We start from the raw sequence: 267306 nt of genomic DNA on the forward strand, positions 1-267306 counted from the left end.
ACGTGAGGAGAAAAAAGCAATTGTCCTCATTTCACAGATGGGGAAACGTGATTCCCAGGAGTTCAGTGATACCCCTAAAGTCACACAGTTGGCTGATTGGCAGGAGCTGTGACATCCAACTCTTAGCTTAGGAGCCCCATCTGTAGCCACTACTCTCAAAAGCATCTGTGAGACTCATGTGGAGGGAATAGGGGTGCTGCATCCAAAGCGCTGAACCCAAGGGGAACAGGAAAGCCATTTTTAGGTCAGCAGAGCTGTAATCTGTTATGACACTGGGTAGGAGGAAAGGGAAGTGGAGGCCTAGCCTATTGCCCAAACAAAAAGGAAGCGGATGATCTGGGTGCTTAACTTAGGGTCCAACCTCTGGGGGAGGGAGAAGGTCTTTATCAACCTGGGCAGCCTATTGTGACCAAGGCGGGGAACTGCAGCTGCTCTGGAGGGTTTCCCTAACTTCTAGAGCTGTGTTAAAGCCCTGACTTTGGACTTAGGCAAGCCTGCATTTGGATCCACATCCTAGATGTGACCAGGAGCAGGGGCTAAACTTTCTAAGCCACGGTCAACTCATTTAAAAATGGGGCTGCTGTTCTGAGGCTAAAAATAGTTAATGCGGACAGAATGCTTAGCATTGTGCCTGGCACATCACTGCTGCAGAAGACCGAGTGAGTGTCCTTTCGTTTCTGGGTCATTACTATTCTATTTGGCTAAGAACTTTTAGCAAGAAGAGCTGGCTTCTTAGAGTAAGTCTAGGGGAATGAGCGAATGGCCTAGTGTGCTAAAGAGGAAGCATGTTTCCCTTCCAGTGTGGAAAGGACCAGAAACTGGGCATGGGAGATGCACTCCTGTTCAAAGACAGGGACTATCCTCAAAGAGGAGTCCACCCTTTTTTCCTGAAGTATCTATGACTAGCAGAAGAGAGTTTGGGTGAAAAGAGACAGCATGATCATGACTCTAACCTGGAATCCTGATGCCCGAAAATTCATTCTTACTCCAAAAGTAAACCTTTCCCCTCTTGTCACTTCAAATCCCTCTGTATTGGTAAGGAACCGTGTTCAGCTGTTGAAACAGAGACCTGGCTACAGTGGCTTAAAAACACAAGGTTAATTCTTTCACATCCAAGAAATAAGGAGTTAGGTGTGAAGCCCAAGTTGGCATGGTGGCTCCACAGAGTCTTCAGGATCCTGGGCTTCTTCTACTTTTCTGCTCCACCCTCCATGATGTGTGACTTCCATCCTCAGTGTCACCTCCTGCTCCAAAGATGGGCTGCAGGAGCTCCAACCATCATATTCACAACCCAGACTCGGTAAGAAGAAAGAGAGGAAGAGCCAAAAGGCCTCTTCTCCTGGCCAAGTCATCTTCCTTTAGGCCTATTCCACTTAAACCTGAATGGTCAAGGATTAGTAATTTTGGTTGAATTTGGCTGCAGAGGGGTTTGGAAATGTAATCTTTTGGTTTGGTATATTGCAGCCCCTCTCCCTCCTACATGAAATCTAGTTCTCACTGGGGCCTTGTTTAGAAGAAAGTTTGGCCTTTTTCTAATTCACCAACCACATTGTAGAAGCTAGCAATAGTCCTAAAAGTGAGGATAAATTATTCCCAGAAAGGTACTATTCCAGACTCTAAGTGTGTCTAAAGAAAAGATCACCTCTCAATATCTGAAACAAAAAGCTGAATCTATTACTTACTTAAGGAAGGCAGAGCAATGCCTCTTAGGTACAATCTCTTTGGGTGGAGCAGGAAAGTGATCTATAAGGTGCTGGGAGGTGCGAAGGTCAGATCAGGGTTTGGTTGGTGAACCAGAGAGTGGCTGCTGCTGATTGACTGGCTAACAGAAGCATGCCCACTGAGGCCTGTGGTTGTTCAGTTAAACCGAGATGAGTTGTCACAGATTAAATGGTTTAAAACCATGTGTGTGAGGGGGTTACTTGTTGCCATGGTGATAAGACAGTCTTTCCTTGGGTATGGTTCTTTCTCCCTTCCTTCTTACTGAAGGTTTAATTTTGGAGTAAGAATGCATTAAATTTGGAGTAAGGTTTAATTTTGGAGTAAGAATGCATTTCTGGCATGAGGCTTCCATGTTAGAGTTGCTTCCTTCATCCCTCCTTCATGTCCCTCCATTGGCTCAGCAAGAACCATGTGTGCTTACCCAACCCCACCCCTGAAAATCCCCACTGGAGCTGACTGGGAGCTGCATCAGGGCTAGCACTAAAAGCAAGCTTCTGTCCTACAGTACAGCAGTCATTTTAGAGTTCCCGAGTTCTCCGCTTACACTCACTTCCCTGCCATTGAGCAATGGCTTTTGGTGGCTAGGTTCATGTGGTTGGTTGTTTTTCATTTTTATTCTGAAAAATAATTTTTAAAGCTTTTTTTTTTTTTTTAAAAAAAACAACAGCTATATTGAGATATAATTCACTTACCATCCACCTCACTCATTTAAAGTATACAATTTAATGGTTTTTAGTATAGTCACAGGTATGTGCTACCATTGCCAGCCACGGTCAGTTTTAGAACATTTCACCACCTCACAGAGAAACGCCTTATTTCTTATTTATCACTCCCCAACACTTCAGCACTAGGCAACCACTAATCTACTTTCAGTCTCTATATATTTACTTATTCCAGACATTTCATAAAAATGGAATCATATAGTGTGTCACCTTTTGGGGTGAGATAAGAATGCCTCTGGCTGACTTCTTTTCTATCTGACTTGTTACACTGAGCATAACATTTTCAAGGTTCGTCTATCAAGCATATATCAGTACTTCATTCTTTTTTATGACTGAATAATATCCCGTTGTGTGGAGATACCACATTTTGTTTATACATTCATCACTTGATGGACATTCGGGCTGTTTCCACCTTTTGGCTATTATGAATAATGCTTCTATAAACATTTGTGTACAAGTTTTTGTGTGGACATATGCTTCCATTTCTCTTGAGTATACACTCAGGAGTGGAATTGGCTAGATCATGTGGTAATTCCATGTTTAGCCATTTGAGGAACTCATGAGTGTTTCTGATGATTGTTCTTTCTTTGTCCATGTTTCTGAGGCTGAACAGCACTGATCTGGCTCCCGTTTGTCACGTCTAGGCAACAAACATTTTCCTCCACTGCAGTCAGAAATATAACAGCCACCAGCACCCCTGCTTGACCCCTGCCAAAATCCTTAACAGGTATACTGGAAACCTGGTCACCTTGCCATTGGTTGACAGGTTTCTTTAATAGCTTTCCTCAGTAAATAAGTAGATAGGGCTGACCTAAAAACATTCTGACAAATTTATAGAATGTACTTGTGGCAGCTGTGAGAATACGCCTCAAAGGTCTCATACAGCTGATTGACTGAAGGCTCCCACTGTGTCACTCTGAACTCCCTCATAGCATTTAGACAGAGGTCATGCTACCCATGGTGCGGTCCAGCCATGACTTAGTAGTCCTGCATCGAGAATACAAAGGCCTGGTCCTGGGAGATGAAGGACTCCTCTGAGGGGTGATTTTGGCTCAAAGATTCCCTGACAGCCTTGCTGAATTTCCCTTAGGAATAAATGCACTACAGTCTAAGATGCTTACACCTGCCCGTCCTTCCTTCCCTCCACCCTTCACATATACTCTGCAAGTCTTGTCTTATTTTCTCTCCATTTCCTGTCTAAGGCATTTCCCTGAATACATTTCCTGAAAATCCTGTCAACTGCTTCCCAGAGCTAACACTCTATGAATCTCCCAGTCATTCCCTAAACATAGTATAAATTATTCTTAAATAACAAAGCATCTGCCTGTTTTGTACTTAGAATTAAATTTAAAAAATATAGAGACTAGGAAAACAATTGTATATGAAGGAAAGCAGAAGGGTCAAAAAGCTTGGCTTATTTCCTGGCTTTGAGCATTTTTATCATCATAGTTATCACATGCAAGGCCTGGAGGCAGAGGTCTGGGAGCACACCCGATGGTTTCTTTTCAGAGACCAAAAGAGTTCCTTAATCCAGAGAGAAGCACCTGTACTATGTCTGGGCTGGACACTCAAGTCTGAAGTTGGATTTGGGGGAGCAGAGACGGTGCTGTCCGGGGCATCCTAGGAAGTCACAAGCCTGCAGCCGAACTCTCCTCTTACTTTTCTGGCAGCACCAGTTTCAGCTCTGTTTATCTTCAGATAATAACTGGAAAGAACTGGATCATGAGTTTTGCCCCTTCTTGAAACACTGCTTCCTTTCCTCAGAGTCTTGAGGCCTTAGACACCATCACCTGGGTTTTCTCCCTCTCCAAGGCAGAAACCCTCTCCTCCTCAGACACCAGCAGAACTGGGAGATCGGAACATCAGGTGATGAGTTTGCAAGACGTTCAACAAGTAAAGACATGTGATGTCCTGACAGGGAGTACTGTGGACTGAACAGCAGCCACCCCTCCTTCTGCTCAGCAGAAGACTTGGTTTGCCCCTCTGCAATTCTAAGTTGAGTCCTTCACTGAATGTTCTGTAATTGATAAGGGAGATACTCTTCTGTAGGGGGGGTGGGGAAAGAGGGGGAAGCTGAAAGAGGCCTTTATTGTTTTAAGGGACAGTAGACGGTGATAGGGGTGAGACTGATAATTCTAATCTGAGTAACTGCTTAACCAATGAGCTGGCTGTTTGAAAGCTGTTAGAGTCCTGAGACATTAGAATTAGAATTTCCCTGAGGCTTGAGGAATTAAAGCACTGTGCTAGAAGGGAGGCTGTCTGCCATAAGAAAGGGTTTAGAGGCTGGCTGGAGGACTCAGGCAGAGATGAGGGCTCACCATTGGTGAATGCCTCTGGCCCAGGAGATGAGAGCTAAGAACAATCTAGAGCACTGATGCCCACGCCCACACTCCCTGTAGAAAGACTTATTGGCTACAGTTGCTCCCTGCAGGGCAGAGGGAGGGCAGTGACCTGGTTAGGAGCTATGCAGTGGGTCTTTTAGGCTGCTCTGCGATCAGAGCCCCCCATATCCGCTTTATTTTGGGACTGTGAGTGCATCCTGCATCTGCCCAGTTCTTTAGAAGGGCCCGGGAATCAGTTCTTGACAAATGTCTGTGTGTCTTGTGTTTAATAGAGATAACAAGATTTTTAAAAGAAAAAGTAGTGGCAGGCAAAACACACTGGTTTATCTTTATTCTTACTGACATTTGACAAACCACCCTGGCTTGATAGGCTCTAAGCTTTTTCCAAGATTTGTGATGCTGTGATAGATGTCGAATAGACTCCAAACTCTGCCCCAGAATTCTGGTTTCCAGCTGCAAAGCCTCAACGGTCTTCACAATGGTCCTTCCTGTCCTTACAGAGGTGGCTCTCTGTATTTCCCTGGGCTGACACCTTGTTCCTACATAGCGAGCCCCAACTTTGGGGCCCTTCTCCATGGATCAACTGACTTCTCACTAATGAATGTGGTCCCCCGCTTATCTTCTGTTCTTTTGAATGGTTCACCTCACTTTCATCATCTGTTACATGAGAATTGGGGGTGACAGAAGATGGGGACTTGCAGTGGAGGATTTTTAAGGTCTGTTCCAGTTGGGACACTTGGGGAAACTGAGGGAGTCTACAAAGGGCAAAGGCATCATGCTAAGTGCATGTGTGCATAGGGGATTATAAAATGGTTAAGATGTTTCTAGTTGAGTAGATCTGATGCATACATTAAAAAAAAAATCCCTCTGATGATCTGTGGTAGATACACTGTAAGTGAGGTGCATAGTTATCAGAGTTCCTCAGAATTCCTAGGTGATGAGAGATTCCTTCCAGAGACAGAGTTGTTGAAAAGAATTAAGTAGGCTTCCTGAGCTCCTTTTCTAAGGCTTGTAGCACAGATTCCCTTGGCTTCCTGCCCAAAGTACCCTAGTTATCTGCCTAGTTCCAATCCCAGTAACTAACTCATCTCTACCAGGCATCCTGAAAGGGAAGTCTGTCTGTGGAGCCCCAGACTCCCACCCTCTGAAATGGTGCCCCTTATCAAATCGTTTTTGCCTTCTTTATTACACAGCTAATGATATTTATTAATGTTAATGATATACTTGTTATATTTATGACTATTTGCTAGGCGAAGCACAAGTGCATATTTAATTTCTCACAGCAGTGCTTTAGGTGGATATAAATGTCATTATTGTCCCAGTTTATAGATGGGGAAACTGAGGATGATAAGTTGAGTGACTCATTCTAGGTCGCACAGCTAACCAGAAAAAGACGTATTTGAACTGAGATTTCTCCTTACTCACACTTCCTACTCAATGCAGAAATGTGCGACCCCGACTGGACAAGAGCATAGCAATCTTGGATAGAAGTAGAATGCAGGGGGAGGAGAAAGGGGATATGATAGGAGTTAGACTGAGAGCACAGATTAGGACCAAGGCAGAGGGACAAAAAGTTCAGTCTGAAAAGCCAAGGTTAAACTTTCTTTGGGAGGGCCAGAGGATCAGGATTGGGATGATAGGGTCATTTTATTACAACGAATGGCTAATGAATGACAACTACGCCGCGAGATCAGGGTGGCTCTGGAACACTGCGACCCGCACACAGTTCCCACCGCCGCGCAAAGGTCGCACCACCCTAAGCGCTTACGTGCGCTCCGTGACTGCCGCGGCAGACGCGGGGCAGACTGCGGAGGCCGCATGCGCCCTGGTGTATGGGAGCGCGCCCCCTTCCGGCGGAGGTCGCAGCGCCGGCACGGGGCGCATGCGCACACCCGGCGGGCGGACGGCGGCCCCTAGCGAGTGGAAAGGTTTAGGGTGAGCGAGTGGGTCGGAGCCGGGAGGTGGGGCGCGAGCGCGCAGGCGCGCCGGGGGCCGGACTGCCACTCCGGAATCTCAGTCTGCACCGCACTCAGAGCTGCCGCCATGGCTGCCTACAAGCTGGTGCTGATCCGGCACGGCGAGAGCGCGTGGAACCTGGAGAACCGCTTCAGCGGCTGGTACGACGCCGACCTGAGCCCGGCGGGGCACGAGGAGGCGAAGCGCGGCGGGCAGGCACTGCGAGGTGCGGAGCGGGCCGGACTGTGGGTGGGGGTGCGAAGGCCCCGGCGGGCGTCTCTTGGTCAGAGCCATCTCGCTCGCCCCTGCGCCCTCTGGGAGGGGGCCAAGACCTTGAGCTTCATCTCACCAGCAGTTTATTTTGCAATTGAGAAAATGGGCCCAGTGTGGGGAATCGACTTACTCAAGGTCACCCAGTAGAGTGAGGGGCTGCGCCAGGAAGTGGACCCGGGAGGTCGCCCCGCAGCTCATTGCGCTGTCCACGACACCGCTTTGCGAAATGCTATTTCTAGTCTGAGCATTTAGTAACTCGGGGACCGGTTGCTAAATTTGATGCCCGGTGTCTTCCAACAGCTGGAACCAAGCCTTCTCAAAAGGCTGCTGCGGGTCCTAGTGAAGCGGCAGGCCACGCTGCTGTGGGGGGAGTCATGAGGCACTGGCGGGCTCGGCAGGCATCAAGATACACAGAAATGCACGTGCTTGTTTGTGTAGGTCTTTGCTGCTCAGCAGCATTCCACAAATCCCTGTGCCCAAAATGCATCCGCAAATATAACTGAGTGAATGAATGAATGAATGATTTAAATATACAAGTTTTATGCCCTTCCTTCTCAATCCTCCCAGGCCCTCTTTTATATTTGGGAGTGAGGATTGTAAAGATGACTTGTGCAAGGTCATACCTTCTTATTCCTAGGCCAGCACTTTAGCCATAAAGGGTATATGTGAGGAACTGGTAGGCAGCTGGCCAAGGACGCTGGGTGAAGGTGGAAATGGCAGTGAGATAAGCTTGCCTAGGTAGGATCACCCCGCGTGGCATACAGGTCTCTGTGATTTTGAAGTCCCTGCTGCCAGCCAGTCGAAGAATCTTTGGACTGAGGAAGTGCCTTCACTGATGATTTCGGCACATCTGGCCTTGTGCTCCCCTCTAACCTCTGGACAAAGAAACAGTCATTTAAAAGGGTTACTGCTGCCTGGTTGATGTGGAGCAAGTATTTGGCTCCAGCTCGCTCTCTGTAGCTTCTTGCCTTCATTGTAGACCCTTTTGAAATGAAGCCAAGGTTTGGAAAGTCTGGCACATGTAATCTTGCTGCAAGAGTGTGTGAATATTTTGGGATGGCATGGTGTGACCTTATACTGTTTAGGAGAGCCAAGAAAGGGAAAGTGCTGGTAAAGGAGGCCATTTTCTCCTGCTGCCTGGCAGGAAGAACTGTGGTGGTTTTCGGATGATTAGCCCAGGACAAAGAAATTGTAACTGTCCTCTCAAACTTGTATTCTTTTAAAATAACAGCTCCTATTTCACTTAAGTAAATGTTGGTAGCATTAGTTTTAAAAAATCTTTTTTAAAACCTTAATATCTACTATAGGCTAAAAGTGAAAACTGAATGATGACCGTTATGAATAATCTAATAATAGAAAAGACCCAAAATCTATTAATTTTACTGGAGCTTTCAGTAACATAACAGTAGGGTTTATAGACTCTTGAATCAGATTTCAGGAGGAAGTTAGTGAAAACAGTTTCCCCAGGCAGTCTTACTCCTGGAGGAGGAGGATGGAGTCCACACCACACTGTCAAGCCCCATCCCTGGCAGTTTCCTAGACTAAGATTTTGCTTGATGAGCAAGTTAAAGAAGAGGCTTTAGAGTTCTCTGTTAAGAGTCCTAAGGAGAACTGGCTTTTCTCCTTGGGGACCTATTTGTGTATGCAATTTGTGTATTCTGTTGCAAGTGGAAATAATTGCAGTGAAACAGCCAGTAGCTTCTCCTCAAGGGAGCTGAGGCTTGCACTATGGGTCGTTGCTTCCCAGTGACTCAGCCTTTTATTGAGGCATCTTTCCTTCCCTTTAGGTTAGGGAGGAGATGGTAACTGAATCTAGTAGGACTTGTCCTGAGGCATACTGATGAGATCTGTCATCTTTTCCCTTGTGGGTGGTGGTGGTTTCCTAGTGATTAATCTTCCCTTCCCCCATCAGTGTAGTTCATATAGGCCTCATTCTTGACTGAATGACTAGCAGGGTAATTCACTTCACATTTTATTAATGACTGTTGGCAACCTCAATATGAAGCAGTACGCAGAAAAGTGCTGAATTTCAAAGAGGCCTTTGTAGCTTCATGGAGGAAAACAACTGTTTCTTCTGGCTCACTACATAAGGACCATCTCCCCCTTAGAGTGGGAGGGAGAAGACTCTTTGATGAAATATGGAGATTAATCATTGTAACCTACTGGTTGGGCCAACACAACTCTTGACTATCACTCAATAACTACTGTGTAGAGGAGAGATTCTTTCATATATGAATTACACAGTACATAGCATTGGCTTTCACCAGTTAAGTGGCTTCTCCTAAACTTGGTTTAACAGTTGGCCTAGGCATGAGCGCGCGCGCGCGCGCGCACACACACACACACACACACACATTCCTCCCAGGGGACTTAGGAATAGGCTGGTGCTTTGACTATAGCAGAGAGGAACTATGGATGAAGAGATTGTGACGTGATTTTTACACACTATAGTAAAAATATAATTTCATGCAATAAACAGAAGTTTTATCAGCATCCTCTAGGAGTTCTTGCTATGTCCTGATTGTTGGGAGTTCAAAATCTCACTTCTCATAGACCAGAGGTTAGAGGACTGAAATATATTGGTAATTATCAATAAGAGGTGACAGTTTTGCTAAAATGCAAACATCAGGATCTTAGGGTTTAGGAAAATATGGAGTTAGCTAGAGATGGTGGATAAGAGTTGGATTTTGGAGTCAGACACACCTGGATTTTACTCTCTCTCAGGTAATAGCTGTCTGTGACCTTGCATAATTTGCTTAACTTCTCTAGTCTTTTTCTCATCTGATAAGATAGGTTGTAAGGATCGTAACCTCATGAGAGTGTTATGAAGACTAAATAAAACATATACAGAGTACTTAGTCCAGTGCCTGACGGGTGGTAAGCCCTTTATAAATATTAGCTATTATTATTTGCTTTTTCCTGTTATACAAAATTAAATATTTAGTGAAATAATTTTCATTTGGACTACCTGTACAGGAGATTTATATGTAAGAAAATTCTGGCTCTAGAATGGACTTGATTAGCTTATCACTTTGAACTTAAAATTTCTAGATGCTGGCTATGAGTTCGACATCTGCTTCACCTCAGTGCAGAAGAGAGCAATTCGGACCCTCTGGACAGTGTTGGATGCCATTGACCAAATGTGGCTGCCAGTAGTGAGGACTTGGCGCCTCAATGAGCGGCACTATGGGGGTCTGACTGGCCTTAATAAAGCAGAAACTGCTGCCAAGCATGGTGAGGCCCAGGTAAAGATCTGGAGGCGCTCCTATGATGTCCCACCACCTCCGATGGAGCCCGACCATCCCTTTTACAGCAACATCAGTAAGGTAAGGACATACTAAGGTTTGGCTCACCCAGAACCAGGGAATTAGAATCTGGGCCACACTCTTTAGCTTCTATTAGTGTCTGCCTAGTCCCACCAAATTTATAATTTAGGATATTTAATTAATTGTAACCCTTCTTCTCCAAGGAGTAGCCTTCACTTGTGAAAAGATTTAGTTGATCATTTATGTTGTTTATCTAAAAACAATTTGTGGCCTTTAGTTTATATTTCCTCTGTCATAGTTTATACAGCCCATCTGTAGCCCTAGGGCTGTCCTAAGCCATTTGCAAGATAAAGTCAATTGGGAAGAGCCTTGTAGTCTACTTCCCCCCTCCTTTTCTAAGTTATGTGTTCATTTGAACTGTTATTAATCTTTCCAGTAGTGGGTGATGGGGTAGGGAGGGGCAGGATAATAGTTATCCCATTTAAGATCTCAGCTGCATTCTGTGCCCAGGGAAGAGAGCATTATTACCCATCACTTTGACCCCCAAGGGGATGAAAGGGAAAAATAGATGCAACTGTTAATAATTGATGAACTTGGATGTTTTGTTGTTTAGGATAGAAGGTATGCAGATCTCACTGAAGATCAGCTACCCTCCTGTGAGAGTCTGAAGGACACTATTGCCAGAGCTCTGCCCTTTTGGAATGAAGAAATAGTTCCCCAGATCAAGGAGGGGAAACGGGTACTGATTGCAGCCCATGGCAATAGCCTTCGGGGCATTGTCAAGCACTTGGAGGGTATGTACATTTCTCAGAGGGGCCCTCAAGGGATAAACCAGAACTGCCGCTAATCAGGGACTTACTTAGTAGGAAGGAGACCTTCCAGAAAGGGCTGGACACATTGATAGTCTTAGAGATAGTCTAAATTGATTCCTAGTAGAAACAAGCCCTCTACTTTTCTCAGTGTCTTCTGCAGAAGCAGAGGCGCCCTTAACGCTGGGTGCTTGCTATATGTGCAAAACCTCAGGTCCCACTTCAGACCTGATTTAGAAGCTGTATCTGTCAACTCGGGTGATTCAGATACACATTAAAGTTTGAGATGCCCACTTCTAGACTAGGATTGCCAGTTGAAACTACTGATAAAAAATCCTCCTTAATCACAACCTGGTACAACTTCACACATGAACCTCAGATTTGCATCTTAAATTGTTTCACTCGGCCTAGAGGCCCAGATGTGCTGATTTTTGGCCAGCTGGATGGACTACATAGGATTTTTGAGATTAAGTCTTGCTTTGCTGTGGGCTTCTGGTCCCACTTGGAAGAGATAAACTGTAGTGGCTGAGAAGTAAGTATTGGGGACATTACTTGGGTGCTTGATTCATAACACAGATCGTTACTATTATTACAAATATTAGAAAGGGTGAGTGTTTTGGTTTAATTCCTATCAAAGCCATTTGTCACCTAGAAGATAAACAGTAAACTGGAAGGGTGGTGTGGATTCCTCTCTTGCTTGGCTGATTATGATGGGTATTTTTAGGTCTCTCTGAAGAGGCTATCATGGAGCTGAACCTGCCAACTGGTATTCCTATTGTCTATGAATTGGACAAGAACTTGAAGCCCATCAAGCCCATGCAGTTCCTGGGAGATGAAGAGACCGTACGTAAAGCCATGGAGGCTGTGGCTGCCCAGGGCAAGGCTAAGAAGTAAAGGCAGACTACTTTCCCAAGGACACCCTCCCTGGCCATCCCATTCCTCTGTATCTCTCCTCTGCACATGTCACACTGACCACATCTGTAGGCATCTTAAGTTGTAGCTGCAGATGGAGACCAGTGGCTCCCAGTTTCATTTTAGCCATTTTGTCTTTTGCACCCACTCGCACCCACTCCCTTCATGCAGTCTAGTTAGAATCTCACTCCTGGGGCATGGGTCCTCAGTTTAAGCGAGGGAAGACCTTATCCAAGAGAGATGAAAAGTAGTAACTCCGGTTTTTGCTAGTGCTTTGTTTATTACTAAGAGCCTGCTTGAGTAGTAGATAGGGAGGAGTCATGCTAAAATGTGACCAATAAGGAGAAGCAAGAGAGCCTGTTTGTGTCCCCAGGAGCCACTCCTGTACTATTCCGTAGTTTTGTCACTGGGGGGGCTCTAGTCATTCCAGTGGAAGATGAACACATGGTGATTCAAACAAAATATTTCCTCCCTGACCCTAGAGGAGCTGGCTCCAGAAGATTGGGATCAATCCTAAATGTTTACGTGTTCCATTTACTTTTACAAAAAAAGATAGTATATATATAGAGAATACAAAAAAAACAACAAAAAAAAACCACCTGAGATTTCTAGTGGCAGTTGAAATATTCCCACATGTGGTCATCACAGAATAAGCCATTCCTCACACCAGTGTGGGATAAGCACCTTGACTTGTAAGGTGTATAAATTCATCCTGCTGTGTTTTAGAATCCCTCCCCTGCCTTATTGTTTTATGGCAGTGAAATGTCTCTTGATCATGTCCAGGTGTATTTTTCACTGATTTCTGAATCATGTCCCAATTGCTTGGCCCTGCCACTTGGGCTCAGTACACATTTTGAGCATAATTACTAAATCTTTTTTCCAGATCAGTATAATAAAGGAGTGATGTGCAATATTTTCTGTTTGATGTGTAATATCTCATCTGAGGAAATCATCTTGAACATTCAACTTGAAATGTCTCTTATTACCCAAGTTCTTATATGACGTATTAAGTACTTTATGACAACCAGTCACAACCTTATACAGCTGGATCCAAAATTGTGTTTGTAGCACTAGATTTTCTTTCTCAGGTTGAAGAGATGAGGATCAGGGTAGGCCAGTCTTTCTGCCTGAGCTCTCTGTACCTGTTGCCTCTATATAGCTTCTGCTCAGTAGTGCTGAGCAGTACCCCTTAACTGGAATATCAAATTCTGAAACTATTATGTCTTCTTTAGAGTAAGGTAAAGGCTTGACCAGATTTTTTAAATGAGCCTTTCCTTTTCTATTAGTAACTTGTAGCTTTGATTTACACCTTTCTTTTTGGTCTCTAAAGTTTTAACCCTGTCAGTCAACTTACTAACATCCTCAAAAATTACATATAACCTCATACCATGACTTGATGCAAGGAAAAAGGAGTATAATTAAATTATAACAAAACTGGGAAAGGGCACAGCTTGCGTTTACCTTTTCTGGTCACTGGAATGGAATGTGAGAAAACCCATAAGGCCTTTCTCTTCTGTTAGGAAGAAGTAACATCTATTAAGCTCCTAAGCGCCTCTCTGCCAGCCATTGGGTGAGGCATATTACATGCAAAACCTCTAATCCTGACAAGCTCTCAAAGGGCTGGTATCCCATTTACAGAAAAAGAAATGGGCCACAAAAGATGTAGAAACTTGCCCAAAGGTGTACTACTAAACACTGAAACCCAGATGAAGGATGTTAGTTCCACTAAATCAAAGTTTTTTTTTTTTTTTTAAATTTAAGTACTTTTAAGCATCTTGCTTTTCAGGTTTAGTTTTTTTCATTTGATCTACCCTAGAAAGTAACCCTAGGAAGATCTTTGTAATTTAAGTCACCAACAGTCTGCTGGATGTTAGTTTGCTTAGCCTGTACTGAATCTTAAACCAAGTTGGTAGGTTTGTTTGAATAAGTGCTCTTGACCCAAGTCAGACTGGATCAGCTAGGATTAATGCTACTCTTGTGTCCTGACATCTCTTGAGTTTACAGCAGTCTCCATTCCTTACAATTGGAAAGGTTCTGACTAGAACTGCCATGTGGGCAGGAAAATAACAGTCAGCATCATTTACCATTACCACTAGGAGGACAACATTTACTATCCCTCAGAGACAGAGCTTTCTAATCAAGAAAGCACATCAGAATCACTCAAGGAGCTAGGAAAAACCCAACCATCTGCTCTGGGTTCACCCCTGAAATTCAGGAGCAGAAATAGGGCACTTGGTTTCTTTCTTTTTTTATTTCTCCACCTTTAAAGCTTTATAGGCAATTTTGAAGTTTACATGACCTAGGCTGAGAACTACTGTTCCTAGGCACAAAGAATATTCTTGCTTCTAGAACCAATTTCAGATTAGCAAATATCACTGTCACTAAACATTGTTGTTTTGGTATAGCTGTTCAGTCCGCTCTGAATGCACTCAAATTTTTTATTGAGCATTTGCTATGTGTGAGTCACAGTACCAGGAACTGGAGATTCGAAGGTAAGAGAATCTTGCCCTAAATAAAAACTCAGGCTAGGAGGGGGAACAGGAACCTAACTAACTTGTAAGGCACTATTGGATGGTTAAGGATAAGAACATCTAACTTGGCCTGCAGTAATCAGAGAAGGCTATAATCTATAACCCAGTTATTTTAAATGCTCTTCTTTATGTCTTCCCCCACTAAAATGTTAGCTCCACAAGAAAAGGATTCTTTACTGATTTACCCCCTAGTTCCTGGAATAGTAGTGGGCAAAGTAATTGTTCAATATATATTTACTAAATGATGTAAAATAAGCACTCATAATTAATGAACCATTGTCAGTTTAGAAAGCCTCTTAATTACATGCCCACTGTTCTGTTCAATGCTTGAAAAAGGCACCTGTACAGAACACCTGGGCTTTACAGTAAGACAGACCTGGGTTTGAACACTTCCGCCACTTGATGTCTGTGGACTTAAGGCAAGTTAATTTTTCTAAGTCTTAGTTCTCTGTAAAATGGAAATGATTGCTACTTTCCAGGGTCACTGAAGTTCCGAGATAAATAAAATGGCTAATGTTCTTTAGAGAATTGGTAGCATCTTTTTACAGGATAAGAGGGAGAATCTAACCAAAATTTAAAATGTGCATATTCTTTAACCCAGCATTTCATTTCTAGAAATGTGTTATAGAAGAATCAGAGGCATGCATAGATATATGGAAGATGGCTTTTCCCTGTAGCATTGTAAAAGAAAAATCTGCAGGGTTTTATAATACCTACCAATAAGGGACTGATTAAACAAGCTACATCTAAATGTCCAGCATATGGTCTAGCATTTAGTAGGTACTTCATTGAAGGTAATCAGACATATAATAATAATAATAAACTATAACAATATTGGCATATATTGAGCACTTTTATGCATTTCTTCCTCATAATAATCTTATAAGGTCATATTATTCCAGATGAAACAGACAAATAAAAAGTAACTTGCTCAAGTATCAATGTCAACATCCAGATTGTTAATAGTAAAATTTTGCAAAACGTCACCATTGGGGGAAACTCAGCAAAGTGTGCAAGGTATCTCTGCATCATTTCTTAAAACTACAAGTGGACCTACCATTATCTCAAAAATTTCAATTAAAAAAAACCACCTAACCTGCTCAAGGCTAGAACTAGAGGATGCAAATCTAGTTGAGCTGACTCCAAAGCTTACCCTCAACCACTGTCACAACACAGAGAAGACAGTGGCTCCTTGAATAACACCTCAAGGAGTGACATAATTCATTGTTCCTTCTATTCTCTCTGCAACTTCTCCATGCCTAACCCTCATGCCTTCCTCATTCTCAAACTTATGTGTTCATTCCTGCTTCTGCCCTTCATCTGGGCTTCCCTTTCTGCCTTGAATATATCTTCGCTTTTCTCATTAATTTCTTTTACCTCATGTTGCAAATCCTTGCCTGGCCACCTCACATGATAGTGCTGTCCCTCTTTTCAATTCAGATTTAAAAAACATTTCCTAGAGTACCCACTATATCAGTTACAGTGTTTACCAAGTTACTTTCAGAACTACTAACATGCTACCTGAATCACCATGTGTCCTTTGTTTTTTACTAAACTATAACCTCACTAAATGGGGAAAGTGCTTGACCCAGTGCCTGACACATGTAAGTATTCAATGAGCAGAGTGTTTAAAAGAGAACATAAAAAAAAAAGATCAGAGATTAGGCTTTGTCCAGAACAAGCAAGCACTTGACACATGTAAGTTAATGGGTGCCATCAGGCAACCTTCTGCTCCAAATCATGACACAGTTTAGATTCCTTTCCCTATTCAAGACAACAGAAACCATAAAATCCTTTTAATAAAAAAGGTTTTTTGTTTTTTTGTCACAGCAAAAAAAATACATATATTTATAAGACTGTCAGGAGGATGAGGCTATTTCCAACATTATACATTTTGTTTATGGAGCCTCCAAAAGAGAAATTTTTCACTCAAGAGAATGAAATCCATTGAAAGGTTTACAAGAAAAATGTTTCACCTACATAGGAAGTCTCTGGCAGACTTTTCTAAAGGTGGTTGCTGGCTGACTCCAAATGTTTGAATAAAGACAACAGCACCTTACTGAAACTTTCATACATATACTCTTGGAAACAGCTTACCCCTCCTTGGGGGTAAACTGTGACTTCTTAGGTCTGCAAAAATTCAGGTTGTACTCGGGCCACTTTTCGGAATTCTTTGGTGTGGGTCTTAGGGCACTGCATCTCACACCAGCTGATGGGAACCATCTGGACACCTAAAAGGGAAAAGCTGGTATTGGAGCTGGTACCCCGAATATTTGCCTGAGATCCTTCTCTTTTCAGCTGGGTATGAAGTGAAGTGTCACCAAACTACCTAGTGAACCTCACCTCATAAAGAAAAAACTTGTTTATTCCACTGACTTACGGAGGAATACATAAGATTTACATAAGGAGAATCATTCTAATCTCAGTAGTAAATATCTACGCTCATACAGCTTCCTAAACAATTATAAAACAAGGGAAACAAGGGAGAACAATGGATTAAACCATAGCTCCCAACAATAGGTAAGCATGTGGAAACATGAACCAACTCACCTGCTTCACTGTGGGCCACCACCACCCCTAGCTCATTTTCAGCAGTGGTCAGGAGGTAGTTGGACTGTGCATCACCTAGGGAGATCTGGTCACATAATATTGGTGAAGGAAAATGAAGGGTTATAAGTCTTCCCTCTCATAGCCACTTCAGTTGTTTCTCTACTTCCATTTCTTTTGACAAAGGACAAGTCTGCTGGGAATAAAGGATACCACTTTGGCCAAGACAATGTCACCTGGGCGGAAACTCTTATAAATTTCAACCTGTAAAGAAAGAACAGGAATGTTACGTGAAAGCTCTAGATCTGGTCTACCCGAAACCATTAACCCCTCTGGTACAGCCAGCCCACTTTCTAATACCAGAGGGTATAAGTCATCATTACTCAAGTCAATCAACAACTTTTATTGCTTTTATAGCATCATCATATACATGAAAGATTCTGGATCCAGTAACCTGATCAGGAATCTGACTTGAGCAAAAGGTACTATAAATGGCTCTGAAAGGGTCCCGGGTAAGTCCGAGGGAACAGTAATGAATAAATACCTGGCTTCAAAGCAAAGAGTAAACTAGCCCCTCTCTGGTCAACAGAATGAACAAAAATCATATGGAAAGTGACAGTAAGGTAAATTCAACACTTTCCGGTAGGGGACACTTTCAAATTTTTTGGACTCTATTCCCACAGATCTTTGATATTCACTGGCATAATTTAAAAGGATTGAGATTCCCAAAGCCATAGGAAAAAAAAAAAGAACGAACCAACAACCTTGTCTTTTTCAGTAGCTCGGACATCTTCCTTGCTATAAAAAAAGAACAGAAAAAATGAACAGAAAAATTAATTATCTGTGAAAAAGAATTATCCTGCAGCTGTCCAGCAGACAAAGAGCTACACGAGTAGAGAGAACAAGCTATAATTGGGATCCAGCTGTCACGCAAAGGAGCAGGGTAGAGAAGCATCATCAGGCCTCACTGAGAGAAAACCACATTTCCCATTCTTGGATCACACAGAACAGCAGTATCAATACATCTGATTATAGAAAAGCATATCAGATTTGGTAAGAAAGATAAGGAACTTTATTGCTGTAGGAGAGCTTGAACAGAAGCACTATAGAATCACATGGAATCGTGAAGCTGCAAAGGGCCTCAGAAATTAAATTACCTGGCTCACAAAAATTGTCCCTTCTCAAAAGAAGCCACAGGGGAAAAAAAATCTACCATTTCACACATTAACCTTTGTAATGTTCTACAATCCTTGGGTTTAATTTATATTAAATTTGGGAAAGGAAGGTACTTCCTAAAATTCTTTCTACTCTGATATGAATCATCCTATACTGCTAATCTCCAGCTTAGGACAATTCTTTTTTGCTGTATTCTTAAGCTCTATCTAATTAAATTTTCCTTTTGTCCTAATTCATATATTATAGTATTTTCTTTGGATACTACCTGGGGTGAATCGAAGCACTAAGAGGATAAGTATGAGTAGCAAGTGTAATTATTCCTAAAAATTCCAATCTCATTCGAGGTGCTAAAGCAAGTTTGAACATAGGAACACTTCTTACCGAATAGTTCCTCGAAAAGAGTTCTTAAGTGGTGTGGACCCCACATATAGGATATGTACTTTGGCAAAGCGCGAATTGATACTAGAGACCTGTGAAATAGAGAAAAGATCATCATTAGAGTGTTAGCAGTTGTCAGCTCAAGGAGGCAGCAATAAACTAGGAATGACCAGGATTTTCACCCAAGTATAGTAAGTAACTCCTAAGTATAGTAACTCCTACTTATCTCTGCATAAGTGACAGATAAAAAACAGCTAAGAGCCATTCTGGCCAACTGAGTTACTGCAGGAATTAAAGGAAATAATATGGTATGGATTCTAAAAAATACATAAGTCTAACATAAATAGACACAGGGCATTATAGCAAATCTACACCTTTAACAAAGGCCTGTATAAGCGGACAGAATTTAAGTCTACATTTTAGCTGTTGCATATCTGGATCGTCACCTCACCAGTTATTTTCACAGTCATGTCACACATAGATTTTCCACTGGAGCAACTTATAAAGAAAGAAACTAAGAACTCGAAGTTAATTTAATCTGGGATGATATATTACAGTTACTGATCATTATAGCATTAATTTGTACTTCCCATGAAACACCTTAAAACCCTTTACATGTAATAAGGATGCTATAATAGTAAAGTCTTTTGCTTCTCTGCAGAAAGAAGTCTCACTTCAGATATTCAAAAATAGGCCTCCATACTTCCCTTCTGTGCTTGTTTCCTAGACACAGGTAAAACTACATACTCAGGGAATCTGCTCTGTGAAAAAACTATGCAAGCCTGAACTTGGCTACATTCATCATTATCCTAGAAATCTCTAGAAAAGCACAGTCCAGTAAAACTTTTGTGATGACAGAAATGTTCTGTGTTGGCCAATATGGCAGCCACTAACCACATATGGCTATTAAGCACTTGAAATACAGCTAGTGTAACTAATGAATAAATTTAAAATTTTAATTTACTTAAATTTAAATGGCCCTATGTGGCTAGTGGCTACCATACTGAACACTGCAGTCCTACAATGATCATTTCAGCATTGGATGGTTGTCCTAAGCTGAGAGGTTAGGACTAACTTACCTTACAGGTGACAATAGCCCCCACATCTGGCAGTAATTGGGACTCTGTTTCTCTCATCACAGACACAACAGGAAGCTACAAAATTAAAAAACAAAACAAAACAAAACAAAACCAACAACACATGAGTATCCTGGCTAAGTTTGGGTACAGGTATTTGTGGTTTGAGAGTGATATAAATGCCATGGTCCACAACTGAAATCACGAGGACAGGTGGACTACAGATTCGTTTGTAGCCCAGGGCAGAAAGCCTTAGACATTTTAGAAAGTAGGAGAACCAAGGGGGCCATAGGAAGAATGCTGCTAGAAGACATAATCTGACCATTTCAGATTAGTTCTAACAAGTTTTTGGTTATTTTCTTTGGAATTTCTTGGTATACAACTATATCACCTATAATCATAGATAATTCGACTCTTTCTTCCAAAGCTATACTGCTTCTATTTCTTTTTTATGGTACGGATTAGAATTTCCAAATTATGTTATATAATAGTGGCCATACTTGTTTACTTCTAGTTCAAGGGAATACTTGTAGTTTTCTCTTTGAGCAAGGTATTGGATGTCGGAATTAGATAGTATTTTTGAACCTCATCTTTCATTAATTTCTCCTTCATTCACTATGCTTCAGTTCTCCTGCCTTCTTCCAGTTTCACCAACTCACTGAATTTCTTCCTATCTCAGAAACTCTGTTTAACCTGTTCTTTCTGCCAGGACAGAGTCCTCTCCACCCACCCAACTCTTATGTATCCTTCAGATTCTTGTTAAATGTCACTTCGGCTGACTAAGATGGATTTGCCTATGATATGTTCTCATGATACCCTGTAGTATTCTTTTAAAGCAGTCATCTCCTTTGTAACCATATATTCATTTGAGCCTTTACTTGTTTACGATTTGTGGCTATGCCCCTTAATAGCAAAGACCATGTGTATTTGGCTCATTACCATACTCCTAGAGGTCAGTACTTAGCCTGGCACATGAACATGCTCAACAGATATCTACATCTCTGAAATAAACTTAGGAATGTTAAGGACATTCCCAAAACTGATTAAATAAAAAGCCTCTCATTTTACAGATGAGGAAGAGCCCAGAGCCAGAGAGTTTGTTTCTTACCTAAAGCAGAATCAAGGTCTAGTTTGCCAGTACCTTCTTTCTACTCTGCTACCTGTCCTTAAGCTGCTCCTTCAAAGGCTGCTTATCTGAACCTGAGTTAATTCTAGATCAGCCTCCGGAACTACGGAGCATAGTATTACTCATGCATTCAACAAGCAATAATTGAGCAGTTATCTTGTGCTAGGCGCTGAAGGTATGGTGGTGAGGCCTGCTTTAATGATCTTGAGTCCAGTAGGGAAAGAGTCTAATGGGGACATACTACTGAGTGTTTAATTATATGCTGAGACAAGTGCTTGAAAGGAAAGGGATACAATTCCTTGTGAGTGTTTAACAAGACAAACAATAAATAAAAAAACAAAACTCCTTTTCTCATCTAATGGGTCTAGGAGGTCTCCCTGAGAAAGTCAGAATTAGGTTATCTGAAGGATAGGTAGAAATTCAATGGGCTAAGCAGGAGAGGCGCGTGTTCTGTACAGACAGCGTTTGTACAAAGGCTCTGTGGTAGGAGAGAACTTAGCTCACTAGCGACATTGAAAGAAGCCTGTATATAACTAGACTGCAGAGTGAGGTGGGGATAGAGATGAAGCCAGAGAAGATTCAGACAGGATTCAGCGCACTGAAGGGCTGAGCTCGCCTCTGTTCTTCCTCCAACTTCCTCCCCTGAGTGTCAGCAACACAACCAAGCGAAACCAGCACAACTGGTCTGTGCAGGCTAAATAAATGCTCAGCAGCAGGGACCACAGCTGGATGAAACATAAGAAACCAACTCTTCTACTGGTGAGAAACTCAAGACGCGTCCGCAGTATTATTAAGGACCGCAGAATCAAGGTCAGCCTAAGGGAAAGGCAGAGACAGAGGAGACAGGAAACCGCCCTCTTTACCGCGCCGTTCTCGCTGCTCTTTGTCATGCAGCCAGCAAGCGACGAAAAGATGTAGCCGTGTCGGGTGTAGGTCCCGCTGCCCGGGCTGCCCTCCTCCAAGTTACACAAACGTTCGCCTGAAAAAAAAACATTGTATCAGCCACGGACGCCCAGAAGCTGTTGGCCATCTAGCCTTCCTTCCTCTGTCCCTCTCCAGGATTCGCTATGGGTACCGTTCACTTACCAGGAATGCAGTACCTCACGGGTGGCGCCATGGCTGCCACCAAACGCCGAGAAAAACAAAGCGGACTTCTCATTGGCCAAAATCCAGTTCATCAGTAAGAGACACGCCAATTGGTGCATCTGTCACATGACCACTGGCATGCTTTATGAAAAGTAAACTACATTTCCCAGGTTGCCTTGGGGGCGAGTCCGGGGGCGGGGCTCCGGAATGCTGGCGCTTGCGCTTGCGCCTGTGGTTGAGAATGGGCTCTCAGCGGGTCCATGTCTGCAGGATGTTTCTGTGGGCGGCGGGTCATGGTTGGCTGGATTGAGCCGGGCCGGCCCGGGGCGCAGAGCTGGACCGGTTGGCAGTGAGCGGAGGCCGCGGGATCGATTTGGCTGATTGGGGAGTCAGCAGGCGGCAGGTAAGAGCGAAGCCGCGGCCTTTGCTCTCCAGTACTGCCCCTTTTTCTAGGGTCGGGCCCTGTTCCGGGGCCTTACAGTGAGCCCGGCTTCCTGCTCTCTGCTCGCCCAGCCCTGCGCGTCCGCGTCCAGCTCTAGCTGGGTAGAGTGCACCCTCCGGGCAGCCGTAACTCGCGAAGATGGAAGGAGGTCAACCAACCCATCTCGCCCATTTCACAGATTTGCAAACTCAGATCCAGAGATAAAATTTAAATTGCCCAGTGTGTCGAAGATAGTTTAAGGTAGAGCCCAAAGAGGAGCCCAAAGTTTTGACTTCCAGTCCATCGCACTTTGACCATGTCACCCACACTGAGAAACAAAACCTTTTTCCAGTTTTTGTAACTGCAGCTTCTCTGACTGTCGGGTACTCTCAAGAGTCGTGTGGGCCTATCCTTAACTTTTTCTTTTCCTAGCATGTTAGTCTGGAAGGGAAGTCTGCACATGAATAAAATGCTGCCCTTACTGCTAACTGACACCTGCAGCTTGAGATTGCGAACACCCTGAGAGCAGCATCTTTGTCCAAATGAGATTTGCTACGACTTTCATCGGTTTCCTCTTCTGGTGGCTTTGGAATCTGTCCTTTCCTGTGTACGCCCCCACCTCTATCCAGTTTTTCCCTTGGGAAACAGATGGTGACTTAGAGCCTTGGGAAGAGGAGAGTGCCATGGCCTGCAATCCGCTCTAATCTGGTGGCAGATGTCACTATGGCCTGTGGTTACTACTGAGGCATCAGAGTGTTCAGGGTTTGTTCTTGGGGTGATAGTGAAGCTGTGCTTTGCCCTGTTTCCTCTTCTGTTCCTTCTGGTTACCTCCCCACGCCGATACACAGTTTTTCAAATTCTGCTTTACCTCAATTTCCTGAAATGACAACTCCGTATATTCAGTTATGGCCCCATAGACTACATATCTCTTCCCTGGCTTCCTCATAGCCCCTATACCTCACTAGCTAAAATGAGTAGGGGCTTGGTTTCAGTCTTTGTTTACTCAAATCTCCTCTGAGGCTCTATATCTACAAGCTTTCGGTTTACATGTTTGGGTTGATTTCTGATTGGACTTGTTTTCTAAAACGCCTTCTAGCTCTTAAATGCTATCATTCTAACAAGAAGAATGATAGCAGCAGACACTTACTTACTCAGTGTTATCCTAATGGCAGGAATGTCCTTGCTGTAATTGCTAGGACAGATAGACATCTGACCAGCCTCTCCACTTCTGCATCCCAGGTCATTCATTCAACAAGTATTTATTGAGCACATCCATGAGGCAGGTATTGTGCTAAGCACTTTGTAAACATTTCATTTATACTTTACCAAGTGTATGCGTGGAATCATAAAGGGTTAGAGCTGGAAGGGACCTTAACATTTACTTCTATTTCCTCACTGAATGGGAACACAAGGAAATTGAGTCCTGGCAGAATTTGGTAATTTGCCCAAGGTCACAGAACCACTTAAGGGCGGAATTGAACCCTAAGTAGTCAAGTTGTGGGGCAGATGAGAGTTGGTAAGTCTAGTTCTTGAGGCAGGCATTTTCTGTAGAGTTAAGGAATTCTAGAAGTGGTTGTGAACAAACCAGAAAGTGGAGAAACTGAGAAGAAAGATTTTTTTTTTTGTAGATAGGAGGGATACTCTATAATTCATGTTTATGACATATGAGGAATGTGTCTTATTTGCATGCTATTGCTATAAAAAGTATTTTAGCAAATAGGAAACTCTTATTAACCATAGTAAGGGAATGAACAGTGGTTTGGACAATCGAAGTCACTCGATTTGTTATGGGGTAAAATGTTTTATCTCCCTCTTATATTTGATTGTGGTGGCCGTATACTATTTTGGAAATTAATGCTTTAAGCCAAATCATGGTTCCAAACAATAGCGGTCCAACACAAAGGAGTTAGGAAGTTTGAACTTTTCCTTTTTCTCTCTTCTACACTGCCTTTTAATTCTCTAGCTCCTAGGAGGTGATGATAATGAAAATGACCAGTGTCTTTATCCTGGTGCAGAGAGTAGGTCCCTATTGAATTGTCTTTATCTGCTGGCCTTTTCTGCTGGATTTCTTTTTCCCTTAGGTCATTACAGGGTTTATGGAAGAAGGTAATTAAGTGGGGTTTTTTGACAGGCCTCTTGTGGTGATGAGCCAGTTTGCAAGGGGATTACCTTGCTCCAGTTACTGAATTGAAACTATCCCTACAGTGGAGCAGCCTCCTCCAGTTTCTGCTGGGTTTTGAGCTGCCTGTTAAATAAGTCATTGGAGTTGCTGAGGACAGTACTTGTCCTCGGGGAAAATCAGATAATTTCTTTTCTGCTAAGGACTTTAATCTGCAGAGTTGATGAGACTATCATCGAAAGAATCTGTGTTGTCTATGGCCATGCTACCCTGAACAAGCCTGATCCAGTGTGATCTCAGAAGCTAAGCAGGGTCGGGCCTGGTTAGTACTTGGATGGGAGACCACTTAGGAATACCAGATGCTGTAGGCATAAAAAAAAATTTTAAATAGGTATTGTAAACTGACAGAGTCCTTGCAATCTGTGAAGTCAACCAAGGGTTGCCTCACCTAAAAAAAAAAAAAAAAAAAAAAAAGAATCTGTCTTCTTTTATGGGCAGCTGACCTCTTGTGGCTGTTGGATGAGGCTGAAACCATGTAGAGGAGATAAAGGTACTTGCAGAGGAACTGTGCAAAGGGCTAAAGAGCTGGGAAGACTGGTTGAGAAGTTTGGTGCCAAGGGCAACAACTACAGAGAAGGCTCTTGAGTGTTCAGCTAGAACAGGGCTGGGAAAACTCAACTGAGAAGACAGGCCTTGTGGTCTTCATGAGCCCAGCATAGAGGCCCCTCTTCTACTGCTGGTAGTGTTATTCTTCTCTGAATACCCGAAGTTATCTTGGCTTCTGTATCCTTGGGATGTGGCTGGGACTGGAATTGGAGAACGAAGCATCTTATGTCACATAGGGGGTAGTTGAATTGTCCTGACAGGAGACAGGACTCTCATGCTACCAGATTGGGTCTGGTGGCCTATAACATCAGCCCAGAGGGAGTAGGAAGGATAAGTATCTTTAGCTAAGACTCAGAGGTAGGTGCAGGGTCCACATGCTGTGCATGTCTCCCTGCCACTTGGCCTGTTCCTTGGTCAAGAGCAATTTTTAGGAGGTAGGTTGATGGGCCAGGACAGGTAAGGACCCCGGGAAACCTCTGCTACAGTGGCCATGACCACAGAGACACAGTGGGCACTTTTGTGCACGTTAGCTGTGTTCCACCCGGTGGCCTGCCTACACAGACAACTCCAAAGACCCCACTTTGGCTTGGAGCTGTCTACCTCTCCTTCACCTTTTTGCTGTGGCTCTTTATTCTAGGTGTGCATCATCTTGGATTTGCTGTACAACCACGTGATGTAAGTATGATTTCTGCCCGCTCAGATCCTCCAGACCCTACCTCCTGTAATGGGTTGAGACACTGGCACCACACATTCCATAGATGTGAAGTGACTTTCCTATTTCCCACAGCTGGTGACTGGCCTAGCTGGGCCTTAATCTTAGGTGTTTGCCTCTAAACTGGTGCTCAGGCTCTCCCCACTGTTAGGGTAGGGAGGGACAGGACCCAGGCTGGCCACTCACAATAGTGTTCTCTCTTAGGAGCCATGCGGGGCCAGTGGAGCCTTCTGCTGGGCCCTGCCCGCCTCTGCCTGCGCCTCCTTCTGCTATTGGGCTCCAGGCGCCGCTGCCCGCCTCTGCTCCGGGGCCTGGTACAGCGCTGGCGCTATGGCAAGGTCTGCCTGCGTTCCCTGTTCTACAACTCCTTTGGGGGCAGCGACACTGCTGTCGATGCTGCCTTTGAGCCCATCTACTGGCTGGTGGACAACATGATCCGCTGGTGTGGAGTGGTGAGTGATGCCTAGGGAACAGGAAGAGGGATGTTTTGGGGTTTAGAGAGACATGTGTCTGATGAACCCATACCAGCCCCTACCCCAGGGACATTCCTGAGTTACTCTGGGCATTGGCAGACTCTCTCACTGCATCCACCTGACCTCACTGGTGTTGGCAGGTATTTGTGGTGCTGGTGATTGTGCTGACCAGCTCCATCGTGGCAATTGCCTACCTATGTGTCCTGCCTCTCATCCTTCGAACCTACTCAGTGCCACGACTCTGCTGGCATTTCTTCTATAGTCACTGGAACCTGATCCTCATCGTCTTCCATTACTACCAGGCCATCACCACTCCACCTGGATATCCACCCCAGGTGGGTCCCTACAGGGGCTTGGAGGAGGGAGGGCCGCAGGTCCTGGGAGCCAGTCCCACCCAGCAGTGAGGAGGGAGAGTGCCTTGGTATCTTTTGAGGTATGAAAATTGGTGCTGCCGTAGTTGTCATGATGCTTTTCTCTTTGCACAGGGTAGGAATGATATCGCAACAGTCTCCATCTGTAAGAAGTGCATTTACCCCAAGCCAGCCCGAACACACCACTGCAGCATCTGCAATAGGTGGGTTTTGGTTTTGCTGTCTGTGAACCCCAGCTGTGGCCTTTTTAGCCCTAGGACAAAACACAGACCTGGAGTTTGATAAGACATTTATGAAGCACCTGTCACATGCCAGGCGCTGTGCCCTCTGTATCATGAGACCTGGTCCTCAGGATGGTCCTGTAAGTTAGTCATTATCACTACTTGTGGAAACTGAGGTTCAGAGAGATGAATTACCTTATCCAGTATCATGTAGCCAATGAAGCAGGGTTTGAAGTAAAGCCTGGCTCTCTTCAAAGTCTGTGCCCTTTCCACCTCAGCAGGATGCTGGTCCTTGTAGGAAAGGATTGGCACTGACATCTCAAGAACCTTGGCCACCGTAACAGAGCCTGTGTCCCTCCCTCACAGGTGTGTGCTGAAGATGGATCATCATTGCCGTATCCTTTTATTATCTCTTCTGCCTGAGGCTGCTGCCTTCTTTAGCTCCAGAGCACTGCACAGGGTTAAGGGCCACAAAACTAAGGTGTCTCGCATAACCCTACAGAGAACACTGGGTTCATGAGAAATTAGTGGAAGAGGAGCTGCGGGGGCTGACCATCTCCTGGGGGAAGTAGGAGGCTTTCAGGTTCTCTGGGACAGATCTCCTTGGAGCAAGACATCTCTTCTAACAGCTCCTTCTTTTGTAGACTGTCATGCTAACATTTATTGGATGGAAAGAGGTGTTTGGGCTTCAGTGGTTGTCCACTGGGTATACCAGATAGAACCGTTGGTCTCCTTCTGCTGTCTCATACAGATGTATGGTTAACCTCAACTAGGTTGAAGTACTGGCAGGTTCAGTACTTTACTGAGGGATTTCAGTTTTCCTGATTTCTTGGTAGGACTTTTGAAAAGCTTAAGTACTTTCACCTCAACCTCTGGAAAGTCCCTTATTTTCCTGCCTTTGGAAAATAGTTCTTGGTGACTGGGAGCCCTGGGCTTGGGTGATATAGTCACAACATGAGGATGAACCATGGAGGCCCGACACCCTGAAGTCGTGTGTTTGATCTTGTCCTTAATCCTTCCCCCACCAGCCTGGCTAAACAACTGTGTGGGCCACTACAACCATCGGTACTTTTTCTCTTTCTGCTTTTTCATGACTCTGGGCTGTGTCTACTGCAGCTACGGAAGTTGGGACCTTTTCCGGGAGGCGTATGCTGCCATTGAGGTGAGCCCATAGTTAGGAGTGGGACAGCTCAGTGGAGCACTTTGGGGTGGAATCTGTCCCTAAGGAGTGGGGCTGGTAGCACTTCCATGCTAGAGGTCCGAGGGTATAACCAGCACTGTTTTCCATCCCCTTAGAAAATGAAACAGCTCGACAAGAACAAACTACAGGCGGTTGCCAACCAGGTGGGCTGTCTCCACCCCACTGCCTCCTGCTGCTCAGGCCAGGGGCCATAGAGTTGCAGAGGCAACTGGGGCCCACCACTGGTTGAGTTGTAGACTGGCTGATGGGGCAGCTTGAGACTGGATCAAGGGAGTTCTGGAAGGCTGCCTGCATTGGGTAGACTAAGTGGCCCAAGGGCACGCTGAAGTCCCTGGTATATGACAGTTTTTGGCTCTCTATCCCATTTTCACCTTCTTTGGGCTGAGCAAGGACTCTGCCTTGGTGATGGCCTGAGCAGCAAGGAGTCTGTGTTAGTCTGTGTACTGGGGCTCCAGGGGACAGATACCAAGCTTGGCCAGTCTGATTATCCTTTACTCCCGGTCTGTCTGCATCTGCGTCTGGATCATCCCTTCTCCCCATGCCTTGTAAAAATACTTATTCTGAGCAGATCTTGGGCTAATGATTGTACCTCTGCTGCTCTTTTGGTTTTTAGCGGAGCTCAGTCATTATGTTGTAAGTTTGGGTCTGGTCCACACTCTTGAGGAGTGCAGCCACACAGTGAAGGAGTTCTAGCTGGGGAGTGGCGTGGCTTCCCCTGGAGCCCCATTTGTGTTGTCAGATCTAAAGGCCCAGGGTCGGCTCCTCCTGTGCTTTGCCATTCTGTTCAGACCTGCTCTGCCCAGTGTTTGTTCACATGATGCCGCCGGGCTTGATCCACCCATCTGGCTGCTACCCTGACTCCTCTGTGGCTTAACCCCCTATTTTCTCATCCTGGGCTTGGATCATTTCCCTGCCTGAAGGTGCTGGGGGCTCTGATAGAGATCAACAGAGCAAATGAGCCAGACATTGCTGTTTTCTTTTTCTAGACTTATCACCAGACCCCACCACCCACCTTCTCTTTCCGAGAAAGGGTGACTCACAAGAGTCTTGTCTACCTCTGGTTCCTGTGCAGGTATACAACTCTAATTTTGGACAGCTTAAGGGAGGGGCAGCTTCAGAAAAACCTTTTTAGGTCCCCACAGGGACCTATCCCTGTGTGAAATGCTGCTCTTCTTAGTCTCATTTAGGTTGGAAAAGAGTCAGTATTTCATTTTCTTTAGCATTTTGGGGCAGGGAACACTTAAAAGTATTGATGTTGTTTGTTATGTGCCAAGATAAATTAAACTCCTACCTAAATGGTAGGTGACTACATTTTATAGATGAGGAAAACTGAAAATTAGAGGGGTGAAGTGATTTGTTTCATGATAGAGCTAGGAATGGTAGAGCTGGAATCTGAACTTTGTGCCATCCTACTCCGGCCCTGGTGCTTTTACTACCCTCCAGTTTCCCAAACGTTAGTATTTTAAGAAATACAAATCTCTTGGCACATGTTGGTGCTTTTTCATTGATGCTTTTATATAGACATAGTGCAATAAAAGTTCATCTAGGGTGAGTAGTCTGTGAGATTAGACTTAGGCAGAGAGGTCCTTTGCCAATCATTATTGCTCAGCTTAATTTCAAACATAGCTTATAACCCTCTCTAAGCTACCCACCAATCTTTGTCCCCTTTCTTAGTTCTGTGGCACTTGCTCTGGGTGCCCTAACCATATGGCATGCTGTTCTCATCAGTCGAGGAGAGACTAGCATCGAAAGGCACATCAACAGGAAGGAGAGACGTCGGTTGCAGGCCAAGGGCAGAGTGAGTAGGGCTGAGGGCTGGGGCTGTGGGTGGGTAACTGATGCTGCCATTCTGTAAACAGGCCATGGTCAAGGGCCAACTAAGGCAGGTATCATAAAAGGCCAGAACTTGCCTAGTCGAGCTTCAGCTTAGCCAGTTTAGGCTCGAAAATTAGAAGGGGATAAAGTAAAAGGGCTTTGTAGAAACATGTTTTTCTTGGCCCTAGGTTTTTAGGAATCATTACAACTACGGCTGCTTGGACAACTGGAAGTTATTCCTGGGTGTGGACACAGGAAGGTAAAGTAAAACACCTACAGCCACTAGCCAGCCACATGAGTGCTTGAAATGTGGACGATGTACTGAGAAGTTGAACTTTTAATTTTTATTTTCACTAAAAAGGCACATGTAGCAAGTGACTACCAAATTAGACAGTGCACATCTAGACTTTAGGAATAGAGATCATTGCTCATTGTGATTTAAGTAGCAGATAAGGCTTACAAGTAAAATAAAATCCCGAGAAAGCTGTTCCCAAGAAGGGATCTCTAGGTAGGGTAGGCGGCCACCAACCACCTCTTATTTGTATGGCAGTGTCTGGAGTTCAAGCCAATAATTTCTGGGATTGAAGTAATCTATTCGTGACAGAGATACTAAAACAGTAAATGAAGATAGCTCCCTCAGCCCAAGAGACAAGGGGAAATCATTTTTAAAATTGCAGTGACTGAGAAAGTAGGCAGCCATAAGTACTTACCCGCTTCCCTTTCCATCCTCGTTATATTTCTGGTTGTCACTGTGCTTGCAGTGGCCCTTAGAAGTTTAGCTCAAAAACTCTAAAGACCTCCAAGGCACCAAAGGGCACTTTTATTTGAGAAAATCAGGACTTCTGTTACCTTTGTGATTAATGCCAAGGTAGCTTCAGATACCTTGCTGTATCCTTGCTAAGGAAAGAGGATCAGGAAGCCCATGAACTTTTGGAACTCAGAGACATTTTTTTCTTCTCTTGTAGGCACTGGCTGACTCGAGTGCTGTTACCTTCCAGTCACCTGCCCCATGGGAATGGAATGAGCTGGGACCCCCCTCCTTGGGTGACTGCTCACTCAGCCTCTGTGATGGCAGTATGAGCTGGATTGTATCAGCTACAACTTGAGCATTGTCCTGCTTCCTGTGTTGTCTCCAAGGCCTCCAAGGATAGCTTCTTGGAATCTTTGAGCAAAAATTGCCAGTGGGCCTGCCTTAGGTACTATGCAGGGACAACTCAAAGACCTAACTCCTGGCCAGTGCAGAAGCAAAGTGTGACGTGGAAAAATCCTAGGACTGATGTCCCTTTACTCAGGCAAACAGAAGTTCCAGCCAAAGACTGGAGATTAGGCAGCTAGCAACCTCGCTGGGTGCTGACCCCAACCTCCAGGTTACAGTACTGGGGCTGGCCACCTCTTCCACTTGTCTGAGAAAACACCTGAATGATCAAGCTGAGATCCTGGCTTCTCAACAGGGCAAAGATATCAGGCCTACTGCTGAGGTCACTGCCACTTCTCACATGCTGCTGAAGGGAGAAAAAATAAAGGTATTTGATTTTTAAAGATATGTAGCTTTTCACTCATTGCCACTACTTTAGGGCAGGGAAGGGGTAAGTCAGGGTCAAGGCCTAGTGAGTAGGTGTTCTGGTAATGCCTGCCACCTGTGCCCTTGGAGGGGTTGGGTGCCTTGAAGAATTCTTAGCTAATTCCTGTCATTACTGTTTGAGCTTACACAGAGATGCTTCTGGTTACATGCTACTGAGGCATAAGTATGTGGGGACAGGAATATCCGACAGCTGCATTATCAAAAGAAATCTTTATTCTCCAGCAGTATATACACATGCACCATCCCTGGTCCTCAGGGCCACATCCATCTGCACTCACCCCTCAGCAGCGTCTCTTTTTCTGACATACAAATGAAAAGCCCCAAGATCCTTCATCAGATACAAGGAGTCTCACACTCACTTTACAAATCCATTAGAAATCAGGATTCTCATGTTTCTTGTCTAGCCATGCAACAGAGGCCCAGCATTTGTGCTGTGTCTATGGGAAAGGCAGAGGCCACTGGTCCCCCTGCCTTGGCAAGATGGCTCAATAGGTTAGTAATTCCAGGTTAGATTGTCAGAACAGTCTAGACCAGGACTGAGGGCTCAGCTGCCAGGGCTCCCCAGCAGAAACCTATAGGCAAAAAGAATGTTGGCAGCATTAGTGGTGAAGCGCGTTTCATCCCATCTCTTCCTATGATCTAGAAACTCACCATTCTCCCCTGGCTGACACTGCCTCCTTGCGCACCAGTCTCTTTTTGTCATCCAGAGGTTTGGCTAAGGCCCGGATCACCTGTGGTTTGTACGGTAGCAGCTGTGGAGTTAGAAGAATGAATTTTAGCCTTGCGCAACCAAGGTAACCAAAAGAGTTGCTTCTCTGACTCTACAACTAATAACCTTCCTATTCTTTTTTAGTGATTCCAGAGGATGCTAGGTGGGTGGCAGGATGCCCAGTCTATTACAGGGTAGTCAGGCAGATCCTTGCCTACCTACATCTTGTAGTTCATACCTCAGTCACACAACAGGGTGGCCAATCCTGCTCGACTAAGGCAAAAAGTACTTCTCAGGCTCTTCTTAGAAGTTTCCAGGCCAGAGAGGGACATCTGAGGTACTCACCACAGGGACGGGCAGGCGAGTGAGAGCGTGCATGCACTGCAGCGCAGCAATCCGGACAGCCTGGAACACAACCACGGGAGGTGAGGGGAAACCCACGGAGGAGAGCCATAGGTACCAAAAAGATGCTGGGCTCAACGCACCATGGAAGGGCTAGAGCTGAGGTTCAGGAACTTGGTGACGAGGGTGTCAATGTGAAGACTCATAACTTGAGGTGCTTCCAGCAGAAGAGGCTGAAGGCAGCTGAGGGTGGAGAGCTGTACCACACAGTCAGGGCAGGACAGGGCCTCCAGCAGCAAGGAAAGCAGCTAAGGGGCCACAGGAAAGGTGAGGATGACCACGCAGGTGATGAACCTGCTTCTCCTCCACCACTCTAGCCCGCTGGGGGACAATGGTTTGGTCTCTTGCTTAGAGGCTCTGACTTCAAGGCTTACCGTGGGCAGCTCTGGCAAGAGCACAGGCTTGGGCAGCCTGTTAAGTACATGAGACAGACCCTTCAGGTAATTTGGCTTCACATCTGTAAAAAATGGAAAAGCTTAGGAGAGAAGCTAAGCTCATATAAAGCTTAAGAATTCAACTCAATTTCTGATGAAGCTGGGACATTAGCCTATAAAGAGCTTAAAAAACTCAAGCTCAGAATAAGCAAGGTAATGCCCACCAAAGGAAAAGAGTGGAAGAAGAATCTACAAGTTTAACCCTTTAGAGCACACTACAACTCTAAAGAAGCACTGAGGTCTTAACTTATTTTTGAGAACGTGGCCTGAGCAAAGGAGAGGCCTATATATTTGGGGCCTTTCTTTTAGACTGTCCTCACCTTGGGGAGCAGCATGGAAGCCCTGGACCAAAGCAGGCACATTATCTGTGAAGAACCGCTGGCGGAACATGATCCGCACTTCAGCATGGCCAGTACGAGTCAGTACGTCAGTGCAGTCAGACATGAGTAGAGAGAAGCCATCAGCTGCTGCTGGGCCTAGTTCTGGATCGCCCAGGAGGCCCATGAGCTGGACGGAGAAAAGAGAGCCTTTGAGGTACTTCAGGGAAGAAGCTTAAATACCCAAGAGGAGGATGGCAGTAATTTCTGGGCGGTACAGGATCAACAGGAAGTTAGTTCCTGTTTAGGTCCAAGGTTCTCCTGTCTTTAGAATGGACCTACCCGGTCTGTAAGGCAGGAGCTAAGAGGATGATATCTGAGCACTAGAGCCTTTGTTACCTGTGATCAGAGAAGAGAATGGTCAGGATGTGACACTCAAATCCCAGAACCCCGAGAAACATGCTTATGATCCCAAGTCTAATGGAGAACTTTCATTTAACTAGACAAAACTGTCTGTCTAACTAGAATCCATTGTGACTCCTTACCCAGAGAAGTAGTGTGAAGGCCTGACTACGATAGGGCCCAGAGCCCAGACCGGCTTCCACTTTGTTCATAGCCAGTTGTAGAAATTCATCCAGCTGTTGTCCTAAAAAGGAGGAGATGCAAAGGCTATATATTTATCCTTTAATAACTAAGGATATAAATCATTTCAGTGCAGAGGTCCCTGAGAAGCCATTAGAAAAGAATATAGTTTGGCTGTGGACTTTGGCCACTCAACTCTGGGACACCAGCCTGAGAGCCTGGTATTCTCATCAGGGGTGCTGGCATTTGAAAAGAGTTGTCTACTTTTAATAAAGAATTATCTCTAAGCTCCCTGTAGTGAGGATGATGACAGAATTAGATGGAGCTTGTAAGGGGGTACAAGCTCCAACTAGTTCTGTCATCTTCTTATCTTGTAATGCTTTGTTCAACTCTGGTCTTGACTCTTGTCACAAGGTCCCTTGGGAAGCCCTATTAGCAAATTCCTTTAAAAAGAATGAGGGCTGAACTTCCAGATTTTATCAGTAGTTGATTGAGGGAGGCTTCCAGTACCTGCCGGATGCTTGTTGAGGAGTCCTGCAAAGCACTTGGCAGCGGCAGTGGAGGAGAAGGGGCAGCTGCAGTAGCTCAGCTCTACAAGTTCCTGCATGAGTTGGTTCAGCTGAGGGATTTCCACCTACAAAAACTTGGTCATGTCATGGACCCAGAAGACACTTGGACTCAAAGAAATACCCAGGAGAAAGTGGCAGCAGGGGCCAGGATGGATGAGAACTGAATTCTCCAGTGAGGACAGAAGATCAGTGTAGCCTGTGATAATTTCAGCTCAGAAGTGACCTGGGACCCATCTCCCCTTGTTAGGATAGGGCACTCTTTAAATGTGTTCACTTACATTTCGAGGCAAGGAACAGACGAAGGCCATAAGCAGTGCAACCAACCTCCTCTGTCCTGAGGAGCCATCCTATAAAGGAAGAAGAGCCTAATCAAGCCTGTCCTGACAGCAATAGACTTGTCTGCCCCGATACCCATTCCAGATTAGCCCTAGAAAGTTGAAGGACAGAAGTCCCAGGATTCTCCTCCATCTAATCATCAGACACTTACCTGGAATGGCTGGAATCTGCAAGGGAAGCTATTTTCAGGTAGGAAGGAGATGTTGCCATCCAAGAAGAGAGGCACAACATGGGCGACACTCTGGGCAGCTAAGCTAGGGGGAAGAGCATTAGGTATCACCACAGAGCCAGAGTTGTAAAGCAGCCCTGGGGTTCCCGTTGGAGTTACTGAGTCATTGAGCCGGAGCATGATCACTGACACATTCAACAATTACTAATTTAGCAATATGTGACAGGAAGGATTTCGATTCTAGGCCCTGGTGATGACAGCCGTGAGCCAGACAGATCAAATCCCTACTCTGCAGCTCATTCCACAGAAAGAACTCAATGTATAGATTAAAAAATGCTCCATAGGTGATTCTTATGCCGCAGCTAAGAACCATCAGTCCACAGCTTATCCACCCCCACAATCCATGGTGCTAAAAGCCCCTTCTTCTTACTTTGCCAGAAAAACTTACAAATTAACTGCCTCCACATTTGATTCTGGGTAAAAGGACAGCTCAGAAGGCAGCTACCTGCTGCTGCTTCCCAAGATTGCTATCCTCCCTGGGATCAAGCCACATTCATGATTACACTCACTCAGGGCTTAAGTGGGTGGTGGCAGTGCCAATGACAGATACCATGGCAGCCAAGACTTCATCCTCCAAAAGCACTTTTCTCATAACTGAGTGTTCCTTCTCTGCAAAAGCAAAACAAAATACACACGTAGAATCACAAGGCCATGACTATGGTTTAGATTAGGTCCTGTCATCAAGACTGGGGCTTGACTCTAGGTACAACAGCAGCGGTTTCTAACCTATACTCTAATAGTGCTAGAGAACCAGTAAGGCAGCAGCAGCAGAAGTAGTCTAATGTGGGCCACAGGGAGTTCTCGAGAACTTTGTGCACAGTCCTTAGACTGGGCAGCAGTAGCAAACACGGCCAGCTAATATGAACATTCTTAACACCATAAATAGTTATAACTTTTCAAAAGCTTAAAAGGTAACATGAATTCATCTTTGTGGGTCCTTATTATTATAGCAGCTACCATACATCGAACTATGATACATACTTATATACATTACTGTATTGCCGGGCACTATACATTATTTTATTTAATCCTTAAAAACTACCCTGTGATATAGATATTCCTCTTTATCTGCACCTTATAAGTGAGGAAACATAGACTTAGAAAGGCTAAATTATCTTTACCTAAGTTAGCAAATAGTAGAGTTGAAGATTAAACCCAACCAGGTCTACTTGACTCCAGAGACTAATTCTAACTAAACTAATTACACAGCAAGTAAAGGGGTAAAAAGTGTGCATCTGTTTGAGTGCTGCTAACACTAACAGATTTTGGTTCCTGCTTTTGGTTAGGTTAGCACCCTTGCTTGAAGTGAAATCTCACTCTGGGGACAAAGGATTCAAAATAAGCCTCTGCTGATACAAAATGCAATACCAGTGATACACTGGGGGCGGCAGTGCTGTTCAACATTAGTGGAAAGCCGAAACCAGAGAAGGGGTAGGAGGTGAGGCAGAGAAGTTACCTGGCATAGATGCCTGCACTGTCAGAGCAAGCAGGCAAGGTATAGCTGTCTGATGGAAATACCAGCAGCTCTCGGGGTCCAGCTGGCATTTTTCTGCCACCTGCTGGAGGCTCTGACAGACAGCAATAACTTCGCTTGGTCCTGCAACCATATTCCCTGTGGTGAGAAAGTTTCCTCCATAAGAGTTTTCCTAAAAGCACTTCCAGGTATTTCAGATAGAGCAGATGGGAAGAACAATCCATACGAGTGACCAAGAGATCAAGAGTATCTTATTAAAGAGCAAAGTCATTTTGTTCTCTTAGATATTCTTTCTCATTTATTCAGATTTTGGCGCTGAGACATGTGCCATGCTAGGCTCTGCAGCAGAAGCATTCACATACATTGTCTCATTTCATAACCCTACAAAGATCATTTCCCCCATTTTATAGAGGAAGGTGTGGAGGCTCAATGAAACGGCCAGTGATTTTTCCAGGGTCACAGTAAATGCAAAGTCAGGAATCTAACCCAGGCCACATTCTGAGTCATCCAGATCATCCAGTAACACACCACCCACTGTCAACTGGATCTATCACAAGGGCTGGGCAGGGCAAAGGAGGGAGTTTAGGAGGGCCCATGGTGAGCATGCAGAAGTTTATTGTAGCAATAGCTGCTGTCACTTATGCCTTGGAATAGTGCTGCTCAAACTAGAGAGTACATATGAGTTACCTAGAGATCTTATTAAAATGTAGATTCTGATCAGTGCAGCCTGAGACGTGCTGCACTTCTAATAAGTTCCCAGATGATGCCCATGCTGCTGGTTGATAGGCCATATTTTGAACAGCCTGGGTTAGAGTGGTGCTTTTCAATTCTAGCTCCACATTAAAGTCATCTGGTCACTCTTAATTACTGTTGCCCAAGTCCTATCCTTCCTCACAAACTAATTTAGTTGGACTGAGGCCCATCATCAGTATTTTATTTTAAAAGTTCCCATGTGATACTCCATATAGCCACTATTGGAACCACTGTCTTAGAGGCATCAACTCTAAACTTGACTACAGCTCCTGTTCAGCCCAGCTCCTTGATGATCAATCTTGCTCGTTACCTTTGTTTATCCGGCAGAGATGCTGTAACAGCAGAGGCAGGGTCTCCTTGACAATGCTAGGATGTGTTGATACAGCCGACAAGGCTTGCAGACAGCGCAGATGCCGGGAGCATTTGGTGGGCCCATTCTCTCTAGCCAAATCCGACTCCCCTGAGTAACCCAGGAGACAAGGTTTCACTGTGTGATGGCCCCCAAACCTCCCTAGGAAGGGGCAGACCACACAGGTTCAGAGACACATACCTGTGCACAGGTCCTCAGCAAGCTTGGGTACTAGGTGGCTGCTGAAGGCCACAGGGTAAAGAGTGGCCAAGGTTCCTGATGCTTCCAGTGCTGCCACCCTGCTGGGGGCACAGGGTAGATGAGCATTAGCTGAGCCTTGGCCCATCATGCTCTTGCTTAGGTCTGCCATTAGACAGATTCAGGAGCATGGGCTCCTTAGGCCACAGCAAAGAGCAAGCCTCAAGTACCTAGTTGGACAGGACTTCTTAATGCCCAAGAAAAGAGAGCTGTCCCACATCTCCAACTGGCTGGCAGCCAGAGCCAAGCACAAGGCCCACCTCCCCTAGGGAGAACCAAGGGTCAGAAGCACATAGCCCTGGAACAGCTTGCTCTATCTCGCTGCTTTGGATTCTCACCAACTCTGGGAGTCCTCTTCCAGGAAGCTCAGTCTGTATAGGTGACCCACTGCCAGTTCCAAGTCCCGAGAAGACAGGAGATCTGTGTTAGAAGGGAACACAAACCGTATTTTTCTTCTCCTGTAGCCACCGCCACCCATCCAAAACCCCCATTAGAGATCCCAAATCAACTAGGACTGTAGTGAGAACCAGGGAATTAAGACTACTCTTCACTGAAGACAGAAAATCACAAGGAAAGGACAAGTACCCCTAATCTTTTCTCCTTAAGTGTACCTGGCTGGGCACCCAAGACTGTGAGTGTACGGATGCCGACAAGCTGAAGCTGGGTGTTGAGGTCTGTCAGGGCCATGAATACCAGTGAGCACAGCTGGTCCTTGAAACCATTCAGAGGCCTTTCACCTAGGGAGAGACGGTCCCAGTCAGAGGGAAGCCCTGCCTCAGCAGTGAGGCAAGGACAACGTGAGGCAGATTTAAAGAGCCTAATCCATTGAGTGTCCAGGAAAAAAAATAAAGAGGTCTCATTCGTTAAGTATTTTGTTGTACTACAATCTCTGAACAACAGGAACATTGTTCTAGACTACTTCTTCATGGCACTCTTTGCCTGCCATCCTTTATAGGGTTACAGTGCTCTGAGAGGTGATCTCACCCTTGTCTTCATAGGTCCATTTCTGTTGCAGCTTCAAGAAGCCCAGGATCATTTCAAGGATTGTCCGCCGCTGGTTGCTCTGCAATGTTTTAAGGGATATTGGAGTCAAGGAATTTTTAAAGAGTTTTACTCTTGCTACTTTGGAAGTGGGGTGAATTATTCTTTCATGTAAGAGTGTCAGGAAAAGAGTGAATAAGGGGACCAGCATCAGTTAATAGGAGTAAAACCCAAATTTACTATCTGGGCCCAAGCTCAATACTTAGCACTCTCTCTGTGAGAAAGGGATCCCAGCAAGGGGTTCCAGCATTTCCTCAAAAGATTCTGTTCCTTTACCTGACTGTGCTTGTGGAACTGTTCCAGCAGCAAAGGCAGTACGTTGCTGGTGATGTGGTCACAGGCCCGGGCAGATGCACCTGCAGCTGCCTGCAACAGCTTGGCACTAGGCCACACCAGTTTCATGTCGGGTTCACACAGATGGTGCCTGCAGTCTAGAGAGGCAGCATGTCACAGACCTGGGAGTAGGCCACATGTTGCCTGATTTCCCCACAGTCCATAAAAGTTGGAGAATGAGACTTGGGACAGTTTGCTAGCAGTTACCACTGATATTGTTTTCAATTCAAAGTAGGGCTCCAGTCCCCAAATCACTGAACACGGTGGGGCTACATAGGAAAGGTCACTGACCCTCAAGGAATTTCTTTCTATCAGGCTCACTCCCCTTTCTGGCTGCCATGGCCCCATTACCCTGTAGAATGTTGCTAAGGAAGGAGTCAAGGAGGTCCTCAGCATCAGCCCTCAGCACAGAGCGAGACAAACACGCAGTCAGGGAGTGGAGGGCCGCCAGGCCCTCGGCCTCCACCCGCTCACTTGCCGTCTGGAACACCTGTCAGGGAGGGATCCCATGGCTACTGAGGTGAGCCTGCACAAGGTGAGACCCCATCCACACACTGCCTAGTTTCTTTGGAAGGGGGGTGGTGATACAGCAATGGAAATTAACCCCTCAAATGAGTTTCTTCTCAACTGGTATATTCTCACGAAGTCCTTAGTCCCACTGGGACAGATACACATACTTTTTGAGAAACGAGATGCCAACATTGAGCAGTAGCTATTAGGATACCCTACCCTATGTCTCTTCCTCTCCGCCTCTATTTGGCATGGTGCCATGGGCACCATGACTATGCTCCTTACTATGAAAGGTAATCAACCGCCATCATCAAGCAGCTGACTCTTACATAGGGACTCTCCTTTGTTGTTCAACTGAAAGTATGCCCCACTGCTTGTTTGATGAATAACCAGGTATATTAACAGAGGAAAAAACACAGAGTACATTATTTCCCCTGATGCCTGACAACTGGGAATTAATAGTAGTGAGTTTATCTAAGTAGCACTCACCTCTCTGCGGATAGAAGCCCAAAGGCTAGGAAGGAAGTCCTTCAGTTCCTTCTGTCCATACACAGCACAGCAAGCATTCTGCCAAGGAAAGCACAAGTATCTACACACTCAGAATTCCTAAGATATGCAGGCGCCTCAGCATAATGGTATCTGAAGGAGCCTGGCTCTCAGCAGAACCAGCAGGACTTCCTAACAGTCCTGCCCAAGACACAGAAAAATAGTTCACCCTAACTGATGAAAATGAGCATCAAGAGGGAGCCCTGGTCAGCCTTCTCTTGGCTCCTACTCAGTTACTATATGACAAGACAATATGCAGCTGGGGCCTTTAGGTCAAATATAGGCCCAGATCCTAGTATCTTTCTTTTGAGGCCCAGTGAACGGTTCCCTGGCTCTCCAATAATCTATAATCCTTTAGCACCCCTAATTTGTCTAAAGGTAGCTGGACACGGGAAGGAGAAAAATCACTCACCAGAGTCTGCAGAGAATCCAGCTTGGCACTCAGAATCTCGGAATCCACTTTCTCGATCAGCAGAGGCAGCAGGAACTGTGGGAGAGAACGAGGAACTGAAGTCTGAGATGGGTAGTGCTGCAGCACACGAAGGCCGAACAGTCCCTATTGCCACCAGATCCCAGGGGCGGTTGCTATATCTTGAATCAGGAGTTGTGACTGTAAGCCAACCTTGCCAAGATGTGGCCATACCCCCGGTTACCTGAAAAAATGGGCTAGTTGGCAAATCTATAGGATTTCAAAAAATAGCACCAGATGGAGACTGGATTACTGTTTTAAAGGAAGAGACTGTAAAGTTTTCTCCTTTGAAGGTCTGAAGACACCTGTAGGATGTCATACCTTCAAATGTATACTGGATCTTTTTTTCTCCCCATGCTTTTACTGTATTTTTTTCAGAGCCTTCTATGGGTTGAGGCTTCATACCCTAACCCAGGCTAGACCCACCTCAGCAAACTGTGGTGTGGAAGCCAGGACAGCTCGGAGACTCAGGATGAGATCTTCTCTCTGGATACCATGGGGATCATTAGGTGGCTGGAAAAGGGAAAAGGGCCATGGGTTCATATAACTCTTTGGATACAGGTTTGAACGTGACAACCCAGAGAACAGGGTGATATTTATACCCGAAATGGCAGAATAGTATGACGTGAGACTCCAGTAGGAAAACATGCTCACTTTTACATGTTCTTTGGGAATTTCTGTCTTTGGGCATTTATTTTCTATCTGATCACACAGTTTCTATCTGATCTATCATCTCACAACTCAGAGATAAGCACCATTAACTTTCTGGTGCATTACTTTCTTTTCTGTATATGACTACGTTAGTAGATGCTATTTCCCTTTAAAATATATACTTTTAGAAGGTGTTTTTTCTTTTTTGTTCATATGATTTGTAATTTATTTTTTCACTTAATACAATAGGAATATTTTTCCATGGTATTAAATTATTCTTTCATGACAATTTTAGTGGTTGACACAATTTCATTGTGTAGCTGAGCCATAATTTATTTAAATAATCCCCCTTTGATGGAAACTTCTATTTTTTATCCTTACGAAAAGCTGTAATTTGGCAATATAAAAAGCATTGATGGTTTCTGCGTCAAGATGGCAGATTGAAAACATGTAGAGCCTTTCCTTTTCCTCTTTAGAAATTCTATGAAAAATACAGTAAAATGATTTTCTTTTCCTTTTTAAGACATCAAGCTAAAGGTTGAAGAGAACACAATAAAAGATGTTAGCAACAAAACTTTTGAAGTGGAAAAGCAGATGGGAAGAAGAAAATGACTTAGCAGGGCCAATAAAAACAGAATCCTCAGTAGGCTTGAGGAAAGCTGAGTAACTACCCATATACAGTGCTCGGGAAGTTTTGTAACTGGCAGTACCAGGCACCTTTGGAATTGGGAGTGGGGTTAGAGAAGCAAGCTGATCTCCTTTATTGCCTCTTAACTTCTCCCTAACTGCAGCATCTGGAGGTTTAATTCTCTGGAAAAGATAAGACAGAAGTCTTTAAGTCTTGGAGATGCAGATGTAGTTGAGAGCCTGCGTGCTGTACCAAAAGATATAGTCCAAGTGGTATGGTACTGAGTGCTGAAATTTTCTAGTTCTTCCAGCCCCATCTACTTGTAGTCTGACCTCTCCCTCTAGATAAATCTAAGGTCTTTTTAAAGAAGAATCTGACAGCCCAAGGAGGAGAATACACTGGGGGTTCCCAAACAGTCCATGTAAGCCACTCTACAGTGATGCTCATATTCAACAAACCCATTGCATGTGCTCAGAGCTCCCACTTTGATATTTTTATAATCTTCACTTTGAAACATGTGCAACTCCCAAGGATTACCAGATAGCTCAGAAAAGCCTCTCACTTGGAAATTGAGACCAAAATAAATTGGAAAAAAATCTTGGATGAAACAAAGACCACATATGTGGAGAGGAAAAATGTTTAAAAATGTCATTAATGTTTCCTAAAAAGAAAGTAATTTACCTATAAATTAAAAAAGAACAGAATGCTATTAAAAAAAAAAGTTCAGAGATCATCAACAACAGCAAAAGGATCTTGGAAATTCAAAGTCTAAGTGCAGAAATAAAAAAAAAAAAATTAATAGAAGGGGTTGTAGGATGATGTGCTGATCCTTGGCATTTCTGTCCTCAGGTCCATTTCTTGGGCTGACCACTACAGGCTGCATTTCCCAGGCTCCCATACTGGCCTGTATTCAGCCAATGGGAGACACTTATAGATGAAGGGCAAAAGGAAGAGAAAAGCCATGGTACTTCTTCCCAACCCTCTGATTCAGATGGCACCTTCTGCATTGACAGTTATCTCTTTCATGGCTCCAGCTCTCACTGACAAGCCCACTGTGGTCCTAGTTTTTGTCAGATACTCTCAGCCCCTGGAGTCCAGTAACATTAACTCTTACAGGTCAGGGAGGGTAATGGCTTCCTGCTGTTAATAACCTCTGGGTGGCCTCGCTATCCTGTTTGGCTTCTTAGCTCTCCTATCACTTTTCTAAACGATTTCCTGCATTAAATAATTTGTTTTAAATACCAAACTGGTTTCTGTTTTCATGGCTTGACTTTGATACAAAAGATAAAATTGTGAAATTCTCTCATAAAGTAACAATAGAGGTAGAAATATGAAAGAAAAGGTAAGATATTCAGAGGTCTAACAAAAGATTAATAGGAGTTCCAAAAAGAAGAAACAGAGAAAACAGAAGGGAAGAAATGCAAGGAAATTTGCCAGGACTAAAGGACATGAATTTCCGGATTGACAGGACCTACCAAGAACCCAGTACAATGCATGAAAACAGACCCATAATAAGGCATAATGATGTGAAATTTCAATATACTGGGGGCACACTCAACCTTAAAAGTTTCTAGTTAAGGAGGAAAAAATGAATATAAAGGTTTACAAATCAGAAGGAATTTAGACTTCTCTACGGAACTGAACACTAGAGATCAATGCAGAAATGCTTTCAAAATCTTGGGAAAAAAGAATTTCCATTTTTGAATTTTATACTCATATTATCAATAAGTGGAAAGAAAGAAGACAGATATTTTAGTTTTATAAAATCTAAAAGGTTTCAGTTTCTACATACTCTCTCAGGAAGCTAACAAAGGATGTGTACCACCAAAATGAGAGAGTAAACCATAAAATGGGGCATACATGAACACAGGAAATAGGAGATGCCATCTAAGAGAAAGAATAAAGGAATCCCTAGGATGATGGTGAAGGAAGATTTCGTGTCTACTCCACATGAGTAGGAAGCAACCAGCTGAGATCGTATGGCCAAGGTAAGAATAGTTTTATATTTTTAAATGGTTAAAAAAAATCAAAATAATATCTATGATATATGGAAATTATATGAAATTTAAATTTCCACATCCATAAATTTTTATTGCAATATAGCCTCTGTACCATATTCCAGTGGCTATGGCTGTTTTTGTGTCAGAACATCAGAGTTGAGGAGTTGCAAGAGACCATATGGCCTATAAAGCCTAAAATAGACATTATCTGGCCCTTTACAGAAAAAAGTTTGCCAACCCCTGTCCAGAGTGAGCATACAGGCATAGTGATGTGATCCACTATGATGATGGCATAAGGCCAAAATAGATTGATAAGACCATACAAAATATTTCTCAAATAGTTACACTAAAGCCAGGTGTGTCTATTTTAATTGACAAGAACTTTCTACTTCCCACAGACTGCTGTATAGAGGAACACAGAACATCTGCTCAAATAAGAGAAATTCTCCAATCATTATCTATAACCTTGTTTTGCCTAGAACATCTCTGAGAAAATATATAAGCAGTTGGGAGCAGTGATCATCTATAAAGAAAAAATGGATGGTGGCTGTAAAGGAGTGTAAAGAGGCTTAATTCTCTATCCTTCAAATGTTGAATCATGCTTATTGTATTACCTTTCAAAAAAATGAATGGCATACTCTTCCCCGCTCCAAAATTATAAATGCATACATTCCAACAATTCTAATTTTAGTAATTTATTCTACTGTTATACCCATATATATGTGAAATGATAAAAACAAGGTGTATTAGTTACAGCATTGTTTGTAAACGCAAAAGATTAGCAACCAAACTTTACCCCATAGAAGACTAGTGAAACTGATTAGGCATTTCCATACAAAAGAATATTACACAGCCATAAAGAATAAAGAGCTAATTTATATACCAATAGAACACTTTTCTAGGATATACTGTTAAAGTACAAGAGGGTAGTGTAAAGCATTTGCTTATATACAAATAAAAAAAGCTCTGTGAGACCGACTAATTGATAAAATTGATTGACAATGGAAAAAGAAACTAGAAACTGGATGACAGGTAGATTTATCTTTTTGCACCTTTTGGATTTTGAATCATGTGAATGTGTTATCTTCTCAAAACAAACAAAATCAAATAAAGCAAACCAGAAACACGTGGTAGCCTAACCAAGCATTCCGAGTTAGAAGTAGTGATACTGATTACAAAAGAGATGAAAAAAATTTCAAGAGAAAAGTGGTCCCAAGAAACACGATGTCAACTGGAATAAGCTGGTAAAAAATTTCCTATGGCAAAGATGGTAATGAGAGTCAATACCCAGCTGTTGTTTAATGTGCTATCAGGTAACTCCTTTCATTTTTTCCAAACCTCTAATGCTCACAGTGATGAGACCCTGAATATCTGGGCATAGAAGGGAAATCAAGATGTAGAATGGGAGGAAGGTTTAAAGGGGTCAGAGCAAACACCTCCTGTACATACTGTGCTCAGTCAGATGTGTCTTCTTGGTTTTGTCAATTTGTTTCTATTGCCTGAGATGCCTCCTCCGACGCCAGGATCATATCCTACACATTCCTCAGAAACCAAGTGAAATCTTATCTTACCTGTGAAGTCAGTTCCTGCCTACTCCAGCTCACACTGAACTCTGTCTTCTCTGAAAAACTATAACTCTACTCGTTTTGGTCTATAATCTCATATTCTTACATAAATGTTTCAGCCTTCAAGGCCATGAATCTTGTTTTACAATCCTGTTGTCCTCAGCACTAAGTACATTGGTAAGGAGTTTACGGAACCCCCTAAATGCCTGCTAAATTGAATCTTTCCTCTGATGGCAAATGCTTCTCCACTTCTCAGTTTACTGAAACATAAGTTCCTGAGGGCAAGAGTTCTTTTGTTTGTTGCTGTACCTGCAGTGCCCAGAACTGGGCCTGGCAGATAGCAGGCACTCAATGAAAATTTGAATGAATGAATAAATGAACAAATGAAAGGTGCTACTTACAGGGGTAAAATCAATAGGGAAATAACAGGATGTCACTTCGAACAACTCCTCCACAAAGGGTCCTAAGGCAACAGAGAAAGAATGCGGTTGACTTATAAGCTTCATTCATCTGACAAGCCTCAACCAGCTAGTTCAAGGCTACAAGGACATACCTAGGCTATAGTCCCTGGAGATGAGGTCATGGACGATGCGGAAGGCCACCAGAAGATTACGGGGATCTTTTTCTCCATCCATCACCTGGATGAAGCCAAAGGTGAAGTCAGCTCCTAGGCCCTTGAGCTCTGGGGAGGAGAGAACAAGGTCACTACTGACCCATGGGACAGAAAGCAAGGTTTTCTTCTGGCCCATGTTCTCCCTCTACTATCACCACTGCCTCCCCTTTCCTGCCTCCCACAGAGGACCCTTTCTGTTTTCCTGGTCCAAGAGAGTAGTACTCAGTGAAGAAGAGTTGTGCAACAATATATAATTGTTAGAGGTAAGAATTTAAAACATCAGCCCAAATTCTACCCTTCCTTTACTTTACTGGGGAGTAAGTGGACCTCTAGTTTTCCTTTCTTATTCTCTCTCAGTGTGATCAGCTCTTCTATATAACCCCAAGGCTAAAATGACTCCTGGTATTGGCAGGGGGGAAAATGATGTACTTGCTTTTCAGATTTCTCAGGGAGCCCTGCCTCTTACCTTCTTCCCGGGTTCGCATGAAGTTGGTGATGATACTGTAGACCACGTGTCGGTCCACCTGCAGCAGGGACTTGGGGGTGGGAGACAAGAAGTAAAGAAAGCGCTAAAAGAATAAAAGCTGACAAAACTACTTCCTGCTTTACAATCTCTAAGTGGACAGTGCTCTTTATACCTGTATAAGATGAACCTAAGAGGAAATACAGAGAAAGGATATGGCTCTTAGCCCAGCACTATGGCAGTGAGGCCAATAACCAAAATTTGTCTGCTGCATGCCTTACTTTCTTTAGGTATAAGAGGACACAGGTCAGACATGATGGCATGCCTCCCTTTCCTTTTACAGTAGCAAGGACTAGCATGTAAGCATGGTCAAAGACCTGAAAGAGTTCAGAACTTTGCTGGTAATATTACTTTGCCATCTAATTCTAGTTCTGTCAAGGGCTAGGAGACAGAGGAGAATACCATAGTGACTATTACCACTCACCTGTACGTGGACCTCCTGGAAGATGGCTTTAAGCACAGAGACAGCCAGCCCTGGGGGCAGTGCCACACAAAGGCTCTGGGGGAGAAGAGGAGATAGGTGACACTAAGGGCATCCTAGCACAGCCTTCAAGATGAACCTCTAAAAGAGGCCTAATTAGCTTCAGGGGGAATCACAACATTCTGGTTCAGCCTAAGTGCTAACAGTGAGAAAGGTGGTCTCTTTTCTCAAGCTGATCAGTTCTCCGCAACTCCTTCCAATTTAGTTCTGAATTCTAGTCCCCAAAGGACATTTTTACTTTTTAGACTAAAAACAGAAGGGGAGCTGGCTGACACTAGCTTAGTCCCACATTTGGGCATCTACCCTTCAGCACTTGAAGTCTCACCCCCAAAGGGAAAAGAGAGAGAATTCACTAGAAAAGGGCTCCTGTGAAAACAGTATGTAATGAAAACAAAAGGAGAACTCACAAGTGCCCTCAAACCCTGCAGGACAGATGGAATCACAAGATGATGGTCCTTCAGCCGGTTCTCATAGAACAGGATCAGGTGTACCACTGCGCAAACCAGAAATTCAGCCATTAGTTCAGACAGGCTGGAGGAGGGCCTAGCAGGAGGGCTTCCCAGAAATTTTCAGGGCTGTTCCTGCTTGGACTTCACTATAAATTTTTCTCCTTCACCACGAAATATATCCCATGCCCTCCCATTTGAGGGTGCCTTGATCAGTCAGGAAAATAGGTGAACATCTTTTATTATCCATTCTCACATAGGTCCACAGTGAGCTGCCTTTCTATAAAACTATGTCTGGCAAAGGGCCAGGTAGTAAATATTTCAGGCTTGTAGGACATAGCATTTGTCACAACTACTTAACTCTGCTCAACTCCACCAGTCCCTTTAACATAAAAGCAGCATAAACAATAGGTAAATAAATGGGCATGGCTATATGCTAATAAAACTTCTTTTATAAAAATAGGCTGTAGTTTGCCTACCCCTGCTATAGAAGATAAATAAGTTGTTGGCTTTTTTCCTTAGGACTTCAGAACACTTTGATATTTCATTACTTTTCCACTCCATCTATGAAACAGTACTTTATCCATTTTACAGAAAGGGGAAGGATACAATGAATAAAACTGTCTAAGGCTACATTTAAAACTCAAGTGTCTTCTGCCTCAATTCTTATCATCTCTGTCACATATCCAGTGAAGAATGAAGACTCTGAATTAGCAGTTCAGAGATACCTCATGCCCTCCCTTCCCCCTCTCTCCCTCTGAATTTGGCATGAATAGACAAAGAAGGCCTTGGCTCAGCAATCCACGAAGATGCTCCTACTAGTGATGCCAGTACCTTCCTTCTCCAGGAGCAAGGAGTGACACTGAAGTAGCACCTGTGACAAAAGCTGGATCCCTCGTGCCCGAGTTCGGGGTTCTGGATTCTCTAAAGAGGACCTGGGAGAAAGTAAGATAGAGAGCTTGACATTACCTGATTCAAACTTTTAAAGGAATAAATATTTTGAAATTAGTTACACTGACCCCCCTGGGCATGGAGGCCAGCCCAGGAAGGTGCCCTGGAGGTGCTTAGCATTAAAGATGACAGCAAGGTCAAAGCCTACAGGCCAATCCGCAGACTGATCTGGCATCATCAGAGGCACATGTGTGATACCACAGCCAACAGAAGTGGCAGTGTCCAGACACTGATTAAACATTGGCTTACTTTTTCTCTTTAGGGGTACAACTGTGACATTCCTCTGAAAAAAAAGCTTAGCGGGTACCCACAGGGCTCATGGGATGATTGGTAGCTGTAGTTTCTACCAAAACAGGAGGAGAATAAATATATTACTGCTAAAGAAAAAATGCTAAGAGTACCCACCAAGGTCTTAGGGGGAGAAACAACTTTATAACTGGAAGTTTACAAAGTAATGGCTAGAATAAAGGTTTTAACTATTTAGGATTACTGATATGGGGGGACTAGACTGAAGCAACAAGGAGGTGATTTATCTTCAAAACAGCTCTATAGAGATTACATCTAAACATACTGGAAGGAATCTAAGCCAGTAAACATAGGAAGTAGATTTCTGAAGGAGAGCTGGCCAGGATATCTGAGTGAAATCTCAAGGATCAGGGTATCTATAACTAGGGGTAAAGGGGCAAAAATAAGATCACCCTTGACAGGATCCCCATGATAGGAACTTATAGAAGGTTCCTACTCAGAAGATGAAAACTGTGTATTTAAAAATGGACCAAGGCACACAAATGGCCACAGCAGCAGTATTCAGAATAGCTAAAATGTGAAACAAGCCAAATAGCCATCAATTGATAAATGGTTAAACGGTATATCCATAAAATGGAATATTATTCAGCAAGAAATAAAATACTGATACATGCTACAAAAGAGATGAACTCTGAAAGCGTTACGCTATGTGAAAGAAACCAGACACAAAAGGCCACATACGGTATAATTCCCTTTACATGAAATGTCCAGAATAGGCAAATCCACAGAAAGTAGATTAGCGCTTGCCAGGGGCTGGGAAGAAGAGGGAATGAGGAGTGACTGCTAATGGGCATGGAGTTTCTTTTTAGAGGTAATGGAGATGTTCTAAAATTGATTGTGGTAAGAGTCGTACAAATCTGTGAACATTAACTTTAAAATAGTGAACTTTATGATGTGTGAATTATATCTCAATAAGGGTGATATTTTAAAAAAATGAACCAAGGTCAGAATAACATGAGTAGAAAGGCTAAATGGTCACTTATATGAAAGAAATGCATAATAGTGACCTACTCCCCCCACCCCAACACAATTTTCTACTTTTCTCTGTTTCAGAAGACATGTTGGCCATGACTGTTAACCTTTGCTAAGACCTGCAAATTTAAATGATCTACCAATATGAAATATGAGGAAAACAGGCATTAGGCTAAAAGTATATACTTCCTTTGATGCTTGGAAGATCTGGTTGTAACAAGGATCTTCCAATTGTTTCCTCAAGTCTTTATATTTCTATAGTGGAGATCTAGTGCAAGGTCAGCTTCCTGGCAACTCCCCAAACAGGGTCTACTGGGCAGGTTTGAGTCAGATCCAGGCTGACTAAAATCCCTTGGGGGCAGGTGAGTCTAAAGAAGCACAGGAGAAACCCTAGCTCTAATTAAATAATAGTTGATGGCCTTCAACCACCCACCTCACCCCAAACCTGTGGGCTGGTCCAGGAGTTGACATGGTCCATAGGCTGTGTGCTCCCAATACCTTTTTGGGAGCCTTAATCAGGTGGCAAGAAATTTTTTTCAGGAGAAACATAGGCTTAGCCTGAGGCACTGATAGGGGAGTGGAGAGGGACATGTTGGGCTACAGTAGGAGAAATTCAGGACCAATTAGCTCTAAGAAAGCAGCAGTGTACAAAATAACTGCCTGGGAGTGCACAGGCCCAGCTGGAGAAGGGCATTCTAGAGCAGAGGCTCTTACCCAAGGGCTTCCACCACTTGTAACACTGTATAGCTTCCAGATTTCACATCTAAAGGAAACAAAAGAAAAAAAATGAAAAAACAAAACCAAACTCCCATCTCAGGGTTCAATGGCTCTAATTAGCAATGTTTTCTGCCTACCCTAGGATCTGTACCATCCGCCCCCACTATGCTTGCCATGAGCCCCTCTGAAATGGTAATTATTATTTTAACACTTCGAATAGGCAGCTTCAAGAATAAAAACTGAAAAGGAAGTAAATATGTCATTTACAGATTATACATTTACATGATTGTGTATCTAGAAAATCCAAAAGAAAAACTGAAAAATTATTACAAGTATTTGTTAGAGTGGCTAGGTAGAAAATTAACATTATAAAATTAAGAACCTTCCCATATATACACACAATAGCCTATAAAATGACATTAAGGAAAAAAGATCCTATTTACAAGGGCCTCTCCCCCATAAAAAAAAAGTAGAGAAAATATCTTGATATAAACTTAAAAAATACAAAGATCTGAATGGTGAAAACTTTAAAGCACTAATGAAGATTACAAAAGAAAACTGAAACAAATAAAAAGGCATGCCAAGATGACAAGATGACAAATCTCCCAAATTAATCTATAATTTTAAAATAATCTCTATAATTTTAAGATAACAAGTAGAATTTGGGGTGGAACTAGATGAGTTTATTCTAATGTTAATGTGCAAAAACAATACATTATTAAACAGGCAAATATGAAAGAGTAATGGGGTAAGGAGGGAAGGCAGACCTTCCAGAGATTAAAAGATTGTTATAAAGTCATAATAATAAAAATAGTTTATACTTTTGAACATACTTGAAATTTTCCACAAGTAAAAAACAAAAACCAGTGTAGTATAAATTTATAGTCAGACAAATAAATAAATGGAAGTCCAGAAAGAGACACACATACATGAGAATAAATAATTTTTAAAATCATATTTCAATTAATGGGGAAAACAACTATTCAATAGTTTTGAGATGACTGAATAGATATTTGGAAAAAAATTAACATTGGCTCTGAATCTTTCACCGAAGTAAATTTCAAATGGATTAAAGAAAAAAATGTAAGAGAAAAAACTTACGTATAACAAAATTCAGATGCCATAAAAGAAAGGTTGGTTAAAAATCAACCACATTTTAAAAAATTGGATTTTCCGCAAGGCCAAAAAAAAAAAAAAAAAAAAAAATTACAAGGCAAACCAGGAAAAAAATCTTTGCAATTCTTATAACAGCCTTATTTTACCAATATAAAAAGAGCTCCTACAAAACAATAAAAAAAGACCAATAACCTATTTAAAAATGAACAAAAAAAAAATGAATAGGCATTTCACAGAAGATGCTCAATCCCACTTACCACAAATGTAAATTATACTACACAACCACTTTTTAAAAATTTACCAGATTGGCAAAGATAAAAAAAACTTTGTAACACTTGTTTGGTGATGGTATGCAGAAAAAGACACTCCTACACATTGTAGGTGGGGTACAACTTCTTTATGGAGGGTAATTTCACAATTACAAGTGTACATAATCTTTAACACAGGTAATCTCAAAATTTATCCTATATTCCTATAAAAGTGCAATGGAATTCTCTGTAACTACTTAGAAGAAAAAAGTGAAAAGAGACTGAAGAAGCTATATACTGATAATGAGACAAGATCTAAAAGCATAACAGTGTATGTAAATAGTATAGGTATGTAAATAATACTGTTTTTAAAGGGAGGTTGTTTCTATTTGTATTTATATTTTTGGAGGATAAAAGGAACTAGTAATATTGTTTGTCTCCAGGAAGAAACACTGGATAGCTAGGGGGTTGAGAGGTAGGCTTTCTTTTTTAAATGTTTTATTTCAGAATAATTTTAGATTTAAAGAAAAGTTGTCAAGATACTGCATTAGGTTCCTGTATACTCTTCGCCTAGTTCCCTGAATGTTAACAATATGATACATTGGTCAAAACTAAGAGAGATTAGCATTTGTACATTACTATTAATTAAACTCTAGATTTTACCTGTTTTTCCATTAATGTCATTTTTCTGTTCTAGGACCCGATCAAGGCTATCACATTACAATTAGCTATCATGAATCCTTATGGTAGCCTCTTGTCTGTGAAAGTCTGTAAGTCTTCCTTTTTTTTTTTTTTAATGACTTTGATATTTTAAAGAAGTACTTTACAGATATCCCTCATTTGGGTTTGTTTCATGTTTTCTTCATGTTTAGACTGGGGTTATGGATTTGGAGAATAGCACAGGGGTTAAGTGCTCTTTTCATCATTTCATATCAGGGATACAAGATATCAACATGATTATCACTGATTTTAACTCTGATCACTTGGTTAACGTCGTGTCAGCCACGTCTCTGCACCACAGTTACTATTTTTCCCTTTCTCACGCTCTTCTCTTCGAGAGTCACCAAGTCCACCCCACACTCAAGGTGGAGGGGGAGAGGAAGATTAAACTCCATTTTCCTAGGAGTATCTATATTCCCATATTATTTTGGAAGTACTCTGTAAGCAAGATTCATTTCTCTTTCCCTTTATTTATTCAGTCCTTTATTTTATATCAGTATAGACTCATAATCCAATACTATGTTATTTTGTTGCTTGAACTGCTCTATCTTTAGCCAGTGGGAGCTTTTTTAGGTTGGCTCCTGTGCCCCTTTGACATGCCCTATCCTTTTATTCTTCTAAGCACTCTCTTACTTTTTGGCATTATGAATACAGCAGGTCCTCTAATAAAGTCATTTTGTTCAGTGTTCTTTCCTTATGTTGATAAAATGTCATAGGGACTTAATCTTGTTTATATCAATTAGCCTATGTAAAATTGTTTTTTCATGAGCTGTTTCACTAAAAGTAACAGAATCTATCAATGACATTGAGGACTTACTGTATTACAGGTTCATCTTGTAATTTCTTTGTTCCATACCTACAATCAGCCTTTTCTCCAAGAAGCCCTGATTCATTTCACTGGGGAACGGTATTAGAAACCAGTATCTGTGCTTGTTGCTATTAGGGTGTCACTGTTCTAGGTCCTCCTTAGCAGAGAGAACAAGGAAATATATGTATATTTTGTAACTCACCTATACACATATATCGATCATTATTTCTGTATTTATCCATATATATTAAACTAAATATAAGATCATATTAAAGTACTACAGAGTTCATTTCTTTGATAGTGAGAAACATGGTTCCCATTATCTACCATTATCTACCCTACTAAAGCTACAAATCATGTCCAGAATTGTCAGCCTCTGTGAGAAACAAATTTATAAGCAGAGTGCAGTGTTTATGTACAATTTTGTCTCAAGCCTTATAGTTTCCAGACAAAATGTGTTTTCCAAAGTCACTTAGATCAGCTCTTTTTCCCCCTACCCCCCATTAGAGAGAAAAATTAATGCATTAGTAATACAGTAGATTAACCTGTCACAGTCTGCTTTCCTTCTTGGGATGGAAGAGACTTCTCACTATGTATCTTTTTATACCTTTTGAATGTTGTACCATGTAAACATATTATTTTTTAAAATGCAATTTGAGCACCACAACAGAAACTCACATAGTTATAACAGAAGCATCTTAGGATATATTTTCAAGGAAAAAACAAAGAGTAAAAGGTCAGCAATCTTCCTAAGGGTTTGGTCAACATAAAGGAGTTCTAGCTCAAATCAGGGCATTACTTCCAGCAGCCTGTCTGGCTTTCCGACCTGCCTGAGTTTAAAGGCAGCCCTAATAAGTAGCTCTCGCCAACACTGGACTTCAGCTATAGTGGAAAAAAAAAGGCACAAGAAAACTCAACTTCCAGTTCTCCCCTTAAATCTGTGGTCTCAGAGCAACAGCTGTGAGCTGAGGTGGGCAAAGGCCCACTCTGATACTAGAGTAAGAAGTCCAATCAGACCGAGGAAAGTAGTGCTCTGTTTGGGATTCATAGCTTGTGACTGGCACCAATTTAGACATCAGGCACTCTTAGCTCTACTTGTGCCAGGATGTGGAAGGCCCAGTTGCTGCCCCTACTTCTGAGAAAGAGCCAAGGGGAAAATGTACAGGCTATTGGGTTGGGGAGGGAAGCAGCCAGACTAACAGGTCAAGCCAAGGAACTGGTATCTGGGTTCCATACCCCATTTCTTAGTGGTAACACTTAAGTGAAGAAAGATACTCATTTCTGGATTGCAAACCCTAAGAGTATGGCACTATTTGGGAGGGTGGAAAACAGTACTGTTTTGGGGAACCTCCTGGCTAGAGACCAGGAAACTCTGCTGAAAAACTCTTCCGGGGGTGGCTCCATAGTGTAGTCGTTAGCACGTCTGCTTTACGCGCAGAAGGTCCTGGGTTTGTGTCCCAGGTGGAGCCACGGACCATACCCCAGATGTGCCAGGTCCCGCGAGCGTGTGAGAGGCGACACCCCACCTTCGGAGATCCAGTTCTTAAGGGGAGATGGCAACATCCGGAGGTCAGGGGTGGAAGTGTGTGTGGGGGGAAGGGAATTAAAGAGGGGGAGGAAAAAAGAAAAAAGAAAACCCATCTAACAATTAGTATCAGTGGTGACCACAGAAGGAGCTGGCAATTGTACATAGGAAGCTATAAGGAGACTGATAAGTGTTACCAGCAAAGAACGTCATTGAAACTTATGTTAGTAAGATCACTAAAGCCTCCTGTGGACGCTGGACTAGGGTACCTCTTCGGAAACACCTCACATGCTGTAGGACAAAGACCTGCCTAATAGGATCCACTTGGCTGCCTCTTTTTTAAATTTTCTAAAAAATTTAGGTATAATTTACACTGTGAAATGCACAGATATTTGATAATTTGACAAGTTTTAATAAGTGTACCTTGAGGAACCAACACCCCAATCAAGACGTAGAATATTTCCATTACCTGAGAAAGTTCCCTCATACCCCCTACCAGTCAATTCCCATGCATATAGGTTGCCTCAAATCTTATAAATGAAAAAGATTTCTTCAGCATTCAGTATATATCATTATGAAACTGGCTGCTTTGTCATTACAAAGAAGCATCCATGTGCTTGTGATTCCTTGAATCCCAGTATATGGGTGAATTCTCCCAGCAAAGCCCTTCAATTTTCATACCTTTCATAAGGATCCTATCTTGAATTAATGCAGCACAAACACAAAAAGTGAAGCGCAAAAGTAATAGAAAATTGGGAAAAAAAGATATTTTTTATATTAGCTTTATGGCTATCACACAATAGTAAATAAGAGAAAGGAAAATGGTAAGGTGGCAAAAAACAGGAATGGTATTTTGAGGATGTTTTCAGCAAAGATGGCTAAATTTAACATCTCATTCTAGTTCTGTTGAGTCGCCCTCAGATATGTCTTTCAAAATGACTCTTCCTTTTCATCCCTATGACCAGACTATACAGCGACAGATTTCAAAGTAGCCCTCCACATTTTGGTGTGATGAAAGTGTTCTGGAATTTTTAGAAAGTGGTGATGGTTGCAGAACTTGAGAATAAACTAAAAGCCAATTCATTATACACTTAAAATGATTAAGGTGGTGAATTTTACTTCAATTTAAAAAAAAAGCCTTTCAATCAATCCTTGCTCTATCCAGAACTACCGCCCTACAACGCACAATTACTTTCCTGCCAACCAAGCTCCAACTGCTGCTTAAGACTTGACTTCTTGGGGCTTGAAGTCCTTCACAGTTCGTCTCCAAGTGCTCTCTAGCCTCACCTTTCATCATGACTCCTATCATTCAGTCACATGAAATCACAACATGCCAAGTTCTTCCATATCCTTAATCCTATACACATTCCCTTGGTTTGGAATGCTTCTTTGCCCTTGTCAATCTGAGGAAATTCAACTTTTCAAGACCCACCTCAAATGTCAATTCTTTTGTGAAACACCGATTCTCAAAACAGAATTAATCTCTCTTCTGTTTGCTCCACAATTCTTTAAAAAAAATTCGTCATGTATTTGTTTTCATTTATTTACTCAATATTTATTGAATACCTATTATAAAGCTAGAGATAGAAATATAAGCAGGGAACTTTTAAGGTGCCCAGTCTGTTGGAGCAGAAAGACATCTAAAACAATCGCAGTGTAACAAGTTCAGTGTTACCATAGTGATATAAACAGAGACTGGGTTAACATAAGAAAAAAGTAAAATTCCTGGGTTTACAGACCATCCCTCACTAACTATGAGTCATTCTCTTAACACTATAAATGCCCCCAAACAAAGAAAAGTACCTGAATATCTGGAGGCACTATTATGTACTTGGACTCCTGAGATGAAAGAAGCTAATAAAGAGTTAATTTTCCTAAGGGCAGTCTCACTGGCATTAAGAAAAAGTAAGTGAAAGTTCCTTTCCCCATATAGGTGGGTCTAAGTTTTTCTAATGTGTCCAAGATTTGCTCCCTAAAAATGGACATACTAGCACCTCCTAAATACCCACACTTTCTTCAGCAGGGAACCAGTTTGTGTGGGGCACTGAGGAGTCATCAAAGGAGTATTTATATGAGACCGACATAGAATGCACAATCAGACCTCTGTCTGATGGAGTTGCAGTCTCTTGAGAATTTGGAATAGCAGCCAAGGTGGGAAGGGGTAGGATGTGAAGGAGCAGGAGAAAGAAAACCCCCAATCAGGACTCCGTTCCAATCAAGCTCTTCAAATGTCCTTTCTGCTGAGGATGCTATGCATGTTTCTCAGAACTATATTTCACTGTCCTTTAATAATCTTCTGGATTCAGGAATGGCAGTCTTCTCAGGAAATCACAAATGTGGGACAATATAACATAATAAAGATTGAAATGAAGGAAAATCCAAAAACTGAGAAGAAGAAAATTTATATCCATCACCTTTAATTTCAACATGTCCAAAAATCACACTGTTCAAAAATTAGTTAGCTCCCTTCCCAACCTCCATTTTTGGAAAAAAGTACTTCTCTTTTGTTCATCCTCAGGCTCAAAAACCTGGGGTCATCTTATAGTCCTTCCTCTCCTTCAAGCCCTATAACTAGTTAAGCTTCAAATTCCACAGATTTTTAACTTCTCTCATTCCCATTCGTTTATGTAGTTTTTCACTGCACACCTACTTATGCTAGTCTCCAGGAGGTTCTGGTGGCAGGAATAGGAGGGCAGGATATAAAGATGTATACAGAAATAGCTACTAAACAAGTCTAATAAGTATATGAGTGGTTGAGAAATAAGTACCACAAAGATTCTGAAGTGTGAGATGATGTCTGGCTGGAGTAATCAGGAAACACTTGGGGGGGCAGGCAGTGAGCACTCAAACTGGGCCTCGAATCCTAGATCTAACTTTGATTAGACGAAGTTTGTGAAGGGAAGTGGGAAGGTTCTCTGCCTAGAATCCAAGGTTATGCATAATCCAACCTCACCAAACCTTTTCAACCTTATGTTACTACCTATCTCTCTGCTGCTTATCAGTGGGTAGCAAATCAAGGTGGGTGCCTGGAACTCAAGGTCCAGAAGGGGCCAGGTAGTAGCAGCCTTTGAATGCCTGGCTGAGAAGCCTTTAACTCCTAGGCTGCCAGGTAATTTATCTCCCATCATTACACTTTTACATCTGACACTTTCATCAGGAAACCAGGTACAAAAAAAGTCGGGGGTAGCTGCCTTTGTGATCACAGGATATTCTTTCTGCATTCACAATTTGTAGGAGAGGCCACCACTGTTAAGTGGCTGAATAGACAGACACTGCTCCCTTCATCAGTAACAAAGCCTAACTTAGGATGGAGAATTAGAAAGCATATCTTATTCTAGGAATGCTTCAAAAGCCTGTCAGCCTTCAACAACCCTGACTAGGACTGTGATCTAAGATTGAGAATACCAATTTAATCCTCTTCAAATTTGCTTTCATTATCACTCCTTTGCTGAAGGATCTACAATGACTCCTATTACCTATCATAGGTTATTCAAATATCTCTGCCTAGAATCCAAAGTTATGCATAATCCAACCTCACCAAACCTTTCCAATCTTATGTCACTACCTACCCCTCCGCTGCTTATTTGTTACTACCAACCTCCTTTCCTAGTCAAGAGGGTTGGTTAAATTACAACAGGGCTGGTGTTACTGTCTCAGCTGAGCTGAGTTAAATTTATAGGAGACAATAGGCCATTTTTTTTTCAGGCATAAAAACATAAAAGTTACAAAGATATTTATAAGAACTAATCAGTCCTTATCTTGTATTCTCAAGTGTTCTGTATCTGAAAATTCCAAAATGACTGTATTCATAATATATAAATGTGAAAGAATAGTTACAAATAACACTGATGTAGCAATGTTCTTTATCTTGGTAGGGGGTAGGTGTATGTATTTTTCAAAATCAGTGAATGTACACTTCGAATTTGTACGCTTCACTGGATATAAACTTTACAGTAAAATAAACTGTAAACAAACTAGTTAATAATATGCCTACCAAAGTATACGTGGGCAGTTGTATTAATATCTGCAATTTAAATGGATGGATATGTGATAAAACAAGTTACATATTAAAATGTTAACGTATTATCTAGGTATGGGTGCATGTTTCTTATGAAATTCTTTAGACTCTGCTGTATGTTTTAAGTTTTTCATAATGGAACACCAGGAAAAATGACATTAATAACACTATTAACTGTAAGCGCCGATAACACACTATACTTCATAAAGCTGTAAGCAGTTAAGCTTAGTGGAATGGCAGCATCAGACTTTTGCTTCTGATGCTTTCTCCATGCCACATTGCACATAACTTTTATTGCCTTTCATGGTGTTGTGTACTATCTGTTTGCATGGTTTTCTCTCCCACCACATTAGAAGTGGTGAAGACGTATCTAGCCTAATTTGTATTCATACTCCTATTGTTTTGCATCTATGTGGAGAATAATATGTGTTCAACAACGGTGGAATATTGAATAAAAGTGGAATTGCTAAGGACCAAAGTATTATACTTCTTGCGGATTCACTTTATTCATTTGTCATATATTCTAAAAGTTAATATGTTCAATTTTCAAAAGAAATGTGTTCTTTGCTTTTCCCCAGCACACAAAATTTCCAAAAATAAACTCATCTGTATTCACAAGATTATTTTGTATTCTATTACATAAGACCTAAAGGCCTCTGAACATTCACTAACTTTTAAGATTTTTCTTTCTAAAAGAGTGAAGTCTCAGAATTCCAAGGAGATCTGGAATTTGTTTTATTCAAATCTTAGATAAGCTGTCAGAACTTAGAGATCCCTGAACTGGTCAAAGGCAGGAAACTGGAGATTTGGGGAAAAGATAAAAACAAATACCATATAAAAATGTCATGAAGCACATTAATCAAGCACTTTACCAGGAAACGGAGGGAAAGTCTTAACGGAGGATACGCAGAACATCCCAAACTGCCCCCCCAGACAGGCAACTCTCCTCCTCTCTTCAATTACAGCCAGTTACGGATCAGGCCGCCCGGCCACTCCCAACATGCCACGCGACTGGGGCTGATGCCTCTGAATATGCTTCTTCTAAGTCAGCCTCCCAGAATCAACGTGCTTTCGTGGCGTGAGCACCAGATTCTGAACTGGAGGATCTGGGTCTAAGTCCCACCTCCCCCACCTGTCCGACCTGCGAGTCTCGTGCCCTTGTTAGGCCTATTTCCTCATCTGTGACATGGTAATGACTCTCCTAACCTGGGCCGGTGCACAGGGTGGCTACATACGAAGAAAAAGGGCGTAAAGGCGCTTTAAAGAAGATGCAAGCGACTCTCTTAGGAAGCTGAAGCACGCGGTGCTCACAACCTGCCCCAAAACAATCTCTCAAAGTCATCGCTGTCCCTCAATCTCTTCCCGCCCGGCGCCTGTGCTGAGGCCGCTCCCTCCAGTCGGCCCCCACGCGGAAGCCGCGCGGAGCCGTCTGCCGTACCTGCAGCTACTTGGTCAGCGGGACCCTCCTGCTGACCCATGACGAAGTCGTGCACGAGGCCCCACAGAGCGCCGGTGGGCGCCACCGCTTCCAGAGCGGCGGCGGAGGCCATGACGCGAACTAGAGACCGTGGGAGGGGAAGTGGGCGGTAGCACAGGACTGGCCTCTCGGCGCACGCGCCTCCTGAGCCAATCGCCTGGAGAAGGCAGAGGGGACTGGGCGCTCCTTGGATCACGTGCCTGCCGGCTCCAGGCCAGGCAGTTCCAGGGAGGATCCGGGATGGTCCCTCCCCGAGGGGCGGGGACTGGAGTCGGGGTGGCCGTGCGGGGTGGGGAGGTGGCTGCTAGGCACACAGCCGGTGGCCATTGAGGGCGAATAATTCAAGGCCTTGCTACCCGGGAGACGGGAGGCAGGGCGGGCACCTGGCTGGGTGGGGCCGAGGGGCGGTACGCGCCCTGGGGGAAGCCAATGAGAAAATCGGACCGGCTCGAGGGGGCGGTGCCGTCGGTCACATGCGCACCTGGGGCTGGCGGCCGCGGCGGCGCTGGCACCGGGAGCCAGCGGCAGCGAGCGGGGCCGGGCTGGGGCGGGGCTAGGCAGGTGAGTGACAGGCTCCAGGGGGCCGGCCCCAGCTGAGAGCCCGGAGCGAGTCGGGTGTAGCTGCGGCGGTTCCCGCCCCCTCTCTCCGCCCCTTCAGCGGAGCTTGTCTCCGGCCGGGCACCGTCGCGGGCCCCCCTGGCCCGGCCACCTGGGACTGTGCTGGGGAGGCGGTCACCTCCCTCTCTCCCTCACCCGCAAAGTTTGTGGCGAAGCCGACGCTGGGGCACAGCGCGCCCCCAGGGGGAGATCTGTGAGCGTCCGATGCCCGGCGGCAGTAGCCGTTGACCCGGGACGCCGCCGTCCGGGGCAGGAGCGAGGAGCAGCGGACCAGCCCACCGCCTCCAGTGCATGGGGCCCGGCTGAGGAGCCAGCATGGGCAACTGCGTGGGGAGACAGCGCCGGGAGAGGCCGGCCGCCCCGGGACACCCCCGCAAGCGAGCAGGTAACGACTGTGAAGGGAGCAGGGCCACGGACGCCCCGCCAATTGTCTCCCTCCTTGCCTGAGCCCTGGGCTTCCCGAGCGACCTTCCATGGCTCCTGGCTCCTGGGTTTCCCCGATGGCTGCTCCCGAGCCAGACGGTGGCCTCCTCCCCAGCCCTGGTGGCGGGGGAAGCCAAGTTGGGGCAACTGCGAGCGCTGACCCGGCTTCCAGCCCAACTCGCTCCAACTGGGAAGCTCCGGGTGGGGGTGGGGGCGGGGGCAGGGGCAGGAAATGTTTGTAGACCGCAGCGGGGCCGGCGGAGGGTAGGAGGGCCCGGGGTAGGGGCGCCGCTGGCCTGGCAGCTGGGCCAGGGTCGGACACTCGCCCGTCGGGGCACGGCGCGGGCGGCCAGGCGTCCCCAGAACTCCGAGCGAGCGAGGCGAGAACAGTCGCTCCTTCCAAAGACTGTGTCATTATCGGGCTGCTGATCGTGTCTGCCGGAATCCGACTTGCAAAAGCACCGCAGGACTCTGGGAAAGAAATCTTTATTTTTCCCGCAGGGCTTTTTAGAGCCTCCCAGCCGTCTGAGAGCCTAGGAATGGTGGGGTGCGGGGTGGGAATCCCCCTCGGGTTTGTTGGGATTGTTCCCAGCCATGGGAATGGGATCTGCTCTCTGGTGATCCGCGAGGCCCGGGAAGCGCCTTCTCACTTTCTTGGTACACTTCTATTCTGGCTGCTCGCTCCGGGAAGAGGTCTGACGGTCGTTTCCCCAGGTCTTGTACTCACTTCCTTCTCTGAGCATGTTGCAAGAACCTTCTGAGAATGATAAAATCGAGGACTTTAAAGCTGAAAGGCACCTTCGAAACTTGTCTAGAGTCCAAAAAGATCTACCTCCTCCTACCTATGAAAAAGCCCAAATCAGAGAGGTTGAGCAACTTGCCCAAACCCACACAGCTAGTTAGTAGTACAGCTGGAGCTAGAACACAGTCTCCTTTTCCACCCAATTGCCACATACATTTTTTTTATGTAAGAGGAGCCACAGGCAGAGTTGTTAATGAAGTGGAAACTCTAGTTGGAGCTTCCTGTCTCTTTTGACACCAAAGGTGTGTTGGTTGGGTTGCGGAAACTGGGAAGATGAGGGGAAGCATGGGGGAAGCAGGGAAGGATGTCTGTGTGGTGGACAGGATGACTTGTGGAAGAAGAAATGTGTTTTTGTAGGGGACGAGTAAAATTTAACATTGGAATCCTCTTAGCAACCCTGGCCATTCTGACTGAGGAAAGTTGATTCTCGAACCCAAGGGCTTTCTTCCTTTCCAATGCATTCATTTATTCAACAAATATTTATTATGTATGTGCTCAGTCCACATAATGGATTTGGTCACATTTTTTACTGTTGACAACCCTTTCCTCCTTGAAATTCTCCCCTCTTCCCTTCTTGACAGTAGATTATCTTGGTTTTTCTCTCAGATCACTCCTGTCTGCCATCACCTCCTAGGTGTGGGCACACTCATTGTTCAGTTCAACATTTCAATTTTTCTCTCATTACACTCCCGCCCAGAGAAATCTTATTTAGTCCCACAACTCTTTGTCCATTGGAAAGGTCCCTACCCTTTATCTTCATCTATTCCTTCTCGAACTTCAGACTCATATCTCTAAATGCCCACTGGACTCTGATGTAATTGTCAGGTTCCGCACTTCTAAAACCAACCTCTGCATCTCACCCTCTCAGCCAGCTTCCCTGTGCTCTTTCATTCTTGCAGCTACTTTATACTTCGAAGATCTCTCTCTGCTGACTCTTTCTGCCTCCTGTCCTGTGCCTCCCAGCCAGCCAGTCACTGGGACCTGCTTTTTCTTCAGTAGGTCTTACAAACCTGCCCCTTCCCACTCTACTCCACGCCCTTGTCACCTCAAGTCCAACTCATCTCCTAGGCTGGAGTTAGTTCTCCACCAAAGACAAATTCATTTTCAGTTATTCATCCAGTGCCTGCACACCATGTGTCTCCCAAAGACATTTTTAAATTAATCTGCTGCAAACCCTATATAGTTCTATGTTCATAAGAAATTTTGTACCTCCCCATTTCTACAAGAACTTTAACTTCCAAGGCCGTTCAAGTCTGGTCCAGTCCTTCCTTTTAAGGCTTGATTTCTTTCACTTTCCAGACAATAAGACCACCAGTATTTGCTCATGCCATTTCCCTTTGCTTAAGAGCCTTTCTTCCCTTGAAGGTCCACCTCAAATCCTATGTCTTTCTAGAAGCACCTTGCCTGATAGTTCCACCCCTCCCAAGTAGACCCGGTTGCTTCTTCTGAGGATTCGTGCAGACACATTATGCCACTTACTTAACAATTATCTACTCCATATTATTAGTCATTTCTTTGATGTTTACAGTCATATCAGTAACTATATTGTAAGCCTTGAAGACCTGGGTTCTGTCTTTTCCTTGTGTGTGTGTGTCTTATTCACTCATATAACACACACACACACACACACACACACACACACTCACACACACTCACAGACTCACAGACTCACAGTCAGCACTTAGCATAATGATCTGTACAGAGGAAGCACTCAATGTTGATTTTAGAAAGCTGACCCAACTTTATCCTACCATCTCAATTTTTGACGTAAACATTTTACTGAAATATATAGTTGCATTTTTTTAGCTGCTAGTATATCTTTTTTTTTTTTTTCCCAAATTCTGTGCATCCCACTATGAATAGTTTTATTCATAATATTCAAAGCCAAGAGGAACTCTGTGAGATGACAAGTTTGGTGTAAGGGAAAGAATCCTTCTTAACCTCACAGTGTGCACCTGGCATTTCTGTAACATCTGCAGCTTACCCTTTGACAAGGACATAGTTTTATGTTGTAACGCTAATGCCTTAAACTCCCCTAGCTCCCACTGTAACTCTTACCTTTCCGTGATCGCTGGTGTAATGGAAGAAACCCTCAAAAGAGAGCTAGAACCTGAGTTCTAATCCTGGGCCTGTAACTGTGTGGCCCTGGGGAGGTCATCAAACTTTTCTGGGTCACACTTTCAGTATCTCCGAAAGGGAGAGGGTTATAGTACGTCATTAGAGCCGTTGTAATCATCTTCACAAATGTAGCTTTTCAAAACTGGGAAGTTACTGAGTTGAAATCTTATGCCTTGTCATTTCACCCTTTTGTCTTTGTTTTGTCTTCCTAGTCACTTGATGGGCGAAGTAGAGTCATGACTCCCATTGGTCAGGCAGACTTGCATTAGCTAAAAGAATTAGGGGGTCTTCTCATCTCATCAAGTTTCGTGATTGTCACATTTTTTTTAACTGTTACTCTTAATGCATCCCCAGTAGGTTTGTGTTCCCTTCAGGCGCTGGGTGGTCCTCGTGTGATTCAGAGAATACTTGGGCATTTATTCCTTTGGGGGGCTACTGCCAGTCCAGACATGTATGCTGGGTAAATCAGTATCTCTGCCCATGAAATAAGTGAGGCAGCCCCTCCCTTGGCCACCCAAGGATGAAATAGAGGTAGTAGAATAGGCCAGTGTCTTGCCTAGTGCCATCTTTTGAGAATGTGGAAGGGCCGAAAACCAAATATCTGACTCTGTGATGTGCCAGGCCTATCCACTTACGTTCTGGAATCTCAAGCTTGGGGTGGACAGACCTAGGGTTCTGTTTTGGTCTGTTTGGGCTTGGCAGCCAGTCAGCTTCTCATTGTGTGGGCTGTTGTGGCTATTCTTGAGAGAGTAATTAGGCAACTTCTCCATTTGCTCAGTAAATATTTACTGAGAGTGCCAGGCACCTTGCTGGCTGTGAACAGATATGGTCGTTGGCCATATAGAGCTTATAGTTTAGGGGGGCTACAGTAAACATGGTCATACAGATTACATGTGATTGTGCATAAAAATCTTATATGATTATACATACAACTAAGTACTATTACATATGCTGGTAATGCCCACCTTTATCATTTCAGCCCATCCTCTCCATCTCCAGCCTTATATATTGTGCTGCCTATTCAACACATCTAATATCTGAAGGGCTTCTCAGTTTAACATGCCCAAAACAGAATGAGCCCTCACCCCTACTCCCTGCTCCTTCCAGACTTTTCCATCTCAGTTAATGGTGATTTCATCCTTCTAGTTGCCCAGGCCCCTAAAATTCTAGAGTCATCCCTGACTCCTCCCTTTCTTTCAACATCCCACATTCACTTAATCAATAACTCCTGTTGGCTTTGCCTTAAATATATCCAGAACCTGACTCTCACCATATTTACCACTTTCACCCCTAGTCTAAGCTACCATCGGCCTCCTAACTGACCTTCCTGCTTCCTCCCTTGTCTCCCGACAGACTATTTTCAGCACAGCAGTGAGAGTGATGCTGTAAACCGTAAGTCAGATTCTGTTACTCCTTTGTTCACCATCTCATTCAAAGTCCTTGTGTTAGTCTACAAGACAATATGATTTTCACCAGCTTACCTTTTTAAACCCTCTCTTGCTCTTCATCCCCTGATCCAATCCCTGATATCTGAATAGGTCTCTCCCTCCCATTCCGCCCAGACCACCCTTTTTAAAATCAACCCATTTCCCTCCACCACCTGCCCTTGGAATTATCTACCACTCTTCCCTATTTCATTTTTCTTTGTGGCACTTACCATCATCTGACACTGGCTCTCTCACCTACTATGTGTGGCCAGATTTTTATTTGTTTACTCCCTGGTACCTGGAGCAGTGCCTGGAGTATAGCAGGTGCCTAATTTTGTTGAATTAAATTAGTGTGTCTAATTGAGTTGGTGAGGTGAATAGGAGGAGAGCAGGAATGAGCAGACCTGATTGTACTCCCACCTTAGATGAGTGTTAGGACAGGTATCTAATGAAGGGACTTAAGTTGCAACTGCAAGGTGGTATTCTGTTCCTGGGACTGACTTACCTCTTGCCCCAGGCCTGGGGAAGTTCTCAAATACCTGGGACATAATTCCCTACAATTTGAGCCTCTTATGAGAACAGAGTAGAGTGAAGCTCCCTATTAAGGTCCTAAGCAGGCAGTAGCACTTTTTGTCATTTTATGTGTGCCTCTATGTAAGAATGGACTCATATCCTAGGCACACCCTGTATTTGTAGTCATTAACTCCAGGGGCAGGGATGGAGCAGTCTAATAAACTGAGGCAGGAGGTGGGTGATGTGGATTCCAGGCCTCTCTACCCATTGACTTGCTGGAGAATTTTTAGAATCATAGAATTTTAGAGCTGTAAAGGAACTTAAAGATTTCTTTAACCTCTTTTTCCTTTTCTAGCTATTAAAAAGAGAATAAAGGTATATCTGCTCCCTGCCAAGTTCACAGAAATATGGTGCAACCTATATAAAAACTGTCTGGGCTCCTTTAAGTTTTGAGTGTGCCAAGGTCAAGACATTGTAGGGAAGGTGGTATTAAGGTCAAGTGTATTCAAAAGGGGGGAGGTCTATCTCTTTGCCTCTTTCTTCAGTGGTCATCTTGGGCAAGCCATTTGTTTGTGCTCAATTGATCCTCTATTTAAAAATAAAAAGATGGTAATACCTCCAGTTTAGAGAGATGCTCAGGGGATAAAATAAGCTAACACTTTTTAAAATTACTTTCATGGCTGTTTGATTTGCTCAAATATGAGTTCCCAACCCAGAGCCTTATCTGGCATTGATAAGAAATAATGCCTTGGTTCTCTGCTTCTTCCTAATTGTGTGTGTGACTTTGGACAAGCCTGTTAATCTCTCTGAGCCTCAGTTTCCTCATTTGTACAATTCGATGACTGTTAACCCTGCCCCGCCTCCCAAAGAGGTTGTAAGAAGCAACTGAGATCCTGGATGAAAAGAGATTTTGTGAACTTATAAAGTTTCTATTATCCAAAGCTACAGCATTTTTACACACAAAAACCATAGCCAGTTATTTTTTATCCCCAACAGATCATTGAAACTTACTCTTTTTTAAAGAGCAAAACTATAAAAGAAATGTTTAAAAACTATTTTTGGATGGGAATCTTCTGAAACGGATGATATGCTTCCAAGCAAAGTATACTGAGCACAAATAACCTCTCTTTGCAACTCGGTGGTGTTGAGTTCACACTTATATGTACAAAGCACCTGCTTGGTGGAGGTGGGGACCACAAAAGCTTCTTTCTCTCAAAAGTCTTTATCTTCGAAAGAAGGGAGTGGGACGGAGTGAACTGGTAGCATGCAAAAGGAAATTGCCAAGGGAAAGACTGTGCAGAAGTGGCCTACCCCGAGGTCCCCAGCAGCAGCCTTGGTGTAGGAAGGCTCTTGAATCCTATTCTGGGCTCTGAATGGGAAGTACGTGCTGCCTAATCAGTTATTGTGCTTGTGACAGCATGAGACCGCTAGGCTTCTGAGATTCTAGGGCAGTGAGCACCAAACTGAATGGTTCCCTGCTGCTGTGCTTTTGGGGTTCACGTTTCTACCTGTAATCATTGCTCTGTTTTCTCCCTGGTAGTCAGTGGTCACTTCTCCCCACCATTAAAAAAAAATTGTGGTTAGATACACATAAAATTTACTATTTTAACTATTTTTAAGTGTATAATTCTGTAGCTTTACATTCACACTGTTGTGTGGCCATCACCACCATCCATCTCCACAACTTGTTTCATCTCCCCAAACTGAACCTTTGTGCCCATTAAACACAAACTCCCTTTTTTCCCCTTCCCTCAGCCCCTGAAACCACCGTTGCACTTTCTCTCTCCAAGAGTTTGACTATTCTAGGTACCTTACATAACTGGAATCATATGGCATTTCTTCTTCTGTGTCTGCCTTATTTCACTTAGCATGATGTCTTCAAGTTTTATGCATGTTGTAGCATGTGTTAGAATTTCTTTCCTTTTTAGGGCTGAATAATACTCCATTATATGGATATACTACATTTTGTTTATCTATCATTTGTCATAGGACGCTTGGGTTGCTTCCACTTTTTGGCTACCATGAATAACGCTGCTATGAATATGATTGTGCAAATATGTATCTGAGACCCTGCTTTTAGTTCTTTTGTGTATATACTCAGAAGTGGAATTGCTAGATTATATCTTAATTCTGTATTCAATTTTTTGAGGAACCGCCATCCTGTTTTTGTCAGCAGCCGTACCATTTTACATTCCCACCAGCAATGTCCAAGGGTTCCGGTTTCTCCACATTTTTGCTAATACTTGTTATTTCCTCTGTGTGTGTGTGTGTGTGTGGGCGTGCGCACGCGTGTATGTTTTGATAGAAGCCATTCTAATGAGTGTTAAGTGGTATCTCATTGTAATAGTCACTTCTTGAAATCCCATCTGCTGAGCTAAAATAGAAGCTTCTCCAATTTCTTGAGCTTGTTAGAACTTTTCCTTAGAGAAAGAGTAGGTGAGCTTTAAGTGAAGCCTGAGGGGTCCCAGAGAGAGGCAAATACAGGAGCTTGGGTCAGGGGAGAGTCTGTGATGTATTTCTGGTCAGAATTTGGCTTGCTTCTGGGTTTCCAACTATGTGGTCGCTGGTTAGGATGGATGGGTGGATGGGTGGGTGGATGGACGGATGGATGGATGAGTCCAATTAAACAAAGCACTTCTGTATTATCATTCATTTGACTCCCAAAAAATGTTGATGCTATCTTATTCTGGTTGAGCACCATTTTTTTTAAGCTCCCTTTTTACATGCGAGAGATGCAGGTCTATGGTTCAAATGAAGAATGTAGGGATGAGTGAAAAGTAGGAAGTGTTACAGTAACATGGCAATATGGCACTTGTTTGCTGCTTGAGGCCATGTGCTTCTCTTTGAACAAGACCTCCCTCTTTTCTGAGCCCACAGGGAATGGGGATCGAGCTCGGTGTGCCCCCATACCTCTGACCAACCTCAGCCCCTCAACTTCTGCATCTATTGCCCTTGTAAAGAGGAACCTGTGAGGGAAAGGTCTGGAGTACCTTCTGAAGGGTAAGGGATTGAGGAAGTGGGGGATGGGGATGGCTTCTCATTTGTACCTGTCTCCTCTGAGAGGCTGGCACCAGAGCCCAAGCCTAGGCAGCCAGCCAGTTCCCAAGCAGCTTGGATCTTAGAGGCAAGCCCATGGACTTGCGATGTTGTTGATTTTAAGAGCTTGAAGAGAGGCAATAGGAATAGCTCACCTTTACTGGGTGTTTACTGTGTGCCCGGAGAATCACCTGCAGTAGTGAGGTCAGTCCTCACAAACACTCTATGGGTGGATACTATTATCACCTTTTTACAGATGAAGATATCGAGCCTTAGAAAGGTAACATCTCCTGCCTAAGGCCATGAAGCTGTAAACAGCAGAGCCAGGACTGGAACCCAAGTGGTCTGATCTCAGAGCTTGAGCTTTTGGCCACCATAGTTTATTTTCACTGGAATGGAAGAGAACACACGTTTTGTTTGTTTGTTTGTTTTTAGTAAGAATTCATTATTGAGTACCTTCAGGCAACATGCTAGGTCCATTCAAACAATCATCACATTTATTCTGCCCATTTTTCCTATAAGAACATTTTTACATGCAGGGAAGCCAATGGTCAGGAACTTAGATTGATTGCTGGTGGTCATGACGCTGAGGAGAGGCAGAGCTGGAACTTGGCTTAAGAACTTCAGCTAATTCAGGTGCTCAAAGCTCATTCCATTGTGCTGTGAGCTCCCTCCTCCAGCCCCCATGAAAAGAATCTAGGAGGTTAGCTGTGAAGCCTGCAGAGCTACAAGGACTGTAACCACTCTCTGTTCCCTTCCCTTTGCTGTCACCTCCTTTTACTTCCCAGCCCCCAGGCTCCAATCTGCACACCTAGGAGCCACATGTGCTTTGGCACATAGTAGGTGCTCAATAAATGTGTTGACTGTTGTTGAGGGTTGGGTCTGCTAGAAGCAGCGGCATCTCAGCTAAGATTGTGTTCCTAAAGAGAAACACAAGTAGAATGTAAACATCATTGTTTCCTTATCCTTCTCCCAGAACGAACCTATTCTTTCCAATTTCTGGATGCCAGGGATTTGAAGAAAAGAGTATCCTGGCTCTGCAGACTTTGAAATATTAAATTCCCAAGGGAAAAGAGATAAGAGTCACATTAGTAAAGTGCTTGCAGGATCAGTTATACTCCTTGTAATTAATATAACTGATGATTCTTTGCTCAGCATTTTGCAGTTTTCAAGGTGCTTTCACAAGTGTTATATGTCATTTGATTGCCACAGCCATCCGGGTAGGTAGGCAAGGCAGGAATCATTTTTCCTGCTTTATGGATGAGAATACTGAGCTTAGTAGTGTGTTAACTACCCAAGATTATTGACAAATAAGTGGCAGAGAGGCAGAAGCCGTGGAAGGCAATGGCTCCACTACTTTCTCACTGAGCCTCAGGTCAGAGCCTCAGTTTCTACGTCTGTAAAATGGGCACAAGAGTATGACCACATAGTGTAGTCGAGGATTATATGTGGTGGTGTATATGAAGTGATCAGCACAGTGCCCACACACAGCAGATACGTAGCAAATGTAGGTAGTGGGTTGTTAATGACAATAACCAAGACCAAGTTCATTGTTCCTTTGGGGACTTGTATTCTGCTGACTCTTGTTCAGCCCAGAGTATTGTGAGGAGCAGAGTGTAACCTCTCCTACCCGACCTGGGAAATCTGATTTTGGCCGCCCTCTGCCCCTTCCCCTGGAGTCAGAGTGTACAGAGAGGGCTAGCCATGCATTTCTTTTGATTGGCAGAATCTGAGGTTGTTTATTAGATACAGTTTTCTTTTGGTAGCAGGTAATTATGACAGCTCAGACAAATATTTTATTTCATGTCCATTGCAGTTTATTATTGTACCTCCTTTTTAGCTCATTATCCTTGAGCAAGTTGTTGTGAATTTTTGAGCCTCACTTTCCTCATCTGTAAAATGAAGATAACAGTACCTACTCCATAGATTGTTATGGGGATTAAATGAGTTAATGCACATAAAGTCCTTAGAATGGTGCTTGGAACATATTAAAATACCCAATTAATGGTAGTGATTATTACTATTATCATCATGCTTGTCACTATATTTAAGCCAGCTGTTCCCAACCTTGCTTTTCTCTCCCAGTCAAGATGCATGGTCATTGAAGTTTATATACAAAACCTAACTTCTATGGAGTATACTGACTGGTTATCTACCATTCTAGTCATTCTAACCATTCATTCAAGAAAGCAGATCAGAAACAGGTTGCCTGAAAGTGATGTTATTATAGAGATAGCCTTGACTCCAGCTTCATTTTTAAAAATATGAGTCATTTACCAAAACTTGAGAACTGCAACTCTTGTTAGTAACAAATCTCTTGCAACACCCCCACATTCTCACTGATTCTAGCTACAACCAGTAGCTACTTTTCTGGGCTATGTCCTTACAGATGCAAACATTTCTTACCTGGTCAGAGCTCAGTCATGTCCTCAGTTTACTGCAGCCCCTCTTCAGCTTGGCAGACATCTCTGCGTCCACTGCAGCTTCCTTCCTGGAGCCACCCACATTTCTCTGATGCACTTTGTCAACTGAAAACACCTCCTCTGTGAACTTCCAAGATACTAGCGATCAACATGCACAGCAGAGCCACTTTCTGCACTTGATACTGCAGCCCCCAGCAACTAGATTTGGAAAACAAACAAACAAACAAACAAACATTTGATAATTATTATATACTGTTATTTATTGAGCACTGACAGTGTGTCAGGCACTGTAGTATGTACTTTATACACATCTCATCTGATCCTGATAATTCACTGAGGGTGAGATGGCCCTCATTTTAGGGGAGAAGCTCAGTAATATTAACTGCCATGTGCAGGATCACACTGTGAGAAATGGAAGATTTTGGATTCCAGACCAGTGTTTTTGATTTTCAGCCCTGGGTTCCTCCCATGCACTAGCTACCTCACTGTCATTTTCAACTTAAGGGCTCATTGGACCCTAAACAGATATAGCTGGTTTACTGACGTCATTGCCACCCCTGACTAGCAAATAGTCCACTTCTGCCAGTTCTCACACTACACTTCCTGAATGTGCCAGCAAGTTCACTTGGTGACAACCTTCATGGATTTGTCTCTCCTTGTACCTCTCTCCACCACCCCCCGTCCCCCATGCTGTGTCTGGGAAACAGACCACACTGTCCTCTATGATATATCGCACATGCATTGTTTTTTTTCATTTAGCGAATGTGGTCACATGACCTGAGCATTTCATTTCCTGAGCCCTCAGAGCAGCATCAGGAATCATCATCACTGAAATCAGTATCATTTATTAATTTTCTGCCACCTGTGTGTTAGGTACCCTACTAGGTGTTTGACATCATCTTCAATTTTCACATCAGTCCTGTAAGGTAGGCTTAATTACCTCCACTTTACAGATGACGAAACTGAGGCTCTGGGAGGTTAAGATGCTTGCCCATGAAAGCAAGCAAGTGCTATTTGAATTCTGGTCGTTGTATCCCGGGGCCCGTATCTTAACCACTATGAGAAACTGTCTCTAAATATTCAGTGCATCTCCCGCATCTCCCTTGTCTTAGGCACTGTGCTGTGTGCGGGGCAAATCATGGAGTGTCCATTCCTTTCCTTAGGGAGCTCATGGTGTGATGGACTAATAATACTGGAGCTTCTGTGATTTGTTTTTGTTTTTTCCAAACCCATTTCCCCTTGGGCACACCCGGTGGGTGGGCAGGTCCATGGCGCATATTGCGGAGGGTCCAGGGCTAGCTGGGGGCAGTCCTAAGGAGCTGGCGATGCTCTGCATGCCGTGTTTATGTGCCAGGCAGACTTCTCTGGTTGCTTTTCTTCCCTCTGTCCTTTCGCGTCAGGTTCACAGAACCCAGAGCTCATCCATATCTGGCTCAGTGTAATGTTCTTGTTTGTGGCCTGGTCCAAGGCCGTCTGCTGAGGAGAAGAGGGGCCTTATTTGAGGAGAAACTTACTGTTACTGTGACTTTTTACAAGGGCTCAAATAAAATTTTAAAACTTCCACATGTTGTACACACTGTTAATTATTTGGGCCTTCTCCTTGGGGAGCAAGATAGGCTAGTTTTTACAGTCAACAGGCAAAAGGAAAGTTTCATCGGGCCTCTTAATGTACAGCTAACCCCTCTTGTTTGAAGCTGAGCCTAGCTCTGTTCTGCTGTGACACATTTTCCACAGAAGATCCAGGACTTGGGTGTCTAACCCATTGTTGACCATTAAGCACTTTTTCTGCAATCCTGGATAGAGATACTCAGCCTGCTACTTTTGACGGCACCATTCCTTGGGCATTTGTCTATGCCAGGGACCCTGAGCCAGAGGAAGTATCCAGGGAATGACTTCAGCTTACTGGCCCTGTTTTTCATGAGTGTGGCCCACCACCCAGTGCTAGTTTGGCTATGGATGGATGGGGGACCCTTTTTGTAGGCTGGATCTAGGGCCTCAGGTTTTTTTAATGGTCATTATCCCTTTTTCAAAAGCTGTGAGATTAGTGGGCTTGCTCAGAACTCATCCTTATCTTTTAGAGGAAGGGAATTGGCAATTATAAGGAATTCAGCTGGAGGAACTGGTTCAGAGAGGTCAAACCATTGGTCTGCCTTTCAAAGTCAGAGGTGGAGCTGTTATCTGACCCAGGAAATCTTACTCCATTTCCTGTGCTTTTTCTACTGCATCTTATCTCATTCTTGCAAATGCATGCACATATTACACATGTATGTCTCATCATCCAGATGGTTTTCCATCTACCTAGGGGAGGAAGCAGACAAAGGTGTGATACCATTTCAAGCAAGACAAGTAGAGACAGGCGATGTGTAGACACTTCAGAAAGGGGAGGTGGGAAAGGGCAGGTATTAGGGGTAAGTGAGGAGACTTTGGAAGGTAAATTTGGAGAAAACCAAGTAATATGATTTTCTTTATTATAAAAGTAATATGTGTTCGTGTCAAAGTGAATAGTACCAGAGGCCTGAAGAAGAAAATCTTTATATTCCCACCACCCATTTGGTGTTTATCTTTCTAGCCTTTTATTTTCTTTTAGGCAATACAATCAAATTGTCTGTATATGCCTAGGCTAGGGAAGGTCTTGATAGTAATCGGGCATTCAGTTTGAAGGCAGCCTCTGCTGGTTCCCGCACATGGAGTGCAGATGAATGATGTGGTTTGGGAAGGGACACCCAACATGTGTAAGCAGCCCATTTACCACCTACATTCGTCAGCAGAGTTCTCTTCTGGAGCTGGGGACACATAGCCAGTTTTGCCATACCACAAGCTTTGCTGCTGCAAAAGGTCATTTCAGGGGAGAAACTATATATAGCGGAGGACTAGCATCAGGACAGCTCCTTATTGTTTGGGCCATTTAGCATTGCCCTTCCGCTGATGCAGCAAGGGTCACCTCGGACTCCGTGCCTGATGGTGGGCACTGCGTTGTGTCTTCAGTGTCCCCTTCGTGTTCCCCAGCCAGTGCTCACCCACACAGGACCCACACAGGGTTCTGGCCTTTAAAGGGGCAGCTTTGGGAGAAAGGCAGCAAGAGAGTCAGACAGCCAGAGAGTTCTCTTCCAGCTCTGCCACTTGGCACCTGTCTGGCCTTATGCCCATGATTCCCAAGTTCCTCATCTGCATGATGGAGTTGGTCTAGAACAGGAATTTTTACTAACTAAGCCAGTGGTCCCCAACTTTTTTGGCTCCAGGGATTGATGCTTTTATGAGAATCTAATTCCTGATGATCTGAGATGGCGTTGAGGTGGTGATGCTAGCACCGGGGAGCGGCTGCAAATACAGATGAAGCTTTGCTCTCTCGCCCACCGCTCATCTCCTGCTATGCGACCTGGTTCCTAACAGGCCACAGACTGGTACTGGTCTGTAACCCGGGGGGTTGGGGATCCCTAATTTAAGCTACTAGGACCCCTTTAGATGCAACCATACAAGGTAGCTTGATATATACAACCGAATGGGTGCTGCACTGCTTGGCGCAAGGGAGACAGGGGCCTCAAGAGGTTCTGCTGAAATCTTGGGGTTCTGCAGAGCACACAATTTGAAAACCATTAGGCATGACAATCCTCGCAAGTTTCTTCCCGCTTTGGGATTCCTGGGTCTGGCCTTGTGATGGCCTCTGGCATAAATGATCCATTAGCATGGTTGCAAGCTTTGTGACCTCTTGGAGACTTTGATGGTCATCTTGGGTAGACCGGGAGTGTGGCGTAGGGAAAGATATCTTAGGGCAGAGTTTTTGAAGCAGAGGCAGTCGAATAGCACAGAGTTTGTGGATCCAGTTTGACTTGCACGCCTGCACTGCCATGGGCTGTTTCCTTTGGCCTGCCTTCCCGTCTGCCTTTTCCTTTAGTGCTAGTTTGTCCCAAAGAAGAGGTGAAAATGAGGATATAATGCATTTCAGGCAAGGAAAGCACATTGAATCCTGGGACTGAGTTACACATTTTGTGTGTGGAGTTCTTGTAGAGCACGGTGGTGCCTTTGGCAGAAATCGAAAAGCCAAAATCTGGGGCCAGGTTTTCTTCATTCAGCAAGTTTGTTTGTTGAGCCCCTGCTTTGTATTCCTGGAGGAGCGTAAGGGAGATCCCAGCTGTGTAAGGACCCCTAGATTGCAAGTAACAGAAACCAACTGAACCCAGCTTAAGCAAAATAGGTGATTTATTTATTATAGGGTTTCAAGGGACACTGGCTTTAAGCAGGGATTGGAAAAACCTTGTTAGAGTCTCTCTTTGGGTTTTGTCTCTGCAGCTTGGCTTCCTCCTTCCCACATGGTCCCAAGTGTTTCTGCTACAGTTCCAGCTACACTCGGAGGGACTCATCTCTTAGTCCAAAGTCCAGATTCCCAGGGGAGCAAATTCAATTGGCCTAACTTGCGTCACATCTCTACCCTTGGTCCACTTTGCCCCAATTAGGGGATGAGGTCACATGTAAAAAAGCATGCCTGGTGGGGGCACTCCATAACCCATGTGGATTTGGGGGCAGCTTCAGAAGAGAACTTGTGAGCTGCTCAGACAGCCCAAAGCTGCCTGGTCCTCCAACTCTAAATGAGGAGCTCTAGTCTCCGGGAGGAAACCAGGTGTATGTGGAGTACTTACTAGCCATACAGGGGAGACAAGAAAAAAAGTAACCATCAGCAGAGCCTGTTTGTTGCTGTGTACACAGCTCCTCCACTCGGGGCTGTCAGACAGAGGGGATGGGGCTGGTGTTGGCCGTAGTCCGTACAGAACAGAGGCCCCTCCAGGTTAGCTCTGGGGAAGAGGTTTTGTTGGTAGGTTTACGGTGAGGCAGTCCTGCCCCATGGGAGCCAGGGAGTCAGGAATGGAGGTGGCTCTGCCTTTGGGGGGCTGGTGGCCTCTCTGCTTTCATCTGAGCATCTGCTCTTGGCTCCCCTCTCTGTTGATCCAGTCTTTCCTTATTCATAGCCTTGTTCCATGGCTTAGCACACCGTTGCCGAGTTCTGGCAGCCAGTGGATTGGCTTTTCTGGGTCATGGGACCACTCAGGTACAGGCAGTTAGCTAGCGGGTGACCTGATCACGTGAGATGTGAGACTGTCCCTTTTAGAGCTTGGGGCAGTACAGGCATTGAGAAACAATCTCATATCTTCTACAGTCAGGGGATGCTTGTAGACACAGGAGAGCAGAGCCTTAAAGAATGGAATAGAGGAAGGGGACCAGCTTGAACTAAAGCAAGGGTGCAGGGAGGCCCAGGAAGATGTGTGCTTTGGGGAAGGGGCAATAAAGCCTTAAAGCCACCTTGAAAGCTGAGCTATGGCATAGGGATGTGGAGACGATAGAGAACCACTAGGAATGTGTGTGACTAGTGGGGTGCCGGGGACTTCAGAGGACACTTCTATATGAAAAGGATGGCTAGGGAAGGAACAGGACAGGACAGAAGACAGGAAGGCCAACTTGGAAGCCAGCAGAGCTCAGGCAGGAGGGAAAGGGTCTACGTCGATATGTCAGGAGTGGAAGTGTAAGGGGCACAGAAGCCCCTTTGAAGAAAGAGTCCACAGGATTGGGTGATAGGTTGGTCAAAGCAGAGGGAGGGCCAGAGATGTGGCAGGCAGGGGTAGGAGCATCGGGGAGGGCCTGGCAACACTGGGGACCTGGGGAAAGGAGGCTCTTTGAAGGAGAGAGATGTTAGCCTCTGAGCAGTGGGGCTTCTGGAGTGCCTGTTGTTCTGTTGGGAGAACTGCGTACATTCAAAGCAGAAAGGGAATGGATCCTGGGCCCACCAGCTCTGCTTCTCAGGAACTAGGACCCTGCCCAAGTCCCCTCAGCTTCCTCATCTTTAAAATGAGAATAATATCTGCCCGGTCCCTTCCTAGAGATGTGGGGAAGGGGGCAAAGGTTATGTACATGACGATGCTTTGCACACAGGAAAGGCCTATACAGATAAAGGCAGCCTTGTTACTGTTGCTGTGTGACAGCCTGCATGGTGATCCCTCTGTGGGGTCAGAGAGCCTTCCTTCCTGGACCTGCCACAACGTGACCTGATGCTGGCTCCCTGCAGCTAGCCCAGTCTCCCTGGTGGATGACATTGCTGCTGATTCCATGTTGCCTGGGGTTATACTAGAACAGCACCTATCTGGAATTTGAATCTGGAGGCGCTTTAATGACTGATTAGGGCTAGGAGATTAGTTCACTCCTAAACTGACTTCCAGCATTCCCTTGATGGGTACTGTGTATGGGGAGAGCCCAGTGGGCAGGACTGAGGCTGAGCTCTCTCTCTAAGAGAAAGAAAAGACCAGTTGTGGAAGCGAGCAGCTGGGTAAGCTTAATACGTGTACCTTTCAGAATGGAACTAGAAGGTGATTTCTCTTCCACATGGGCTTCCTTGGCCTGTTCCGCATGAGAAAACCATGGAGCACTTGTTCCACAGTTCCTAAGAAAAAGGGAAATTATGAAACCTATATCCAGTTCTGCCCCTGGCTTAGAAGAGGACCCAAATGGGGACAGTAGATGGTGGCAGTGATGGGAATACTGGCGAAATTCTGGGACTCGTGAAGTTGCATGGGTGTAGGGACAGAGAGGGCTTGAGGAGGGGACCTGAGGTGGGCCAGCGGGGTCAACCTGTGGTCTTCCTTCTCAGTCTGTCCTGACCTTTCTCTATCCTGGCAGCCTGGTTCTTTCCGCCCGTCCCTTCCTCAGGATGTGGCCAAGTTTCCCCCTGCTGCCCACATCCTGCTCTTCATGGCTTCCCTGCGGCTCACCTGCACCTTCCTCTCCCCTGGAAGGCCAGCTTTCTCTGCCCGCAATGTCTTTGGTTTAGGTCTTTCCCCTGTGCTGCTTCTTCCTCCCCCTCCAGCCCCTTTGGCCTCTGTTGGAGACGCCTGACTCCCCCTACCCCCACCACCCGCCCCCCATGCCAAGCAAGACTTTGTATTCTCCTGCCAGCTTGTTTCTCCAAATTTGGGCCTCTTGGAGTATTCTTCTAAAACACAACAGCTGTCCATTTAACTGGCCTGCCCAACTGTTCTTGTCCTCAGCCACAGAGGTCATGTCATTTGTGACAATGAATAGGAAATGAGAATGAGAGGGTTGCCAGGTGCCTCTGGGCTGCCCATCCAGCTGCCTGCATTCCTACTGAGAAATAATAATAGTAATAAAAATCACAAAGCTAACACTTATACTTTCTGTATTCACTTAGCATTTTCTAGTTGCTGTGCTAAACATTTTACATGCATTAACTCATTTATTCTTCATAATAACCCAGTGAAGCAAGCTGTATTATGCTCTCACAGTTTAGGAAAACTGAGGCTCAGAGAAGTTATGTAATTTATCTGACATCGCTGGCGAGTAAGTGACAGAGCCAGAGTTTAACTCACGAAGGTCTGACCCGCATGTCCATCTCCTAACTGTGGCGATGGATCTGCCTCCACTGGAGGAGGAGAGAGTAGCGGCAGGCCAGGTATCCCACAGCCCACTTCAACTTCAACTTCTTGTTTCCTCTAGTTGCCTATTGCGATTAGTAATGAGTCCAGATAAGGAACTCTTGTGTGGTGTTGTTGTTCATAGAGCTGAGCTTTGTTTCTCTTTTCTCCACATCCCTTTGGATCCTAGAAATCATGGTATTTTTTCTTTGCTGGGGACTCCCTCATGCCATTGTCCCATTTTATAGCTGGGAAAATGATCTCTTCGTCTTAAAAACTTAATTGGACGTTATCCTGACAAAGGAGTTTCAAAACTAGAAATAATAAATAGCCTACTCTCTTGACTCTCTGACTGTCTTCCCACTTAGATCATGTTGCCATTCTATTCTGATAGGAATATCAGAGGTCACACCTCTTCTGCACATTCTGTGTTGGCTGGAAACAGTGCTACTCTCAGTGGTGGGCCCTTAGTGTCCTATTCTTGTCTGTGAGTAGTGATTGTCAATAGTGGGTGGGGGTGGGAGAGGATATAAAAGTCTCTGGGAATTGGGGATTTATGAAGTTTGAAAAAGCATATTCAGTATCATAATCACATTTTAGGTTTGGACAAATATATTGTTTTTGAAATGTAAACTTATTGAAAGTGAAGTTTGACAGAAATCTTGCCTGATGTTACAGTAATTCTCAAATGGAGCATGGCACAGTTTTGCGTGGGGGTGTGTATGTGAAATCTGTGTTTATTGAAATGGGGTTTGTGCTTTAAAAGGCTGAGAAACACAGTCTTCCAGCAGGAGACTGTAGTGTCCTGTCATTCTGTGTCCTGTAGCCCCTCAGGTATTGACCGAAGGCCTCTGAGGATGCTGTGCACTGTATGGAGGCATCCTGCCTGCCTCGTCTCAGTTGAACCTAATCCTCTTGGGGCTCCGGGTGGTCTACGCGATGGTTGTGTCACTCACTTCCTACTGTATGCCGGATGAAGGCGATATTTAGTGTAGAGGCCCAGTCCTGGAGCATTCAAAGTTAATCTGAATCATATACCTCCATAAAGCTCAGACGTGCATTGAGTTTCTACATGCCAGGCCCCAGCTGAGCAAAACTGATATGGTCCTGCCTCATGTTACCCACAGAACAGTGGGAAACAGATTATGCTCAAATAATCAAAATGTAACGTATACTACGAAGGAGAGAAGAAGGTATTGGGAGAGAACTATGGGATAGGGAGAATGAATTATTTTGAGGTGGAGGATCAAGAAGACTTCCCTGAAAAAGATACCCGAGCAGACACCTGGAGTGTAAGACTGAGGTAGCCATGTTCATCTCATGTGGCCCCACCCCTGGCTAGGGCTGCTCGCTGGCCCTTAGGACACCTTTAGGCAAATTAGGAAAGGATGCCTGCTCTGGGCAGAGGCAGCCCTGCCAGGGCCCATTGCTGACGAGTAAACAACTAGGTTTCACCCTCCACTGGCCCCTGGCCCTGTTGGTCAGGTGCTGGACACAACCCTGAGGGTAGGGGGAGCTCACTCAAGCTGGAAGGGAGGAACTGCATGAGCGAAGGCCTTTGGACCACAAAGAGCCTGATGCCTTCCGAGAAGGAAAAGAAACCATTGGAAGAAGCAAGTGGCCACTTCAGCTTTTCTCTCTCTGGTGTGGGGGTATTTTCCCTTTCAAGGAGAAAGGAGAGGGAGGCCGAGTCGGGAGCACTGTCTAGAGCTACTAGGCTGGCCAGCAAGCCCTCGGAGTCTGCCTTCCATGGAAATATAGTTGGTGAACCTCTGCTCTGACCTTCTTGCCATAGCAGTGTTCCTTCCACAGTGTCCTAGGATAAGAGAAGGACCATTAGGAGGGAGGTGTAGGGAAGCTGGGCCAGAGACTGAGGCCCAGGGCCTGCCAGCTTCCGTTCAGCCTCCCAGCACAAGTGCTCACTTTGTGCTGAGTTCTGCGTTAATCTTGTTAATTTGATATATTGTGGACCTTTAACCTTTGTCTTCTTACCTGGAACACACAACCTTTCATCCCACAGGTAGGGATAAAGGCCTCCCATGTAAATGATGGCTGGTGAAGGAAGAAGACTGTTGGGTGGAGAGCTCTGCTCACCTTGGGCAAGGTAGCAGGGCGTGCTTGAGGACATGGCACTTGAGTTCAGTTCTCGGTGCTTGGATGCACATGCACCATTAATTTATGGAGTAGGCTAAACTCTAAGCTCCTGGTGGAAGGGATTGTATTTTACCGACCAGTGAATCTGCAGTTCTTAGCATGATGCCTGGCTCATTGGAGGTGCTCGGTATGATTTGGAGATTGAATAGTCTCTTCCAGCATCTCTTCAGGAAGGCTGTCCAGGTTCTAATCTGTTGCCCAAGACCTGCCTTTGTGCCTCAGCTGCCTAGTGAAAGAGCAACTAGGGGATGTTTGAGGAACTTGAAATCATGTCTTGAGGAACTAGGACTGCTTAGCAAGAAAACAAAGGTATAGGGAGATCAGGAAGGTAATCTTTAGATCCTCAAAGAACAATCGTTGTGTTATTATTACCATTTATTGAGCCCTTCCTATGTGCCAGGCACTGTGCTAGAGGCTTCACATACCTGATTTCATTTAATCCTCACAAGTATCCAAAGAGGAGGATATTGTCATCTCTACTTAATTAGGGAGGGAACTGAGGCTTAGATTAGATGATCCACCCAGGATCACCCACCTGGGACAGGTCTCTGACTCCTAAGCTTATAATTGCTAAGAGATTTTAACCTCCACACAGAGCTGCCTAGAGATTTTGTCATGTGTTTTCAGAAGACAGAGCTGGCATGCATGGGTAGGAGTTCCAGGAAGGTAGTTTTCTGTTCCTCATGAGGGCAGTTTCTCTTTTTGAAGGAGAGCAGTCTGAAATTAGAAGGGGCTGCCCTTTGAGAGCCCAGCTCCACTGCAGGACCTCCTAGCTCCAGTGGGATCTGGGTCTGCAAAAGGTAAAGCTCTCCTGTGCTAGCCTGGTGAGGGCTTTTTCTGAATAGAGCTGTGCAGGCCACTCTTGCACAAGCATGAGCAGCAGTATGCAGACCTGCATCATCCCAACCTGGATTGTAACAGGACATTAGAGTTGGAAAAGCCTGAACCATGATGTTGTCTAGCTGCCCACCTAGTGTGGAGTAGCTCTACTCAGCACTCTGGGTTAGGTCAGCCAGGCTTACCTTGAACAGGGCTAGCTTTTGATGGTTCTAATTAAGGAGAGAGTCCTTTTTGCTTTGTCCTTGCCCTCTACAGAGCATGTTCCTGTGTGCCGCCTTGTTGACCTTCGCCGTGGCCTGGCGAGGGGGGTGGAGTCTACACTTAGCTGCTTCCCTTTGATGAACTTTTTCTGTTCCTGCTTCTGGGATTCGAGTCTAGGGTGATCACTGGTGACCTTACAGCATGGCGAGGGTAGAGAGGGTGTGAGCCTTGCCCAGGTTCATCTCAAGTATGTGGCCAGGCAAGAAACATCACCCAGGAGACACTCAATCTTGTCTTTTGCTGCTCAGGTGTCTTCTGCCTCCTTTCTGGCCTCTGACATGTTTAGTGGGCAAGATTCTAAAAGTCCTTTATGAATAAGGTCAAAGCTTTTGGCTTTCTTACTCTTTAGCATATACCTGGCTGGTGGGGTGATGGTGGGGGTGGACATGTAAGAGACACGTGGTATCAAGAACAGGACAGAGTAGCTGGGAGGAAGGATCTGGAGGGGGTCCAGGGTGTGATGGCTGAGCGCCTTGGAGAAGGGCCATTGTTTCTTGGGGCCGAACTCACCCTGGTGGCTCCCTCTTGTTTCTCCTTTAGAGGCCTTTCACTTCCTGCTGCCTCTCTTTTTCTGCTTTTCTCCTTTTTCTCTTCTTGTGAGGCCTCCATGAGCTGTTCTGACCTCTAGCTCTTTAGCATCTTTTCTGCCCACCTGGAGATTCCCGGATGTTAAGACTTAACATCCTTGACACATCATATGTCTTTATAACATCTTCTCCTTTAGGGCTCCACAGCCTCGATGCTGCTTCAGAGCAACTCCCATCTGCATGTGGGGTCTTTAACATGAGGACCTCAACCAGGCGCTCTGGATGCCCTCCCGCTAGCTTGCCCAGGACATTTAATTGGCTCTCGCAGGAGGTGACATCTTACTCCACAGGGACATTTCATGACAGCACCTTAATCCTGAAGGACAGGTCCAGTGGTAGGAATTTTATGTATTGTGACAGGCCAAAAAAAAAAAGAGGACATTTGGGGGCCATAGAAGGAAACGAGCATTTGTGGAGTACCTCTCAGGTGCCAGGAACATAATATAGTTTCTTCTTACAGAGGCCCTGTGAGGTGGCACCATTATCTCTGTTTTACAGATCCGAGAACCCAAGCTTGCTCCGTGTCACAAGGCCAGTTAACGGGTGCGATCAGAATGTGGATCTTTTTCAGCTTGGCTTCAGAGCACAGGCTCCTTGCCCTGGTCTCTGCGGCCTGTCTACAGGCCCTCTGTCTTCCTCACTGTTTCCTCACTAGCACCAAGCCTAGCAGCTGGCGTGAACATGTGGCAGCTATTATGGAAGGTGGAATAGAGCTGTCATGCAGGTACCAGGGTAGGGCTGGGTGGTTGGGCAAATGATTCAGGCACTTAGGGCCTGGGGGAGGCAGTGGCTATCCTCTGTCCTTGCACCTAGTGGTTGCGTGTGATTTGGTGGGCACCAAAGTTGAGAGATCGAGAAGTAGAATGAAGGAGAGGTAGTACCGTGTGTAGCAGACCCAGAGTTGTGCTGGGGCTGTTGCTGTCTGTGGGCTCCAAGGCTGATGAAGATACAACTTCCCTGGCTCCTCTATGGGAGGTGGTGTCGGTGCGGTGGCCTCCTGGGCCAATTCCTTCCCCATTTCCTTTGTTCTCCCCTTCCACCCCATAACAGCCAGCAGGCTCAGGGTGAAGACACTCATGCGGGGCTAGAATAAACATCTGTGCATTTGGTTTTGCATCCCTTAATTTTTTCTTACCAGGAGGACTCAGACTTTTAAGCCTTTGGGGACCAGATTTATCTTTCTGGTCCTTTCCATTGACTCGGATGTTGCCTTTTCCTGCTGTTACTACAGTGCTCTCCCACCCCTGTTTGGCCTCCTTACAAGTTCTTCACGGAGTGTGTGCCCTGACTTGTGCACCACCTTCACCCCACCTCCTCTCCTAACACTTCTAGATCTTACTTGGGGGGCAGGAGTCAGGATCCATCCTTTCCTGGTTGTCACTGAGAAAGGTATTCGAGGACAATGAAGACTTAGGTCCCACTGGCGCTCGGCTCATCCTGTGAAGGCAAGTGTGTTCATTCACATAAAGCTACACTGCTGTATAAAGGGGCGTAACGATCCAATGGCTTCAAGAATTAGTTTATTTTTCTGTCTCATGTAATGGCCCTGATGTCCCCAGTGTGCACAGATCAAGCAAGAGGAGCAGCTCTGCTGCTCGCAGTTGTTCTGGGATCCAGTTTCTTTGGAGCTGTTGCTCCATCACAGGACATTGCTGTCCACGTGGTCGAAGCCGGGGTGCTGTCATGCTTGAGTTCTGACCAGTGGATGGGATAAGAGGAGGTGGAGGAGGCATTCCTTTGTCCTTAGGCCCAGGTCTCCTACGGCTCGTGTCCCTACAACTCACATTCCATCAGCAAGAATGTAATCATGTAGCCAACCCGAGTGCAAGGAAACCTGGGAAATACAGTCCTGTTGGGCTGCCACTTGCCAGGAAGGAAGGGGGAATGGATTTGGATAGACAACTAACAATCTTAGCACAAAAGATGGGGAGAGGATTTTCATTTGTGTGTGCTAAGAGGCAGAGAATGTTTCCCTGCCAGTAACATGCCCACTTTCTTTGATCACTTGCATGCATACCTCCTTCTTGGCAAATATCTGTGTGCCAGACTCAGTGCCGCACAAACTCAGGTAGTCTAGAGAGGGCAAGCGTGGATTCCGCACAGTCTAGGGCCAATGTAGAGATTCTCTCGTTCTTGCGTGCGAGGCACTGCAAATACAGAGCTAAAAACCCACCGATGCCCTCGACGTGCTCGCAGTTGTGTGGACCAGAAGGTGGAAGTGAAGTGCTGGGTATAGGGCTGGCTTGGAATTAGGAGGGTTTCACAGAAGAAGTGATGTTCAAGCTGGGGACAGAAGGGTTCAGTTTCAACAGGTGAAGGAGGGAAACCAACAGCAAAGGCATGGAGACTTGGAAGTCCATGGTGGGTTGGTGGCTTGGGCGAGGTCATAGTGGGAAGGAGTGAGAGATGTCTGCATGGCCCACTCCTTGCTCCGTTCCGGCCTCTGCATGTGTCTCCTTACACCTGCCTTCCCTGGCCACCCTCGCTAAAATTGTGCTCATCATTTTATTTTTCAGCTTTATTTTTAGCATAACACGTAACTTGGCACATCTGTATTGACTGTGCATTGTTTCTCTCTCCCACTAGAGTACAGGCTCCATGAGAACAAGGACTTTGTTTTATACAGAACCTGCAAACAGCAGCTGCTCAAATATTTGTTGAATGAATAAATGAATGCATAGAAACGTGTGTTGAGGATCATATTTTTGGAAACCCTTGATTTCCATGCTGAGGCGTTTGGCTTTTATTTTATAGCAGGGGGGAGCCATGGAAAGTTTTTGATCAGGGAAGCAACATATCAGTTAAGAAGGTTATTGTCAGTAGCAGGACAGCGGGTTGGAGCAGGGAGTGAGCGCCCCTTCCCTGGCCACAGCCAGCTCCAAAGCAGTGTACCCTTCGGCCTGATGCCCTGTTCTGTATGCAGTCTTGAAACCTGTTCCTGGGCACAGTCATTTTGTTTGGGGCCAAGCAGATGATTCAGTCTCTGGCTAGTCTTAGACTCTGGCAGTGGGGTGGATGTGAGCTGACCTCTGCCTTTCTTTTTAGGGGCCAAAGAGGGTCTGACAGACAGTCTTGGGCACTGCTGGTGGAAGTGAAAATTGATACAGTCTTTCTGGAAAGCCGTTTGGCGAAAGAACCTTAAAAATATCCCTTTGCCCTAGAAATTCCACAAGCAGGACTGTATCATAGGGAAATGTCACAGGTGTGTAAAGATGTATATACAAAGAGTTTCATTCCACATTGAAAAATTAGAAATGATATAAATGTGTGACTCAAGTACCTTTCAAATCCATCTCCACTGAAACTCTGCCTGCCATGTAATAGACCCTTAATAAAATCTGAGTCCTGTGCTAACACAACAGTATCCTAATTGGTCTTCCTGCCTCCAGGTGAGGCCCCTTAAATCCACTCTACACACGGTTCCAGAGTGAGCTATCAAAAATGCATGTTCCTCTGCTTCAACTCTTCAGAGTTCTCCCGTCGCTCAGTGTCCACACCATTTCACTGGCCTAAGAGCCCTTCATGTCCTGTCCCCGCCTCCTCTTTGGCTCCATTTCTGACCACCTTTTGCCTTGCAGGCTACACTGCAGCAGCGCTGCTTATGGCTCCCCCAAGCCTGCTCACCCCTGAGCCCTTGTTCTCATTGTTTCCTCTGTCCAGCTAAGCCCTCCCTGCTTATCCCTTAGACTCTGAGCAGACTTCAGGACTTTCTGCAGGCCAGGTGAGACCCCATCTCTGGTGTTTCCATGATTCTGTGTATGTCACAGTCCTTACATTTGTACATTCGTTTCTGTTACCTTCTTATGTGTCTGTCTCCCTTACCAGCTCTGACCTTGCGAACCTATCTTATTGACTTTGTGTCCTTGTTCCCCAGCACAGGGCCTAGTGCATAGGAGAAGTTCAAAACATGTTTCTTAGGTGAATGAATGGATGAATGGAGAGCAATGCAAGCTTTTTGTGATGAAGAAATGCATCCTGTACAGTGCCCAGCACTGACTGGCTCCTGATTCAAGATTAATTACTGTTTATCTTAAATTCAGACTTATCTCTAGGCGTGAGACCAGGGCTTCTGCAGTTTTATGGAGCTTCCACAGGTGAATCTGATGAACAGCAAGAGTTGTGAATCACTGGTCTAACAGTTGGCATCAGATTAAAATAAAAACAGGATCACTAATGGTGACAGTTTGGATTATACACACCACATGTCTCAGCAGTACATGTGTGTACTGAGAAGAACAGAAAGAAAAATCCCTCAACAGATTATATTGCTGGCTATTTTGGAGTGATAGGATTTGGGTGACTTAACATTTTTTCTTTTTATGTTTCTATTATATACTTTTTCTCCATTTAGCATATGTCAACTTTTAAACAACATGAAAAATGACAAGAAGGGCAGCTGGACAAGGGAGTCCTGATTATGCTTGGCACATTGTGTCCTGGAGCCAGCGCCTGGGCTGCATGCAGCCTTCAGCCAGCTCCTGGGGCTGATTCCAGCATTGGGTCTAGAACTTGACCCTTTGGCTCTCTCTGAACTTCAATGACTGTGGACCTTGCAAACTGTCATAGATGATTCCTAGGCCCGGAGTAGGGTGCTTTGTGTTTTCCAGGTCTTTGAGGAATTCGATGGTATTTTATTAAAAATATGCCACCACAAGATAGTCTCCACATGCGTCCAGAACAGAAAAGCTGAGGCAGGTGGGGTGGGGGTTGGGGCCACCGACCTGGAGGCCAAGGCCAGCAGGGGCATTGTGATATTGGAGGCTGGCTAGCTAGCCAGCTGGCTACATGAGGCAGGGAGGGGCAGCCAAGTGGGGCACTGAGGGTGTAGAAAGGTGTAGACAGTTGGGGAGCAGGTGGTAGGTGACTGACCGTCTTGGTGAAAGCAGCCAGCCAGAGAGAGCGTCTGAACCAAGGTGCTCTTGGTTTGTGATCTCCTGGCTCTGGAGCTAACCAAACGAAGTAGCTAGAGTTGTCCACTCCTGGGCAAGGGGGTGGGGAGGGGAGATATGTGCTTGCATATTTGTGTGTAATGCCGTCTTCCTCCCAAAAGCCTTTGTGTCTGAAAACCGCAAATGTCCCCCATCAACATGCTGAGCTTTCTCTCCTTTAAAGCCCTGTTGGTCCTTATTCATGCCTCTTATTGCCTTCATCACTTTCTGATTTTGTGTTCTTGTTTCTGGACATGTCTTGGGCCCTTCTGAAGCAGAACTGGATCCCGTGCATCTTTTCGGTCCAGATGGGCGGGCCATAGTTAGGTCCAGGGAAGGCAGCACAGTGCTTTGCATCCAGTTTCCTAGCTGGAAAGGTCAAGGCCAGTGCAAGAGAGGGGAGAGCTCTGCTCCTGGCCTTGTGGCTGGCTCCTGTCTATGCTTCCCTTGGTTGCCACAGCGACGAGATGCTCACTCACAAGCAAATAGCATCCTGGCACAGAGCTGCCAGCCTCAGCAGTTCTTGACCTCCAGCTGAGTTGAAACTGAGAGGATGCCTTTTCCAGCAGCCGGGACCAGAGCCCATAGGGCTCCTTTCCTGTCCCTTTGGTGGTTGTGCTGAAAACAGATACCTCTTGCTACCCTAAGTTTACTACCTCCTCCTCTCCCCCATCCTGCTGCCAGAGCCTGTCTGCTTGGATCTATGGTCGGGAGGAGGCTTTGGGCAAAACAGGTGATCCCCTCCTAGCACACAGCTACCAGCTGCATCCTGTCTGCAAGGGAGCCTCTGTGGGCCTTCCTTTTTCCTGGGTTTTAGCACTTTGGGAGCCTTGCCCTGAGGGTGGGGAGGATTGGGGAGAATGAGGAGGCTGCTCCTGCTTGACCTCTGGCTGGTAGAGTACACCTGAGAAAATGAGGCCTGACCCATCTGCCCTGCCCCCTCACAGTCTCCTCCCCCTAAGTCTGACCCAGCTCTTAATTGACACAGATCTTAAGCCCTTGTCAGACTAGTCTCAGGTTAGGCAGGTGATGTGGGCCATGGCCCAGCTGCCCCAGAGAAGCCAGGCCCTGCAGCCTTATCCTCTGGGAAACCCTGCAGCCAGGCCCAGCTGCAGGCCTTTCCTGGTGGTTTAGCTGTCTGCCTTCCTCTGAGGCAAAGACCAAAGGACACCACTAGCAGACCAGCTGTTTTCTCCTTTTGGACGGCCCTCTTTCCCATTCTCGCCCTCACTTCTTCTCAGGAGACCTGTGTTCTCACCAAACCCCCCATGCGATTCTCTCCTTGGTTCCTTCTCTTAGCCTTCATTGAGCATCTATTATGTGGCAGGCACTGGCTTGAGTCCTGGGGTCCCTGAGGTGGGTAAGACCTAGCTCTGCCCTTGTAGATTTTTTTGTGGTACAACTCATGCAGAGTGGCTCAAATGGGAGCTTTACTGGATCCAGGACAATTAGAAAGGGTCTTTCGTTAGAGATGCCTAGCGGTAGAAGTCACCCCAAGTCCCAGCTGAGCTGTTTCAGCCTCGTCATGACAGGATCTTTTACTGCCGTCCCCTAAAAGGCTCATAAAGTTTTCTATCAAACCACATTTAAACAAAAGCTAAAGGAACACACACACAGCCCTTATTTTTTTAAAAAATAGTCAATACATATACAAATATAGATCCTAGAAAGTACAAGTCCCATCACCGCACTCCTACAGTGGAAGGACTGGTGTGTATTTCCCCAGATTTTTTCCTTGCAGATGCTAACGCTGTCTTTATAAATTTGGGCTCGTTTGGAGCTGTCCGGAGGTCGGGAAGCACGTAGCCTCTGAGGGCACCGTCCGACCCCTGGCAGTTATTCTAGTCGTGGACCTCTGCACAGAACAGAAATGGCGGCAAGTTCACAGCACTCCTTGCTTCCCCCACCCCCCGAGTTGCACTGATGTCAGCACCTAAAGCCTGTGTTCAAAGCCTTTGGTTGGTTGCTAGGATTTCAGCTGCCTCCCATTCCCTGTCCTCGTGCCCCAGACTCCTCTTTCCTTGAAGCCAGGACTATATGGGAGGTGGGGAAGTCTTACCTGGATCTCGAGATCGGGGACCTTTGGGTTTTTCCGCCCATTCTTTCTCCCATTGGCTATATCTCTCAGCTACTCTGTACCTGCCCAGTCCCCTGGCCTCGAGAAACTGAGTCACAGAGATATCCAAACCTTCCGGGTTGACCAAAAAACATCTTCTCTGGGCTGGCATTCTGTCAACTTAGTGTGGACCACTAGTTTCCATATGCTGATCAGAAGCTTTAATTGACAGATATGGCTTAGCATTTCCATTAAAAAATTATAAACTAAATATAGTTGGAGAGAAATTCTTTTGAGATCTGGAGGAGTGGGTAAGGTAATAAATGGTCTTTGTCACGACAAGGCTGGGAGCTGCCCTTTGGTACCCCAGGGGGCGGTACAGATGTCCTGAATCAGAGCCCATCAGCCGGGGCAGAGGAAACTAGAAAAGAAGAAAGCAGGGCAGCCTGTGGGTGCTACAGCTAGAATTTGATGGGAAATGACATTGCAGACTTGTGTGCAACTATTTGTGTGTTCCTGACTTTGCCAACAAAGAGTGAAGACCAGTGTTTAGTAGGCCAGTGGGCCAGGGAGCAGGGCGCCCATCAGGCCTTGTGGGGTCTGGGTAGTCCTGCTGGCCTGCACTCACTCTTTCAGCTTGACCCCAGGCCTTTGCTGCTTCTGCACCTTTTACCTGCAATGCATACTTTTCCCTCCCCCTTCTTCAAGGCCCAGCTCACAGTGTCTTGTGTCTTCCATGAGGCCTCACAGATATGCTCATTCCCTCCTTTGCTTCCCCACAGCCTTCTAAATCTCTTTTACCTCATTTCCTGCTTTTCTGGTAGTGTAGTCATTCATTCATTCATTCATCTAATACTGAGAATCTTCTCTGTGTAAGGTGCCAAGTGCCACTGTATAGCAGAGACCAGGGTCCTGCCTTTGAGCGACTGACATTCTAATGGGGAGACAGAAAAATGAGTCAACAAACTGGCAGAATTGGGATAGACACTACATAGGAGACAAGGGGCTGGCATTGGGGTGAGGGAGCCCACTTTAATTAGGTTGGGAGGGAAGGCCTCTGAGGAGGTGCTCTTTAAACCTTGGAGTACACTTACGGTAATTAAAATGTCATCCTCATTTTCTCAGGCGCCTTGAGTGCCTGGCAGGAAGGATCTTGAACACAGTGGGTGCTCAGGAATTGTGTTGACATGAATCTGGGCCATGACCTCTTTGTCTGGGCCTCAGCACCCTGGAAGCCAGTAATCATCACCTTCTTCTGCCTTAGGACTCCCTAGCCCCACCTCCAGCTGTCATTTCACCGTGAAGAATTGGGTTACCTTGGGGGTGGGGTGGCAGGGTCCTGTGAACTTGGGCGTGGGCCAGTGGGGCTGCTTCAAGGCCAAGCCTGTCAGCATCAGTGGGGGGAGAGAGAGAGAGAGAAGAGGCTGATGACCTTTAAACAAGACAGCCTGGAGGTTCTGCACGTGACTGGTTGTCTTGCATCTGGATTCTCTATCAGAGATGTTTCACCACCATTATTTCAGAGGGCAACTGAGTCCCAGAGCTTGCAAGCTGCCTCTTCCATCAGCAGCAGCAGCAGCAGAGACCAAAGTGGAGCAGGCCACTGTGTGCAGGAATGAGGGTAAGGCTTGCTCCCAGCTTGCCCACCCAGCCTGCTGGAGTCTCCCTATGTCTAGAGCCCTTGTCACAGAGGGTCAGAGCTGGAAGCAGCAGCTGTAGAGATGATCTAGCCTAATTCCCACTCACCCCTTTGGCAGATGCATAAACAAAGCCTGGTGATCAAGGGTGTGGGCTCCCAATACAGGCATACCTCATTTTATTGTGCTTTTCAGATAATGTGTTTTTTACAAATTGAAGGTCTGTGTTGAGCAAGGCAAGGCTATTGGTACCATTTTCTCAGCTGGCTCAAAAGATGGTTAACATTTTTAGCAATAAAGTATTTTCTAATTAAGTTATGTACAGTGTTTTTCAGATGTAATGCTACTGCATACTTCATAAACTACAGTATAGTGTAAACACAACTTTTATAGGCACTGGGAAACCAGAAAAATTCGCTAGACTCGCTTTATCGCGATATCTGTTCTATTGCGGTGGCCTGGAACCGAACGTGTGGTATTCCTGAGGTATATGCCTTTCCCTAGCCCTCTGCTCTATCTAGCATGCAGTAGTTTGCCTGCTTGTGTATGGGGTCTTTTCTCTGAACAAAATTTGTTTGTATCATTTATTTATTTCTCATTTATTTAGTTTTTTAAAGTATGCCACAGAATAACACGTTATAAGAGTTTCCTAAATTATGCATTCAGGTATTTTTGAAACAATGAGCATGAACATAATATGTCACGCAACCAAAAAGGGTCCCCCGTGTGTCATTTGTATGATTCAGCCCTGGCCCAGACAATGATAGGAGCTGATCTTGTCAGGGACTTGTCATGCTCGTTTGGGTGGCCACAGTGCCTGGCACTGGTACACGGCTGTTGCAAGAGACTGAGCAGTTTCCACTTTAACAGGGCCTCCATGGGTTTTTGAGAGTCTCTGCCCTTGGGGTCTCACAGCATTTTTTTTTGTACAGAATCTCTCGTCTCATGTATGTCTCTGTGTGTGTATTATTGCCTATGTGGTTCGCCTTGCATTTTTGTGCAGGGGCGGTGAGTGTTTGGAGGGCAAAGATCTTGCCATACCTGTGTTTGTGCCCCTCGTGACCTTTGCACATGTCTTTCCACAGGATGGATTTGAATTGAGTCTTAGAGCTAGAAGGGGCCCGGAATCCATTAGTCCAACTTCATTTTACAGAAGGTAGCCCAGATGAGGGTCCTCAGGGAGATGACCTGGTCCAGGTCCCAGGAGCTGAACCAGCCAGTCATGGGGCTGAGATATCTGACCTTCACGCTGAGTTGGGAGCCTCCCTGGAGGTGAAGGACGCCTGTCCCAAAGAGGTCAGGAAGCTGTCAGAGAGGTGTCGGGAGGGGAGGGCATGTGGGCATGGCCCCTCCTCCATCCACAACAGACCCACTCTACTTGTCTTGCATGGCAAATGAGCTTCTCTGAAAGCCATCCACTATTTTCTTTGAAACAAGGATTTTGCTGCTAAGAAAAGAACCCTCCTGGAGCTGCAGACCCTCTGCTTGTTTAGTTTGGAGGCCTGCCCTTGTGGCCCTGGCTGGAGGGTGGGGATGTGTCATGTGGAAGGACTAGGGGGCCCTGCCTTTCCTGCCCTCCATACAGATGCCAGGGCCAACACCTAGAGGCCCTCAGGTCCTGCCTTCCTGATCAACTGCCACCTCAGGTGTTGCCAAAATAAACAGCTCAGGATGAGGTGCCTCACAGCCCGAGGCCCACACAACCACCCCAGCAGCACCTTGGAGAGCCATGCATAGCCAACGCCTTAACCGCTTTGCCCTGTCTTCTTCGGAGGGGCTGGCGCCTTACATCTGGGCCCTGCTCTGAGGAAGGGGGAGGGACATGGGATCACTGCCTCTTGCTCTAGCACTTTGGATCCTGTTAGCCTCCTGTAGAAGGGTGAGGAGGCCTTGGTTCTTTAAAAAAAAATTTAACTTTATATTTCACTAGAGCTTCAAATAACTTAGCTAGGCTATACACAGAATAGGATTCAGTAATAAATGCTGTGGATGGAAATGAAATTAGACCAAAAGATTTGTCACTGAGTTGTCTTAGAAATGCTTCCTGAGCGTCTGCTGGACTAGCTCTGGAGCACTTATAACCTACCAGGCACTCAACACTCAGGAGAGGCGGTAGCTTGGGATTTGAGAGCCAGCCTGCTACTTAGCCATGTGACAAGCCCCTTTGAATTAGGTAGTTTAATATATATGGGTCTTAGAACAGTGTCTGGCATGTGATAAGAGCTTAGTAATTGTTATCCATGATTGTTAATGTTATTACCAAAGCTCGCAGGGTAACCCTGTAAGGTAGTGACTGTTGTCCCCGTTTTCAAGATGAGGAAACTGAGGTTCTCAGGGGTTAAATGATGTGCCCAAGTCATGCAGGTGGTGGAGCCAGGGTTCTGTCTCAGGTCTGGAATCTGAGGCTTTTGACAGCTCGACTGGACTATTCATTCATCTGGCTCTAGGCCAGGGGCTGGGCATTCGGGTGCCAATACTAATGAGACCAGGTGCTGCCTCGAGGAGCTTACAGCCTGGCGTGGAGGCCCACACATACACATAGGCATCAGTGAGTGAATTTCCAGAGGCACCATGTGGGTTAAAGTCAAGCCAGGCTGGGGGTGAGGCAGGGCGGGACCGGCAGCAATGCCGTACTACACACCCTGCACACCGGGCTGGTCAGTAATGCTGTCAGCTAGGCCTTCCCTCCTCGGCTGGAGGCAGAGCTGCTTCTGTGCCTGTCAGCTGTGTGGCACAGAACCGGGGGCAGAAGGGTCACCTCCTCCTTTGCCCCCTCATTTGCAGTGTTTTTCTCACTGCCCTGGAGAGGTGGTGTGAAGGGCAGGAGCTGGGACAAGCACTGGGCTGGGTGTGAAAGGGTCTTAAGCCACTCATTGGATTCTCGCCACTGCCCCAGGGTCCCTGAACCTCAGTGTCCTTATCTGTAAAATGGGAGTAATGGTACTTGCCATACAGTAATGTATCTTGTTTAATCCTCACAATAGTCCTTCCAGATAGTATTATTGCTCCCATTTTACGGATGTGGAAACTGAGATCCAGAGGCTCAGCTGCCTGGGGTCACACCTGTGAGGGTGGAGTTGAATATCAGACCCAGATCCTGTCTGATTCCAAAGCTACCTACCTCTGTGTGTTCCAAACCTTCTGAGTTCTGTACCCCTTCCAGCCCCACCCATCACTAGTAAGCTGCTGGACAAGCCTCAGGAGGGTGTGGCTGTCAGGGGGCCAAGTTGAGTGAGGCACTCCTGCCAGGCCAGCCATCCAGGCCTGGCAGCTGGTGGGAGGCAGGGATGGAAGGATGGGCTTTACCTGCCCACAGGCCCCGGTTGTGGTGGGAGTAGCAGGCTTTCCTCCCTGCTAGTCTGGCAAGTAAGTTTTGTCAGCCTGTGAGTCACACAGCACTGATGAGTCAGATTTTCCCCCTCTTCTTGCCCAAAGCAGCTGGGGAGGGGGTGGGGAGGGGTTTCTTAGGAAATAGGACCTCCCTCGCTCTGCTCTCCCACTGTCCCCCTTGTCTTCAAGCTGAGCCTTTCCTATCCATAAGTCTGTAGCTCGGCCCTGGAGGAAGAGTCTTTTGTGTCCATACAGAAGAGGGAGTAGAGATCAGACCTCAGGCTGAGTAGAGTTGGCAGGGAATCTTGCTGCCATGTTAGTAAGGAGAGTAAGGTTGCTAGTCCAGGGTTGTCTGACTCCAAAGCCCTTGCTCTTGGTCTCTTGGCTTGGCTCTTTTCTCTCCATTCTGCAGAGAGGGGTTTAGTCCTGTATCCTCTGGGTTTCCCCAGGCACAGGGCCCCTTGAGCTATCTGCTTCTTGCCTTGTGACCAGCTTGGCTAAGAGCCTTGAAAGGACTGTCCAGATGGCCAACCTCAGGCAGGCCTGGGGTTCTCCCTGAGCAACCCCTTCTAGGCCCTCTCAGAGGCCTAATTAAACACAGTCAAAGCAGCCAGCCAAGCTAGGCAGCCTAGTTCCAGACCAGTTCATCTCAGTCTTGGCCACATGTTAGAAATCTCTGGAGAGCTTTCACTCCCTTCTGATGCTCAGGCCCTACCCCTGAGCAATTATGTCAGACTCCCTGGGGTGAGCCCCAGGCAACAGTGTTTTTTGATTTAGAGCACTGCTATTGCCTCTTGAGAGCCTGCCCTCCAGGAGTTGACAGTCAAGTTGCAGGGACAGCGCACACAGGGCTGAGTTCCCTTCAGGGAACTCAAATGTGTGACTCAGGCTAGTGTGGGAAGCTTACACCCTGCAGGGTCAGGGAAGGGGAGAGAGGTGCATGAGGGCTCCAGGGGGAAGAAGGCTGCATCCTGCATCCTGAGAGTTGGAGGTGGGGACCAGGCAATGCTTGGGAAGGAAACCAGAGAGGCTGCTGGCCTGACAGGGCTGTGATTCACGGGCTGTAAGGAGGAAGGGGAAGGAATGAGTCAGGCACAGCTGCATGCAAGACTGGAGCCTGGCTTTGGAAGAGAATGAACATGGTCAAATGAGGAGTTCTCTGTTGATCCAAAAACCAAATATTGTGGGCCCTGAGTTGTGCCACATAAAGAAATGGGCGAGCCTTAATAAGATGGGGTTCCAGATCTCAGTGATGTCACGCATCTGTGTGCAATTTGCACTTGACCAAGGCACTTCTCACAGAAACACCTGGAGCATTTCAGCATCTCTATAAAGTGCAAAAAAGTGTGGCATTTACATTTGGCAGATGTGATTGGAGAGGTTAAGTGCCATGCCCCGGGTCACACAGCACGGATTACAATGGAAATGGACCCAAATCTTCTGACTCTAGTCCATCCCACTCAAGACACAGACTTGAAAGGCAGACAGTAACTGAGGGCCAGCTCCCGAGGTGTGGACTGTAAATGAACACCAGGACTGAGACAGTGTGGCACCACAACCAGCGGGGAAGGATCGTGGGGTCTTTCCTCGCTCCAGCCCTGTCAGTTCTAGGCACACTTGCTGCCATGTTAACTGTGGAGGCAGAGGGGTCTGTGCTTAGATAGAGGAAGCAAGAGCCTGGTGGGGCTTCCTGCTGGGCAGACCTCACCTGGGCTGTTAGGTGAATTAGGTTAGTGGGGAGGAGGGTGAATTGGATGAGACAGAAGGAGGGAATAGGGATCTTCAGTCTGGAGCAGAAAACATCAACTCTGTGAAGGAGGCTGTGGCTTGTTCACAGTGTTATTCCAAAGAGAAGAGCCAGTGGATTCTAGGTCAGAATAATAATGATAATAATAACAATGGCAAAAATAATTTTTTATGACAGTAATAAATGCCTGCTCTGTAGCAAGTATGGTGCTGGTGTGTGTGTGTGTGTGTGTGTCTGTGTGTGTGTGTCTGTGTGTGTGTCTTCAGATTGAGGCACCAAGAGCCAGGTGAAGCTTGGTGCTTGGAAGACTGCACCTGGGGTGTTAGGTTAGTTGATTTATTACATATAATCTTCTTGATTCTGTTAGTTAATATATATGTATATACCATCAATCTTCCCAACCTCCCGAAGAAGTGGGCTGTGACTACTCCCTTCTTCCCAGAAGAGGAGACTAGAAAGCTTAAGGCATTTATCCAAGGTCACTGAGCTGATTTATGATAGGGCTGGTGTTCTAACCGAGGTCTGCCTGCCTCTAAAATCTGTTTCTCTGTTCCACTGCCTGCTACATAGTTAGTGCTCAGTGAAGGGAGACTATAAAACTATTAATTTTCTAACCATTTGATCCATCCAGCAATGGAATGGGCTTTCTCATGGCCTAGAGAGTGCCTTATCCCCCAAAGTACCCACAGAGACTGAATTGCCTCTGGAAGGAGTGTTGTATGGGGTAAGACGTTGGTCTCCGACACTTAGCCCCTAACCAGCCATGCGGAATTAGAGTGCCCCATGTCTGTGTTTCTGTCAGGCGCACAGAAGACCTGGGCACACAGCCAGGCCCAAGTGTCCTGGGAGGGCCCGGCTCTTAGGTTCTGTTCTTCCCCAGGGGGAACTAGAAGGCCAGGCAGACTCCTAGCTCCTCCATTCTCGCTCCTGATATGTGTGTTCTGTCTGCTGCCTTTCCCATTGGCATATTTGTCATCTCTGTGTCAAACTCTTGACATTTTAATATTCTAGTTATAATTCAGCTTTCACTGGAAAGGGAGTGGTTTGATAGAAAGAATTTGCCTCTCACCCCCCAACACACACACACACACACACACACACACTCACACACACACACGTAAGAGCTATGGGGTTTGGGACAGGTCACATCTCAAAGCCTCAGTTTCATCATCTGTAAAATGAAATGACTTTAATATCACTTTCTGCTTTAGGATCCTGCCGTACTCGGCACCTGCCCCGATGTGATGGCACACGTCTGAGTGAAGCAGTGTGCCAGTTGACAGCCAGTAGGTCAGGGTCCTGGGTGTCAGAAGTCAGGCCGTGCCATTCCGCCTCCAGGCACCTGGCTGCCAGGCAGGGGCCCGCCCGGATCTTTCCTGCAGGGAGCCTCCTTGACAACAGGGCTGTGGAAAGCACAGTGGCAGCAGTGACCTGTCTCTCCTCCTTGGAGTCCTGAGGTAGCAAGGGGAGCTGGCCAGATATCGGAGACCTTTCTAGCAACCTCTGGGGAATTCCTGTTTTATTTATGAGCCGCCATCCTCCCTCTTCTGCCCCAGGAAAAGTGCTGACCCTGTGCTGTGCTGCCACACAGGGAAGCGGGCATCCATCCATCAAGCCCACTTTTTGTCCCTGTCAACCTTAAGCTCATTTAACCCATGCAGCGTCCTGCACTGTGAGGTAGAGACCATGAGTTGTCTGTGGCAGGAGTATTCAAAGTTTCCAAAATCACAGCAACTCTATCGAAAAACGATAATCTTTCATTCTTTTGATTGCATAATGGTAAACATTATTGACTTGGTTTGATTACTAATTACAGTAGCTACTGTCTTTTAAGCACTAGGCAGAATGGTCTCTGTAATCCTTGAAGCAATCCATGATGTGGGAGTTACGTCCTCCTTACAGATGGGAACACTGAGGTTTAGAACAGTTAGGTTGTCCACTTACATCCGCCCACGCTCACGCAGATGGTCAGTAGCCGAAGCACCCGCACTGCCTCCCCATTCATCTCTGAAGGCCATGTATAAGTGAGTAGCCAGATTAGAGAAAGAGGCCACACTGACGTGTCTCTTAACTCATAATGATCCGTGATCTACGTTGCCAGAAACCACATGTAATCAAGCTTCTCTCTAGAGCTGGTAACTGTTCACATTTAGGGAGGACTTTGTCGCACGTGGGAACAAACACACCAGTACATGATGAAGATGGGAATATACTCATTACAAGGAAGAAATGGGCTGTGTTTTTTTAAACTTATATGAACTTAAAACGAAGTGCAGGAATTTCCCAAACACTTGATGTTTTAACTCTACCTGTGAAGTGCAGTATTCTCTCCCAGCCAGCCTCAGAAAGGAGCTGTATGGCAGGTTAGCTCCCGGAGCAGCCCCTGAGGATGCAGGGGTTCTGTTTGTAGTAGAAATCAGACAGGCCAATTTTCCACCAGGAAATGGGATGGGGTGGCTGGGCAGTCAGCTTGGGTCAGGAGAAGAGTTTGTCATTGCCCAGCTCGCATACCACCTTTCACCCTGCCCGCTGCGCACAGCCTGGGCCCTGGGCGGGAGGCACAGAGCAAAGAGCAGATGAAGTCCCTGCTCCGCCCGAGCACCCCCCAGTAAACGCGTGTGTTGTGTGCACGCGCAGTGAAAGCACACATTGTCTCCACAGTTATGTGTGCCCCCTTGTCCACACCTACAACCGCCCAAGCAGGGGGCCTCTGGGTAGGTTTATTTTTCTTGGCTGCACTTTCGTCTCTCCAGTTGCCACGAAGGTTCCAGGCCCTCATGGGTGTGGTTCCTGACATCCAGCCCCTCATCCTCCACAGGTTTCTTCCCCGTGCACTTCAGGGACTGGTTTTGTCCCTCATGGACTCCCACCTCCACCATCTCCTTTCTTCCTCCCTCTCTTCTTTACAGGAATTTCTTCCAAGCTGTTCCATCTGATCTCCCCCAACTTCTGATCTCTCCTCTCTCCTCTCCAGCTCTTCCCACTTTTCCTAAACTCATTCTTTCAAGAAACAGTTGAGTCCTGCTGCATGCCAGATTCTGTTCCCAGAATCCCAGAGATGCATGGGGTAGTCCCAGCCTCAGGGGGACAGACAAGATCATTGCACAGAACTGCAGTTGCCCTGGGCTGAGCATCATCACAGAGCTAGGTAGAGGCTCCCAGAGGAGCCTGGAGTCAGTCCTTCCACTTGCCCAGGACCACCTGGGATCCAGTATTCCCCTCAAGGGGATGTAGTTTAGGAAGCCTGGCTTGTCACTTAGCAACCGGCTCCACCCCTTTCCCTCCCTGAACTCTGGAGCTGGGCTGGAGGGAATGAATGGGAAGAAGGGCCTACTGTACTATAAAGAGGCCGCCATGTGGGGAGGCCCCAGCTGAGCAGAGCTGGGCCAGCACTTTCCCTTCGAAGGTTACCCAGGCAGTGCGGGTCATCCTGGGCTAAGTCTGACTATAAATACCACATTTCCTGAAGGGATTATTACCTGGGCTCCGCTTCCCCTGGCTGCACCCTCCCTAGCCGTGCTGATCCTCCTTCTGGGGCCTGCTGTTCTCCCTGACCTGGATCCCCTCTGCCAGGTGCCATCCTTCAGCCACATCTTTCCAGGCCTCTGCATCCCAGCCGGGACTACCAGGGTGGGAGCGGAAGAGGAATGATTTGAGTCTGCATCTTGGCCGAAGGGCCCATGCAGCCTAGGCTATTGGGGCAGGCAGACCCTTGTCCCTGCCTTCTCCTGCCTGGAACCTCATCTCTGACACCAGCCAGAGCAAGCCCAGACTTGTCATAAAACCAGTGCTTCTGGGGAGGACACCGTTGGCTTCTTCCCTGGAGTAGGGGCCTGGGAATGGAGCTTGGTAACCAAGTGTGGAAATAGACCTTGGGGATTGATGCAGGTATAAATAGGGCTGTCTCCTGGCTTGGGTGGACTGACTGTCCTGGGAAATATCTGGTTCCCTTGGCAGGCCTCAGACTTGGTGTCACATCCCAGTGGGTCAGTTGTGCCAGTCTCTGAAGCTACAATAAAGATCTCTTGGGGTCTGAGATCAAAAAGAAAGAGACTGCCTGACTTCGCCCTCATGCAGACTTTTCCCCTGCTTCCCCCTGCCTGTCCACTTCGGCTCTCTGCTTTAATTCTTCCACCATGCTCCCCACCCCTTTTACGGAGTGTTTGTCAGTTCCATTTTCAACTCAGAAAACCTGCACTGGGCCCGGCATCCTGTGAGGCCCTGGCATATTCAGAGAGAAGCAGCCAGGGCCTGTTTTTCTTCTGTGGGTTCTTGAGAATCCCTGCTTTCTGAATTAAGCTAGGTGAATCAGGCGTTGGGAGTGCATGTACACATACACACATGTACACACACATGCGTACACGATGCACACCAGGTCTAGGGAAGTTGGAAAGGACCTTTAGCGTTCTCTCCCCCACTCTTCTTTTAGTGCCCTCCCTTGGGGATGGTACAGCCAGACACCATTCATTATCAAGACCAAACCACAGCGTCCACCGTCATTATCCTCCCCCGACCCAGACAGCGTGTCCTCTTGCTCTCTTCCCTCTTTACTCTGTGAATCTGCCCTCAGCAGCAACTTTGGAGGTCATCTGTTGAACAAACTTATGTTAACATATGGATGAGCCTGTCATTTCCACTTCTGTTTTGCTGTGTTTACGAGGAGGCTTGTTCAGTCAGAATCACTGTACATCCCAGCTATGCCCCAGCCCAGCCCCTACAACTCTGAGGACCCTGGCAGTCCGTCTTTTTAACCAGCACTCCAGGAGATCCCAGCTTTGCCTCTGTACTCAGAAACATACATTCCCTGCTCAGTCACAAGTGTAGTTGCTGTTCCCTTCCTGCCACAATCACAGAAACCCATGACTTCCGTGAGCATTTTATACCTCTCTGTGTAGGGGTGTACTGTGACCACAGAATGATCTTTTGTTATTTTTTAAAATGTCTCTTTTGTCAACTTCATTAAGGATAAGGACCATTTCTGTTACTTTGTCTTTGACCTGGAACTTTATCTAGGACAGGTGGAGACATAAGTAGAAGCCACTAGATGCTCCTGCTGCTGAAACCAGCAGAGCCTGACCTGGCCCTGGACAGAGTTGCTCAGAGCTGCCAGCAACTGAAATCCTAGAGGCTGTGGACCTTGGGCTTTCCAGCTCATTGTCACCCTCACCCCTCCTCACTGTCGCCCTCACCCCTCTTCACTTGGCTCCCCAAACTCTTCCTACTTTTCCTTGCTGCTCCCTGGCTCTTTGTGTACTTTTTTTCTTGTTAGCTACTTTCACCATATTATTTTCATTACTTACGTAACAAATGCTTGTTGTAGAAAACTTGGAATATAAACAAAAAAAAATTGGTAACTGCCGATCAGATATAACCAGTTAACATTTTGGAGTAAATCCAGTCTTTTTAATATATATGATTTTACATCCTTTTTTAGAAACAAAAGCTGGAGCACCGAGCACTTGGAGTCCTGTAACCTTTTTTCACTGTGTTCTGGACGTTTCCCCGTGCTACCCAGCATCTTTCTGCTTCTGCACAGAACTGCTGCTGCGATGCACAAGTGTTATTGAACCTTCCTCTGAGGAGTGTGCAGTGCGTTTGTGTCTAGCTTTCTCCTGTTTTAAACCATGCTGAGTCAAACAGCTTCATAGATAAGCCTTTGCCACACACTTGTGATTACCAGAATACGTTCTTAAAACCAAATAGCCAAGCCAAAGGGATGTACATTTCTAAGTTTTTTGGTACCATGCCAAATACCCTGCGGAAAGTTTGTGCCAATTTGTGCGGCATATAAGAGTGTTTACACCCTTTCCACTGCCCAGTAATTTTTGACTCAACTAACTGTGAAATATCATTTATTTTTAAAGTGAATGAAATTTAAAATATCAGTTTGCTTTTATCTTTCTCTGTATGTATCTGTGCCTAAGATTGTAAGCATCTGAAGGTCAGGGGTCCAGACCTTCGGCCTAGAGTACTTTGCTGGATATTTTAATGCTATATTTAACTCACTGGTTGAGGGAGCCAGCACCTGCCCCAGCGGTGCTGCGGCTGCCCCCTGCTGGTTCCGAGGTGCGGTGCCGGCTAAGGAGGCATGGCTGGGATACTGCTGTCCTCTTAACATCGGCCCTCCCCCTTCCCACCATCACCACCCCATTCTAATGTTTTGTAGTAGTTTCAGCCCGAAAGGACCAGCGTGCAGCGTGAGGAATTTTTAAGCCATTGTATCCTGGATGACTGCAGATGCTGTTATTACTTGGAGAGGCTCACTCACATTGTGTCCACTGTGGGTGAGAAATGTGTCTATGTTAGGAAAGAGTGCCGCTATCTGTGTGGAGGGGTGGGGACTCTGAAGGTCAGGTATTTGAGCAAAACATCCCTGGGGTACCCATGGCTTCCTGAGGTGATGACTTTGAAAGGTGACACCGTGGAGCAATGTTTATTTTAAAGAGACAGCGGGATGCATGCACACACTTCAGGTTGTCCTGGGGTCATCAGTCCAGCAACCTCAGTTGTCAGGAACAGAATCAAAATGTGACCTTTAAAGCAGAGGGGATCTGAGTAGGAACAACAGATTTCTGGAAGCCTAGTCTCTCCCTTCTTTAGGAAGCTTCTTCCTTAGAACTGGATGCTCTTGACTTCAGCAATGCTGACAAGCTTTCTAACCCTCAGCAGATTAGGAATGCTGCATTAGCTGGACCTGACTTCTGCCCATGGGAGCAGCAGATAGATGGAGATCAGTGAGGAGTGACCTCTGGCAAAGAGAAAGGAGACCTGAAAGCTATAGAAATCAGCTCAAGAAGTTTAAAAGTCGCCGAAGTGGGTCATTGAGTGGAGGGGCAGAAGTTCCATACCCCAGAGATCCCTGAGGATGTCACAGTACTAGGACTGTGTATCTTGCTGGATCAAAGCTCTTGTTAGGGAGTCATCAATATTAAAAGACCAAAGAGGAGGAATCAGAAATCATGAAGCAAGAGTTACTTCTTGGATCCAGGGAGAAACGCCTCTGGGCCGAATTACCACAAAAAAATACATGGACGAAACTTACCTTCTGTGTCTCCAGTGCTTCCTTTCTGTCTTTCACACTAAGCCTTTGATTGATCTGGTTTTGGTTTCTGTAGCTGGCATGAGATGGGGGTCCTGTTTCATGTCTTCTCCTACATGGACAATCTAGTCCTAACACCATTTATCAGTAGTCCATTGTAAAGAAAAAACCTCCGTGTTCCTCTACTACTCACACAGAAAACTTCTGATGCCATTTATGGGTGTTTTCTCCCACACCAAGCAATTCTCCAATTCTCCGTGGACACCAACTGGTGTCCTACAATTCTATTCAATTCTGACACTATCTGGAGTTCACATACACCTGACAAGTTAAGGGCCCAGTCCCACAAGACTGCCCCCTACTTCAGACACCAATCATAAGTAGTGAGTCCTCAGGTTAACCGTAATTTCTGTTCAGTTTGGCTACTAATTGGACATTCCCATGACCCCCTCCTTGGATTCGATTATCCACTAGAGCAGCTCACAGAAACCAGGAGAATAGTTTACTTCCTATTGCCGATTTATTACAAAGAATATTTTAAAGGACACAAACGAACAGTCAGATGAAGAGATACATAAGGTGAGGTCTGGAAGGGTCTCAAGCCCTTCTCTCTTGGTATGTGGATGTGTTCACCAACCTGAAAGCCCTGGGAATTTTTTGGAGGCTTTGTCAACGGGCATGATCAATTATTGACTCAATTTACAGCTTTTCTTCCCTCTCCCCTCTCCAGAGAGTGGGGGGCAAGGCTGAAAGTTACAAGTTTATCATGCCTTGGTCCTTCTGGTGATCAGCCCTCATCCAGGATCCCACCAAGAGTCTCTCATTAAAACAAAAGGTGCTTATGTCACCCAGGAAATTCCAAGGGATTTGAGAGCTCTGTATCAGACATTCCTATCACTCAGGAAACTACAAGGGTTTTAGGAGTTCTGTCTCAGGAATTGGGTCAAGGACCAAGTCTTAACAGGAACTGGGGGCAGAGACCAATATATATATTTCATCTTACACACGCAATTCTGCAGTGTTTCTTCTTACTTTAAGCACATTTCTGTATATGCCTAGGTCTATTTCTGGGCTCCCTATTCCATTTCATTGGCCCATTTGTCTGTCCCTATTCCAGTACTACATTCACTGTAGCTTTATAATTAGTGTCAATAATTGTAGAAAAAGTTTTCCCACCTTATTCTTACCATCCAAATTCCAATTAGTATATTTTTCTTTTCTAGAACTCCTGTCTGGTTCTTTTCATTTCTCCTTGGTCATTCTTTATAATCTCTTTTTTCCTGTTCATATTTTTAAGGCCCTCTTCTTTCTTAAATGCAATATTTAATAATCTGTGTCCGATGAATCCCATATCTGAAATCTTTGTTTGATTCTTCTGTTTGCTGTTTTTGCTGGCTTTGGCTCCTATTGCCTTGTTTCTTTATATGGTGTGATTTTTCTTTTAAACTATATCCTTATTATTCAGTTTCCTTCGAGGTTTATATCAGGAATTCTTTGAGGCCTGATTTGAAGTTGCTTTCCTACAAGGAAGATTTGCATTTCCTGCTATTTCTGGGAATGCTCTAAATTAAATCTCTGGCCTGAGAATGTTCTGCTTGCATGGGTATTGGCAAACCCACGGGAGAGCTGGTTATGGTTCATTCTGACCTGCGGTGGAACCCTCTGTCGCTTATTGTGTGACCTTGGGCAAGTCATTTAATCTTTCTTTCTGTCCTATCATCTGTGAAATAGCAATAACAACACCTACCACCTAAGGCTATTGCAAGGGTGAAATGGGATAATGTGTATAACTAAAGTGCTTACAGGGGGTTCTTTCACACAGATGGCAGGCAGTGGATGTCATCCACTTCCCTGAAAAACCCCCTCCTGCCCCAGCCAGTGGGGGTGGCCCAGCTTTTGTTCAGTCTCTGGACTGTAGGATCTGAGTCAGGGTGGGAGTCAAGTGCTTTAGACCTCACTCCTACGGCTCATTTTGCCTTCAGCTTTTAGGTGACTGAAGCTCCTAAAGCCTTTGAGAGATGCTTTCGCCTCAGCCTTGACCGTGGTCTGGAGTTGTCTTGGAGGCCACTTGGGGCTGACTAATAATAAAAATGACATTTAATAGGATTGCTTTCTTCTTCAGGTGCTGTGAGATTTTTCAGTTCATTGGTTATGTTTTTGTTTTTTTTTTTAATCTCTGTAACTATATGGTGGGACATTAATAACAAGACATTATAATTGTTTATAATTTTAATGCAAATATACATTGACAGTAATGTAAGTGTGAAATAAAAAGAAAGTTGTTTGAATATTGGCGTGAAGACATTTTAAATTCTTTGTATAACAAGGAATATAAAAATTTAATACTATAAACGTAACTATTTTGAGAAAAATTGGGGAAAGGAAACTGGATGGAAATATGTCTAGATGTCAATAGTGGTTACTTTTGAATGGTGGAATTCTTGAATAATTGTTTTCCTCAGAGGCGGCGCAGTACAGACAGTGGTCAGAGGGTGGCCTTTGGAGTCAAAGTCTTGTGTTAAATTGGTACCCATTTGGCCTTGGACAAACAACAGACTCTTTGGTCTTGGCTTCCCCATCATTGGGTTGTTTTGGGAATCAGATGAAATAGCCTGCAATCTGGCGCAAGCTGGTTCTGTAAAATGGTGGCAGTTATTATTTCTACACATCTACATTTTTTCTAGATTTTTAAAATACTGAGCATGTACTACTTTATAATCAAAGAAAGGATGCTGTTAAAACTTAAACAACAGCAGCAATGACAAAGGCAGTATACGCTTTGCTGACAAAAGTATTTTATGTCCCCAGGTTGGGTGTGTGCAGTTTCCAGACTCTTCCCTGACTCCAAAGACAGGCCCAGAGACCCAAATACTTAGGAGCCACCAGTGTGTGTGTTGGGGGTGGATGGGGGGCGGGGAGAGGGAGGAGGCGTGCCAGGCACTGGGTCCTGGCCTGGGGGCTGGGGAGAAGGTGAACTACAGCCCTGGCTTCAGAGACGCTGAGTCTCTCCCTTCTGTCCTGCCTAGGACGCAATGAGCCCCTGAAGAAGGAGAGGCTGAAGTGGAAGAGCGACTACCCCATGACTGACGGGCAATTGCGGAGCAAACGGGATGAGTTCTGGGACACAGCACCTGCGTTTGAGGGCCGCAAAGAGATCTGGGATGCCCTCAAGGCCGCTGCCTATGCAGCTGAGGCCAATGACCACGAGCTGGCTCAGGCCATCCTGGACGGAGCCAGCATCACCCTGCCTCATGGTGAGTGGGCAGGGTGGGGACTTAAATCCCACTGGGCTGATTGGGCCATCAGCTCCATTTAGAGTAAAGGAGAACTGGAAGGCCAGCCACATGTCAGGAGTTGCTATGCAAACTGGTGGGTGGTGGGTGTAGCTATTTCCTTGTTCATTCAAGCAGTCCTCATGAGCATGGACTAGGAGTGAGGACACAAAGAAAAATGAGACACAGTCCCCATTTGCCCAGTGGAGGAGTAGAAAGGCACCAGCAAACTTTAAAGCAGTGTGGGGAGAACAGGCTAAGGATTACTCAGGGTGCTTTGGGACCCCAGAACATCTGAGGTACTAACTTCGTGTTGGGTGCTTATTATATGCTGGGCACTGACCTAGAAGCTTCTACTGTGTTGTTTTATGTTCATAACAGCCTATGGGGCTATATAAAGTAGAGGTTAGCAGTGGAACTCTAGAGTCATAGACCTAAAGTTAACATGAGTGTCTCTGTTTCTTGCTGTGTGACCTTGAGTAAGGAGCTTCTTGAATTTAAAGCCTGTGACTTACAACTGTAAAGTGGGCAACCCCCTCATAATATGGTTGTTAGGATTCAACAAAATACCATATATCATTTAGTCCAGTCCTAGCACTTAGGTGCTCAAGGCACAGTAAGTATATTTCTACATGCAATACATTATGTAAGTAAATTGTGGCCCACTAGGGTACAAGCCATGAAGGGCAAGGCCCGTGCTATTTCATTCATCCTTGTAACCCCAGCATCCAGCACATGTGTTCAAGAAAGAATTATTGAATAAACAAATGGAAAGTTAAATAATATGCCAGGGTGGAATGAACCAGTATCCCATGAGGCCAGAATGCCAGCGCAGGTCTTCCTAACTCTATGTTGAGCTCCTCCCAGCTCTCCCAGAGACATCCGACTGTAGAGACTCCTGACTGTAGGGTGCGTTTGGGACTGTGGGGTTGCCATGACCGGCATATTAGTCTGTTTGGGCTGCTATAACAAAATACCACAGACTGGGTGGTTTATTACACAACAAAAATTCATTTCTCACAGTTCTGGAGGCCGGGGAGCCCAATGTCAAGGTGCCAGTTGAATCAGTTTTTGGTGAGAGCTCTCTTCCTGGCTTGTAGATGGCTGACTGCTTGCTGTGTCCTCACACGGTGGAGAGAAAGAGAGTGAGCAACTCTGGTGTCTGCTTATAAGGGCACTCATTTCGTGGGGTCAGGGCCCCACCCATATGGCCTCATTTAACCTTAATTACCCCCACATAGGCTCCTGTCTTGAAATACAGTGACAGTGGGGGTTAGGGCTTCAACATTTGAATTCCGTTCCCAAGCAGGATCTGACAGCCCTGTCTTCCACAGGCACCCTGTGTGAATGCTACGATGAGCTGGGCAATCGCTACCAGCTGCCCATCTATTGCCTGTCGCCACCCGTGAACCTGCTGCTGGAGCACACTGAGGAGGAGAGCCTGGAGCCTCCTGAGCCCACACCCAGTGTGCGTCGAGAATTCCCGCTAAAGGTGCGCCTCTCCACGGGCAAGGACGTGAGGCTCAGCGCCAGCCTGCCCGACACGGTGGGGCAGCTCAAGAGGCAGCTGCACACCCAGGAAGGCATTGAGCCGTCCTGGCAGCGATGGTTCTTCTCTGGGAAGCTGCTCACAGACCGCACGCGGCTCCAGGAAACCAAGATCCAGAAAGATTTTGTCATCCAGGTCATCATCAACCAGCCCCCGCCACCCCAGGACTGATGAGCGCACAAACCCCTGGGAAGCAGGGCCAGGGAGGGCCTCTGTGGAGCCGAGAGACCTCCGGGCTGGAGTGCCAGGCCTCCCCCACCTACTGCTGCCTTCGAGTGCTGTTGTTTTCTTCAGGGGCGCCTCCCGCTGTATGGCTGCTGGATGAGCTGTGAAGGGGCCCTGCCTCCCAGGAACACCATGGGCCACCAGTGTCTGGCATCCAGGAAGCAGTGCTGCCACACAGGCCTTGCCAACCTTGTTAGAGAAAAGGCAAAATGGCCCTCCACCCTGCCTCTCTCCCTCGGCAGGTTCGAGCCACGAGGGCTAGCCCGGAGGCCCCTGGAGCCCAGACTCATCCTCTGGTGCTTCCAGGCGTGCTCACTCTGGTTTTCTGCTCAGGGTCTGAAGCAGCTGCTGTCTCCCTCCCTTGCCCCCACCCCCTGACTCTGCCCTGGGCACATTGCCAGTCTCCTGGAGGGGAGGGGACCGCTCATGAGCCCCAGGGGCAGGGAGCCTGAGGCCGGCCTCTGCCTCTCCCTGCCCCCAGCACAATTGGCAGAGATGAGGCGGTGGCCGCTGTGGCAGGGGTCTGCACAGGGCCATTTCCTGGCTGTAACCCAAGCGGTAGGGGATCTGCAGCCAGTCATGGCCCCACAGCAGGTCCCTGTGTACAGTCATATCTGCATATTTATCAATAAAGCCTTTTGCTCCTTCCTTCTCTCGTCTGGCTTTGACTTTGGGTTCCCTTGCAGACTCGTGTGTGGGAGCATGTGGGTGTATGGCCTCCCCGGCTTCTCTGGGTGCGGAAGAGTACAGTGGAGCAAGCCTTTTACTGCTAGTGTTTGGGCTCTGTGTTCTCATGGGTCCTCAGGAAAAAACACTTCACCTCTGAATTCACTTTGCTTATCTTTAAAGTAGATGTGATGCCACCTGCCCTGCCTCTTTCCTCAGTTGCTGGGAGGATTAATTGGGATACCACATGTGAAGAAAGCAGCATCTCAAGAAGGTGGCAATGGTTACCTACTGATCTTCTGTAGGAGAAGTGCGTGGGCAGCACCTGGAGGATGCTGGCTTCTGGCTCCAGCCTCTGAGCCAGGCCCTGGAGACACTCACCTGTGCTGATGTTAAAGCAAAATCTTTGACAAATTTAGATTATGAGCACGTATTGTCCTGCCAGCAAGGGAACCAGAGAGAAAAATGAGCTTTCCCTGTGCTTCTTTAGGGAAAGTGTACACATGAGCAGAGGGAAATCTTAGAAGGTTGCAGAGCTCCAGTGTCTGTGGGTCACCGGCAGTTAGACCTGGGGGTCATGGTGACTGAGGGCTGGCTTCCACAGTTCCTGGTGTGAGACTAAGCAGGTTCAGGTCTGTTTTTTCTCCAGTTGGGAGTATTTTTCTTCCTCGGCACAGCTGGCCCCTGGTCAGGGTGGCCTGACAGAGAAACAAGAGGAAAGGATGACTTGTTGGAGCTGGTGTCCTGGTCAGCTGGGCTTGGCACTGCACTCTGGCCTTTCCCCTGGCTTCCTGAGACCCCTCTTGAAGCAAGGCCCTATAAGTCCCACAGAGGCGCCCTCTGAAACTGACGGATGGCTGAGGTTTGTCAAAGACTAATAGACATGCAGCCAAATGCAGGAGTGCTTTGCTAGGGGGCACTGTGGGACACCGGAGAAGAAAGGCCTGCCTGCGTTGGGGGCAAAGGGGGCAGATTCCCTTACCCCCGCCTCCCACCTCAGCACTCCAGCCCAGGCCAGGCAGTCTGCCCCTCCCAGAGCCAGCAGGACCTGTTCACAGGACAGCCTGGGACCACATGCCTGTCCTGGGTCCCCATATTTGGCTTTCAGGCCCCCTCGATAGCACCAGCTGGGCATGGTTTCCCGGCGGCATCCAGCAGGTGGCACTGCCATCAGGACTAGGGGCAGCCAATTGGTGCTTCTGCAGCCCAGCTGCCCTGGCTAGGGACCAGCCGGGTCCAAGCACTCAGGACAGAGGCTGGACAGGCTCTTTCCTGCAGCCCCTGCTTTTGGGGTGCTGTGCCCTCCAGCTCTAATAGGCCAGGGGTTGGGGGGCAACTGTCTCTGCTTCCCTCTGCTCCCTAGGGCTGCCTGGGGTGAAGGTGACAGGTGGGGGAGGCAGGTGGAGAATTGGGCCAGTGAGCTCATGGCAAAGGCGCCCAGCGGGGCGGGGGTGGGTGCCCTGGTCTATAAAGCCCCCATGGCCCCGTGGCCTGCAGAGGCGGGTTACAGACGGCACCATGGCGGGCACCGAGGAAGTGCAGAGGGCCACAGCACTTATCGAGCAGCGGCTGGCACAGGAGGAGGAGAATGAGGTATGGGCAGGGGTGCGGGGGCCCCAGGGTGTTCTGAGGAGAACCAGCTCTGCTGTCAAGGGAAAGAAGAGCATGGATGCCACACCTGTGGTAGGAAAGAGGACAGGTGTCCCGAGGGGCCCAACTGGCTCCATTGCCACCACAGGGTACTCCTGGGGTGCGGGGTTGTTGGCAGTGGGAGACTGAGGCTTCAGCCCCGAGAACTGAGGGACATTGAGGTGGGCAAGCCAAGGTGGACTCCCCGAGACCCTGCCCACCCATCTAGGCCTTGAGGAGACAGGCTGGGCTGCACACAGTGAGACGGCTCGGGCCCTGCCTGAGAAAGAAGGAATGTGGGTCCCCGAGATCCCCCAGCTGCCAGATGGGAGGCTGGGACAGGAGAATCTCCAGTGTTTGGTCACTGAAGAGGAATAAAGACTGGGAGCGGAATGAGGAAGGGCTGCTGGGAAAGGAAGCATGGGTTTTCCCGGGACTGCCAGCCACACTTGTGGAGGCCTATGGAGCATGGGGCTCTGGGCAGCTGCATTTTCTCTGGAATAAAGAACTGTGGGGAGGAGATTGGGAGCTTGTCCTAGGCTTCATTTTATTTAAATTAATGCTTGACCCAGAGTCTGCTCTGCCAAGTGCCCTGTGCTGTGAAAAAATGAGAGGACCAGTAGTAAGGCCAGTCCCTGACTCCTTTTTATGAACCCCACATTCATTTTAGCCAACAGCTGTCAGGTGCACAGTCAACTAAGAAACAAGGCAGAGTGAGGAAATGGTGAAATAGAGATGTTAAATCAGAAGCGAAGGGGCACAAAGGGTGCTCCCATTTCCACTGTGGGCTCCCAAAACTTCTCTGGACAGGATGGCATTTGAGCTGGGCCTTCAAGGAAGGTGGATGGAGATGAGGAATGGGGAGGGTATTTCAGGCTAAGGAAATGACAGGCGCTAATGTTTGGGTGAGTGAAAGCCTGACTGTTATGAGAAAGTCTGATAGCAGAGGCTAAGGCTGGGAAGGGAGGCAGGACAGAAAACGGGGCCATGGAGAGCCACTAAATGTTGTGGTGCCATCTGATGTATTTTAGGAAGGCAGCTCTGATAGCCTTGAGAAGGGCTTGTTGGGGGCGGGGGTGGGAAAGACTGGCCCTACCAGGAATAGGAGGGAGGAGATAAATCAGCTTAGAGGTAGACTCCAGTCAAAAAGGGAAGAGTGGCTGGATGGGGAGAGGAAGAGGGATGGATCAGGACTCCAGGGGAAGAAGAGACGAGGGCTAGGGAAGGGAGAGCAGGCTTGTCGGGGAAAAGCTGGAACTGAGCCTGCCGAGTCTTTCCCAGGGCATCCCTGGGCCTCCAGGAATGCCACTTCTCACTCTCTCAAGGGCATGTGCACCAGTGTGGGGCAGGCGAGTCATGCCACTGTGCCATTTTTGGAGTGCTGGACACAGAGACCTTTAGCAAGGGGACATGAAGCAGTCCTCATCCATTCATTCATCCAGCAAATATAGCAGCAGGACTCACAGGACACCAGGTCCTCACAAAGCCAGCCTTCCCATCCAGTACCTCCAAGTGCCAGGCACTATGCTAAGCACTGCACAGGCATTCACCCGTTCAATCTATACAGCCATTTATGAAGTAAAGTGCAAGTTTTGTTGTGTTTCACCAACTAGCATCTAATTCAGTAAGCATTCATTGAGCACCTGCTCATGCCAACCCACAAAGACAAATCTGAAGCTAGGGGCCACAGAGTCTGGGTGAGATGTAGATGGGCATTAGAGTCCCTAGTTGTTGCCACAAGCACCCAGACCAGTTGGGTCTTGAGAGGGGAGCCTCTTTCCAGCCTGCACCTCCTTCTTGGGGGAGGAGAAGGAGGAGGGTCCTGGAGACCAGCCTAGGGAATGGGGCTCATTTATTCTCAAAACATTTGCTGAGCACCTACTATATGTTAGATCTTGTTATAGATGCCGGAGATACGAAGATGATTAAGACTCCAGCCCACCCTCTGGCTACTCAATGGGGAGCCCAGACACGGTCCCCACCTGCAGTAGTAGCTACAGCCCTAGGTCATCTCTAGTCCCTGGGAGAAGATTCTGTGTTTCAGGCAAGGCCAACACTGGGGAAACCCCAAACCATGTAAGCCCACCACAGAAGAGGGAAGCCAGTGGACAACAGAACCGCCAAAATAAAGACCTGAGAAATCAGCCCTCGAAATGGCCCTTGAAGAGTATAACACAGTAGCTCAATGGGAAATGCAAAGAAGAGCTGTGAGCTCTGTAAGGGTGGCCATTCCTTCCCAGCTGCCATTTTGGTCAGCACCCTCCAATCTGGGCAAAAGCTCCTGGTACACTGGGGATTCAGAGATAGGGTTCTTCACCAAGAAGGGGCTCCTTCTTTAGAAGAGAGGGAGACCATGAGGGAGTAGTCCAGGCAAGTTGGACCTACAAGTGCAGAGGAGACTTGAAAGGAGTTTCATCCATATGTTCACAATGAGAATAAGGTTTATGCTTCGAGTCCCTTCAGCTGAAAGCTGGAGACCTGTGGCTCCCATCCCTTAGGTTCCCTGAGAGCAACAGCTTCCACACTCCAGGATTTCACAGATCTGTAAAATCTGAGGGGAAAAAATAGTTGGTATCTGACATAGAGTTGCCAAATTTTGTATTTGCCAAGTAAGCCATTTAAAATTAATTGTCATCTCTTTTTTTATCAAAGTAAATTCTTAATGCCAAAAAAGTTTTAAAAAAAATAATCTTGGCACTTGAAAAAATTGAATATATTTAATTTCATGAATACTCATTCCAGTAGCTTTTAATTTTGTTTTGCTGGGGATCCAGGGCTGTGATGGTCAGGTGTATAGAGCTGGGGTTGGGGATGGGATCAAGATGGGGAACTGGAACTTGCCCCCTTTTGGGAGTGTCTCCAGGAGTCCTGCTCTGGCCAGGAGTCCTTCAGGGTACTCAGGAGTGGGGTAGAGGAAAGGCTCTAAGGATATCCTCCCCAGAGCATGTCCTCTCCTTGGCTCACCAGAAACTCCGAGGAACCACCCACCAGAAGCTGCCCATGGACCTGCTGGTGTTGGAGGATGAGAAGCACCATGGGGCTTCGAGTCTGGCCTTGCAAAAGGTTAAGGTAAGTGCGAGGAGAATCCAATGTCCTCACTCAGGGGACAGGACAGGCAGTTATGGCCTTGCTCCTCGTAGTATGGTTCTCGAACCAGCAGCTCAGGACCCCCTGGGAGCATGTTGACAATGCAGCATCTACACACCACCCCAGACTTGCTGAGTCAGAGTATGCACAGTGCAGATCCCAGGGGAAGCCCCAGTGATGGGACAGCCATATGACAAGGCACCATACAGGTGTTAAGGGGCTGAGGGAGGCTGTGTGGGCTGACTGAGAGAATTCCATGTTGGTAAGAGAAAATCAGTTTCCATCCCACTATGTGGAAGATGATCTCACAGGAGGTGTACCTTAAAGGGCATCAACAAAGCCGTGATATAAACTGCCTCTGGGAGAGAAGGGCTTTCTCTTCGAAACTTTTATGCTTCTGTATTATTTTTAGTGTTAATCATGTATTACTTTTATGATCACACACACACAAATGGACTTCCATGGAGAGCTGAAGGTTCAGACCCTGTTTTGAAAGTCTGGGCGAAGAATTGCCTCTGAATTCGCTCTTCAAATCCCCCCCCCCCCGCCCCCCATGCGAAGACTTCACAGCAGCCTCCTCAAGCCTCTCTTGCTCCTGATTCGAGCCATCTGTGCCTGGGTCTCATCCGCTTCTCCTAGTCTTGGGAAGGAGAGTTAGACTTGGATTCTTTCCCTCTTGAGAAGTTCTCCCTGTCCTCCCTCTGCAGCTTAGCTCAGGGGTCCCCAAACCCCCGAGGGGTGGGGCTTAACCGGCTGTCCCTGCGCAGGGCCAAGAGCGTGTGCGCAAGACATCCCTAGACCTGCGGAGGGAAATCATCGATGTGGGTGGGATCCAGAACCTGATCGAGCTTCGGAAAAAACGAAAGCAGAAGAAGCGGGAAGCCGCGGCCGCCCAACAGGAGCCGCCTGCAGAACCCGAGGAGATTGTAAGCTCCTGGGGATGACACCTGTGTGGGCAGGGGGAGCTGGAGATGGATGGCCTGGATCACTGCGGGGTGCCCTCTGTGATGGTATTCACACCCCACAGACTGGTTCTGTGAGCGAGGAGACATTCCTGAAGGCCGCGGTAGAAGGAAAATTGAAGGTCATTGAGAAGTTCCTGGCCGACGGGGGCTCCCCAGATACCTGCGATCAGGTGATGATCCCACCAGCACCTGCTCCTGCTTCCCTTTCAGAGTTGTCGCCCCCACCTCACCCATTTGTGGGTCTGTTTGAGAACAGGCTTGGGCGTCCTTAGGGAAGGATCCCCTCAGAAGATTTGGGATGCCCCTTCCCAAGGATTCATCTAAATCCTTAGACACTTTTTAACTTGAACCTCCTCTAGAATAATAATTGTCACATAGTTTTTTAGGGAAGAAAGAAGAAAAGAATCAAATAAAAAGGGTCCAAGACCAAGAGTTTGAGGCTCGAATCTCATCTCTGCCACTCCTTAGCTTCGTGCCCCGTGGCTGGGTGCAGTCACCTCGCCATGCCTGTTTGTTTCTTCCTTTGTAAAACAGCCCGCTTCCGTCAGAGCATGTTACACAGATCAAGGGGCATATCAGTGCCTCTCTAAGTATTTATTGAGTGAATGAGAAAACTATACAGCACATGCCAGGATATGATATTTTTGTGTCTATTTGTTTGACATACTTCCTTTCAAAATTATTTATGTTTTACTCCTCACCATTTTAGCCATTTTAACTGTACAGTTCAGTGGCTTTGATTACATGTCTATTATTGTGAAAACATCACTACTATTTTCAAAATAGTTCCATCACCCATCATACTTTTTTTTTGGTTTGCTCGAAACAGCCTTTCTCACTTTGTAGGGTGCTCTCATGTCCTAGGATAAAGCAAATCAATGGTCATCCCCTTCGAGCTTGCATTATTGTAGGCTTAGACTATAGTCCTTTCTATTCTCTCAACTCCAGAGTTTTAATCTTCTTGTACTAAGCACCTCCTACCTCTGAGCATTTTGCTAGGTCCTGAGAGTACAAAAAAGAAAAAGACAAAGGTTGAGAGTAGCTTGGAGACTGATGTTTCAAGAGACCGAAGCAGACAACCGACTGCTTTAGGAAGGGAGGAAGTTCATTTCTTCCTTGAATCAGGTATCAGGGGGTACCTGCCCTAGGCTAGGCAGTCAGAGGAAAGAGAGGCAAGTAAGACTCAGCCTGCCCTCAAACACTCTCTCATGGTGGAGGGTTTCTGGGTCTCCAGGACACCTCTGGCCTAGAGGTTTCAAGAAGATGATGGCACTTGGGCTGCATCTTGAAGGAATAGCGAGAATTAATCAAGCAGTCACTGGAAGTGAGGGTGCAATGGGTATTCTGGCACAGGGAACAGCCTGTGCAAAGGCCTGGCTTGAGGTGCTTGGGGGGTAGTGAGAAGGTTGGGGTCTCCAGGTCATAGGAGGGCTCCAAGGCTGGTCTGGGTAGAGCATGAGGAGCTGGCACAATATAGAAGATGTGGGGACCTAGCACAGGGGTCGGAAGGCCCGGTCCCAGCTTGGGTGGGAAATGGGCTCAGGTCTGGGGCCAGAGGTCAGGCTCTAACAATCTCTCCGGGGACAGTTCCGCCGGACAGCACTGCACCGAGCTTCCCTGGAGGGCCACGTGGAGATCCTGGAGAAGCTTCTGGACAGTGGAGCCACTGTGGACTTTCAGGATCGGGTAAGCATAAGGGCAGGTATGGGATGGGAGAGGTGGGTCCAGCACCAATAACTCCTCTCTCTGCCAACCTGGGACACAGAAAGGCTGCCTCAGGAGCCAGGCCTTTCCCCCCGGCTCCCACCTCTAGTGGGATATATGACCTTGGGCAGCCTCATCTCCTCCCAGAGCCTCCTCTAAATCTGACTTGAACTAGATGGACCCCAAAGGTTCTTATGCTCTATTCAATCTGTTGCTCAGGCACTGGAGTGCCCTGTCCCTTCCTTATACCCTTCCCCGTGGATAGCTCCCTGCCCTCTTGGCCGGGGTCCTTTCCTCCAGGGCATTCTTCTCCCTGAAGCTCTGTAGTTAGGCCTCATCCTTCCCTTCCAGCTGGACTGCACAGCCATGCATTGGGCCTGCCGCGGGGGCCACTTGGAGGTGGTAAAACTCCTGCAAAGCCGAGGAGCAGACACCAATACGAGAGACAAGGTGAGGCTGTAATGCTCACAGATGTTGGGGCGGCTGTGGGTGGCGAGTGGGAGGCAAAGGGCAGAAAATTTCAGGAAGATAAGAAGGAAATGAGCTAGTCTGGTTTCTGGAGTGGCTGCAGAGCCCAGGGATGTGTCCCTTGCATCAACTGCAGACCCTTGGAGACCACCATTTGGAGATAAGAGCGGGAAGAGCAGGGGAGGGGGCGGGAGAAGAGATCTACTATCTTGGGGGTTTGGGGACCACCCAAAAGATGCAGGATTTGTTCATCCATGCAATCATTTCTCATCCTTCATCTGTCTGTCTATCCATCCATCCATCTATCCATTCATCCATCCATTCATTTATTCATCTGTTCATTTATTTATTCATCTACCATTTTTTATTTATTCATTCATGTGACCTTGAGCAAGTGATGGATTCTGAGCCTCTGTAGTTCATCTGTAAAATGTCTCGCAGAGTTCTTATATAGATTAGCTGGGAAAATATATATAAATTATTTATTCAACATAAGCTGATAATGTTTTATAAGCTTTTTGCCATGCCTGTTACATAGTTATTTCTCAGTAAATGACATCTGTTATAATTGTTAAAAGAAGGGCAGAGGAGTGAGCAGTTGCCCACAGCTGGGTGAGAAGGGAATCATAGAAGGCTTCCCGGAGGAGGCAGCTTGTAATGATTCAGAATTAGACCGTCGAATGGGATGGTGGGACACTGTAGCATTCCCTGTCCCTCCAGGGCTCAGGCCATAGCACTAGGACTTGGGGAAGGAATAAGGTTGGAGTTAAGACAGCCGCACTCCCAGAGGCATCGCAGTCCAGGCCCCTTCAGCCAGCAGTTCCTGCTTCCTCTCCATCCAGCTGCTGAGTACTCCCCTGCATGTGGCAGTCCGAACAGGACACGTGGAGATTGTGGAGCACTTTCTATCCCTGGGTTTGGACATCAATGCCAAAGACAGAGTGAGTGTTGGGTTCCTTCCTGTCCAGCCCCACCATACGGATGCAAGCATCCTGAGGGCTCCCACATGTCCACATGGGTCATGCTGAGTGTCACACTGGCTTTAGGAAGGGGACAGTGCCCTGCATGACGCCGTGAGGCTCAACCGCTACAAAATCATCAAAATGCTACTCTTACACGGGGCTGACATGATGACCAAGAACCTGGTAAGTTCATTCTTTCCCTGGTTCAGTAATCAGTGTGCACTGTTCAACCTGGCCCTGTGCTGGGCAGTTAGAAGAAATATGGAACTGAACAAAACTTAGCCTGCTTGCCCTTGGAGCACTTTCATAGTGGAGGGTCTCTCTGGGACCCTGGGAATTTGGGGCCCACCCATATTACCAACTCTCTCTATACTTGCCTTTGTCCAGAGTACTAGTACAGAGAAACAGCCTGGAGGGGTGGTTGGGGGACTTCCCAAAGGCCCTCAAATAGACCAAAAGGCGTCCTAATATCCAGGCCCAGGGAGGCCTGAATCATGGAGGGACAGAGCTGGAAAGAACCTGAGCACTTGGTTATCACGACCTTTCCTAGCATACCTGGTGGTCCTTGAGTTCTCTTGGGATCCCATGTCTCTAGCCTAAGCTCTTCTTTGAGCCCAGAGCAATCACAAAAGGGAGGAAAGGAGAAGGGGAGGGAGTCTCTCTGACTCAAGAAAGGCTAAGAGGACACGGGAAAGTGAGGAAGATATGGGGAGGATGTAGGTGAAGGCTTCTCAGCCTCGGTATTATTGACATTTTGGGCTGGATAATTCTTTGATGTGGAAGCTGTCTGTGCATCATAGGATGTTTAAGCAGTATCCCTGGTCTCTACTCGAGATGTCAGTACTACCCACCTCTAGTCCTACCTGCTGTGTGATAACCAGAATGTCTCCAGATATCGCCAGTTGCTCCCTGTTGGGTATAGATGAGGGCACCTGCTGGTACAAACTTCTGAACAGTGACCGGACCTCCTCTTGGTTCCCCCAGGCAGGAAAGACCCCCACAGACCTGGTGCAGCTGTGGCAAGCTGACACTCGGAATGCTCTGGAGCACCCCGAGCCAGCGGCAGAGCAGAACGGGCTGGAGGGGGCTGCTGAGAGTAGGCTGGAGACTCCCTCACCTGTGCCAGCCCAGTAAACTTCTGCCCCAGCCCAGCTCCGCACCTGGCCTGTCCCCTGCTTACGACTGGAAGTTCATAAAAATGGCCCCCAGACCTGAGCTATTCCTCTGTAAAAGACCCAGGAACCTCCCACAAGCTACCACAATAAAAAAGTAATTTTGCTATGTGTCTTTGTTCTATTTGTGTCTGAAATATTTAGGAATGAAAAAATGAACCCAGGGAGGAGGGGGACTTTGGAGCCCTTTGGCCCCTTGAGCCAGCCCTGCTGCTTTTCCTGCCAAGGGCTCTTCCCTGCCACCCCTCCTCTCTACGACCTCTCCTCCCAAGCCCCAGCCCAGATCAGCTTTGCCATGCACTCGTCCTGGGCCCCCTTCCTGGTGACTGCTGCCCTGTGGGGCTGTGTGTGGCCAGCACAGGCCTGTCACATGGCAGCCTTGGCAGGGGGAACCTGGTAGGGAAGTGGGGCTGCAGATCCCAGGCAGTGTCTTAACAAGACCTGCCACGCCTCCCACAGGGCAGGGCTGGCTCAGCCAATCAGCTCCTCCAACCAACCACAGGGCAGCCAAGCAGACACTGGCAGAGCTCTTGGTTTCTGGGCTGGGAATTGTGGGAGGAGGGCCTAGGCCCCAGTGGAGACACCCCTTAGTGTCGGGATCCCAGGAACCACGTTCTGTCTGGCCAGACGGACACTGAGTTGTGGCCTTTCTTTAGCCACTCCCCAGGGGAAAGAGGACCCCCCCTGCCTTGGGTCTATAGGCCTACCCTTTTACCCTGGGGACACCCAGTCCAGCCTGCCCCAGGGCCAACAAGTCACAGGGCAGAAAATTTTTAACTAAATACATTGATCATTAACAGGAGTAAAAAGGAATCCAAACTTAGTGTCCCTCAGGGGCAGAAACTAGCTGGGCCTCAGGCTTCCTGGAGCAATGCTGGGCCCCGGAGTCTGGTCCTCTGTAAGGCAGGGGCTGAGCAGGAGCTTGTCTAGGAATGTAGGGGGAAAGGCTCCAGGGAAAGGGAAAAAGGTGGACATCTCAGGCATCTATGCCCCCGTGACCACCCCATTTACTGCCACCGCAGAGGTGGATTATGGGAAACTGGAGGAGAATCTACACAAACTGGGAACCTTCCCCTTTCGAGGTAAGTGGACCTGTCCACTGTGGGGGTCAGGGGAAATGTGAATAATCCCGGTCTCTTCAACCAGACACCGAGAGGATGGTACATAAACTTTGTCAAGCTGCTAAGGGATGGTGGGGTACCACCGAGTCATTTTATTATGAGACGGGAACCGTGGGCACTGGTTTAGAGTCAGGAGATAGGTGGGAAGCTCCTTGCTGGCTCGTGATCTTGATGGAATCTCTCCTGCCTCAGTTTCCCCAGTCGTAAACTACTTAAGTGCCTTCTTAGCTCCCAGAATGATTGTGGGGATCAAACTAGATAACGGTTTGTGGGAGTCCTTGTCATCCAGGCACTCTACAGGTGTGAGGCCAGCTGGGTGTCCTGTGGCAGCCCGACCAGCAGGCTCGTCTCCCTCAAAGCTTTGTCTGTATTCTTTCTTCTGGCAGAAACCTCCCTTGGCAGAATTAATTTCTGTTCTGGATCCTCAGACTCATTTTATTCTTTACACATGGGTCTCCCCGTCTCTGAGGTCAGGAACCAGACCATATTTGTGACACTCAACATACAACACAGTCACAAGCAAATAAATGAAGGTAGAAGGCGTGACAAATTCCTCCCATCCTGCCCTCCCCACACTGATCCATTACTTATGGCGGTTCCCAGAGGCAGTACTCTCGATAACCCCATTTCACAGATGAGACTCAGAGTTATGCGATCACTTGCCCAAAGTGATATGGCTGAGCTGGGATTTGAACTACATGGTCATGTTCGGTTTTACCCCAATGCACTGATTACTGAGTTGCTAGATCAGATGATTTCAAGAGTCTGGTCAACACGAGCTTAGGGAGAGGAGTGGCTCTGACTGAGGTTATGAGTGGAGCAGGTAAGAACGTGGACTCTGACTCAAATAACAGCTCTGCCACTGACCTAGCTGGGAGAAAGCATCTCTAAACCTCAGTCTCCCTATCTGACACAAGGGAATAATGATGTTCATCTCCTAGGATGGTTGGGAGAAAATGCAAGTGAAAGTATGCTGTAAATTATAAAGAGTGGTACATGGGAAGGTATTGATTCCAATAATAACAATTATTAGAATGACAATACGATTGGCACTGTGAGCAAAACTGCTTTGGGACAGTGGCAGCTGGCCTGACTGAGAGCCTATTCATATCCCAGTGCTGAGGTGTTGTGACACTTCCTTAGAGGACAAAGAATGCCCTGTAGACACCCACATTGAGCAGTGACACAAACCCTAAGTAATTTTCTGCTGGGGCTCAGCTCATTGGGGCCCGGAAGTCTGGACCGAGGTCTGGTTCTCTTGAAGTGAAGTGAGAAACTCTTCGAATCTCCAAGGAGTTTCCAAGGAGGTGAGAAGACTCTGCTTCACCTTCCAGATTCAAGGACATCCTAGTGCAGGAGTCAGGAAGGTGGACCCTGTATCTGAAGTCTGCCTGCCACCCAGAGAATCCGTAGAGATCTCGAAGTTCTTTAGACACCCCCTCCCTGCTCTCGCAGAGGGCATGACGACACCCAGGAGCAGGGACTGCAGTGGATTTGGTAGGCCACGGGTCACACATGCCTACTAGTACATCTCCCATACAACACGTGCAGGGAGCTGCTTCTTCCTCATCTCCCTCTTACCCCTACATACGTGTTGGGGGGCAGTGGGCTACTTAGAAAGAGTCCAGCATCTGTTGGAGTTAGAAGACTGTAACTGGTTCTGCCAGTTACAGTAACCTTGGAGAAATCACTGAAACTCTCTAATCTAGTTTCCTCATTTTAGATGGGAACTGAGCCAGAGTTCAATGCATTTCTCCCAAGGAGCTCAAACATGAGGCCAAGCCACAGAGAACATAGAGCCAGAGGGTCCTGTCACTTCTCCCAGGACATAGCCAGAATGCCCACGAAGGGAGCAGTGAGCCGCTCTAGGTCTAAAATCTGTGTTTCTCTTGCATGATCCTGGTCCTGCTTTGTAGCCCAATACTCAGGGGCAGAGGAGGGAACCGTCACACATCACATTGCCAGGGCCTCCTGCAACAAACTGAAGGACCTCCAAAGAGGAGGCAGGAACCTGCCCTTGATGAATCAGCGACCAGCTAGAGATTGTTCTGACAGGCATTGTCTGAAATTGCGTTGCTCTTTTATCTTATTTCACTGTTAATTTGTACCGATTATTTGAACAAAAAATATTCTTTTAAAATGAAAGTTGTAACTAGAGACTGAAAGGTGGAGTTGCTGCAGAGGGGCCATTTGGGCCTGAACTCACTCCCACAAACAACCTCAGAGATGAACTTTGAATTGTTATTTCCAAATGAGATTATTGGACTACGGAGCTACTCCAGCTGGACTGCGGAGGTGATGTTCCCTATAGAACTTTAGGTTTGCCTCTTGTGATTTTATTTAAAATATCACAGTTTTTACAACCCTATTTTGGCATTTCTTTATTTTAAAGAATGTGTTAGATGCCTCTGGTTGAAAAAATAGAGTGGCCCAAGCTTGTTTACATGCCTGGAGGCCCTGAGTATGACTTGGGACTGTGGGCCAGGATGTCAGCTGTCTGCACCTAGGGAGAACCCAGTCCGCTGGCTCACCCATTCACAACCTGCACTGTGCTCATTCCAGGGGCAAGGTGGGTGGTGATGGCAAACTCTGGGTTTGTAGTTGTATCACTAAGGCAAGAGGTAGCAGCCCCCACCCTGGAATGGCCCCAGGAATCTGGGACCAGGTGACGTCTCTCGTCCTATCCTCACTGCCTTCTTAGTCCTGTTTGTGTCACTCCAATTATGACCTCATGTTATTCTAGAATAAGCTCCTTGCTAGGCCCCTTTTCCTTCTGGACCCTGCTCTGAAATGGGGCTGGTGGCTACAAGTGGGGATAAAATGTGTTGAGCTGGCAGCAGGTGTGGGCCCTGGATGGAGAGAGACAGCAATCTCACGTGGCCAGGAATGGATGCATGCCCAGCCAAGGGGGTCCCCTCAGCCTTGGCCAGCCTGATCCTGTACCCTCTGCCTCACGGGAGCCACTAGATGGCAAGGAAGAGAAACCAAAGACTGGAAGATAAGAAGGACTGAGTTTCAGAATGGGTCAGAAGCAGAAGGGAGAAGGGACTCAAGAGCTGGGGAAGCTGCCCTCCCATTGACCTTGAGGACAGCTGTTAGGGTGGGAGACAGAACCTTGGCCTCAGGTGATGCTTGCTAGGCTAGACATGAGCAATGCGGTGGCCTCTCCCCACCCCGCCCTTCAACCACCTTCCTCACAATGGGGTTCATTGCTGAGGCGGGAAGGGCCTCCTAGAGAGGGTGCAGTGGGAGGCCTGCCTGCCAGACACGCTCGGGGAGCCTGCCCTTTCAAGCATGAAACATAACATCCAGGCTCCCCCACTTCCAGTGTGCTCTTAGCTCTGCCTGCCTGGTGTAGGGTCCTGGAGACCTTCTTGGAGCTCATCCAGCAACCATCATGCAAGGTGGTGCTGGGGACTGCCCTCTTACTTGGAGGTGGAGGCCTCATGCTGTGGTTTCAGAGGAGGAGAAGGAAGATAGTCCATGAGGCTCCACAAGATGAGCACGGGCCACGAGAATTCCACAATGCACAGAATGAGAGCTGGATCAAATCTCACTTTAGCCGCCTTTCCGAAGAGAAGCTGGAAACTGGCAGCACCCCCACCGCTGCCAGCAGTATGGCTGCTCCCCAGCCTGAGAGTGGCAGCGGAGAGGCCAGCACCACGATTCGCATGGAGACCTTCACCACGAGGCAAGGAGAAGCGGGCACAACTCTTCACCGGGAGTCCTTCACCAGCAAGCAGAAGATGTCTGGGTCCTCAGTGGTAAAAGAGACCCACAAGGAGTCTGGAAAATCTTCGTCCACGAGTGAGGCAACATGGGCCGCTGTGGCTGCTTGCGCCAAGGAGATTGATACCAAGGGACGGCAACTGGCTAACTCCATGTTGCAGCGTTCCACGGTTTACCAGAACTCTGGCCATCTGGAACCCAGTGACATCAACCAGGAGGAGCTGAGGGCCCTTGAGGAAGTGGAGATGAAGCTGAAAAGCAGTTTCTTCACTCAGCGGGAAACCACTGTAGCTGGCATGAACCACACGCACACCTTGCATGGCCATGGTCATGGGCACCATGGTTATCTAAGCCACCAGAACCACCAGATGAACCACCAGAGCCACAGCCTGACCAACCGCAGCCAACAAATCTATCACCCTTTCAAAGCCACCTAACCATGGATGGAGACGCCCCTTCCCCCAACAGGGCTGGCACAATCACAGGCCTGTTTCTCTCCCATGGGACAAACTGTGTGGCCCAGGATGAGATGCTGCCACCCAATCCTCCTTCCTCAGACCCCTACAGAAGTCCTGAGCCCCTTTGACTCTGTGAGTGGGGTCTGCCACAGAGGATGGCCCCTAATGAAGGGAGAACTGGGAGGAAGCAAAGCAGCTGTGACAGACTCGCAGGACCCTGGAGACCCACCAAGAGACGGCAGTCGGAGCAGACCCCAGGAGCAGCTGAGAGCCCCATGCTGATGCCACATGCCTGGAACTAAGCCAATAAAGCCTTGTATACCCTCGATCTGAGTCTGGGGTCTCTGGGGCCAACCTCAGTGCTGGCAGGGGTGTGGGAGGGGGGTTCCTTCTCCCACAGTCCTCTTTGTGTAGGCCTTGGCCTGGGGCCTTTTCACTGGGCTGGTTTGAGGAACCATAAAATGGCTTCCCCTGGTCTCAAGTTCTGGGGATGGAATAGTTCCAGGGGGCTCCACACCCACCAACCTGCTATTGTCAGAGAAGGAGGAAGCAGCCAAACATTGGGGGAGGGAAATGAGATGGACTTCTAGAGGTGAGTTGGTAGATGGGGTGGGATGTAGGTCCCTATCTTCTTGGTGCCATCCTCACCCCTATGGCTTCTCCATCATGCGGCATCCCATGATGCAGTTCTCTCTGCCTTCTTGCTCCCTGGAGCCCACAGGGATCTGTTTTAGTGCCCCTCCCCCACCTTCAGAGCTACCGTGCTGTATATTCTCTCTCCTCGTTCATATTAGTATTGCTGAAGTTGGGGCTGCCCCTGCTGCTAGTACTACTAGTAACTACCAGCAACTACTAGTTAGTACTACTAGTACTACCAGCAGCTCCCTCTTTTTGTTTATTTGTTCTAATATATGTCATGTTCTGGGTTAAGTGTTACTGCACAGCCCCATGAAGGGAGGTATTTTGTTCTGTCCCTGTTGCAGATGAGGCACCCGAGGCTCAGAGATGTAATTGGCCTGAGGTAGTATAGACGGTAAGTGATGTCACTGGGGTTAGAGCTCCTTCTTTGCCTGACTTTAAACCCCAAATCCAGGACCCCTGCCCTATTCTGACTCCAGTGAAAGCTCATCACCATCCCCAGATGGGTTTACGTCTCTCATGCTTGACATTTTTTGGACCCTCCTGCAAGCTTGGGACTCTCTCTTCTTTCTCTTCTGGGGTCCAAGAAGCCATTTATGGGGCAAGAAGTGACCTCCCCCCCCCTCCAGTTAGGCAGTTAAAGGGATGCTACTGTCTCCCCTGGGGAATTTGGGAGAAGTCAGCTACATGGCACTATCTAACCCCCAGTGTCCCCTTTACATAGAAATTTCTTACCATTTGCATCTATTATGAGTTTACCAGTGGTTCCCAACCTGTGAGCCTCAAATTCCAGGGAGAAGGTGCCCGGAATCATTGCAAAGGTTGGATAAATCTATAAACACCCTAAATGTTATCAATTGATTTTATGGTGCATTGTTGGGAAAATTCGAGTATTTTTTATATTACTAATAAGTGACTTTACATAAATGCTGATATATGTATATTTTAAATACTTCATAATAAAAGTCTTAATTGGGGTCAGTCACACCGGAAAATGTTGGAGGCCGCTTAATCAGACGAAAAGCAAAGGGGTGAGGTTTGGTTTTTAAAAGTGATAGTTAAAATGCATAAAATGCACGCATTCTCTTGGAAGACCTAAATCCCTTATTAAAAGCTTATTACATAAAATTTAAGATGAGCTAATTATGACTTTGGAATCTTCACTTTAAAAAGGTTTCAAACTGGCAAAATCCAAATAAATCTGTAGTTAGTATTGTACCAAGGTAAATTTTCTCGTTCTGATAATTGTGCTATAGTTAGGTACAACATTATCAGTGGTAGAAGCTGCGTAAGCAAATGTATGGAAATCCCCTGTACTATATTTGCAACTTTTCTATAAATTTAAAAGTAGTTCAAAATTAAAAGTCAAGAAGTTTTCAGACAACTTATTTATGTCAAAGTTTTATTACAGTTGTGCTGTAAGAAAAATGGCTTCTAAGCAGCCAACTCAAGTATATACTCCTGGTAAGAAAAGAGAATGGTTAAATCATTGTTAGACTAGATACAAAGAAGAGTCGTAAATAGCCACTAGACTCCTGTCTGAGAGTCAGCTGGGAGGGTGGCTGGTTTCCCAGATCAGGGCTTAATTCCATTAAAGCTCACCAGGAAATTGTTTAAGCATTTTGTCAGGAATGTTCATTTCTTCCCAATGGAAGGTTATGAATTACATCACACAAAAGTTCTACTCCAGACCAAATTTGGGACAAGTTTTCTTTTACATGACAAATTGTCAACACATACCATAATAGGCAGCACATTCAGATATCACAGAGGAGGCCACAAATGAAGGGGACACCATTCCTGACCTTGATGATTCTAGGCAAAGAAGGATAAGTGATATGTAGGAAGAACAAAACGCTGTGGAATGCAAAAGGGGAGGAAATTTGAAGAGAGGCTTTGTGGCCCTTGCAGCACTTGAGGGGCTGCAACCAGGGAGGTGTTCCAGGCAGAAGAGAGACAGCATGAGCAGTGTGTCTGGGGACCTTGACAGTTTGGCCAAAGGGCCACACTGAGAGATAGACGAAATGTAGGAGAAACCAGAAAATTGACTTCAAAGCCTAGGGCCCAGGAGGACCTAGGAAACCATCTAGTCCAATTTTTTCCTTTTACAGCAGAAGCTAGTTTGAGAAAATTTGCCCAATCTCGCAGGCAGGTGTGGGGTAGATTCAAGAGTTCTGAGGATCTCTGTACATTTTCGAGTTGGCAACTAGAATAAGGAAGAGGTAATAGAAGTTCAGAAGAGAGATGTCCAATGGAGGCATTTCAGGAAGGCTTCTGAGAAGAGGTGACAATGATGATGGACCAAGGGACATAACAGTGAGAGACTGTGATTCCTTTTGGCCACAATAAGTCACTAGGTCGCTTGTGCATCCCCAGCCCCAAATGCCCACTCCCCTTCTCAGGCCTCTCTGGCTCCTCAGAACAGCCAGTGTAACCATGACGGAGTAGCTTTTGAAATGATCCTCTTTTATCTTACAGCTGGAAGAGGCCTAAGAGGTCAGAGTACAGCCTCCCCTCCCACACTAACCATCCTCTTCAAATCAAAAGCTTCCACCCTCCTGGTTTAAGCCTTGAGCACTTTCTCCTGACCCCATAATAATCACAGCTAATACTTACTGAGTGCCAGATTCTATTCTAAGTACTTTACAAATAATATTTCATTCCAGCTTCACAGCAACTTGTTAAGGAAGGTACTTATATTATCCCCATTTTTCATTTGATGAAGCTGAGGTTTGGTTAAGCTGGTGAGGGACCACACTTCAAGTTGAACCGGGGCTCCCCTGAGTTCAGAGCCTATGCATCCAACTGCTCCACTGCCCTGCTCTGTGCTTCTCTACCACTCTTTTTCCTCCCTCCCAACCCATCCAGGACCTTGGCCTTTTCCTCTTCTCTAGTTCTCTCTCTACACAAGCAGAGGCACATCGAGCCTGAAACTGAACATACAGCCAAGGAGAAAGAGGGAGCTCTTGACCACATCGATTCACAGATTTCAAAGTGCTTTCTGTGCATTTTCTTCTTTGTGCCTTTAAGACAGCTCTATAAGGCAGGATTGAAATGATTTTATTGTCATCCCATAGAAAAGGAAATGGTGACTCAGAGGTGTGATATGACTGGTTCAATATCCAGAGGTACCTTGAATCTTCTCTGACTCTACTTCAGTCCCCCTTCCCCACACTGGCATCTTTTCCCTCTTGGGAGTCAGGCCGCAGTCAGATGCTCCCTTAAATGAGACAAGGAAGAGGCCACTAGAAGCCTTAAACACAGGAACCTGCTTCACTGCCCCAGAGTGCAAGGCCCAGCTGTCTTGCTATTTCGGCCAGGTTCACCAGTGGGGCCTATAGGAACCGACCACCAGAATGGTGGGGGACTTGGGTGAATGATTGTGGTTGAAGAAGTGGCTGGAGCAAGAACCCACCCTGTCCCCTTTGAGGAGGGGTGGCAGGCAGGGTTAGGAAGAGAGATGTCCTTGGCATTTGAATAGAGGGAGCAGCAAAAGCTTGACCTCTAAATCTTTGATCTCTAGATCAAAGAGTGCTGGTCCAGTCATGGCTGAACTGGAGCCCTCTCTGGAACTGGTGGCTTTGTGAATGGGGATGAACCACTGGGAAAGCACTGGGGCCATAAGTAGCAAGACAGAAGGAGGTTCTTACCAGCAGCTCCTAGCCTGACTTGGAGGAATTGTTCCCAAGGAGGCAATCCAACAGAAGCCAAAAGGTATTTGCCTCAAGATGTTCTCTGCAGTGCTAGTAAGGCAAAAAAACTGGAAAGAAAGGAAAAAAAAAGAGCTCAGTACCCAGTGAGCTATTCTGGCAATCTACCCAGGGGATTCTCATGATGTCGCGAACAGTGTGGAAAAGGTTCGTGGCATGAAGTTGACTCTACATCACACTGTGTCCCCTGAAGGATGACTCACGGGAACAATCTCCCTTGGTCCTAGTGCCAGGAAACTCTGTGTTTCTCTAGGGCAGCTGCCCTGCTTTTATCTCCAGTTCTACATATCTGCTGGCTGACCATGTTTCCCTTTTAGCTTTGACTGTCAGGAAGCTCCAAATCAAATTCATGGCCCATCACTCACACTGTATGACGGGGTTTTGCAATCAATCATTCCTGGCTTTATTTTCTTTCCTTCTTCCCACTTTCTATTTGTTAATAATCTTGTTGTATTATATGCTATATTTGTCAACTCCTGAAGAAAAATATCTTTGGAGTGGAATGGGGTAGAGAGGAAAAAGGAAAGATATGGAAAGAGAAAGTTAAATGAAAACAGCTGAGAGGAAAATGATTTACAAACAAATCTGAAATGCCTTCAGATTCAGCTAAAGAGCAGTAATTCTGCTAGTCTCTCGTAAATATGAGTTGACACCTTTGGTAGTTTTAGAAACCATTCCAATGATTGATAAAACAGGAGAATGCAAAATAAAATAATGAGATGTCACTTTCCACCCAGAAAATTGGCAAAAATGAATGCTGATAATCCCCATGTGGGCATGAATGAACCCTGACAGACTCTTCTATGTGCTGAGAGGGTGTGAACTGGCTAATCAGGGTGACATTTGGCATATGCAGATGCACATACATGTGACTTGGCAATTACATGCCTCAGTATCCAAACTGTAGGGAAACAGATATGGGCACAGAAGACTTTAAATAAAATGTTTGCTTCAGCATTGTTTGGTAAAAATAAAGAAACATTCTAAATGTCCTCAGAGAAAGAAAAGAAATTGTGGCCTAAGCTCACAATAGAACATTATTACAGCGATGAAAAATACATGAATCAACGCTATATGTCCTGCTACGGACAAAACTCAAAACACATGTTGGGTAAAAATGGCAAACTGAGGAAGGTATATAAATTTGATTCCATTTCTATAAAATACAAAGTGACAAAAACCATATCACACCTAGGAATACCAGGTACTGTAGGCATAAAAAAAAAAAGAACTATATCATATCTTGTTTATGAATCCACATGCATGTCTTAAGGGTATAAAGATGTAAATGGCAACAATAATATCTGAGTCAGGATGGCAAGAGGAGGAAGAGTCAGGATGGCCAGGGGAGGGTTGCCAGGGGTGCCAGGTACACTCGCATAGATTATATTATTATTTATTCTCCTGAGTGTGACTAAAACAATTCATTAAAACAAACAAACAAAAATGAACGCTGTCATTGCAACTGGGTAAAACATTCTGGCTGCATCGGGACAAACATGGGAAGGAAATGTGTGATAAACTATGGTATTAGGGAGGTAAGAACCTGAGTGAGTATAACACCAATGTCCTGGTGCTTCATGAGAGGATGCTAAGTCATCAGGCTGGCTGCAACACAGCCTCTCTTGCAGGCTTCGTGGTCCAGGGCTCCACCGGCGAGTTCCCCTTCCTGACCAGCAGTGAGCGTCTGGAGGTGGTGAGCCGCGTGCGCCAGGCCATGCCCAAGAACAAGCTCCTGATAGCCGGCTCCGGCTGTGAATGTGAGGCCATAATGCTCTGGGCCCTGGGGGCGGCTGGGGTAGGGCTCCCTGGCCCTAAGGCTGGGTTTAGTCTTCTTGCTCTGTCTCTTCTGCATCCCTTGCTTGCCCCACGGTCCTCGCTCAGTCATTCTTTCTCCTGCTTTCACCCTCCATGGCCTGTAAGAAAGACCTTGTTTCTTCTTGCAGCTACTCAAGCCACGGTGGAGATGACTGTGAGCATGGCCCAGGTGGGGGCTGATGCCGCCATGGTGGTGACCCCTTACTACTATCGTGGCCGCATGAGCAGCGCTGCCCTCATTCACCACTACACCAAGGTGGGTGTGAAGGATGGGAATGGGTTTGAGGCCTGGAACCAAGAGAAGGCTGCATGAGGGGGAGACTTTGCCTGGGAAAGGAGACGGAGAAGCTGGGAACGGAGTGGTGAGCCTACTTCCCACAAACGGCTGCTCTGGGGAGGGGAGAGATGTCACCATGTACCAGCTGTGTGACATTGGGTGACTGCCCTGACCGAGCTGTGTTGCCATTTCCTCCCCTCTCAAAAGGGTTGTTGTGAGGACTAAATCTGATCCAAACATAAAAGACTTAGGACTGTGCTTGGCACATAGAAAGCACTCACCGAATATTACCCACTATTACTGCTTACAGGCAGGGCGTGTAGCGCTGTGACTTCCAGTCCAGGAGGTGGCCTGTCCAGGGAGCCTAGGCCTGGACTCGGTGGTGGAGGGCAGTGCCCTGGGCTCCTTGGACCTGGGTAGCTGTTCTCTCTCTTTTCTGTATCCCTCAGGTCGCTGACTTCTCTCCAATTCCCGTGGTGCTGTACAGTGTTCCAGCCAACACAGGGCTGGACCTGCCTGTAGACACTGTGGTCACGCTTTCCCAGCACCCGAATATTGCTGGCATTAAGGACAGCAGTGGTGATGTGAGTGGCAGCAGTTCCTGGCTGAGGCACCTTCCTCTTTCTTTTGCTACCAACTTCAGGGCAGCTCTGGGACCCGCTTCAGTCCTGGGCTCCTGTTTGGGTTCTCTCTGTCATGTAGGCTCTCAGGGCTTCATCTCTGCTTTGGAGCATCTCTCTGGGGTCTGGGCTCTCGTTTGCCTGCACTGGCTCAGTCCCCACCCAGGATAGCCTGAGGCTCTGGGCCCCACTCATACCCGGTTTGCTGTTGCAGGTGACCAGAATCGGGCTGATGGTTCACAAGACCAAGAGGCAGGATTTCCAGGTGTTGGCTGGATCAGCTGGCTTCCTGTTGGCCAGCTATGCCATGGGTAGGCCTCCTGCTGCTCTCATACTGTGATGGGTGACCTAGATACATCCAGGAAGCTGGGGTCTGCTGGAAGAGACTGTGAGGTCCAGGGCTGGGTATGTAGAGGGACTTTGCTAGCCTACCTGCTCCAAAACCTCAGAAGTCCAGCACACTGCTCGTTTGTCTGAACACTGGGTGCTTGTGAGTGATCTTACTGGGCAGAGGAGGGTGTCTGGCTGCGTACAATCCGTGGCCTGTCGTAGGGATGCCTACAGTTTGCTCTAAGTCCAGAACTCCTTACTTAGGTGGTGCATTTAGGTCCTCTAACCTCACTTTGTAAATCCTCTGAGGACTTGGGGCCCTCCCCTCTAGTCGGCAGTCCATTCTCCACTCTCCCTGGTCCCAGGCCAGAATGGTCAGACCTACAGGGTTGGGCCAGGGATCTTCAGCTGCCTGATCAGATTCTGTTCCAGTCCGGGAATGTCACCATTAAACCAACTGCTCTTGTCTGTTTGTGGTCAAGGCCCTTGGGTTCAGGTTGGATGTGATCCCAGGAAGGGCAGGGAAGGTAAGGGAAACTCTTGCAGCTGAAGCCCCAGTGAGTACAGATGCGAGTTACTTTTCCCACACTGTAGGTTCTCTCTGGTCTTTGCAGACTTTGGCTTGTTGTCTAGGTCCTTGCACATCTGCCTTTGTCCTGTCACAATCTCTAAAGTGCAGGAGACCCATATACATCTTGTTTTTGAAAGTAGGATAGATGGAAAAAACACAGTCTGGATGTCCTATGGATCTGAGCTGGAATTTCAGCTCTGCTGTCTTTTCACTGAGTAGCACTGGGCAAAATATTCAACCTCTCTGGGCCGAGTTTCTACTTGGGAAAGCAGAGAGATGTTATGAGGATTAGAGAGCATCGGCCCCATGTCTGTCATAGTGCTTAGCACGTAGTAGGTATTCAATAAATGTCATTCCAAATTGTCTACTCTCTCTCCAGTCTTGAGATCACTTAGGAACACTCCTAACTAGCCTTACCATTTCACTCACAGGCTGGGAGAAGTGGCAGGGTCCTCTGAGATCACAGTCAGCCTATTTTCCTTGCCCAGATGAGAACAAGGACCAGAAGGGTCTATGACTTGTCTGAGTTCACGCAGCTAATGGGAGGAAACGTCCCATTTCCTGACTGTGTCCAGAGCACTTTGCACTCCCACACCCTACCCCCGCTGCTGTCCGAGGCCGCATTTACTGGGGAGAATAAGATTTCAGCAGAACAAAGGCTCCCCATCCACTCCACCCCCTTCCAGGACTCATAAGTCAGGGGGCTAGTGGAGTGTGAAGGTGGCAGTTGGGACTTTACTTTGGGGGTAGGGGTGAGTGCAAGGAAGGGACTGTTCTTAAATTAGCCTTCAGACTCTGCTCCCTGCCCCTCAGCCTGAGGGATTCTACTTGGAATATGCTGGCGGGTTTTCTCATTGTACTCTGTGGACTCACAGAGCATGCCTTTGATGTGGCCAACCATGGCATAGAAATCCACATCCTAGTTCCTCAGAACGAAGGGGTGCTGGAGACCAGGGTCTGTAATTCTCTGTGAGGAGAGGCTCTGGCTGACATTCTGCGTCTTATTCTGGGGCAGGAGCCGTAGGGGGCGTGTGTGCCCTAGCCAATGTCCTGGGGGCTCAGGTGTGCCAACTGGAGCGACTCTGCCTCACAGGGCAATGGGAAGATGCCCAGAAGCTACAGCACCGCCTCATTGAGCCAAACACCGCGGTGAGCTCCCAGCAATGGCAGCAAAGGGCAAGGGGGTGGTGATCTATGTACTCTTTGGAGCAGGAGCTGTGGCGGGCACAGGGGTCCCCAGTCAGTCTCTTCCCTTTCAGAAAGTCCTTTTAGAGAACATTCCAGTGTGGGAACTTCTTGTGCCTCCCCACAAAATCTTGACTTCAGACAAGTTTGAGCCCCATCGGTTCTCAAACTTAAGTGTGCATTAGAATTCATTTAGGGAACTTGTTAAAATTATAATCCTTTTGGCCCAGAAATATGCATTGAGACTGGTAGCTACAGTGACCGTGATGTAAGTAACCCTGGAACCTTACTTAGAGAGGGAGAGGACCATGGGTCTTTACACCAGCTTTATAAGGGCCAGGTCCTGAAACAAACGAATGATTGAGAGAAGGGAAGAGTTGGAAGGCTGCAGGTATTCAGAACCCAGATTTCCCAGCAGAGTTCTGTCTTCAGTCAGACTATGTACCCCAGTTCTGTTCTGGGCAAGTCAAGAAGAGCCAAGATGCAAGGCCTCTCAAGTGCCAGACAGTGCTGTTCAGAGCCATATTGGAGTCTGAGGCAAAAAGGGAAATGTGTGTCCCTATAGACATGTTTTAAACTAAACTTTTTGAGATCATTGTAGATTCACACGAAATTGTGAAAAAGAATACAGAGAGATTCCATGTATCCATTACCCAGTTTCCCCCAGTGGTAACAATATCACAATCAGGATTCTGAGATTGATATCGTCAAGATAAAGACTATTTCCATCACCACAAAGATCCCTCATGTTACACTTATAGCCACACTCACCTTTTGCCCCCACCTCCTCTTTAACCTATGGCAACCACAAATATGTTCACCATTTTTATAATTTTGTCAGTTCAAGACTTTTATACAAACGAAATCAGATAGTCTATAACCTTTTGAAATTGTCTTTTTTCACTCAGCATAATTTTCTGGAGATTCATCTAGGTGTTGCATGTATCACTAGTCAGTTCCTTTTTACTGATGAGTAGTGTTTCTTGATATAGCCATACGATAGCTTGTTTAACCATTCACCTGTTGAAAGACAGCTGGTTGTTTCCAGTTTTGGCTATTAAAAGCTACTACGAACATTTATGTATAGGTTTTTGTGTGACCATAGATTTTCATTTTTCTGAGATAAATACACAACTGCTAGGTTGAACGATGATTGCATGTTTTGTTTTTTAAAAAACTGCCAAACTGTTTTCCAGAGTGGCTGTACCATTTTACGTTTACTTCAGTGTAAATGTGTGAGTGATCCAGTTTCTCTGCATCCTCACCAGCATTTGATATCGTGACCGTTTTCTATTTTAGCCACTCGGATAGGTGTGCAGTATCATTTCATTGTGGTTTTAATTTGCATATCTCTTACGGCTAATGCTGTTGAACATCTTTTCACGTATTTATTTACCATCTATATATGCCGATAGATTAAATTCACAGTGATTTATGTCTTTTGTCCATTTTCTAATCGGATTGTTGTTTTTTTTTTACTGTTGAGTTTTGGAAGTTCATTATATCTTCTAGATACTAGTCCTTTGTCAGATATGTGGTTTGCAAATATTTCCTCCCAGTCTGTAACTTGTTTTATCAGTCTCTTAATATATTTTTTGCCAAGAAAAAGTTTTTAAACTTTGATAAACTCTAATTTATCAATTTTTTTCTGTTTATGCTTTTGACATCAAGTCTAAGAACACTTTGCCTAGCATTAGACTGTGAAGATTTTCTCCTATTTTTTTCCCAAAAGTTTTATGGTTTTGCATTTTATGAGTCTGTGACTCTTTTGGAGTTAATTTTTGTATAAACTGTGAGCCTTAGATTGAGATTTTTTTCCCCATATATCCACTTGCTCCAGCACTATTTGTTGAAAAGATGATCTTTCCTCCATTGAATTACTTCTGCACCTTTGTCAAAAATCAGTTGGGCGTATTCGTGTAGGTCTATTTCTGGATTTTCTATTCTTTTCATTGATCTATCCCTCTGCAATACCATGCAGACTTGATTACTGTAGGTATATCATAAATCTTAAAATAAGGTAGACTGATTCTTCCCACTTTGTTCTTTTTATTTTCAATATTATTTTAGTCTAATCCTTTGCCTTTCCATGTAAATTTTAGAATAATATATATCTACAAATACCTAGCTGAGATTTTGATAGGATTTGTCTTAAACCTGTATACAAATTTGAGGATAATTGACATTTTTATTATGTTGTCTTCAAATCCTTGAATATGGTATGTCTCTCCATTTATGTAGAACTCCTTTGATTTATTTCGACAGCATTTTGAAGTTTTTGACAAACAAGTCCTATACAGGTTTTGAGAGATTTACGCCTAAGTGGCTTATATTTTTTGAGTGATTATAAATGGTACTATACTTTCAATTTTACTATTCATGTGTTCATTGGTAGTATATAGAAACACAATTGATTTTTTCATGTTTATCTTGTGTCATATGACTTTACTAACTCATTTATTAGTTGTATGAGTGTTTTGGTAGATTCCTTGGGATTTTCTACATAGACAATCAAATCATCTACAGGCAGGGTAAGTTTTATTTCTTCCTTTCTGGTCTATATGTATTTGAGTTCCTTTCTTGCCCTATTGCACTGACTAGAACTTCCTGCACGATGTTGAATAAGAGTGGTGACAGTAGACATCCTTGCCCTGTTCCTGATCTTAAGGGACAACATTCAGCCTTTCACCATTAAGGATAATGTTAGCTGTAGTTTCCTATAAATGCTCTTTAACAAATTGGGGATGTTCCCCCTCTATTCTAGTTTAAAATCATGACTGGGTGTTAAATTTTGTCAAATGTTTTTATGCTTTATCATGATCACATGATTTTTTTTTTCCTTTTTAGCTCATTAATGTGGCGGATTACATTAGTAATTTTTGAATACTGAGCCAGATTTGCATCCCTGGACTAAATTCCACTTAGTCATTGTATATATCTCTTTTTATATATTGCTGGATTCCATTTGGTAACATTTTTATTAAGAACTTTTCTGTCTATATTCATGAAGGATGTTGGTATGTAGTTGTCTTTTCTTTTTTTTTTTTTTCTTTTTTTCGTACTGCTTTAGTCTGATTTTGGTATCAGGGTAAAAATAGCTTCATAAATCAATTGGGAAATGTTCCCTCCTCTTCTATTATCTGGAAGAGACTGTGTAGAATTGGTATTAAATCTTTTTTACACATTTCTTGGAATTCTCCAGTGAAACCATATGGGCCTGAAGATTTCCTTTGGGGGAAGTTTTAAAAAATAAATTACAGCTCTGCAACGGGGCTCTGTATTAGCCCTCTACTGATGCCATCCCGGCTGGAAAGGGTGGAAGTGCCTTTTTACTTCTCCCATGTGGCCTCTGCTGACGTCATGAGTGTGCCTGTGGGGGATGGGCTCCTTAAAGGTGGGCAGTGTGAAAGCTGCGACTCCCCTCACTAGGCCACTTCTGAAACCGTCTCTACTGGATGGGGAGAGACACTCTTTAGTACTGAGTTTGGGGGTATAAGTTCTGGCTCCCAATTCAGGCTTCCTGGCCTGGATGAGGGTGGGGCCAGTTTTTTCAGTGGGGGCTGGCTGGAGTAGAGTGGTTATCATCTGAAAGTTTTCCATCTTGCTAGGCTACCACTTTCTCAATCCCTGGCTAAAGAAGACAGACTTTTGTTGGAGATCTTATTGTCTGTGTCCATCGGCATTTCAGGGCTGCTGGCTCCTTCTGCTCCAGGTCAAAGCCAGTCAACCAGCCACTGTGTTGTTCCTTGGGTCCTGAGGTCCCCAGTCAGTCTTCCTTCTCATTACCTTTCAGACTCTTCTTAAATTTGTTTTTATGGAGTGTCTAGGGGTTTTTAGTTGTGCTGATTGGGAGAAATAGGGAAAAGTACATCTATTCCATCTTCTTGAAAGCGGAAGCTCTAACTAGTTTTCTAAATGGTGATTCTCCCCCACCCCAAGAACATTAAAGTAGTCGAGAAAAAATATTGAAAAATTTAAAGGTAGGTATATTAAAACTCACAGCATTAGTTTTAAATATTTTATCTATACCAAAAACAATTTATTATAATTTTACTTCCCTGGCTTGAATGGAAGCAAACTTATCAAAACAATTTTTCTGTGTATCTTTTAGAAAAAAAAATTAGCCATTAAAAAATACACAAAACATGTATCTAGGGGCCTTTTTGCCTTACTTACATGTTTACTTTGCCTCAGACTACAATATGGCAGGGCATGGCTCTGTTGGGTCTTGTTTTTATTTAAAACTTTGACATTTTGTTCATTATGAATATTTTTTCATTGGTTTTGATTTAAAAAAAAATATTGCATTAACCATTTACCTTGATGACTGAGTTTTTTGGGATCTCCTTAGGTTTTGTACTAGAGATGATAATCCCAGACTGAGCTAGGCAATACTTTTTGTTTGAGTAAAGGGTGGGCAGGCTCCAGATCTCCTTCACAGTTTACATCTTTACCTCAAAGGGCCAGATTAACTCAGATTTAGAAAAATGACAGCTGAGGAGGCAAGCATGAGTCTTCTTGGATATGAAGGTTCTCCTGGGATTGGATGCTCTATAAATAGGAAGTAAGAACTGTAGAAATGAGGGCCTTTCAGCTGAGCCCCATCTGGCACAGGCTGTACTGGACATTCCACTGGGGTGGGACCTCTGCTCTCCCACTCCCATCCATGTGCAGACAGAAGGTCCCAGAATCTGCATACCACCAGGACAGGACATGAAGTAGATCCCAGGGCTCTTAGGGCCTGGTCTCACAGTGACATTTTTCTCTTGTGACACGGTGTTGCTATCACCTCGTTTTACATGTGAAGCAGCTTGGGCTGCCCCTTGGGAAGAGAGGATTCTTTCTGCCATCCAACTCTCTGCATGCAATCCTGCCTTGCCCTTCACTCTGTGCCCCTTCCTGTGCCAGCTCTGGGCACATACTCAGGAATTCCTGGGACATCTTTTTGCTGTCTGGGCTGTAGGCTCAGCCACCCCAAGAGCAGCTTGATGTCACCCTATTTTCCTTCCCTGCTTGAACATAATGTCCTTCCCTGGCCTTAAGCCACCCAGCCAGCCTTCTGCCCCTGCTATATTTAGGACTTTCCAGTCTTCACCACCAAAGCACTAGATCCTTTCTCAGGGTTGGAAGAGGGGCAAATCAGAGATCTTCAGGCAACTATGGTGGAAGAAAGCTTTTGTCTTAGGTACTTCTTGTGTCCATGCTCTCCCCTACGTCTTTCCCACCCTACTCATTTTGGGTGAATTGCCCAGGTTATTAGAACATCATGGCTAGCTGGGGCCAAGCCTGGGAGAAGGCTTGCCAAAGCCTACTGGCCTCTAGTGGTGAACGGTTATTAGTCAATCATTTATCAGGTTCCCAACATTTTTATTACAACTTTTTTAAAAATTATTTTTATCCTTCATGAAGCCTATACTTCCAAGGTTTTACTTTCTCTCCAAATAAAACTTTATTAAGTAATGATTACTCTTTTAGTTTTTAGGGAGTCGAAGATTTATCTAACGCTTTTGATCGGTATAAAATAACCAGTTGCTGTTAAAAGCAAAGAAACTTGATGCTTCATTTTCTGTAAAACTCCATGCATGCTTTTAAATTATGACAATAGCCTTAATGTCCCTCATGACAGTGGAAAAGACTTTAGAGGTTGTGTTATCCAGCCCCCTCATTTTTTAGGCAAGAGAACTTGCTCAGAGCTAATAAGTTAATGACAGAAGGTTATACAAAGAGGTTATTAAAACCTCTTTGGACAACAATGCATTGGCTTTCCCGAGAGCACTCTGAGTTGGCGTCAGGAAGGAGCTATGGGGTGGGTGGGGGACCCTGCTGTAGGACCAGTAGAGGTCTGGGCTGTGCCTGACTTCCCAGGCCTACTGTGCCCATCTGGTTCCAAGGAACTGGGCTGCAAACTGGTGATGTCCTAGTGCCCTGACCCACAGGGTTGCTGCCTTCTCCCGTCGCAGAATGAGGACTGAATGCCACTTTCCTCTCCATGGGGTCGATTTTTCTCTTAAAATCAAAGGATGTGCTGCCTTTTTTTTTTTTTTTTTTTGAATTACTCTATTTTTCGAAAAATTTTTTATTGTTAGTTTCAAGTATACAGTACACTGGTCAGACATTTATATAGTTTATAAAATGGTCCCCCTGATTGCTCTTTCTCTCTTCTGAAGAGGTGCCTTCTTAATTTGAGGTTTTGGCATTGCATTCTCTACTGCTAGGCTGCCTTCTGGCCTCTCAATCTGGATTCCTAATTACTTTATCAGGGAGGAGAACTGTAACCCTAACTTTCTGAAAGTGACACATGTCTGGGTCCCGGGTGTACCTGCGCAAGGATTCCTCAGTCTCTTCTGACATGCCCTGATTCTCAGGTGACCCGGCGCTTTGGGATCCCGGGGGTGAAGAAAACCATGGATTGGTTCGGCTACCATGGAGGCCCCTGCCGGGCACCCTTGCAGGATCTGAGCCCTGCAGAGGAAGAGGCGCTACGCGTGGATTTCACCAGTAATGGCTGGCTCTGAGGGCAAAGTGGGGACGTGCCCAGCCTGAGCCCATCTCAGCTCCTGCCTTGCACCTGCAGCCTGAAGAGCAATATGAGGGGACGAGGGTTTGAGGCTCCTTTTCCCACTTCGGTCCTCCAGGTGCCTCTTAGCAGGCACTACCATGCACACTCATCTATTTTCACAGCCCTGTGACCTTAGATTTGTATCTTAAACTCTGGGTCACTAGAGAATCGCCTGTCCCTCTACTATGCTTTCCTATCCCCCAAGACACATGAGCCAGGAGCCAGAGGGGAAGGGCAGGGGGGCAGCTGGGCACAAGAAGGCTATGTGTTGGAAGGGAGAACTACTTCGGCCTGAGGATACGAGCCTGAGTCTAGCACAATGCAGAGGGAAGCCAAGCCTACACTAAGAACCCAAGCTCTAACTCCTTTCAGGGGATGTGGTAGGTTAGGAAATGATCAGAAAAATGTCACTGGTCTTTGAAAGGCCCCTGAGATGCATTCCAGCCAGTGCCCTTTCCTAAGTCCATTCCGATTCCTCTCACATTCTTGTCTCTAGCTTTGATCTCAACCATTAAGTGCACAGACTCAACCAGAATTGGTAAATAATGACACCTGGTGGATAAATGTTACATTCTAGAAGACTACTGTAGTCAACCGAGGTCTGAAACATTAGGGAAGGGGGCTTGGCCTGAGACAGGATCATCTTCTTGCTTATAGGCATTCTGCTTTTATTGTTAAAAACAATTACTTTGTTATTGCAATAAAGTTTAATAAGTTTAATTAGTGTGGTCTTGTATAGATTAACACTCCACTGCTATGTAGATCTTGTTTCCTACCCAGATATCAAGAACCTACCTAAAGGCAAATTTAGCTCTCAAGGTCTACTTTTTCCCAGCTCTGAGAGAGGCTCTAACAATACTGAGCAAACAGGTATTAAATCAGAGGTGGCCCAGGAAAATATTTACTGAAGTTTTAAATGGGGCAGGTAAGAGGCAAAAAGGTTCAATTGACGTTATTTAGAAACACTTAGCTAATTAATCAAAAAGTTAAACCTTATTCAGTGTTATCTGACAAGTGGCAGAAAACTCAAGATGAAATCTTTAAACATTACTCTGATGAAAAAGGAAGGTAAACAGGTTTCTTGTTTAGGGCAAAGGCTAGAGAGAATATAAAAAGTAATATAAAAAGTATCAATCTTCAACTGATTGAAACTGGGCATCTGGCTGGTACTGAAACTTGGCACTTAGCACCTGGAACTCTTCTCACAGGCAACTTCTAGAGGATATGAACTCAGAGGAGAATAAGGGTTAGCAATGAGGCAAAAGGTGGTTAGGTCTAGGGAGGCAGGCTAGTGTACTGGTGATACAGTGCTCAGTCCCTGGGCTTACCTAAGATTCTGGAAAAGCCCTGAGCCTCATCTGTAACATGAGAATAGCAATAGCACCTTTCTCCCAGGGCTGTATAAGATCAGGCATGTAAAAGGGCTAGCCTGGCAGGGGAATGTGTAAAGAAAGGAAAACCAGGCAGGAACAACTTACCTAAGGTAACCTGGCAGGAGTGACAATTACTGGTCTCAGGACTTGGGCACCCAGACACTCAGGATGAGGGGAGTATAGTGGAAAATGCTTTGATATCAGGAAGACCGGAATACAACTCCCACCCAACTCTGCTACTTACTAGTTTTGGCAACCTGAGCTCGTCTGATTTTTTTTTTTAATGCTCCTACCCTGCAGAGGTTTTGAAAATTAGATGATATTATGTAGTAAAGTGTGCAGTGTCAGTTCCAAGCCCCCATCTGTGACTAATTTTTGGAAACAGCAAATTGGTTAATATTCATGAGAAGGCAGAGCAAGAAAGTCAAGAAAACTAAATATAGGCAGTTCTGGTGATTTGTTTATTCCTCATAAACACTTGTTTCTACAGTACGATTCAGAAAATAAATAGAGGCACATGGTTATAATTTCCACCACAATATGCTGCTGTTGAGGAGACATTCAGTGTGAGGATAAGGGACTGAGGGTGGGGTTGGACGTGTTTGGGTCACAGGGTAACTGGACCATGATGAACTATGTAGGGATCCTATTAGTTAAGATCTGATCCCTAGATCTTGATGGCCAAGGCTCATGGTGGAAGAGTTACAGTGAACCAAATGCTCTTTTAGTTCACTGTGGTCCTAGGATGGGTCCAAGTCTATCTAAGCTACTGGTCCACTGGGAAGGAGCTATGTCAGCCCTAAGGATACAGTTCACTCCGTGGTAGAGCCTGAAGTGGCTCAAGGATATCTGCCCTTTTCCCTGGACTAAGTTATAAATACAAGTTTTAAGGTGACTGCTTACATCAGTTTCTTTCTTAACTACCCCGTAAAGGGATCCTATCCCACGTCTAAGGAAGGAGAGAGGCACAAATGGGGATTATCTGCTGGAACTCAGGTAAGGAAGATAGTTTAAATCAGGTAGGGGGAAAATAGCACTCTTACTTAATCCTTTAGGGAGAATAAACAGACACAAATACTAGTCTGGTCAGACAAAGTGGAGCCTGGAGCTATGATGCCAACCAGCAGCAAATGAGGAGGTAACATACAATAAAGCTCTAGCCTTGACTTTCACTGGACTGCTGTACTATCTAAGCACCCCTATCTTTTTCCTTATATCTCCAGGGTAGGACAAAGCACACTGGCCCTAATTTGGAGCTAAGACCATCTGCCCCAAACATTGGCAGAATGAAGAGATTCTGCATCACTTGTCAAAAAATGAAGTAGAAGGCAGCAGCAGGGGCAGACAGTACCAACAAGAGAGACGAGGGCAAGACAAAATTGGTAGCTACCGTTGCAGGGCCTGCAGAGTCCCTGGAACTTCTCTGTGATTGAAACCCTGACTGGCAGGTGATGAGACACAGCACAAGGCTTCTGCTCCAAGGTCATTCTCATCTCCTCTCACATTGATTCATCTGTTTACCTCGAATGAATAGTGAGGCATCTGCTTTACCCAATACTTGTCACCTGGTGCACGATGCCCGCATTAGGCAGTGAGACTTCGGGCTGACTTGGAAGCACTCTGGGCCCGCTGAACCACCGCGGAACACTTCTCGCGCCGCAGCAGCTTGTTGTTCTCAAACAGACCTTCATTGCGGGGTATTCCATGAGAACCATCAGGGAAAGTCAGCAGACCTTCAAGGGGGACAGAGGAAATATAAGAGTGACAATGGCATTAATGACTCAGATCACTTTGACAGGTAGAGGTCAAGAAAGAGAAAAACTCTCAGCCCTTCTCAGGAGCACTCGCTCTGTTGGTAAGTTCAGTGAATAGATACTAGGGCACCATCACTGTGGATTGCTGGGCACCCACAGAGGATTCAGACTGACAAGGTGTACTTTCATCCATATTTTGCTCAACTGAGTAATGCATCCTGTTGGGCTGCAACTTACCAAAACCATCTACTCTGCCATTTTTAAATTCCCCCTCAAAGGTCATGTTGTCATGTCGAATGAAGACTCCAACACCATTAAACTTGCCCTGGGCAAACTCCCCCTCATACCTGCAGAAACACAAGATGTCAGCCTTTAGGGACATAGTGAGCTGTCCGGGTTAACTGAATCAAGCAGTTACCAATACGTGTAATTTATTAATGCCAAGGAGCAAAATTTATTCCACTTATCTCAGAGCCCCACCCATCCTACTCCCAACCAGCAGAGAAGGGTCAGAGAGTCTGTATGATATGAGGCCTTAATCTCAAAGGAATAACAGAACAACAGTGGGGTGGAATGTCACTCACGTCTTGCCATTTCAAATGTCAGATCTATTTATACAGCAACCAATAAGAGAACTAATACTTACTCCTTGCCTATTTCAGAGGGCCTGAGACAAGCTCAGGTTTGACCACATATTTATCACTATTGTTTGTAGATCAGAGTCTCCCTAATTTAAGGCTGAGAGAGGAATGACGCAGTACCTACCTTGAGCCATCTGAGAAGGTCAGTACCCCAAAGCCATTAAAGAGCCCATTCTCGAAATGACCCAGGTAGGTGCCGCCATCTGCAAACATCAGTTGACCAAAACCATGTCTGCGGCCTGGGCAGAGAGAAGGACAAGTGTTAGGTTGGGCTGGGGCAGCTTCAGGGTCCCTTTTCACTGTCTAACATCACTTGTCTCCCATCACCTCACTCACAAAGGAAAGAAGAGAAACAATGACATTAGCAGGGCAGAGAACTATTACCGAGAGTCAGGACCAAGAAGACCTGGCTCCTGGGACCTTCCCACCTTAAATCACAACCATTCGAATCAGATTTGAAGCAGGTCTCTCTAAGTATGAAAGATAAGAGAGCACTTAAAAATAGCAGTCTATAGCCATGCCACTCTGAACAAGCCTGATCCCATCTGATCTTGGAAGCTAAGCAGGGTCAGGCCTGGGTAGTACCTGGATGGGAGACTACCTAGGAAGACCAGATGCTGTAGGTGTAAAAAAAAAAATAGCAGACAGTGCCTTTATTATGTGCCAGGTACTTTTCTAAGCACTTTGTATTTATCATCTTATTTAATCCTCATGACAGCCTTATGAGGTAGGCACAGTATTATTATGACTCCCATTTAACAAATGTGGAAACCAAGACAAACAGAAGCTAAAGAACTTAAGATTCCAGAGTGATTAACTGGTAGAGCAAGAATGCAAACGCAGGATGCAATCTGACCTGAGAGCCCTCAACTACATTGCCATTCTGAGAAAAATAAAAATATACCACTTAGTGTCATGAAGCTACTGTGCAAACCTAACAGCCAGACTACTAACACTGGTTTGAGCTCTGTCACATCAATAGGGCTAAGTTTACCCACAGAAATGACTGGAAAACAGCCAGACGCCGAAGGAGCAATAATGCTCTTCAGAATAGAGGCAGTGGATAGAGACTCTCCTCTAAACGTCCTATTAAAGAGGACAGCAGCTGTTTGGGAGGCAGGAGAAAAGGCTGGGGATGTACAGAGGCAAGGTCATATCCCATATACACAATTTCTTCTTTTGATGCTCAAGAATTCAGCTGCTGCAGGATCTACCATTAAAAGAATGAGGCACATATTTGGAAGCAGTATGAAGTGCCCTTCAGTGGTACAACTGTGGAATCGAGTCCCCTTAGGGAAGTTCCTGGCTTGCTAGGCCTGGACCCACGGGACTTTTAAGTGGCAGGATGTTTCCAAACTGAACATCATTAAACTATTTCCTATATAGTCTCAGGCTTAGAAGAATTTTACCAATCCTATGAATAGATACTTCCAAATGTAATGAACCGTCATTTACTCTTGACTGTCTGCCATAATTTCCTTAACTTCTTAAGATTCACTGGAATGAAAAAAAAAAAAAAAGATTCACTAGAATCAAGTCATTGTAATGAATTCTGTACCTTCTGATTTATGGGTACTAAAAATAATTCATTTTACTCTGCTGAGTACATCAGCATTTAGAAAGAAAATTCCCCAAAATACCACTAAAAGATAAAAGGGTTAATATACCTTAAATTTAGAAGTGGAAAGATTTAACTTACTCCTGGAGGTTGGATTAACAATAGTATTTTCTAATTCCTTTATAATCCTAAAATTGAATAAAGGAAAGGCACTATTCAGATTAAATCTTGGAGTTAGACGTGAAGACTCATAAAGTTGGTTTATATATCCTGAGGTATTTGTCCTTTGGCCAAATGAAGTGTCATCACTGGATACCCCTCAAGGGTCCTCTCACCCTCCTTCCACTCGCCACGATATTCCTCTCCACTGGAGTAGGTAAAGGAACCTTTTGTCAGGGTCATGGTGACAGCTTACAGAAGGATGGAAACTGTAGGACACAAACAGAGGAGAACCAGTATCACAAGATGGCTGGATGAAGGCCTGAAAAACAACTCTACAGATAGATTCTAAATGCTACCTGCCCCCGTGTCTTTTATCTTGAATACATTTAATAAAACTACCCACCTCTTTAACCACCACCACCACCTCTGTCCAAGCAGTCTTATCCTCCCACTTGTCTTTAAAGGTTTAATCTACAAATATTTGTTTGATACCTGCTATACACTTAGTCAATGTGTACAATATAGTCTTTTTCCTCAATACGTTTATAATTTAGTTGATAAGACTAACAATCAAAACACTGTATAATACCAGAGATAATATAATTAAGTACCGAATTGGATGGCAGAGATTAACGATGGGCAGAATTTAAAAACAAGCAGTGAAGAATACAAAGAGCAATTCCGGACTGAGAAAACATGGGGAGTGAAAGCAAAAGGAGCAACATAAACATGGCACGTTCAATGGGAATAAGAAGCTGGGTCTTGCCACAGGTGAAGGTATATCTAGGGAGTAATAGAAAATAATTTTGTCTAGGTATATCCAGATTAAATCTTAAATCTGAAAGGAATCTCTCAGATTTAATCCAAACTCTGTCACTTTATAGATGGAGAAACCAAAGCCCGGAGAGTTAAAAGCTAGTTGGTGATCGAGCTGGAACTAGTGCCCAGGGCTCCCCTGACTGCTGCTAGTTCTTTTCCCCCTGTATTATGCGCTGCTTTTGGGTTAGGCTAGCTTAAAGAGACCTTTGAGAGCTAGGCAGAAAAGTTTACAGCTGATAAGGTGGGTAAAGAGGAAGCCTCTTGGGGCGTGTAAACAGGGGCGCAATATGATGAAAGCAGAGTTTAAGGAAAATCAATGTGGCAGCAGGAAGCAAGATGGGTTGGAGAAGCAAAAGCTTACAGCCAGAGAAGCTTGCAAGGTGGGAGATGTGATAATTCAGTAGATTGTGAAAATGAGCACAAATTATTCTCCTTCCATTCATGCGCCTACAATGTGTCATGGCAGATCCTCCCATTATGAGGCAGTTTATTTATTCTTCTACCCATTGGATCTGGGTGGGTTACATAACTAACGGAACGCCAGCAAAGGTGGTGTAGCAGAGGTTTGAAAAGCGTTTGTACCTTGGGCTTGCTCTCCTGCAGCACTTGGATCTGTTCTGTCCCTATGTGAACAAGCCCAGGCTGGTCTGCTGGATGGTGAGAGACCACACGGAACACATGTCCTAGCTGACCACAGTTGCATGGGTGAGCTCATGCAAGACCATAAGAGCTACCCCTCTGAGCCCAGCCTCAGATTATTGGCCCACAGAATCATGGATTAAAGAAAGGTTGTTGTTTTAAGCCACTATGTCTTGAAGTAGTATGTTATTATCTAGCAAAAGCTAACCAATACACCTAGGTATGAGGTCTTAAGGTTGGAACTGGGGAGATAACAGGGTAATGGGAGCAAAAGGAATGTTTATGACATATATCATAGGAGAAAAATCACCACCACCACCCAATAACATTTGAAGACTGGCTAGATATGGCTTCACGTGAGTGGTAAAGAATGTTTATATTCAAGGATATCCTATTAAAAAGGAATTTAAGACACTCAAAATATCATTAAATATAAAGAGACAAATAGAATCATTTGACATTCAAAGAATGCAACCCTATTTCCTTTTTTAATCTCCTAGCCTTTTTACTCATCCCTTCGTCTTTTCCAGATCTAAACAATACAATGTTTTCTCGAGTGATTATGACAATGCAGAGTCCTAGGCCTACACCCAGAACTAATGAATCAGAATTTTGTACAGTTCGAGTCTGAATCTGCCGTTTTAACAAGAATATCACTAGATTCTTACACACTTGAAAGTTTGTGGACTCTTACCCCAATAAATGGAAATACTGTATGCGAAGAGCTCTCTGACCAAAAATCACCACTGAAAAATCTCCTGTTATTAATAATTAACCTAGAGTCTGACTCTCAGGACAAGTGCACCTCTTCTTCAGAGCACTAATTTAGAGGACAACTTTTTTAAAACTCCTGTTAACTTGGCGCCAACTGCTAGCTTCCCTTTCCTTCAAGTCCCAGAGAAGCCCAATTACACACAATGTTAAGGGTTGTACTGATGTTTCTACCATGAAGAAGCAAGATGGGGTTACAACGAGTAGGTATCACTGTACAAGAGGGATCTGGCATAATTTATACAAAAATGCTTTTAATGTTCAACTAAAATAAGACATACATTTTTCTCCAGATTGTGGTGGTGGACAGTACTGAGTTATTTATACTCCAGGTCAACTAATACAACCTTCTATAATCAACTGAGCTAATCCCAGAAAAGCTATCTGAAATATCTTTATAATAGCAACTGACATTTATTGACTACTTATTGTATGCCATAATTATTTTCAAAATATATTATCTAATTTCATCTCACAACTTTATGAAGCATTATTATTTTTCCCACTTTATAGAGAGGGTAAGTGAGTTATTGAAGGTCACCCAGCTAACACATGCAAGTTAGAATCAGTTGGCTCTAGGGCCCACGCTCTTAAAACACCGTCTTATCCTATCCTGTCTAATACTGCCTCCCAGTATAATACAGTGGTGTTGTGGACTTGGTAGCACAAAGACTTGGGTTCAGATCCTGCTGTAACCTTGAGCAACTTACTTAAGAAACTATCCCTAAATCTCAGTCTCCTCCTCAATAAAGTGAAGATAATATACCTACTTCACAGAATTGGCATGCGGATCAAATTAAATAAAAGACATGAAAGTATCTAGAACACTGCATAGCCCTGTGCAGTAAGTGTTCTTTTCCTCCTTCAGAAAAGAGACAACTAAACTCACATAATTACTGTAATGGAATCAGCAATTCTGACTAACGATGTAAATACTAAGTAGAGGAAAAGCAAACTACAATTGCCACTCATCTGTTCTTTATTAATATCCTATGCTGTAATGACTTTCGATACAGATGCCGCATGCCCAGACATGGTCTCATGTAAAAACAGCCTGACCTGAACAGAGCATGACTGAGTCACATCATCTAGGGCCTGGCTCTGTTTCAGAGCTCTAGTTTCATCCAGCTATGAGGATAGATGAGTTCTGAACTCCCTGTGGTCTCACCCAAACGCAGATAAACATTCATTTCTACCCCCATAATAAAGGCCAGCTTTGTGATGCTCTTCTAGAAATGTCTGGGAGTTACCCCCACAGGTTCTACCAGGGACTTTCTTACTTTTCTAGTTACTCAGAAACTCCATATCCACAGTCTCTCACATAGTAGATGAGGTCTCATCAAAAGGATCATTTTCTTGTCTTAAAGCCCCTTAAAACCTCTGGGGCTATTTTCTCAGAGAGGTGATGCTGGTATCTGGTATGCCATCTCTGTCCCATCAATGTTCCACAAGGTTAGCATCCAATTTCAGGAGCGCAATCCTCTTATCATCAGCCCAGCATCAGAGTGTGCCTGGGGTAGAGGTCAACATGCCTCCACTGCAAATCTAACATTAATGAGAGGAAGAGAAACAGTTTTCCATCGAAACTGCGGAGGAAAACTCTTTCCAGTCCAGATAGGCATTGGGGTTGCTTGAAGCCATCTTCAGCTCTTCCCAGAATAAATTAAGCCACGAGTACTAAAAGTCAGCTTAGGATACAAATCTGAACTATCTCATTCCTTCAAAATTAAGTCAGAATCTGAAAGGTAGTATCTTCTAAATTTTATGACTAAACCACCATTCCAAAACATGAACACAAAATCATTTGTACAGGACGATAAGATAAGGGCATTTCCTTTAAATGTTAGGCAGCAGTTAACTTGTTTTTACTCAAAGCTTTGAAAGGAGTTATTGCCATGAGATTTGAGGAGTCAGACTAACCACACAGGGGCTCAGGGGAAACAGTCTCTTGTTGATTTTTTCTCAAGGCCACATGAAACTCCCAAATTGTGGCATCCTACCTTCTTTCAGTGAGACCAGTAGAAGGTCCCTGAAAGAAAGAGAATAGTGTTTCTCCAGTTTGAAGATTAGCAGTAGACAAAGTACTAGCCAGCTCCTGAAGTTGTAAACCTAGCCACTCTTTTGGTGTGCTGTTAGCTCTTGGGAAATATACTCTGTTAAAAAGAAACGACAGACTCAAAATAGGGTCTTTTGTGGTAAGCTCCACCAATACTTAATACATAACTGCAATTTCAGCTTAACCCAGGAGTGGAATTTTACACCATTCTGTCTAGAATTCCCTGGTCAGCACTAGTGATGTAATCTGCCTAATAAGACCCCTGACCTTCTCCTAAGGAAAGGTAACTGTGACTGAAATAATCTACTCTTTTAACTTCCTTTTTCCATCCTCTTTCTGGCTAGAGGAATCTTGTTTTTACCAGATGAGATGCTGCCCAAATCAGGTATCATTCAATAAAGCCAATTAGATATTTAAATTTACTTTGTTGAATTTTTGTTCTTTAACAACCCTAACTATTTGAAGGAAGCCAGTAAAATTTGAAAGATCATCTCATTATCAAATGTGGTAGATTGTATTTTCCAAAGATGTTTACGATCATAGCTCCTGTCTTACACATTCTTCTACTATTTGACTTTGCCATTGCCCCACCAAAAGTGTAATCTAACTCCTTTCTTTTGAATCTGTGTAGGCTTGTGATTGCTTTGACCAATAGAACATGATGAAAGGGATGGTATGTTCTTAAGTTAGATCATAAAAGGTGATACAACTTCATCTTGCTCACTGGTACACTTGTGCTTGGAGACCTGAGCCACTGCATAAGAAGTCTGACTATCCTGAGGATACCAAGCTGTGAGGAAGCCGAGTCAGCCAGCCAGCCACATGTGTTGAAGTGTCAGTTGGCAGTTCTCACTTTGAATCGTGTTAGCCCAGGCACCAAACACTAGCAAAGGAGCCTTCAGAAGATTCCAGCCCCTAGTCATTGAACCCACATCCCACCTGAGATATCTGTGAGCATTATATGGTTGTTTTAAACAGCTAAGTTTGGGATAATTTGTTATACAGTAATAGGAACTGGAACATCATCTCTCAACCTAACCCTGCCACCATCCTTTCCCATTTGTTTTCAAAGGTACATACTGCACTATAAATTTCCATTCCTTTTTGACCTAGGAAGATAGAGCAAACCCCCTTCAAAAGTTGCTGTGTTAAAATGATATCCATTCTCAAGAACACAATCAGAAGTACTAAATAAAGAGAATACATGTCAAGTCCATGAATACATTGACTAGAAACTTCTACCTGTACCCAAATAATTGATATCGTCGCTGTCTAGGGCAATGTCAGGATTTTCATTTATGACTTCTGTCATTAGCCACGCTAGTTAATAGTCAGTTGCATAGCCACTGACCCAGAAAGAAATTTTACCAGTTACCATGGGCACTGAGACAAATCTAGTTTAACAGACTATAGTCAGTGCTGATGAAGACTGAAAATCCCAGTCAGTACTTTAGCAAGTCAGTATTTGTATCAGTTATTTAAAATTTTTTTTTAAAAGAATAGATGGCCTAGGAGTTTAGGCTTCAGATATACATATGGAATCTAGTCACAAAGTCATGCTGCTTCTATAAATATACCCACCCTTTCTTCTCATTCGCTGGATGGGTTGCAAAGGATCAACCCAAACATTTATCTAAAAGGAAATGAGTATTTTGTCTGTGTAAACTAATACACTATTAGCCTACACAACAGACTACATCCCTGCTATTTTTCTTTTCTCCTGACCCACACATTTCCAAATAGAAGTCAAAGACAGAAATAATCATTTTTATTTCCACTCCATTTGTTTTTATTAATTTCAGAAAATTTTAAATTTCAAACTTGTTAAAAGAATATTTATGCATTCATAGTAACCTGTGTACAAAATCAGAGAATAAAGAAACTAACATAAAGGGAAATAGATTTTAAGAATACTGTTTGAGGCAGCTACCTTAATCACCCACATATACCTTCAACATCACCTCCCTTTCAAACCATCCTCCCCAAAGTATGACAGTCTTGTCAAAGTGCCTTCAGTTTTAGGCTTTTAGAATCCTAAAGAGAAGAAAACGAAGGCTCTGATGAACAAAGATTAGGCTTGTAAGAAACTTAGAACAAAAAGTCAAACGTTCTTTTTAAGGTGATTTAAATGACCATGAAATACTGTTTTTAAGTCTGGAAGTCTCTTTTACTGTAAGCCTCCCTTACATTCGAAAAGTAAACAAATGTATCACTACTAGGTAAAGTTCTTACTTAGGAAGACTGTGGGACAATTAGATAGAAGGAATTTGGAAGAAAATCCTGACACCAGAAAGAAGGTAAAAAATAAAAATAAAAAGACCTAGGGCTAATGGGGATTGATAGGGTATTATTCTATTTCCTGGTTAAGGAAAATGCCTGGGCAGAGTTCTATTCTAATACAGCCAAGTTACTCCTGCTGATACCTAAGCATTTTGGTGATGTTAGACTGCAGGGATGCTACTATCAACTAACTGAGGCATCCCATTCCTCAAGCCTTGATTTGTGGGACAGCTCTCCACCAGTGTGTGAGAGAGGCGGGTCCAGAGCAAACAAAGCCGGAGATAGCAACAAGGCAACACTTCCTAGTCGACCTCGCATTTCCTTCAACCACCCATTCTTGCCTTTCAGAACTGCTCCTTCCCTCTAGCCCCTGTCTGCTCTCCCGCCCAGGCTGGATCTTCAGCTCACACAGGTCTGCCAGCCCCTCTTAACGGGGCCCCTACCTACCCCGCTCACTAACCCGGACGCTGGGGGCTCTCCCAGGCTTTGGTCCCTGGCGATGGAGACGGGAGGCCCAGGTTTGGGACCCCCGAGCAGCCACCTTCAGGAAGCGCGTCAGTCGTGGAGACGCGCTCCGGAGACCCTGTCATCTCGGGCTGGGCTCCTCAGTCCCTTCCTCACCGATCACACTCTCCCGTCCCCCTCCCACTCGCGCTGCCAGCCAACCTGGGCTCCGCCTTTCGTGATGACCGTCAGGCCCCAGCGCGGGGCTCCAACAGCCCGGACCACTGCTCCGCGGGGCTTGTCCCTGCCACCTGCTTCTCCGCCACCTCCACCAGCGCCTGCCCCACTTGACGCCGCCATCCCGAGCAGCCGCACTGGGCACAATTCCCACTGCTCATTGGTTGTTACCTAGGCAACCGGGAGCAACGCCACTCTCTATTGGTTCAGCCTAAGCTCGGCGCCATCTTTGTGCGGGGAGAAGTGTCTCGATAGCCATGGTCCAAATATATCTGTAAGAGGGATAGGGCTGAACCCCAGTTCCCACCTCGACAATCCGGATAGAGAACTCAGGTGTCGTCTACCCAGAGACAGCCTAGACGAAATGTCGAAACCAAACTGAACCGAACCAAACTGAACTCAGCCAAACTAGCGTCATACACTACAATGACCACCAACTCAAACGGCTTCTATCCTGCTCGGATCTCCATAGTTGTAAATGGCCCCGCTGCGGAGTTTAAGGACATAACCTAAACACGGCTTTTAAGGTGCAGCTTTGAAAAATGTAACACGTTGGACCAGGCAACTGTAGTTTAATATGTATCAGCTCTGTGCCAGCCCTGTGATATCAGGACACGTTTACATTCATTGTAGGGGTTTGTGTTGTCGTTGTCATTACCCAGATCCTTTGTGTTTAAAATACAGCGCCAAGATGAGAGCAACCTTCCCAAATATTATGCACGCCAATTTTTTTAATCCATATGTTTAGTAACTGAACAATGTGACTGCAGTATGATGCTAGGTTCTGCCAGGCTGGAAAAGACATGATCACTGCCCTCAGGGGACTTAGGGCCTAAATGTGGAGAAGAAAAGATTGGTGAACATGGAAAAATCCAAGACTATATTTAATTATTAAGAGAAGGCAAAATACCTGAAGAAAGTAAGCAAATTGCTTCTCAGAATTTAGATTTTCCTCATCTGTAGGATAGAAAATTAAAATGATGATAATGATAAAGGCTGCCCAGGACTCGTTGAGGAATACAATGTTAAATGCTCAGTACTGAGTCTGAGACATTGTAAGTGCTCAATAACCAATGATTTTTAATTGTTTTAGAAGACTTATATTCTGTATTTAAATCCTATCTCTGCCACCAACTGTGCATGGCTTCAAGCAAGTTATTAAGCTCTCTAGCCTGTAAAATGAGATGGGTCTAGCAGACACATAAGATTCAATCCAGCTCTAACATTTAATGTTTAAACATGCTAAAACTCTGGGTATTGACTATAGATATAATTACAGTAGTTGAGAGAATGGAGTGTCAAGAAAACAGATTGGACAACAGGACAAGTAATAACAAATGTTGGGGAGGATGCAGAGAAAAAGGAACCCTCATACACTGCTGGTGAGACTGCGAATTGGTACAGCCACTACGGAAAAGAGTATGGAGGTTCCTCAAAAAACTAAGAATTGATCTACCATATGATCCAGCAATCCCTCAACCCATATCCAAAAAGATATTTGCACACGATGTTCATAGCAGCATTATGCACAGTGGCCAGGACATAGAAGCAACCAAAGTGTCCTATAATAGATGATTGGCTAAAGAAGCTGTGGTACATATATACAATGGAATATTACTCAGCCATAAGAAGAGATGAAGTACTGCCATTTGCAAACAACATGGGTGGACCTCAAGATAATCATGCTAAGCGAAATCAGCCAGACAGAAAAAGTTGAAAGTCACATGATATCACTTATATGTGGGATATAAACCTAAAAGTAACAAATCAACAGGACAAACAACAGAGACTCATGGACATAGGCAATAGACTAGTGGTTACCAGAGGGTAAGAGGTGAGGGAGGAGGGGGGAGGTAGACATAGTAAAGGGGGTCAAAATGTAGGGGGAAGGGTGAAGTGGATTAAGGGGATCAAATATATGGTAGCTGAATGAAACTAGACTTTGGGTGGTAAACACACAATAGAATATACAGGTGTCAAATTATAATGTACACCTGAAAATTATTTAAGTGTATTAACCAATGTCACCCCAATAAACAATAATAATAAAAAAGAAAACATTGGAGAATGTGTATTAGAAAATATGAAGAGATAATGGTAAATAGATTGTGGGCAAATTATGGAAAGATGTGAAAAATTAGAAGATATGGTTTGCAAAGTGTAGTTTCTGGAATAGGCAAATTCATAGATGTAGAAAGTAGAATAGAGGTTACCAGGAACTAAAGGGAGAGGAAGTTATTATTTAATAGGCACAGAGTTTTTGTTGTCATGATGGAAGAGTTCTGGGTCAAGATAGTGGTGGTGGTCACACGGCATGGTGAATGTATTTAATGTTACTGAATTGTACACTTATAAATGATTAAAATGATAAATATTATGTATATTTTACCACAATAAAAAAATGTAGTTTCTTGATCAGAGCAGTGACACAATGAAATCAGTATTTTAATAAAATTACTTTGGCAGTAATACCCAGAGATGAACAGAGAGCGGAAACAGAAACAAACCTAGACGCTATTGTAATGTAGTGAAGAAATCCTGGAATGTGGCATCAGAGAAGATGGAAAGAAAAGGGGTAAATGTGAAACGCATTTCATAGAGGTATTTAATAATATAATGTTTAAAGCATGGAGCTAGTCTGCTCGAATTTGGATCAGCTTTTCCACTTACCAGCTATATGACCATTGGCAAGTTACTTTACTCAGTTTCGAACATCGCAGGGAAATGTGATGCCGGTTACATGATTTACTCCATATAATGCACTTAAAATAATGTCTGGCATATGCTTGGCATTTGCTAAGTGCTAGCTCTTCACAGGTAATAGGGAATGCATTGACACTCTTTTTGGTAGAAGTCAAGTTCTAAGAGGTAGGTACAGAAATTCTCGGGGTTTTCCATAGAGGAAACTCAGAATTCAAGGGAGAAGTCTAAATTTTGGAGCTTTCCTTGACCATTATTTGAAGCTTAGGAGATAAATAAGATGAATAATACAGGAGATCATCTCTGTGGTTCTGGTCTGTAAGACACAAGAGGAAAGTATTTCTTAATTATTTGATGTTTGGGTAGGAAAGGGAAATATATATCTTGTAACTGAAAGGATTAATTGAACCATCTATATGAACCTTTGCTAGAATGGTTTATTTGGCGCAAATAAATAAATAAGCAAATAAAATAAAGTTTAGGACCTTTCCATACTTACAATTAAACAATTCAGTACTTCTAGTTAGCCTGGCAATAATTTGATTCAAGAAAGAATTATCGAATGAACTGAAAAGGAATCTGGAACCTTTGACTAGAAATAAATGATAGGAATTTATTCAAGGATCTTAGCATTTACAAACCAGAAATACAACTAGGCAAAAACCCAGAAGTGTTCTGAAGAAGAAAGAAAAGTTAAGCGTTTACTTATAGTAAAAAATACATCTTAAGAATAATCAGTTCTACATTCTTTGCCCTGGGATTGGACATCGGTCAGACATCAGATTTGGAAGATGGGAGCCAGGAGTTCTGGTCACATCGTGGTCTGGATAATGGATATTAGGTGAATGTCGAGTGGTCTGGGTATGTGAGTCCTTCAGGCATTATCTGGAGGTTTGGTGTATGTCCAGCTATTGACATACGACAAAATGATGTATATCCAGGCATTGATGCAGGACTGGAAAGTTCAAAACTTTAAGTTCTCAGGCTAGTCAAAACAAGAATAGGTTATTTTTTCATGCTTCAACCAAACTGATTTTAGTAATTTGGTAGTTTGACTGTAGTGACTCCATTTTATTTCTTTATTCTGTTCTTCAGAATGATTATGAAATATTGGTTAGCATGTGGTTGGTCACCTTTCCGAAAATCCAAGTCTCTTGTCTGCTGGTTACTTTAGGCACAAAAACAAAAACAACATCAACAATAACCTCAGCAGTGATAAAAACCTACTATTTGTTGAGTGCTTTTTATGTGTTTCCATACTTATCTTGATTTTTATTTAATCAATTGGGGAAGAGATGATTATTCTCATTTTATAGATGAGAAAACTGAGTCTTAAAGAGTTAAATAACTCATACAAAATAACTGATAAGTGTGAAGTTGGGGTTCAAACTCAAATGTCTCTAATTCCCTTTTCTCTTTTGTCCTTTAAGACTTAGCTCAGAGCACATGCCCCACTTAAGGCCTTTGCTGACTCTCCACCTACCCCCAAATTGCTGAACTCCTGTTATAGAGTTTTCAGCCCTCATTGTTGGCTTTTTCTCCTACTGCCTCAGAATGCTGTGTGTTCAGCTTGAGGGCAGGGACTACATCATCCTTTTCTTTTCCACTGATAAAAATGTACTGACTGTGTCTAGACACAGGTTTTACAGTGATAAATATAAGTCATAGACTCTTACCTCATGGAATTTTTGTCTGATGGGACCATATCTTTCCTCAATTAACAAATAAACATTGAGTTTTGGGCTAGGCACTGTGAAAGCTGCATGAGGGCTGGGATTTTTAAAAACCTTTTTTATTTATGTAGAACAAGAATTTTTGTTTCTTTGCTTCACTGTTGTCTCTCCAGCACCTAGCACATAGTAGATGCTCAATATATATTTAATGACTGAATAAATGATTGAATGAATATAGATACGAAGATTACATTTCTCCAGTCTCACAGCTGGTTCACAAACATTCAATAATTTGTGACCGATTAGGTAATTTACTTTATTGAAAACTCCCAAAGACAGGTCAACGATTGAAAACTAAGGGCGGGGCGAGGCTGGCAAGAGCTGACCAGCGTGTCTGACCCGAGTTTGGCTCCTAGAACATGCGCAGTCCTCACAGAAGGTGACGAGCAAAAAATGCGGGGGGCGCGATTACGTAGGCACTGGTTCTGATTGGCTACTGTTCGCGGGCAAGGGGTCGGGCCTAATCATCACCAAGTAAACAGGGATGGTGGGAGCGGGGCCAAAGAGGCACCAAGAGCTGGTTGGCGGGTTGAGGATTGGGGGGTGTTGCGGATTGGTCCCAGCTGGAGCTCCGCTGTGTGGAGCGCGCCGGGTCCCGGAGCCGGCGATCTGAGGGATGGACGAAACGAGCCCACTAGTGTCCCCGGAGCGGGCCCAACCCCCGGACTACACCTTCCCGTCCGGCTCGGGCGCTCACTTTCCCCAGGTGCCGGGGGGCGCAGTCCGAGTGGCGGCGGCGGCCGGCCCGGCCCCCTCTCCTCCGGGTTCCCCAGGCCACGACCGGGAGCGGCAGCCACTGCTGGATCGGGCTCGGGGCGCGGCGGCCCAGTGTCAGACTCAAACCGTGGTGGCGCAGGCCCAAGCTCTAGCCGCCCAGGCCGCGGCGGCGGCGCACGCCGCACAGGCCCACCGCGAACGGAACGAGTTTCCAGAGGACCCCGAGTTCGAGGCGGTGGTGCGGCAGGCGGAGCTGGCCATCGAGCGGGGTTTCTTCCCGGAGCGTATCTACCAGGGCTCCAGCGGAAGCTACTTCGTCAAGGACCCTCAGGGGGTGAGAACGTGTTGGGAACCGTGGCCGCAGGCTTCAGGGAGAGTGGGCCTGTCCGGGGGAGTTTAGGGTTTCGCATAGCCAGAGGGAGGAGGGGTTCGAAAGAAAGGCAGCAAAAGGGAGAAACTTCACAGTGTGGAGCCCCTTGGCAGAATTTTGGAATGCCACGGAGGACTGGAGATGGAGAAGCTCTGCAGGATGTGGAAATAAATCAGAACCTTTTTGGTGGGGGAGGAGGGAGCGAAAAAGGAAAAGAGGAAATTGACCAGATACAGGCGAGGGGCCCAGCGGTGTGGTGGGGCAATCGGCCTCTGAATAGAGAGGCGCGGGGTGATGCTGCTTTCTAGTAGATTCCTTAGCTTTAAACTACAGAGACTGCTTTTCGTTCATTAACCTACAGATTTACAGTTTTGAGCTTTGGGCCCATTATCTCCCTTTTTGGGCCAAACCAGTGTTCTCGCTGTTCATTGAGGAGGACGGATAACCCATTAGAGACTTTTGACAGTTCAGTTTCAGCTTTCTGTGCTGTGGTGATGTCTTCTGCCGCCTTCACAGGTCTCTTATTGGCGGACGATGGTGATAAGAGTGGGTGAAATAACCAGTTTTAATCTCTCTTGGTTATTGCTCACTTCTTTGGAGAAATTGTTCAAATCTTTTTTATGGTTCCTCAGCTTAGAATGGAGTTTTAGAATCATGGGACCGTCAGCTGCCTTTTTACTTTCATTTATCTCCCAGGACAGTCAGTTTGCATTTCGTCTAAGGCAAAGTGTTTGCTGACCTTTATTTTATCCCCTGCATGTGTAAAAAGGGGGTTGGGAATTGGATGGGGCATGGAATAACCAGGGCAGCTGAGAGATGACCTTTATTCCTTTTTTTCATTTTTCATTTTTTTTTTTTTTTAGACAGTACTTAAATTTGGTTTCCCTGGTTATGGGAGCCCCATAAACATATGAAATCCAAAGGCAGTCAGGCAGTTGAGGCTTATATGCTGCTCCGAGCCAAGGGATAGCAGCCTAGAGCTTCAAAGGAGAGGAGGGATATTCACAGGAAGTTAAGAAGAGCAGGTGTTTGGTAATCAGATGTTTTACCTGCCATGCAGGGAAGTCTTTCAGATAAAAAATTATCTCTGGTAATAGCTCTCTTTTGAGGCCAGGCCCTCTATCTAAATACTTTTATGCAGGTAAGGGAGAGGTAAAAGTTTTTCCTGAGTCTGCTAGGGCTTGATTGCCTTATATTCTGCTCCCCTTTAGTCCCGCCTTTGAAACTTCCCTAAGAAGTTTCACAGTCCAGCCCAAGAGGTTTCGTTAGTGGATTGCTCCATCTCATTGAACCGATCTCTTAGTCTTGAGAATGTCAACTCAGTTAAATATGCCTCATTTCTGGAGGCAGTGATGCAGGTGGGCTCTCAAAGTTAGACCTATATTGTATAAGCAGTCAGTTATTTAATAAGAGATATTTCTATGGAAACAAAAGAAAAACAAAGTTAATAATTGGAGCAGACTATAATCCCATTTTGAATTCTGAAGGCAGCCAACTGCAATTTCTAGATTCCTGGCATGTAGCAGCTTCAGATGAATGTGGGCAGGCAATGGTGATCTGGTAGATTTTCCTGATTTATAGTTTGAATGTCTCTGGTGATCTTTCAGCGGCCTTTATTCTTTTGAGAACTGCAGAGATAACATGGGAATATCAGAAGGTCAAAAAATATCAAATCTCTTTCAGAGTTCTTAGATGGGCCAGAATGGTTTATTGGAAAAATATATTATTTTTATACTTATTAGAATGATGGGTGTCAAAGCTCTCTCAGATTTTCCCTCCATTTCTCCTGTGTGAACTCTTTAGTTGGGTGGTGTACTATTTTGATAGGAGTGCTGAGTGGCCAGGATGGGCTATGACTTGTAACTCTAGGTTAGGTTCATTGGATGGTTTGGTTATTCTCCCAGATATTGTCCCTGAATTATTATCAAGAACCAGAGAACAATTCTGCCATCAACTCAGTTAACATAGACCAAGATGGGGAAAGCTTTGAGAGTGATAGGTCTTTCCAAGTTCCTTAAATAAGGGAACAGTGAGTTGAATTGAAAGCTCAAAGGAGAACCATCACTTCTAGAAGAAAAGAAAGCTGAGTATCCCGAAGTCTAGATATTAGCAAGATGCCTTCCTCTTTTTTGTTTGGGGACCAGAATGACACCTAAGATATGAGTGGTTTTTTTTGTTTTTGTTTTAGCCCGTTGACTGATTATCTTTGATAGGTACAGGAGCCAGAGGAAAGTTTTTGTTTTTCTTTCATGACACTGTTACAGCTCTGTTGGAAGTGTGTCAGGTCAGCCGAGAAGTGATCAGGCACTCCAACAGGTGGTAGTAATATGATCTCTTAATTCTACGTGGCAGGTTAAATACTGCTACCTCAGTACATAGGCCACAGAGAATGACAGACCATTGATATGTTTCTTGGTGATTGGCAGGATCCTGGTCTCTAAAATTTCCTGGCCACTGTCTTTTCTTAGGTGGGAAGTCAAAACACATATGCCCTGACAAAAATGTCACCATCTTGCTACCACTGAGGAAAAAGTGGTTAAGAGCAGAGGACTACTTCCTAAATGTTGTGGTATGTCATCTTGGTCCACAGATTTACTGTTGTTGGTCTCGTCATCTTTGGCCCTGCTCCAAATGTGTTTATTTATTTTACTTAACAAATACTGAGACAGCACTTATTATATGCCAGCTGCTATTTTAAGTACTTTACAAGTATAACTCAATTCTCATCACCCCCTCACAGGTAGGTACTATTATTATTCTCACAGGTGATAACATTGTGTAACTATTTGGCCCAGGATCTCACAGCTAGTTAGTGGGAGGCAGGATTTAGACCCAGACAGACTGGCTCCAGACTTCATGCTTTTGACCACTATGCTCTGCTGCCTTACAATTAGTCATATGAATTTCTGATTTCTCTTTTCAGCTACCATTTTGGTTAGAATTAAATTTGGCTATGTGTGACAGAAAATTTAAAATGATAATGACTTGAATAATAGTACATTTAACTCATAAAAGAAGTCTACAGGCCACTCAGAGCTGTTTCATTTTATCAGAGATGCAAGCTCCTTCCAAAATCTAGCTAATCAACCATCCATAGCGTGTGGCTTCTACTTCATGATCCAGGTTAGCTACTCAAACTGCAAACATTTTGTCTGCTTTTTAGGCAGTTGAAAGAAGAAATGGGAGAGGGAGAGTACATCCCCTTCTTTAAGGCATTTCCTGGAAGTCACCCCAGACTCTTTTTATATCTCATTGTCCAGAACTTAGCTGCAGTAGTGTCCGAGAACTGTAGTCTTTGTTTAGCCCAGCTAAAAGTCAGAAGTCCTGTGTCCAAGGAAGAAGAGGGGGCAGCAGTTTTTGTGACAGCTGCCTTTGGAGCTAGACAGTCCAAAAGGTTCTTAAAGATAACAACCCTGACTCCATTTCTCAATTTAGTTTGATTTCTCCCTCAGGGTGAGCAAACGAGGACCTGGAACAGTAGGATGGAAAATGCTAGCTCGAAAGTCATAGTGGAGCGTCCTCCTGTTACCCTCCTCACTTACATCCTTGCAGTTCAGGTGTCAGTACTCAATCACCTATTTTTTGAGCATTTTATTTTTTGTGAGTCTAGTAGTACTAGATGTTCATATTACCAAGAATCATAGAATAGCATGTGATTCGCTAGTTTATTAAGGCATTTAAATGAGATATCACACCTGAAAGCCCCTGGCATGGTTCCTGCCTAGTCAGGGTTGTTTTTAAGTTATATGCCCACTGACCATGGATTAGGCTTTCTTGGATACATTAACAGTGAGTTAGGCAGAAATCTATGATTTTGAGAAGATAGTTTCATGGCCATTGAGAATAGTAATTCATTAGGTAATACTAATTGATATTTGCTTCAAAATTTTATAGGTATTGCTCACATGTTCTAGGAATTTGACCTTATATCAGTAATTTCAGCCTTTTAAAAATACTTTATCCACCAAGTTACGAAAATTTTCTACTTTTTAACTTACTAACTTATGTTATAATATTGAATGTGCTTCTTCTAGCTACCTGTGCCCTCTGAGAAATTCTCTTGTCTTTACACTTGGTAGAGAACCACACTGATAGCCAAATAAAGAATACACGTCTCGAATAGAATCAGTTTTACTAAAATGTTAAGAAGCAGTCAACTTTGAATATCATATAAATGTAGTTCTTGAGATTTTAAGTGTCATCTGCCACGTGTTATAGGGAGCTGTCCCACGCCACAAGTTGTAATGGATGAGGCAGGTGGGGTCTATGGCAGAGGACAGGAAAATAAATATAGGTCAAATCTTTTTCACTATATTATATTTGGATCTCATCTTCTTTCAGGGTCTCATATAATTGGAGTAGCCCATCCCTTTCTTTTGTAAGAGTTCCATGTAAATAGCTAAGTCAAGGAGTGCTGTTTCCCTCCAACCTCTAATAGAGAATACAGTAGTTCTCAGACTGTGGCCCAAGGACCTCTAGGAGTCCTTTTTGGGGTCCGCAGGTCAAAATTATTTTCATAATAATGTTAAGACTTTATTTGCTTTTTTTTCCTTTCATTTCCTTATGACTGTGCAGTGGAGAATTCCAGAGGCTCAATGAGATATGATATTGAAACAGATTGAATATTAAAGAAGATAAGAGAATACAGTGTGGTCTTTTATTAAGGTGGACATTAGAGAGAGCTGCAAAAATGTTAAACAGTGCTAGTCTCACTAAAAATTATTTTTGAAAATATAGTTATTTTTTCTAAAACATGTCACTTATGTTAACATGTAATAGGTTTCTTTTTATTATTAAATGAATTAATAAATAGTTTTAACATTTCAGTTTTAATTTCTACTATAGCAAATATAGATTTTACCTATATAAACTAAAGCTTTTGGGGGTTCTTAATAAGTTTTAAGAGTTTAAAGGGATCTTGAGACCAAAAAGTTTGAGAACCATTCACTTCATATTTACCAAACTTAAAAAAAAAAAATACTTCTGTTAAAAGTTATATATTCTCTATATTTCACTGTATAATATGAGTGATGTACTTGAACTGTCTTAGATTGTAGGTTCCTGGAGGAAAAAGTTTCTTTAGCATAGCTATAATACCCTCTTCCTTGTGGCTGCTGGTTAAACACAGGAAATCTTTTGGGCTTCAGGTTCCAGTAATTGTTTGTGGGTCCTGACGCCAGCCACTTAGTGCACTTAGTGGCCTTTTGCTTCCTTGTACAGTTCTGTTTTTATCCACGACTTCTTGGACTGCTGCTACTCAAGCTATCTGTACCTTACCCCCTTTGTTAAAAGGGATTAATAAGTGAGTGTTAAGGAAAGTTGTTTTAAAAATATTGGTATCAAACTGAAGCTTTCTCCTAAATGTAATAAGGTAATTGAAAGTTTATTAAAGGAGACGATGGTAAGAAAAATTAGTCAGTGGTCATTTTCTTCATCAGCCAAATACTGGTGGTGTCTTTCTAATTTGAGTGGTTTTAGAGTTTCTTTTCTGTGAATGAGGAGAGTATTCTTGAGTATTCAGTAACATGGTTGGTTATGTGAAGTGAACATTAGCTTTGGAAATTTGGCCAGGGTGGTTTTATATCTCTATCTAGGAAACCTGCAGAGTGCTCACACAAACTAGGTACTGAGCAAATAAATGTTAACAGAATTGAATTGAACTGAGGCCTACACTTCATCCTGAAAGGCGCTTGTCTCCCCTTCTGTCTTTCTGTTCCTCCATCCTTCCCACCCTACTGTTCCCTCATTTGTCCAGTTCAGACATTGTTATTTAATGAAACCCTTGTAGTACTGAGAAGACCATAATTATTAATGCTTTTAGAGTGAGGAAATGCTTTCTGATTCTCCTTATGGTGGAAGGAAACTGAAAAATTTGAAAGGTCAGTCTATAAATGCTGCTTTCTTTCAGGGAAGTATTTTAAGCCTCAGTCCTGACATTTTTCAGCCTGCTAGTAGTAGGAATGTCTTGTTCTTCTTTTTTGGAGACCAACTTGCTGAACTCTGCATTGTGCCTCAGTCGAACTGACTCTTGGGTTCCGGGACATGCCTCACATTGTCCTGTGGTTCACTGCCCAGGTTCCAGAGAGTTACAGTGGTCTCATCAGTCATTCTGAGCGATGAGCTACTGTGTGATTTAGAGCCTGGGATTCCAGGAGAGCAGATATAGAGAGGAAGATTGCTAACTTTGGTCTCTTGCTAGCCACTTTGAATAAGAATGCTATTCTGATTTATGATATAAATATATGCATTTGACATTTTCCAGTGAATAAATAAGTTTGTCTTTAAGAATAATTAGTTTTTTAGGAGGGAGGAGGAGAGTTTTGTATTATTCTAGCTCTCTCAAATCCTCACAAGGCTTTTTCAGGGAACTGGTCGTAAGACTGACAAAATATTATTGGAGACATGTGCCTAGCCAAGTCCTAATATGAGTGCTTACTTAATGTAGGCAGATGCATGTAAGTTTTCTGCTGTGACCTGCCATTCAGGAAGTGACACCCACAGGAAAACACCATATGACCCAGACTAGCTTGAGTTGGCTGTGGGGTGAAGGGAGAGAGGGAGTCATATGATGCGAAGATGAATCACTTGGACAGCATATTTACTTCTCTTGCTTTGAAATGACCAGTTTGGGGACCACAGGAAATGAAATAAAGGAAGACAACTTCCGAGGGCTGACTGGCCTGGGGAAGAACCTTTAGGAGAGAGGGCCATAGTTTTTAGGTTGTAGCAGCATTTCATATTTCCAGGGACCTTTGAGGATTAAGTTACTATATGCTAGAGAAGATGGATTTAATCTTTTTGCCTCTCATATCCTGATCTCTTGCCTATTAGAATTACTAAGAGAACCCCATTCTAACTAGGTAGCAGATTCTTTTTTCTGCTGCGATTTTTCTCTTCCATTGCTTTCTTAGTTTGTCATTCCTAAACTTTTTATTGTAAGGTTTTAATAACACCCAGGGGATGGGATAGTAAGGCTGATAGAGGAAATCAACTATTGATGAAGGAATTTTTTTAACTTCGTTTTATAATACCTTATTAAGTCCCTTTCATTTGATAATTTTTTGAGTATTTACATAATTGATACAGAGCAGTAGTATGTATGTATGTACCTTGGAAGCTGGGGTTTGATGGTGTTCAAATCTGTTGTAACATATATACCAGACTTGGTACCTTCTTTGGCCATAGCCCTTTCTATCATTAGGTCTCTTAGTTATACACTTGAGCTGGTGTCTATCCCTTTTAAGCTAGGGAGAAGCCAGTATCTGTATGTAGGGGTTGTCTGCTCATGCCCTCATTTCTTTATGGATTCCTGCTGACCTGGTCTGTGAGTTACTTTAGTCGACTTGCCTTTAATGTCCTCTTTTTCTTTCATCTACATAGAAGATCATTGCTGTCTTCAAACCCAAGAACGAAGAACCGTATGGGCAGCTTAATCCTAAGTGGACCAAGTGGCTGCAGAAGCTGTGCTGTCCTTGCTGCTTTGGCCGTGATTGCCTTGTCCTCAACCAGGGCTATCTCTCAGAGGCAGGGGCCAGCCTGGTGGACCAAAAACTAGAACTCAACATTGTACCCCGTACAAAGGTTAGTGACCTGTCTGCGGGGAGCCTTACCGCCTTACCAGGGCCCTAAAGCCCTACTACGTGTTAGTGGGACTCTGAGGTCCAGTGAGGGCTCGTTATGCCTTGAGTCTAGGGTTCTAAGCCCATCTTGGGGGTGGGGATATATTTAGACTCATTTTTTGATCATTTGATGAAAGATATCTTGAGAAGGGTACACATAAAATTTTTGCATACAATTTCAAGAAGGTCACCAACCGTCTGATGTACATTTATGGACTCCCTGCATCTTTGGATCCTGGATAATCCCAAGCTGGTTAGAAACCTAGCTACTTTTGTATCTCATGCTCTTAGATTTTTGAGCCATTCCAGGATTTAGATATAGTCTAGAATGTATTAACTGATGTCAGCCAAGCACTTATGCAAGATCTGGCAGGGAGGACTTTAGATGGGCTGAGGGTAAGAGTAAAGATCTGGCCTATAGGGAACTAACATGGAACTCTTTTCACCCGTCTTTATGCTATGGAATTCTGGTACTTTTCTGAACATAACAAAATTGAGGTCCCAAGAGGTAGATTCACACTTAGAATGGATTGAGATTCTAATGAAGGGTCTGGATCTTACTCCCTGTCCTCCCCTCCCCCAAATGCTTAAATACAGAATTAATTACATATAATGTCAAGATATTTACTGAGGCCAGGTTAAGAACTCCTGTTCTATAGGGTGTTCAATGAAACTTTCCAGGGATTATCATGGGAAGGAATCTCCTAGTCAGCATGTGAACATTTAAGGACATGTCATCACCTGTTGAGTATTTGGCTACCTGAGGTTTAATAACAATTTAAGGTGGAACTCTGATCTGATGCCCTAAGGCTGCAGGGCGGTCTTGGTGGCTCTACGTCTTAATTATCTTTGAAAATATGAGGAAACTTACAGACCTTGTTCCCAGAAAATATACACATATCTGCATATAATTTCAGGGGATGATTCATAGACCAGTTGAAGTCCATCCATTGACCATGCCTCTAGTTTAAAGACCCCTGCTTGAAGTTTTCTTCATAGGTTTAAATAGTGGACTTTGGACAAAGAGACTGATCAGGAGACAGGAGCTTCCCTTCAAACCTGTTTATTTCTGTTTTCCCAGGGTATTTTAAGAGAAAATGTGCTTGTTGTGGGTGTTTAACTGTGTCTACTCCTTTGCCACAAACTCCAAACAATAAGCCAACTAGTTTGTAAGTCAGGGAACATTTCTTGAAATTTTCTTTCCCTTCTCAGCACCTAGCAAAGTACTGTACTTATAGCAAGCATTATGTAAATACCAGCTGAATTGGTGAATGAATATCAACCTATGAGAAACAACACCAGAGACCTCACAACTTCAGGTCCAGGAGAGAATGTTTGAATGCAGTTCTCGGTATGTAACTTCCATTTGGCATCTAATTCACTGCCTGGCCTTGCACAGCTCATTTCTTCACTTCATATTTGAGTCCTTTCTCTGTGCAATTAGCTTACTTTGACCATCTTATATAATAATAAATGCTCCTAAAATCTCCTGTCTAACCTGAAATCCTCCTACGAGGGCCCTCCTAAACTCTAGAAACTTTTAAATACTTCTTGCTCATCACTCTATAATTTCCTTTTCTCACTAGGTAAATAGCAGAGCACCCTTGGCCCTCTGCCTGCCTATTCTGCCTGTACTTCTGGAGTGCAGTGCCTGAGAATTAGAGGCCTTAAGTTTGATTTTTGGCTCTGCAGCTTTTTATTGGGTGATCCTTGAGCAAGGTAACTTAAGACCATGCCCTCCCTCCTGACCCCATTCGGTTTCCTCACTATAAAAATAAGGATATAAATAGTTCCTGTTTTATAGATGGTTATTAAGATTATACAAAATAATCCATATAAAACACATAGCCCAATGCCTGGCACAATGTAAACACTCCATACATCTTAGCCTGTGGTATTTTTTTGACTGTTTTAACCATTAATGTCACCCCTCCACAATCCCTTTCTTCTCCATCTCTGGTCTTCCTCTTTCCCTGTTAGAGAACCTTAATGAGGCCTGAGGAACTTTTGCATCAAAAAGTCAGCAACAATAAAAAACTTGCCTTCTGTGAGACTGAGATGAGACAAAACTTTGCAAATTTAACGTACAGCTGCTGGAGAATAGTAAGAGGAAGTCTCCCCCACCCTTGTCTCCCTACCCTTATGGCAGGATTCCATCCAGTTGATCAGAGCATCTGTCACTATGAAAACGGGGCTCATGTTGGAATGTATAGCTGTCTTTGCTCTTTGTTCCTTTAAGGTTTCAGGTTATGATAGTTTCTTTCATTAGTCATAGGGAAAAAGAGGGCTGTTAAAAAGAGTGATCACAAATAAATCTGATGGGGAGAAAAGGTGGTTTATGGGTGGTTTATGGGTTTTCACTGTGGAAACTGGCAAGATAGCCTTTATTTCTTTATTCCTGTGCCTGAGTGTCCTGATTTGTAAGGCAGAGTGCGCCAACCTGCAGTACCTTGCACATCCATTTCAGGTACTCCCTTAACACTGGATAGATGGATGGATGGATGGATAGCTTGGGAAGGAAGGAATTCTTTTTGCTTCTCTCTATTTCTAAGGTTCATGGGCAAAGCAGTTATTTGTAATGAGCTTTCAAGGCCTAGGAAAAGAAAGAATTTTCTTATAAATTTGATTTCAAATATTTATATGCTAAAATCCACTTGTTGCTGTCTCTGAAAGAAGTGTGTAACTCATTCATTCATTCACTTAATATTTTTGAGCATGTGTCAGGCACTGTGTTAGATACTGGGAATGTTAATTTGAATAAGATGTACCCTTCTTCCCCTTATTTCATTAGTCAGGAGTTAGATATACATACGGATAATCACAAGACAATGTGATAAGTATGACAACAGATGTAACATGTGGATTATAGATTATGGTGATGTCAGCATAATTTGACAAGTGTGATATTGATGGCCCATTAAAAAATTTTGTCTTGCATCTAGTGCTAAAATCAGAAGACACAAGAGAGAAAACAGAGAAGAGTAATTCAGTGTCCCTGCCACCCCTTTCAGCCACTCAGTTTCCTTTCTCAGAGGCAGCTGCTATTACTAGTTACTTGTGTAATATTCCAGATATAGTCTGCATATAAATATGCATATATATAGCAGGCCACTAAAAATGAAACCAATTTTAATGTTTATTTTTTGAATATGGATAATGGACATAGTGCAAAATTCAAAAGGAAATAAAAATGTACAGAGTAAATTGCAATTTGCATTTATCTGGAGAGAAAACAGGTATTGGGCCATCTTCTCCTAACTCAGAAGGTGGCCGTTTTAGTCAACATAATTCATGTTAGTTGCTGTTACACCTCCTGAATCACAGTGGTTTAACATAATACGAGTTTATTTCTTATTCACAGCATAGATCCATTCAAGGCAGGCAGCTCTTCTAGGTCCTCTGTCATTTCACGAGGGGTCCAGGGTCCTTCTGTGATGTGGCTCTGCCATCTCAGAGGTGTTCATTTCCAGCTGCAGAGATTGGGAAATATGATAGAGTTTAGGGGCCAAGTCTGGAAGCGATGTATATGCATCACTTTGTCGGCATTCCATTGTCTTTAAGTAGTCATTTAATCTATCTTAGCTGCTAGGAAGGCTGAGAAATGCTATTTGTGTCCCCTGGAAGAGGAGCAGTATTGGTGAGCATCTAGCTGTCCTCTGCCATGGTGGTATAGTTCCTTTAACTTGACTCTAATCTAGGTATCTCTTCTTTTTTCCATTATAGGTAGTATACCTGGCCAGTGACACCTTCAACTATAGTGCCATTGACCGAGTGAAGTCCAGGGGCAAGCGGCTTGCATTAGAGAAAGTGCCAAAAGTTGGGCAGCGCTTTAACCGCATTGGGCTACCACCTAAGGTATAGACTTCATCTGTATGGCTTATGATTTATGGTGGCATATTGTGATGATTTTTAGTGGCATAGCCATCCAAGTGATGAAGCAAGATGCCTATAGACTCTCATAGGGGCATGTGAATAGCGTGCCCTGAGGCTCCTGTCTTCCTCATTTCTGTCGAGGGCCTAAGACCCTAACTTTCTCATTTTATTCCTCTTGATGGGCCACTTGAATTTGATTGTCAGTCATAGTCACAACCCTTTTCTCCTATACTTGCAAAGAGATGAAGAAGTAAAGATCTTGAAAACATTTTCTTTGTGATATAAAATTCACAAGGGCTTACTGAGTACCTCTTAGCCCTGGGGTCTTTGCACTTAGGCTATAGGGAAATACCTTTTGTTCTTCCTTCTTGGTTGCAGGTTGGTTCATTCCAGCTATTTGTTGAAGGCTACAAGGATGCAGATTTCTGGCTACGACGTTTTGAAGCGGAACCTCTCCCTGAGAACACTAACCGGCAACTACTGCTGCAGTTTGAGCGGTTGGTGGTGCTGGATTACATCATCCGCAACACTGGTGAGCAGCTGTGGGTGGTTCTTTGCCCTGTGCCAGACTAGCGAGGTATTGAGGGAGAGAGGCCTGGAGGCTTACAGGGCTTGGTATCAGAGGGCCTTATCAGGATGGGTTTTTTCCTCAGTCAGAAGGGTTGTATTTGGAGAAGGTCTCAGAACATACTTTTCCAAGACAAGCTCTGCCCAGGCACATCATGTGCAGTAATCAGAGGTGGCGAGGCCTGCAGCCAGTACTTCATGTTTTATCTTAGCCTCTTTCCTGGTCCCAGATGGAAGTCACTTGGCCTTCCAAAGCAATGTGAAGAGTACTGAGTACTCTTATCCTTGATCTCTTGTTATTCTTATAGTAGCAAAACTTATCACAGGACAGTTTTTTCTTTAAGTACCTCATGCAAGTGGACTTTTACAGTATTTGTCATTTTCGTGACTGGCTTAGATTTAGCATAATGTCTTCAATTTTCGCTTATGTTGTAACATGTCAGAATTTCTTCCCTTTTTAAGGCTGAATAATAGTCCATTGTATGTGTATACCACATTTTGCTTATCCATTTATCTGTTGATGGATGCTTGGATTGCTTCCACATTTTAGCTATTGTGAATAATGCTGCTATGAATGTGGGTATACAAATATCCCCTTGAGACATTGCTTTTAATTCTTTTGATTTTATACCCAGAAGTAGAATTGCTGGATCATATGGTAATTCTGTCTTCAATTTTTAAGGAATTGCCATACAGTTTTCCACAGTGGCTGTACCATTTTACATTCCCATCAGTATTGCAGAAAAGTTCCAATTTTTCTACATCCTTGTCACCACTTGTTATTTCCTTGTATGTTGTTGAGTTATAGGAGTTCTTCATATATTCTGGACGTTAATCCCTTGTTAGCTATAGGATTTGCAAACATTTCCTCCCATTCTGTGGGTTGTCTTTTTACTCTGTTATAGAGTCTTTTGATGAAACTAATTTTTTGATTTTCATGAAATCCAATTTGTTTATTTTTCTTTTGTTTTCTGTGCCTTTGGTATTATGTCTAATAAATCATTGCCAAATCCAATGTTATGAAATGTTTACCCTATGTTTTCTTTTTAGAATCTTTTAGTTTTGGTCTTAGATTTAGGTCATGGATCTATTTTGAGTTAATTTTTGTATATGGTGTTAGGTAAGAGTCCGACTTCATTCTTTTGCATATGGATATGCAGTTTTTCAAGCACTTTGCTGAAAAGACTGTCCCCATTAAATGGTCTTGCTACCCTTGTCAAAGATCATTTGATCATATATATGCAAAGGTTTATTTCTGGACTCTCTATTCCATTCCACTGGTCTGCATGTCTCTTTACAGTGTATCTAGTAGTCAGTTTTGAAACCAGGGAGTGTGTGTCCTCCAGCTTTGTTCTTTTTCTGGATTGTTTTGACTATTCAAAATTTCTTGAGATTCCATATGAATTTTAGGATGGGTTTTTCTATTTCTGCAAAAAACATCATTGGAATTTTGCATTCAATCTGTACATTGCTTTGGGTATTATTGACATCTTAACAATATTAAGCCTCCCTGTCTATGAACATGGGTTATCTTTCCACTTATTTATGTCTTTTTTAATTTCTTTAAGCAGTGTTTCGTAGTTTTCATTGTATAGGTCTTTAATTTCCTTGATTAAATTGATTCCTAAGTTTTTTCTTTTTGATGCTATTGTAAATGGAATTGTTTTCTTAATATTCTTTTTGGATTGTTCATTGTTAGTGTATAGAAATGCAGCTGGTTGTCGTGTGTTGACTTTGTATCCTGATACTTTGCTGAACTTATTAGTTTAAAAGTTTTTTTGTGGCATCTTTAGTGTTTTCTACATCTGTTTACAGATGATATGATTACCTCTTCTTTTCAATTTGGATGCCTTTTGTTTCTTTTTCTTGCATAGTACTGGTCTTCCAGTACTATGTTGAATAGAAATTGTGAAAGTGGGCATTGTTGCCTTGTTCTAGACTTAGAGAAAAAGCTTTTGGTCTTTCCCCACTGAGTATGATGTTTGCTAGAAGTTTTCCATGTACGACTTTATTATGTGAAGGTAGTTTCCTTCTAGTCCTAGTTCGTTGAGTGTTTTTAATCATGAATGGATATTGAATTTTGTCAAATACTTTTTCTGCATCAGCTGAGATTATCAATCTGTTAATGTGATATTTTACATTGATTGATTTTCATATGTTGAACCATCCTTACATTCCAGCAGTAAATATTGGTCATACTGTACAATTCTTTAATATGTTGCTAAATTTAGTTTGCTAGTTTTTTGTTGAGGATTTTTGCATCAATATTCATTAGGGACATTGGTCTGTAGTTTTTTATCCTTGTTGTGTCTTTGACTTTGGTATAAGGTAATGCTGGCTTCATAAGACGAGTTATGGAGTGTTCTCTCCTTTTCAGTTTTTTGGAAAAGTTTGAGGATTGATGTTCTTTAAATGTTTGCTAGAATTCACCAGTGAAGCCACATGGTCCAGGGCTGCTATTTGTTGAGAGATTTTTGATTACTAGTTATAGGTGTACTAAGATTTTCTGTATCTTTATGGTTTAGTCTTGGTAGGTTTTGTGTTTCATCTAGGTCGTTCAGTTTGTTGGCATACAATTACCTGTAGTACTCACTTATCATTCTTTTTATTTCTATAGAATTGATAGTGATGCCCCCACTTTAATTTCTGAATTTAGTAATTTGAGTACTGTTTTTCCCCCCTTAGTCTTTGTAGCTAAAAGTTTGTCAGTTTTATTTATCCAGTGAAACAATTGTTAGATTTTAATTTTAGAGCATTTAGTTCATTTATCTATAGTGTATGTATAGATATGTTTGGATTTTTATCTACCATCTTATTATTTGCTTTCTATGTTTTCTATCTTCTCTTATCTTTCCTTTCTCTCTATTACCTCTTTTTCCTATCCTTTCTTACTTTCTCTTAAATTGTTTTATAATTATTTCATTTTTCCTCTCTTTTAGTTTAGAAGTTGAATATTCTTTCTTTTGATGATTACCTTAAAGATTACCATGTGACTCCTTCACTTTCCAAATCTAATATTAATTGGTACTTTTATCATTTTCTTGGACAATGCAAAGATCTTAGAAACTCTTAGCTCCACTTACCTATTTTAAGACTTTTATATTATTAATGTCATGCATTTAAATTAAATATGTATGGACATATATATACGTTATATATATATGCATATATGAACACATTTATATAAAACTATAAGACAATGCTGTTGTCATTAATAATAATTGTGGAGATGACACAATTAATATACAAATAAGCAGAAAATGAACCTTTATTAACTAGTCATCCTACCACTTAGCCTCTTCCCAAATCAGCAGATGCTCTATGGAAAAATGCTGGACTCCCACTCTAGCTTTCCTTTATCTCTCAAATCTTAATACTTTAACTCTTAATGGTCTTGTTAAAATCTCCAAACCCTTCAAGAGATTTAAAAATATTTTATCCACTTTTTTTTTGTAGTTGTGCTCAGTAGAATGATTGGTCCAAGTGTTCGAAATATCTAGTCCATCATGAAAATAAATGTCACCCCAGTTTTTTCTACTAACTTTATATTTCTGTTCACAGATCGAGGCAACGACAACTGGCTGATTAAATATGACTATCCAATGGATAATTCCAGTTCTCGGGTAAGAGGTTTGTCTATATCTTGAAGAAGATGAGGTGGAGTATATGCATTCAGAAGAATTAGGATAGCACATGTATTTAAAATTGATAGGTTAATATTTGGTAGAGTTTTTCCTCTGTTTTTTAAGGAATATGCTACCAAATGATGTTAATAGGAATAGAATGAAGAAAAGTTCAAATAAGTTTGGGACATAGTTAATGGTTTCCTTAGAGATTCGCATTGCATAGTAACATAGTAAAGGTCTGAGGAACTGTGCATTTAATGAACCTGTTTAATTTTGCTTGGCTCAGTGATTTTTTAAACTTTTTTTGACCATGGAACATTTTTTTTTGCAACAGACTACAATTCCACAAAACATCAATTTAGAGAAAGCTGCTTCCTGTAGCTTTCTTTACTCTCTCATTCTTTTCATACTTTACCACACTTCTCTATTTCTACTCAGTCTGCACATTTTCAAAAAGTAATGGGAAAACTCCTTGGAGAAGGAAAGTGAGGTTGGGTTTTATTCCTCATAATGTCTTTTTTTTTTTTTTTCCTTTCAGCTTTATTGAGATATAATGACGTATAGCATTGTGTAAGTTTAAGGTGTACAATGTGATGATTTGATACATGTATATATTGTGAAATGTTTGCCACAATAAGGTTAGTTAACACATCCTCATAGTGATTTTACTTCCTTCTTTAATAGTCATTCTCAAATTTTGTACATCAGAATCACCTGCAAAGCTTATTAAAAATAGTACAGATTCTTCAAGGCTTTCCCCCATGAGGTTGGGTAACTCAGGATTCCAGGTGTCCTGGACCCACATTCCTTGTTCTTGTGATGACACCAGTGAGCCTGAAGCATGAAGCCAAGTAGACATTCATTAGTGTTTGACATGGGCTGTCACAGGTAACCTGCCCCACTCTTTTTACATTCAGCTCTTGTTCTTTTCCTTTTTATGTATTGCTAAAGCAGGGAAACAGACTCCCTTGTGTGAGAGCAGTCCACTGTTGTCTTCCATGGTTCTGTTATCTCATTGGGAAAATATCACCACCAGTGAAGTGACATCTGAGTTAAGGTCCACACAGAAGGACCTTGACCAACTGATACTGATTTTTTTTCCTTTCTTCATGGCCTCAGGAATTCATTGCCTTTCCCTAGGAGGAATGGCTTATAGTTACCTTTTGTTATTGTCACTTCCCCTCTTACCAGTGACTGTGGCAGCTCCTGGGGAAGTACACCTTTTCTAAAATGTGAAAGGGAATCTGAAAACCTTGTACAAGCCAAATCAGAGGAGCCATAAGTGTACTATGTTCGGGTAACTAGTGGAAACTGGTTTAGAAGCTGCATAAGGATTGCTACCTGAGGAGGTTCAGATGGGGTACTTTGCTACTACTTTAAAGGGCCCGAGGCACATGAGACTCTATTTAATCTTTCCTTGCTCTTCAGGACACAGACTGGGTGGTAGTAAAGGAGCCTGTTACCAAGGTGGCTGCCATAGACAATGGGCTGGCTTTTCCCCTGAAGCATCCTGACTCCTGGAGGGCATGTAAGTCTTAAAACCACTGGGTCTGGCCACAGGAATGTGCTAAGAATTAATGAAATAATGCAGCTCATGCACTTTAGTTAAATGGCCGGCACATGACAACAACTCCTTAACGTAAGCCATTAATGTAATTTTTACCATATTATTCCTATTTGGGTCTATTTGCTATCAGTATTCTGTCTTCCCTGTTGACATCCTGGAAGTCAGCTCCTGCCCCATTAGAACTGAAAAACTTTAAGAAAGAGGGAGAGATGCTGGTTGGAGGATCACTAGCCTCTTTGCAGCACGAGTCTGTCTTTTCAAAAAGAGCATCGTGGTGTCTCAGGGGCAAGAAATTGCTTCTAGATAGGTTTGCGTCTTAGAAAGTCATGTAATATCTGGGAAAGAGCACAGGCTCTGGGATTAGGCAGACTTGGGTTTGAATCCTGGTTCCTCCACTTACTGTGTAACCTTTAAGGTTCACAGCTCTTGTAACTTTTCTGTTATATATCAAGGAAGAGGGGTATTTTACTTTTTGCACTGGTCTGATAGGTAGAGGATATAGATGGGCAGGGAATTTTTTTCAACATCAGCTTTGTTTTTGACCTTTCTTCTTTCAGATCCTTTTTACTGGGCCTGGTTGCCCCAGGCAAAAATCCCATTCTCTCAGGAGATCAAAGATCTGATTCTTCCAAAGATATCTGACCCTAACTTCGTCAAGGACTTGGAGGAGGACCTATATGAACTCTTCAAGGTTAGCCCTGAGAACATCAGCCTTATAACCATATAGAACAGCGGTCCCCAACCTTTTTGGCACCAGGGACTTGTGCTCCTATGAGAATCTAATGCCTGATGATTTGAGGTGGAGCTGAGGTGGTGGTACTAGTGCTGGAGAGCATCTGCAAATACAGATGAAACTTTGCTCACTGGACTGCTGCTCACCTCCTGCTTACCTCCTGCTGTGTGGCCTGCGGCCCAAGGGTTCAGGACCCCTGATATAGAAGAAAGAATTCCTGTTTCAGGTTTTACTAATTGGTCCTGATACAACCAAGAAAGCATGGCTAATACCCTCCTGACTTGTATTAAGCAATGAAGAGCAAGATTTCTGTGTGTGGATAGCAGGACCTAGTTTGGATTGGTTTGAAGAAAATAGGCAGCTGTAATGAATCACACTGGTGTGTATGTATCCTGTGTGTCATGTGGCTGCAGTGTATATTCAGAGCTCTCATTTTCAAATGGAGCATTAGAGCCTGGAGTTGTTTAGAGTTAATAATAAGACTTAGGACAAGATATTCACTGTACTTTATTTCCCCAGGTGTGAAACAGAGAGTTCTAGGGTAATAGTTAACTTCACTAAGCCTCATAAGTCTTGTGTAAGTTTTCTGTAGTAGCAAATGTCTAACTAGGGGAGAAAAATGGGTTCTTCTGAGAGATTCATGCAGGTTCCATCTCCTTTCTACCCGTCCTTTGCAGAAAGATCCTGGTTTTGACAGGGGCCAGTTCCATAAGCAGATTGCTGTCATGAGGGGACAGGTAAGCCTGGGACATCCTCCTAGGTTCATCTCTGGGATCTCTTGGGGAGAGTTATTTGCTCATGTTGAACAAATGTGTAAATTTGTATTTTACACCCTTTTCAGTCTATGCCATACATACCTGTGACTGCTTAAACACATGGGAGAGGAAAGGTAGCCTTCCTTAATCTCCCACCTCTTTCATGGTATTCAGTGCTTGATGAAGCACTTGCTGAGTGCTTAGTTCTGTGCCAGTTGCTAGATAGTTCATTGGTAAATTTACCCAGTGGTCTGTCGTCCTCAAGTTGCTCAAGGCAGGCCATGTGCCTTGGTGGTTAAGCGCTGGGCTCTGGAGTCAGACTGCTTTACTCCTTACAAGCTCCATGGCCTTGGACAAGAGCCTCTGCTTCCTTGTTTGTCAGATGAAACAGTAATAATACATCACATAGTTGGCCAGAGAATTACATGAGATAATGCATATCAAGTATACAGTGAAAACAATGCCCGGCATATGGTAAACACTTAGCAGTTGGCTATGGTTATAATATTTGTTGTTACAGGTCATATTCTCTTTCCACTCCACATCAAAGAGAGCTAAGGAAACCGCCAGGGCATTACTGATCTTTCAAAACATAGTAAAGAATATGCTTGAAAAATTGTTTAAAAACACTTTAGGGCACTGATATTCTGCTTATCACTTTGAAGTCTTCAAGAGAGCTGAGATGGTCCAGCAGTTAAGGGCATGAACTGGCCAGAATGCTGGAGTTTTAATCCTGTCTCTGCCATTTACTAGCTATAAAATCTTGGACAAATTACTTAATTTCTCCTTTTACTGTCTCCATTTGTAACATGGGATTAATAACAGCATCTACTTCCTAGGGTTAGTATGAGATTAATGATTTAAAACAGTAGTGCCTGGCATATTGAAATACTCAATGTGTGTTAGCTATTTTAAACACCGCAAAGTTCTGTGAGCATCTAGCTCCTCTCAGTGTGTAGGTAACCAGTAGATCAGTCACATCTTTGCTTACCAATCACACACCGAAGCAAAATGAGCCTCTGCCTTATAGAACTCTGACATACTGCAGAGAAAGGAGGTTACAACCTTCTACCTACCTGAATTGTAATCATAGAGTGAGCTATACAGGGGCTCTGAGCTGAAGGGAAAGAGTGATGGACTTGAGTGGTACTTGTTACTCACCATAAAGGCTTCTAACAAGGAGTTAGATAAAGAATGCAAGGTCTAAGGGAAGCCTCTTTAAGTAACATTTGCAAAAACAGTATTTATTTTTTAGTATTATATGCCTGCTATAAATTTTTCTTCAGCTTTTTAATTTAAAAAATTTCAAACCTCAGTAAAGTTGTAAAAGCGGGATCTTCTAGATTCACCAGTCATTACATTTACTTAGTTAAATTTGCTTTATCTCATATCTTTATATATTATCTATGTGAGTAATATCTATCTCTAAATATCTATATAATTTGTCTACCTCCCTAGATAAATTTTTATATGGCCAAATATTTTGAAAGTAAGTTGTAGACAACTGACATTTTATACCAAATACTTCAGCATGCCTGAAAGGTGGCTTCTAACCCAGAGAACCAAAGGAAGCACAGGAAGACCCAGCTAGGGCAGGTTTAAAATCCTCTGTGTCTTAGGTTGGGTGGTCTCCTGCACAATCCACTCCAGTTCCATTCGAACCTCCGTTTAGTTCTCTACCCTGATCTTGTACTCAAGGCTCTTGAAAGCAGTGTAGGATGCTGACAAATACCAAAATAGATAAGTAAAACAAGAATTAATTACTGGCAGGATCTACTTCCAACTTCTGACCTCTGTTCCAGGTGAATCTCTGCCTCTTTATGGGTGACATTTATGTGCCAAGGATATTTAGTTTGAAGGCTGTGTGATTTGAGGGTGCAGCCTAGCTTACCCTACCATATGTCTGTGGCCTGGCTGTGCAAATCTGTAACATCTAGTGCTTTAAAGAAGGCTATCATACGACAACTTCAGCTTTTGTATTATCCTGCCAAAGAAGATAAATGGTGGTGATTCTAATTTTGACAAGGGGGGAAAAATGTGTCCCCATAGACACATGTTTGAAATATCTCTAAAATACAGACAGAAGTTGATAAGGAACTAAATACAATGTGGTATCCTTGTATGTGATCCTGGAACAGAAAAAGAATAGTACTGGAAAAGCTAATGAAATCCGAATTAAGTCTGGAGTTTGGTTAATAGTAAGGTTCCAGTGTTCCTAGTTTTGCTGAATGTACTATGGTTATGTGAAAAGAAACTGGGTAAATGGTATACGGGAACTTTCTGTACTATCTTTGCAAGTTTTCTGTAAATCTAAAATTATTCCAAAAATTTAAATACAAAGATGATGAAGAGATAGCATTAGAGAGAAAATCCAACTAAACTCTTGGCTTTTTAAAATATATGGTCTTTGTAGGAAAATCAGAAAATAATTATAAACAGTAATAAATAAAAATCACCTATAATTCCTTCACCTAGATATGATCACCACCAACTTCCAAATTTTTTTTTTCTTCAGCTAGGAAGATAGAATTTTAGAAAATAAAGGTGGCATCACTTATAATACTGGTTCCCTATTCTCCTTTTTTCTGTCTAATAACATTGTGATCGGCTTTCCATGCCAGTAAATTATCTTTTTTAATTGTTTGCTTTTTATCCCTTAGATTATTAACTGATCCCATACTCTTGGGCATTTATGTCATTTTTACTTGATAAACAATGCTGTATTATATTGGTTGAAACTATTTGGTACATGCTCATTATTGTTTCCTTAGTCTTAAAAATGGAATCGCTGAGTCAGAAGGCCTGTTCACGTTTAAACCTTTATTCTTCTCTGAATTTTCTGAAAGATTGTTCAGTCAGGCCCTACATCCATATCTCTGAATTCTTCCCATCTCTGTGCCATCGTCATCTTTTGTATCTTTACTAACTAGGAGGGCAAAAAACAAGATATTTATTGTATTTTTAAAATTTTTGTAATTTTAAAAATGTATTTTTAAAACGACTAGAGAGGTTTCCATTTTCTATATATTGCCCACTTATATTTATACTTTTATAAGTAGCCTATCTGTACAATTTTCCATTAATATGTTGTTTATTTTTTGTTTATTTATAGGCACACTCTATCTGACAGTCTCCCTTCAGAGGCAGACCTGGATGCTTATACCTTTCCCTCATTAATCTCATTTTTCTCACCGCAGATCCTAAATCTGACTCAGGCCTTGAAAGACAACAAGAGTCCCCTGCACCTGGTCCAGATGCCACCTGTGATTGTTGAGACTGCCCGGTCCCACCAGCGGTCTTCTAGCGAGTCCTACACACAAAGCTTTCAGAGTCGGAAGCCCTTCTTTTCGTGGTGGTAGCCTGAGAGGCAGACAAAGGCGCATTGTCTGAGACTTGGGCTGGGAGGAAGCCTGGGGAGCAGGTTGCAGGAAAAGTCAGAGAAGCCAGTGGAGAACAGTGCCCTTGAGAACCCTCCCTCTCTGCTTGCCACCCGACTCAGGGCTTTCCCAAGCACTGGGAGAAGCACAATCAGAGGGACAGTGAGTGCTGGTGGGCCCTTCTGCGTTCTGGGGAGGGCTGGAGCTCCATGCAAGGAGTCCAGATGCCCAGGAAGAAACAGCTTCCAGCGTCTCCTGGGGGCAGACTGGGTAATTAATTGCCTTTTCTCCCTGACACCCTGCTCTCTTGCAGTTTCTCATTATATTCTGCATCAGAAACAAACAAATAACAAAGACAGACTTAAATACTATTAGAAAAACCTGGGCAGAATCTCAGATCCTCTTATATCAGAAACCTTGAAACCAGACCTACGTTTGCATGGACCCAGACATTCCGGTGCCTGGCATTTCCCCACTCCTATGGACCAAGGCAGCTGGGTACTCACAGTGCTGGGACAGACAGAAGCCACACCTTCTCTTTGGGTTTTTGCCAAGTCTTCCCCTTCTCCCACCAGTGCAATAGACTGACTAAAAGCCTCCAGACCCAATTTGCATGGTGGGGGTACTTTAGCTCCAGACCTCCCAGCAATTCCGTATATGACCCTGTAGATCAGCTCTGCTCTCTGCCCTGCTAGGGACCCAACTTCTCTAGTGCAAGCCTGCAGCTTGCCTCTCATTCAGGTAAAGGCAGGAGGGAGGACATAGACTCCCCAGCATGCACAAGTGATCCATGTGGTCTGAGTGTATGCTGGGAGCTGTAATTGGTCAGTGGGCAAACTTACTCCAGTCTTGCTTTCTGAGTCCATTAATATTATGTCTGTTGTTTTAGATATTTTTTTCTCAACTCTTTTGACTTAGAGGTCCAGTTCGGGTTGTGGAGTGGGTCTCAGCTTATAAGAGAACAGAATATTAGATCCTTGGACTCCTTTTTATGCTACCATTGCTGCTTGGTGGCAGTAATAGGACTCGTATTCTGCCTCCTAATGGGTAGCTGCCCTTTGCTCCCTGACTTTTGTTCCAGGCTAGTTTTTCTATGGCTTATTGAGAAAGGTGGGGCCCAAAGGACGGAGGCCTTCAAACTGTTCCCCAGTGCCTGCCCAGCTCAGTGCATCTTCCTGCTTCCATTGTCTCTTTTCCCTCAGCTGTCTCCCCTGCCAGGTGTCCGAGCCCTTTCTACACCAAAGCAATGAATGGCCTCAGGAAGGAGTAAAGAGGGTGCTATCTGTGGCTAAGGCACAGCCCTGTGCTACTGGACACTTCAAGTTTCCAGCACCCAGCAATTAGTCAGTCAGCCTTGGGAAGAAACTATCTTGAAGGTTTGAAAAACAACCAAAGAAAGGAAGTAAGGACAACAGCTGTGTGCCCTCTGCTTGCCCAGCCCCCGCCATCTAGGAGGTAGAGCAGAGATGTACAGCCCTCTTGTCAGCTAGGCTAGGCTGGTGTCCTTCCATTCCTGCCCTCAGCGGCCAGCTTGTCCTGGGCTTCCACCCAGCTGACAAGAAGAGTCTCTAGGAGCTGGATATGCATGCACTGTGGATGATGGCACAGCTTCTTCACCAGCCCCAGCCCTGACAATCCCAGTCAGCCAGCCTGGACACTAGCCTTCGGGACCATGTCTGTGAGAATGCCTGCCTTCAGAACGCAGGAGCAGCAGGGCTCCCAGAGGCTGGAAGGGGACCCAGGTATGTTTAGCTTTCCATAGACACCTTTACAGAAATGTGTGGTAAAGCTCCACCTGGCTGTCAAGAGAGCCTCAGGAGTCTGAAGAGGGAGTCTGGTTGCTTCCCAAGCCAAGCTGACCAGCTCTGTGAGGAGAAGGAAAGCCGAGTCCAACGTAGGAGGGGGCTGGTCACATTTCTGGCAGGTGAAAGAGTTCGGGGGCATCCTTTCCTGGCCTGTCTCCATTCTGCCTGAAGCCTGTACTCAGGTTGCCTTGACTGTGGGCTTTGGGAGAGCCAGGGGCTCAGAGTGCCAGGGCAAGCTTTTGGGTGGCACTCATAGAACCACCCAGCCCTCTGCCAGCCATAGACCCTGGCCCCCAATGTCAGGGAGTGGAGGCTGAGCTGTGAGAGTCCTGCTGCCTCTGTATTGTTCTTCTAATGCACTGTAGAAATTGTAATGTATTTAAATCAATGCAAATGTATGAATAACAAGCCCAATTCTGACCTCTTTTTGTCTAGTTTTCTTTGGTGGAAGGTAGACAAAGTAGAATGCAATTTTAAGGACAAAGAACACCACATTTCTATGTAGTTGCTGAGTTAGGGCTCCTGAGTCTATTTTCCTTAGTAGGGGAAATACAGGTGCTCATTTCCAAAGTCCGAATGCTCTGAAAACCAAAAATATTTTTATAACTCATTTGATACCAAAACTGACCTGAACCCACACTGATGTGAAGCTATTCATAATCATTATATATCCCTCTTAATGTGAATATTTGCTGTAGAAATATTAATGTTTTGTTATGGGATGTTCCCCTACTAGAAATTATACAGTATTTTCACTGACTACTTCCTGAAAGCTGAAAAAAATTCTGAATTTCAAAATTAGCCTCAAGGGTTTGAGATAAGGAATATGGACTGGCTTCTCTTCATGGCCACGAGAGGGCAGTCCTGCTCTGTATGTGCATTACCACCTGCTTGGAGCATTTGGAATTCTGGCCTCTTTAAGTGATAGATAATCAAGCAGATAGGATGTGTGGAAGGAGAGCTATATGCAAATGAGCACATGGTATGCTGCTTTTGAGATGAAGCCAGAATAGTAATAAAAATCCTTACCTCGGGTTTTCAGGTTATGGCAACCTTGGATAATGCAGAAAGCTCAAGAATGATTGGTCCAGCGGTTGACCCACCTGTGGATGGTTGGCCCTTGGGGATGAAGAATCCAGCTAAGGAGCTGGTACCCACCACTGAGACTGCAGGCTCACTGCCTACTCTGCAGGGCTGACTATATAGCATTCCCTCTTCTAGAGCTGGCCAGGGGCCAAGAACCCTCTCTTCTCCTGTGGATTAGGACTGCATGCAGAGAGGTTTCCATCTTCCCCATCGATAGCCTCTGAGAAAGAAGGCCTCAGCACAGGGGCTCTAAGGGATGGTGGTGAGAAAGCAAAGGGGGCCGGCCTTATTTTCTCCTTCCTGGGAACACACGCCTCTTTCCCTGCGATGGGCCCAACCCCTCGGCCCCTGGCTCCAGAGCATCCATTTCAAGATTCTTCCCTTCTGTGACAAATACACAGTTCTTGATGCAAATGTTTTTATTTTGCCACTTAACCACAGTTTCCTTGTGTGGCCTGACAGGGGCAGGGGTGTGGAACAGGCTGCTGGGCCATGGGTCGTAGTAGTAGCAGGAGGGTTAATAGCAGGAGTGGTGAGATGCTCAGTCTTGAGTGCCCGTCACTTGACTCCCAGGGGAATATCATGCAGCCCAGGTATAGTGTTAGATGAGGAAGGGCCAAGGCAAGAACGGTCTCTGTTACTTTTCCTGGTGAGGATGGGTCCTACATAATTAGCTCAGTGGACACCTTCAGTCCTGTTCTGAATTGAGCAGGCTAGTAGCAGTGTAGGATGCTGTCTGCCTTAAGTCTTTTCCTTCTTCACCTCCCCAGGCTCTTTGGCAAAAGTCCCTATGATTCCTGGGGAAGATACTGCCATTCCCAGCCCTTTCCCTGGATCAGTGTCTGATCTGATGGAGGTAGCTTGTGGGACCTGGCTTCCTCCAGTTCCGGCGGATCCTGGCACTTGTCCTTCTAGAGTTCAGATACTGATCGGTGGAAGCCATCTCAGTGGCACTGCTCTGTGGATTGGCCTGTGGATCACGGGGCTCTGGGGTTCTGCAGAGAACAAGCATGTAATAGGCCATCAATAGGAGAACAAAATGGGGACTAAAAAGAGATTTTGGTCGTGTGAACTACTAAAATACTATTGGGGCAATATGAGACTGGGGCTCTGGTTTTGTCTCTGCCCCCGAGAGCTATGTGACAAGGCAAAGCTTTCAGATTTCTCATCTGTAAAGAGAGTTGGACTAGATCAGGGAGTACAACATTCAACATTTTCTAGCTTCCTTATCCTATACTCATGGCAGACATCATTAATCAGTTCATGATATGTGACTGGGGGAACCAAGTATCCTTAGCAAGGTGTGTTAAGTAGGGAGTTAATATGGAGTTGATGATCTCAGAAGGCCTGTTTAGGTCTGATGTTCAGATTGTGGGACCCAGAGAAGGCAGTAGAGGAATGGAGCCCAGAGTATACCCATAATGGTTGGTTAGATCCCTGGGGGCTCCCTGTTCCTGGACTAGCAGTGACCTAAGCAAAGAGGTAGATGGCTAGAGAAAGTTTAAGGCAAAGTTTCCCAACCAATTTTTAATCTTTGATTTCTCTATAGTACTTTCCTATGCTATATTCTCTATAATCCTACATCCAAAAGTTTTACCAGACTGACTTTTGAATGTTACCTGCTCAGTAATAGGTAAACAGGATTTTTTTTTCCTTCCAAATAATAGTGCCTCTTACCTTGTTGAGAATCACTGTAAAATGAGGTGGCACTGATAGGACCCAGGCACCCCTTCCCATCGAAGTTCACAGGGTCATATGATTTCAGTTTTAACAGCAACCTTTGAAAGGCCAACCATGTGGTAGGCACTGTGTAGACCTCACCATAACCCCAATGGTAGGCATTTCACAGTGAAGCCAGGTTGGTAACTCCAGGTCCCACAGCTAGGAAATTGTGGAACAGACATCATTAGTGCTCTCACCCCTCAGCCCTCCAGTCCCAGGAAGGAACCCACCTGAGCCGGCTACAGTGGTGTAGTGAGTGGCCCAGGGGTTTCTGCCTTGGGGGCCTTTTCCTGCGCAGCCTCCTCAAGGCCTCAGCCACACGGTGGTCCCCGGCACACTCCCAGATGATCTGTGCCCGTTCTTCAGCCAGGTGGTCCCCAGTGCGCTGAAACAGGCCCTGGATCTGTAGAAGCTCAGCATCCTGGAAGATGTTGGCTGAGGCCTGCTTGCGGCCCCGGGCCTCAGTTGGGGCCTGCCAAGGGGGTGGCTCGCTCACCACAGAGGCTGGGGTGCCCATCCTAGGTGCTCTGAGGAAGGAAAGCATGGAGAGACATCAGCAGCCCAGCAGGCCTTTCCCAAACCTGGTTGTCCTGACTAATGCAAGGACCTCTGGTTTTCTCTTCTCCAAGATCCAAAGTGGTGTAAGTCTTATCTTAAAATCACTAATTTCTCAGGGCACCTTGAGGAAATAAAAATAATAGCCAAACTTCATTATAAAGTGCTTATGTGTCTGACACATGGGTGAACTTGAGTCACAGAAACCCGTAAGGTTAAGAATTGTTTACCCCCATTTTACAGACGAAGAAATGTGACTCAGGTTAAATGACTTTCCTGCAGTCACAAAGCCCTGGGTAAGTGCAGAGCCAGAAGTAGAACCCAGGTCTGTCTGGCTCGAAAGTCAAGGCAGTCCCCAGGATACCCAGGCCTGAATGAAACTCCAGCGTAACAGCTGAAATGTGTTGAGCATTTCACATGTGCCAGGCACCACTGAAGAGCTGTATTTACCTAACATTGAAATGTGAGCATGGCAGCCTTATGTGGTAGGTACTTAAGAGGAAACTGAGGAACAGAATCCAGATCTCCGATACTAAGGCCCAGGCTCTGCAGCACAGAAGTAAGAGAGGTGTTGTGGAGCTGGGCGACGCAGGTCAGAATCCTCTTTCTAGCTGCCTCTACCACTTGCGGGCAACCTTCCATGCCCCAGCTGCTTCCTGTATACACATCAACTGTACTAGTGCCTATTTTGCAGGATTGCTCTGAGGACTTGGTGAAGATACACATATTCCTTGGAGAGGCTGCGCAGGAAGAGGCCCCAAGGCAGAAACACCTGGGCCACTCGCTACGCCACTATTGCTTTTCCATCTGCAAAATGGACAAGAGTCATCTCTCTCCCTATTTTCAAGACCCTGGAGATGAACCAAGTCCATATAAATTAACAAACAGTATTAAATAGACCAGTCAGATCTGACTACAGTCCAAAGGACCACAGAGAGAAAAGGGGCAGAAGAGGCTACAGGGCTAGAATCAGTATCAGGGCAGAGGCTGAAGCTTTTAAGAACGTTCCATAAAATTTAGGTTCATCTCAGTGTCCCCCCACTATATCCAGGAAATGAAAAGTAAAGCATTTCCCTCAATTCTAGTTTATTTTGAACTGTAAATAAACTATATTTTAAGGCTCACCCAACTTATCGCTGTCTCTGGTACAGCCTGAAAAAGCCATGGGATTTGGTGAACAGACTGGAGACAAGAAAGACGAAGGACTTTGGCATTACACAGAACTGGGGTGAATACCAGCTCTGTCACCTGCCTGGCTGTGACCTTAGGCAAGTTAGTCAGCCTCTACACGCCTGTCTGCTTAACTGTCAAATGGAGCTATTAATTGCTTCCCAGGATTGTTGTAAAGATTAAATGAGTTTAGTATGTACCATTACCTAATAAGAGCTAAATAAGTGCAAAAACCCCTCTTATTGGCCTCCCTGCCTTTTGTATTTGGGTCAGGGGTGTGATATGGACCCCCTTTTCCTCCAAGCAGTTGGCCTGAGACACATGAGGGCCTGCCTTGCTCCCTCCAATCCTCACAGCCTGGGACCTAATGGGGGACAGCCTGGTTGCTAAGTCAGACCTCATTCCACAGCTAGCTACAGAGATATCTTGTCAACCAGCACCCAGCTTAGAAAGGGGGGAAAATAAGGTAAAATGTACATGCTCATTGTAAAAAATGCAAACAGAGTCTTATAAATAAAAGCATTACTGGTTTCCTATCCTCAGCCCATTTACAAAACTAGCCCTTACGCTCACATGCCTTTTGTTCTCTTGAAAGTCTGAGCCATCACTCCATCCTATTCAGACTCCCCAGAAATGAGCGTCCGTCCCTTGCCCTGGCCTTCCCTCCTCCTGACCTCAATAGTCACCCTCCTTATTCCAGTAATTTCCATACTCCCTTGCCCCACTCTCTAGGCCTTCTATCATAAGAACCCACTATCTTTTCAAAAGATTTAGTAACTAAACCTGCAGAATACTTTCAGATAAATTAATTTCATAAAAATTATATTTATCTGAAAAATGACAATTTTAAAACTTCTTGCCGTAGGCACTATAATGGGAATCCAGTTAAAACCTAATATGTCTGGTAATTAAAACCCCAGAACTAGATGATATAAATATACTATGACCAGAAAACAACGGTCACCAAGTAACAACTGCAGGCTGATCAGAGAAATCAAAACTAACTATGGGGTATTTATTCTATCAATCAGGCAACATGTATGACATTTCATCCTTAAAACAATTCTAAGAATCAGGCACTTATTCTCACCCCAGGTCACAGAGGAACAGAGGGAAGCTGAGACACAGATATAAGTACCAGTGGCTTAGCCAAGGCCAGAACCAGCTCAAAGCACATCTCTTCCCATTGTTTCTCTGAGGAGTACTTCACTATTCCTACCTAGCTCACAAGGACGGAAACACACCAGTGGAAAGGAAGAACACTGACTATATCACACTTGAGGCAGGGATGGATTTGGAATGTATTTTAATCTTTTTACTAATGTCAGGCTGTTTACTGGGTGATAGGCTGCCCCAGCCTTGAATCTGTGACGCTCTAATGAGGAAGATCCCCTGCTTCCACAAAAGAAATCTGGAACTGCAACCCAGCCCAAGGCAAAGAGCACTGGCTTATGAATCAGAGGACTGGGTTTCGCCCCAGTTCTGCCACTCACTGGCTAAGAGGCCTCAGGCACTTCACATGCCTCTGTGGGTCTATTTCCCTCTTGCATCTGTAAGAACAGGTTGACGCTGATGGTCTCTGAGGGTGTGTGCCAGTGTTGAGAGTCAATGATTTCATGAGGAGGCTACGTCTGTACCAAAACAGAGATGGGTTTGCTCATCTCTCAGGGCCTAGCAGCAACATGTGTGGACAGGTCTAGCTAATTAGGTGCCAGAAAACTCCCCTACTAGCAGTTCCCCCGTCTCAGTGTTCCATGGAGGCAAGATACTGTTTTGCTGCTATGCGCTGTGAGGTTAGGGTCTGGTAGGAGACAAAACTCATTGCTCTAAAGCACTCCAGTGACCTAGGATGGCTGTGGCCAAGCCTGGAACAGACTCCTAGGGGGGTTTGGGTGGTGGGAGAAGTATGATGTCCTTTCTTTCAGACTCAGGTAATCTTATTTTCCCCTCTGAATGGCAACAGGATCAAACAGCAGCAGCTGCCTCAGGGAGGAAATGGATTGGAGCCTGACCTCTCAGGAAGCCCCAGCCACCTCTGCCAGAGCTGCAAGGCTCTGCAAGGCCCTACCGCCAGCCATAGAGTTACAATGAGTTACAAATGCACTAACAAAAAACCATAACCATCCGGAGAGTCTGAGACTCCAGCCTCAACCATACCCTGCATGAGCCCGGTTGGGAGGGTCACCTCCAGATTTTGAGACCCCCTCAGTCTTGGCTTTGCCTCTCACCCCAAGATAGACAGCAGTTAGGCTGATAATCAGTGGCTATCAGGAAGGATTAGATTGTAAACTTTGGAAAAATTGAAACAGAACACTTATTAGAAGAAATTTTTCATTCAGTGTGTTCAATAGTTACTTTCCCCCTCATTTCCTGGAGAAGACCTGAATCTAGGAAAGTCAGTGTATACTTGAAAAATGGTACTTTTCAAACTGGAAAATGAAACCACATGGCTACTAAAAGATTACAAATGAATTTCTCATTTCAGAGCTGACATAAAAGATAAGCAGGGGTCTGTGAGCAAATGAGTAAAGATTTACTGTAAAATACTTCAATTTGACACAAACTAGGTTAATAAATGAACCCCCAAAGTAAATACCAAATGTTGAAAATGACAAAGTTCAACTTGTTTTGAAACAGGCAATAAATGAACTGTAGAGCTCTAACAAAGAAATAGATTTAAAAAGTGACTCACCATGCAATGAATTTGCAATATATAAATATGGTGCACAACTAAGCACTCTTTGTAATTTCTGAAGCTCAGTTTGGACACACCGTGGTCTCAGGGAGGCACTAGTGACTATGAGAGGCAGAACACACTTGTGTGAGCTACACAGCAACTGGCTCCTCACTCAGCTAACCCCTTCAGATAATCGTGGTGGTGGTGGTGGTAATCTGTAACCCGAGGCCAAGGGCCCCTTAGAAAAAGAACTGGAGGCTCTGGCCCAAGGCCCAAATCAACACTTGTGTCCCTGGCCTGCTTCCGTACACAGACATGTCACTGGACAGCAGCCAAAATCTGTGGCTCCTCAAGTAGTAGGCTCAGTCCAAGTGGCCGTGTGAGCCCCCCACCCTGAAGGGCCTGGCCTTAGTTAGCGGTGCATGCCGAAAAGAACTGGACATACATTGGCCTCCAAATCTGTGTCCCAGGGGGTGGAGAAAGAAACTGGGCCCTTTCCCCAGACTAATTCTCAGATATGACCTGGAAAAAAACTCCTGAATTCTGGCTGTGCCACTGACGACTGAGTGTCCTCTGGCAAGCCTCGGTTTTCCCCTGCCTCAGTTTACTCATCATCAAAATAGAATAAATAACCCTTAAGGGGATAAGGGACATAAAGTATGCTAAAGCGTCCATCCCAGTACATTATTTCATGAATGAATGGTGTAAGGAAAAGGCCGTTTAACTACCAGGGAGCATAGAATCATGGTCATTTTCATCATCACCACTATCATGAAACTCCCTCAAAAGGGGTCTTCACTCTTGAAAGATAAGGATAAAGGGAGATGGAGTCATTTGGGGACTTTAAATCACAGCTGCCATTTCGGTACCTTGCTCCAAGTCAAGTGCAGCACAGTACTTTCAGGCGGGTGATCTCTTGAATCCTCATGACAGCCCTATGAGGAAGCACTATCGCTACACCCATTTTACAGATGAGAAAGCTAAGCTCAGGAAGGTTAAGTAACTTGCCTAAAGTCACACAGGTGGTAGGAGATAAGGCTGGGAATATGAACCCAGGAAGTCTAACCCCCGCGCCCACTCTCTCAACCACTGCTATTTTTGTTCCCGCCAGATGGCTACCGAGGTTGTCAGAGGAAGGACCCAGGAGGCTCTGAAACCTCCCGGAGCCTGCTATCTGCTTCTGCCGGGTTTGGAAGGCGCAGGGATCGAAAGTCTGGTCTCCCGAGCCAGCTTCTGTGCCCTCCGCACTCCACAGCCCCGCGGGGAGTTAGAGCGATTACTCACCACGCTCAACTGCAGCGCCGACAGACCTCAAATCGGGATGGGGCGAGCTATGATGTGCCTACTCCAACCCCTGCCCGGCCTTTCCAAAAGGAAGGCGCAGCTCTGGGCTTCTGCTGCGAAGGTGCTCACAAGAACGAGGCGGCGTTCACCAAGAGGACGAGAGCTTGCGAGGGGGTATCCTGGCCGAGGTCACACAGTGACATCCCCAGCAAGGGTCGGCCCCCGAGGCTCAGACGTAGCGCTTCTCACAACAACGGGCCCCAGGTGTTTCTGGGGGTTTGGGTTCCGGCAGCACCCCGGCTCTGACCGCTCGCCCTCCCGCCGGCTCCCAGCGCAGCGCAAGCGAGGTCGCAGACCTACGTACCCGGCTGCCCGAGGCGGGCCACCTCGATCACAGCCGCGGTTCCCCGGAGAAAGCGCTCCCCAGCCTTGGAACAGCCAATCCTCAGCCGGGCCTTGGTGCGAGCTCTGCCGAGAGCCTTCCAAAATCGAACGCGGAGACTCCGTGGGCCAATCAGCGACCGCAGAGGAGCGAGGGGCGTGTCCTGGCTCCGCCCCATTCCCTCCTTCGGCCTCGAAACCCGAGTGCGAAGACTCCCAGGTCCAATCAGCGGTGGAGCAACGGCAAGGGGCGTGGTCACTTGGGCCCTTTCCCTTCGCCCCTCACTGCCCTAGCGTAGCGCTGGGAGGAGCCCCTCCATTGACGTCAGTCCCCAGCGAGAGCGTGGTTTCACTGGCGCGGGTGTGGGGCGGGGCTGCATTCCTGCCCTGGGGTGCGGCAGTGGCTGCCCCTGCAGCGTACACGTGAGGGGTGCCTCCTTCCCTGGGGCCCTGGGTCTGTGCGCACCGCGCCGAGTTCCTTGCAGCGTGCATCCCTCAGCAAATAGACCTGCAGCTCCTTAAACTCTCCTCCCCGATCACTTAAATTCTGGTTCCAGCTTTGAGGAAAGGGAAGGGAAGGGGCGGAAAGAGAAGGGAAGAGAAGGGAAGGGAAGAGAAGGAAGGGGAGGGGAGGGGAGGGGAGGGGAGGGGAGGGGAGGGGAAGGGAAGCGAAGGAAAAGGATAGTGTGGTGGTCATACCTTGGGCCTTAAGGCCAGAATGTTATGGGTTCAAATTTTGTATTAAGTGTGCAACCTTTGGGTCAGTTACCTTAATGAGACAGTATTAAAAAAGGTTTTATTCATTCGACAATGGCGCATTAGGGACCACCTCCTCCTGAGTTTCTTGACACTGAACGTGAGACACCTATAAGCCCTTCCCCTGGAGGAATTTACAGTCTAGTAAGAGAAGCAGACATTAAAAAGCCTAAAACATTTAGCTATGATTACAATTGTGATAAATATTATGACTATGAGGGTAAAATGGAGGAATCTAAGCTCCCTCTGAGATGCCCTGGGAGGCAGAAATAACATTTAAGCTGAGATATAACAGAGATGAAGATGGTCACATGAAGAGGAGTGGGTCAGGGAAGAGTGTTTAAGAAAGAGAGAGTAGTATGTGCTAAGGCCAGGAGATAGTGTGACTCGGGAGACCTTAAAATGAAGCCTGGAGTAGGGCTAGCAAGGGAGAGTGTAGTGGGGAAGCAGAAGGCAGAGGCAGGCAGTGAAGAAGTTTCCATTTCTTCTGAAGATCCTCTGAGGGGAATAGCATTACATGCATTTATTTAGTAGTTATCATATAGCATTTGCTATGTGCCAGTAATGGCAGTTAGCACTTTACAAGTATTAGCTCGTTTCATCCTTATGACAAATTTGTGTTTTTAGAAGGTCACTTTGGCTAGAGCTCGGAACTTGGATAGGAGGGGTCAGGAGTGGATTCAAGGTATCCAGGATTGCTCTTGATAAATGCTTGTTTACTTCCTTGGGAGATTAGGTAGGGGTTGTTTGTGCACTGGTTCAAAAATGGTCAGGAAGGGGGCCTATGGGTAGACAGCTAGGTCTCCCTAACTTCTTTAGTTATAGAGCTGAGCTTTGTAGTCATTTAATTTCTCTTCCGTAAAAGTTCCAAGGGGAAAAGAGTAAGTGCCAGCACACCAGGATTTGAGGATCCCTTTTTGCAAGGTGGAAGATATCTTTGGGGGCTGTTCTTCCTCATCCCTTGGTCTCCAGTTCCTCTTTCTGTCCTGCACAAAAACAACATTAGCAAGTGCTTTGCTGTAGTTGAAAGGGTTTGAACAGTGGTTTCTCTTTGTTTTTCCTGAAGCCCTGGGGAAATATTGAAAAGAGCAAAGAAATCAGCAATGTTCATCTCCAATAGCAAGTACTGCGGCAAAGCCTTTCAGCTAACTGCTTGGCTAAGGAGGTTACTGTGCTGATCCTGAACCAGGAGACTGGGCTTCTGAACCAGGGACTCTCTCTACCCATCGTAAGCAATGGGAAGGCTAAACTCTTAGCATGTTGATACTTGCAGAGCCTAGGAATTCTGACACCATGACCTCAGATGAACATACCATGGTAAGAATCTGAAACTTGTGACTTCTAGGTCATATGTGACTAAGGCTGGGTGAAGAATATCTGGTGTCTCTAAACATTTTTGCAGGCATGTTACCATGTGCTTACCGCACGATGGAACCATTTCTATTGTTTTATCTTTATAGTTCAGTATTTATGATGAGAAGATGGGACACTTTCACAGCTATGTAGGCCATGAAGGAGTGGGAAATCTGGGATCCACCCCTCAACAGGGTCCTGTTAAGAGAAAGTCAACTCTGAGGAATGGAGACTTGGAGTAATTCAGGCCAAGGCTTGGTTTTACCAGGAATCAGGTTAAGGTGAGGCAAGTGAGAAACATTTCTGAGGTGCAATATTTGAGAGTGCACCAAAAAACTCAGTAATAAAGATACATTTTAATGTAATATTTTTAAATATCAAAATCAATGCAAAATATTTATGGTCAATAAAATATCAACATTTAAAATAAGGAGGCTGTTATTTGTTTGATGACGCGGAATCATTTTGCAATGGGAACAGTCATTTCCAATCAGCCCACAGTTCCCAAGCAGGTCACCATTGCGTCTCCTGCCAGTTGGCTTTATGAGGGTTGACAGTAGTGTGGTAATAGACTGGACAACACAAGGTCATGTTTTCTGATTTTAGAGCTTTTAGTCTCTTCTTCCATTTAGTTCAAAATATGAAGGCTATTTTGATAAGTGCATATATAGGTACACATATTTCCTTTTGCCCCGGGCTCCATTATGGTTCAGCAAAGTGCTGGTTTTTAGGGGAGTCAAGTCTAGGAAAGGGGTTCTAGATATTCAACCTTAGGCAAATAACTTAACCTCTTTGCTACTCTATTTTCTCATATATAAAATAGGGATAATAATACCCACCGCCTAGCGTTGCTATCAGGACAAAGTGAGGTTCTAGAGGTGCAGCCCTTTTGGATGCAGATGCTAAGCCAGCATTCTGCTCCTTCCCTCTTTATCCCTCAGGAGTTGTTCAAATATCATATGGTCCCCCAGTGGGGTTGAGACATGTTCCCATGGGTTTGTTGTTACTGTCTGTCCTGTTCTGGGGAGAGCAGGGGGAACTTTTACACTCAGCTGACAAGCAATAGTGTGACTTTGGAGTCAGTGCTATTCTTCTTGTTAAATGATTCTGATCATTGTAAAATTCATTTTAAAAAGTGCCCTTCTGCTTAAGACATTACACAAGACAACTTACTACAGCCTCTTCTCAGAAACTTACAACCAGGCAAACGATTTACATTATAGAAGCACTAAAACAAACAAATGAACGAACAAAAACACCATTCATATAGATTAACTAAAGGTCAAGATTATATTAGTTTTCTCAGGCTACCATAACAAAATACCACAGACTAGGTGGCCTAACAACAGCAATTTCCTTCCTCACAGTATTGGAGGCTGGGAAGTACAATACAAGATCAAGGTGCCAGCTGATTTGGTTTCTGGTGGGAGCTCTCTTCCTAGCTTACAGAGTGCTGTGTCCTCACATAATGGAGAGAGAACGAATGAAGTCTCTGGTGTCCCTTCTTATAAGGATATGAATCCTACCAAATCAGGGCTCCACTCTTATGGACACTCTCGTTTAACTTTAAATATTTCCGTACTCCATAAAGAGACGCATCGGAGGTTACAGCTTCGACATATGAGTTTTGGAGACACAGTTCAGTTCATAGCAAGTATGGTTGTTAATATACAGATAATTAGATATAGAAATAAATCTAGCTGCAAATGTATGTATGTTTTACATATGTGTATCTATATATGTATACATGTGTATGTATATACATGAACACACAAACACATATTCCCCAACCGTGTCTGTTCAAAGGGCCCAGAAGCAATAATACTCCAATAGGAATAAGCACATTTAACATCCTGATATTGATTTCTCAATGCCATTCTCCACAAAAGGATCCATGGCTCCTTGGAGAAATGATTGATTCTACCACTGAGGCTGAGTAAGTTCAAGATGATCCTAGAATATCTTCTGCCAGAAAATAAGGAAGTACTCAAAGAATGATGGGGACGTGTCAAAAGGACTAGGACTCAGTTTATAAGGGCTCCCCATTTGCCAACTGCAGAACATCAAAATAAAATATAACAGGAACAGATAATAATCCAATGAATAAAATAAGACTACATAAGTCCATAGTAATGTAAATAAATAAACAAATGAATAAAAACAGAGGAGACAAGACAGGCCTTCCTTATAGTAGATTGCCAACTAATAAATACAGAAGGAATGAGGCAGTTAGAAAATCGTTAGTGACTACTAAAACAGCTTTGTGGCCAATTATAAAAACAAAGACTGTAGCAGTTTTACATATTTTCCCTCTATTAAGTGTATATGGTGTTTTTGTACATACCTTTTTCTCTCTTTCTATTTTTGTTTTATATGTAAGTTATTGGAAGTTAGTGTTACAATTTAGTTTTTAGGTAACAGCATATTCCATAGGACTATGGCAAAATCTGAGAAGTATTTAGTATAGACTGTTGGGACTGCATATCTCATTTTGGAGAGGGGGTAAGAACATCTTCACTTGTAAGAAAGCTGTATCTCATTAGGTGAAAATGTGGACTTGTTATATTGTTGTATGGAAGTCCAAATGTATATAGAAGGTTGCATTTGGAATTTGAGTTTCCAAAGGGGTGGGCTGTGTGGATTATCTATTTAATACTGGGTGGAGCATAGTCCTGTATATTTCTTTTTCCATGTGATGCAATGCTCAACTTTGTCACTAGAGGGAGCTGGTAAGACACTATATAGGAGGAAGGAGTTTCTCCTTTGAAGTTCTCCTTTGCTCTTCTCACCCGGCTCCTTCAACTTGCAAAGCATCTCCAATGCCAGCTCCTGGAGCACAAGTTGCTTCCCAGGCATCAGGCTCTTGCAGTTTGTGCAGCTTCTTCAGCACCTGAGTCCTATAGCACGTGGCAGCCAGCAACACACAGTGGCTAGCAGTTTCCCTTGGTACTTCCTTGGGCGGCTTTGAAATAAGCTTTGAGAGGCATGCAGTAGCTCCCTGCAAACAATTCTCTCCAGCATCCCTGATAGCTGATTTCCAGCAAGTCCTACCAGCACAGCATTTCAGTAAGGTTTTTTGTTTTTTGTTTTTTTTTTTTTTTGGCCATTCAGTGAGCCACAGCCACGTCTGGGCCTAGTTGGGGGAGTGTAGGAGAGGATAGAGAAGAGAGCTCTTCTTGGGGGTCTACCTCAGCCCTCAAGTTAATGGCTGCTCCTTATATATTCTTTCCTGTATTCTTTAGAGCTCTCTTTAAGTTCTATTACCCATTCTCTCAGCACTCTAATCCTCTGTTATAGTAAATAATTCCTTATATTGAAATTTCTCTATTCAAATTTCTATTTCCTGATTGGACTCTGACTGATACAGTGGAGAATGGAAAGACTAGTCGAATGATGAAGAAGAAAGGAAGAAGAAGCTCAAGTGAGAGCAGATTTTGTCTTGTAATCCAGGGATGCATTGAGAAACAGTGAGCTGGGTGCCAAAGCTCCTTTAGAAAACAATATTAAAAAGATATACATATTGAGCTCTAAGCACTTTACATTTCATTTAATCCAACAACAGTCTTCTGAGATAGTGGCATTGCTATTAATCTCATTATACCAATGAAGAAGCTGAGGTTAAAAGACTGGCAAGATGTTATATGTGTTCCAGTCATAACTGCTGCATAACAATTCAGACCCAAAATTTAACAGCATAAAACCACCATTTTATTACGTTCACAAATTGTGTGGGTCAGGATGTTTTAAAATGTACTTGGGATTTTGGTTTTATTCAGGAATGGCGAGGCCAACAGATCAGGAAATGACTGCTGTTGAAAAGATCATTTGTTACTCACAGTTCTGAAGAGGAGGGGTCATGCCATGCCATACAGGGCTACATGGGGAAGTTCCAGGGTCAGTCAGGAGGCAGAGGAGCAAGAAAAACCAAAGGTATGAGTTTTTATTGTAGTTTTTTATGGGAAGGAACAGGCCAGGCAAAGTATGCAGGCTAGGCAGGTTAGGGTTGGCTAGCTCCAATAATTTCAGCAGACTCTGGTACCTGGCCCTGAGATGATTAGGACAGAGAAATATTGCCTTCGGGAGTGTAAGAGCCTCTGGAGTATAGAGGAGGTGGTTCAGAACATGAGCTCGGGATTAGTTGGATTGCATGTCAAAAGTGTGCTCACTGGCAATTTATTTGCTATCTTTAGGAATTAGCTATCCCCAGGATGGGCAGTCCCTGCCTGGATCTGCAAGGTCCTGAGATGTCAAAACATCGTAAAATACAGAAAATAAAAACCACAATTGATACACAGGAATTCAGATCACAGTGGGAGTGGTTTGTCTCTTCTCCACAACGTCAGGACTTCAGCTGGAAGTCTTGAACACTGAGGTTGACTTGACAGTTGGGATTGGAATCATTCAAAAGCTCATTTCTTATATGCCTGGTGCCTAGTCTGGGAAAACTTGAAGGCTAGAACTGCTGACTGGAGTGCTTCAGTGGCTTCTCAATGTGACTTGGAGCATGGTGGTCTCAGAGTAGCCAGACTTCTTCAGTGGTGGCTCAGGACTACAAGTGTGAGTTCTAGTGAACAAGGCAGAAGTCATATGACCCTTTTCAACAGAACTTAGAAGTTATATAGTGTTGTTTCTGCCATTCTGTTAGTTACAATCGACTCACAGCCCCCTCAGATTCAGGAGAAGGGTACATAGACCCAACCTCTTGATATAAGGGGAGTCAAAGAATTTATGGACATTGGGAAAAACAAACAAACAAACAAACAAACAAAAACAGAGCAAAACTAGGATTCAGGCCACAGCAGTTAGGCTCCAAATCCTACTTGCTTCAAAACAGTGCTGTTATAAGAAACAGAAATCAGTTTAAGTTAGCTCAAGAAAAGAACTGGGGAGTAGAGTTTACCGTAAATCAACAGTGAGTTCACACAAATGAAATCCAGCTGAACAACCTGGAGCAAGTCATAGGCACCTCTCACTATCTCTTTTCTCTGCATAACTGCCTATGATGGTCAATTTTATGTATCAGCTTGACCGGGCCACAGCTTGCCCAGATCTGTTGTTAAACTTAATATGAGTGTGTCTGTGAGGGTGATTTTAAATGAGATAAACATCCAAACTGTTAGACTGAGTAAAGCAGATTACCCTCCCTAATATAAGTGGGTGTCTCATCTAATCAGTTGAAGACCCGAATAGTACAAAAAGGCCTATCCTCCCACAAGCAGGAGAAAACCTCTCCTGCTTGACTGTTTGAGCTGGGACATTATGCTTTTCCTGTCTTTGGACTCACACTGAAACATTGGCTCTTCCTAGGTCTTAAGCCTGTAGCCTTCAGACTAAATGACACCCATCCACACTCCTGGGTCTCCAGCTCGCAGACCTTGAGATTTGTTGGCCTCCATAATTGCGTGAACCAATTTCTGTGATCTTTGATCTCTCTGGACAGTGGCAGCAGTGTCCTACTCTACCTGTCTAGGTTGGGGTGGGGGGGCGGGATTTCTTGGCAGCAGAGAGAAAACCAGAGTTGGGGAAAATCTCCATGATTCACCACATCTTTAAGAGGCTCCGGTGGTAACGGGAGGTTGGAAACCTAAGTAGTAGTGGAGGGGAGTCCACATTTGCTTTTACTGTTTTGTTTGAAGGGATAATGTCTTGTGAAGAGTCTGTGAGACTTAGAGGAAAGTTCACAGTCAAAGCAGACTTAGAGAGTCTAAGGCAGCTGTAACATGTCTGTCTAGTGGTCTGGAAATCTAAATTTAGTTCCTACTTAATCTTTCTGAATCTCATTTTCCTCAACTGTCAAGTGGAGATAATGAATTACTTGTCTCATAAGGTTGTTACAAGGCCTAAGGAGGTGATGCAGGTCAAACAGCCAGCACAGAGCATCATCTGATGGGGACCCTGGGCTCCAGCCCAGCCCTTGGGGCCCACTTCTGCTTTAAAGCTCCAGCCATGGGTGGGCTGGGGAGTTAAGGGAAGAAATTTCTCTTTCCTGGGCCCTTTGCATATCAGGGTGGGAAATGGAAACAGCATATGCAGTCAGGCTCTCTGAGTGCAGATTTCGAGGCCTGTATCAACCACACCTACTCTCATGGCCTCTTGCCTGGCCCCTACCCACCGACCGTTTCCACACAATTGGGGCCGTTTTCTTTGTTGCCACTCAGGGACAATCCTCTGATGTCTTGCCTCTTCCCATACCAAAGCCAAAGTCCCACATGGATGCAATGATTAAAAGCCTAGATTTGGAAATAAAATATTTGAATTCCATTGTCCACTAGCTATGTGACGATAGGTAAGTCACATAATCCCCCTGTCACTCAGTTTCCTCATTTTAAAGTGATGGTAGTTTTAAAAGCCCCTACCTCACAAGGGTACTGTGGGAAGTAAGTGAAAAAGTGTGGAAAGCACCTGGCATGGTGCCTGGCACATGGTAAGTGCTCCGCAAATGTTGGTTACTATTATCGAGCCACTGCCGGTTTTATCCAAGGCTGATTGGCAGAATGGTGACTGACTCAATCCATCCTGGTTCAGGATGTCTGTCCATCCTCACAGGTAAGGCCCCTCTTTTCCCCCAGGAATATGGGCTGCTGGGGTCTGCGCATCCCCATCACAGGTCCCAGCAGGAGGTAATCTTGAGCACTTCATGGGAAGCCTCTTGATGTGGTTTTAGGGGCACCTACCTTGGTCACCCATGGTTACTGAAAGCTGTACCAATGGTGTCATAGAGCAAACACTGGATTGAATCAGGAGACCTAAATTATAGACGTGGCACTCACATTATCAACCAGCTGTGTAATCTGGAACAAGTTACTTACCTACTCTGGGCCTCGGTTACACCCTCATAAAATGAGAAGCCTAGAGCAAATTATCTTTAAGGTCTCTTCCAGCTCAGGAACATAATTGAACACATAGTAGATGTTCAAGGAATGTTTATTTAGCGATTTAATAATAAGGTTTAAGGCAAGATACTGCAGGTAAAGGCACCCATCTTTCTCATTATACATTTTGCCTCTGCTGTTAGATGATTTGTGTCAAGTGCCAGCTCAAGGCTTGGCACATCATGAGCGTTAAACCAGTGTTAGTTGAGTCGATATATGCAGTGCATTTACAGTAGCCCAGAGATGGGATCTCAGGGTGGGCACCTGTTCCTCCTTGTTACAAGTAGCCTTCCCCTCTGAGTATATTGAAAATTATTACATTGGAGCTTAGAGTATCCATCAAGAATCATTTCTCCTTGTTTACTAAACAACCTAAGTCCTGCTTTTGCTCACATATTTCCTCAGCCTAGAACATCTATCAGGGTCGGGAATTTACCCTCTTTACAAGCTAACAAGCTAGCCTGCTGTTGTTTCATAAATGCTGGCAGAAGATGTGGGATTCCTGAGCTGGAGACAAAGGACTTAACCCTCTTAGCACGGCAAGCAGTGTGAGCATCATTGTTACATCTCTTTCTTTTATTCCCAAGTTTGATGGGAGAAACATAGAGGGGCCCAGGTGGATGTTACATATGAAGGGGGTTTACATCATAGCGCAGAGCTTGGGAAACACAACATTGTCCATTCCTATCAAAACCATTTTTATAGCAGGCAACAAGCAAGACTCCTCTTTGTCTGGACGCTGCTCCCTCATCCCTCAAAGTTATTGGCTGCAAACACAACACTGAGAAATGTCTGGAGAAAAAGCAGCCATGGGGTTGCATTCTTGGCATACTCAGTGATAACATCCAGGGACGCTCAGAACTCATGGTGGACTGCCTTGCACAGCAGTGCCCATCCCCCATTTCTGCTTGTCAAAATTCTATCCATTTTCAAATGACATTTTGTTCTTGCAGGTTTCCCCAGTCTCCCATTACAATACTCGCTCCTTTCCTATTGTGTTTCCTTACAATTCTCACCTATTCCTCTCTTTTGTGGCCACAGCTGTACCTCCCCTACCAGCAGAGTGCAAACACTTTGAGAGTAGTAATCGGTCCTTTTTCTGCATTCCAAGCCCAGATTGTTTGCATCCAGCAGGCGCTTACCCCATATTTTTTGAGTTGGAGGGATTGAGATCTTTGTGCTTGGTTAAGCTTTTGCAGAGTCTGCTGGGCCGCCCCTTGGAACGTCTTCAGGAATCCAGAGGCTAAAAATATCTCCCCAAAGCAACCGCAATGACTTCCTTGTAGGGAGCAGGACTTGGCTGATGAAGCTGAAGGTTTGTGCCCACCAGGTGGCGTCCCACCCTCAAATCTCCAGATGCCTTTTTTAGAAGAAAGAAGTCTCTTCTCTCCCTGTAAATGTTTATTGGATTTGGTTCCTCATTGACAGTAATAGTTTGTGTGACATTACCTGCTATCATTAATCCAGCACCCAGAGTCAGCCCCCAGCTGCCCGTCCTACCACCAGCCCTTCTAAAGATTGGCACCAGAGGGCACTGAGGATGTCCCTCCTGGGGTTGCTAAGGGATGCTGAAGGAAAGGCCCCAAACTGGGATCAGAATACCTAGGTTTGAGTCTTCACACTGACACTGACTGGTTCTGTTTCTCTGGACAAGTCACATAACCTTTCCGTGGAAGAGCGGCTGAGAATAAAATATAGGAAAGTATATAAAAGTACTTTGAGTGTGGGTCTGGAGTCAGCCACACCTGGGGTTCCTTTTTAAACTGTCACCCATCAGCTTTGTGAACATGGCCAACTTCTTCTTGGAGGCAAGCCCAGATTTCCCCATCAGTGAATCAGAGATAATAGCAGTTTTTTATATAGAGTTGGTGTAAAGGTTTGGTAGAACAATGAACATAAAGGGCTCATCGAGTGCCCAGTGAATAGTAAGTATTCAGTTCATAATGATCACATATATATTATGTATCCTTAGCCCCTAATATGGAGCCCAGCACTTAATAGGTGCTTAACATCCATTTGCTGAATGTTAGAATTTCATAGATGAAAAAACTGAGGCATGAAGAGGTCCCAGCACTAGGGAATGATAAAGCAGTGATGCCCGGCCAGGCAGTCTGCCTCCAGGGCCTGCAACGGGAGCCTCTACATCAGAGGTCCCCAGGTGCCCAACCCCGGAGGTCCCTAAGCCCTTGGGCTGCTGACTAGTACAAGTCTGTGGCCTGTTAGGGACTGGGCTGCACAGCAGGAGGTGAGCAGCAGGTGAGCTAGGAAAGTTTCATTTGTATTTGCATCTGCTCCTTAGTGCTAGCATCGTTGCCTCAGCTCCACCTTAGATCATTAGGCATTAGATTCTCTTAGGAGCACCCGTCCCTGGCGCCAAAATGGTTGGGGAGGGCGAAATTTGTAAAGCACAGTAATAGCAATAATGTGAAGCATCGTTAGGCTTCATTACAGGCCGTTTGGCCTAGAGGTTAAGCACATGAGCTTTGCTGTCTCATAGACCTGGGTTTGTGTCTTGGCTGTGTTGGGTAGCATATTTTTAATCAAGGCAAGCCTCCGTGGCAAAGAGGGTTGGAAAAAAAGTGATTAGCGTGACAGGACCTTGTTTTGTGGTGTATGGGAGGGGCAGTGGGGCCTTTGGGTAATGGTCTCTTTCTCTGACACAGAGAACTCAGATGGCTGAGACAAAGTCTGAGACCAGCTTTGTACACGTTAAGTTTGAGGTGGGCACTAGCAGGATAATCTGGATGTCCAGGTGGGAATGGATGTCAGTTCAACACCAGTACTGCTCTCCTCCAGTGCTAAGGAAGGGCCAGAAGGCCCCGGTGGGCGCTATAACAGGAGAGAAAGAATGAGGCCGAGCCAGATACTGGAAGAGCGGCTCCAAAAGAGTTTTCCTTTCCATGGCTGGACTGGAGGCGGGGAGGCAAGGCGAACAGGGCGAGCAGGATGGCTCCAGATGTGGCAAACTTCCCTTAAGCCAGATAGAGCGGAGGGCCGGCGGTTGGCTGTGGGGTGCGGGTGCCCTACGCCCTGCCCTGAGGAGTAAGGAATCGGAGCTGTGAGTCTGGCGCTTGCTGGAAAGAGGGGCGCCAGGGCGGTGAGCAAGGCCGAAAGAGAGATGGCAGGAAGCCGGGAGGAGCGAGTGGGGGTGGAGACCGAAGAGGGGAAGGGGAAGGGCGGGTAGGAGGGATGGCGAGAGGGAGAGAGAAAGAGAGGAGGGCTGGGGGGAGGAGAGAGGAGAGGAAGGGTGGGGAGCAGGGAAGGCGAAGCACGGAGGACTAGGAGGAAGCGAGGAGGCCGCGGCTAGCGCATTGGGCACGTCGGCCGGGTCACCCCCGCAAGCAAGGCGCCGCCATTCCGCTACTAGGGGCGCCGCCGCCCCCGCCACCGCGCCCAGGGGCCATGCTCCCGCCACCTCCGCGCCAGCCGCCGCCCCAGGCGCGCGCGGCCCGCGGGGCGGTGAGCCTGCAGCGAGCCTTCCTGCGCGGCCCGCTGGGCGTCCTGCGGCTGCTACAGCTGCTGGCCGGCGCCGCCTTCTGGATCACCATCGCCACCAGCAGGTACCAGGGCCCTGTGCACTTCGCGCTCTTCGTGTCCGTGCTCTTCTGGTTGCTGACCCTGGGCCTCTACTTCCTCACGCTGTTGGGCAAGCACGAGCTGGTGCCCGTGCTGGGCTCGCGCTGGCTCGTGGTCAACGTGGCTCACGACCTGCTGGCGGCTGCGCTCTATGGCGCCGCGACAGCCATCATGATTGACCAGACGCAGAAACACAGCTACTGCAACCTCAAGGATTACCGGATGCCATGCGCCTACCACGCCTTCCTGGCGGCCGCCGTCTGCGGCGGCCTCTGCCTTGGCCTCTACCTGCTCTCGGCGCTCTACGGCTGCTGCCGCCGCTGCCAGGGCGAGCTGGAAGTGGTGTGAGGCCGCCGCGCCGCGGAGCGGGGGCCCTGCGGAGACCAGCGCCCCGCCCTGCCCCGCCGCCCCGCGTCCGCGCGCCTTGGCACCCTCCTTCGCCCTGAGTTCCCGCCGCCGCCGCCCCAAGGCACCCTGACACGCAGTTCCCGCTGGACGGCAGCGCCACCGCCCTGAATCCCGACCGCTGCGCCGGATGCGCTGTCTCCAGGGACCGGGACAGGGCCACGTCTGCGGGGCGGAGGCGCACTCAGACTGGCCGCCCGGAGGCGAAACCTCTCCGTTCCTTTCCCCCTTCCCTGCCGAGAGAGACGTGGACGCGCGCCGCAGAGATCCGGGGGAGACTCCCAAATCGGAAGCAGTCCTCTGGCTGCTCCCCTACGCCCTCCTCGCCTCCCCGCGGAGGGAAGAACGTCCCTTTTCCTGGGCTTCTCTTCAGCCTCGAGCGCTGTAAAAGCAGGCACACGGCCGCAGGCGGAGCTGGGCACAGGCCGCCACTGGTCCCGGGATGACGACAAGTTTGGTTTTTAGCTTGGGATTGTGCGGGGCACCTTGCGCAGCCCTTCCCGGTCCATCTCTCGATGCTTTGGTGTCTTGGGGTGGAGCCCATCTCCAAAGGCGACGACGGACGGACGGACGGACGGACGCAAGAGCCCACGGGCTGTATTCTTGGCTCTGCCTGCTCCACCTTTGTTTGGCGGTTCCAAACGCACACTAGTTTCCCAGGCCTAGCCTTCCCAGCCTTCCTCTCACAGGCTTCTGCTCCACTCCCACCTCCTAATATCCTTTTGCATGAGGGATCCCACACCACCGGCACGGAATGTTAGGGTGAGCCTCACTCCTTTTTACAGACGGAGACCTAGAGCTTGCTCGTAAAACAGCCAAAATAAGATTAGAAGCTCATCTCAGCGCTCCCAATCTAGCACTGTTTACATTAAAGCAGTGGGTGTTCCCAGGGATTCTGGCTCAGGAGTTATCCTCTAAAAGAGGGTTTCAGGGCCAAATGGATTTGTCAAGGGTGCATATCAAAGGCTCTGAGAGGTCCCGCTGTAAAAGAAGACAGAGGTATAAGTGTTTACTGCTTCTGGGCCTGGATCAGTTTTTGTCGCCTTAAGATTTCTGGCAGCCCTGTGCTGTCCTCTGTGCTGTCCTGGCTCTCATTCATTCCAACCCATTGGCTATGGTCTGTTTGAAGTTTTGGGGTGCGCCCTGTCTTTCCCAAGGACTTTCTCTAGCGGACGGAGGGCCCAGGCCTGTGAAGGTAACTAGCTGCCCCTGCCGGGCCAGCAAGAGACCTGGAACTGGTGAATTTGAACATTCCTTTAAATTGTTTGAGAAATGTAGCCAAGGTTCTGGGTGATTTCCCACGTCCAAAGGAACGTCACCTATAAGAGATCCTGGCATTGACCGTGACAGTGGTCAAACTTACCAAAGTGAGAAGAAAACCCTGGAGCTGGGGTGAACAGCTGGCCAGATCTGTTTAAGGTAAGACACTTCTAGGTTTTCTGGAGGGGTCGTAGGCCTTTCAACAAAAAATACAAGAGTTCTTCCTTTTCTACAAATTAGAGAGTTTTTATTCAGAGAGCAATTTGGAGAGGTGACAGTAATAACTGCAATGTCCAAAGAGTCTTGACTATTCAACCTCTTTGCTAAATCCTTCAAAGGTTTGTTCTTTGAAAAAATTCGCCCCTCACTGGATTTGAGACTAGAACGGGGGAGGCCAGAAGGTGTCTTTGAGCATGTTTTTAAGGCTTGGGCAGAGAGGTGTAAGGTTTCTCTGTTTTTGCCTTGAAGATCTGGGTAGGGGCGGGGGTCACTTATGTAAGGTCTACGTAGGAGACATTGCATTTATCCAGCCTTCTGTGTACCCGGCACTGCTTAGAGCACTTAGACGTATTCATTTCATCCTCTCAGTGACTCTATTGAGTTGAGTTCTATTATTATCCTCATATTCCATATGAGGCAAATGAGTCACAGAGAGGTTGAGTAACTTGCCCAGAGTCTCCCAGCTGGTAAAGGGTGGAGCTAGGATTTGAACCCTGGCAGTTGGCCTCTTCAGGACTGGGCTAAACTGTATCTAGTAGTGGGTCAATATATGTTAAATACCGTTAACATGGTTATTTTAAAGGTTTTTTTTTTTTAATTGTGGTAAAATATACAAAACAAAATTAATCATTTAAACCATTTTGAGTGTACGGCTCAGTGGCATTAAGTACATCTGCGTCATTATACAACCATCACCACCATCCACCTCCAGAGCTTTTCATCTTGCAAACTAAACTCTGTACCCTTTAAAATTGTGGTTATCTTTGTTGTTTTCACCCCTCTGGGAAATCTCAGAACACTGAGCCTACTTTGTCTGTTAGGCTGGCATACTGCTATCATGCCCCAGGCAGTGTAACTGGTCCCCCAGCTCCCACTGCTGGGGGTGGGCTTTCCTTCGGAGTGGTTTGGGAACCCAGTGACTTTAGTTTTTCTGTTGCAGCTTTCCATGTTGCTGTGGCCGTGGAGATCCCCAGGGCCTGCTTCCTTGGATGGGCAGCACCATTCTGGCCTGGGCCAGCATAGGGTTTCAGAGTGGGGAGAAGGAATGACCTCTGCTCACCAGCTTCCCAGCTGCCCAACACCATGCAATGGAAGAGCCAAGATGAGTGAAGATTCATTTTGCCTCAGTACAAGAGAAATTCTGATTCTCCTCATGCTATGACGTGGGCGCAAGATTCCAAACACCTGTAACTGAGCTGTGTGCCTCTGTACCCTGAACAATGGGTTTTGGCTCCAGCTTTTGTTCCTTTTTTCTCCTTTCTTATACCATCATCAGAGCTGCATCCTCAGCTCAGATCCAGGTCCCTGAGGATGTTTTCTTAGCCTCTCAGCCCATGGTGCTCTGCCTGTGGTCAGGTGACCTTACTCAGGAGCAGATCTCTCTTTGGCCTTCATGGTATCTTATCTATCCGGATGTGCCTGAAACATTCCAGTGCTCACTGGCTCTTCAAGATGTGCCTTCCGCTTGGCCTCCAGCTGCTTCTCCCGATGTGAGAAGGATGTGTAAGATGGCCCTCACTCTATCTCCTTCTCCCCCTCAAGGCCCTGTGCTATAGGAATGGCCACCTGTCCTGGTCTGGAACTTTCGGATACTGGAGGCAGTCCCATTGGCCTCTTTCTTTGGACTCCAGGACTCAGTCTAGCCCAAGACCACTGTAGGCTGCTCTCAGCCCAAAGTCTGGGACCTCTTGTAGACCCAGGAGATTTTTCCAGCGTTCTACAAAGGACAAAAGCAACGGTGGGAATGAGGAGTGAGGGCCATTAGGGAGAGGGGACCTATGTGCCTCATTTAATAGTTCAGTGGTGATTACTAAAATGCTTTTCTGAATAAAGTTTGGTTTGTCTGATCCTGGTGTGTGTGCCTTCTCTCCTGGACAGGTGCAGTAACCCTCCGTGCCAGGTCCTCCAGCCTCCCTCCATCTTCTCATTATGCCACACTGCCCTGTTGTCTGCCTCCTTGGCTTCTCCTTTCTTTCTGGAAGGGAAAGAAAATGAGTTCACAGATTTCCAGTGTGTTCAGGACAAGACGCAGGAACCAGATGGGGGGTGGGGGATGGGGGGAAAGACTGCCTATGTCCATTCCTGACCAAGGGCAGAAAGAATACCAGACTCCTTTCCCAGCTCTCCACGGGCCCCCTGGTAAACTCCATTGCCTGATGGGCGGGCACAGAATGACCATGGTCGTGGAACCAGAAGGATCCTGTTCTAGTCCAACCCCGTCTAGTCCATCCCCTTACAGATGGGGAAATGAATCACGTGGTGGAGTAGCAACTTGTCTAAAGTCCCAGAGCTGAGTAGGGCACAGTGGGGTCTCCTGGAAGCTGGGCTCTGGTTTTTTCCTGCAGAGCACTCTGTCTGCTCTGGTGTTGGCTCCTGGACAGACCCCACCTGATTTTCCTCCCTGGTTTCAGACACAGCTTGCTGACTAAGGTGCTCTGGAAAGGGTGGGAGGGCAGTTAACAGGCTTCTTCGTTGGCTCTTCCCTCCTGTGTCCTGGGCTAAAGTCTGCAGGGAGGACACAGGATTCTACTGACAAATCTCAAAACTCACTTAGAATAGCAGCTCCAGGCAGGAATCAGATGCTGTGTGTGCTTCACACTTGCTCTCTTTTAAAGCACTCTTCTCCACATACCACACACAGACACACACACACACACACACACACACGTGCACACATCCTCCTCTTCATAGTTTAGATTTCCGGGGTGGAAGAAAAAACCATCAGGACCAAGGACCCTGCCTTACTCCCTTCTCTCTGCATCTATTCATGAATTTCACACAAAATGAAAGTGGTCTCCCTTTACGTAAAAGCTGATAAGCCCCCTGTTCTACTTGAACTTGGTGAAGAATTTTGCAATTGAAAATGTGCTTTTATTTGCATTACCTTATTTGAGCTTGTCTACAGTCTTAAAGGTTGGTACTGATACTCCCACTCAATAGGCAAAGTGGAAGCCCACAGAGGAGGGCCTTATCCATGTCCATACAGGCAGTGGCAGGACTGGGACTGGTAAGTGTCCTCTCATTACCCTTGGCAGCTGGTCGTTAAGCTCTTGTGGTCCTCTGGCAGATTCTGAAGTTTAGGTAGTTTGGTTTTCCCACCTGGAGAGCAGGTGTTTAGAAATGGTCTAATCTGACATTTCCTGTTTAATGTTGGGGGCACTTTGAAATAAGACACTACTCCTCAGAAACATGATTGGGCCTGTTTGAGTCTGGGGAATCCGAGGGATTTGCTCATTTATGTCTATTACTTTTCCTGCTTTTCTAGGGATGGGGATGAGGTGGTCGGTGGTGAGAAAGGAGAGGTAAAACATTCTCAGGGGATAAAAGGAAAGAGCAAGGAGATAAGAGAGGAAGGTCTGGTTAGCATTATTTATATTTTTATTGTTTAGTTTGTTACAGTAGTTATGTATAAAATAAATACCCATACGTATCTATTAAAATATAATAGCCATACATATCCATTAAAAATTTAAACTGTTCAGAAGTGTATAAAATAAAAAGAGGCATTTGATCATTGTAATCTCATGCTCTAGAGATTAACCATTGTTAACTATAACTCTCCTTCCTTAGTTTTTATAACTAATCAAACATACACGGATGTACACACACACACAGAAATGTATATACATTCAGACTTGTACAACTTGCTCCTTAAAATTAACAAACACATAGTTCTATATGTTCAATTAATATAATAATATAGTTTAACCTTTCCTAAATGTCTGTATGAATAGTCAGGGATGGCAAGGATTTTGTGGCCTTTCTGGAAACTTTCCAACTTTCTCACATTGGTTAACTTTGTTATTTCCTTGGCTGCTTCCAATAGAAATCATAGTGAAACCCTTAAAGGTCGGGGGCGGGGGGTCCTTTTCTTACCGATGAGGCAATAGAGGCTTGAAGTGGCCTGCCCAGGTGTGTTTTCTTTCTGCCCCGACACAGCCAAGAATAGCAAGGAAGGGAGGGAGCACTGGGCGGCTGTATCTGGGTCATACGCAGTCTTGAGAAGAGGAATGTCAGGGACTTGGGTTAATGGGGGCAGCTGGAAAGAGGTGAGGAGGGCTTGAGACTCTCGGGGCCCTTGGGGCAAAGAACAGGTATGCTGGGGAGGTGGCCAGAATCCAAGAGAGCAATGTGGCAAAGCCAGCTGCAGGCAATGAACCACCACACCAACCACATCAGCAGGTGGAAATTCCAGTAGGGCTCCTACTGTTCGCCCTCTCTGTTCCACGACCCTTCCTCTGAACCTGATGGCTATGTGGGATCTTGCAGGCACCGAGGCTATGATGGTTCTTCTCTCCCCATAGAAATGAAGTGAGGGCAAGGTCCCACAGGCAGTCCCTTTAGTTTCGCACCTGCATCTATCTCCCTCAGGTGGGATGCAGGTTCTCCTTGCTGCTCTCTTCGGGAGTCCTGAAGAAGACTCTCTGAAGCCCTGATCGTAAAGCACTTCTGAGTCAAGGTTGGGAAGAGGGGAGAAGGGAAACTCATTTCATGAAGTGTCTGCAGTGAGCCAAGAGAATGACGAATACCTTATGTAACATCTCATCATCCTCTCAAGCTCATGAAGTTGTATTTATTTATTTATTAAATTAATAAAATAATATTTAAAAAAAATTAAATGCCTACAGCGCCTGGTCTTCCTAGGTAGTCTCCCATCTAAGCACTTAACCAGTGTCCGACCCTGCTTAGCTTGCGAGATCAGACAAGATCGGGCATGTTCAGAGTGGCATGGCCATAGACTCAAGCTCATGAAGCTTTAAATACCCCCATTTAATAGACAAGCAGACAGGCTTGGAAGGGTAAACTGATTTGCTCAGGGCACTTGAATAAGTGACAGAAACAAGATTCAAACTCGGGTCTGTGCTTCCACGCCATGCTGTTTCTGAGGGTTCCCCAGAAGACAATTTTTTCTCCCAACCATCCAAAGACTTAACCCAGAGCTACGCTGAGCAGTAATATTTATAGCTTGAACTAGAGCAGGAAGGAAAGACTGTGGAGGAAGTTATTACAAATCCAAATTACGTCAGCTTCTTTCTTTCCAGTTTACAATGAAGTTGGATAGTTACCTTTAGTTTTAATCAGCTCACTGTGCTGAGGTTACTCTCCTGGTTCCTGGAGACAGTCTCTCTGTTTGCCAGATGTTAGAAGGACATGTAACACTATCCCTCCACCCAGCCCTCCTCCCTCTCAAGGCCCTGTGTGCCATAGGTATGGCCGCTTCACCAGACCCCTCACGTCTGCCTGTCACAATCTTGTCCTGTACACTGGGCAGTCTCCTTCTGTGTCCCCTAGGCAATTAGGATGACTGGCTCTAATTTTTAGGTAAGCTTAGCCTGTGACATCAGAGGCAAACCTAATCAGTTGTTGCGTGGACTTAGGCAATTTACTAAAGCTCTTTGTGTCTCAGCTATATCTCTTACTAAATGGGGATAATACCAGTACCTACCTCACTGGGCTGTTGAAAGGACTTAGTTAGATCATGCACACAGAGCAGAGTACTTGGCAGTTAGTGCAGCTCAGCTCTCAGCAGTGCAATGCTGTTGGTTGGACTTCATAAGATAATGTTTGTAAAATGCCAAGCCTAAGCCATAATAAGTGCTCATAAATGTTAATTCCTTCCTCCCCAACTCCTCCATGGCTCCCTCCTCACCTGAGGAATGATAATCTCACTGGCCTTGCATTAATCTCTCTACTGTTTGTGTGTGTGTGTATGTGTGTGTGTGTGTGTGTGTGTACAAATTTGAGCTTTCTTGAAAAGATAGCATAGAAGCAGTAAAATAATTGTTACCTACCTGAAGGTTGAGATCTTCTTCTCTACGAAATCCAAGGTCCTTCTTTGTCCTCTTTTTAAATCCCTTTTGCAGTATCTGGACTGTGCCTCGGTGCTCTTGGCAGTTCTGCCTCCTTTTAACCACGGGAGGACTCATTGTCGTCATCTTGTTTCCTGGGCTTCCAGTCCATCTGGAGAAATGAACTGACTATGAGTTCTCTGCTGTCAGTAGTGGGACGTTCACAGACTCCCCTCCATTATTTGTTTGCAGGATCTTCCATGATTGCATTCAGATAAAAATTTGTCCAGGCAAGGGAGAAATTTACAGGAGCAGTTGTGTGCCTGGCTTCTTTAGTTGTTGCATGTCTGAACATTTCACAACATGTCTCTCCTCACTCCCCCTTTAAACCCTGTTATATTTATCAGCTTGTCACTTTCTTCTCCAAGCCAAACCCCAGGAGCTAATTAGTGAACTTGCAGAGTTTGTTTTTTCTTTCAAGTTAATTCGATGAACTACCTCTGCGATGTTAACATAGGGGTACCAGAAGACCAACGTGAGGGAGTCTTTTTGTAGTGACTGTGATAGTGATGATAATAATGACGTTATTGCTGATAATGGCATTAATAGAAATAAAGATTACACAATGCTCCTCCTACCCCTTGTATTCACAGTCTGCAAAATATTTTCACATTCATTATTTCATCTTATCCTCATATGAACAGACAAACAGTGTAGATAATAATTGCATTTTGTAGATGAGTTTCAGAGAGGTGAAGTGGTTACCTAGATGTCCTTAAAAAAAAAAACAAAAACAAAAAAAACCAAAACGGAGTTATTAGAGTATAATCGATGTATGTTAAACTGCACATGGTTTAAATGTATACTTCGATGAGTTTTGACATATGTATATACTTGTGCAACTATCACCACAATTAAGACAGTGAGCACATCTATAATATCCAAAAGCTTCCTTGTGCTTCTTTGTAGTCTCTTTGTTTTTCCCCTTCTCGGGGAATCAGTGGTCTGCCTCCTGTGACTAGAGACTGGTTTATATAAGTGAAAGTTTCAGTGCTTTTTTTTTCTCTGGGAGTGGTGGTGTCCGGCTTCTTTTACTCGACTGTTTTGAGATCCATTCATGCTATTGTGGTAACAGTAGTTTATTCATTTTTGTCACCAAGTATTACTCCATTGTATGCATATACTATAATTTGTTTATCCATTTATCTGTTGATGGACATTTGTGTTGTTTCAAGTTTTTGATTATTGCAAATAAAGATACTGTGAACATTCATGTACAAGTCTTTGTGTGGATATATACTTTTGTTTCTCCTGGGTAAATACCTAGCAGTGGAATGGTTCAGTTGTGTAGTAGGTGTATTCTTTTTATTATTTTTAATTGGCTATATTCCAGATGAAACTTCTTTTCATGTGTGTGTGTGGTGTGCTCTTGCCTGGAATTTGTATCAGAAATGGTAATTCTGAATCAATTAGGAAGTCTTCTATCTTGTTCTGTTCTTTGGAATTGTTTAATTATATCATTTTATTGATGAGTTTAATAAAATGTCTACAAAATAATCTGAGCCTGATGCTGTTTAGGAAGGTTTTTGTTAATTCTTTCAATTTTTTAATTAATTGTAATTGGTCTGATATTCAGGTTTTCTGCGCTTCCATTGGTGACATACTTATTCAAGTTTTCTCTCCCATTAAGTCTTCCATCTAGTTCTTTAATTTAGAATTTAGAACTTTCTGAGGAAAGAATTCCAGGCTATTCATCTCTATATTCCTATGGAAGGCACATATTCGATAGTCGTTTAATGTATATTGATATTTAGCTGTTGTAACAAATACACCCTAACATTTCAGTAGCTTAATATAATAAAAATGTATTCATTGTTTGTATACAAACTTACTTGCTCCTCACATAACTGATAATTGCGGATATTGCAGATTACTGGAAGGCTTTCCACTCTATGATAATTCCAGGACTTAGGTTGCTTGGACTTTGTAGCCCAGCCATCTTCTCTGCATTGAACTGGCATTTGGGAGAAGGGAGGGAGAAGTAGAATTCTGACTTTCAATGTCTTGTTCTAGAGGTGACACCATTTCCATTCACTTCTTTTGGAGATGAACATAACACAATCTATATGCAAGGGGGCTGGAAAATGTAGTCCCTGGCTGGGCATCTGCTGCCCAGCTACAGCTCTATACCACAGAAGGTGGAACAGGACTTTCTGGTGGACAGTTAACTGTGTTTCATGGGAGGCCAAAAGATTTTATTGCTGAGGCTTTCATTGCCTTGCTTTGCAAGACTTTTTGCGCCCGTGTTTGATGAATGGTTGTTTTCATGGCTGCCAAGAACTGTTGAGTAAGAATGTAACTGCAGGCATTCATTTCCTTGCTGTTTGTCTGACAACTCACTGTCTCACAGCTGGAAAACTCATTACTCATAAGTACTTCTTTTCCAGGTACAAGAACATAGAGATGTATTTACTGAACACTTTTCAGAGCAATGGCAGTTAGCTATTAATCCCCAAATGTACTCAAACATTAAGTTTAAATACTAGAGAAAATCTAAATATTAAACAGAATCTAAAAACACGTACCAGTCAAATATTTCTTTCATTAATCATTCATTTAAAAAATTGAAACACAATTCATTTAACATAACATTTCACACACCAGATCATAAAAATTCTGTTTTAAAATGTACAATTCAGTGGTTTTAGTACATTCACCACTATCCAATTCCAGAACATTTCCATCAACCCACAAAGAACCCCTGTACCTGTTAGCAGACACTCCCAATTCTTTCTTTCCCGCAGTCACTGGCAACCACTAATCTACTTTTTGTTTCTATGGATTTGTGTCTTCTGGACATTTCATATAAATGGAGTCAGACAATATGTGGCCTTTTGTGTCTGGTTTCTTCTACATAGCATGATGTTTTCAAAATTCGTCCATGTCATCAATACTTCATTCCTTTTAATGGTGAATAATATTCCATGGAATGGACATATCACACTTTGTTTATCCATCATTCTTTCATTGAAAATTTTTTAAATCGTGACAAAAGTTACCATGTTACCATTTTTTAAGCACACAGTTCAGTGGTATTAAGTATGTTTATATTGTTGTGCAACCATCACCATCACCGTCATCCACCTCCAGAACTCTTCTCATCTTGCAAAACTGAAACTCTGTACCTGTTAAACATTAATTCTCCGGTCCTCTCCCACCAGCTCCTGCCAAGTATTATTCAACTTTTTGTCTCTATGAATTTGGCTACTTTATGTACCCAGTATAAGTGAAGTCATACAATAGTGTGTGTGTGTGTGTGTGAGAGAGAGAGAGACTGGCTTATTTCACTTACCATTAATGCCCTCAAGTTTTATTCATGTTGTAGCATGTGTCGGAATTTCTTACTTTTTAAGGTTGAATAAGAGCCCATTGTATATACATACCACATTTTGTTTTATCCATTCATCTGTTAATGGAAACGTGGGTTGTTTCCTTCTTTTGGCTATTGTGAATAATGCTGTCATGAATACACGTGTACAGATATCTCTTTGAGATGCTGCTTTCAATTTTTTTGAGTATATACCCATAAGTGGCATTGCTAGATCATATGGTAATGCTTATTTTTAATCAACATGTTTGGTTTTTTGAGGAACTGCCATACTGTTTTTCACAGAGGCTTCATCATTTACATTCCCACCAACGGTGCACAAGGGGTCCAATTTCTCCCCATCCTCATTAACACTTGTTATTTTATGTTTTAAAGGAAGCATATAGTCTTTAAACACTTTATTTTTTAGAAACTAAGGCTGCCAAGATGTTAAGTCTCAGTCTCCTTACTCTCAGGAACTTGGGGCACAATGGAGGCAAACTGTCACATTCAGGAGACAGATTAACATGCGAAGTGATAGGTGCATAATAGAGATGGAACATAGCTCTAGTAAACACAGAGGAGGAATTATTTGGGGTAGGTTTAACAAAGGTCCTGACATTCTAGCTGGGTATTAAAAGGTAAGTGGGAAGGGGTCAGCTAGAAAAGGAAGGGTATTCTAAACTGACAGAGCAGCACACAGTAGCCAGCATCCAAGATGGCCTCCAGGTTCCAATTATTCTCACCTCCTGGTAGTTGAGCTCTTGTATAATCCTCCCAGTATGCATTGGAACATTTAATAGTTCTGACCCATAAAACCAATAGGATATTGTGTGTGACTTCTGAGCATATATTATAGAAGAACTTGTGTTTTCTTGCCTTTGTGCCCTCTTGGATCTCTAACTCTGGGGAGATACCATGTCATGAGTGAGGACCATCAAAATGCTTTCTGGAGGGTCCTAAGTGATGAGGTGCTAGAACCTACTGCCACCCTGTCAGCATGAGAGTATCAGCATCAATTAGTCTGCCATGTGAGGAAGCCATCATGAAAGCCTATCCTCCAGCTCCATCAAGCCTTCAGATGATGGTAGCCTTGGGCAACATCTGGCTACACTCAGCCAAACTGCTCCCCCAACTGCTCATGATTTCCTGACCAAAACTATCCAAAAGCCAAACACCGATGTGAAAAAATACGTATTTATTGTTTAAGCCATTCAGTTTTGAAATAATTGGTTACCCAGCAAGCGATAACTCATTGAACTAGAAGCATGAAAATTAATACAGAGCTAGAAGCATGAAAAGATCTGGTATACAGGCATACCTCAGCAATATTTCGGGTTTGGTTCCAGACCACCACAATAAAGTGAGTTGTAATATTTTTGCTGCTTGGAGGGTCTTGCTTTCAATTTGTAAAAAGTGCAACATCTGTGGAGCGCAATAAAGCGAAGCTTAATGGTATGCTTGTACTGTGGAAATGGTGACCACAGCCGGGAATCCCAAGGTCTGTGTGAGAGTATGCGAGGGCGCCATCTGGTGGAGGAAGTTGTGCTTAGACATCCCCTTCTCTCTTCCCACTCCTATTTCTTCAGCTTGTTTTGCCCAGTATTTTCCCTCTAGTATTTCTCCATGGTGAGGTTTATGAGTCAATTATGTGGGCTATACACACCCTCACTATAGTTAAGGTATTATCCTCTTTTACTATTTTATTTTCTCCCTTAGTTTCTTTCACCTATCTGCTATCCAGGGGAAAGTATCAGTGGCACTAGGATTTGAGGCAAAGAGTGAAAACGCAGAATGCCGAAGAAAGGAAAGAAGGAACTACGAGAACTTGATTATAAAAAATCCGAGTCAGACCTCATAAAGTGGAGTCCAGCTAACTAGTCTCTAATTACCAGGGGGAGCCTTTGTTCATTGATGTTGGCCACGACTTTGTCCCTTTCTGGTCATTAGAGGTTTCTTCTATCCTCCAGTGACCCCTCAAATAATATTTAAAAGTTCTTGAATAATATCCCTCAATTCTATAGTTGCCAGAAGAGAGAACCAGTAATACTACTAGCGATAGCCAGCCTGAGGCCAGTGATCCAGGCAAATTCAAGGATGAGGGATTGCAAAGAAATTGATATTTACCTTTGGAGTAAATTTCTGATGGTGGAATTTCAGATAGTTAAGATATTGCAGAAAAAAATTTCTTCATTCTAGAGGAAGTTCTATACTTCCTCTAGATTCATTCTAAAGAGAAGAGTCAGAGTTCCTCAGAAAGCCTGGGCCAGCCACAAAGGCAAGCTCATTTCTTTAAAAAGTAGGGGAATTTCTGAATATAATTAGTGGTATACAGTAGACCTCCCTTATCCACAGTTTTACATGGAAAATTCCAGAAATAAGTGATTCATAGGTTTTAAGTTGTGCGTTGTTTTAAGTAGCATGACGAAATCTTGTGCTGTTTTGCTCTGTCCTGCCAGGGATGTGAATCATCTCATAGTCCAGCTTATCCACATTGTATATGCATACTACCAGCCCATTAGGCACTTGGTCATCTTGGTTATCAAATCAACTGTTATGGTATCGCAGTGCTCATTTTCAAGAAACCTTGGTTTTACCTAATAATGGCCCCAAAGAGCAAGAATAGTGATGCTGGCCGTTTGGATATGCCAAAGAGAAGCTAATCTGTAAAGTGCTTCCATTAAGTGAAAAGATGAGTACAGTACAATAAGATACTTTGAGAGCACGAGAGACTACATTTATATAACTTTTAGTACAACATAGTTATAATTGTTGTATTTTATTATTAGTTATTGCTGTTAATCTCTTGCTGTGCCTGATTTATAAATTAAACTTTGTCATAGGTGGGTATGTATAGGAAAAAACATAGCATATATAAAGTTTGTTACTATTCACTGGGGTTTCAGGCATCCACTGGGGGTTTGAAACATATTCCCCTCTCTAAGTGGGGGGGCTGCTGTATATGAGGTTCTATTTGTCTACATTCTGGCCTTTTGGAAGGGGGATGTTTGGAAGGGGGACATCCGGCTGGGGCAATCAGGGAAGGGGTACAGATATTTGACTCCTGCTTAGATGAATAGTTTGGATTTGGCTCAAAGCAGGGGGAAGGCATTTCTTGCTAAGCTCACAGCACAAGCAAAGCAATGCACAAGCAATGGAGGGGTTCAGCTGGCTGAAGTTAAGAGACTCCTGAAATGGAGTAGGAGGGGATGAGGCAGGTCAATGCAGACTAACATGACTGTGGTATAATTGTGGTGTTAGGAGTCAGATGACACATTAGGTTCAAATCAAGTTTCTAGTTGCATATTGGCTGAGTAACATTGATGAAGTTCCTTAACATGCCTCACATTCCTCATCTGTAAAATGGTGATAACCCTAATAGGGTTGTTGGAGGAGGACTAGATAAGAAAATGCCTATAGAGAGCTTGGTCCAGTGCCTGGTGGTTGGTAAACCCTCAGTAAATAAGTGCTAGCGTTATTCTTAATGCAAAGTCATCGGAATCGTGCTGAAAGGGAGATTAACCAAGAATCACGGTGAGAAGTGGATTGGGTTGGGAAAGGCTTGCACAGGCCTCCGTACACAGTGGCTACTCAGAACACACTGAACAGAATTGCATTCTATTGTTGGCCTACAGGGCATACAGGTGTTTGCCTTTAGTGGGCTCACAGTTCTGAGGAGGGGAGTTAAATACTAAAGCTGGTGAGGAAGGAAGATACAGACATAAATTCTTCAGTTTAGCTTTTTGCCAACTGTTCTCTGCTGGAGTCTTTCACAGCAAGGCGGGGAAAGCGAGGGCCAAGGTCCCAAAGAGTTTGCTCCCAGGGCTCCGCAGGATTTCGTGAAAAGGGGTCGCGCAGGCACACAGCTGAGTCAGGGCGGGGCTGAGACGGAAAAAGTGCGCAGGCGCAGTGCTGACGAAAGCGCTTACCTGTGCAAGAGTGGGAGGAGCGAAGTTTGGGAGCCGCGCCGGAGGCAGGGCGGGCGCGATGACGTCACGGGCACGCCGCCACAGAGCAATTCGAGGAAGCGGCGGCGGCGGCGGCTGGGGAAGAGGAGGTTTTCTGGCCTGCGACTTCCGAGCGGCCCAGGGGAGAAGCGCGCTGTCGGGGTGGGGCGGGCCTGAGGAAACGCTCCGGGGCCCAGCGGCCCTATCAGTTCCCCGCGGCCGTCCCCGCCCCTCCCCCAAACCACCCAGCGACCGCGTAGGTAAGATGCCACTCCCTCCCATCCCATCGTTTCCGCGGAGTTGGGCACCTGGACGCCGTGGAGGCCTCCACCTGCTGGCCCAGCGATCTCGCGCGCGGCCTTCCCTGCTCTGGGCCGCAGGCCCGCGGCAGGCTTGTTAGGGTTGCAGACATCGTGGTCCAGGCCTCTGCTGGCGCTGACCTACTTCACCTTCTCCTGGACTCCTACCTCGTACTCGCCCTAGGTCCGCTCGTCCTAGTTCGTCCTAACTCGGCCTGCGGGGATTTCGGGCTTCCGGTGGCCCCTTTGTCACTCCCCCTGACCTCCGTTAGATTGCAGCTCACTGCTTGGGACTGGTTTATGTTGCTGTGCGCCGAGGTTCCGCCCCCTTGTTTTCCGCTTAGTGTTTGCGTTGGACTTTGAAATTAGGAAAGACGGTGAGTTTTTTGTGTCTCCCCTGATCAGAGAAGGGCGATGGGAATGGGATGTTATGGAAGGTGTTGACTGCCCCTTGGGGTTCAAGAGAGAAAGGGGACGGATGGTCCAGGAAGTTGGGAACAGAAGGGAGAGGGAAGGGTTAGAGGATGGGGCAGGAAAAAGCACTGAGGTCCTGGAGAATGGGTAATTCATTTATTCATTCAGCGCGCATTCATTATGCGCCCATTGCGGGCAGAAACAGTGGTGAATGGAAGACATAGTCCTTGACTTGGTGGAGCTCAAAGTTAAGAGGGGCAGACTGGTAACTAAGCAGGGAGTTTTACTTTGGTGTGATAAATCCCGTTAATGTGAGTAAATGATCTTTTGGGAGCATTGGGGAGAGTCTCCCAGTTCAACCCGGAGGTCTTGGCCAAGACTTCTCTGAACAAGAAAGTGATGTTTAAGCCAAATACCTAAAGAATGAGTAGAAATTGACCAGGAGAAGAGTGGGATAAAAATATTTCAGGATATCATTTCTCTCGAGACCCCAGGCTACCTCCCTTCAACAATCATGTGTGCTTGGTCTTTACACTGTCTTTACAGTTTATACGCTTGATGGGTCTGTGGGAAAAAGAACATTAGATGGAGAGTCAGAAGAGCAGAATTTTATATCTGGATAATTCACTTTACCTTGCTGAATGTGTTTCCTCCTCTGTGAAATGGGCATTCCACCTCCTTGCCTTACAGGTTTATTTCAGGCACCATTGAAAAATTGCAAGTGGAAGTGTGTTGAGCATTAGAATTATGATGCAAATGACGGGAATTATTATGGTTGCAGGATGCAGACATCAGAGCCTGAGGGGTGTGGGCCAGAGGCGAGCCCCAGCGTGATGCCCGAGGCTTCCCCGGAGTCTCCACCTGCCCCTACCAAGTCTCCAGCGTTTGATCTTTTCAACTTGGTTCTGTCCTATAAGAGGCTTGAGATCTACTTGGAACCCTTGAAGGATGCAGGTGATGGTGTCCGGTACTTGCTCAGGTACAGACTTTGTAGAGTTGCTCTGACCTGCTGGATCTTCTGCCTTCTCGCTATGTAGTTGTGCCTGGACATTTAGGCAGTGACTGGGCTGTCTTTTCTGCTATTCCAGGCCCACCCTGTGTCTCAGGCCCAGCCCAGGAGAGGTAGGCACTGGGAACCATCTGGCCTTTTTCCTGAGTTTATTCTTTGTGGTTGAATAAGCTCAAACCTCAGGACTGCTACCTAACCTTAAACATTGGGCCTTTTATATCTGGAGCATGCTTTTTTTTCCCCCTTCTCTCCCAATATTAGCATAATAATATTAAAATTAGGATGTAATTTTGAACATAAGTTAAATACAAATACCTGTGAAAAAGCAGGTACTATTTTTACTAATACTTTAGAATTATGAGTCTCAATATTTTTTGTTCCTATTCTGCTTCAGTTTTCATCCTCCACAATTTTCTTTTTCTCTTTTCAGCTCATTTTATTTCTTATTTTAAAGTATTTTAATTGATAGCTATATGCCATTCCACTCCCTAAATACTTCAGTTTCTAAATAAGCACATTTTTTCATAATCAAAGTAACATTATACCTAACAGAATTAATTTCTTGATAACATCCTATACCGAGTTCATATTCAAATTTCCTCAGTTGTCCCAAGGATGTCATTTACAGGTTTTTTTGGCCAAATCAGGTTACAGTCCAGGACTATGCATACTATTTGGTTATTATGTCCCTTAAATCTTAATCTAAAATGATTTCTTCTTTCATGACACTGACTTGCTGAAGGGACTCAGCTGACTGTCCTGGAGAATTTCCTACCTAGATATGTCTGGTGGCTTCCTCATGGTGTGGACTGAAAGTTAGATCTAAAGGTTGGATTAGATTCAAATAAAAAAATTTTTTTTAGCAAAGGTCGTATGTCCTAACATTGCATCTCATTGGGAGTACATAAAACCTGGTTGTCCTAAAGAGCGGACATTCTTAACCTGGAGCCTGTGAATGGGGCCTTAGGGGTCAGTGAATCTCCTGAAACAGAATGAAAAATTGTGTGTGGGCACATGTGTGTATTTCTAGGGAGAAGGTTCTAATTTCTATCAGATTCTCATAGAGAACTTCAACCCTCTAAGATGCCTGAGAGAGAGAGATAGGAGAAAGGGTGATTGGAGTTGGGTTAACCTCAAAGGGTGCTATTAAGTTATCATTCTTATCTCAGTATGGGAATAGTAGGAGGTGTATTTTTAACTTTCCTAACAAGGCCCTAAATTTGTCTTGTTTTTCCCAGAATCCCTTTAATTTATGGCTTTATCCCTAAAGATGAGCTAGTCAGTTCTCTACTATTAGACCATTGTGCTCTTGGTGCAAAGGATGGTGAAATAATATGAGGAGGGGCTCATTTTATAATCCCACCTTGACCAACTATCTGAAATGAATTTCAGTCTTCCCTAGGGCTGAGGGTAGGCTCTGGAGAGCATGGGCTGTGCTCTCTGGTGTTTTATAATGTGTGTGCACATGTAAGTGCAGACTTATGTCTGTCTGTCTATGTGTGTGTGTTTTGCCCTTTTGTGGCAAAACACAAAAGTTAAATATATCTTGCCCTTCTCCTTTTCCACCGCTGGTCTAGTGCTTCTTGACACTAATGTGTTAGGGCTTTTTCATTTTATGAAATTAGAAATCTCAGGATGTGGTGAGATTGATTAAAGGTGGATGGAATAGAAACATTGGGCTTAAAAAGCCCCCAGGAGTTTGTGGTCTCGGACCTCTGGGAGACAGAGCGCTGGTCTGTGAAAGTGGCTGTCAGATTAGTTTGTGCATTTGATTGTTCTTTTCTTAGTAAAGAGGATTTGACTTTGATGAGAGACCTAATCTTGAGCTTTAGCTGTTAGGTCTGAAGCCTAGAGCTGCAATAGATTTTTAAAAAGACTCCTCTCTTCTGGGATCAGCTACTCTAGTAGTTGGGTCTCCACGTCCAAAGTGTCAGTGAAGACAGGATGGGAGAGGCTTTAAAATGAAAGTGACTTCAGTGGCTGTGTGATACTTTTATTTCTGTAATGGGATTGGCTTTAGAACTGACTTTTAATTTGCTTTTACCCGGGTGGCTGCCACTAGATGGATCAGAGGCCTAATTTAGGTGGTACAGTTGGAATGTGTTGAATTTTAAGAGAAAGGCAGAGAGAGAGGTCATTGCATTCCCTTGCTATAACTTTTATTAAGAAATAAAAGCAGCACATAATTAGTTAACCTCATTTAGTAACTCTGAAATACCCCAATTAGAGCAAAAGAAAATACATTTTAAGTTTTGAATACACTGCTTGCCAGCAGCTTCGCTGTTTATTTGCCTGTTTGTCTCTCTCTCCTGATGGCTGACCTTAAATACACTGGCACTGCTTTTTAGACTTCATTACTTCCTTATGACATCTGTGCCTCTTTTTCCCTACTAAATGTCTTTTTATCAAGGACTAGGCCATCAGTGTGTGTCCTCAGCAACCTGAGTCACTGGTCTTTCTTCCTTTGGTGGGGGCTTTTGCTTTGCTCTTAGGTGTTGATGGTGGGGTCTTCCATCTGTTCCAGTTTACTTAGGGCATGTTTGCTGAGAGAATGCTACACCCTGGTTTCATCTTCATTTTTAATATAATAAAGTAAAATATTTTTCTTCTTCTGAATTAATGTACATTGAAAACAAACTCAAAACTGCAGAAATAAGAGAGTCACAAAATTCTTCACATTTTGTCATCTCATTTATTGTATTAGATGAATGTTGTGCAATGAATATATGTTCTTCTGTAGTTGTTAAAAACAATATTATTCATAAATTATATCTCAATTAAAAAAAGGGCAATTTTAAAGAAGAATGTTTGTATTGTCACCTTTTAAAGAGAGTAGAACCTTAGAAAATACCGGTTAAACAGTATTAAGTAGGTTTCTTAATAGATAATATTATGAATTTTTCTTCCTTCTTGGAGACAGTTCTATAGGTTGTCTAGTTCTGAGAGGATGCCTTTTCTTACCCTGTGACCTAATGTGTGACTGTAACTCATCTCACTGTCTAAGTGAGAGGCCCACTTTTCGTTTTTCCTCGACAGCCTGAGCTCCACGCCTCTCCTCTTGCTTCTGGCTTGATGACCCACCAGGGCTGATTCACCCCACTTCCCAGCTGGAAGAGCAGCCATCTTTAGTGACCAGGACCCTCTGTGTTTCAGGTGGCAGATGCCTTTGTGTTCCTTGCTGACTTGCCTGGGCCTCAACATCCTGTTCCTCACTTTGAATGAGGGTAAGAAGTGCTTCCAGGGGCCAGAGGTTTTTTGTGAATGAACATGGGGGAGAATTTCGAGAAGCAGCCTTGGATGAAGGAGCTGCTGCTTTTGCCTTGGAGTTGGCCTCCCTATGTGTCTCCTTGATGTTAGAACACAGGCTCTGGAGAGATGCACTCTGGGCTAGAATCCTGGCTGGGCTGCTGGCATTACCTAAGGCCTAATTTTTCTCATCCCTAAAGGGAAGATAATAACAGTGCTTTCCGCAGAGTTGTGAGGAATGAGATATTCTGTGTACACTTAACACGGTGCCTGACACAAAGCAGCCAATACATTATAGTAGGCCCCCTCATCCACAGTTTGGGTTTCCGTGGTTTCAGTTTCCCATGGCCACCCATGGTTCAAAAATATTAAATGGAAAATTTCAGATAAAAACAATTCATAAGTTTTACATTGGGTGCTATTCTTAGTAGTGTGATGGAGTCTCTTGCCATCCCGCTATGTCCTGCCTGGGACGTGAGTCACCCCTCTGTCCAGCACACCCGCATGGTATATGCTACCTGCCCTAGTAGCCGCCTGGGGTTATCAGATCGACCATTGTGGTATCATTATGCTTGGGTTCAAATAACTCTTATTTTACTTAATAATGGCCCCAAAGTGCAAGAGTAGCAATGCTGGCAATTCAAATATGCTAAAGAGAAGCCTGAAGGAGCTTCCTTAAGTGAAAAGGTGAAAGTTCTTTACTTAAGAAAAAATATTGTATGCTGAGGTTGCTAAGATCTACAGTAAGAATGAAACATCTATCCATGAAATTGCCTAATTTATAAACTAAATTTTATCATAGGCATGTACGTGTGGGAACAAACAGTATATGTTGGGTTCAGTACTCTCTGGTTTTAGGCATCCCCTGGGGGTCTTGGATCACATTCTCTGTGTATCTTTTATTGTGTTCTTCTTGAGTGAATGCTGATTCATTGACCTTTTTCCATTTTGGCTTCTGAGCTGATTTGGAGGTCATTTGGGGCATGACATGGGATGAGGGAACCAGGAAGGTGAGCTGATATGGATTTTTGCCACATCTGTAGATTTCTCTGGCTTAGCAAATGAGCCTGGTGGGCATCACTGGGGAGTCACTGCCAGTGAGGAAGACATGTGGATGGGTGGGTGGCTGTAGGGGTCTCAGGTAGTGATGTCTCCTGGGGACCTTTCATAATAAGGTATGCTGTGACCCAGACCTGTCTCTTATTGGGACTGGCAGATGGCCACAGAAAAAGTTGAACCCCTCAGGGAAAATGAGTGAAGGACCTGGGACAGAACGTTCTGAGGAGCCGGGTCCTTTCTGCATGAGTCATTCTTCTGAACTCACGTTTCTCAAGGGCGTTTTTGTTTCCTATGGAGATATGGATTCAGTAGGTTGAATATAAACTCATTTCATATAATATCTCATGTTGTTCCTCAGTAGGGCTCTTCTTTGCCTGGTGAAAACTCAGATATCATTCCCAGGCTGTTTTTATTCAGGTTTTTCTGAATACGTTTCCAAAGCAAATCAGTTCCCATGACAGATATTTAATAAGCATTTACTCTGTGCCCAGTGCTGTGTCAGCCTGCCTTGGGCGTACCAAAGTTCCTTCTTTGGATTTTCTTTCACCTTCACCATTTCTCAACCCACAGTGGTCTGGAGTACTCTAAAAGCCAAAGGAGAGGCTTCTAGTCTGCCCCAGTGGCCCAGAGATCAGAATGTCAGTCACTGGGAACTCTTGGCAGCCAGATCCAGGCATGAGCCACCCACTGCAAGCTACCATAGGGTTTTTAATAGTAAAAAAAAAAGGGGGCTTGGGGCTATAGCAGCGACCAAATAGGCAAAGTCTCAGCCTTCAAGAGCCACATTTGTGGAAGAGACAAAGACCATACCTGTAATTTGTCATGTGGTGATAAATTCTTTGAGGTAAAATACAACTGGGTTAAGAGGCTCAAGAGTGAGGGGGTAGACACTGTTTTCTAGGGAGTGATCAGAGAAGGCCTCTCGGCAGAGCCATGGAGGAGGTAAGGGAGCGAGTGCATGTGGACATCTGGGCGGGTGGAGGCTCCTGGTCCTTACCTGCTTACTGACAGTGTTGTTGATCCCATAGGTGCATGGTACTCAGTGGGTGCCCTGGTGATTTCAGTGCCCGCCCTTTTGGGCTACCTGCAGGAGGTTTGCCGGGCCCAGCTACCCGAGTCTGAGCTCACGCGGAGGAGGTATCACAGTGTGAGGCAGGAGGGCCTGCAGAGAGTTCGCTTGTCTCGCCCAGAGGCCGTGGCTGAGGTGAAGAGCTTGTGAGTATGGAACCGGCCAGGGAGGTGAGGGACAGTCACAGTAACACCTCTCACCACACTGAGTGTGCCAGGCATTGTATTAGGCAAACTACAGATGTTATTTCCTTTTATATTTTTAACACTACTGGGAGGTAGCTACTATTATCTTCGTCCATTTATGGACAAGGAAGAGGGCTTATGCTGCTAGAAAGTGACCGAGCAGGGATGAGAATCCAGATCCAGCTGGTTTCACAGCTTGTGTTCTTTCCACTAGAGAAATAGTTTAGGGTTTTGACTAAGCATGTGCACACATGAAGCACTGCCTGGGTTCAAATCCCAGCTGTTACATTTACTGGCTGTATAGCATAGGACAAGTTGCTCAGCCTCCCTGTGCCTTAGGTTCTTCATTTTTTAAATGAGATAATAATAAGTTTACCTCATAGATGGTTGTGGAGATTAAATGAATGTCTAGTACCCAAGAAGTGTCCAGTAAATATTAGTCATCGTCACTGCACTGTGGAGAAACTTCCTAAATGTGACAGAGGCGGCACTCCTGCGGAAGCACCGTCAGACCGTTGAATAATACTGATGTAACAGCTTCAGTGCCAGCTGCCATTTACTGAGCCCTCCCTAACCTGGCCTCTCTTGGCATACAGCAGAGGCATCTGCGGAACTTCAAAAAAAGTTATAAACAAACAGAGGCCAGCCCCAGAAAATCTGAGTCAGTTATTTGGAGTGGGACCTGGGTATCTCTGTTTTTTTAAAAAACCTTTTTACTTTAACATGATTTTAAACTTATGGAAGAGTTGGAAGAATAATACCAAGAATTCTCATATGCCTTTTACTCAGATAGAACAATTATTAATATTTTGCCGCACTGGCTGCATCTATCTCTCCACACACATTATTTTTTTCTTCCTGAACCATTTGAAAGTAAGTTGCAAACGTTATGCCTGTTTACCCCAAATACTTCAGCATGTATTTCCTAAGAACAAGGACATCCTCTTATATCCATAGCTCAAAAATCAAACTTAGGAAATTTTATGTTGATTACATTAGTATTAGTACTGTTACCTAATATAGAGTTTATAAGCAAACTTTAACAGTTGTATTAATAAGGTCTTTTATATAAATTTTTTTCTGATCCAGGATCCAATCCAGAATCACACATTTAGTTTTTATGTCTCTTTAGTCTCTTGTAACCTAGAGTAGTCCTCAGTCTTTGTTTCTCATGACCTTGACATTTTTTAATAGAACACACTTCTTATTTTGTATAATTTTCCTCTGTTTGGACTTGTTTGGTTCCTCATGATTAGATTTGAGCTATGTATTTTGGGCAGGAAATGACAAGTGACTTTATGTCGTTGTCAGTGCATTGTATTAGGAGGTACATGATATCAGTCTGTCTCATGGAAGATTCTAACTTTGACCCCTTGGTTAAGGTTTCTCCATGTAAAATGATCACGTTATGCTTTAGAGTTAGTAATCCGGGGGGTTATACTTTGAGACTAAGTAAATACCTTGTTCCTCATGAAACATTTACCCACTACTTTTAAGTCCATTGATGGGTCTTGCCTTTACCAATTTATTCATATGATGATTGCAAAAGTGATTTTCTAGTCATTATGAGCTGGCATTCTACTATAATTCTTACTCATTATTAATATGAACTCAAGATTTTTTCTTTAATTCAATGAGTTATAATTCATTACTGTTATTATTTATTTTGATTTCAAATTGTCCTAGATTTGGGCAGTGGGAGCTCTTTTGAACTAGCTCCTGTGTTCTTTCACTATGTCCCATAATTTTTGAGTGCTTCCTTACTTCATGGTACAATAGGATGTTCAAATTCATCTCATACTTTCCCTGCTCTAGCTTTAGAATCAGCCATTTCTCCTAGGATCCTTTCAGAAACCAAGGTCTGGGTGCTCATTGCACAAACTTGTGCTCTGCTTTTGGAGTGCATCCATTAAAACAAAACAAAACAGAACAACTCTCCAAGTGAGTTTGTCTTATACCCCATTTGTCCTCACAGCTCTAGTGTATCTGTGAGGTGAGTACACTGCTCATTTTATAGAGGAAAACTGTTGCCCAGTTAGCTAAGACCCCACATCACTAGCTGAAAAGAGACCATTGTCTTCTTGCCACTCAGCAGGGCTTCCAAAAAGGTGACTGAAACTGTCAGGTTCTTTATCCCTTCCAATGGGTTTGAAGAGACTGGCCATCCCAAGCCAGCTGGGCCTCTGGAGTCCTAGGTTCTGCTACCGAAGAGCTCTATCAGGCCCCCTGGGTGAGCAGGGCAGGGCATTCTGCTCACGGACGCCCCCTATGTCTGCAGCTTGATCCAGCTGGAGGCCTTCCTGAGCCGCCTGTGCTGTGCCTGCGAAGCCGCCTACCGTGTGCTGCACTGGGAGAACCCCACCGTGTCTTCACAGTGAGTGGCCCCCTCAGCTTACACACTGCTACTCTGGAGGAGTTTGCAGCCCCAGGCAAAGCCAGCCGGCTTGAGAGGACCGCTGTGCCCCTAGCTCATGGGAAGAGAGCCCCTGAGGCTCTTGTGTGCAGACATGCACCTGGGCTTGTGGGCACAAATAAACTGCTGTGGTTTGGATACCTTCTTTTAGGTCCGGTAAACATATTTTAGTTATTTAGAAAAATAACTTGCCATGTAATCTCCCGCCTTGATAGAGCAGCTGATCTTAGGTTTGGATTGACTTCAAGAGTTTATCATATGCATATACTTGATAGCTCCATAGTGTATGTGAGATTTCTTTTTTCTTTTTTACTTATCATTATATCATAAATGGTTTTCTTTGTTGCTACATGACTTTTGGAATTATTTGTAATATCACATTAATATAGATGGTGAATATATTGTAATTTATAGAATCATTTGGTTATGTATTTAGTCAGCTTGTAGTGCACGTTGTTATCAGTTTAGCTTTAATCTTTTGAATTTTTTTTTAGAGTAAATTCAAGGATGAAACTACTGGATCGAATGGAAGGACTGTTTTTGAGGCTCTTTATAAATAATAGTGACAACTAATATTTATTTAGTTTCCCCCCTCGTTCCAGGCCCTATGCTCAACACTTTCTGTGTATTGCCTCACTCTTCCTAGTAACCCTAGGAGATGGGCACTATTTTAATCCCCAGTTTATGTGGGAAGGAGGTGTTGCTTGGAGGACCAAGGGACTTGCCTAAGGGCGTACAGTGAGAAGTGGCAAAGCTGGATTCAGAGCCAAGGCTGTCTTGTTCTAGACTTCAGGGCCTAGAGCCTGAGGAATGATGAACATTGAACCAACTTATGTGGCCCCAGCCTCATAGCGCCACCACTGCAGCCTCACCGGTGTCAGTCGTTAGCAAGCAGTAACTTCCTTATGGTGGTAAATCCTTCCTCCTCGCTTCGTTGTCCACTTGTTTGATTAGCTAGACCGTGTTGCTTTGTTAACTGTGCGCAGAGCTGTTTTTTTGCCCAGACCCATATTGATGTGCTTCAGGTTGGTTTCCTTGTGATTGTATGAACTTATGATCCTGTGGTTCCTGTCTGTTGATCCAGGTTCTATGGGGCCCTTCTGGGCACGGTTTGCGTACTGTATCTGCTGCCTCTTTGCTGGGTCCTTGCTCTTTTAAACAGCACACTCTTTCTGGGAAACGTGGAGTTCTTCCGAGGTAAGTCTTGGAGAGCCTGACAGAGATAGGGTCAGGCCAGCCCTGAGGGCAGGTTAGGCTCCTTGTTTGTTTGTCTCTGTAGTTGATCGTCTGTTTGCTGTACCTTCCACAAGGGGGCATCACCACACTAGGGCCATCCCTCAGAGGGCTCTATTGGGCTCTGCCTCTCTGAGATGTTAGGTGGGACACAAGGGAGGTTGCTACTGTATAGGTCCCTCTGCCTTTCCGAAGCAGGTGACTCACTGCTTACATAATATGGTGGCGTCTGGGAGATGAGGGAGGGAAGAGGTACTGCCATCTGCCTCTTGGGATGCCGCCAGCTGAAGTTGCTGCCACATCTTTGTGTGATCTCAAAGTCCCCATCAGCCATCTGGCTTCTAAAGCAATGAGGCAATCTGGGGAGGTCCTGAGTCACAGACGCCTGGGCCTGTACATTTGTTTGGGTGATTACTATATTTGTTTTCCTCCCTGTGGTCAGGTAGTTAATTATAGAAGCCCTTATTTAGCAAGCACTTACTACATTTAATCTCTGTATAGTAATCTTAGGGGGTGGGTGTTGCTGTTTTGTTTATGAGGCTTAGGTTAGGTGACTTCTGCAGAGTTAGGAGGGCGACTCTTTCTTGCAGCAAAGAATGGGGTATTAGAGGAAGAGGCAGCCAGATGCAAAAGTGGGTAACCTAAAATGCCACTCATTCCATCCTGTTTCTGCTTCCCACCCCACTGTCCTCACCCTGGATAGTGGTTTCAGAGTACAGGGCCTCTCTGCAGCGGCGGTTGCATCCCAGCCAGGAAGAGGGTGCCTTCCAGAGCCCACCACCTCCAGATGTTGGGGGGAAGGGCGTTCTGCCAGACTGTACGCCTGCACCCACACCCACAGAGGTGAGCATCCCCTACCTTCAGGGCAGAGCCTGCTACAAGCACCTTCCAGGGTCTTCCTTTTACTAGCTTGTTCATACCTCATAGCTCCTGGACTGGCCTCTTATGTAGTTCCTGTTTCTTCCTAGGCCTCATCTTCTCTGAAGTGCGTAATAATAATAATTGTAGTAATAATAGCCACTCTGGTTTATTGAGTGCCTACTCTGCTATTCCAAGTACTTTATAGATGTTAACCCCACAAGGTATAGGTTATTTCTGAGGATGAGGTTATTCTCATTTGCGGAGGAGAAGGCTGAAGCACAGAGTAGTTAGGCAAGGGTGGTAGGGCCAGGAGTCAGACCAGGCCCTGTGGTTCTAGAGCCCATGCTCTCATCCACTGTGCTGTACAGCCGCTGGAGGTCCGTTCATGGTCTTGGTCCCATTTCTCTATCCCTGCTAGGTCAGAGAGTACCCTCTTTCCTGTGACTTCCTTCTTTCTCGCAGTTGTGCCATTTCCTCTGAGGCAGGAATAACTGTTTTGGGAAACCGGGATGCTGGCTCAGGGCAGGTGGCCTCTGCCTTAGGGGGCAGGGCTGCCATCCTCTCCTTGTCTAATAGAGTCTCTCTTCCCAGGACCTCACACCGGGCAGTGTGGAGGAGGCTGAGGAGGCTGAGCCTGATGAGGAGTTTAAAGATGCAATTGAGGTGGGTGGCCCTTATCCAGCACCCTCTATTGACCAGGCAAGAAGTTGGGTGGTCCTGGTGCGTGTGGCTTCTCACATCCTAAGTCCGGATTTTAAAAATTCACTTACATTCAGTTGAGGGACTGAAACTTGCTTTGAGCTAGAACTCACTGGATGAAAGGATGCCACTGAACTTCTGCCCATCCTGTCGCTGATCTAGTCATCTGTCCTGGTGCCCAGGCAGGCCTGGCTCTGGAAGCCTCCGGAAATGCGCCCTGCTGGGGGAGGCGGATCATTTAGCACCTTGGCTGGAGCTTGGCCCCTTTGATGTGAGGAAGGCAGATCTGAGGGAGGGCACTGACTACTCTTAGGCCTGCTGAAGTCTGAAAGATGTCATTTTAGGGGGCAGGGAGGAGAGGCTAGAGAAAGTGGTTGCCTGGCCAAGTGCTAGGTCAGAGAAAGTTAAACAATCTTCCTGATTTTAAGACAGTGGTCCCAACTGATAGTTTACAGAAGTGTTTTTTATTTGGCATACAAACCTTTAAAAAAAACTTTTTTGAGCCAATATTTAAAAATGAAGATTTCAGTGAAAAGTCTGGATTTTCAATTTTTCTGAAAAGCCAGAGGCTCTGGAAGCTCCGAGTCTGTAGCAGTCAGTGTAGCTGAGGAGCAACTATCTTTTTTAAGAAGTCACATAGTCCCCATCACTCCCTGTCTTTCCTGGTCACTTATTGTCACATTTGAGCTATCATTTTCTTATAGTAGGAAATCATTTTTCTTTATGTCTCGTTGTAAAGTGGGAAACCGAGATGTAAGAAGTGGAGTCTTGTGAGTTTTCTGCCACCAGGCCTGTGATTTACACCTCACCCGTTCAGTTCCATTCACGTGGCCATTTGCGTTTTCAGCTGTTACGAGATTTCTCTGAGACTTTAGTGTACTATTGTAGACTGTGAATCTTGATGGCGGTGGTGGTAGAGAATATATATAATGGCCTTTCAGGCATTTTTGTTCATAACCCACATTAAGGAACACAAGTACATCTTGGCCTATTTCACACTTTGGTCTATAATATATGTAAAACTTAATTGAAACAGAAGTTTCTTGAAAAATACATTGAAAGGGATATTTTCTTTTCTATTCTGTTAAAATCATGACTCACTTAATTAATTTCACCTAGTTTGAAAAACAGTAGTACATGGCTTCTCCCAAACTTATTTAATGTTGGCGTCCTTTTATAGAGGCCTCTGTTGATGTCGCCCTTTGGGACATGCTCAGACAACTGAGTCATACTTAAGTGTTTCCTTTGCTTACGGGTCCCCTCCTAGCAGCTTCCTTTCTGCTATCTCTCTCTCTTTGTTTTCTTTCCTTCTACCCCACACCTTGGGAGGCAGGAGACCCACTTGGTGGTGCTGGTAAGTAGGAACCTGAGTGAGGGGAGCTGGGGCTGGGCTAGGGGAGGGTGGCTGAGCCAGTGGTCTCCATGCCTTGTGGGGTCTGCCGTGCTGGGGTGCCTCTGCACGCAGGTCCTGGAGCCCTGCCACGAGGTGGGCAGGAATGGAAGGAGCTGTTCCCACAGGAGGATGATGAGGGTGCCCCGTGCCCAGCAGAGGATGAGCTGGCCCTACAGGACAATGGGTTCCTGAGCAAGAATGAGGTGTTACGCAGCAAGGTGTCACGGCTCACAGAACGGCTCCGCAAGCGGTACCCCACCAACAACTTTGGTACGTCCAGAGGACAGGCACGGGGCGGGAGCCATGGCCTTATGGGTAGACTCTTTGTGACAGCAGCGAGGAGTAAAGCTGTGTCCATGGGACCCTGGGAAGTTAGCGCACACGCAGCGGGGCCGTTGAGAGAGTGAGCGTGGGTTCCCTCTTGTCTCTGTGTCTTTATTGAGCATTATTAGTTCGTGGGAGGATAAGGAACTCAGTTGTGGAAATGTCACCCCAGGCCCACAGAGAGAGTGTCATCCTGAGGCATGCAGAACCTCAGAAGGCGGTGCGGCATAGGGCCTTAGAACAGTCTGCCTGGTGCAACTCCTGGCTCCACTGGGTGCCCTTGGGCAAATTATTTAACTTCTCTGTACCTCTGTTTCTCTTCTGTAAAAGAAAGATCATAAGTTCTTATCTCAAATGGTTATAGGTCTTAAATGAGATAATAGTACGTGCTAGTACTGTGCTAGCTGGTTCATAGTAGGCACGTAATAAGAGGCACTGTGAATATGAGAGGCCTCGGTCCATCCTGCAGGCGCCTTGGAGCCTGTCTGCATCTTTCCTATCTAGGTAGAAGCAAGTTGAAGCAAACAGTATCTTCCTCTGGGCCTGATAGAGCCCTGAGGTCCCTTCTCACCAGTGAAGTTCATAGATTGGCCACTCCTTATTTTACTGGGGGGTGGGGGTGGGTCAAGAAGCAAGGCAGCTTTAGGGAAGGGTGGACTTGACTGTCCTTAGCACATCTTGGAATCCTGGCTCAGATCAGGAGAGTGAGAGTTGAGCCAGGTAGATTTATGGCTGAAGTCTAGAGAGTGGGTGACATGGGAGTCACCCTGGTCCTAAAGAAGAGCCTGCCTTCTGCCTGGTGTCAGCTGGCAGGGAAGAGGATGGGGTGGCTGTACTCTGGTGGGAAAGACTTCTAGGGTCTGTGCCCTAGGAGAAGCACCTGGGGGAACTGTGCAGGGAGAGAAAAGGCAGTGTGTCCTGAAGCTGATAATTGCTCTGGCCAGATCATAGGAGGCATTTGGGTCCCAAGTTCTGAAAACCTCCTCCAGTAACCTTATCTCTTCTCAGGTTTTTCTAGGACCCAAATCAGCTTCTTTTTGACCCCGCAGGGCTCTCTAGTCCCCTTTTGGGAGCACCTTCATGCCTACTGTGGACCCTGCCTTTTCTCCCCAGCTCAGTTCCCGCTGCCTGCATGGAGTTGTCTACACTGAACCACAGTACTCCTGGGGTAGCCCTTAGAACCTTCTTGGTTCTTGTCGGGGTTTGCTTTTGCTTCTGGAGCTTGTTGAAGTCATAAGACCCAGTGTGGCCTGTCTTTTCCTCCTCAGATCTCAGTATTCCTTCATCGTTTTTCTTCATTCACCTGCGTGCACCCCCTTCATCAGGCTGCGTCCTTCCTTGTTGCAGCCTACCTTTTCCATCTTTAATTTTCCTGGCTTGTGGGTGGGAGGTGAGCACAGCTTCTATTAGGCCTACTTTCCTTGAAATAGCCTCTAAAAGAATGTTTTTTCCCCCTCCTTTCCCATCCTTCATCTCTTCTTACACCGCCCCTCTTACCTCCTGCTAGTCATTTTCTAAGCTGCCATTGACTCCTCTGTGATTGTCTGAAGCTTTGTCATCTTGTGTCTGGTTGTTCAGGCAGGGTCTCTCTCCCAGTTCTAGCTCACCCCATTCTGCCCGCCAGTCACAGTGCCTGCACCTCTTGCCCTGCACATCTACTTAGACGGTGTCTGGTTTTGAGCTGCTCTTCTGTAATCTTCAGATGACAGAACGCAGGGTCTGGGGCTTTAGGAGAGATTTCTCTCTTTACCTGTGGGCGGAGTATTTGTAAGGTGACACTTTGGAAAGGGGTCACATCAGACAGGCTTCATTTGAGGTGGTTGGATGTGCCTCCTCTGGGGAATGCCTGTTGTCAGGTCCCTGCCAGGTTTGTGTGGTTTCTAGCGGGTAGATTCTGCTGGATGCTCATCTATTTTGGTTGGACTTCTAAGGGTGGGTCCTCTAAGCCCCAGGAGGGTATGTCTGGAGCCATCAGTTCCCTCCTTTGGTCTCTGGATCTGGATTTTACTCTTTAGTGTCCCCATTTAGAAGACCTAGGAGTAGGTGAGAGTTGAGAAGCCTAACCTGGGTCAAGGCTGAGCTGCTGCCTCTGTTTCTCAGGAAGCTGTACAGGCTGCTCGGCCACCTTCTCGGTGCTGAAGAAGAGGGTAAGCCTCCTTGAGGGTGTCCTGTTGGGTCTGCCCCACCTGGGCACCTCTCCAGTCCCACAGTAGTCCCATATTCCTTGGGTGGGATCAGCTGATGGAAAGAAGAGGGGTGCTGGGGTCTGTCTGTGCTCGGGGCTGGGGGATGCATCTGATACTGACCTTGGCTCTTGTCTGCAGCGGAGCTGCAGTAACTGTGGAAACAGCTTCTGCTCCCGGTGCTGTTCCTTCAAGGTACCCAAGTCCTCCATGGGGGCCACAGGTGAGTGGTGCAAGCAGCCTGGAGATCAGGGCAGTGGGAGGGCTTGGCTGGTTCCCACTTCCGCTCAGGAGGTGCTGCCTGAGGATAGGAGTGAGGGGTCCATGAGAGGTCAAAGAACTTGGGGTCCTAGTCTGGCCCATAGTAACATCTCCGCCTTCACCCTTTTACAAACAAAAAACTGAAGTATTTGATGCATGCAGAAGAATTGCATGCAGAAGAATATATACTATGTAGCTGAATTATGAAGCATAATAATGAATGACTGTGACCGCTTCACCGAATTTAAAAAATAGAGCAGCAATAGCCACACCACCGAGGCTCCCCAGCGCCACGCCTGCCTTCCCCAGAGGAGACCATCATCCTGAATTTCATGTTTTTTCTCATTACCTTGGTGATACTTTTACCAAAATAAAAAGAGCGTCTTTTCCTTCTATAAAAGCTGTACATACTCATTGTAAACAAAACAAAACAAAAATACAGATATTGCAAAAGGAAGAACACCAGTGTGCACATAGGGTAAATGCATATGCACGTTCTGAAAAGCATGTTTTACATAATGCCTTTTAACATGTTACAATGAGAAGTCACGTTTTTTTTTGTTTGTTTGTTTTCCCCTCTGGTCATGCAAGCAGTATATGCTTATACTAGATATGGAAATTATAGAAGAAGGAGGAAGAGAAAAACAGATTTTGTAATCTTACCATCCAGAGATAACCACTGTTAAAACATTTTGGAAATTTTTCTTCGGATACCTTATTTAAAAAACATTTCTAAAGGTGTTCTGTTGGTGGCAAAATGATTTCTATTACATGGAACCTGGGAGAGGCCTGATGCTTCCACGGTCACCCCCAAAGTCTCTGGTTCCCATGAAAAGAGAGGTCTCTGAGGGCAGGCTAGTGAGCCAGGTTTGCAAGGGTGTGGGCCGGGCAGTGGGTGCTCTGTGGGGCTTCGGGGATGGGGAGGTGGTGCTAGTAGTTTGGGCCATGAGCCAAAGGGCACAAGAAAGCGTCTCACAAAGTTCTTCCTCCTTTTCAGCCCCCGAAGCCCAGAGAGAGACTGTGTTTGTGTGTGCCTCGTGTAACCAGACCTTGAGCAAGTGAGAAGAGGGGAGAGGGTCCAAGCGGGCGCCGGTCCATGAGCCAGCACTAGACCCCACTGTCCCTGCCTTTAGCCCCACGTGGTGTGTGCTGGGCAAATACGGCCCAAACACTAGGTAGGCTTCCCCTCCTGCCCTTACCATCTCCAGCTGGGTTCTGGAACTGTTCCCCACTCCTGAGGATGGCCAGTAATGGCTGCTTTCAAACCCCAGAAGGGAGAGGAGCCCTTCGGAGGCCCTGGCACGTTTGCCCTACTCTTCCCTGGGCTGTTAGTGAACTCAGGGCTGGGCAGGGAATGTAAGCTAGAGGGCAGCAGAGAGCCATGCCTGGTCTGGACTGAGATCTCTGAGAATCAGGGTGTCTTTCTACAGCTAGGAATTCTGAGACCGGAGATTCAGAAGTTGGGAAAAGAGATTTTTCCTTCCAGCGGGTCCTGGGCCAGCCCCTTGGCCTCTGAGAGTCCGCAGAAAGGCTTGGGAGTGCTATGCCCAACTCTGCTGTTTGAATGTCCCTCCAGGCATCAGGATCTCGTCATTTCCCCACCAGAGAGTGTGGCCAGGGCTACCAAGACCAAAAGTGCTTCCGGAAACAGGGTTGAAATTCCCAAGTTCCCCCAGAGGAGGACATGTCTAGTGGGGCTTGGCAGAGTCCTTAGTATTAACTGGAGCAACACATAGAGAGCCCCAGCAGCCCAGAGGGTCTCTGCCCTGCCTTATGGAGACCTTGACTTGCGAATGTCAGCCTGCACGTTACTCCGGTGTCCTCAGCCCCGCTGGATAGATGCGAGGCACTCAGATCACTTCTCTTCCCCCTGTTTCAGAGACTTGGGGTTCTCTCCTCTGGTTCAGAGCTATATTTCCCTTCCCCAGCCCCTCATCCCACAGAGCGTGAGACCAGGTGAGCAGAGCAGAGGTCCTGAAGCCCTTGACCCTTGGCCTAGGAAGTGTAGGATCTCGCTGGGCTGGGTCCTAGATTTCAGGGCTGTTTCCTAGTAGGACAGTCTCAGTTATGGGATAAGGCCACTTGGGGTCCCCATCCTCTCTCCAACAATTTCATATTCACTTTTGGACTCGGGTTCTGTTTCTCTCTAAGCCATGAGTTGGCCCAGGTACCCCTTCCTTCCCCTGGAGCTGCCCTGCCTTTTGAAGTATTTATTTATTTATTGCATGGTTCCTGGGAACATATGGCACAGGATGGGCCGAGGAAGATGGGGCTTCTTTAACCCTAGGATGCTTCCCTGGAGTCTGCCTGGGGTCCAGAGTCTGTAGGAAGCGGAGATGTTTCTCTACCCTGAGCAGAGACTGAGGAGGCAGGTTGGGGAGACAAGGGCCATCCTAGGCCAGTTTTCTTGTAAGGCCAACCAGTCTAGCTAGGGCTCATCAACCAGGGACCTGCTGCAGGCCGGCGAGGTACAAGTCCCTGGGGAACCACGCAGGCTTTCCATGGGCTTCTTTATCTTGTCCAGAGATGAACATTAAGTACCCTGTGCTTCATTTACACTGGAGTGGAACTAATAGGACTTCTGTGTATGTGGAGAATTGTCAATAAAAAGGCCTCAAGCTTCTTTCGTTTTTGTCCTGGTCCTTCCTCTCACCCTCTGTCCCTGAGGCTGGAGAGCTGGATTTTCCCCCAGTGCTGGCTGAGTTTCACACCTGAGCTGTGCCTACAGGACAGGGCTGGAGGAGGTGCGGAGGCTGGAGTCTGGGTGTGAGATGGGGGCAGGGGGAGGAAAGCCGTGCCTTGTACAAGTTGGGCTCAGCACATGTTTGTCAGATTGCCTTGAGGCTCTGTCTTGTGACCATATTGTGGGGGCTGGGGATTGGTTTGGACCAGAACTTGGTAAATGCTAAGCAGTGCAGGCTTTAGAATGGAAAGATTTTAGCTAATCCCTCTGAGCAAGCAAAAAAGGATCAGCCTTCAGGGAAGCTGAGAGGCAGCTGGAAAGATTGGCTGTGAGATGGGGGTATAAGCAGTTCTCTGAGAACTGGGGTGTGTAGGGTATTTACTGGGTGCCAGACAGTGTGGTAAGTGCTTTACACGCATTTCGTTTAATCCTCACAATGGCCCTATGAAGCAGGTGCTGTTTTTCCCATTTTACAGGTAAGGAAATGGAGGTCCAGGGAAGTTAAGTAGTGGCTGTGAAAGGCTGGGCATGGCGCTTTGCAGAGCAGGGCCGGATGTGAGCTGTTACCTTCCAAAGGGTAGGCCTGGGGCAGTGAAGAGTTGAGGGCGAGGGCCTGCATGTGCAACTCAAACAGGCGCTGGGATGCCCTCAGCTCGCTCTGTCTGGTCTAGGTGGGATTCTCAAAGCTCAAGAACTTCCCCTACGGCCGGGGAGGCCCTGCAGCTCCAGAGGGGGCTCTGAGAGGCTGGGAAGCAGCTGGAACCCTGTTTTGGCAGTTTTTACAGACGAGTAGTTCACTTTAAAAACTATTAAAGCAGCCTCAGCAGCCTGGTGGGCCAGAGGAATAGTGAAGGTGGAGGAAGGGGAAATACTGCCTTGAGCAAAGGGGACAGCAGTGACAGTACAGGCCCAGGGTAGAGGCAGCTGGGGCTGCACCCACACTTCTCATGGAGAGCATGTGTCACAGGAGATCAGTTGGAAGGCTGCTCAGAGACCATCCAGCGCAGTCTCTCACTGCATAAGTGACGTCGCGTCCATCTGAGGATGCGTGTTCCCCACTGCGTTAGATAGAAATGGGACTTAGAGCCTGTACGAGCCAGGGAGTGCCCCAGTGGCTCTTTCTGTAGGCTGGCTCCATGTTGGCCCTGCTCTGCCATCAGCTGTAGCCATGTGAGTCGCCACGGGGGCGTCGTCCCCGAGCCTTTCTGTGCTGCTTTCTTTATCCGCGAAATGGCCTTGATAGTGACATTGGCCTCAGAGAGCTGCCGTGAGGATTAAATGAGATAGTCCTTGTTAGGTTGGAGTGTAGTGCCTGGCACAAAGTGAGCGCTCGGTAAACACTAGCTTATTACCATCATCCTGGCAGTCTTCGGGGAAAGAACAAACAACTCTGCCCTGGATGGCTTAGAACAGCATTTTTTTACAATTAAAATTTTTTTTTTTATTACAGAGAACAATCTTAGATCGTTACTCAGGAAAGAATCTCAGTGAGGCCAGAGTGTAGTTGGAATAAGCAGAGTCAATATTTTATTTTGGGAAATGAAAACAATGCCTAATGTTGGTGAAATGCAGACTGTGAAACAGTTCTTGGGGCATGGGAAACGGGTATGAGAGGGTTCCCATCATGTGGGGTTGGGAGCCCCATAGAAGGGAAGCTGGGGGGCTACCTCCTTATCCCCTGGAGGTGCATGTGAGGGCCTCAGGGACAACTTTAAAGGGCAGGTACCATTGGAAAAATGAAACCACGGAGGGATTTACCAGGATTGGATTGTGCCTTACAGTTGGTTGGGTGGGGTGAACAGTGTGGAGAGGACTGAACGTGGGGATGACCTGGAAGACGGATTGTCCACAGCAGAGCTGGGCGCTTGTTTAAAAGATGCCTTCTAGTTCTCAAGCACCCAGGAGGAGGGGGCAGTAGCCGGGTTCAGCTACAGCTCTGGTGCCTGCTGGGGCAGACCTGGGGTGGCCTGCCAGCTCCCACAGCCTGGTTTGGGTTGAGGATTCTGCCTGTCTCTTCGTGGTTTGCTAGTGGTGGGGAGCAGCCTCCAGTGGCCACGGCAGACCTTGAACTGGAGGTGCTTTCTAGGATCTTTGTGGTCCTTGATCACCTTGCCTTCGGAACTGAAGCCAAATGAAGCTCCATTTTTTTTTCTCTTGTCTCCACGGAACCTTCAAGGCACCCCTTTTGAGGGGCCCTGACTCCAGTATCTATTCTACACCTGGTGGCCCTAAGATAATGATAATATCTACATTTATCGAGCACTTATGCCAAGCAACATGTTGAGCCTGTTATTTCATTTAAGTCTTATGACAGTCCCCAAAGCTAGGTTCTGTTGTTAATCTCACTTAACCAATGGATAAGTGGAGACCTGGGGAGGTTAAATAACCTGCCCCAGGTCACCTAGCTGGTGAGTCAAATTGTGCCCCAGGTACCTGTAGATGCCTCATAAAGAAACTTTGGGAGAACATAGCAATACTATCACTCTCCCCACTGTTCTGCCTTGCCCCTACTAGCTCCAGGAGCGTCTGAGCCACTGAGCTGACAGAAGGAGCCTGCCCACCCCTACCCCTGATGAAGTGGGCTCAGCCTGCAGGGGAACAGAGGCAGCCTTGTGGAGCTGCCCCCAACTCCGCCAGCTCCCAGCAACCCCACTGCCCCTCCTTGGCTGGGTCTGTTTCAACACCCAGAGCAGCACATTCCATTCCCTGGCACAGCTGGGGGCTGGGGACTCCGGATTCCCCTGGCTGCCTGCTCTCTTCACGGCCCCAGCAGAGCCTACTGTCTGGGCTGGGACACTGGGTCCCAGCCACACACATTCCAGCAGCAACCACCCCCCACGTTGGATTTCCCAAGGAATGAACTTTAGCCAGGAATATAGCCAGCTAAACAGTTGTGGGATGTGAGCTTCCTTTGTGGGACCCAAGAGGCTGAATGCTGATGGGGCTGAGGCAGTGGGGGTGGGGTAGGTTGTCGAGGTGGGCCGCTCTGGGAGTTGGGAGTAAAGCCACAGTCTGAGGCTGGCTCCTCTGCTGCTGTCCGGGCCCTTGCACTGGGATCAGAGCAGGGCTCCCAGAAATCTTCCTGTGAGGCAGGGTGGCAGAAGCCTGGCTGCCTGTCACCCCCAGCCTGTCCTTGGCTTTGTCCCCTACAGACAGTAGTATAGTGATTAAGAGCATGGGGTCAAACCTTAGCACCACTACCATGTACCAGCTGTGTGACCTTCGACAAGTTCCTTAACCTCTTTGAGCCTCAACCACCTCATCCTTAAAATGGGGTTAATGATAGTATTTCCCTCAAAGGGCTGTCGGGAGGCTTAAATCAGAATGTTAAAGTGCTCTGAGTAGTGTCTGCCACCCCGCATGGTCTTGATACTTATTGAACACGGGTATTACGTGTCTTGTCCCTTATACTGGCTTACACACCGCCTGGGTATGTATTTTTTGAAGTAAAACTCCAAATGTAGTTTCCATGCCCCTTCTGAAAGTAACACTTCTGGCTTTTAGATAAAATGTTCCTATCTTTTCCCTGCCTTCATGTCAGTAGTGGTTTCTTAGTTGATTCACAAGTCAATTAGGGATTTACTGAGCACCTCTAATGTGTAGGCACTGTGCTAGGGCCAGGCCTTCCGTTAATAAAAATACGAATTCCCGTTTAACGAACGTCTAAATGCTGGGCATTGTTTCCAGGTACTTTTCATATATTTTCCCACTTAACACTCATTTCCCTTGTGAAGTAGACATTATCACTCCATTTTACAGCTAGACCATGTTCACAATGTCCTAGGTCACTTAAGTCACACGTGTGGAACGCAGAACTGGGCTTTACTGCCCCTGCGTAGCTGATCCTGAGTGTTCAGCAGCCTACCCCAAATCCTTCCTGTTCTCTATCAGATCTCGGATTTTGTACCCAGCTGAAACACTTGGCTTCCTCTGTTCCCTTGCAACTAGGGGTGGCCATGTGACTGAGTTCTGGCTGGTGAGCTACAAGTGGAAATCTACCAGGTGAGACTTGCTGGGAAATTACTGTTTTCCTGATCAAAAAGGCCAGATGCAGCCGACATGCTGTTTTTGCTGTTAGCCTTTCTCCGCCTTGCTGCCTGCCTGGAGTGTGGCTGAGAAGGTGGGGGAAGGAGGTGCCATTTTGTAACCACAAGCACAAAAGCCACCCCCTGGCAGAGCAGGAAGAGAGAATTGAGCCTGGGACATGGACCTCCTGCCTGCCCACCTCCAGATTTCTTGTGTGGAAAAGCCTCACTGTTTTTTGGGGTTTCTGTTCCACACAATCAGATGCAATCTTTCGCTGATACACAGCCCGGGTGCTGATACACAGCCCAGGTACTCGCTGGGCAGCACCAGCTGCCTGTCTCCAGACCAACCAGGAGGGAGCATTTTGTGACTGAAGGCAACGAAGGGTGGGGTCAGGCCTTGCAGAGCCTCCCTGGTCTTTAGGAGGATTCTTCTTGGTCCTAGGGAGGAGAGACTGCTGAGGGTACGACAACAGATATTGGAGACAGAGCTGGTGTACAGAGCAGGGCCTGACCCCTTTGTTGGGGGTGGGCGAGAAGTTTTCCTGGGCTATGTAAAGGGAGCCTCTCCCTGCCCACTCCCTCTCGCTGGCTGCCAGCACCTGACAGAGGTCAGTATTGTGCTCCAGCCAGAAGAGGCCCAGTCCTGTGTGTTCAGTGGAAAAATAATCCCTGCTCCTGGTTGACCATAGAAGTGTCCGTAAATATTTGGTTGGGGTAGGAGGCTGGGAGACAAGGGGTGGATTCAGGGAGCCAGGTGGGCTGGGCAGGCTTTGGGTGAGGGTGGGTGGCAGTGGCTTCCTCAGAGGTGAGGAGAAACAAGCAGGCCTCTGCTGCTTCTGACCTGTGGTGAGGCCACCTGACGGCCCAGGGAGGTGATTTATGGGCAGGCTGTCAGACCACCTGTTAGCTCACATTGGCCCCACAGCAGAATTCAGGCCCTCTGGCCTTTTCGATTCTCTGAGGCAATATACTCCTCTGAGAGTCATGGGAGCCAAGGTTTTTCTCACCTCAAGAGAACGAGGCTCTATTGTCTTGGAGGAGGAGCAGAGCTTGACTGGACTTGGCATGCTGACTGTACCCTTGCTGGTGAGAAAAGTCCCTCTGGGGTGGTCCACAGCTTCCTGTTCTAGGCACATGTGCCCTGTCACTCGGTATTTGTTGACAGTCTCCCCAGGGACTCCTTCTGGGTACCACCCTTTCCAAATGCTGGACATTGGAGTGGCAGCAGCCTGTGGGCTCCATTTCAAGGTTCATCCCCTCCCTGCCCCATCCAGCTCAAGGGATCAGCCTCCATCTGCTCTGAGCTCACTGAAGAAGCCTCTTCAGGCATTACAGCTGGTCCCTTCCCTGTGTGTAGGACCACCACCTTTCCAGCCTGAGGTAACCTCTGCCTGCCTCAGCTGTGGGCTTATTTAGATGATCTAGATGAAGGTTCTCAACTAGGGCTGCATGCCACCCAAGAAGGCATCTAGGAATGCTGGTTTCTAAATACCCTGAGAGATTTGGATTTATTGTTTCCATGTGGGGTCCAGTGTTTTGCAGGAGCTCCTTAGATGATTGGACAGTTTATGTGTTAAAATGTAGATTCTGACACTGCCAATCTGGGTGGGGCCTGAGCTTCTGTGTCATGCTGGTGCTCTGGTCCAGGGACCACGCTGAGAATACCACTGGTCTACACTGTCATCTTCTCCAGGTCAGGGCCAGTGCCCAGGGGCGTCTGAGTGCTGAAGGGCAGAAGTGACACTTTTATGCCTTTGGCTCTTTGGAGTAGTTCCACAGCCCAGCCTTCCTGGGCTCCTCTGAGCAGGCATTGCCCATGTCAGGGAGATGCTGCAGGACCATGGGAAAAGGCTGGGGAAACTGGCATCTGTCCCTCCTCAAGGACAAAAGGACGGCCATCTCCATCCCTCATTACTGGTAGGGGCGAGGAGGGTGGCCCTTGCTGTGTGCCCCTGGGGGTCCTACAGTAACATGGGCATCGCTCTTCGGCATTCTGAGTGTGTCTGTGTCGACAGGTTGTGGGTTACGACGAGGGCTTCTCTCTAAAAGTCGCTTCCGAATCTCCCTCTCTCTACCTCTGGGGAACTGGTTGACAAAGAAATCACCTGGTCCAAGCCAACTTATTTACTTTGATTTAATTAAAAACTTAAAAAAAAATTTAAAAAACCAACCCCTACCTGCATCCATCTAGTACCTATGGCCTCGCAGTAGTAGCAATAATTTACTCGTCATCAGGGTAAAAGGACATACAGGGGGCTGAGGAATGAACCCCGAGAAGTGAGCCTATGAGAGGGGGTCTGGGCTGGGCTGGGCTTCTCTCCAGTCTAAGGGGAGGGGAACCGGGCAGAGGGATAGCCGGGAGGTGTGGCTGGAGGGTACTGTGACCCTAGGGGCTATGAGAGGACACATGAAGAGGCAGTGGGGACAGAGAATTGTCCCCCAAGTAGCTAAGCCTAATATGTCAAGACTTCCATCTCCAAGGTGAGGCACTGCCACCAGCAGAGGGGAGCTGGCACCACAGCTCACTCCAGACGCCCCCTGGGCTGCTCAGAGCCCCTCCATCCTTCCCTTGCCCTCTCCTGGTGCTGCCTACTTTCTGAGGCCCTGGAGGTTTCCCCCCAAATGAGAAGGCCTTGCTTCTAAGGAAGCCCCCAGCCGCCCCAGGACCCCTTGATCAAAGACAGCCCAGGCTCCATGCCCATCCCTTATGGCTTGTGCTGGTAACCACCTTCCCACAGGGGCCAGGTCAGCCTGGGACTGGGGGCAAGGCCAGGGGGACAGGAGGCGACAGTGTGCCCCAGGGATGGGAACAGAGGGCAAGGCACAGCTGGCTGGTGGGGCAGGGAGGGGTACCCTTCAGTGGGGCTCAGCCGCCCCATAGAAGAAGGGGTAGTAGAGGGAGCAGGGGTAGGAGAACATGAATTTGACGGCGAACTTCATCTCCTTATTCTTCTTGTCCCAGCGGTAGACGGCCATGAGCAGCAGCTGCCCGTCCGCTTTGCGGCCCATGACCAGAAAGCTGCCAGCCAGGCTGTCCAGCTGTGGGCAGGGGCAGCCCGCACCATTCTTCATGTGCAGCACCAGCCTCTTGGTGTCCTTGCGCTTCAGGGGGCCCGGCTTGAGCAGCTTCTTCTTCTTCTGGGCTCCAATCAGCTTCCGGTCTCCGTTCTCTATCTTGATCTCCTTGATGCGCATTTTGACCACTGTATGTCAGGGAGGTGGACAGAGGACAGCGTGAGAATAGTCAGGTTTACTCAAGACACTAGAGGCCCCACGGTTGGTGCTTGTGCCCAAGGCCCCAAGCCTGGGGCTCGGTGAGGTAAAGTTTATATATTTTAATATTTATGAAGCTCCTATCATGTGCTGGACTTTCACAGACATTATCCCATTTCATTCTGGAGGTAGGATAAGGGTAGGGAGAAATGAGGTTTGAAGAGGTTGTGAGCTGCCTGAATTCTAGAGCCCGGATCGAAGGGATTTCTGGCTGACTCCAGAGCCCATGTCTTTCCATGACACCAAGTGCAAGGATGGGGAGCAGGGTATTGGGCTCTCCAGGGAGGGAGACATTGGGGGCGGGTGACCAACTGGAGGCAGGGTTTGGTGGAGAGAGGTCCTCGTGATGGAGGGAGGCTGGGCTTCATGATCTCTGGGGATGCTTCCGAATGGGATTTCTGGCTGTGTGTGCCCGTGCATATGTGTATGGTGTGGAATGTATATGGGGTTGGAATGAGTGTGTGAGTGTGTGTGCATGCGTGCGTGCGCGTACACATGGCGTGAGTGTGGTTGGAGCTGTGGTGGGTTGATATTCGACATCTGGCCCTAGGGAACGGGCCTGCTCTGTCGCATGTGGTTTCCATGGGGTGAATACCCCACTATGACCTGGCTCATCACTGAGCTCAGGGTTGGGAAGTACTACACACAACCAGCTCTTGCTGGTGCAAACACGCCACTGTAATCGGTGTGAAACCGTGTAGTGTGGGTGTTGGTGGGAGTGTGAGTGTGTAGGGGGCAGTGACGGGAAGATAAAGAGTGGTCAGAGACTGACTGTCCAGGGCACTGGTCAGAGACTGACTGCAGAGAGCATATATAGTTGGGGACAGAAAGTACTGAACTTGGGGGGAGTCACTTGAGCTAGTCTCCCCTTTTCTTAGGCCTCTGGGCCCCCATCTCTGTAAGCGGCCAGGTAGAAGCTGGAGAATAACTTTGTCCCCCAGTAAAGGAAATCGTTATAAAATCTCTTTCCTTCTCTCTTTCTTCCAACACCACCTCTCTTTCTCTCTCTTGGACACACACATAACCTTGCAACAGTGGTATTCTCTTTTCAGACAGGCTACTGACATAACAGACCTGCCGAAGGATTTCATTGCTCCCTCCCTTTTATAGACAGGGAGGCTAAGACACAAAACAGAAGCCGACTTGGCAAAGATCACAAACTGGACTGTGTGGTCCATGCAGGAGCCAGGGCCTGACGAGACTTGGCTCAGCCGCCCCAGGAATGGGGAGACTCCAGGATGAAGCTGTGGGGCAGGTGACCACAGCTTCCCTGGCCAGAGTGCATTGGGTACTTGGCAGAAGTGTCCAGGGACAAGGGGGCTGTACTTCCATCCTGAAGCCCATCTCTTGCCCCACAGCTGGCTGCCCCCAGCCATCCTGGGGTTAAGTCTGCTTCCCCCAAAGAGAACCCAGCCCTCGAGGGCCCTCTATGGGTAGTGCTAAGAGAGGGCTGCAGGAGCCCTGGACAGGGATGGTTCTGAGGCTTACGGACCATAGCCTTGAGGGGCTTCTGAAGCCCCTGAGATGGCATTAAAAAAGAAGTGCATTTCTCTGGGGAGAGGGTTCATGGTTATCATCAGAGTCTAAAAGGGGTCCATGAGGCAAAAACAGTCATGGGTGTGGGCACGTGTATTCATATGTGTGTGTGTGTCAAGAAGGAGGGGCTGGGGGTGGCCTCAGGGCAGTGGCCGTATGGGCGCTACACTCACCGAAGTCACTGGAGCACATTTGCTCCATGAGGCCGTCAGCGCTGTGCTCCATCTCACACTGGGCGCAGATCTTGGTCACTGACAAGAGAAGCAAGAGTGGGGTCAAGGGAGGCTGGTGACGGGGTTAGAGTCCAAAGAGCCATGAAGGGGGCAGGCCCTCTGACTGACAAGCTGCCGCCCCATGCTAAACCTCCGCTTCCTCATCAGAAAATGGGATGATGGTGGCGGTAACACCACCTGCTCACTGAGTAGTTCTGAGGATGAAAAGAGACAAGGTAGTGCAGGGATGGAACTGCCCAGGTGGGCACGATTGCCCACGACCCTGGCAGCTGCAACCATGACACGCATTGTCTTCCGAATTTTGTTACATTTAATCCTCAGCCTATGAAGTAGGTATTATTCTTAGTTTATAGAAAAGGAAACTGAGGCCCAGAGTGGCTACCCCAGTAGGCTAGTGAGATCTGAGCTTAGAACTCAAGGTTTGTGACTCCCAGGTAGCACTGGGGTGGGGGTGTCTCCGGGGTCTTTCTAGGAACACAGGGTCCGGTCAGGTGGAGAGACACGTGATGCTGGCGGGGCAGAAATGGTGGTAGAGGAGCATCACTCCTCCCCCGAAGTGGGCAGCTTAGCATAGCCAGAACTTCCGATATTTCAAAGCAAGAAAAAAAACTTTTACTTTTTATATGAAACGTTCTGAGTTTTGTCTGTTAGCCAGACAAACACTCAGGCTGCTTCTGCTTCAGGTCCTGAGGTCACCGCACAGCACCTGACCTCTTCTCTCCTCTGTCTCTGTCTCCTGGCGGGCACCCCAACAAGGCAGAAAGAGGGGCTCAAAGAGGGCAGGAGTGTGAGGGCAGGGGCCAGGCGGGATTCTGAGCCTGGAATTTCCCTGTCTTGCAGGTTGTTAATGGTTGGGCTCTAAGAAACCAGAGAAGGAGCCAGCTGGGATCCCTGCTGGGGACTGAGCTATCTCAGCTTGAGGTGGCTCTCTCTTCCCTGCTTCCCCATCCCATTTCCACCCTGAGGGTGGGGGAGGGGGGTTCCCTTTTCTCAGCATTTCCCAGTCATAGGACCCCAACCCACTGAGACTCTCAGGGGCGGGTATGGTGTGTAGGACTGGGGACTGCATGGGTGAGGTTAGCCCTGGGGGGGCATGCTGGGGTCCAGTTGCATTTTGGGGACCAAGTCAGATAAGAAAAAGGGAGAGAGGTGAAATCCCAGCATGGGGGCTCCTTAGACTCTCATCTTAGCTGCCTAGGCAAAGCTTTTCTGTTCAGTGCCACGGTTTATCCTGGCCGAGGTTACTCTGCCTGGAAGGAGTTCAGCGGATATCAGGGGAAGGGCTGGAGGACACGCAGTGCAGGGGAGGCTGAGACCAGCAAAGAATTAGGGGAAATGGCACTTGGGGGGGGGGGGTGGGAAGCAGCACTTAGGATGTGATAGGTTTCAGGAACTTGGGGACTTGGGGTTGCTTCCTATTTTAAAGATAAAGAAACCGCGGCTCAAAGTTAAGCAACTCCCCTAAGGGCACAACAGCCTGCCAATCTGCTCTTTCTTTTGTACTGAGCTTCGCCCGCAGGTCTCTCGGTCTGTGGGGTAGGGGTCGAGAATGGGAGGATATAGGGTTCCCAGGTACCGAAAACGGCGGGGATGGAAATCACAGCCCAGGAGTGCACTTGGCCCCCAGTCTGTCATTACATCCCTTCGGCTCTCCTCCCCTCCCGAGGTCCCAGCGCGGCTGGAGATGCTGGCCTTGGTGCCTCGGGCTGTGGGGGAGGCAAAAAGCACTGCTTCGCGACTCTGGGACATTCCTGGGCTGAGCGAGGCGGAAGGGCATTTATCTGGATGCGGGGACAATATTGGGGCCACCCCAGCGACTCCAGCGGCTTGGGAAGGCGGGCGCTGCAAGGGAAGCCAGGAGGGTTTTCAGGAACGGAGCGGGAACGGGGAGAACCAGTGGGAACACGTAGGGCCACAGGGAGGCACTACTCTGGCAGACCATGGGGAGGTGGGAACCCTGGAAGAATGTGGGAGACAATCCCCGGGCGCTCAGGGCTGAGCGAAGAAGGGCTGTTTGTGTGTAGAGGGAGGGGGCGATACCTCCGGGGGACTCGCAGAGCTCTGCTAAGGGGTTCGGGGAGCGACATCCGGCCGGACCCAGCTCGCGGGCACCCAGGGCCATTGGAGGGCGCGGGGGCGGCGGCGGCGGCGCTACCTGGAGGCGCAGTGGCGGGCAGGTGCCCGAACTGCACAGCGATGCAGAGGTCGTTGTCCAGGGGGAACTTGTGGCAGTGCAGCATCTCGGGCCAGGGGAAGCCGTAGGCCTCCATGAGCGGCGCGCAGCCGGCGCGCACGGCCTCGCACAGCGAGCGGCACGGGTAGATGGGCTGGTCGAGGCAGACGGGCGCGAAGAGCGAGCAGAGGAAGACCTGCGTGTCCGAGTGGCAGCGCTTGGCCAGCAGCGGCAGCCAGCTGCTGGCCTGCTGCTTTACCTCGGCCAGGCTCTCGTGCTCCAGCAGGTTGGGCAGTCGCATGCGCTTGTAGCCCACCGTGTGGCAGAGCGGCAGGTCGGCGGGGATGTCGAGGCACTGCGGCGGCTTGGAGTACGAGCGCCCGTGCAGCGGCTGGGTCTGCCACCCATAGTAGTCGTACTCCTGGCCGCGCACCGGCGCCCAGGGCAGCGCCCACAGCAGCAGCGCCAGCACCGCAGCCCGCGCGGGCCCCGCGGCCGACCGCATGGCTGCGCAGTCCTCGCCGCTCGGTGCGCGGCGCCCCCAGCTGCCCCGCGAGTTCCCGCCGCCGAGGTCGCCCTCGTAGGTGGGCAGCCTTCGCTCAGCTCCCGGGCGCACCGAGTCAGCCTGGCACCTCCCCCCTCGGGGCTGCAGCCTCCGCCTCGCCGCGCGCCCCAGCCAATCTCCGGCCTCGCGGCCTCCCGCCCTAAGGTAGCAGGGAGGCAGGGTGGGGCCCCCTCGGTCCCTCCCACCGGGCTCCAGCACCCACTGCTCAGCGCCGACGCTCTGCTCGGCTCCGGATCACCGCGTCCCCGCCACGGCCCCAGTCCCGCCTCGCGCCTCTCCCCGCGGCCCCCTCGCCGCTCTCGGCCTCTTCCTCGCCCCTCGTCTTCTCCATCCCGCCACCTTATCTCTCCTCGCCACAGCCTCTCCTGTTCCTTTTCTTACTCACTTCGCTTACTTATCTGTCGTCTCGGCTTTCCCCCACCTCTGTTTTCTCTTCCCTGACACCTCGGTTCTTCTCCTTCCTCCTGGCAGGAGGCTCCTGCCTGTCCACACTCTCCTGGTTCTGGCGTGCTCTTCCCCCCCGCAGTCCTCAGTTTTTGAGCCCCTGCTTGATGCTGGGCACCGTGCTCGCTGCTGGGCAGTCAGAGGTGGATGCGACCCAGAACCCAGCACCGGGGACATCATAACCCACTGGGGTGGAAGATAACCATCCCTGCCATTTAGTGAGTTCTTCCTAAGTGCCAGAGACACGGCGCAGCACTTTGCAACCTTCTCGACTACTGTTTCTAATGAGAGATAATACTTATGGGGTCTTTACTGTGTGCCGAGTCTGCCCTAATCACATTGCATACATTACCTCATTTAATTCACACGGTAATGCTAACAGGTGGGTAGATACTATTAATATCCCCCGCTTTACAGATACAAGTACTAAAAGGGGTTAAGAGAGATTAAGCAAGCATTAATGCCAGAACTTGAACCCAGGTTAGTCTGGTTCCAGAGTTAGAGCCCAGATCCCACCGCGAGGTGCGGATTCCGAGTCTGCACACTTAACGGATAGAGGGGGCTCAGAGAGGTGAAGTAATTGGCCCTTGGTCACATAGCTGATAGGTGAAAGAGCCAGATAGGTGTTGGACTACAAAGGCCAGGGCTTAACCACTCTGCCCTAAGATAAATCCCAACCTAGGGTGGGGAATGCAGTAGGAGGAGAGGGTACCTCCTCTGGTACCCCCTCTGCCCCAACCCCAGCATGAAGAGGTACTGCAGATGAACACTCCAGGAGGCATCGGAGAGGAGGTGACTTCAGGAGCCCCTTGTCTGAGGTCTTTCCCTTCTGTCCGTGTCCTGCCTTCCACTGGCTTTCCCGCAGGAGGAGCTTTGGATGGGAGGCTTGGGGATGAGGCGGCTCCTTCTTGAGAGTCTAACCTAAGACTTGACCTCCCTCCGGGCTTTTGCTTGTGAGGGTATCCTGGGGGTGTGTCTCATAGGGGTGCTCGGGGTGCTCTGGGGGCTGGCTCTGCTGTGAAGCAGGAGTGCTGGGGCACTTTCTCCCCTCAATCCTGCCTTTACAGGCCCCCCCCCCCTGCATGTTTCCAAGGCTCCTGGCTTTCCGTGGATCTGTCCTTGCAGTGGTAGTGGAGAGAGGCGAAGGACCACCCCTCTTAATATTCACCACGTATGGAATGCCCTCGCATAGAGACGGGGATACGGGAATGCAAAACACATGGGCTCTGCTTCATCTGATCTAGTTGTGAGAAGAAGATACAAGGCACAGGAGGCAGAAGGAAATTCAGCAGGCATCACCTGGGGGCGGGGCAGAATACCTTCTGGTGTCCGGGATGACTGCGTTGGGTCCAGGTAGCACAAGCTGAGGGACTTTGCTCCCCCTTCTCTCTCCCCCGACCCCCAGCATGAAGAGGTACCGCCGATGAACACTCACGAGGCAAAGGACCAGTCCACACAGTGTCAGATTGCGCAGTGTAATCTGGGGCAAGAGCCTAGATGCTGCAGACAGAAAGAGCCAGGTTTATATCCAAGTGCATACTCACCGAGTGACCTTGGGCAAGTACTTAACCGTTCTGACCCTCCATTTCCTTGTTTACAGACTGAAACCTCAGCAATTATTGTGAGGGGAAAACAAAATGATGCATGGAAAAAGAGCCCCCTGCACTGTGTCAGCACACAGTAGGCACCTAGGAATGTCAGCTCTCCAACGGCTGTGTGACTTTAGGGTAAAAATGTGGTGTATGTTCTGAAAGCTCCCTCAGAGCCCTGGCTCTTGTTTGGGACCCTAAGCAGCAATTCTGCTCTCTGCACTCCAGGTCACCCCTCAGCCCCTCTCCAGGCTTGGCAGGGCTTCTGCACTCCAGGGGAAGTTTGGCCTTGGGTACTAGTGAGAGGGGAGTGTTGGAATTCCAGGTGGCTGTACAAGGTACTGACTCTCTGGGTAGCTGGTCGCCTGTGCTGTTCTTGGAGTTCCAGTGCCTGGCCTGGACAGAGCGAGGCATTGTTCTTGCTGCCGGTTATGTAAGAGCCGCACATGGTCTGAGAGCTGGGTGAGTCTGTACCTGGCAGTTCCAGGGTCTCTGAGGGGTAGAGGGGCCTGGCTGGAAGCCTCCTGGAAGAGGAGGGTGGGCAGTCTATCTGGTAGCTCTGCCGTAAGGACCCCCGAGGATCCCATATGTGGAACCCATGATGAGATTGAGAAGGGAAGCCCTTTACAGGAATGGTGCACAGGTGGCGGGCTGTGCCCTGGGGCAGTCATTCAGGAAAGGTCTCTCTGTGAGACCAGGTCATTTGGTTACCCATCCACCTGGGAACTGCTGGGTTCTTGCCCCGAAGGCCACCGTGGTGGTCCCGAGAAAGGAAAAGCCTGCACTTTAATGTACTGCCCCTTCTTGATGAGGCTGGTCCAGGGCCTATGCAGCTGGGTGGAACACCTGGCGTGCTGGGCACCTGTCCACCTGGGAGCATCTGCAGTCTGTCCAAGCACACAGTTCTCCCATCTGATGGAAGGGACCATTGGTTTAGAAGAATGTTTATTTGGGGTTTGTTGTGAGCAAAGTCCAATGTAGATACCTATTAGATCAAACTTGTTAAATATGTTATCAAATCCTACATTTTCCTACTTTTTTATTGCCTATCTCAATGGTTTTCTAGCGTGGTCAGGATTCCCCTGAGGATTCCCAAGTCTCTTTCAGGTAGTCTATAAAGTCAAAACTGTATATAATTCAAAAATCCACTTAAAGTACAAGATAGACCAATGGATTTTAAGGTAATTGAGTAAGGAAAGTTTATTGATGTGGATTCAGATTCTGTATTACAACCAGCATTTAAGGAACTGCCACGTGTCACTTTTTTTGATAGTATCTAAGAAGAATATCCACAATATCTGAAAAGGCTATTAAAATACTGTCTTTTCCAACAACATTTCTATGTGAGGCCAAATTTTTTTTCATATAACTTCAACCAAAATAACATGTAACAACACATTCAATGTAGGAGCTAGGAAAACCTGTCTTCTGTGAAAGAGATTTGCAAAAATGTAAGACAATGCCACTCTTCTCACTAATTTTTTTTTGTTTTGTAAAATAGAATTATTGTTCACAAAATTTGTTATATTAACATATAATTAATGTATTATTGTTGTTTTAAATGAATTAATACATTTCCTCAGTTTTTCTTTCAAACATGGTAAATATTGATAGGTATATACCCATGTCAACAAAAGCTCTTTAATCTAAAAACTTCAATAACTGTTAAAAGCACAAAAGGGTCTCAAGACCAAAAAGTTTAAGAATCCCTGCTTTACTTATTCTGTTCATTTCTGATAGAGGTGTATTAAATCCACTTGGATTGTGGGTTCGTTAATTTTTCCATTTTTCTGCCCTTGAATCAGTTTTGCTTTATATCCTTTGAAGTTACATTGTTAGTAGCATGAAATTTCATGATTATTATATGTTCTGGTTGGATTGTAATTTCTATCTATGAACTAGCCATCTTCGTTCCTTTTAAGGCTTTGGTCTTGGGAATAATGATTCCATGAACTAACATTTAACTAGAGCCTGCTGGGGGTCAGGCATCCACGTGAAAATCTCAGCCCTGTCCACACGGAAAACGGCACACACGAAGGGAATGTAGTGTAGCAGGGAGAGTCTGGGCTTTGAGTCAGAGAGACTGGGGGTAAATTCTGACCACCTCTAGCTGTGTGTCCTTGGATATGTGTCTGTTGAACTTTAAACCTTACTTTCTTCATCTATAAAACAGAGTCGATAACATTTATTTACTGGGTGGTAGTGAAAACTTGCTGAGTTAAGGGATGAGAGAAGCACCTGTGATCAGTGCCATAACAGAGCCACGAGCCAGGAGGCCTGCCCCATTTCTGCCTCCTTACAAGGCCCCTGGGAGAGGCAGTGTGTGTGACAGTGAGGAGGGGACCAAGCTTGGATCCGGAAGATCTGAGTTGTATTTGCAACTTAATAGCAAGTCCCTCCTACATTCTGAGTTTCAGTTTCCCCATCTGTGAAGTGGGGAGGACCACCTCTGCCTACCATTCTCCATGAGGCTTTCTTGGGGATCAAATGAGATAAGAAAAGGAAGGGGGATGGGATGATGATGGAGGTGAGGTCGACTTTGTCCCTGCCCTGAAGTGGGACCTCTTCTGTCCCCTGCTGCGAGGAGGTCCTGCCAGCACAGACTTGCCTGCCTCCCAGGAGGGCTGGGATGCCCGAAGTGGCCCTCATTCAGTCTCCTGGGATTATCTGCCTTTTATAATCTCAGTGTTTCCTCACTGTGACACCTGTCTTCATGGCAACTGCTGCTGAGTGCTCAGTAAAAACCCGGAGTGAGTGGTCTGGGTAATTAAGAAAACTATTAATGCAGGTGGGGATCCACTGCTATTGTCCCCCAGGATCCTCCTAGCCCCCACCATTTTCTATAAGAAGAAACTAGAACTTGGCCTTCCTGACTCCCAGTTTAGTGCTCTTCCTACCACACCTACACACTGTTTTACTTTCCAGCATTTTAGCTTTTTGTAAAGTCCACTCCTATCCCAGAGGCCTCCTGTGTGCTGTGATCTGGGTAGTAGTTCAGAAAGGCCTGCTTAGGATCTCTGGGTGCGCTGGTAGCAATGGGGCCTGGTTGTAGAGAGGCTGGTGCTGGACTCACTGTTACTGAATCATGTGGCCAGAAAGGCAAATCTCAGTCCTCCCTTCTATGAGCCTGGACACCACATCTCACGTGTCTCTGGAACAAAAGCAGAGGCGGGTTTGTGTAGGGCCTGGGGCTTGGTCTAGTTCTAAGAATGCCTATCTGAAGCGCAGAAGAATGTGGGATGAAGATGGCCACTGCTGGTGTTCTCTGAGCAGGGCTAGGGATGGAGCGGAGCCTGAGTGATACTCTCTCCAGCTCTCCTAGGGCCCCCATGCCCGGGAGCCTGAGGCTGTGGCTAGTGGGCAACCCCAGCTAGAAGCACATCGGAGAGGCAGTTCAATGTTTTGGTTAAGACCATGAACCCTAGAATGAGACTGGATTCTAATGTCAGCAGTGACAAGTTCTTTAGCTCTCTGTGCTTCAGTTTTCTCATCTGTAAAGTGAGGATAATAATAATTTCTTACAGGGTTATTGAGAACATCGGAGTTCATTTGAAAATTGCTTAGAATGGTGTACACAAGAAGAACAATTTATATAGTTGCTAGTTAGCACTCTTGAACAATGGTCTTTAGAGACCGTTAACAAATTCTGTGGCTCCTCACTCCTAAATTTCTGTTAAATCGCCCTGTGCTCTTCCTCCTCACTGCTGTCCTTCCTGCCCCTGTCCTTTCTGACTGCTCTGGGCAGCCTCTGCTCTAATTATTTCCTACTCTGCAGGGACGAAGTGATCATTTCAAACTGCTAACCCTACAGCCTCACCCTTCCACTCGAGACTCTCAGTTGCTCTAATTGCTCTTAGCGTAAAGTTCTTGCTGAGGCTCCGGGTGGGCCAGACCACCTCACTGGGCATGCTCGTAGAACCCCAAACCTCCCTTTGCGGGCCTCATCACACTGGCCAGCATATCACTAGGTTTATTTTCTCAATTTCTGGCTTCCCAGTAGACCGAGTTCCACAAGGGCAAGAACAAGACCTTGTCTTGTTCATCTTGGTTTCTCTTGCTCCTAGCACACTGTGACATAGTAGGTCTTCGATAAATGTTGAATGAATGAATGACTAAAAGGACGGATGAATACTTAGTGGAAGGAAGTGGCAGAAGAAAGGGGTGTTGGAGCCAGATGGGCTCAGGCTAGAGCCAGCTTCCTTTCTCCTTTTTCAGGCCCTGTTGGAATTCTTGGGAGACCCAGGGAAAATGAGGAGGGTTATAGAGTGACTGTGGGGATAGCCAGTGGGGACCGGATGGAGTGGGTTGAGTAGTATAACATGTTTGCTGAGGGGCGGAGGGCGATGGGCAAGCCCCCTAAGCTCATGTTGATTTCCTTCTCTTCCTTCTTCCCCTTCATCTTTCGAACACTTGCTTGGGCCATCCTAGGTGCCTGGTATTATGCTCTCGTGCTTTTTCACACATCATTTCATTTAATTATCCTAATTGCACTGTGAGGGAGGCATTAATATCCCCCATTTAGTATGAGAAAACTGAGACCCAGAGAAGTTCAGTAATTTGCCCAGAGTCACACAGCCAAGAAGCAGAGCCAGGACTTGAACACAGGACTTTGCTCGGTGGCTTGTAGATTCCTGTCTGCATGTGAGAAGTGGCTGCTGGGGAGTTCCATCCTGTTAAGTATTGACCCAAACTGCCTTTCAGGGGAGGAGTGTCCTAGGCCAGAGCAGACATTTCCGTGGGACTCAGGTAACCAAGGCTGCAGCAGGGTTGACCATGGTTGTCCTGGCCACTGCCCTCAGGAGCTCAAGGTCTAGAGAGGGCCAGGCAGCTGCTGAACAAATACACAAATAATGACTTCCTGGGTGGGGGGCAGAGAGGTACCCTAAAGCCTCCTCTTCGTAGGAAGAATGAGCACTGGGCACAGAGTCGAAGGCACCTGTTATTAGGCTTTTGCCTCCACTTCTTATGGTCCGTGGGAACTCAGATGAGACATAACTCCTTGTGTCTCCGATTTTCCATCTGCAAAGCAGGGACTTACTCTTGCAGATTTGTTGGTAAGATTAAATAAGAAGTACATGAAGATGCTTAAAACTGCTACAGTGTAACCGTTCAGAGTTTTGTGTGATTGTGGGAGGCAGCCAGGGCACCACCCCCACACTCCTCCCCGGCTGTGGCTTATGGGCCCCTGGGGACCCCCGATTTATCAAATGTTTCAGCTGAAAGTTATCTTCGATTCTGGTGGTTCTTGACCACCCAGAGTCTGTGAAGGCACTGCTAAACGTTCATAAATTATTCCCCATGTTTCCCCAGATCAACACAGAATGGTTCATTTGCCTGTAAATAAAACAGCAGATTTCTTTGCTTTTGGCTGGAATTACACATTCTCCTTCTCTCATGCTGAACAGAAGTCCATGCATCTTTGATTAATTTAAAAAACAGAGGCTGGGAGAGAGAAGTGAGTAGCCCAACAAGGGCAAGGGTAGGTCAGAGAGGCCCCAGGGGAAGAAATCAGGAAGCCCCCAGGAGGTCCTCAAGGGCAAGATGCTGGAGGGGAAACCCAGGGCAGGAGTGATAGGGGTGGGGGCCGGCTGCTGGGGGGACCTGGGCAAACAGTGGCCCCATTAAGGAGAGGGTGTGGGTGGGGAGGGGCTGGGCAGGGCTGCGGCCAGTGAACCAAGTCCCCGCCACCCAAGCCAATGGACCAATTGTCCTCTGTAGGGAGGGACGTGGGGCATGAGCCTGGGAACTACTGGGCTCTTGCCCTGAGGGCCACCACAGTGGTCACAGCCTCTTTGCCTGGTCCCAGGATGGCTCCTCTGTGACCAATGCTGAGGGTTCAGGCCACAGAAAGGGCTACCTGGTCCTAGTTCTTCCAGCTGGTGGTTCAGGGTGTGGGTGCCCACAAGAGGCCCTCTTAAAAGGGGCCCTAACTTGACTCCAGCCCACTGCTGGGAAACCGAGGCCCTGGTTATGTTGATCTGAGACCTGAACTAAAGTCACTTTTTTTTTTTTTCTGACTGATTTTCTCCTCATCTCCCTGCGCTGTGGCTTTGGGCCAGTTGCTTGGCTTCTGGATCTACCCATAAAAGGAGGAGACGTGAGCCAGGGATGCTAACTTCTTGCCATGTCCAGCCCAGCCTCACACAGCCAAGAGTTGTCCTGCCCTAATGGCTGATAGAGTCCCTGTTGAGAAGCACTCATAGATCAATACTTTTCACCATTGGTGTTTTTAAAGTAAGACGATCCTGTTTTCAAATGGTGTGACTTGTGGGAACTCAGCAGATAAAACAGATCAGAGGGGGACAAATGTGGTTAGACTGGGGTGTGGCCCAGAGCCCTACCCGAGAGCATTCTTGTACCCTACAGTGGCCCTGACCAGTGCGAACGCTCTCTGGGGCTTTGCAGCTGACTGGGCCCTATTAGGCTATTCTGGATGTTCTGACTGGTCAGACCTCTGTTCTGATTGGTTGGTGTCTATCCCGACCCAGTGGACATCTGCTGAAATTGGTCAGTGGCTGCGCTGTGCCGGTGTTACTCTTCACCCCTGCATATACCACCGTGGTTTTTGTTTTTAATTGTTACAGGTATGATGGGCAGATGAGGTTTGGGATTAACTTGCCGTGGCTGTGAATTGTTCCTACCTGGACTAGGCTGACTGACTTAGGCCATCACAGGGCACCTCCCACAGCCAGGAGAGGAAAGAGGCTCCCAGATTTGCAGTGCAATTGGAAGCTAGTTAAAAGATGCATTTGGATTTCTGGGCCACCTGCAGACTCCAGTTCAACACATGTAACTACTAGGTAGTTCTGATACTGTGGTCAGGGGACCAGGATGAGAAATGCTGGCCTTTCAGAGGGCGCTTTACTTGCTCCCCTTTTCTGCCCCTCCCTTGCTGGTCACAGCCACTCTTCAAGGGTTAGGGGCCTCCTTGAGGCTAAAATGAGAACTCTCTCCCTCCTGGAAGCTCCTTTCTGCCCAGGGATGTGGTTAGTTGGGTTCATGTCCATCTTGCCTTGCCGAGTCCTCAGCTTGGGGCTCTGATTAATAGCGGTGTTAGCAGACATTTACGTATCCGGACACTGTGCTAAGTGCTTTATTATCTCATTTAAACCTCTCTGCAAAGCCGAGAGGTAGATGTTATTACATCCTTACTTACAGATGAAAAATCAAAGCTGACTGAGGTCACATAGCTGGGACTCTTCCAGATGGATCTGACTGCACTGCACACACTCAGAGTATAGGCAGGGCAGCCAGCCCGTCTCTCCATCTGGGATTTTATAATCACCCTTCAGTCAGTCTGGCACGATGCTATTATTAGTATTATTATTAATGAGGACTTGAGTCTTAAGACATCCCAGGAGCTCGTGTTTAAGGAGTGGCCTCATGCGGCTGAGAACTGCTGGGGTCCTGATGGGAATAATTCACCGTTCTAGGGTGTTTGAGAGTCCCATCTGTCATCTTCTTTCATCTTTACAGCAACCAAAAAAGGCGTGCACAATCAGTCCCCATCTTACAGATTAGGAAACTGAGGCTCAGTGAGGTTCAGTAGTTTACTCAAGGTCACCAGGCAGTAAGTGATGGAGCTGGAATTGAACAAGGCTCTGACTCTCCTCAGATTCCACACATGTCCACTGCCCCACGAGTCTGAATCCAAGGTCAGGAAGTTTCATGCCTTTTTAGTCAGAGATGTGCTCCTCCCCAGCCCACCCTGGAGGGCTCCGCAGACAGCTCGGGGTCGGCTAGAGACAAAGAGGTCTGTGCCCTCTTGACCTAGTTATGTGTCCAGGCAACTCAGGGTCAGGAAAAGGTGCATTCTTTCCCTTCCACGCACATTACCCAGCCTCTGGCTTCCTGGAATTTTTGTTAAAATTCCAAATCACTTGGCAATAAGTCCTCTTCCCCACAGTTCTTGTGAACAAACAGGAACCCAGCACCCTTCGACTTCCAGACTACACACTTTCACACCCTTTCCTACTTTAAATTGGTGCCAGGGCCCTTTTCGGAGAAAGCAGATCTGAGAGGAAATAGAGAGTCAGATACGTGGGCAGCACAGCCAGACAGTTCGATTGTTGCTTCTTGGCCCAAGCTCGTCTCTGAGAGAGGCAGAAAGGACTCCAGATTTGACGCCTGAAGACCAGTTCAAGTCCCTGGCCTGCTACTTCCTGTGCAAACTCAGAGTTGCACTTACCCTCTCTGGGTCCCGATTTCCCCACCTCTTATAGGAAAATAATAACGCCAGCCTGTTGAGAGGGTTAGATAAGATCGCAGATGAGAAGAGGTTTTATCACTAGTGTTATTTGATGACCTGAAGGTTGAGTTTGTTTAATAAAATTGCAGTGGTGCAAATAGTCTGTATCTATGCTCTTCGATTAAGTTGCTGCTAGCCATGTGTGGTTACTGAGCACCTGAAATGTGGCTAGTGCTACTGAGAAACAGAAGTTTTAATTTAATTTAATTTCTTTTAGGGAGATGAGATTTATATAACATAAAATTAACCATTTTAAAGTGAACAATTCAGTGGCATTTAGTTCAATCGCCGTGTTATGCAACCACTTCTATCTTGTTCCAAAATATTTTTATTCCCCTAAAGGGAAACCATATACATGAAGCAGTTTCTCCCCATCTCCCCTTCCCCCAATCCCTGGAAACCACCAAACTACTTTCTGTCTCTATGGATTTGCCTCTTCCGGACATTTCATGTAAATGCGATCATACAGTATGTGGCATTTTGTGTCTGGCTTCGCTCACTTAACAGAACGTTTTCGAGGTCTGCCCACATTGCGGCGTGTCAGTACTGCATTCCTTTCTAATGGCCGAGTAATATTAATTTTAGTTAATTTAAATTTACATGGCCGCATGTGGCTGGTGGCTACTATATTGGAACCTCTGGAGTGAGGAAACAGGACCTCCAAGTGCCTGCTGGTGGCCGGGCCGGTGGGCCAGCAGAAGGAGCCTGGAGGACGAGAAGGCTGAGAAGGGTGTCTTGGGTTCCCCAAAGGAGCCACACACTTGTGTGTTAAGTGTGTTAGTTAACTCACGGCAGCCCTTCATGTAGGCGTGTCCTACTAGCATTACTGTTTCACAGAGGGGAAGACTGCGGCTCCGAGTGATTAAGCCACTTGCTCAAGATCACACAGCTGGGAAGTGGGAAGGGATGGGTCTATGAACCTGGGCCTTGTCCCTTCCTAGGGCCCATGACCTTCGCCACTAGGCTACGCAGTTCTTTTAGCCTGATCCCAGGAGCTGCCCAGATGAAGTCAGATCCAGGACCCCAGCTGCACCTGCACAGACCCTCACACCGTGAGGCAGGGTGCCATCCCTTGTCAGCTTTTCTGAGCTAAGAATTGCCCGGTACCTGCGTGACTCTTTGAGAGTCGGGAAAAGGTGGCTGATGGAACACCTCGGAACAGGATTAGGGAGCAGCCTTCATCAAGTCCCCATTGTTTATCAACGAGTAACCTGGCCCGTCGGGGCTCCTGGGGCCCTCTTTGGGCCCCCCACTATTAATTGATCTGGGAAGGAGACTCTGTTAATTGCAGACCCAGAGCAAACAGACTGGGATAAATGTGGCTGATAGCAGATAGCTTTCCTTGGCCGTGCTGCCCTTTGCACTTTGGGAAGGGGCAGTGGGAAGAGGCAGAGAGGGAAGGGGAAGGAGTGGTCCTAGGAATGTCTTTGGAGTGGGGGAGGGCACGCTGGCTCCCTGGGGCCCCAAAGAGTCCATCTGTATGTCCTTCTGGAAAGAGTCCTCTGCGGGGCTGCCTGCTTGTTGTGTCCTGCCAAAGGGATGGGGGATGGGGCTAGCGAGCCGCTGACATTCACCTCTTTTCGCCCCTCCCCGCGTCTTCATTCCTCCCTGTCAACATTTTTCCTTTCTTCCATTTGTCCACTCTCCACTGTTAGCCATCTGTTGATCTTTCTCCTTCTCTCATTTCATTCATCAATTCTTTCCTTGTTCTAGCTACTCATCTAAAAGTCCACCCCTCCCGCCTCCCCTCTCTCCCTCCTTTCCTCCTTTCCTCCCACCCCATCCTTCACTCATCTTCATATCTTTCCTTCCTCCTCAATAGTGACCAAGTTTTGATTTTTTTTTTTTTTTTTTTTTTTTTTTTTTTTTGAGAAAGCTAGGGAAGAGGTCGTGGGCATCCTCTGAGCCATGGGTTCTGAGTCTGGACCCCTGCGTAGCCCTGGGTGGTAACTACCTGACTTCAGACATGCCGGCCACTTGCTCAAGGGCAGATCGAGTCTCTCTGTCCCTGAGGGAGGACAGAACATCTGGTACCACTTCCTCAGCCCTTTCCAGGGACCTTGTAATTCAGGCAGCCTTTCTTTTCCAGGGCTAAACAAAGCCTGTCTTGTATTTGAGGTTGGTTCTGTGATCGGTAATGCACATCGACATGAACCCCTTAGCCAGAGTTTGGTGTCTGACCTCCTCTGGGGTCCCAAAGCCCACACCCCAGCACGACATGGGACAGTCCCAATGGGGCTTTCCAGAAGTTGTTTCATCCTAACAATGTGGTGTGCAGGGCAACACAGAGATGATCATACCCCTTTTACAGACGTGGAAATCAAAGCCGATTGTGAAGGAGTTAGCCAAAGCCTCACAGCTGGATAAATAAATCCCTAAACTCCTTTTCAAATCACTGAATAAAATGTCAGAACTGCAACCTTGTTTCCTAACCCCAGACCGGTACACATTTTATAGATGGGGCAGCCGGGACTGGAGTGGGGAGGTGACTTCCTAGATAGCCGGTGGACAGCTCAAATGCAGGGCAGGCATGGGTCGGTGGCCTCCAAGAGCTGACAAGGGCAGAATGTAACTGTCCCAGGGCTTTATACATCTTGGTGGTGACTCAGCCAGTTCATTCAGTTCTGGTAGGAGAGCAAGATGGCAGCTAGAGAACAGACCCCTTTGGCCCCTTCTCCTCCTGTTCCCCACCCTCCTGTGGAGCTCTCAGGTTGATCTGGGGGGGGGCGGGCAGAATGTGTTCTCCCAGGGCCCTGCCACCACCCATTAATCCCTAACTGCTGCAGCTGGGAGATAAGATAGCACCAGCCCATTAATCAAGGCTGCCTGAAGGGGAAGGTGGGGGTGGGGTGAGACAACACCACCTCCCAGGTGGAGATAAGTCCCCTCCTCCTGGCTCCCTCTGGGGCTGGGCAGTGGAGGATGCTGGGAAGTTTGGCCTCAGGTTCCAATCCCAGGTATCTGGGAAGGTGGGTGGAGCCTAAGTGGGCACCGGGGCAGGCCAGGCTGGGAAATGCAGCTCCTGTGTGCAGGCCAGATTGAGAGGCGCTTGGGGACCTGTGTTCCGGCCTTGGTGCTCCCTCCACTGCCTCGGTGTGCTTAGATAAGCCACTCCACCCCTCTGAGCCTGTCTCTGTGTCTGGACGAATGGGAGTGGGGACCGGACTAGATGACCTGGAGGGCCCTTTCACCATGAATGTGCTGGGTGATGACTCACTGGGGCAGGTGAGCGGTGGGCTCACCTGACGACAGGGAGCGGGCAGAGGCATTGCCTTGGCCAAGACACCACAGGCTGCCTGGGATTTGTCCCCGGACCTGTCTGTGTTAGTCACCCTCGTAGGAGAGCAAGTGGCTGGTGGCTGTGGTGGGGGTGGGGTGGGACAGGCGGGAGGAGTGGGTCTTTGAGCCCCTCTGCCCTTTAGGGGGCCATGAGGCTCACTGGGTAAGCACCTGGGTGCTAGAGTCACGGAGTTTGATTCAAATCCCAGGTCTGCTGCCTCCCTGTGTACTCTTGGGTGGGTTACTGAAACTTGGCACCTCAGGTTCTCCATCTGTACTACGAGGATGATAATAGTATTTCCCTTTTGGGGTTTTTTTGTTTGGAGGATAAATGCGAAGTGCTCCGCTCAGTGCCTGGCAGATGTAAGTGCTCCGTACATGTTAGTCATTGGTCCTCCTTTCACAGACAGCTCCCAGGGCCTGGACCCTCTTCAAAGCATATTTTCTGTGACCACAGCTATGAAGGGGATTGGGCAGCTGGAACCCAAAGGAATTGCTGGTCCGAGGATGCTGATTGTAAAGGGTATTAGTTATATTTTTATAATTAATAAACAACAAACTTAGGACAGCAAGCATTTATTGTCTCCGCAGTTCCTGTGGGTCAGGAATTCAGAATGGAGGGGCTTAGATGAGTTCTGACTCAGGGCCTCTCACGAGGCTGCAATGGAGATGATGGCCAGGGTCGCCGTTATCGGAAGGCTTGGCTGGGGCTGGAGGATTTGCTCCCAGTTCACTCAGGTGACTCCTGGCCAGGGGTCATGCAGGCGGCGTGCGTGTCCTCATGAGAGGGCAGCTGGCTTTCCTGGAGCGAGTGCTCTAGGAGCGGCCACGGAGAAGTGCGGCACCTTTCCGCGCCAGCTCCCCGAAGTCACACGCCAGCACTTCTGCTTTATTCCCTTCACTGGCCGGGAGTCGCGAAGGCCAGCCCACACTCCGGGGAAGGCAGGAATATCAGAGACAGGCACGTGCAGCAACACGGCAACCACCACAAACCGCCACGGCTATTCTGTGCTTAGTGGCTCCTTGCTGGGAATTTGACACACACGATCGCTAATCCCCACAACCACTTTCTAAATCAGGAATTATGTTTCTTTTATGGGTGAGAATACAGTGGTTCAGGGAAGCTAAGTGGTTTGCCTAAGGTCACCTAGCCAGGATGTGCCCATTGTGGTGTCTGCTCCCGGGGCCAGGCCATTGCCACCCCACGCACACCCAGCAGGAGCCACAGCAGAGCCAGCCTTGGCTTTGAAACCACACATGACCATAACAAGGTCTCCTTGGATGTAGGATTAGAAATAATGTGTGAGGCACGTAAGTTCGGGGCATGTAAAGAACAGGGACTTTAAGAACTTGGGTTTGAATTCTGACTCCATCACTTACGTTGTGCCTCAGTTTCCTCATCCGTACAGTAGAAATGATAATATCTGTCCAAACGGTGGCTGCAAAAATAGAAGAGGTATGTATGCAGTAGGTGTGCGGTGCTACCTGTTATTGTCCTGAGTAATGTGCTTTCCTGGTGGAAGCAACGTCCCCCTTCCTGGCCCGGGGTCCTCTATCTGGGCCTCGCTCAGCAAATACAGAGCCTCTGAGGCATGTCGTTGCTTTGCCAGCCCTGTGGGAAGGGGCTGAGGCCAGGGTGTGCAAGCCTCAGGGCAGGGAGCCCCTCACTGTGGCAGAACTCAGGCCAGGGATCCCGGCTGGGAGCTGCTCTGACCCTGTCCCTCCTGCCTTGCCAGTGTTTTCAGAATCTCCAGCCGGGAAGGATCTCCATGCACTTGCCCGCTTCTGCCAGCAGAGGGAGCAAGTGCTGTGTCTGAGAATCTCAGATGTTCCAGGAGATCTGGCAGAGGGTGCTCATGGGTGGGGTGGAGTGGGGTGATTTGGAGCAGAGCTGGCAAGATTGGAGGCGTTGTCACCCCACCTGAAGCAAGCGTTCTTTGGAGCCCTTAGAGCGCAGGAGATGGGGCCATGGGAAAAGGAGAAAGGTTGGCGTTTCCTGGGCCTTAGAGTTTAGATTTCAGTGCCTGCCTCCTTTGGGATCCGGAGGAAGAACTGAAGTCATGGTTTTTCACTCCATAATGCATTCAGTAAATGCTGTCGAGTATCTACTGTGTGCCTGGCACCCTGAGAGACACTGGGAACCCATGTCAGGTGTGGACTCTTTTAGGGCTGACATTTGAGTGGGGAGACTAGGACAAGGCAAGATGTACAAATGGAGGAATGGTGAATGTGATGTAAAGAAAATAAAGAGAGGGCTGGGATGGGTAACGATGTGGGCCTATGTTTCCACTCGCTCATCTAGATGTCCAGGAGAGACTGAGGTGGAGCCAGTCTGTGAATGGGAACTGCCTCCTCCACAATGCCCTTCTGAGCCATGGGCTCCTGTCATCACCAGAAATCACCGCGAGTCACCATAAGGACCTGGCGATGACAGCAGGGAGGGTGTTTAGTTCGCTAGCTTCCTGCAGGATCATCCATGGAGCAAACCCACTGCAGGCCTGCAGTCGAGTAGGCCTGCCTTCTCTTCTGGCTCAGCCACTTACCCACTGTGTGACCTTGGCTAAGACACTTAAGTTCTCTGTTTTGGCATCTGCAAAGCAGTAATAAGGGTTCTTACATAGTGAAGACCGGGATGTGCTTATCCTCGCTCTGCCTTTAGCCAGCTGTGAGGCCTTAGGCATGTGTGCTAGTTTTCTATTGCTGCTGTAACAAGTTTCCACAAACACATTTTATTATCTACAGTTCTATGGGTCAGGAGTCCAGGCGCGGGTTAGCTGAATCCTCTGCTCAGTGTCTCAAAGCTGTAATCAAAGTGTTAGCTGGGAGTTAGGGCCATCTAAGGCTTGAGGTCCTCTTCTAACTCATGCGATTTTTGGCAGAATTAATTTTTTTGCAGCTGTGGAACTCCTAGAAGCTGCATCTTCAAAGCCAGCAGGGGGGATTGTGCTGTCATTCACCTTCTTTAAAAGAGCTCACCTGATTAGTCCAGGCCCACCCAGGATAATCTTTCGTTAACTCGAAGTCAACTGATTAAGTATTCCATTATATTAGCAGATCCCATCAACACTCAAAGCAAAGGCATTTATTCAGGCCATATACACCAAGGAGTGGGAAAATTGGAGGCCATCTTAGAATTGTCAACATGACAAAAATATTTTGACTAATAATCATGTAATATTCAGTAATAATTATTTTAATTTGTTCTTTAGTTTTGAAACAAACAGAAGAAATTTTGGTTTTAAAGGTATTGTTTAAATTCAGTAAAATATTACACATATAAACAAAAATCATACTTATCAAACACAAGCATTCCACTTCTCAGTTCACATTCTGCATCAGTTTTCTATCTTAAACATGAAACAAACCTCCACGTCATCCCATAGGATGACAGAATCGAAGGAACTTGAGTTCTGTCTTTTGTTTCAC

General features: G+C 45.9%; 15 protein-coding genes and 2 pseudogenes across 39 annotated transcripts; 11 read left to right on the top strand and 6 right to left on the bottom strand.

Moving 5' to 3' along the window:
• The first annotated feature begins 6778 nt into the window (after positions 1 to 6778).
• On the top strand, positions 6779 to 12915 carry PGAM1 (phosphoglycerate mutase 1). Its single transcript, XM_016164218.2, has 4 exons — positions 6779 to 6968; positions 10067 to 10341; positions 10895 to 11075; positions 11815 to 12915. Exons 1-4 carry the CDS (start codon positions 6830 to 6832, stop codon positions 11982 to 11984), a joined length of 765 nt encoding a protein of 254 aa, XP_016019704.1. The 5' UTR covers positions 6779 to 6829; the 3' UTR covers positions 11985 to 12915.
• Positions 12916 to 15373: 2458 nt separating this feature from the next.
• EXOSC1 (exosome component 1) lies at positions 15374 to 21995 on the bottom strand. 2 transcript variants are annotated; one of them, XM_016164219.2, is made up of 8 exons: positions 21923 to 21995; positions 21700 to 21815; positions 19714 to 19788; positions 18638 to 18726; positions 17845 to 17878; positions 17294 to 17344; positions 17084 to 17168; positions 15374 to 16764 (listed from the first exon to the last, which is right to left on the bottom strand). In XM_016164219.2, exons 1-8 carry the CDS (start codon positions 21993 to 21995, stop codon positions 16658 to 16660), a joined length of 630 nt encoding a protein of 209 aa, XP_016019705.2. In that variant the 3' UTR covers positions 15374 to 16657. The 2 variants fall into 2 exon arrangements, with proteins under 2 accessions (XP_016019705.2, XP_016019707.2); XM_016164221.2 differs by lacking the exon at positions 21923 to 21995 and having other exon boundaries at positions 17838 to 17878.
• A 150-nt stretch (positions 21996 to 22145) lies between these two features.
• ZDHHC16 (zinc finger DHHC-type palmitoyltransferase 16) lies at positions 22146 to 31404 on the top strand. 2 transcript variants are annotated; one of them, XM_016164215.2, is made up of 12 exons: positions 22146 to 22325; positions 25706 to 25743; positions 25985 to 26232; positions 26394 to 26588; positions 26739 to 26827; positions 27212 to 27240; positions 27874 to 28007; positions 28142 to 28189; positions 29033 to 29118; positions 29721 to 29844; positions 30050 to 30120; positions 30827 to 31404. In XM_016164215.2, the coding sequence occupies exons 3-12, from the start codon at positions 25990 to 25992 to the stop codon at positions 30939 to 30941; spliced, it is 1134 nt and encodes a 377-aa protein (XP_016019701.1). In that variant the 5' UTR covers positions 22146 to 22325; positions 25706 to 25743; positions 25985 to 25989; the 3' UTR covers positions 30942 to 31404. The 2 variants fall into 2 exon arrangements, with proteins under 2 accessions (XP_016019701.1, XP_016019703.1); XM_016164217.2 differs by lacking the exon at positions 28142 to 28189 and having other exon boundaries at positions 22147 to 22325.
• On the top strand, positions 24715 to 24833 carry LOC118604531 (annotated as a pseudogene).
• Positions 31405 to 31634: 230 nt separating the features above from the next.
• On the bottom strand, positions 31635 to 60650 carry MMS19 (MMS19 homolog, cytosolic iron-sulfur assembly component). Of its 5 annotated transcripts, none has more exons than XM_016164212.2 (31): positions 60481 to 60650; positions 50605 to 50653; positions 48496 to 48596; positions 47623 to 47708; positions 47159 to 47233; positions 46678 to 46747; positions 46152 to 46280; positions 46000 to 46061; positions 41181 to 41267; positions 40698 to 40772; positions 40229 to 40306; positions 39581 to 39719; positions 39173 to 39327; positions 38840 to 38918; positions 38467 to 38592; positions 38194 to 38275; positions 37799 to 37899; positions 37559 to 37708; positions 36478 to 36633; positions 35531 to 35630; positions 34944 to 35046; positions 34735 to 34803; positions 34398 to 34521; positions 33851 to 33951; positions 33648 to 33704; positions 33309 to 33495; positions 32929 to 33011; positions 32638 to 32802; positions 32498 to 32557; positions 32095 to 32195; positions 31635 to 32015 (listed from the first exon to the last, which is right to left on the bottom strand). In XM_016164212.2, exons 1-31 carry the CDS (start codon positions 60590 to 60592, stop codon positions 31988 to 31990), a joined length of 3090 nt encoding a protein of 1029 aa, XP_016019698.2. In that variant the 5' UTR covers positions 60593 to 60650; the 3' UTR covers positions 31635 to 31987. The 5 variants fall into 5 exon arrangements, with proteins under 5 accessions (XP_016019698.2, XP_016019699.2, XP_016019700.2 ...); XM_016164213.2 differs by having other exon boundaries at positions 37799 to 37896; positions 60481 to 60627; XM_016164214.2 differs by having other exon boundaries at positions 36478 to 36618; positions 60481 to 60627.
• Positions 60651 to 61088: 438 nt separating this feature from the next.
• UBTD1 (ubiquitin domain containing 1) lies at positions 61089 to 109564 on the top strand. 2 transcript variants are annotated; one of them, XM_016164251.2, is made up of 4 exons: positions 61089 to 61522; positions 65834 to 65872; positions 106897 to 107124; positions 108477 to 109564. In XM_016164251.2, the coding sequence occupies exons 1-4, from the start codon at positions 61453 to 61455 to the stop codon at positions 108860 to 108862; spliced, it is 723 nt and encodes a 240-aa protein (XP_016019737.1). In that variant the 5' UTR covers positions 61089 to 61452; the 3' UTR covers positions 108863 to 109564. The 2 variants fall into 2 exon arrangements, with proteins under 2 accessions (XP_016019737.1, XP_016019738.1); XM_016164252.2 differs by lacking the exon at positions 65834 to 65872 and having other exon boundaries at positions 61108 to 61522.
• A 1427-nt stretch (positions 109565 to 110991) lies between these two features.
• ANKRD2 (ankyrin repeat domain 2) lies at positions 110992 to 119534 on the top strand. Its single transcript, XM_016164110.2, is given in 10 exon segments — positions 110992 to 111084; positions 111086 to 111175; positions 114179 to 114280; positions 115066 to 115224; positions 115326 to 115433; positions 116851 to 116949; positions 117319 to 117417; positions 118278 to 118376; positions 118482 to 118580; positions 119382 to 119534. Coding segments are annotated over 10 exon segments (1083 nt in total). The 5' UTR covers positions 110992 to 111006; the 3' UTR covers positions 119532 to 119534.
• A 597-nt stretch (positions 119535 to 120131) lies between these two features.
• Positions 120132 to 143457, top strand: HOGA1 (4-hydroxy-2-oxoglutarate aldolase 1). 5 transcript variants are annotated; one of them, XM_036223006.1, is made up of 7 exons: positions 120132 to 120651; positions 130846 to 130986; positions 131173 to 131300; positions 131771 to 131905; positions 132156 to 132252; positions 133858 to 133991; positions 143183 to 143457. In XM_036223006.1, exons 1-7 carry the CDS (start codon positions 120441 to 120443, stop codon positions 143282 to 143284), a joined length of 948 nt encoding a protein of 315 aa, XP_036078899.1. In that variant the 5' UTR covers positions 120132 to 120440; the 3' UTR covers positions 143285 to 143457. The 5 variants fall into 5 exon arrangements, with proteins under 5 accessions (XP_036078899.1, XP_036078902.1, XP_036078901.1 ...); XM_036223008.1 differs by lacking the exon at positions 143183 to 143457 and adding an exon at positions 140341 to 140423 and having other exon boundaries at positions 120134 to 120651; XM_036223005.1 differs by lacking the exon at positions 143183 to 143457 and adding an exon at positions 140393 to 141306 and having other exon boundaries at positions 120137 to 120651.
• Positions 120658 to 130839, top strand: CUNH10orf62 (chromosome unknown C10orf62 homolog). Its single transcript, XM_016164258.2, has one exon. The coding sequence runs from the start codon at positions 124137 to 124139 to the stop codon at positions 124854 to 124856; it is 720 nt and encodes a 239-aa protein (XP_016019744.1). The 5' UTR covers positions 120658 to 124136; the 3' UTR covers positions 124857 to 130839.
• Positions 142402 to 153467, bottom strand: MORN4 (MORN repeat containing 4). Its single transcript, XM_016164261.2, has 5 exons — positions 153306 to 153467; positions 146248 to 146340; positions 144479 to 144593; positions 143951 to 144060; positions 142402 to 143692 (listed from the first exon to the last, which is right to left on the bottom strand). Exons 2-5 carry the CDS (start codon positions 146312 to 146314, stop codon positions 143544 to 143546), a joined length of 441 nt encoding a protein of 146 aa, XP_016019747.1. The 5' UTR covers positions 146315 to 146340; positions 153306 to 153467; the 3' UTR covers positions 142402 to 143543.
• LOC118604744 lies at positions 144862 to 144980 on the top strand (annotated as a pseudogene).
• Positions 153468 to 158295: 4828 nt separating the features above from the next.
• PI4K2A (phosphatidylinositol 4-kinase type 2 alpha) lies at positions 158296 to 184262 on the top strand. 2 transcript variants are annotated; one of them, XR_001599312.2, is made up of 10 exons: positions 158296 to 158804; positions 166221 to 166421; positions 170183 to 170314; positions 170711 to 170864; positions 174461 to 174522; positions 175954 to 176053; positions 176650 to 176783; positions 177503 to 177562; positions 180778 to 182699; positions 183805 to 184262. XR_001599312.2 is itself a non-coding variant. In XM_016164225.2 (9 exons), the coding sequence occupies exons 1-9, from the start codon at positions 158370 to 158372 to the stop codon at positions 180937 to 180939; spliced, it is 1440 nt and encodes a 479-aa protein (XP_016019711.1). In that variant the 5' UTR covers positions 158296 to 158369; the 3' UTR covers positions 180940 to 183182. The 2 variants fall into 2 exon arrangements, 1 of the variants encoding a protein (XP_016019711.1); XM_016164225.2 differs by lacking the exon at positions 183805 to 184262 and having other exon boundaries at positions 180778 to 183182.
• Positions 184250 to 191739, bottom strand: AVPI1 (arginine vasopressin induced 1). 3 transcript variants are annotated; one of them, XM_016164228.2, is made up of 3 exons: positions 191621 to 191739; positions 185801 to 186097; positions 184250 to 184843 (listed from the first exon to the last, which is right to left on the bottom strand). In XM_016164228.2, exons 2-3 carry the CDS (start codon positions 186085 to 186087, stop codon positions 184684 to 184686), a joined length of 447 nt encoding a protein of 148 aa, XP_016019714.2. In that variant the 5' UTR covers positions 186088 to 186097; positions 191621 to 191739; the 3' UTR covers positions 184250 to 184683. The 3 variants fall into 3 exon arrangements, with proteins under 3 accessions (XP_016019714.2, XP_016019713.2, XP_016019712.2); XM_016164227.2 differs by having other exon boundaries at positions 191257 to 191727; XM_016164226.2 differs by lacking the exon at positions 191621 to 191739 and having other exon boundaries at positions 185801 to 186145.
• Positions 191740 to 203839: 12100 nt separating this feature from the next.
• Positions 203840 to 207925, top strand: MARVELD1 (MARVEL domain containing 1). The gene is made up of 2 exons (XM_016164237.2): positions 203840 to 206018; positions 207019 to 207925. Exon 1 carries the CDS (start codon positions 204021 to 204023, stop codon positions 204540 to 204542), a length of 522 nt encoding a protein of 173 aa, XP_016019723.1. The 5' UTR covers positions 203840 to 204020; the 3' UTR covers positions 204543 to 206018; positions 207019 to 207925.
• Positions 207926 to 207992: 67 nt separating this feature from the next.
• On the bottom strand, positions 207993 to 219492 carry LOC107520381. 4 transcript variants are annotated; one of them, XM_036222567.1, is made up of 5 exons: positions 219164 to 219477; positions 216556 to 216659; positions 212633 to 212641; positions 211871 to 212039; positions 207993 to 208053 (listed from the first exon to the last, which is right to left on the bottom strand). In XM_036222567.1, exons 1-5 carry the CDS (start codon positions 219461 to 219463, stop codon positions 208006 to 208008), a joined length of 630 nt encoding a protein of 209 aa, XP_036078460.1. In that variant the 5' UTR covers positions 219464 to 219477; the 3' UTR covers positions 207993 to 208005. The 4 variants fall into 4 exon arrangements, with proteins under 4 accessions (XP_036078460.1, XP_036078458.1, XP_036078457.1 ...); XM_036222565.1 differs by lacking the exons at positions 207993 to 208053; positions 216556 to 216659 and adding an exon at positions 209507 to 210510 and having other exon boundaries at positions 219164 to 219492; XM_036222564.1 differs by lacking the exons at positions 207993 to 208053; positions 212633 to 212641 and adding an exon at positions 209507 to 210510.
• Positions 219311 to 238452, top strand: ZFYVE27 (zinc finger FYVE-type containing 27). 8 transcript variants are annotated; one of them, XM_016164230.2, is made up of 13 exons: positions 219311 to 219441; positions 220676 to 220873; positions 224057 to 224127; positions 226237 to 226423; positions 228741 to 228836; positions 229960 to 230072; positions 230812 to 230951; positions 231561 to 231632; positions 233002 to 233022; positions 233187 to 233331; positions 235486 to 235532; positions 235710 to 235791; positions 236827 to 238452. In XM_016164230.2, the coding sequence occupies exons 2-13, from the start codon at positions 220677 to 220679 to the stop codon at positions 236889 to 236891; spliced, it is 1236 nt and encodes a 411-aa protein (XP_016019716.2). In that variant the 5' UTR covers positions 219311 to 219441; position 220676; the 3' UTR covers positions 236892 to 238452. The 8 variants fall into 8 exon arrangements, 7 of the variants coding, with proteins under 7 accessions (XP_016019716.2, XP_036078456.1, XP_016019720.2 ...); XM_036222563.1 differs by lacking the exon at positions 236827 to 238452 and adding an exon at positions 235976 to 236767; XM_016164233.2 differs by lacking the exon at positions 219311 to 219441 and adding an exon at positions 219555 to 219664.
• A 6208-nt stretch (positions 238453 to 244660) lies between these two features.
• SFRP5 (secreted frizzled related protein 5) lies at positions 244661 to 250323 on the bottom strand. Its single transcript, XM_016164229.2, has 3 exons — positions 249738 to 250323; positions 247523 to 247600; positions 244661 to 245743 (listed from the first exon to the last, which is right to left on the bottom strand). Exons 1-3 carry the CDS (start codon positions 250258 to 250260, stop codon positions 245397 to 245399), a joined length of 948 nt encoding a protein of 315 aa, XP_016019715.1. The 5' UTR covers positions 250261 to 250323; the 3' UTR covers positions 244661 to 245396.
• Between the last annotated feature and the right edge of the window lie 16983 nt (positions 250324 to 267306).

This window comes from Rousettus aegyptiacus, unplaced genomic scaffold (genome assembly GCF_014176215.1).
Source record: "Rousettus aegyptiacus isolate mRouAeg1 unplaced genomic scaffold, mRouAeg1.p scaffold_m13_p_6, whole genome shotgun sequence".
NCBI classification, from domain to species: Eukaryota; Metazoa; Chordata; class Mammalia; order Chiroptera; family Pteropodidae; genus Rousettus; species Rousettus aegyptiacus.

Bases quoted from the DNA above. Each gene is read 5' to 3' on its own strand.
- PGAM1 (XM_016164218.2), top strand. From the start codon at position 6,830: ATGGCTGCCTACAAGCTGGTGCTGATCCGGCACGGCGAGAGCGCGTGG. The intron at 6,969-10,066 runs GTGCGGAGCGGG...TAAAATTTCTAG, and splicing joins CGGCGGGCAGGCACTGCGAG to ATGCTGGCTATGAGTTCGAC. The intron at 10,342-10,894 runs GTAAGGACATAC...TTTGTTGTTTAG, and splicing joins TTTACAGCAACATCAGTAAG to GATAGAAGGTATGCAGATCT.
- EXOSC1 (XM_016164219.2), bottom strand. From the start codon at position 21,995: ATGAGAAGTCCGCTTTGTTTTTCTCGGCGTTTGGTGGCAGCCATGGCG. The intron at 17,879-18,637 runs GTAAGAAGTGTT...CTTTTTTTATAG, and splicing joins TCTTTTCGAGGAACTATTCG to CAAGGAAGATGTCCGAGCTA. The intron at 16,765-17,083 runs GTGAGTTGGTTC...TTTCCCTTTTAG, and splicing joins GGTGGCCCACAGTGAAGCAG to GTGTCCAGATGGTTCCCATC.
- ZDHHC16 (XM_016164215.2), top strand. From the start codon at position 25,990: ATGCGGGGCCAGTGGAGCCTTCTGCTGGGCCCTGCCCGCCTCTGCCTG. The intron at 26,233-26,393 runs GTGAGTGATGCC...TGGTGTTGGCAG, and splicing joins TGATCCGCTGGTGTGGAGTG to GTATTTGTGGTGCTGGTGAT. The intron at 29,845-30,049 runs GTGAGTAGGGCT...TCTTGGCCCTAG, and splicing joins GGTTGCAGGCCAAGGGCAGA to GTTTTTAGGAATCATTACAA.
- MMS19 (XM_016164212.2), bottom strand. From the start codon at position 60,592: ATGGCCTCCGCCGCCGCTCTGGAAGCGGTGGCGCCCACCGGCGCTCTG. The intron at 46,748-47,158 runs GTGAGTGGTAAT...CCCACCCCCAAG, and splicing joins TCCAGGAGGTCCACGTACAG to TCCCTGCTGCAGGTGGACCG. The intron at 40,307-40,697 runs GTGAGTGATTTT...TTTCCTTGGCAG, and splicing joins TGGATTCTCTGCAGACTCTG to AATGCTTGCTGTGCTGTGTA.
- UBTD1 (XM_016164251.2), top strand. From the start codon at position 61,453: ATGGGCAACTGCGTGGGGAGACAGCGCCGGGAGAGGCCGGCCGCCCCG. The intron at 61,523-65,833 runs GTAACGACTGTG...GTCTCCCGACAG, and splicing joins ACACCCCCGCAAGCGAGCAG to ACTATTTTCAGCACAGCAGT. The intron at 107,125-108,476 runs GTGAGTGGGCAG...TGTCTTCCACAG, and splicing joins CAGCATCACCCTGCCTCATG to GCACCCTGTGTGAATGCTAC.
- HOGA1 (XM_036223005.1), top strand. From the start codon at position 120,441: ATGCTGGGCCCCGGAGTCTGGTCCTCTGTAAGGCAGGGGCTGAGCAGG. The intron at 131,906-132,155 runs GTGAGTGGCAGC...TTGCTGTTGCAG, and splicing joins TTAAGGACAGCAGTGGTGAT to GTGACCAGAATCGGGCTGAT. The intron at 133,992-140,392 runs GTGAGCTCCCAG...CCTGATTCTCAG, and splicing joins TCATTGAGCCAAACACCGCG to GTGACCCGGCGCTTTGGGAT.
- CUNH10orf62 (XM_016164258.2), top strand. From the start codon at position 124,137: ATGCTGTGGTTTCAGAGGAGGAGAAGGAAGATAGTCCATGAGGCTCCA.
- MORN4 (XM_016164261.2), bottom strand. From the start codon at position 146,314: ATGACCCTGACAAAAGGTTCCTTTACCTACTCCAGTGGAGAGGAATAT. The intron at 144,594-146,247 runs GTGAGAGGACCC...CTCTCTGCCCAG, and splicing joins TCGTGGCGAGTGGAAGGAGG to GCCGCAGACATGGTTTTGGT. The intron at 143,693-143,950 runs GTAAGTTGCAGC...TCCCCCTTGAAG, and splicing joins TGGCAGAGTAGATGGTTTTG to GTCTGCTGACTTTCCCTGAT.
- PI4K2A (XM_016164225.2), top strand. From the start codon at position 158,370: ATGGACGAAACGAGCCCACTAGTGTCCCCGGAGCGGGCCCAACCCCCG. The intron at 166,422-170,182 runs GTTAGTGACCTG...TTTCCATTATAG, and splicing joins ACATTGTACCCCGTACAAAG to GTAGTATACCTGGCCAGTGA. The intron at 170,315-170,710 runs GTATAGACTTCA...TCTTGGTTGCAG, and splicing joins GCATTGGGCTACCACCTAAG to GTTGGTTCATTCCAGCTATT.
- AVPI1 (XM_016164226.2), bottom strand. From the start codon at position 186,114: ATGCTTTCCTTCCTCAGAGCACCTAGGATGGGCACCCCAGCCTCTGTG. The intron at 184,844-185,800 runs GTGGGTTCCTTC...TGTTCTCTGCAG, and splicing joins CACCACTGTAGCCGGCTCAG to AACCCCAGAGCCCCGTGATC.
- MARVELD1 (XM_016164237.2), top strand. From the start codon at position 204,021: ATGCTCCCGCCACCTCCGCGCCAGCCGCCGCCCCAGGCGCGCGCGGCC.
- LOC107520381 (XM_036222564.1), bottom strand. From the start codon at position 219,463: ATGGGAGGGAGTGGCATCTTACCTACGCGGTCGCTGGGTGGTTTGGGG. The intron at 216,660-219,163 runs GTAAGCGCTTTC...TGCGCTCCACAG, and splicing joins CTCCTCCCACTCTTGCACAG to ATGTTGCACTTTTTACAAAT. The intron at 212,040-216,555 runs GTATGCCTGTAT...TCATTTCTCCAG, and splicing joins AAACCCGAAATATTGCTGAG to ATGGACTGGAAGCCCAGGAA.
- ZFYVE27 (XM_016164230.2), top strand. From the start codon at position 220,677: ATGCAGACATCAGAGCCTGAGGGGTGTGGGCCAGAGGCGAGCCCCAGC. The intron at 231,633-233,001 runs GTGGGTGGCCCT...CTTGGGAGGCAG, and splicing joins AGTTTAAAGATGCAATTGAG to GAGACCCACTTGGTGGTGCT. The intron at 233,332-235,485 runs GTACGTCCAGAG...TCTGTTTCTCAG, and splicing joins GTACCCCACCAACAACTTTG to GAAGCTGTACAGGCTGCTCG.
- SFRP5 (XM_016164229.2), bottom strand. From the start codon at position 250,260: ATGCGGTCGGCCGCGGGGCCCGCGCGGGCTGCGGTGCTGGCGCTGCTG. The intron at 247,601-249,737 runs GTAGCGCCGCCG...TTCTCTTGTCAG, and splicing joins GCCCGCCACTGCGCCTCCAG to TGACCAAGATCTGCGCCCAG. The intron at 245,744-247,522 runs GTGAGTGTAGCG...CCTGACATACAG, and splicing joins AATGTGCTCCAGTGACTTCG to TGGTCAAAATGCGCATCAAG.